General features: G+C 44.2%; 2 protein-coding genes and 1 pseudogene across 3 annotated transcripts in view; all 3 read left to right on the top strand.

Annotated features, from left to right (window-relative positions):
- The window catches only part of FBXO30 (F-box protein 30), a 76,128-nt gene extending 73,264 nt beyond the window's left edge, over positions 1-2,864 (top strand). For both annotated transcript variants that reach the window (XM_056567529.1, XM_056567530.1), the window contains exon 3: positions 631-2,864. In XM_056567529.1, coding sequence (XP_056423504.1) covers positions 631-834 — 204 coding nt within the window. In that variant the 3' untranslated portion in view covers positions 835-2,864. The remainder of the gene's footprint in view (positions 1-630) is intronic.
- Positions 2,865-77,270: 74,406 nt separating this feature from the next.
- On the top strand, positions 77,271-187,277 carry MTR (5-methyltetrahydrofolate-homocysteine methyltransferase). The gene is made up of 33 exons (XM_056567527.1): positions 77,271-77,466; positions 83,738-83,940; positions 86,232-86,321; positions 86,718-86,787; positions 90,374-90,466; positions 91,029-91,135; positions 95,125-95,184; positions 102,756-102,850; positions 118,332-118,432; positions 119,815-119,876; positions 120,314-120,381; positions 120,483-120,562; positions 128,130-128,242; positions 128,756-128,896; positions 129,027-129,212; positions 138,623-138,802; positions 139,269-139,385; positions 141,941-142,081; positions 142,421-142,510; positions 147,480-147,632; positions 148,245-148,352; positions 149,035-149,135; positions 149,503-149,570; positions 150,698-150,818; positions 151,043-151,124; positions 157,208-157,306; positions 158,304-158,379; positions 171,148-171,303; positions 173,377-173,573; positions 174,541-174,741; positions 175,004-175,196; positions 180,852-180,964; positions 186,541-187,277. Exons 1-33 carry the CDS (start codon positions 77,433-77,435, stop codon positions 186,628-186,630), a joined length of 3,789 nt encoding a protein of 1,262 aa, XP_056423502.1. The 5' UTR covers positions 77,271-77,432; the 3' UTR covers positions 186,631-187,277.
- LOC130363309 (U2 spliceosomal RNA) lies at positions 176,767-176,939 on the top strand (annotated as a pseudogene).
- Positions 187,278-288,358: the final 101,081 nt, after the last annotated feature.

The raw sequence follows: 288,358 nt of genomic DNA, 5'->3' as shown, positions 1-288,358 counted from the left end.
CCCTTCCATATCATGTGTATTGCCAAAATCAGTGGATTGCAGCTCAAAATCAGCAGAAATGTGTAAACCAAAAGATGCAAAAAAAGGTGCAAATAAACCCTGCTTGTGCCTTTTTTGTGTCTTTTGTAGACACACAAAAAACAGTCTAAAGACCATGATAAATGTCGGCCAAGATGTCTGGAGGCGGAGTACCCCTTTAACTAGCAGATGAACAGTCAGTACTTGAAGTTTGTATGTTGGAAGCAGCAGAAATGGGCCCTTTTCAGTGTCTCTCAGATGACAGGTGTCAGATCTTGTTGGTGTGTTCCCTTTATGAAGTGGTGGAGTGATTCAAGGAAAGACGTCCTGGACTGCTAAAGAGTGCCCATGCTGGCCCATTTATTTATTTCTAATTTTGGTGCATTACAACCAACCTTTTAAGAGTATGTAAAAGTTAATGGAACAATTTTGTATAGGTAGGGCAGACGTGGTGAGGCATGTAAGCTGGGTGCTAGGTGTAGTGGTGCAGCAGCAATACACTCTGCCTGTGTATTCAGATGTATGACATGGTGGTCAGCATACTGAGTCGTTGCCCTATGTCATAGAAACCCTTGCTATGACTTTAATTCTGTTCTGTTTTTTTTATTCCAGGTATGGCGGTTCAGTACTGCATTCTGCACAGTGAAGGAGTGGAAGTTTGCAGATATTGTAAGCATGGCCGACCATTTGAAGAAATGCAGCTTCAACACTGTAGAGAGGAGAGAAGAGGCTGTCCCTCTTCCTTGCATGTGTGTGACCCGGGAACTGACTAAAGATGGACGCTCTCTCCGCTCAGTCTTGAAGCCCGTCCTTTAATAGGAGGGGAATGGGCACTTGGCAAACACCAACACTCAAGCACCAGTTTTATACCCTATACGATATCTTTTGACACTTTGATATTTAACTAAGAAGCCACTCTATCACTGTATATAACTGGTTTTGGAAGTGATGTTTATTTTTTTATATCTATATTAAAGAGGTATAGTTTGGGTGGAAGTGGTAAGAAATGCCTTAAAGTTTGTTGGACTTTGACATTTTCCAGATGTGTAAATGACAAGAACTTTGCATGGATTTCCATCATGGTATCCTGGCTCATGAGCTCCGGTGTCAAGCACTTAACAATACTAACATGTTCCTTCATCCTGACCAAAAACAGAATGTACATGGAATTTCACGTCAGTTTAACATTGGTCAGCCTGCAGTTACAGAACAGACATATAAACCTCTGAGTGTTTTTTCGGCCTGTACGTGGGATCCCTTCCTGGTAGGGTTTTAGACTGATATTATATAGTGCCATTAACTCTATGGTTACCTTCAAATAATCAAGATTATGCACTTGTATCTGGAGCAGACTCTGGGTGAGCACTTTATCTCAAGGTCCTGAAAATCTGAAGACTCTGCTAGGGATCAAGTACAGCCTCTTGTCGTGCAGCGTATAGGAGTAAAGAGGACTTTGATCTGGTCTGTTTCCTCGGGGAATGTTTTTCCGCTTGTTTGGTCTTCTCATTGCACTCACTACCTTATTTATCTAAAGTGGAATCCACTCCAGACTTGGGTTGTACGGCATAGAGCACACACGCACACCTACCATTTTATCATATAGCTTCTTTTACATTTTTAACGTTTCTGTTTTACTGAGTAATATTTGACTCCAGATTTGTGAGATGGACTTTTAGGACTTTTTTTTTTTTTTCCCTTGTTTGGTTTTACTTATCATCTTTGTGAGATGACACAAATCCTTTTTCAATTTTTTTCTAAGCAAGTCTTCCATAGCTGTGCTAAACTACAGTGCCTTTTAGGCAAAAAGTGCTGTTTTTGTTTCATAGTTGGATTTGATATGGGCATAGCGCGTGTAAAGACTCCTATAAATAGACCGCGGACACGGGTGCAGGGATCGGCGATAGAATGTAGATAGTATAGTATGCACTGAAGTTGCCTGTGTGACTTCCTAGTTAGCAGTATTGGCCAAAGGACCAGACGATTGTGTTTCATTTGAAAACAGTGGTTTAAGTAAAATTTTAATATTATTAATCTTTCTTCCAGCTCCTTTACTTTCAGAGGAGCTGCTTCATTGAAGGCTACCATAAGTGTTTAATACAGATGCCTTTATAAGTTAGATTTGTATGGATCAGTAATGTGCATAGTTACCACCCTTTGTGTTTTTGATTTTTCTTTTTGGTTCTCAGTTCAGTTGATTGATTTTCCTATTACTTCTCTGTACACGCTTCAGACAATTAGAATTGCATAATTTTGTCTCTCTGTAGCCACAACTTAAAGGGGTTTACGAACTTAATGGATAAAGTATTTGCATGGAGAATCATCAGGATGTGATATAGGTCTAGGCTCCCCTAGTAGTCAGTTGAAGGGTTTCACTGTGACATGACCGCATTGTATACAATCTTTTATTTGCCTGTCTTGTCAGTGTTTCAGTGATGATTTGTAGCTTAGGCAGTATGATATCAGGTTCCCTTTTAATAGTGTGGATGATCACATTTTTCACATCCTGTTTGTTTCCTTTCATGTACCTTTTAACCATTAATCGATCCGACTGCAAATCTCATGATTGTCCCTTCTTGGGTCTGAGTATGGAAGCCTTGCTAATACCTCGCTGTTAACTGTTTATCATTCATTCACAGTATCCAGATCTGCCGAATAGGTGGCAGTAAATAATTCCTAGACATGCATGGTGCCTAGATGATTACAAATCACATGACGCCTTCCCCCCCCCCCCCTTCTCCTAAGTTACAATTTGATCAGTAAGATTTTATTGTTAATTATTATTGTGTTCGAAATGCTTTATTTTCCGTTATTAAATATTTTGGTGTATAATAAAAGCTAATAAAAACAGTTTCACATTTGTTTGCCCATTTTCCTTGACTTCTTTTTACAATAGATTTAGTGGCCATAGTAATTGATATTTCATAAGAATTGTTATGAATTATGCAGTGGGAATGTCATGTTCTTGAATGTCATGATAATTGGAGAACAACCCCTCAGGTCACGACCCATCAATGCAAGTCTATGGGCGGGGGCGTTCCTGCCCGCATGGATGGTGAGGCAATGAAGTTAGTGTCTCCCGCCTGCCCCATAATTAGTCCCCTGGGTGGGGCGCTATAGTTACCTAGTCCTGCCCCCTCAGTGTGATTGACAGCCCTTGTCACCACTTTACCTCCTAAGCAGACTGAGGAGAGTGATGACATGGGCTGTGGCTGGACTGTCAATGAGCTGAAGAAGACCAGACTAGGTAAGTATAGCTCCCCGCTCATGGCACTGTTTACAGGCCAATGGGGAAGACTTACTAACTTCATATCCTCACCATCCAACGTCTCTCGGGAATGGTGAGGAAGAAGATTTTACCATATATGACGCGTTGCCAGACTTTTGCATACTGCATTTGGCTTCATCCATCTTTACATCAATTCTGACCATTTTCACTGGACCTGCTAAAGACATGCATCCCCATATTGTGCTGCTATCACCACCATGTTTTACTGTGGGAAGGGCATTCCCTGGGTGTTGGGTTACTGCCACAGATGGGGGGGGGGGGGGGTTATTTATTGTCTGTGGTAGATGTGTTTTCTACAGTAAATTTTCTGCTGTGAAAGTGCTGATGTGCGTCAAATTTATGAAATAGCACAGAGCATATGATAAATTTGAGCAATAGACAGCTACGGGAAATTACCTCAGCACAGCCAATTTTACACTGAAAGAAAAAATGGCTGTGTTAAGTGCTGTGTATTGCAGGGACCTGTGGCTAATGCCGAACATCACCGATCGTGGTGATGTCCGGCATATACCCTTTAGATGCCACGATCAAAGTTTATTGTGGCGTCTAAAAGTCCTGAAGTTAACTGCCGGCTAGCTCAGGTATGCTGATCGGGGTCGCCGCGGTGAAATCGCGGTGTCCCTATCAGCTGTGAGGAAAGCCAGAGGTCCCTTACCATGTGTATAAATTAATAATAAATGTGAATTAACCCCTTTGCTAATAAAATATTGAATTCCCCCCCCCCCCTCTTAAATAAAATAAAATCTTTTTTTTATTTTTTACATATATAAAAAAAGCCCTACCTCTAATAATAACAAAAAAAACACCCCTTTTTCCCATTAAAAAAAATCACATGACAGAAAAAAAGTATTGGTAATTGGTATAGTTTTTAACAGCACCACTTTTTTGTATATGTGATTATATTTTGTATAGTTTTTTTTTGCATTTTTTTTTTTACATTTTTCGCCATTCACTGCACAGGACCATTACCATTTTTTTAATAGTTCAGACATTTCTGCAAGCTATACCAAATATGTTTATTTAATTGTAAAATGGGAAAATATGGTAACTTGTTTGTTTAATATATATATATTTTTTTTGGGGGGGGGGTACTTCTTCACATTTATTAAAACTCAAAAGTACTGGGAGTTGTAGTTGGGTACCATATAGAGCAGTGATGGCACACGGCCATAGTTCGCCATCAGCCTATTCGGGACATCCCTGTGTCCTGAAAGATCTTTTCGGGAAACAAGCATGTCCCTGTTACCTTTCAGCAGCCCTGCACTAACTTAAAAAATGCAGGGGCTGTCGGGAGGTAGCAAACGCAGGGATGTCACTGATGTCCTGTGCGTGTGCCCATAGCAACAGCGGAGCAGGCATGGTAAGTTACCTGCACGTCATCTTCAGTGTTCCGACCACCGCTCCTCCGGACCCATAGCAGTAGATAGTGACCTCTAACCGGAGGAGAGGTGGTCGGAGCACTGAAGTGGGGGAGTATACAGGCATGCAGCCTCCAGCCATACACTGTATATGGCTGAAGGCTGTATGTCTGTGGGGGAGCTATACTGCACGCCTAATGTGGGGGGGAACTATAAAAATCTGCTGCGGAAAGCCGAGAAGAGCCTGCCCCCTTTCAAATACGCAGCGGAAAACCTGCAAAAAAATCCACCCGTGTGAACGTACCCTTAGGCTGTATGCCTGGTGGTGTTTACACAACTAATTAAATTTCTGCTGAAGATCAAATACGGTACTTCTGTGAGATAACAGAATTATTAGGACTGATTGTCCTACAAGGTCTCACAATCAATCTGAATGTCAGGCCTATCCCCTTTAAAGGAGTACTCCGCTGCTGAGCGTTTGGAACAAACGCCCTCTCCCATAGACTTGCATTGAGGGGGCGGGGCTATGATGGCACAAGCTCCCAGCATCTGTTCCAGTGTTCGGAACAGTTTGTTCCAAACACTGAGCAGCAAATACCCCTTTAAAGCTGGACTGGTACAACCTTGGTAGTGAAAGAAATACAACCTCATGGTGCTTATGACAGCTAGGGTCACACTTTCTATTTTTGGAGAGTTTAATAAAAGTACAGTTTTTTTAAGCTGATGGCTGCTCTCTGATGTTGAAAACATCAAACTCCTAACACAACTCCTAAATAAGGTTTTATGCCTACAGATAACATTAAAAAAAAAATCAAGAATTCAACCCACAAAATTAGGTTTATTTGTAAAATATACAAACATTCAGCGGTTTGTGTAAAACTAAAAATAAATGATATGTAGTATAGTATAGTGTGGAAGTGGCACTCCAATATAGAAAATAAACGTGATCTATTCACTCATCTGTGTATAGCGACGTTTCGGCTTATCAATAAAGCCTTTCTCAAGGCTCTATTGATAAGCCGAAACGTCGCTGTATGCAGATGAGTGAATAAATCACGTTTATTTTCTATATTGGAGTGCCACTTCCACCTTATTTTTTGGATATTACATTGGGAGTTGGTCTGCTCCTGAAGCTGAGCACCCAAACGGATCTGGAATCCTGCTACACGGTGCTTCTCCACCTTCTTCTTTATACATACACACACACACACATATATATATATATATATAAATATATAATACACACACCACACCACAAGATGTATACTGGCACCGCTGCACTTAGAGATCCAGTTTCCTAATTGCAGTAAGGATCCACATACACGAGGGTTCAGTATTGCTCACGGTAATAGTGCAGTGTAATTGCTTCAATCAATAGAAGAAAGAAAGACTGAGCACCTTGGTATGTGCTCCGTCTTTCTTCTATTGATTGAAGCTATGTATATAGTTTAAAGGGGTACTCTGGTGGAAACCTTTTTTTTTTTTTTTTTCCCTCATATCAACAGGTGCCAGAAAGTTAAACAGATATGTAAATTACTTCTATTTAAAAAAATCTTAATCCTTCTAGTACTTATCAACTGCTTTATACTACAGAGGAAGTTGAGTTGTTCTTTTGAGTCTGACCACAGTGCTCTCTGCTGACACCTCTGTCTGTGTAGGAACTGTCAAGAGCAGGAGAGGTTTGCTATGGGGATTTGCTCCTAATCTTCACAGTTCCTGACACAGATAGGTGTCAGCAGAGAGCACTGTGGTCAGACAGAAAAGAACAACTTCCTATGTAGTACAGTGAAATCTCCCTTAGCGGACACCTCCAATAGTGGACACTTTTTAGTTCCCATAAGACTTAATGTATTTTCACCCTACAAATAGGGGACATTCCCAATAGTGGATGTGCACACACCCAATAGGGGACAACCAGGCTCATGTGCCGGCTCTATGTTGTACACAGGGCCAACATCAGGGGGGTACAGCCAATACCCCAGTAAGGGATCCAGATTTCCAAGGGGCCCAGCCCCCACTGCAGCAGCCCCAGCACAGAAGCAGAAGACCGCTGTAGAAACGGTGGTCTCATGCTTCTGTACATACGCCGGCCACATCATTCACCCCTCCCCCCTTCTCTGATCCCCCATTCCACTTTATTCCCCCTGTGTCAAATCATCCTGGTCATAAACCCTTAAAGGGGTACTTCACCCCTAGACAACTTATCCCCTATCCAAAGGATCGGGGATAAAATATCTGATTACGGGGGTCCCGCCACTGGGGACCCCCGCAATCTCCCTGCTGCACCCGGCGTTCGTTTAGAGCAATGGGTGCAGCACCGGAGGCTTATGATCTCACGGCCGTGCCCCCTCCCATAGACTTGCATTGAGGGGCATGGCCGTGACGTTACGAGCCTCCTCCCCGCATCGACATTCATCCGGCAGGGTGCTTTAAAAGACCTGCAGCAAATGATGGTGGCAGCAGGCTCTGAGGCTTCCGTTTGTACAGTATGGCACATACTAAACGCTGAAGGACTTCATGCCCAAACCTGTGCTGACCCAAAAGCACTAGAAAAGTTGGCTCCAGTAAAATCAAACCCATAAATAAATCCCAAAGGTTTTGGGGATTCTGTTCTGCAGAGCAGTGAAACAAAACTGGGATTTTTTAGGCAGGTAGATCAACTGTATGTCTGGAGGAGGAAGAATGAAGCATACGCTGTAAATATCACTCTGCCTGCAGTGAATCATGGTGCTAGTTTGTTATGCTGTTGGGGCTGCATTGCTTCTTCGGGCACTGGACATCTACAGTGCGTAGAGGACAAAATAGAATTTTTGAAGTATTAGAAAATCATGGGTGAAAACGCCTTCTGTGAGGAAGTTGAAGCTTAGACCCTCGAACAAGTACCTCAGAGTCCACTAAGGTTTCGTTTAAAGGGGTTCTCCGGTGCTTACACATCTTTTCCCCTATCCAAAGGATAGGGGATAAGATGCCTGATCGCAGGAGTCCCGCCACTGGGGACCCCCGGGATCATGCACGCGGCACCCCATTTGTAATCAGTCCCCGGAGCGTGTTCACTCCGGGCTTGTGATGTCACACCTCCGCCACCGTATGACGTCACACTCCGCCCCTCAATGCAAGCCTACGGGAGGGGGCGTGACAGCTGTCACGCCCCCTCCCGTAGGCTTGCATTGAGGGGCGGAGGCGTGACGTCACACGCCGCCGGCCCGGTGGTCGCCTGTAATCAGACCCGGACCTCTATCACCTATATTTATTATAGATGCTTGATATGCAGAAAAAATTGGAAACACAAAAGGGAAGCGCAACAATGTGCCGTAAAAGTTTTCAGATATAACGAAGACAAAGAGGTGAAAAAAACTTGCTCACCTTCTGGTGTTGTGCAGTGGGCACAACACCATATCGCGCTTGTATCCCGTTGCAAAGGAAATAGTGAAATCAGGGGGTGCAGCTCACACCGTGGCGTCCTGGGATTCCTGGACGTCTGGAGAATGCAAGAGGTGAAGATCCCCGGGGCTCCTGTAGAATAGCTTGGCTGGGATCGTGGCAGTAAGAAGTAGCCGGACACGGTTAAAGATATAATAACCGGATTTTATTTGGATAGATCACAGATAACGCGTTTCGAGGGGTGGGACCCCCTCTTCGTCAGATCAATGATGTGGCAGATGTGGGAGGCCACTAATTTATGCAAAAAAAGCCCGCAAAATTTAACAGCAATTACCGGGTACAGATTAAAATACAAATATGCATCTGTGCAATACAATTTCCACAGTGTTGAAGATTTCTCAAATCCAAAGCAAAACATAAATTTAAATTTAACACATATTACAATTAACATGAATGGTGCTTGTGTGGCAGATCAAATAAGGTATTACTGCTATTAGCCTGGCCTTCCGTTCGGGGAGCTGAGCAAGTAGAAAAATCAAAGCGCCGCTCTCCATGTTGCGGCGTCATCTCAAAGATAGAGGCACAACTGGACCGTGGTCTTCCCCTGTATGGGAGACCCCTCATCCAGGTGCTCGGGAGGAAATGTCCCAAATTACAAAAAAGTTCATAGTAGAAGCGCATATCATGCGCTGGATCGATTTAACAAACGCAGGCATCGGCATTGCAATAGAGCATATTCTCTATGTAGTAGTGTATATTGATGTCATTGATACATACATATATATATATATATATACACATGCGCAGTTGTACACACATCCTCCCATGTATTCTTCTTTGGTTGATTGCTTGGCTGGTGGGGGTCATCTTTATTGGTAAGAGGGCAGGATGGCACATTCAGTGAATGAGCTCTGTAGCCTCATTCAGCCCATGGGGTTGGAGCGATTCTAGTCTGTAAATCCAATACATCTCTTTCTTTCCCAGAGCTTCCAGGCGATTGGTAATGTGCTGGGATGTAGTCAATGGGCAGGATGGATGAAATTCCTGTGGCCCCATTGTGTTTGGTCGTGACGTGTCGTGACAAACCTTGAAGCATAAATCCCTTTTTTATATTGCATCTGTGCTGGTTGAGTCTTTGATGTAATTTCTGAGTGGTTCGACCCACGTACTGTTTCCCACAGCAACAGTTGATAAGGTAGATGACGAACTGGGATTGGCATGTCAGATGGAATGGTAGCTCAAAGATTTCCCCTGTATGATGGCTTCTAAAATTAGTGTTCCGATCTGCTATGATGTTGCAGCAGAGACATCTCTTCTTGCCGCATTTGAACACATCTTTTTTGAGAGTGGTCTCAGTGGTGATGCGTTTAGCTGGCCTCTGTCTTTTCAAACGGCTTGGAGCCAGCATATTCCTGAGGGAAGGAGCTCTTCTAAATGTTAGTAGGGGTTGGGTAGGTAAAATTTCTTTTAGGTAGGGATCATTCTTGAGGAGACTCCAATGTTTTTGTAGGATTTTCCTTATGTTGTAATGGCCCGTGGAGTACGTTGTCACAAAACTGCTGTTCTTTTTACCCCAGTTGTGTGTGTCTTTTGAATTTTTCTTTTTGGTTTGTCTCCTCTTGATCACACGAGGCCTCTTGGACTGAGGGTGATGACCCTGGAGCTATAGTGGCTGATGGCAGCGGTGAGGAGGGTAGACATGATTCCTGGGTGAGTGCAAGCGCTTTTAAAAATGCATTCTCTACCAGAGTTTTAGGGTATCCTTTCACAGAAAATCTGTTCTTCAGAATTTTGGATTGATCAATGTAGGTACTGGTGTTGGTACAATTTTTCCGAACTCGGCGGAATTGGCCATAGGGTATATTCTGTTTCCATTTAGAGTAGTGTCCACTCAAAAAAGGTACATAACTATTCGAGTCGACAGTTTTGAAGAACGTGGAGGTGATGATTTGGCTATTTTCGTGAGCAATTAGTAGATCAAGAAATTCGATTTCTTTATCGGAAATATTTGGTGTTAGGGTAATGCCCCAATCGTTGCTGTTTACTTCATGGATCAGTGTATGGATTTGTTCAGCTGTACCCCTCCAAAGAAAGAACAGGTCGTCTATATAACGTTTATATACGACTGTATGTTCCAAAAAAAGTTTGTTCTTATGGAGGAACTCTTCTTCGAATTGCCCCATGAAGAGGTTAGCATACGAGGGGGCGACTCTGGTCCCCATAGCCGTCCCTCTGGTTTGTTGAAATGTCACCCCGTGATAGGTGAAAAAGTAGTTTTTTAGGATTAGTTCCAGGCATGTAATCAGGAAGTCCGCCTGATTCTCAGGTATTTTTGTGTTGCTTCTTAGGTAGCAAGCTGTGCTCTTTAGTCCCAGATCGTGTCTGATATTTGAATATAGAGCAGACACATCCATGGTTACAAACATCATGTTTTCCTCCCATGCGAGATCTTTTAGTATAGTAATTAGTTGGTCTGAATTTTTGAGGTAGCTCTGCAGATTCTGGACATAAGGTTGGAGTATTAAAAATCCAAATACTGTGATAAGTTGCTTGTGATGCTGTCTATCCCAGAAATAATGGGTCTTCCCGGTGGGTGCTCTTGGTCCTTGTGCACCTTTGGTAGATGGTAGTAAAAGGGCATTTTGGGGTTGGAGATCCATAGAAAGTTTTTTTCCTTTTTGGTGATAACACCCTGCTTTACGCCATCTTCCAATATGGAAGAAACTTTCTGTTTTAGTGCAGGGAGAGGGTTACCATTAATCTGTTCATAGTATAGGGTATCTCCTAAAATCTTCCATGCTTCTTGCTCATATTCCGTGTAGTTCTGTATTACAATTCCCCCGCCTTTATCTGCGGGGCGAATCACGATATCTTGGTTGTCCTTCAAAGATTTTAGGGCGGCTCGCTCACGGTTTGTGAGGTGGCCCTCTTTTGTTGTGATCTTACAGGTGTCAGGAAGACTTTTGAGGTCCTCGGCTACCAAATCATGAAATGTCTTGAGAAGGTGACCTTGGCTTTCCACGGGGTAATATTTCGATTTGGCTTTCACCTCCGGGTGCACTCCGGGTATCACCGTTTCCTCCTGTGGATGGTATTTGGAGCTGACATTCGGCAGGGCAAAGTGACGTTGCAATGTGAGACGTCTTGTGAACCTATGAAGGTCCAAGAATAGGTCAAATTTGTTGGGGTGTGATTTAGGGCAATAGGATAAGCCTTTTTGTAAAAGGGATAGTTCCCCTTGGTTTAATAAATGGTCCGATAGATTAAAATTTTTTATCATAGATTCTTTAGAAGATTTTGATTCCATAGAATTCTTTATTCGTGTTTTCTTTTTGGTGTTTTTCCACTGTGCGTTGCGGGCTCCTCCTCTTCTAGTTTTCTTTTTGTTGGTTTTCGAGGTTGAAAGCAGTCCCTTATTGACCCGGTCCGGTTGGGACCTACCTCTAAAAAAGAGGAACCTGATTGGTTGGCTGGGATCCCATCCGGATGTGCAGCGGTGGCCACTGAAAGAGGGTAAGCATTTATTTGATTGCTTTTTTCAGAGAGATTTATAAGATCGGGTTCAGTTGGTTGTTTTTGGGGAACCGGATTCCTCTCATGATAATCTCCACAGGGTTGGGAGGATAGAGGATTGCTTTTATGAGAGGATTGATGGATCTCAGCTGTGATGGTAAAAGTGTGAAGGGAATCCCTTACTGTCTTTAGGAAAGGGACCAGGGCGTCTTCACCTGCTGTGGAATTATCTACCAGAACTGGTGTAGGTCCTGAAGGTAGGTGGGGAGGACTGGTATCATGAACTGTCAGTATAGAGAGATTCATGGAATTCTCTTTTAGCGGTGACGGAGACAGTTGTAAAATTGGTGTGATCTCCTCAATGTTATATACCATATCTTCTTTCAGTTTATCTTTCAAGCGTCTGATAGAATGCCTGATGTCCTTCATATGTTCCTCGACTTGATTGTGTGAGATCTTCGGAGTTTCCAAATCTTGTGTTCCCTTCTTTGGCTCAGTAGGGAGAACAGTGGTTTTTGGTGGGGTGATAGATGGAGGAGTAATCCTATTGTTGATATGGGTTATGGTGTTCGGCTTATTAGGGATGTTGGTATTGTTCTGGTATCTTCCCCTCTTGCCTATATTTATTATACAAATTTCTCTTATCATTGGCTCACAGTGCTAGAAATCCTCCAAGGGGAAGGGGGCGTGTCCATGAGTCATCTCTTGTCCATGACTCATGGACAAGCTGATTCTGCTGCAGGACTGGTTAGTGTCCCAGTAGGTATGGGGACCCCTAGTAGTGGGATTTTCAGGGGCTGTTTTCTTAACGTTTTAAACAACAATAATAGAAAAGGTCTTTAACTTTTATCAGTAACAACTTATAAGAACTTTTTGGATCTGACAGTGCCCATTGTATTTCATTTTTCTATCTTTATTATAAAATCTGAATCATGCAGTTTTTGTTCTGGCCACTAAGTCTAATAAAACACTGGCACTGTGTTTTGTAAAGATCACTTTTAAGCAATCTCCTCCTTATTATCACAGTAAGACTAGACTGTCACTGCAATTTTTGGGCCAAAGTCAGAAGTGGATTCAACAGGAAGGAGAAGTATAAGTCCTTTCTGTATACTTCCCATTCCTTTTGAATACACTTCTGGCTTTGCCTCAAAAACTGCAGTGCCAGTTTTTCAAAAAATAAATGCTAGAAAAAAAACTTGTGTAGAAACCTAGCCATAGGATTACATTAAAAGCTGACACCAGTATAAAGATGAGATGGGCTCAGGTCCATCACAATGACCTCTGCATCGTTTAAAGAGCAAGAGCAAGATGGTTGTTCCTATAATAATGTACCAAAATAAAATTTGCTATCAGAAAATAGAAAAAAAATAGGAAAAGAATGTGTTTGTGTTTCTGTATCTATCTCTAATCGGTAAGAAACATTGAGATGGTACATTCCCTTCAAGGCATTATACTATGTCAGAGAACCATTGGAGCTGTCAATGAATGGCAAAGGGTAGGGTTTGCAGCTGAGATGCTAGAACAGTAATATGGTTCAAGAATTCCAAGAAGATACTTTGCAATTTAGGATTTTTTAAAGGAAGCATTTTCATGCTGTCTTAACCATGAGTTATCAGGGTGGACACATACAGCTTCACCCTGTCCCACCAGTGTTATTTAAAGGGGTACTCCACTGCTCTGCATTTGGAACAAACTGTTCTGAACGCTGGAGCGGGAGCTCGTGACGTCATTGCCCAGCCCCCTCAATGCAAGTCTATGGGAGGGGGCGTGACGGCTGTCACGCCCCCTCCCATAGACTTGCATTGAGGGGGTGGGGCGTGACATCATGAGGGGGCAGGACTATGACGTCACGAGCTGCCGGCTCCAGCGTTCGAAACAGTTTGTTCCAAACGCTGAGCAGTGGAGTACTCCTTTATGAGATCTCTCCCAGTTTGTTTATAGGCTGGCAGGGCGGGCAGATGTAATAAGATACCACGTTGGTGACTCGTGGTTTAGGCAGCATGAAAGTGATGACAGGTTCACTTTAAGAACTAGACTATAGTCCTTGCATATTACAAATGCATTTTCCAAAAAACCTAAGGTTTTATAATGTGATAAGATTGAGCTGGTTTCCACTTTTGGTGCCTCTTCTCATCTCGACAAAGTATCTCCTCTTAAGTAGCGTTTCTGCCTTTTCAGTAAACAACCTTTCAGTACAGCAGATGCCCCGTCCCCTGTCTCCGCAGAGCAGAGATCTAATTTGTCTGCAATTTCCTAATTTGCCTGGAGAAGTCTTTTGGACTTATTACATTTGTAAAGGTCATGACATTCCATGAATTGTGTTACAGATAATGCAGTGTGACTTTTCTCTATCTCAGCAGCATAATAATGTGTATTATTTGTCTGTTAGGCCCCTTTCACAATATAAAGTTGCTCCGTTAATAGGCCCGTTATAAACTTCCGTTAGAAAAGCCTTAAAAACGGATGTTAAACGGCCGTTACAAAATCCCATTTAAATCTATGGGATTTTTTGATTACCCGTTATGACCAGTCCTGAATAATGAATATTTGTGATGGGAAAAAAACGGCACATGCACTCATTTTTCTTCCGTCACAAGAAACGGATAAATTAACGGCCATTATTTTTAACCTTAATGTTTGCACCTGGTTTATAATATCCATTATTACTTCTGAGCATGCTCAGAAGAGGTGACATCAGCAGACTCCTGCAGTGTTGAGGGACTACTACTACTCCCATCATGGAACAGACTTGTTTCCATGATGGGAGTAGTAATTTCCCAGCTGCGGGAGTCTGCCGGTAGCTGGGGAGGCTACATTAGTGTTTGTACCACTACCCCCATCATGGAACAGACTCTGTTCCATGATGGAGGTTGTAGTACAGGGGCTGAGGGTTTGATCGCACTGGGTCTCACTTCTGAGACCCGATCCGATCCAAATGGAGCGATGTATTTTTACTTTCATTTCTAAATTCCCCGCCAGGAGCCCTGAATGTCCGATACTGAGGAGCCATTCAGGGCTCCCGGCGTGGTTTTCAAATAGAAGCGGTGGGGAAAGATATATAGAATCGCTGTGGCCGGGGGGGTGTTATATGTCTGGCCCCCGCAGCTCTTCTATATATCTTGCCCCCTGCTGCACTATATAAGTTTCGCCCCCCCGCATCTCATTTATATAGGTATTGTATATGTATATATATTTTCCCCCTGCAGTGCTATCATAAACCGACCGGCACAATGCGCTGCTGAAAGAATACTTGTCTTTCTTAGCGCTGCAGTGGCATATGTACATAGAAGTACTGTGGGGGCCAGATAACACTATATGTCTGGCCCCCACAGCGCTTCTATAATCATATGCCTCCGCATCGCTATGAATAAAAAGTATTCTAACAGCAGCGCATCTGGCCAGCCCGATGCGCTACTGAAAGCATACTTGTCATTCATAGTGCTGCAAAGGCATATGATTATAGAAGCGCTGTGGGGGCCAGACATATGGATATATGTCTGACCCCCGCAGCGCATCTATATACTGCTGTGACAGTGTGACGAGAAGATGCCTGGGCATCAGGCAGGGGGGGAATCATACATATACACATGGGGGCAATAAAATCAATATACTTAAGGGGACGCACTGAAGTTTAAAAACCCTGTCGGGAGCCCTGAATGGCTCCTCAGTACCGGCCATTCAGGGCTCCCGGCGGGAAATTTAAAAATGAAAGTAAAATACATCCATCGCAGTGGAGCGCAGCATGCAGCCCGCTCCTATGCTTAATAACTTCTAATCGCATCGGGGCTCAGAAGTGAGACCCAGTGCGATCATTCCCTCAGAGTCTGTTCCATGATAGGGGTAGTAGTACAAACACTAATGTAGCCTCCCCAGCCATCGGCAGACTCCCACAGCCGGGGAACTACTAATCCCATCAGGGATACAAGTCTGTTCCATGATGGGAGTAGTAGTAATCCCGGCTGTGGGAGTCTGTAGGCAGAGGTGTTAAAATGGGCGTACATGACAGATGTTATAACGGGTCTTAATCGATGAATATGCCCGTAATTTCGACAGACATTATTCAGCTGTTATACATCCGTTTTACACAGAAAATGGATGTTTAATAACGGATGAATACTCATAGTGTGAAAGTAGCCTAACTGATTAGGGATAGGAAAATGAAGTGAATGAACCTGCAGGTCATAAGGTCAATAGTGTACTGAAGTGCACCTACCCCTTCATCAGCCTTAACATTAAAGGCAAAGTTACAGCAATGTCACCTGCACTTACCTGCTGGTACAGGCTAATAGTGCAGGGCAAACTGATTATAATGGACTTTACCTCTTTTCCTACCTGTCACCAAATAAAACATTTACTATAGTATTCCTTGTGTAATTAGCAAACACTTTCCCATTAACTTGCTTTTAAAATTATCAACATAAATATGTTTAAAATGTAATATAAAAAAATGGCCACTAGGTGGCTCTGTTCTGTTCTGTTCCCTGCCGCAATCAATACAGTGGCAGGAGTCCAAACTCAGGAAGTGCTTCTCTGCCCTGAGCTTGATTGACAGCTGCACAGAAAGTGAAAGCTCCACAGATTCTCACAGAAAGCTGCACAGATTGAAACCTGCAGGAGAGCCTCACTGATAGCAACACAGACTAAAACATCTAAAGAGCCTGAGGTCTTCCATTCATCACAGCACTGCAACCATGTGTGGGCGGAAGTGGTCCCCCAGCAGGCTTCAGTGATGTCAAGCCTGCTGGGAAACGCTCACATTGCTGGGAAATTGCACTATGTGAGCAAGAAGAAAGGTAAGATACACAGCTTTTTAAAGCTCTGACATTTTTTTAAGGGCTGGAGGGGGTGTTAGGAGTAGATAGGGAACATAGCCTGAGTTAGTTTAGAACAGTTTATTTACTGACAGGTATATTTGTAACTCTGCCATGAAGCTCGTACCCACTACTGTGCTGCGATCCCATGCATGCGCATTCAGAACTCCATCATTGCCCATGCCTTGGATCTCAGCATGTAGCAGCTACACACTTCAGGGCAGAGTTATGAATATTTAGTAAAGTGGTTCAGAGATCTGCCAGAAGGGCGTACCAGTATACCAAGTTCCTGGGAACCCCCCGAGTGCACCTGGACAACACCCCCTTAATAAATAAATATAACTGCCCTGAAACACAACTACGTACTGAGATCCCAGGCATGCACATTTAGATCTCCACAGGACCGGCCTGGAGCATCACTGCCCAGGAGTGGTATGTCGGTGAGCAGTAGCTACGCGCTTCAGGGGAAAGTTATGAATATTTATTAAGGTGGTGTTGTCCAAAGACCAGCCAGCAGGGCATACCATTCCTATACCATACCAAGCGAATGCCCAAGTACACCAAATTATTTTCATACTAGGATTTTTGGGCATATTTAGGGAAAGGGCACCATGTAGATAAAAAGGTGTGGACCTTTGTAATCCGCATCACCTGCACTATTAGCCTGTACCAGAAGGATTGCCCAGCATCTAGAAATACAGGACTATTAATACAATATAGCAATCTCCGGATTATTAAATGCCAGACAATTCAATGGTACATTTGTAAAAATCATATTATTGAACTGCATGCAGTAGTGTATCCAATGTTATTGTTATTTTATACTGTTACATATTCTGTTAATCCTCCCACAAGGGCCCTGTGAGAGGGCAGCAATTGATATCCATAGTTCATATTTTATGCAATTATTTCAATAAACTATTCTATATGTGATTGAAGCGCGGTTCTATCCATTATTTGTCATGTATCAGTACTAACTGAGCTGTCGTAGAGGTTTGGGTGATTGGTTCATTTTTTCTATAGTAGTATTAGAACACCTAGGCTATAGGTCAGGGGTCTCAAACTGGCGGCCCTCCAGATGTTGCAAAACTTCAACTCCCAGCATGCCTGGACATGCCCAGACAGCCATTTGCTGCAGGTAATGGCTTTCAGGAATGCTGGAAGTTGAAGTTTTGCAACCTCTCATCTCTGACCACTCTTAAAGGAAAACTGTTACCAGTTTACCCACACTAAACCCAATACACCGGGTTATAGTGCGGGTGAACAGGAGACCGGTGCAGGGTTTCTGACCTACCGCCACCGCCGAGAGCTGCAGCTTCCGTACAGTACAAGTTGCGGACGCTACCATATGAAGGTGGGGAAGTGCTGGTCTCCGCTGGGGATGAAATGTGTACCGTAGTTTATTATGGCAGAGTGAAGGTCGGGAAGTGCTGGTCTCCGCTGGGGATGAAATGTGTACCGTAGTTTATTATGGCAGAGTGGTGGGGGGCACTGTAGGAGTGTGGAGGACGACAGAGGATGGGGGGCTGTAGCAGTGTGGCAGATGGGGGGGGGGGGGGTGCGGCATCCTCCATACTGCTACAGCCCCCCATCCTCTACACTGCTACAGCCCCCCATCCTCCACACTGCTACAGCCCCCCATCCTCCACACTGCTACAGCCCCCCATCCTCCACACTTCTACAGCCCCCCATACTCCACAATGCTACAGCCCCCCATCCTCTACACTGCTACAGCCCCCCATCCTCCACACTGCTACAGCCCCCCATCCTCCACACTGCTACAGCCCCCCATCCTCCACACTGCTATAGCCCCCCATACTCCACACTTCTACAGCCCCCCATCCTCCACACTGCTACAGCCCCCCATACTCCACACTGCTACAGCCCCCAATCCTCCACACTGCTACAGCCCCCCCATACTCCACACTGCTACAGCCCCCCATACTCCACACTGCTACAGCCCCCAATCCTCCACACTGCTACAGCCCCCCCAGCCCCCCCATCCTCCACACTTCTACAGCCCCCCCATCCTCCACACTTCTACAGCCCCCCCATCCTCCACACTTCTACAGCCCCCCATACTCCACACTGCTACAGCCCCCCATACTCCACACTTCTACAGCCCCCCATCCTCCACACTTCTACAGCCCACCATCCTCCACACTGCTACAGCCCCCCATACTCCACACTTCTACAGTCCCCCATCCTCCACACTGCTACAGCCTCCCATACTCCACACTGCTACAGCCCCCCCATCCTCCACACTTCTACAGCCCCCCCATCCTCCACACTTCTACAGCCCCCCCATCCTCCACACTTCTACAGCCCCCCATACTCCACACTGCTACAGCCCCCCATACTCCACACTTCTACAGCCCCCCATCCTCCACACTTCTACAGCCCCCCATCCTCCACACTGCTACAGCCCCCCATACTCCACACTTCTACAGTCCCCCATTCTCCACACTGCTACAGCCTCCCATACTCCACGCTGCTACAGCCCCCAATCCTCCACACTGCTACAGCCCCCCATCCTCCACACTGCTACAGCCCCCCATACTCCACACTGCTACAGCCCCCAATCCTCCACACTGCTACAGCCTCCCATGTTGTTCAAGGTACATACCGTAAATAAATAAGCCCTATCCTGAAAATAAGCCTTAGTGTGTTTTTTGTGACTAAAATTAATATAAGTCCCGGTCTTATTTTCGGAGAAACACGGTATATAAGTCTAGCGCCCGATCCCTCTGAAGTCCGGCTTCTTCCAGCACTGAATTTTGCGCTGGAGGCGGACCCGCTGGCTAGATTTGCATATTCATCGGTGCTGGTCTTGTGAGCGCTTGTGCCTACTGAGTGCTCATGTGACCAGCTGCATCTTGTAGATATCAGTGTACTTACTGCTGTATGTCCTCACTACTGCAGTGTAATTTCCCTCCTTCCTCCCATGAGCATCTCAACAGCAGTTAGTGTAACCCTGAATTACTATTTCTGTCATTTCTGCTGACATAGCACCTTGCAAGCCCAATGCAACCCCTTCTCCCCTCAACATGTCATCCATAGTACTGTACTGTGTAAGTCATCCCCCAGCAAAGTACCAGCCTGTTCTGTTCACACTACGGAGTTTGAATGGAATCTCCGCTCACAGAATTCCGTGAGCAGAGATTCCATTCTGACGGCCGCTGCCGAAATACTTCGGCGGTAGGACCGCGCGGCACTACACTGCCACCATTGGCGGCTATGCAGTGCTCGCAGACTTCCGTGCAAAGAATGAACATGTTATTTGCACGGAACAATTTCAGCGGCAGAATTGTCCGCCACTGAAATTGATCAGTGTGAACGGGTTTCGCCAAAACCCATTTACACTGATGTTTATATTCACAGCGCGTTATTCCAATTGCGGAATTACACTCACGGAATTCCATGGGAATTACGTAGTGTGAACACACCCTTAAGTGCACTCTTACCAGCACTATGTCATAGGATACCAGTTAGGAATGAATGATGTATGTTGACAGGACTGGCAACTAACGAAGGAAGTTTCTGTGTGTGTACTTTTGGCAGACAGCTCTGGTCCTACCCCCTGAAATGGAGAGAATTAGCTGTGCAACATGGAGAGGGCTCAATCACCTCAGCAAGAGCACTAAATTTACCTTGTTGCCGCTCTGAAGGGTTAATCTAACAAAAGAAAGTTTTTAAAAATCTTTGAAACTGACAGGTAAACTTTAAATACAAAAAAAGTCAATGTATTTTAATCTGCAGTTTTTCTGTGGATCTGCAGCATATCTGCAGCAAAATCTGCATCACCTGTGGAATTATTGTACATTTTATCTTCTCCAATGCAGTCAATGGGGAATTACCCACAGTAAATCTGCAGTGGATCAAACACACCAATCGACACGCTAAGTATTTGAAGTGTGCACTGCAGGTGCATTTCCACACAGGTTTTGGGTGGATTATATTTTTCAGCAGCATATGACTGGGATTTATGAAATGTCATCCACTTTGCTGCTACTGTATGTGGACACTCCTACACCAAATTTTCTGTGTGGAAAGTCTACAGCAAATCTGTCAAATGTGGCTGCACTTTCAGGGTTAAAGGAGTACTCCACTCCCCCAGCGTTCGGAACATTTTGTTCCAAACGCTTGGTGTGGGGGGGTCGTAATGTCATGGCCACGCCTCTTGTGATATCATGTCACGCCCCCTCCCATAGACTTGCATTGAGAGGGTGTGGCGTGACCTCATGAGGGGCAAGGCTGTGATGTCACGATCCCCGCAGCCCCCACCCAGTGTTTGGAATAGAATGTTCTGAACGCTGGGGCAGCGGAGTTCCCCTTTAATGTCATTTAGCAGAATCAATTGCCTATACATTAAAGGAGATTAAAGACAAACTGAAATAAAAAGCAAGTGTTCCAGTCTTTCGTTGTGCTTTTCTTGAGATGTAGAGAGCCTCACTCTAAGGTGCTGCAGTGTTTTAGAGAAATCAGAGCAGGATTTTGGGAGAAGTGTCCACTCAGGATCCTTACTCACTGCCGCTTGCCTACAGACTTCCAACAGTGCAGCACAGATCAAAAACGTATCAGTGTTTCTAATGCACATAATGAGGGGCCCAAAGGAAAGAGGAGAAAGGGGTCTGGAGAATTTAAGGGTCTGGTGAAGACAGGGGAGGGGGTTGTGAGGCGCCAGAAGCAGGATGGGATAGAGCGATCTGGGGAGGAAACATAGGGGTTTGGGAGGGAATATAGGGGTCCGGGGAGAGGACATAGGGGTCTGAGTGGACAGAGGGGTCTGGAGGAGGACAGAGGGGTCTGGAGGAAGATAGGACAGATGGATCTGGGAAGGGAACATAGTGGAGGGGACAGTGGAGGGTGGAGGGGACAGAGGTGTCTGGGGGAGGATCTAGGCGCCTAGGTGGGACAGAGGCGCCTTGAGCAGGAGGGTACAGAGGGTCTGGAGGAGGAGGGGAGAGTGATGTCTAGAGGAGAACTTGAAGGGGTACTCTGGTGAAATGTTTTATTTTTTTTAAACAACTGGTGCCAGCTCTCTGCTGACACCTCTGTCTGCCTCAGGAATTGTCAAGAGCAGGATAGGTTTGCTATGGGGATTTGCTTCTGCTTTTGGCAGTTCCTGAGACAGACAGAGGTGTCAGCAGAGAGCACTGTGGTCAGACAGAAGAGAAATTTAAAAAAGAAAAGAACTTCCTCTGTAGTTTACAGCAGCTGATAAATACCGGAAGGATTAAGATTTTTAAATAGAAGTAATTTACAAAGCTGTTTAACGTTCTGGCACCAGTTGATTTAAAAAAAAAAAAAAAATTTCACCGGAGTACCCCTTTAATGATCTTGAGGAGAAGGTGACAGAGGGATCTGAAGGTAGACTTAGTGGTCTGGGTGGGCACAGGAGTCTCTAGGGAGGCAGGGCTATGAAGGAGGACTTCGTAGTCTCAGGGAGACAGAGGGGTCTGGAAGAAGGACTGTACAGGGGTGGGATTCAGTTAAACTGAGAAGAATTTGTGGGCAGTATTATTTTCAGGAGCACAGTATCTGGCAGGGTTATAGTGATCATTGTCTTCATACAGAGAATGTTGATTACGGAAGGAACCAATGATGTCTGAGGGTTAAAACCTGCAGAGGAAGATGTAGCTGAAAGAAGTCCTGGCATCTGGACGGCTCATTTTCTGACTGTCCCATCAGTTGTAGTCACTTGTCAGTTCTGCAGTGATAATGGGTGAAACTGTACCCCAATCTGTGACTCTCCAGCTGTTACAAAACTACAAAAGAAAGTGAAAAAACTGTGTAAACGAGTTAAAAAAACATACAAGGAAAAACGGAATGCAAAACCCAGTATAAAACATCATATAAATATTAAATCCACTTTATCATTTAAGCCAGCTGAACCCTAAGCACGCATGCGCAGGATCCACCTCGCCTCCTTCTGCAGCAACACTTTACTTCTATCTCCCCCAGCAACGGCATGAACTCTCTCAATTCCAAAAAACTTCAAAACAGAGGTATCACCCTTATGTTCTTCATTGACTTGGGGAGCCTTTTGATGTTTTCACTGATCGTACGTTCTCGTGGAAACGAGTGTGCATGGGGCGTATAGTGCTCCCTTTGTAGAAGCAGCCACGTGCACACTTGATTACGTACACCACGTTATCGGTCCGACAGGTAATAAGATCTTTCACTACCACCTCAGATCCACCTAGCAGAAAGTTTTTTCCTTTTTTCAAACAAGGACACCATTTACAGCTTCCACAACAGTGGTTTCCCGTAGGTGCCACACCATTAAGCCAATCTGAACTCTTATTCTTTTCTGACTATTTGTGAGAAAATTGCCTATATTCTTCACTTTCCTAAAGGCTATCACGGGTCTATTTTGAGTCCCACTAGTTAATAATGGGCCTTTTTGAAGGAGTGACCAATTCTCATTAATGGCTTTTTCGATTGTATTGGAGAGGGGACTAAAATCAAACAAAAAGGAAAATCCGTCAGAGGTGGATTCTTCTCTCTGGGACTCGGGCTCTTTTTTCTGGTAAAAATCATTATGTTTACTTTTTTTTATTTTTTTTTATTAATTCTTGGTGTATTATTGGAGGCATATGCCCACTGACGTCACTGCCAGGTATTTCACACCGGCATTGACGGCAGTGGGGGAGTGGTCTGAAGAAGTGCGCCTAGTGCACGAAATAGCTATCACGCTCACGGCATCACTCTTCCCCCATGCCGGTGTCACAAATAAAGCATACCGTTTCTTTATCCTATGGTGAGTGCCATCATTATTCTCTACATGTATGTTTTAATAATGCTGTTTGCAGTCAGTCTTGTAAGCCAAGTCAGGGCTGGTGTATATTTGCTCCTAATTTAGAGCAGTTGCAATCTAAAGCAAGTCTCAAAACAGCATCTGAGACATACTGTGAGACAAATGTACACCACAAAACCAGGGTAAAACAAGTTATAAATCCCCCACCCCCACCCCCAACGTGCTGTGCAGGGAAGGAGCAACATTTGGCTTTTGGAGAGAGAATTTGTCTGGAATAGTTTTTGAGGGCCATATCAAACTTACAAAGCACCCATGGTTCCAGAACAGTTAAAAACGCTCACAAGTGACCCCACTTTGGACCCCATTTAGTTTTTTTTGCCCCATCTATGTCAGAACCGCTGCAACGATCAGCCACCCCTGTGCAAATCACCAATTTAGGCCTCAAATGTACATGGGGCGCTCTTACTCCTGAGCCGGTACTCGGGAGAAATTGTGTTACAAATTTTGGGGGTCTTTTTCTCCTTTTATCTCTTGTCAAAAGAGTATGAGGCAACACCAACATGTTATCGTAAAAAAAAAATTATTTTGTTTTTACATTAACATGTAGTTGTAGCCCCCAACTTTTCCGTTTCATAAGGGGTAAAAGGAGAAAAAGACCCCCAAAATTTGTAATACAATTTCTCCCGAGTACGGAAATACCCCATATGTGGCACGAAACTGTGGTCTTTGAATACAACACGGCTCCAGAGTGAGAGAGTGCCATGTGCATTTGAGGCCTAAGTGTGGCAGTGTTTTCTAACCATGGGTGCCTCCAGCTGTTGCAAAACTGCCTGGACAGTCAATGCTGGGAGTTGTTGTTGTTGTTTTGCATCAGCTGGAGGCTCTGTTTAGGAAACACTGCTGTACGAGCAGTTTTTAATTTTTATCTGGGAGGTGGGGAAGGGGGCGTGTAACAGTGTAAAGGTGTGTGTATATGTAGTGTTTTACTCTTTATTTTGTGTAGGTGTAATGTAGTGTAGTGTAGTGTAGGTGTTTTTTTTTACAGTACGTTCATACGGTCGGGTTTACAATTGTGGTATGGCGACGGGGTGTGAAGTTCAGGGCAGATGTTATTAACCCCTTGTGTTCGTGACGCCAGGCCGTGGTTTAGCCTTAACCATCCGAAGGTATACCAGAAGGAGTCCTGGGTTAGGCACGGGGGGCAATGAAGACACCGACACCAAGTTACGGACAATGGTAGCTTTATTGAGTGTAGACAGTTGTTACAGTTTATGCAGTACAGCCAGGGCCCAAGGAGGTGACACAGAGACCTCACAGTTTTGCTGGGACTTGTAGTAGACAGGAGAATTTAGTGCAGGCCACGCTGAGTAGACAGCAGACTTGACTTGACTGACAGGAAAGTGACTTCAGCTTACTTGCACATGACTTGAGGCTGCAGGACTCGACTTGAGGCTGCAGGACTTCACTTGTGGCTACAGAACTCGACTTGAGGCTGCAGGACTTCACTTGTGGCTACAGAACTTGACTTGAGGCCTCCACTGCTCTGGACACACACTATAGACACGACTGACCTCAGCAAAGACTTGGAGCAAAAGAGAGAGCAGAGCTCAAAGAAAAAGAGGCTAGCTCCACCCAGGACTTATATAGGGGAGACTAGCACGGAGCCCATTGGTCACCTTGGGGATCAGGTGGTCAGTAGTACCTCCTGGGTAACAATCACATGGTACATTTATTAAAGTTACAATTAGGGATGCACTGATATACCGGCGGCCGATACATATCGGCAGAAAATAGCTGTTTCGGGGAAATGCCGAAACAACTAAAAATGTGCCGATAATGACCCACCTCCCCTGCCCGCCCACAGCACAAGTTGCAAACACTGCCAGTGGCAGAGGCACTTGTGGGGGGTGCAGGGGGGGCCGGCCGCAACATCTGGGGGGGGGGGGGGGGGGGGGGTCGCGCTCTCCGGGATAGGAATACTTCTTTTTATGTGCCCGGGCCGGCTCCCGTGTGTGGCTGCAGGCGGGGGCCGGCCAGAGCATATAAAAACCAATACTGTATACTAAAAACCAGGGGGCCTCCAGCTGTTGTGAAACTACAACTCCCTGCATGCCCGGACCGGCAAAGTCTGTCCGGACATGCTAGGAGTTGTAGTTTCACAACAGCTGGAGGCCCCCTGGTTTTTAGTATACAGTATTAGTTTTTATATGCTCTGGCCGGCCCCCGCCTGCAGCCACACACGGGAGCCGGCCCGGGCACATAAAAAGAAGTATTCCTAATCCTATCCCGGACATCCCTGTGTCCCGAAAAATCTTTTCGGGACATAAGGATGTCCACTCACCATTCCCCGGCGTCCTCTCGCGATCCTCCTTCGGTCCTTCGCTTCTCCGCCTCTATGGTCGTACGCACGGGACGTCCCGTGCGTACAACCATAGAGACGCAGGAGGACCGCAGGATAGTCGCAGGAGAACGCACACCGGCCGGGGCCTGGTAAGTGACCGCGTCATCTTCTTCAGTGTTCCGGTCACCGCTCCTCCGGTCCCGGCACCTACTGCTATGGTCCATAGGCCATAGCAGTAGATGTGACCCCCGCCGGAGGAGCGGTGACCGGAACACTGTGGGGGCAGCAGTACAGACATACAGTCTCCAGCCATACACTGTATATGGCTGGAAGCTGTATGTCTGTGGGGTGGGGGGAAGCTGCCTACTATTGTGGGGGAACTGCCTAATATTGTTGGGGGGCAGCTGCCTACAAATGGGGGGGGGCTGCCTAATATTGTTGGGGGGGAGCTGCCTAATATTGTGGGGGGGAGCTGCCTACAAATGGGGGGAGCTGCCTAATATTGTGGGGGGAAGCTGCCTAATATTGTGGGGGGGGAGCTGCCTAATATTGTTGGGGGGAGCTGTCTACAAATGGGGGGGAGCTGCCTAATATTGTGGGGGGAGCTGCCTAATATTGTGGGGGGGGGGAGCTGCCTACAAATGGGGGGGAGCAGCCTAATATTGTGGGGGTAGCTGCCTAATATTGTTGGGGGGGAGCTGCCTAATATTGTGGGGGGGGGGGGGATCTGCCTACAAATGTGGGGGAGCTGCCTAATATTGTGGGGGGGGAGCTGCCTAATATTGTTGGGGGAGCTGCCTAATATTGTTGGGGGAGCTGCCTAATATTGTTGGGGGGAGCTGCCTAATATTGTTGGGGGGAGCTGCCTAATATTGTGGGGGGGGAGCTGCCTACAAATGTGGGGGAGCTGCCTAATATTGTGGGGGGAGCTGCCTAATATTGTGGGGGAGCTGCCTAATATTGTGGGGGGGGGGAGCTGCCTAATATTGTGGGGGGGAGCTGCCTAATATTGTGGGGGGGAGCTGCCTAATATTGTGGGGGGAGCTGCCTAATATTGTGGGGGGGAGCTGCCTAATATTGTTGGGGGGAGCTGCCTAATATTGTGGGGGGGGGGGAGCTGCCTACAAATGTGGGGGAGCTGCCTAATATTGTGGGGGGAGCTGCCTAATATTGTGGGGGGGAGCTGCCTAATATTGTTGGGGGAGCAGCCTAATATTGTTGGGGGAGCTGCCTAATATTGTTGGGGGAGCTGCCTAATATTGTTGGGGGGAGCTGCCTAATATTGTGGGGGGGGGGGGAGCTGCCTACAAATGTGGGAGAGCTGCCTAATATTGTGGGGGGAGCTGCCTAATATTGTGGGGGGGGGGAGCTGCCTAATATTGTGGGGGGGAGCTGCCTAATATTGTGGGGGGAGCTGCCTAATATTGTTGGGGGGAGCTGCCTAATATTATGGGGGGGGGAGCTGCCTAATATTGTGGGGGGGGGGAGCTGCCTAATATTGTGGGGGGAGCTGCCTAATATTGTGGGGGGGGGGGGAGCTGCCTAATATTGTTGGGGGGAGCTGCCTAATATTGTTGGGGGGAGCTGCCTAATATTGTTGGAGGGAGCTGCCTAATATTGTTGGGGGGAGCTGCCTAATATTGTTGGGGGGAGCTGCCTAATATTGTTGGGGGGAGCTGCCTAATATTGTTGGGGGGAGCTGCCTAATATTTTTTGGGGAGCTGCCTACTATTGTGGGGGAACTGCTGACCTAATGTGGGGGGGAGCTGCCTAATATTGTTGGGGGGAGCTGCCTAATATTGTGGGGGAAATGCTGACCTATTGTGGGGGAGCTGCCTACTATTGTGGGGGAGCTGCCTACTATTGTGGGGGAGCTGCCCATTAATGTGGGGGAGCTGCCTATTAATGTGGGGGAACTCCCGACCTAATGTGGGGGAGCTGGCAATCTAATGTGGGGGAATCTAATGAGCGGAGCGCTGCATTTTACCAGAAGACAGGGAGAAGTCATTTTCGGTTTCGGTATCGGTTTCGGACGGACATTTTTTTTTATTTCGGTTTCGTTTCGGTTCTGAAATTTCCATTTCGGTGCACCTCTAGTTACAATACACAATATATTACATAACATAACGTTTCAGCTCATAATCACATTGGGCCCGACGTAGATGGGTTGGTACCTTTTTCGCCAGCAAGTAGTCCAACAGGTCCCCCATGACTCGACTTTCGTCTTGAAGAGTCTTCCACGTGTATAGGTCTTCTTGAACCTATTCAGACCTGGGTTCACCGTTCTGTGAGAGCGGTCACAATATTTTGATTCATGAACCGTTGATAAAATGGGGTCATCTCCATGTCTTCCCACATGTCTTCGACAGGGGCTCTCCGCCGGGGGGTCATCCGAGACAGTACATCGGCATTGACATTCGACTTGCCGCTTCTGTACTTGATGGTGAAACTATAATTGGCTAATATTGAAGCCCAATGTTGTTTGATGGCACCCAACTTGGCGGTGTTCAGGTGGGCCAACGGGTTATTATCTGTGCAGACAATAAATGGCGTGGCAGACAAGTAGTCTTTGGACTTTTCAGTCACGGCTCATATCAAAGCGAGAAGTTCTAATTTGAATGAGCTGTAGTTTGTATTGTTCTTCTTGGCTCCTCGCAGGTTACGACTAGAGTAGGCAACTACCCGCTCCTGTCCTTTCTGGACTTGGGACAGGATGGCTACCAAACCTTCGAAACTGGCATCGGTATATAGCCAGAATGGCTGACTGTAGTCTGGATACGCCAGGATGGGTGGTTCTGTCAGCAAACGTTTAAGAGCTTGGAACGTTGTCTCTTGCTCTTCGGCCCATTCGACAGGTAGTCTTCCATTGTAGTTCTCCTTTGCCGTACCCCATAAGAGAGCTTTGAGTGGTTCTGCAATCTGGGTGAAGTGGGGAATGAAGCGGCGGTAGTAGTTGGCAAATCCCAAGAATCTCCTGCCATCTTTCACCGTGCGCAGAGTAGGCCAGTTCTAGACAACTTCCACCTTTTCAGGATTGGGTTGGACTCCCTCGGTGCTGACAACATGACCCAGGTAGTGTACCTAAGGTTTAAGCAAGTGACACTTTGACGGCTTGATCTTCAGCCCATGCTTGATCAGGACTTCGAAAACGTCCTACCTGCTCCTGGTAGGACTTGGAATACACAATGACAACGTCCAGATACAATAGGACACTTCATTCAGATGGCCAAGGCACCTTTCCATCAAACGCTGGAATGTAGCTGACCTCAGCAAAGACTTAGAACAAAAGAGAAAGCTGACAGGGCAGGTCTGAGTCGATTCCGAGTCATCTGGGTCACGTGTGACCCAATGAACCGGATAAGGATAATGATCGTTGGTGTAATATACACCACTAATCATCATCCGTACTGTACTGGGAGGTGGCAGTGTTGCCACCAACCCCCCCCCCCCCCCCCCAGTACAGCTGTGATTGGGCGGCCGTAGTGACCGCACCAATCATGGCAGTATGGGGAGGGGGGAGGTGGGTGCAGGAGCATGTTGCTCTGTTCTGCCCACCACACATCTGTGAGCTGGTGAGCAGGACGGAGCCCAATGCTGCCATCTCCCCCTCAGAAGAAAAAAAGGGCTTTTCAGTACTATTTCAGTGCCATCTGGCACTTCTAGCAGTTAGGGACAGCTTTAGGTTAGGCAGGGAAAGAATTTAGGTGGTAAAAAAGAAAAATTTTCAGCGTACCATCTGTAGGTGTCCGCAGCACCTTTAGCTGTGTGACCCCGGCCCAAAAGGGTCGCTGCGGTCTGCCCCCAGCACTTTTTTTGGGTGCAGACCTTTTTTTTTTTTTTTTTTTTTTTGCTAAACGTGTGGCCGGGCCCTCTTGGCTATAAAGTCCGCCACCGTTAGCTAAAGCCCACCTTTTTTCGGGGATTAAAGCGTCTTTTTTATTTTTTTGCACCTATAGGTGGTCCGTGCCACCAGTAGCAGGCCTATGCTGTGTGGACGGACCGTACCTGTGTGTGCGGCCTGCCCCACCGCTGACAGTGATTTATCACTGATCAGCGTTTTTTTTTGGGTTCAGGTGGGTGCTTTTTTTCGGGTTTTAATCGTTTTTTTATTTTATTTTTCATTTTTTTTTTGTGTGGGGGTCTGTGTACATGCCACCAGCCACTGTTCTGGGCTGAGTGGCCAGACCCCCCACTGACTTCTGTGTCCCCTGCTGCCATCAAGCGCTAATCAGTGTGCCACAGGTTAGGTAAACACTTTTTTTTTTGGCGCAGGTTTTTTTGCGCTAGAAGTCTTTTTTTTTTTAGTTTATTTTTCTTTTTTTTTGCTTAGTTTTATTTTATATTTTTATATTTTTGTTCTTAGGGCGGGTTAGTTAGTAGTTTAGGGCAGGTTAGGGTAGGAAGTCCTTATGCTGTCCACAATTCATGGGAACGGCAGCACCCCTGTCCCTGTGCGAGGTACCGTGTGACCGGTCCTCAAGCCCGATTGTATTCTGGACTGAAATCGGTATATGGGGGGAGTTGATCTCTCTGATCAAGTCTAGTGTTCGAATTCGAATATTATTCGCGAATATCGCATATTCGCGAATTCGCGAATTTTGCGAATATAGCGCTATATATTCGTAATTACGAATATTCGTCGTTTTTTTTTTTTTTTTTTTTTTTTTTTTCCACAGTACACATCACAGTGATCACCCCTCTCTGCTTCCAGCTTGTGTGGTGTAAAGAAGGCTGTAATACAATTGTGTGAGACTGGCGTGCAAAAATTCGCATATGCGAAAAATTGCAAATGCGAATTTACGCATATGCGAATTTACGCATATGCTAATTTTGTATATGCTAATATTCACATGTGAATTTTCGCATACGCGAAATTTCGCGTATGCGAAAATAAAACGAGAATATAACGAATATGCGAATATTCGCGAATATATGATGAATATTCGTCCATATATTCGCGAATATTCGCGAATTCGAATATGGCCTATGCCGCTCAACACTAATCAAGTCCTCAAGCCATATGATGCCATGCAGAAAACACGGACATGGTACAAAAAAGTTACGGTCTACATGGTACAGGTTGCCATGTATAACTCTTTTGTACTGTCCCAGTATGCTGGCAACACAGGGACATTCCTGGAGTTCCAAGAGGAAGTTCTAAAGGCCCTAATCTTTGGTGACCACCAAAGAGCGGGTCAGAGCACCTCTGGAACTGTGGGCCCCCGGATCATCCCCGGCCAACACTTTCCAGGTGAGGTCCCCCACACTGGAAAGAAGGGACAATCTCAGAAAAAATGCAGAGTGTGTCGCAAGAGTGGGATTCGTCAGGACACCACCACTCAATGCGACACTTGCCATGATCATCCGGGCCTCTGCTTTAAAAACTGCTTTAGGGAGTATCACACTTCCATGGAGTACTACATTTTTGATCCTTTTCCCTAATGTTAATTCCCCAGAATTATACTCCAATGTACTAGTCCAGAGTACATTGTCTTCCAAATTTGAAAACCAACCCCCCCCCCCAATAACTCTGATAATATATTTTTTTTCCCCAAAAAAATGGGTCATGGGACACAGAGTCAATAGCATTGGGGGTTTGCAGTTGCCTCACATGCGCAGCGCTCTCTCCCCACCTGAGCGGGGTGCGCATTTGAGGTAACAGGTTAGGGACGACCACACACATCACATTCCCAGAATGATGATTCAGAGCATAGGGTTTGGGGCAGGCATCATTTTTACTTTCAGCTATACTCTGGGTCATCATTCTGGGAATTGGCATATCAGTATGAAAATTGCAATTTTCATACCCCCCCCCCAGTAGACTTCATCCATTCCTGGAAAATAAATGAAGGGAACACCCGTCTGTTCCAAATCTCCACTTCACCCTATACACCTTCCCTAGGGGGTGTACTGTTTGTAATAATCTCACATGTGGGTGTTCCTTTCTTGTATTTTCCTCTGAATGTATGTAACTGTTAGGTCCGTAACAAACATCGGCCTCAAATGCGAAGAGTTCTCGCTCATGAGCTCTGTCGTATTTCCAGGCGACAATTCGGAGTAACATGTTAGTTGTTCCCAGAAAGATGAAGCAGAGCATAGGTTGAAAATTGCAATTTTCAAAGGCTACCCTTCATCCATTCCTGGAAAATTAATTTAGGAAACATCTGTGCGTTCAAAATGTCCTCTTTACCCCTAAAAAATGCCACGATTCCTCAGGGTGGGTACTTTCTGCAATGGTTTCACAAGTTGGTGTTTCATTTTTGTATTTTCCTCTGAATGTATGTAACCGTCAGCTACTGATCTGCCATGGGCCTCAAAGGCAAACAAACCTCTATGACTTCTGAGCCTTGTTGTGCGCCCGCCCAACACGTTACCCCATTTTTTTTCTTACTACTTGTGAAACCAAAAAATTCTGGTTAATACCATCAATTTTGTATTAAAAATAAAATGTTTCACTTTTACGGCCCATTGTTCAAAAAACCTGTGAGGTGTAAGTACTCACTATAACCCTTGTTACGTTCCTGGAGGGGTCTAGTTTCCAAAATGGTGTCACATGTGGAGGGATTGTGCTGTTCTGACACCATGGGAGGTTTGTAAATGCACATGGCCCCCGACTTCAATTTCAGCTAAATTCTCTCACCAAAAGTCCATTGGTGCTCCTTCAGTTCTGAGACCTGTAGTGCGCCAGCAGAGCACTTAACATCCACATATGGGGCATTTTCTTCATCGGGAGAAATTGGGCTTTACATTTTGGTGTCTATTTTCTCCTATTACACCATATGAAAGTGAAAAATTTGGAGTAACACCATCATTTTAGTGCTAAAAATCTAATTTTCGTTCTTCACGTCCAACTTCAACGCAAAGTCGTCAAACACCTGTGAGATCTTAAGGCTCACTATTACATTCCTTGAGGGGTGTAGTTTTCAAAATAGTGGTGTTTTTTTTGTTGCTGTTCTGGCACCCTGGGGACTTTCTAAATGCAACATGCACCCTCAAAAACCATTTCAGCTAAATTCTCTTTCAAAAACACACATTTTGTTCCTTCTCTTCTAAGCATTGTAGTGCGCCAGCAGAGCACTTAACCTCCACATATGGGGCGTTTTCCTAATCAGGAGAAATTGGGCTTCAAATTTTGAGGTCCATTTTCTCCTATTACCCCTTGTGAAAATTAAAAATTTGGGGTAACACCATCATTTTAGTGTTTAAAATAAAATTTTCCATTTTCCCTTCCAACTTCAACGCAAAGTCGCCAAACACCTGTGAGGTGTTAAGGCTCACTATACCCCTTGTTATGTTCATTGAGGGGTGTAGTTTCCAAAATAGTGGGGGTTATTTTGCTGTTCTGGCACCATTGGGGCTTCCTAAATGCAACATGGCCCCCAAAAACCATGACAGCAAAATTTGTTTTAAAAAATCCCACAGTTGCTCTTTCCCTCTTGAGCCATGTTGTGAGCCCACAGAGCACTTTATGTCAACATAGAAGGTATTTCCAAACTCAAGAGAAATTGGGCTACAAATTTTGGGAGGCTTTTTTCTTTTTATACCACTTTAAAAATTGAAAAAAATGGGGCTACAAGAACATGCTAGTGTAAAAAATGCAGATTTAGATTTTTCTCCTCCACTTTGCTGCTATTCTTGTGAAACACTTAAAGGGTTAACAAACTTTTTGAATGTCATTTTGAATACATTGAGGGGTGTAGCTTATATAATGGGGTAATTTATGGGGTATTTCTCACAGAAAGGCCCCTCAAATCCACTTCAAACTTAAAGGGGTACTCCGGTGGAAAACTTTTTTTTTTTAATCAACTGGTGCCAGAAAGTTAAACAGATTTGTAAATTACTTCTATTAAAAAAATCTTAATCCTTCCAGTACTTATTAGTGGCTGTATACTACAGAGGAAATCCTTTTCTTTTAAGATTTCTTTTCTGTCATGACCACAGTGCTCTCTGCTGTCCATGTCAGGAACTGTCCAAAGCAAGAGAAAATCCCCATAGCAAATATATGCTGCTCTGGACAGTTCCTAAAATGGACAGATATGTCAGCAGAGAGCTCTGTGGTCATGACAGAAAAGAAATCCCAAAGGAAAAGCATGTTCTCTGTAGTATATAGATGCCAATAAGTACTTGAATGATTAAGAATTTTTAATAGAAGTAATATACAAATCTGTTTAACTTTCTGGCACCAGTTGGTTTAAAAAAAAAAAAAGTTTTCCACCAGAGTACCCCTTTAACTGGTCCCCGAAGAATTCAGATTTTGAAATTTTTGTGAAAATTTTGAAAATTGCTGCTATACTTTGAAGCCCTCTGATGTCTTCAAAAAGTAAAAACATGTCAACTTTCTGATGCCAACATAAAGTAGACATATTGTATATGTGAATCAATATATAATTTATTTGGAATATACATTTTCCTTACAAGCAGAGAGCTTCAAAGTTAGAAAAATGCTAAATTTTCTAAATTTTCATGAAGTCTTGGGATTTTTCGCCAAGAAAGTATGCAAGTAATGACAACAATTTACCACTATGTTAAAGCAAAATATGTCACGAAAATATCGGAATCAGATTAAAAGGTAAAAGCATCCCAGAGTTATTAATGCATAAAGTGACAGTGGTCAGAATTGCAAAAAAGGGCTGAGCCCTTAAGGGGTTAATGTTGTCATTAATCTTTAATTAAAATAGACATTTGTGGGTGAATTTATACCTAAGAAAGTGTTTGAACTGTGGGAACTAGGTCAAGTGGATTCCATATATGGGCAACTAGGTCAATGGGAACAAGAAGGAGGATTGTGTACAGTGTAAACAACCCTGATATTCGCTTTGGGCAGGTCGCTGGTGTGTCGGGAGCAGCTGGCCATCAGTTCCGTCGAGGACGGTGAAGAATGCAGCAGTACAGATGTGTGAGGTGGATATCCCGACAGGGGTTTCCTTTCCTTCCAGTGAAGATCTGACTGCGGCAATGTAGCACTACACCTGCTACGCGTTTCGGTGGGGCTCCCTCCTTCCTCAGGTCCAGGTTACAGTGTGTAGGTAAAGCATCATATATATATATATATACATACATGAATACATTATACATTTGAATTTTGGTGGGACTGGAGGCCATTGGAGGCTGAGTGTGACGTCAGTCTCCAGGGTCTATGGTACAGGTCCTATTGGTGTATAGAAGTGTATAGGCTGGATATATAACATTGTGATTATTTTGCTCACTAAACCAATAGGCCCATTGTGCTCTATGGAGATCTTGCAGCAAGCAGGGCAGAAAGCTAAACAGGTCCTGTTGGTAGCGGTTCGAGTCCCGGACTGAGATTTAATGTTGTGGTTAATCTTTCATTAAAATAGACATATGTGAATCAATTGATACTTAAGAAAGTGTTTGGACCGTGGGAACTAGGTCAAGTGGATTCCATATATGGGCAACTAGGTCAATGGGAACAGGAAGGATTGTATGCAATGTAAATAAACAGTTTATGTAGTATGAATGAAAAACTTGTGTGTTATGAATGGAGGGGTTGTAAATTACACAGTTCGCCAGTAGGTGGCAGCAATACATTACACATTAGTAGGAGATGGTATCATGCATAGAAATTAGTCAGACACCCAGTTTTTTTCAATACCTAGGTGTTTGTGTGGATAATGGTGTTATCATAACTATAATAATAATAATAAACAAAAAGTGTCATCAGATAATAGAAATAGTGTTAAAATAATAACAGCACGGGATGTTATCAGATGAATATATTATATCGTAGCTTGCACGTGGTAGTTTAATAGGATAGATAAGTTAATAAAAAATGTATTGGAGGAATTCTCTGTGTAATTTTTGTGTTTAGGATAGTTGGGGGTGATGGGACCATTAAATGGGGAGGGGGGTGGGGGACAGAGGTGTGATGACAGGGGGGGGGGGGCTGAGAGGAGGATTCATCCAATTAGCTCTGTGGCTTCGTTAAGCCCCTGCAGTTGTAGTGTTTCGAGGCGAAAGATCCAAAACATTTCCCTTTTGGTGAGGGTTTCGAATCTGTTGGGGATGTGATTGGGGACATGATCAATAGGGCAGATCGTAAAAGGGTCTTCATCATCCAGGTGCTGTTCGGTACAATGTCTTGAGATACTGTGAAGTAAAAATGTCTTTTTAATGTTGTTCCTAGGTTTATTGAGACGGCAGTGCAGTTCCTGTGTCGTCCTCCCCACATATTGCTTTGTGCATTTGCAGGTGATCAGACATATGATGAAGTTGGATTTGCACTTGAAGAAGCTTTTGATTGGGGATTCCTCGCCGTTGGTGGTGTTTTTAAAGGTTTTTTGATTGTGTGCTATGTTCTTACAGCATAGACATGTTGTGCTCCCGCATTTATATGTTCCTTTTATGGGTAGGGCACTGGTATTGTTCTTGGGTTTGTTCTGTTGCTTCAGTTTACATCCAATCATTCCAGCGAGAAAATAGAATTCCTTGACCTCGAGATCAGCAATGAAAGTGGAGAAATTATCACAGCAACCCATTTCAAGAATGTAGATTCAAATAGCTACTTGGACACTAAAAAAAGTCAGTACAAGTGAATTCCCAAAAACTGTACCAGGAATAAAACTTTTGAACAACAAGCCAAAACCCTACAGAAGCAAAAGGATACCCTGAACCCCTCTTAAAAGAGGCCTACAAAAAACCAAGATTTTCACTCAAGACGACTGCCTCAAACCAAAAGAACCCCATACCGTGCCCACCGATGCAACAGAAAACATCCATTTGAACTTCATCCCCACATACAACTGTGCACACAAAGCCATTCGCACAGCACTCAGTAAACATTGGCACGTACCTCAAACTGACCCAGACCCTGAAACCCATTCTTCCAGACAAACCCAACATAACCTCAAGGGACAGGGACATAATACTCCCCCTTTATAAATCATTGGTACGGCCTTACCTGGAATATGCTGTTCAGTTTTGGGCACCAGTCCATAAAAGGGACACTGCGGAGTTGGAAAGGGTGCAGAGACGCGCGACTAAACTAATATGGGGAATGGAACATCTTAGCTATGAGGAGCGATTAAAGGAGTTACAATTGTTTAGTCTTGAGAAGAGACGTTTAAGGGGGGATATGATAAATGTATATAAGTATATTAATGGCCCATACAAAAAATATGGAGAAAAACTGTTCCAGGTTAAACCCCCCCAAAGGACGAGGGGGCACTCCCTCCGTCTGGAGAAGAAAAAGTTTAGTCTCAAGGGGCGACACGCCTTCTTTACCATGAGAACTGTGAACTTATGGAACAGTCTACCTCAGGAACTGGTCACAGCAGGAACAATTAACACCTTTAAAACAGGATTAGATACATTCCTGGAACAAAATAAGATTAATGCTTATGAAGAAATATAAAATCTCATCCCTTCCCCAATATCGCGCCACACCCCTACCCCTTAATTCCCTGGTTGAACTTGATGGACATATGTCTTTTTTCGACCGTACTAACTATGTAACTATGTATGTAACCTACAGAAGAGCACCAACCCTACGAAACATGTTGGCCCCAAGTAAACTGAAGCAACAGAACAAACCCAAGAACAATACCAGTACTCTACCCATAAAAGGAACATATAAATGCGGGAGCACAAAATGTCTATGCTGTAAGAATATAAACCTTTAAAGAGACCACCAACGGCAAAGAATTCCCAATCAAAAGCTTCTTCAACTGCAAATCCAGCTTCATCATATATCTGATCACCTGCAAATGCAAGAAGCAATATGTGGGGAGGACGACACAGGAACTGCACTGCCGTCTCAATAAACATAGGAACAACATTAAAAAGACATTTTACTTCACAGTATCTCAAGACATTGTACCGAACAGCACCTGGATGATGAAGACCCCTTTACGATCTGCCCTATTGATCATGTCCCCAATCACATCCCCAACAGATTTGAAACCCTCACCAAAAGGGAAATGTTTTGGATCTTTTGCCTCGACACACTACAACTGCAGGGGCTTAATGAAGCCACAGAGCTAATTGGATGACCCCTCCTCTCAGGCCCCCCCCCCCCCCTGTCATCACACCTCTGTCCCCCACCCCCTCCCCATTCGATGGTCCCATCACCCCCAACTACCTAAACACAAAAATTACATGGAGAATTTCTCCAATAATAATTTTTTTTTTTTTTTACTTATCTATCCTATTAAACTACCACGTGCAAGCTACGATATAATATATTCATCTGATAACATCCCATGCTGTTATTATTTTAACACAATTTTTATTATCTGATGACACTTTTTGTTTATTATTATTATTATAGTTCTGATAACACAATTATCCACACAAACACCTAGGTATTGAAAAAAACTGTGTGTCTGACTAATTTCTATGCATGATACCATCTCCTACTAATGTGTAATGTATTGCTGCCACCTACTGGTGAACTGTGTAATTTACAACCCCTCCATTCATAACACACAAGCTTTTCATTCATACTACATAAACTGTTTATTTACATTGCATACAATCCTTCCTGTTCCCATGTTGACCTAGTTGCCCATATATGGAATCCACTTGACCTAGTTCCCACGGTTCAAACACTTTCTTAAAGGGTACCGCTCATCATAAAAACTTTTGATATATTATAGATTAATGTATGCAGAATAACTTTACAATTGCATGTTATTAAAAAATATGCTTCTTTCTATTTAATTTTCCACTTTGAAGAAATGACCACTAGGGGTCTCACTACCAGTCCTGACAGCAAGCATTTCAGACTCATGCTGGAGTCCTAAACACTACGAGCTGCCAGTCTGCTTTGTTCACAAAGGAGAACACTCAGAGCTGCCAGCTTGCTTTGTTCACAGTCTGTTTGGCTGTGAACAAAGCAGGCTGGCAGCTCTGAGTGTTTAGGACTCCAGCATGAGTCAGAAATGCTTGCTGACAGGACTGATCGGGAAAAATACAATAGAAAGAAGCATATTTTTCATTAACATGCTATTGGAAAGTTATTTAACATTCATTAATCTAAAATATATCAAAAGTTTATTTGATGAGAGGTACCCTTTAAGTATCAATTGATTCACATATGTCTATTTTAATGAAAGATTAACCACAACATTAAATCTCAGTCCGGGACTCGAACCGCTACCAACAGGACCTTGCTGTTTAGCTTTCTGCCCTGCTTGCTGCAAGATCTCCATAGAGCACAATGGGCCTATTGGTCTAGTGGGCAAAAAATCACAATGTTATAGATCCAGCCTATACACTTCTATACACCAACAGGACCTGTACCATAGACCCTGGAGACTGACGTCACACTCAGCCTCCAATGGCCTCCAGTCCCGCCAAAATTCAAATGTATAATGTATTCATGTATGTATATATATATATATATATATATATATATATGATGCTTTACCTACACACTGTAACCTGGACCTGAGGAAGGAGGGAGCCCCACCGAAACGCGTAGCAGGTGTAGTGCTACATTGCCACAGTTGGATCTTCACTAGAAGGAAAGGAAACCCCTGCCGGGATATCCACTTCCCACATCTGTACTGCTGCATTCTTCACCGTTCTCGACGGGACCGATGGCCAGCTGCTCCCGACACACCAGCAACCAGCGACCTGCCCAAAGCGATTATCAGGGTTGTGTCTGTAATATAGCGCAACCTGTAAAGGTGAGCAGGTCCTTTACCTTTCTGTTTAACTCTCCGCTAATATTGCGGATAACCGACACTATATAGCGCCATCTTTATCTTTTTTTCTCCTATATCTCCTAATGTAGCAACAAAAGGCACTTTTTATATCAAAAAGTGTGCATTCAACTGTTACATAACTACAACTCTCAGCATGCATGGACAGCCGAAGGGCATGCTGGGAGTTGTAGTTATGCAACAGCTGTAGGCACACGACTATAACTCCCAGCATGCTCTTTGGCTGTCGGAGCATGCTAACAGTTGTAGTTATGCAATAACTAGCGGGAAAAAGTGCCACTAGCTGTTGCATAACTATAACTCCCAGCATGCACAGACAGCCAAAGGACATGCTGGAAGTTGTACAACTACAACTCCCAGCATGCCGTTTGACTGTGTATGCTGGGAGTTGTACTTATGCAACAGTAGGAGGCACACAGACCTCTCCTCCTGCTGCTGCCACCAGGTCCAGATCCCGCTGCCACCGATCCTGGTCAGATGCCGCCATCCTGGTTCTGTCCTCGCTGCCGCTGCACACTGACATGCACACGCTCTTGCCCTTCGGTCCCGGCCAACCAATCACAGCAATCATGAGGTTGTACCAGTGCCACCTCACTCCTGCTGGTCAAGGGTGATTGGTGCTGTCTCGGACAGAACGAGTCCTCCTTATTTTCCGAGCCACCGGGTCCCCAGAGACTGATTTGCCGGAAAAGCCAGGATTCGCCGGTCAGAAAAGCTGTGATTCATCTGGAGATGTGGTAATCTTGGAACCCCACGCTGTAATGTTCAATGTTGTGCGCTAAGTTAGTCATTACAGTGCCGTACATTTACAAGGGGTTAAAAGTAGCAGTGGCTGTTGGGAGCAGATGTGCTGCGCACTCGTCCGTTATTGACCATGATGTGTTCCTGCCTCGGCTGCTGTACTCCGTGGAGGAGAATCCTATCAGGAATGTAACTCACTGCCATCTGCCTGCAGATTTCTGAATCCGTGCCCACAGTGCAGTATGGATCTAAAATGTACCAATGTTCCTAAAGCACACAATGATGAGTCCATAGGCATAGAAGGAGAAAGGGGTCTGGAGGATTTAAAGGGGTACTCCGCCCCTGGCATCTTATCCCCTATCCAAAGGATAGGGGATAAGATGTTAGATCGCCGAGGTCCCGCTGCTGGGGACCCTGGGGATCGCCGCTGCGGCACCCCGCCATCATTACTGCACAGAGCAAGTTCGCTCTGTGCGTAATGACGGGCGATACAGGGGCCGGAGCAGCGTGATGTCATGGCTCCGCCCCTCATGACATCACGGCCCGTCCCCTTAATGCAAGAGGGATCTGGGGAGAGAACATAGAGGTCGAGGGAGGAGACTGAGGGATCTAGGGAAGAAACATAGAGCTCTGGGAAGGAGACATAAGAATCTGGGTGGACATAGGGGTCTGGGGTGGGCAGAGGGGTCTGAAGGGAGTCAAAGGCAACTGCAGAAGGACAGAGGAGTCTGGGGGGAAGATAGAACAGTCTGGAGGATTTAGGGGTCTGGGGGAATAGAGGAGTCGGAAGGAGGATGGATCTGGGGAGGGAACATATGAGTCTTGTAAAGGGACAGAGTGATCTGGGAAAGGAACATAGGGGTCTGGGGAGGGGACATAGGCTTCTGGGTGGACAGAGAGGTCTTGGTTGTGTGGTGCCATGGGGGTGTTAGTAGAAAAACCTTGATCACTTTGTGATGCCAGGGCACCGTTATCCTATACACCATCCGAGATGGAGACAGCTTCTCCTGGGCCAGACACGGGAAGTAAATGAACACACCAACATCCGTTTACGGGTAACTGTCTTTACTGAGCTGGGTGCAGATGGTATTACAGCTGGATTTTGGGTGAGAGAGTGCAGCGTAACCGCTTGGGAGCCCTGTTGCCTTTCTGGGACTTTTGCTTTCACCAAACAAATTAATACTGACTTGTAAGATGGGTAGATGAATCCTGGTAGGTAGGGTTCTGTCAAGGTAGTGAAGCCTTCTCCGCCGGGGCATGAACTTACTTGCGAGTAATCCTTCCCTCAGAGCACACAGTTCAACACACCTGAACCAGACTGTGGCTCAGCAGTAACTAATCTAGAACTCTCTCTGGGTAACTCCTCCCCTTCACTACTCTATATAGGGGTAACTTTTGGGGTTCCCATTGGCAGGCAGGGTCATATGGGGTTCACTGCTCACTCTTAAGGGTACAGTAACACAGAATAACATATATACATATAACAATAATATAATTAATTCAGAAAAATATATTATTTTGCAATAGAATGTAAACCCAATCAATAAAGCAACAAGTCTCTGGTGGGCCCAACACCTTATGCTACCAAGCTGCCCGAAACAAACCCACAGGGCAGCCATTGGTGCTGGGACACCACAGTTGGGCAAATGGGTTGAAGAGGACAAAAAGATCTGGGGGCAGAGGAGTCTGGAGGAAGAGCAGACAGAGGGTTCTTGAGGAGTACATAGGTGTTTGGGAGAGAACTTTTAGCCTCAATACTAAGCACTATGGGGGAAATTTTTCAAAACCTGTGCAGAGGTAAAGATGATCAGATCGCTTCTTTAATTTTTAAAAATGAAACAAATCTGATTGGTTGCTAGGGGCAACTGGTTAACTTCCCCTCTGTACAGGTTCTGATAAATCTCCCTCCCTGAGATATTCTTAATAAAAAACGGACCCAGAGTGTTCTGGACCTCAGACTGGGTGAAAGATTCACCTTCCAACAAGACATTAACCCTAAGCACACAGCCAAGACACCACAGGAGGGACAACACTGTAAATGTGTGAGCCCTGACTTGGACCCAATCAAACATCTCTGGAAAGACCTGAAAATGGCCCCATGGCAGATAATTCCTAAATCCAGGTGTATAAACCTTGTGGCATTATCCCCAAGAAGACTGGAAGCTGTAATAGCTGCCAAAGGAGCTTTAACAAAGTACTGAGTAAAGGGTCTGAATACTTATGTCAGTGCAAGATTAAATTTTTTCTTTTCATCAAATTAGCAAAGATTTCTATGATTTTGTTTTCACTTTACTGTAATGGGGTATTGAGGGCAGTATGACGAGGGGAAACGTCATTTTTATTGTTTGTGGTCTGATGAATAGTTTATTTTCTTTTCTATCCAGCAAAATAAATGGTATACCAATACCGGCCTACCCCGTGCCTAAAATACACTCACTAAGTTACTATGGATATATCCAGAAACTGCTCCCAGAGCATTTTCCAACCTTGTTATTTTACATTTTTTGTGGAAGAAAGTTAAGACAAAAAGCTATGTTTTGTCTTTGTTTGACACAAAAATCACAAAATACTCAACAGAAGTAACAATATTAACCCCTTAAGGACAATGGACGTACTCCTACGCCCCCGTTTCCGAGTCCTTAAGGACCGAGGACGTAGGAGTACGTCCTGTCCATTCCCGGCCCCCCGCCGCTAGCCGGAGGGGAGCCGGTGCCCGATGCCTGCTGAAATCGTTCAGCAGGCATTGCGGCATATCGCCCAGGGGGGTCATTATGCCCCCCCATGTCGGCGATGGCCGCAGATCGCTGGACAATTCAGTCCAGCGATCTGCGGCGATTCCGGGTCAATCGGGTCTCCAGTGACCCGGTTACCCGGAATTACTGGCTGATCGGGGCCGTCTCTGACAGCCATAGCCAGCAGGGGTGAGGTGGCACTGGTGCCACCTCACGATCACCCTGATTCGTCGGCCGGTTTCCCGGCCGACCAATCAGGGCGCCTGCTGCGGGTGTCACTCCCGCAACCCGCTCCGCCCCTCTTCCGGAGGACGTGAGCTGGTGCGGGACGTGCACCCCGGGTGCTGAGGACCCCGATCACCAGCGTTAATGTTGGGATCGGGGCCCCAGGAGCGGCGGCGTGGAGCAGCAGCAGGAGGTGAGTGACAGCCTCCTGCTGTTGCTTAGCAACAGCTCCCAGCATGCAAAAAGGGCATGCTGGGAGCTGTAGTTATGCAACAGGAGGAGGCAGACCACCACAACTCCCAGCATTCCCTTATGGGCATGCTGGGACTTATGGTTTTGGAACAGCTGGAGGCACATTTTTTCTATGGAAAAGTGTACCTTCAGCTGTTGTATAACTACAACTCCCAGCTTGCACAATCAGCTAAAGTGCATGCTGGGAGTTGTAGTGGGGCATCTGGTGGTTGCATAACTCCCAGCAGGCCCGTTGGCTGTCGGTGACTGCTGAGAGTTGTAGTTTTGCAACAGCTGAAGCACACTGAGTTAAGTAGCAAACCAGTGTGTCTACAGCTGTTGCATAACTACAATCCCCAGCATCCCCAGCCAAAGTAGTATTCCTCCAGCTGTTGCATAACTACAAGACCCAGCATACCCTTCCGCTGACTGTACATGCTGGGGGTTGTAGCTTTTGCAACAGCTGAAGGCACACTGGTTGCAAAACACTGAGTTTGTTACCAAACTCGGTGTTTCACAACCAGTGTGCCTCCAGCTGCATTGATAGACCGTACATGCTGGGAGTTGTAGTTTTGCAACAGCTGGATGTTTCTCTCCCCCCCCCCAATGTGAACATACAGGGTACACTCACATGGGCGGAGGATTACAGTAAGTATCCGGATGCAAGTTTGAGCTGCGGCAAATTTTCTGCCGCAGCTCAAACTGCCAGCGAGAAACTCCCCGCCCGTGCGACTGTACCCTAAAAACACTACACTACACTAACACAAAATAAAATAAAAAGTAAAAAACACTACATATACACATACCCCTACACAGCCCCCCTCCCCAATAAAAATGAAAAACGTCTGGTACGCCACTGTTTCCAAAACGGAGCCTCCAGCTGTTGCAAAACAACTACTCCCAGTATTGCCAGATAGCCGTAGACTGTCTAGGCATGCTGGGAGTTTTACAACAGCTGGAGGCACCCTGTTTGGGAATCACTGGCGTAGAATACCCCTATGTCCACCACTATGCAAGTCCCTAATTTAGGCCTCAAATGCGCATGGCGCTCTCACTTTGGAGCCCTGTCGTATTTCAAGGCAACAGTTTAGGGTCACATATGGGGTATCGCCGTACTCGGGAGAAATGGTGTTACAAATTTTGGGGGGTATTTTCTGCTATTACCCTTTTTAAAAATGGAACATTTTTGGGAAACCAAGCATTTTAGGTAAAAAAAAATTTTTAATTTTTTTTTACATATGCAAAAGTCGTGAATCACCTGTGGGGTATTAAGGTTCACATTACCCCTTGTTACGTTCCCCGAGGGGTCTAGTTTCCAAAATGTTATGCCATGAGGGTTTTTTTTTTGCTGTCCTGGCACCATAGGGGCTTCCTAAAGGTGACATGCCCCCCAAAAACCATTTGTCGCTCCTTCCCTGCTGAGCCCTCTACTGCACCCGCTGAACACTTTACATAGACATATGAGGTATGTCCTTACTCGAGAGAAATTGGGTTTCAAATACAAGTAAACATTTTCTCCTTTTTACCCCTTGCAAAAATTGGGTCTACAAGAACATGCGAGTGTAAAAAATGAAGATTGTGAATTTTCTTCTTCACTTTGCTGCTATTCCTGTGAAACACCTAAAGGGTTAAAACGCTGACTGAATGTCATTTTGAATACTTTGGGGGGTGCAGTTTTTATAATGGGGTCATTTATGGGGTATTTCTAATATGAAGACCCTTCAAATCCACTTCAAACCTGAACTCGTCCATGAAAAATAGCGAGTTTGAAAATTTTGAGAAAAATTTCAAAATTGCTGCTGAACTTTGAAGCCCTCTGGTGTCTTCCAAAAGTAAAAACCCAAAAATTTGTATTTTGAATATCCATTTTCCTTACAAGCAGAGAGCTTCAAAGTTAGAAAAATGCTAACTTTTCATTTTTTTCATCAAATTTGAGGATTTTTCACCAAGAAAGGATGCAAGTTACCATAAAATTTTACTACTAAGTTAAAGTAGAATATGTCACGAAAAAACAATCTTGGAATCAGAATGATAACTAAAAGCATTCCAGAGTTATTAATGTTTAAAGTGACAGTGGTCAGAATTGCAAAAAACGCTCTGGTCCTTAAGGTGTAAAATGGCCTGGTCCTTAATGGGTTAAACACTAGGACATATACACCATCTGCTGGTTATACCAGATATTGCAAATTATTTTGCACTACACCTAGAGGTGTAGCTTGTAGCTTCTGGGACCAAATGCAATGGGGCAGATGTGCTTTGGGGCCCCCTTAGGCAACAGGGCGCCGGTGCGACTGCTACCTCTGCTACCTTTATAGCTACACCCCTGACTACACCGTTTGATGGATGGGGCCCATTCTGAACTTTGCCTGTGGAATCCTATGACTTTTGTGTCTACCCCTGACTCTTCCAATTGTTCAATTCACATTATTGAGCTGAATCTTAACCCCTTAAGGACCCAGCCATTTTACACCTTAGGACCCGGCCATTTTTTGAACATCTGACCACTGTCACTTTAAACATTAATAACTCTGGAATGATTTTAGTTATCATTCTGATTCCGATATTGTTTTTTCGTGACATATTCTACTTTAACATAGTGGTAAAATTTTGTGGTAACTTGCATCCTTTATTGGTGAAAAATCCCAAAATTTGATGAAAAATTTGAAAATTTAGCATTTTTCTAACTTTGAAGCTCTCTGCTTGTAAGGAAAATGGATATTCCAAATATTTTTTTATTTTATTCACATATACAATATGTCTACTTTATGTTTGAATCATAAAATTGACGTGTTTTTACTTTTGGGAGACACCAGAGGGCTTCAAAGTTCAGCAGCAATTTTCCAATTTTTCACAACATTTTCAAACTCACTATTTTTCAGGGACCAGTTCAGGTTTGAAGTTGATTTGAAGGGTCTTCATATTAGAAATAACCCAAAAAAGAGCCCATTATAAAAACTGCACCCCCCAAAGTATTCAAAATGACATTCAGTCAGCATTTTAACCCTTTAGGTGTTTCACAGGAATAGCAGCAAAGTGAAGGAGAAAATTCACAATCTTAATTTTTTACACTCGCATTTTCTTGTAGACCCAATTTTTTAATTTTTACAAGGGGTAAAAGGAGAACATTTTTACTTGTATTTGTAGCCCAATTTCTCTCGAGTAAGCACATACGTCATATGTCTATGTAAAGTGTTCGGCGGGCGCAGTAGAGAGCTCAGAAGCGAAGGAGCGACAAGGGGATTTTGGAGAGTACGTTTTTCAGAAATGGTTTTTGGGGGGCATGTTGCATTTAGGAAGCCCCTATGGTGCCAGAACAGCAAAAAAAAAAAAAAAAAACACATGCCATACCATTTTGGAAACTAGACCCCTTGAGGAACGTAACAAGGAATAAAGTGAGCCTTAATACCCCACAGGTGTTTCACGGCTTTTGCATATGTAAAAAAAAAAAATAATTTTTTCACTAAAATGTGTGTTTCCCCCCCAAATTTCACATTTATGCAAGGGTAAATAGCAGATAATACCCCCCAAATTTGTAACCCCATCTCTTCTGAGTATGGAGGTACCCCATAAGTTGGCCTGAAGTGCACTACGGGCGAACTACAATGATCAGAAGAGAAGGAGTCATATTTGGCTTTTTGAGAGCAAATTTTGCTCGGGGGCATGTCGCATTTAGGAAGCCCCTATGGTGCCAGGACAGCAAAATAACCTCCACATGGCATACCATTTTGGAAACTAGACCCCTTGAGGAACTTAACAAGGGGTACAGTGAGCATTTACCCCCACTGGTGTCTGTCAGATCTTTGGAACAGTGGGCTGTACAACATTTTTAATTTGCACAGCCCACTGTTCCAAAGATCCGTCAGACACCAGTGGGGTGTTAATTCTCATTGCACCCCTCATTACATTTCGTGAGGGGTGTAGTTTCCAAAATGGGGTCACATGTGTTTTTTTTTTTTGCGTTTGTCAAAACCGCTGTAACAATCAGCCACCCCTGTGCAAATCACCTCAAATGTACATGGTGCACTCTCCCTTCTGGGCCTTCTTGTGCGCCCCCAGAGCACTTTGCGCCCACATATGGGGTATCTCTGTAGTCGGGAGAAATTGCGTTACAAATTTTGGGGGGCTTTTTTCCCCTTTTACCTCTTGTCAAAATGAAAAGTATAGGGCAACACCAGCATGTTAGTGTAAAAAAATTTTTTTTTTACACTAACATGCTGGTGTAGACCCCAACTTCCCCTTTTCATAAGGGGTGAAAGGAGAAAAAGCCCCCCAAAATTTGTTAGGCAATTTCTCCCGAGTACAGCGATACCCCATATGTGGCCCTAAACTGTTGCCTTGAAATACGACAGGGCTCCAAAGTGAGAGTGCCATGTGCATTTGAGGCCTGAATTAGGGATTTGCATAGGGGTGGACATACGGGTATTCTACGCCAGAGATTCCCAAACAGGGTGCCTCAAGCTGTTGCAAAACTCCCAGCATGCTTGGACAGTCAACGGCTGTCCGGGACTACTGGGAGTTGTTGTTTTGCAACAGCTGGAGGCTCCATTTTGGAAACAGTGGCGTACCAGACGTTTTTCATTTTTATTGGGGAGGGGGGCTGTGTAGGGGTATGTGTATATGTAGTGTTTTTTACTTATTTTATTTTGTGTTAGTGTAGTGTAGTGTTTTTAGGGTACAGTCACACGGGCGGGGGATTACAGCAAGTTTCCCGCTGCGAGTTTGAGCTGCCGCACCAAATTTGCTGCATCGCAAACTTGCAGCCTGATACTCACTGTAAGCCCCCTGCCCATGTGAACATTCACAGGGGGGGAACCTCCAGCTGTTGCAAAACTACAACTCCCAGCATGCACGGTCTATCAGTGCATGCTGGTAGTTATAGTTTTGCAACAGCTGGAGGCACACGGGTTGGGAAACACTGAGTTAGGAAACAGACAATGTTTCCCAACCAGTGTGCCTCCAGTTGTTGCAAAACCACAACTCCCAGCATGCCCAGGCAGCCGAAGAGCATATTGGGAGTAGTGGTTACGCAACAGCTGGAGGAGAACAGTTTGGGGACCACTGTGTAGTGGTGTCCAAGCTGTAGCCCTCCAGATGTTGCAAAACTACAACTCCCAGTATGCCAAAACTGTCCAGGCATGCTGGGAGTTGTAGTTCTGCAACATCTGAAGGGCCAGATGTTACAGAACTACAACTCCCAGCATGCCTGGACAGTAAGGGCATGCTGAGGATGTGTAGTTTTGCAACATCTGGAAGGGCACAGTGGTCTCCAAACTGTGGACCTCCAGATGTTGCAAAACTGCAACTCCCAGCATGCCCAGACGCCAAGGGCTGTCTGGGCATGCTGGGAGTTGTAGTATACAGGGTCCCATTACAGCAATGCATGTCGCTTTACAGCGACGTGCATTGCTGTAAAGGGCCCGACCGCGGTTGAAGAGGAACTCACCTGTCGCCGCCGTCTTCATCGCCGGGATCCGGGTCTTCAGGGACGAGGTAAGTACCGGGGCCGGTCCCCAGCACTCCCCCGTCCCCCGCTGCGTCCTCCGGTCTACCCCCCCCCCCTGCGATTGGTCGGTTAACTAACCAACGGATCGCAGGGGATGGGAGGAGGTGGCAGGCTTGCCACCTCGCTCCTATACTTTAGCATGGTCCTGGCTGTCTGTGACAGCTGGGATCATGCAAAATTACTGGGCGGTCGAGTCCCAGAGACCCGATCAGCCCGGTATCGCCGCAGATCGCAGGGGCGATTTCCCTAGCGATTTGCGGCGATCACCGACATGGGGGGCCTACATGGCCCCCCTCGGCGTTTGTCCTGGATACCTGCTGAAGCATTTCAGTAGGCATCCGCTTCCGATCTCTGCCCGGGGCGCGGCAGAGACCGGAGAAACACCAGGACGTACTAGTACATCCTGGGTCCTTAAAGCCCAGGGTGCCAGGACGTTCTAGTACGTTCTGGGTCCTTAAGGGGTTAATTTAAAGACAATTTATTAAGCTTAATTTGGTCTTGTAGGAAGAGAGCATTTACTATTTCCATTTTCTACAAGACATTTTTTTCAGGGATCTATCCTAAAATAATGTGTACTTGTACAACACAACTGGTTGGTATTTGTAGTGTGTCCAGACACTCCCGTCTACCTGGCCGCGTTCTCTGCTCCACCTCCCCACTGTCTGCTCTAGACTTCCTCCTCTAGCCTTTCTCCTGCTGCTTTCCCTGTGGCTGCAGTTCCTGGTCTGAACTCTAGAGGCTGCCTGCACGCACTGTTTGCAATTTATAGGACCAGTGCATGCATTATCCACCTATTCCTTCTTGGCATTACCTATTTAAGCCTGTCCAGCCAAGTCACCAGTGCCTGAGCAATATTGTGGTTTTGCCATAGCGAAGGTGTCTGTTTCTTATCTGCCATCCTGTCTCTAACTTTTTCCTGTTTCCCTCACATTGCCTCTGCCTGACCCTTGTGTACCTCGCTGTTTCTGCTGTGCATAACCTGGACTGTCACCACTGAACCTGTGCCTGGATCCAGTCAGTGATCAATCCCGCTGCTAAAAGAACATCTTCAGCTCTATTACATCTTCACCTTTAGGCTGCTTAAATGGGCACTGTCATCAAAATTATTTTTAGCATGTGATATAGCAGGTAAAATAAATAAGATTTGCAATTTACTCCCTGTAAAAAAAAAACATCTTTTTATGTCACCTTCATGGCCTTATAAATCTGACCACTAGGGGTCTCCCTTCTGGTCCAGACAACATTCCATCTGCTCAAAAGCACAGATTTTGGTCTCCTGCTGGACTGGCAGAAGACCAAACGCAGGAAGTGCAGTCTGGCCATAGGCAGTGAATAGCTCTCTCTATTTCATACACAGGTAGAGCAAGTGCTATTCACTACCTATGGCCAGACAGCACTTCCTGAGTTTGGTTTCTAGCCAGTCAAGCAGAAGACCAATGTCTGTGCTTCTGAGCAGACTGAATGTTGTCTGGACCAGCAGGGAGACCCCTAGTGGGCAGATTTATAAGGCCATGAAAGTGACATAAAAAGGTATTTTTTACACAGGGCGCAAATTACAAATCTTATTTATTTTACCTGCTGTAATTTACACATCTTTGAGCTGCTTTCTGCTACTGACTGTTTAACCCACAATGGACTGTATTGTGTATCCTGCTATTACCACCAGGCTGATGACCTATTGCATCAGCTTTACCTCTGCCTGTATCTTTGTTGCCTGGCATCAGGGCTATCTGGCCTAGCAGACCAGTCATTACATATAACAGGACCATTCCTGGGGCAGTGACCTTATATCTTTTTGCAGCAGAAATCCTTCTTTCACATCCTAGAGAGGGGGGGACCTAGAGGATATGTAGACCAGTAAGGTAACTGTCACGATGCCGGCTGGCAGGAGGTGGATCCTCTGTGCCAGAGAGGGATTGGCGTGGACCGTGCTAGTGGACCGGTTCTAAGTCACTACTGGTGTTCACCAGAGCCCGCCGCAAAGCGGGATGGTCTTGCTGCGGCGGTAGTGACCAGGTCGTATCCACTAGCAACGGCTCAACCTCTCTGACTGCTGAAGATAGGCGCGGTACAAGGGAGTAGACAGAAGCAAGGTCGGACGTAGCAGAAGGTCGGGGCAGGCAGCAAGAATCGTAGTCAATAAGGCAATAGCAGGAGGTCAAGTACACAGTATGGACAAACACAGTAACGCTTTCACTAGGCTCTAAGGCAACAAGATCCGGCAGGGGAGTGCAGGGGCAGTGATCAGATATAGTCTGGGAGCAGGTGGGAGCCAATTAAGCTAATTGGGCCAGGCACCAATCATTGGTGCACTGGCCCTTTAAGTCTCAGGGAGCTGGCGCGCGCGCGCGCCCTAGAGAGCGGAGCCGCGCGCGCCAGCACAGCAGGGGACCGGGACGGGTAAGTGACCTGGGATGCGATTCGCGAGCGGGCGCGTCCCGCTGTGCGAATCGCATCCCCGACGGCCATGACAGTGCAGCGCTCCCGGTCAGCGGGACCGACCGGGACGCTGCGGAGAGAGAGACGCCGTAAGCGCTCCGGGGAGGAGCGGGGACCCGGAGCGCTAGGCGTAACAGTACCCCCCCCCCCCCTTAGGTCTCCCCTTCTCTTTGTCCGGTAACTGCCTCCCCTGGGATGAGGACACCGGGAAAGAATGGAGGGTTTCCTCAACGGCAGGCAGTACAGCAGGAGTAGGAATGGGGAGGGAGGGCAGAGGGCGAGGCCTGGCATGGGGCAGTGTGACACCAGGACGGGGGCCATGAGGAGGCACCGAGGCTTGCCTGACTGGACTGGGAGGGGGGGAGAGGCACTTCTTATGGCAGGCAGAGTCCGTAAAGACCTTAGGGAGACCGGTTACAGGAGGAACCACAGGGGCACGGCAGGGAGTACTGGGAACCGGTTTAAGGCAGTCCATGAAACAAGAGGTACCCCAGCTCTTGATCTCCCCTGTGGACCAATCCAGGGTTGGGGAATGGTGTTGAAGCCAGGGTAGTCCAAGGAGAATTTCGGAAGTGCAATTGGAGAGGACCAAAAACTCAATTTTTTCGTGATGAGGTCCGATGCACATTAGGAGGGGCTCCGTGCGGTAACGCACGGTGCAATCCAACCTGACTCCGTTGACCGCGGAAATGTAGAGTGGCTTGACGAGACGGGTCACCGGGATGCAGAATTTATTCACCAAGGAATCCAGAATAAAATTCCCAGAGGCACCGGAGTCCAAGCAGGCCACGGCTGAGAGGGAGGAGTTGGCTGAAGGAGAAATCCGTACGGGCACCGTGAGACGTGGAGAAGCCGACTTAGCATCAAGAGACGCCACACCCACGAGAGCTGGGTGCGAGCGTGCGTTTCCCAGACGTGGAGGACGGATAGGGCAATCCACCAAGAAATGTTCGGTACTGGCACAGTACAGACAAAGATTCTCTTCCCTACGGCGATTCCTCTCTTCCTGGGTCAGGCGAGACCGATCCACTTGCATGGCCTCCTCGGCGGGAGGCCTAGGCGTAGATTGCAATGGAGACTGTGGGAGAGGTGTCCAGAGATCTAAGTCTTTTTCCTGGCGGAGCTCTTGATGTCTCTCAGAAAAACGCATGTCAATGCGAGTGGCTAGATGAATGAGTTCATGCAGGTTAGCAGGAGTTTCTCGTGCGGCCAGAACATCTTTAATGTTGCTGGATAGGCCTTTTTTAAAGGTCGCGCAGAGGGCCTCATTATTCCAGGATAGTTCAGAAGCAAGAGTACGGAATTGTATGGCGTACTCGCCAACGGAAGAATTACCCTGGACCAGGTTCAGCAGGGCAGTCTCAGCAGAAGAGGCTCGGGCAGGTTCCTCAAAGACACTTCGAATTTCCGAGAAGGAGGAGTGTACAGAGGCAGTGACGGGGTCATTGCGGTCCCAGAGCGGTGTGGCCCAAGACAGCGCTTTCCCAGACAGAAGGCTGACTACGAAAGCCACCTTAGACCTTTCAGTAGGAAACTGGTCCGACATCATCTCCAAGTGCAGGGAACATTGTGAAAGAAAGCCACGGCAAAACTTAGAGTCCCCATCAAATTTGTCCGGCAGGGACAAGCGGAGGCTAAGAGTGGCCACTCGCTGCGGAAGAGGTGCAGGAGCTGGCGGAGGAGATGGTTGTTGCTGCTGTAGCTGAGACTGAAATTGCTGTAGCTGTGACTGAAGCTGCTGTAGCTGCGACTGGAGTTGCTGTGTCATGGTGGTCAAGTACGACAGCTGGTGATCTTGTTGGGCGATCTGTCGGGCTTGCTGGGCGACCAGTGTAGTGAGGTCGGCGACAACTGGCAGAGGAACTTCAGCGGGATCCATGGCCGGATCTACTGTCACGATGCCGGCTGGCAGGAGGTGGATCCTCTGTGCCAGAGAGGGATTGGCGTGGACCGTGCTAGTGGACCGGTTCTAAGTCACTATTGGTGTTCACCAGAGCCCGCCGCAAAGCGGGATGGTCTTGCTGCGGCGGTAGTGACCAGGTCGTATCCACTAGCAACGGCTCAACCTCTCTGACTGCTGAAGATAGGCGCGGTACAAGGGAGTAGACAGAAGCAAGGTCGGACGTAGCAGAAGGTCGGGGCAGGCAGCAAGAATCGTAGTCAATAAGGCAATAGCAGGAGGTCAAGTACACAGTATGGACAAACACAGTAACGCTTTCACTAGGCTCTAAGGCAACAAGATCCGGCAGGGGAGTGCAGGGGCAGTGATCAGATATAGTCTGGGAGCAGGTGGGAGCCAATTAAGCTAATTGGGCCAGGCACCAATCATTGGTCCACTGGCCCTTTAAGTCTCAGGGAGCTGGCGCGCGCGCGCCCTAGAGAGCGGAGCCGCGCGCGCCAGCACATGACAGCAGGGGACCGGGACGGGTAAGTGACCTGGGATGCGATTCGCGAGCGGGCGCGTCCCGCTGTGCGAATCGCATCCCCGACGGCCATGACAGTGCAGCGCTCCCGGTCAGCGGGACCGACCGGGACGCTGCGGAGAGAGAGACGCCGTAAGCGCTCCGGGGAGGAGCGGGGACCCGGAGCGCTAGGCGTAACAGTAACACAGTAGATCCACATCCATTGGGGCATTAAAGGAAAACTTTCAACCTCTTCACCCACATTAATCCCACATACACTGGGTAATAGTGTGGGTGAACAGGAGCCCAACGAGGGGTCACTTACTTAAATACGTCCAGTAGGTCCTTAGATATGTCCCCCAGAAGATCCTCGGCTAAATTCAGTGAAATGCGCACAGGGGGCGGGGCTCCATCTGCTTAATTTACATATTCATTTTCTGTGACTCCACATCCTAGGAGTCACAGACAATAAATGTGTAAATTGAGCCAGTGAAGCTCCGCCCCCTGTACGCAATTCACTGCATTTATCAGAGGATCTTCTCAGAACCTAATTGACATATTTAAGTAAGTGACCCCTCGTTGGACTCCTGTTCACCCATTGTAAGGAGCCGAAGGGTTAACTCGCACTGAGAGCTTTTGTTTGGTCTTGTTGCTTTGGTTATGCCTGTTTACTGAGACTGGTCAGCTGACCTTGATTGAACATCTGGTCTGGACCTATTTAGGCTGGCAGTCTACTCCCTGTCTTTGCTTGCTAAAGAGTTCTGTTTATTTCCTAGCTAGCTTTATACTGTATCTGTGATATCTGGCATTTTGACCCTTTGGTTCTGCTCTCTGACTCTTCTCTCTCTCTCTGATATTAGTGATTTTGTACTCTGACAACTCCTGGCTGTCGACACGGATAGTGGGCTTTTGTAACGCTGAGCACTCCGTCCTCTGCTCCTGGATCGGAGCGCTCACTGCGTTTGTCCCCGCGGAGTTCCCCAGTCAGACTCTCTGACCGGGGATACTCCGCTTCTGTCACCGGCAGGGACGAGGTCCGCACTGCGGGCTGACCCCCTCGCGCGGCCCATCCTTACTTACCAGCACCCGCTCCGGCTCTCTTCTCGGCTCCTATGTCATGTGGTTCCCAGCGCGCGCTTCCCTGCACTATAGGGCACGCGCGTGCCGGCTGTGTAAAATTTAAAGGGCCAGTGCACCATTGATTGGTGCCTGGCCCAATCCAATGTCCTCTGCTCCTATAAATGTAACCTGCCCCCTCCTGCCCTTGCCGGATCTTTGTGTTGCCTTAGTGCCCAAGGGAAAGTGTTTATTGTGTATTCCTTGCCTGTTGCTGAACCCGTTGCTAACGACTACCGCCTCCGAACCTGTGCTGCCTGCCCTGACCTTTTGCAACGTCTGACTACGCCTCTGCCTGTCCCTTCTGTGCTTCGCCTGTCTCAGCAGTCAGTGAGCTTAAGCCGCTACCGGAGGACACAACCTGGTAGTTACTGCCGCAGCAAGACCATCCCGCTTTGCGGCGGGCTCTGGTGAATAACAGTAACTACTTAGAACAGATCCTCCGGTACGGTCCACGCCAATCCCTCACTGACACAGAGGATCCACTACCAGTACCGCTTCCTGCTACTAGTCCGGATCCTTACAGCTTTGACTTATTGTGTGAGTGTGTTAGTGTTGCTTTGTTAGTCTGTCTGTTTCCTACAGTTCTTTGACCTGAGTCTGTATTATTGTATTTTATTATTTTGACAAATTACGTCCCTCACTTGTCTAGGAAGGAACTGTCTTCATGGTTACGGACCTGTTGCCTAGGCCAGATATGTAAGTAGGCAGAAACAGGAGAGTGGGCGAGAATAGTGTGCACTCCTTCCCTGCCCATTTGTGACATCCACACTATTACCTAGTGTATTGGGTTAAATGTGGGTGAATAGGTGTAACACTGCTGGATGTGGATCCACTGACCTGTGTGGCTGATGACTTGGACCATATCGGGGAGTGGAGTCTAAGGTGTTGCTGGTCTTCACCAGAGCCCGCCGCAAGGAAGGATGGGCTTGCTGCGGCAGGCGACACCCAGGTAGCTACCTCCTATATGACTTGACCACACAGGTAGCTGGGCGAGGCGAAGTACAGTAGGATGAGGCAGAGACGAAGTTGGACTTAGCAGAAGGTCAAGCCAGGCGGCAAAGGTAAGTAGTCAATAATGTAGTGGAAGGGTCAGAACAGGGGCTAGGCAAACAGACAAGGGTACACTTAATCTCAGGCAAATAGCACTGAAGATCTGCCAGGGAAGAGTGGGAAGTGCAGGGACTTATAGAGTAGTGTCAGGTGTTGCACATAATTATGGGCGTACTTGCCCTTTAAATTTCAGCGCTCCGGCGCACACGTGCCCTATGAGACGGGGACACGCACGCCAGAGTTGAGAGGCAGAGGAAGAGGCAGCAGAGGACCGAGGTAAGTGACTGGCTGGGATTCGCATGCGGGCGGGTCCCGCGATGCGAATCCCAGCCCTGCCAGCAGCAGGGGAGAGCGGGGCAATGTGCTCACGGCCAGCGCAAAGTGTAACAGTACCCCCCCCCCCTTTGGTCTCCCCCTCCTTTTGCGGTTCCGAAATTTCCTGAGAAGGTCACAGTCCAGGATATTTTCTTCTGGCTCCCAAGATCTCTCCTCCGGACCGAATCCTTCCCAATCCACAAGAAAAAAGCATTTTCCTCTGCAAATTGGAGTCCAAAATCTGTTTAACAACATAAACATCAAAGGTACTAGAGATGGGAGTAGGTGAGATGTCTTTTTTTAGATAAGCAATTGTGGATGACAGGTTTCAAGAGGGAGACATGGAAGGAATGTGGGATCCGGAGAGAGGACAGCAGATGGAGAGAGAAGCCCGCAGGATTTAAACGTTTCTTGATTTTATAGGGACCAAGATAGCAGTTTATAACTGGGTACTTTGAGGTGGATATATTTGGCTGACATCCAGACTTTGTCACCAGGAGAGAACTTGGGAGGAGAACGTATTTTCTTGTCCGCTTGAGATTTCATACGAAATGTAGCATGCAAAAGAGAGGAACGTGTCTTCTGCCAGATGGTGGAAAAGTTCTGCATTTCATCATCAACCTCAGGAATTCCGAAAGAAGAGGATAAGGGATGAGGAGGACGAAGATGAAGTCTATAAACTATGAAGAAAGGCGAAGTTCAAGTGGATTCAGAATCCTTATCACTGTATGAGAATTCTGCCCAAGGAAGTAAATCGGCCCAGTCGTCTTGACGAGCAGAAATGAAATGCCAAAGATTGTCCCATTAGACCTGATTCACCCTCTCAACCTGTCCATTGGATTGAAGGTGGTAGGCTGAAAAAAAATCCAGCTTGAGTTGGAGAAGTTAGCAGAGGGCCCACTAGAATTTAGAGACGAACTGGACTCCACGATCGGATACAATATGCGAAGGCAAACCATGTAAATGGAAAATGTGGCAAAGGAACAGTTTAGCAAGCTGCGGTGCAGATGGGAGTCCAGGCAGCAGCACAAAATGAGCCATTTTAGAAAATTGGTCCACTATCACCCAGACGACAGTATTGCCTCCGGAAGACAGAAGGTCAGTAATGAAGTCCATAGCAATATCAGTCCAGGGGAGCTCTGGAACAGGCAAAGGCTGTAGAAGACCTGCAGGTTTAGAACTAGGGGTCTTATCCCTGACACAGACCAAACAGGAACGGACAAAGTCAACGACATCCTGTTTTAAACTAGGCCACCAATATTGTCTGGAGAGGAGCTGTAGGGACTTACGAGTTCCAGAATGACCAGCCAGAAGAGAAGAATGGCCCCATTTCAAGACTCTGAGTCTTAAATGGGGAGAAACGTAAGTCTCTCCTGGAGGATGGTGCTGAAGATTTGCTGAGATGAGATGCTCAGGAGGAATGATATGCTGAGGAGGAGATTCTCAGTCATGCACATCAGAAGACCTGGAAAGAGTGTCAGCTCATAAATTCTCTGCAGGACAGAAGTGGATGTAGAAGTCAAATCTGGAGAAGAACAGAGACCATCGGGCCTGCCGTGGGTTGAGCCAATGGGCTGTCTGAAGATGGAGCAAGTTCTTGTGGTCAGAATATATAGTAATAGGATGTACAGAACCCTCCAAGAGATGACGCCATTCTTCCAAGGCCAGCTTTATAGCCTAGAGTTCACGGTCTCCTATAGTATAGTTTTTCTCCGTGGGAGAGAAGGTTTTAGAGAAAAAAAACACAGGTTACAATTCTTCCTTTAGAGGATTTTTGTGTTAGGACAGCACCTGCTCCAACTGAAGAAGCATCCACCTCCAAAAGAAAAGGCTTGCTAGAGTCGGGTCTAGACAGGATCGGAGCCAAAGTGAAGGTGGACTTTAACTGTTTAAAACCATCTTCAGTCTTTGGAGTCCAAACGTTGGGATTAGAAGTCTTCTTGGTGAGAAAGACAATGGGAGCCACCAAGGTGGAGTAATGAGGAATAAATTGCCGTTAGTAAATGGCAAAACCAAGAAAACCTCCAAAAGAAAAGGCTTGCTAGAGTCGGGTCTAGACAGGATCGGAGCCAAAGTGAAGGTGGACTTTAACTGTTTAAAACCATCTTCAGTCTTTGGAGTCCAAACTTTGGGATTAGAAGTCTTCTTGGTGAAAAAGACAATGGGAGCCACCAAGGTGGAGTAATGAGGAATAAATTGCCGTTAGTAAATGGCAAAACCAAGAAAAGGCTCAGAGATATTGAAATCCTATCGCCCGACGCCCAGGACATGTAGTTCCGGGCGCCGGGCAGGTGAATGTTTCATAGATTTGGCCCTGTATCGGGCAAGTAGCCCATTTTTTTATTTTTTTATGCGGTGTGAGGTGCAGGAGCGGATACAGACTTGCTTGGGACCCTAGTCTGCACCTCACACCGGCGCTCAGGGTGTATGGAGCGGGCTCCTGACTCAAGCCCGCTCCATTTTTGGTGGCCCCTGGCTGTTTTAAGTAGCTGGGGGCCGCTGTTAATAGCCCGGCATGCGGCGATCGCCGTGGCCGGCTATTAACCCTTTAGATCACCGCTGCGTGATCACGGAGTGGGGGCATCCCCTGTGGAGGTAGCCGGAGGGCTTACCACTGCATTCATGGCTGCCCCCATAGATCTGCATTTGATTGAGCCTGCCTTGAGCAGGCTCAACCAAATGAACACAGATCAATGGAGTTCAATAGAACTGCATTGATCTGTATGAGGAATCTAAATGATTCCTAAAAAAAATAAGTATTTAAAAAAAAAAAGTTTAATAAAAGTTTTAAAATACCCATTAACCCCTTCCATATATTAAAAGTTCATATAACCCCCCCTTTTTCATATAAAAATATGTAAATAATTTAAAAATAAACATATTTGGTATTGGCGCGTGCGTAATTGACCGAAGTATTAAAAAAACTAACATTTTATACCCCGTAGGGTAAATGGCGTTAACATAAAAAAAAAAAAACATATCACAGAATTGCGTTTTTTTTATGTTTATAACATTATATCACAGAAAAAATGAAGCAATGAAGTAAAAAAGTGTTCAAAAATGCTGAACAATATCAAAATGGCACCGATACAAATAGCATATTACGGCCCAAAAAACTAGTCATCATTCAGCCCAGTATACAGAAAAATTTTCATATTATAGGGGTCAGGGATTTTTTTTATTTATTTAAATGAAAATTAAAAAAATATTAAAACATGACGGAAACTAAACAAATTTGGTATTGGTGTAATCAGGCTGACCTAAAGTATCAAAATAATGTGTAAGTTGACCACAGGGTGAATGGCAACAAAAAAAAAGAAAACCCCCAAATTAGCAGGACAAGTGGATTTTCTTGAGGGACAAGTAGATTGTGTTCCGCTTTAGTCCCTTGGACAAGTAGTTTTATTTAAATTTTCCACAACCCTGGCGCTGAATAGTTTTTAAGCCGGTAGGTCGGGGCCAGTCCAGTACAGCATTCAACTTGTTAAAGGGGTTGTGCGTGTTACGCCGAGCGCTCCGGGTCCCCGCTCCTCCCCGGAGCGCTCACAACATCCTCGCAATCGCAGCGCCCCGGTCAGACCTGCTGACCGGGTGCGCTGCGATACCTCTCCCAGCCGGGATGCGATTCGCGATGCGGGTGGCGCCCGCTCGCGATGCGCACCCCGGCTCCCGTACCTGACTCGCTCTCCCTTGGTCCTGTCCCGGCGCGCGCGGCCCCGCTCCTTAGGGCGCGCGCTCCGGGTCTCTACGATTTAAAGGGCCACTGCGCCGCTGATTGGCGCAGTTGGCTTAATTAGTTCATTCACCTGTGCACTTCCCTATTTAACCTCACTTCCCCTTCCCTTCCTTGCCGGATCTTGTTGCCATCGTGCCAGTGAAAGCGTTTCCCAGTGTGTTCCTAGCCTGTGTTCCAGACCTCCTGCCGTTGCCCCTGACTACGATCCTTGCTGCCTGCCCCGACCTTCTGCTACGTCCGACCTTGCTCTTGTCTACTCCCTTGTACCGCGCCTATCTTCAGCAGTCAGAGAGGTTGAGCCGTTGCTAGTGGATACGACCTGGTTACTACCGCCGCAGCAAGACCATCCCGCTTTGCGGCGGGCTCTGGTGAACACCAGTAGTAACTTAGAACCGGTCCACTAGCACGGTCCACGCCAATCCCTCTCTGGCTCAGAGGATCCACCTCCTGCCAGCCGGCATCGTGACAGTAGATCCGACCATGGATCCCGCTGAAGTTCCTCTGCCAGTTGTCGCCGACCTCACCACGGTGGTCGCCCAGCAGTCACAACAGATAGCGCAACAAGGCCATCAGCTGTCTCAACTGACCGTGATGCTACAGCAGCTACTACCACAGCTTCAGCAATCATCTCCTCCGCCAGCTCCTGCACCTCCTCCGCAGCGAGTGGCCGCTTCCAGCCTACGACTATCCTTGCCGGATAAATTTGATGGGGACTCTAAGTTTTGCCGTGGCTTTCTTTCACAATGTTCCCTGCACTTGGAGATGATGTCGGACCAGTTTCCTACTGAAAGGTCTAAGGTGGCTTTCGTAGTCAGCCTTCTGTCTGGAAAAGCTCTGTCATGGGCCACACCGCTCTGGGACCGCAATGACCCCGTCACTGCCTCTGTACACTCCTTCTTCTCGGAAATTCGAAGTGTCTTTGAGGAACCTGCCCGAGCCTCTTCTGCTGAGACTGCCCTGCTGAACCTGGTCCAGGGTAATTCTTCCGTTGGCGAGTACGCCATACAATTCCGTACTCTTGCTTCCGAATTATCCTGGAATAATGAGGCCCTCTGCGCGACCTTTAAAAAAGGCCTATCCAGCAACATTAAAGATGTTCTGGCCGCACGAGAAATTCCTGCTAACCTGCATGAACTCATTCATCTAGCCACTCGCATTGACATGCGTTTTTCCGAAAGGCGTCAGGAGCTCCGCCAGGATATGGACTTTGTTCGCACGAGGCGTTTTTTCTCCCCGGCTCCTCTCTCCTCTGGTCCTCTGCAATCCGTTCCTGTGCCTCCCGCCGTGGAGGCTATGCAAGTTGACCGGTCTCGCTTGACACCACAAGAGAGGACACGACGCCGCATGGAGAATCTTTGCCTGTACTGTGCCGGTACCGAACACTTCCTGAAGGATTGTCCTATCCGTCCTCCCCGCCTGGAAAGACGTACGCTGACTCCGCACGAAGGTGAGACAGTTCTTGATGTCAACTCTGCTTCTCCACGCCTTACTGTGCCTGTGCGGATATCTGCCTCTACCTTCTCCTTCTCCACTAAGGCCTTCTTGGATTCCGGATCTGCAGGAAACTTTATTTTGGCCTCTCTCATCAACAGGTTCAACATCCCAGTGACCAGTCTCGCCAGACCCCTCTACATCAATTGCGTTAACAATGAAAGATTGGACTGTGCCGTGCGTTACCGCACGGAACCCCTCCTAATGTGCATCGGACCTCATCACGAAAAAATTGAGTTTTTGGTCCTCTCCAATTGCACTTCCGAAATTCTCCTTGGACTACCATGGCTTCAACGCCATTCCCCAACCCTTGATTGGTCCACAGGAGAGATCAAGAGCTGGGGTACCTCTTGTTTCAAAGACTGCCTTAAATCGGTTCCCAGTACTCCCTGCCGTGACCCTGTGGTTCCCCCTGTAACCGGTCTCCCTAAGGCCTATATGGACTATGCTGACGTATTTTGCAAAAAACAAGCTGAGACTTTACCTCCTCACAGGCCTTATGACTGTCCTATTGACCTCCTCCCAGGCACTACTCCACCCCGGGGCAGAATTTATCCTCTGTCCGCCCCAGAGACTCTTGCTATGTCTGAATACATCCAGGAAAATTTAAAAAAGGGGTTTATCCGCAAATCCTCCTCTCCTGCCGGAGCTGGATTTTTCTTTGTGTCCAAGAAAGATGGCTCCCTACGTCCTTGCATTGACTACCGCGGACTTAATAAAATCACGGTAAAGAACCGCTACCCCCTACCTCTTATCTCTGAACTCTTTGATCGCCTCCAAGGTGCCCACATCTTTACCAAACTGGACTTAAGAGGTGCTTATAATCTCATCCGCATCAGGGAGGGGGACGAATGGAAAACTGCATTTAACACTAGAGATGGACACTTTGAGTATCTGGTCATGCCCTTTGGCCTGTGCAACGCCCCTGCCGTCTTCCAAGACTTTGTTAATGAAATTTTTCGCGATCTCTTATATTCCTGTGTTGTTGTGTATCTGGACGATATTCTGATTTTTTCTGCCAACTTAGAAGAACACCGCCAGCATGTCCGCATGGTTCTTCAGAGACTTCGAGACAATCAACTTTATGCCAAAATGGAGAAATGTCTGTTTGAACGTCAATCTCTTCCTTTCCTAGGATACTTGGTCTCTGGCCAGGGACTACAAATGGACCCAGATAAACTCTCTGCCGTCTTAGATTGGCCACGCCCCTCCGGACTCCGTGCTATCCAACGTTTTTTGGGGTTAGCCAATTATTACAGACAATTCATTCCACATTTTTCCACTATTGTGGCTCCTATCGTGGCTTTAACCAAGAAGAATGCCAATCCTAAGTCCTGGTCTCCCCAAGCGGAAGACGCATTTAAACGGCTCAAGTCTGCCTTTTCTTCTGCTCCCGTGCTCTCCAGACCTGACCCATCTAAACCCTTCCTATTGGAGGTTGATGCCTCCTCAGTGGGAGCTGGAGCGGTCCTTCTACAAAAAAATTCTTCCGGGCATGCTGTTACTTGTGGTTTTTTTTCTAGGACCTTCTCTCCGGCGGAGAGGAACTACTCCATCGGGGATCGAGAACTACTGGCCATTAAATTGGCACTTGAGGAATGGAGGCATCTGCTGGAGGGATCAAAATTTCCAGTTATCATTTTCACCGATCACAAGAATCTCTCCTATCTCCAGTCTGCCCAACGGCTGAATCCTCGCCAGGCCAGGTGGTCGTTGTTCTTTGCCCGTTTTAACTTTGAAATTCATTTTCGCCCTGCCGACAAGAACATTAGGGCCGATGCTCTCTCTCGTTCCTCGGATGCCTCGGAAGTAGAGGTCTCTCCGCAACACATCATTCCTCCTGACTGTCTGATCTCCTCTTCTCCAGCCTCCATCAGGCAAACTCCTCCAGGGAAGACCTTCGTTTCTCCACGCCAGCGTCTCGGGATTCTCAAATGGGGTCACTCCTCCCACCTCGCAGGCCATGCGGGCATCAAAAAGTCCTTGCAACTCATCTCTCGTTTCTATTGGTGGCCGACTCTGGAAACAGATGTTGTTGATTTTGTGCGGGCCTGTACTGTCTGTGCCCGGGATAAGACTCCTCGCCAGAAGCCTGCTGGTCTCCTTCACCCTCTGCCTGTCCCCGAACAGCCTTGGTCTCTGATTGGTATGGACTTTATTACAGACCTACCCCCATCCCGTGGCAACACTGTTGTTTGGGTGGTCGTTGATCGATTTTCCAAGATGGCACATTTTATTCCTCTTCCTGGTCTTCCTTCAGCGCCTCAGTTGGCAAAACAATTTTTTGTACACATTTTTCGTCTTCACGGTTTGCCCACGCAGATTGTCTCGGATAGAGGTGTCCAATTCGTGTCAAAATTCTGGAGGGCTCTCTGTAAACATCTCAAGATTAAATTAAACTTCTCTTCTGCTTATCATCCTCAATCCAATGGGCAAGTAGAAAGAATTAACCAGGTCCTGGGTGACTATTTACGGCATTTTGTTTCCTCCCGCCAGGATGACTGGGCAGATCTTCTACCTTGGGCCGAATTCTCGTACAACTTTAGAGTCTCTGAATCTTCTGCTAAATCCCCATTTTTCGTGGTGTACGGCCGTCACCCTCTTCCCCCCCTCCCTATTCCCTTGTCCTCTGGTTTGCCCGCTGTAGATGAAGTGACTCGTGATCTTTCCACCATATGGAAAGAGACCCAAAATTCTCTTTTACAGGCTTCATCTCGCATGAAAAAGTTTGCCGATGAGAAAAGAAGAGCTCCCCCCATCTTTGCTCCCGGAGACAAGGTATGGCTCTCCGCTAAATATGTCCGCTTTCGTGTCCCCAGTTACAAACTGGGACCACGCTATCTTGGTCCTTTCAAAGTCTTGTGCCAGATTAATCCTGTCTCTTACAAACTCCTTCTTCCTCCTTCTCTTCGTATTCCCAATGCCTTCCATGTCTCTCTCCTTAAACCACTCATCATCAACCGTTTCTCTCCCAAACTTGTTTCTCCCACTCCTGTTTCCGGTTCCTCTGACATCTTCTCCGTAAAGGAGATACTGGCCTCCAAGACGGTCAGAGGGAAAAAAAATTTTTTGGGTAGATTGGGAGGGCTGTGGTCCTCAAGAGAGATCCTGGGAACCTGAGGACAACATCCTAGACAAAAGTCTGGTCCTCAGGTTCTCAGGCTCCAAGAGGAGGGGGAGACCCAAGGGGGGGGGGTACTGTTACGCCGAGCGCTCCGGGTCCCCGCTCCTCCCCGGAGCGCTCGCAACATCCTCGCAATCGCAGCGCCCCGGTCAGACCTGCTGACCGGGTGCGCTGCGATACCTCTCCCAGCCGGGATGCGATTCGCGATGCGGGTGGCGCCCGCTCGCGATGCGCACCCCGGCTCCCGTACCTGACTCGCTCTCCCTCGGTCCTGTCCCGGCGCGCGCGGCCCCGCTCCTTAGGGCGCGCGCGCGCCGGGTCTCTACGATTTAAAGGGCCACTGCGCCGCTGATTGGCGCAGTTGGCTTAATTAGTTCATTCACCTGTGCACTTCCCTATTTAACCTCACTTCCCCTTCCCTTCCTTGCCGGATCTTGTTGCCATCGTGCCAGTGAAAGCGTTTCCCAGTGTGTTCCTAGCCTGTGTTCCAGACCTCCTGCCGTTGCCCCTGACTACGATCCTTGCTGCCTGCCCCGACCTTCTGCTACGTCCGACCTTGCTCTTGTCTACTCCCTTGTACCGCGCCTATCTTCAGCAGTCAGAGAGGTTGAGCCGTTGCTAGTGGATACGACCTGGTTACTACCGCCGCAGCAAGACCATCCCGCTTTGCGGCGGGCTCTGGTGAACACCAATAGTAACTTAGAACCGGTCCACTAGCACGGTCCACGCCAATCCCTCTCTGGCTCAGAGGATCCACCTCCTGCCAGCCGGCATCGTGACAGTGCGCTGCCCTGCAGTTCGGAGCTCCGCTCACAGCGTCCGGAAGTTCATTACTCCGAACGCTGTGTGCGGGCTTCTGTGTTCGCAGCCGCCGGGCGTGACGTCACGCCCGGCCCCTTCGTGATGTCTCGCCCGCCCCCTCGTGACGTCACGCCCGCCCCCTCTACCAAAGTCTATGGGAAGGGGGTGTGGCAGCGGTCTCGCCCCCTTCCCATAGACTTTCGTTTTTGGGTGGGCGGGCGAGACATCACGACGGGGTCGGGCGTGACGTCGCGCCCGGTGGCTGCGAACACGGAAGCCCGCACACAGCCTTCGGAGTAATGAACTTCCGGACGCTGTGAGCGGAGCTCTGAACTGCAGGGCAGCGCACAACCCCTTAAAGATCCATCTGTAGACCTTGACTAGTAACGATGTAACCCAGAAAAGGAAGACTGTTTTTTTCAAAAACACACTTCTCTAGTTTAGCGTAAAGTCTGTTGTCTCGGAGACGTTTTAAGACCTGGCGGATGTGGGAACGATGAGTCTGAAGATAGGGCGAGAAGATAATAATATCGTCCAAATTGACTACGACACAGGTGTATAAGAGATCACGAAACATATCATTAACCATCTCCTGGAAGACTGCTGGAGCATTACAGAGTCCGAACGGCATCACAAGATACTCAAAATGTCCATCCCGAGTATTAACCCCTTGGGGACGGAGCCCATTATAACCCTAAGGACGGGAGCATTTTTTGCAAATCTGACCACTGTCACTTTAAGCATTAATAACTCCGGGATGCTTTTACTTATAAATTTGATTCCGAGATTGTTTTTTCGTGACATATTCTACTTTATGGTAGTGGTAAATTTTTGTCGATACTTGCATAATTTCTTGGTGAAAAATTCCAAAATTTTATGAAAAATTTGAAAATTTTGCATTTTTCTAACTTTGATGCTCTCTGCTTGTAAGGAAAATAGACATTCCAAATAAATTATATATTGATTCACAAATACAATGAGGGACATTTATCAATCTTTGCTTATGTATTCTTTTTTTTAGTAATTTTTTCCTTACTTTTTTTTTGCTTATGTGTGACTTATTTATCAACTGGTTTCAGCCTGTTGATAATTTTCTTTCACGTAAGCAATTTTTCCTTTTTTACTTTGGTAGTAGCTTTTTTTGCTCCAGGTTTGAGCTGGAGTAAATTTAGTCAATTTTTAACGCTGTTGCGACTTTTTTTTGCGCAGTTGCGACTGTCGCAGTTAATAAATACCTGACTACCCGTAGTCCATTTTAAAATTATTACTACATAGTAAATTTTAGGAAAACTTGCTTTTCTCGCTTTCCAGTCAAAATGTCGCACGAAAAATCGTGTAGTAGCAGTTGCGACAATTTTGCGACAATTATAGTAAAGAAAACCTGACTAAACCCGTTGATAAATGTCCATAAGAATGTCTACTTTATATGTGCATCATAAAGTTGAGATGTTTTTACTTTTGGAAGACATTAGAGGGCTTCAAAGTTCAGCAGCAATTTTCCAATTTTTCACAAAATTTTCTAAATCAAAATTTTTCAGGGACCAGTTCAGGTTTGAAGTGGATTTGAAGGGCTTTCTTATTAGAAATACCCCACAAATGACCCAATTATAAAAATTGCACCCCTCAAAGTATACAAAATGACATTCAGTAAGTTTGTTAACCCTTTAGGTGTTTCACAGGAATAGCAGCAAAGTGAAGGAGAAAATTCAAAATCTTCATTTTTTACACTCGCATGTTCTTGTAGACCCAGTTTTTGAATTTTTACTAGTGGTAATAGCAGAAAAAGCCTCCAAAAACTTGTAACCTAATTTCTCTCGAGTAAGGAAATACCGCATATGTGTATGTGAAGTGTTCGGCGGGTGCAGTAGAGGGCTCAGAAGGGAAGGAGCAACAATGGGATTTTGGAGAGTGAATTTTGCTGAAATGGTTTTTGGAAGGCATGTCACATTTAGGAAGCCCCTATGGTGCCAGAACAGCAGAAAACCCAACATGGCATACCATTTTGGAAACTACACCCCTCAAGGCACGTAACAAGGGGTCCAGTGAGCCTTAACACCACGCAGGTGTATGACGACTTTTCGTTAAAATCGGATGTGTAAATAAAAAAAAAATTTTTTCACTAAAGTGCAGTTTCTTCCCCAAATGTACAATTTTTACAAAGGGTTATGGGAGAGAATGCCCCCCAAAATTTGTAACCCCCTTCTCTTCTGAGTATGGAAATACCCCATGTTAGGACGTAAAATGCTCTGCGGGCAAAATACAATGCTCAGAAGAGGAGGAGCGCCATTGCGCTTTTGGAAAGAGAATTTGTTTGGAATGGTAGTCAGGGGCCAAGTGCGTTTACAAAGCCCCCTGTGGTGCCAGAATAGTGGACCCCCCCACATGTGACCCCATTTTGGAAACTATACCCCTCACAGAATTTAATAAGGGGTGCAGTGAGTATTTACACCCCACTGGCGTTTAACAGATCTTTGGAACAGTGGACTGTGCAAATGAAAAATAAAATTTTTCATTTTCACGGACCACGGTTCCAAAAATCTGTCAGACACATGTGGGGCGTAAATGCTCACTGTACCTCTTATTACATTACACGAGGGGTGTAGTTTCCAAAATGGGGTCACATGTGGGGGGGGGGTCCATTGTTCTGGCACTATGGAGGCTTTGTAAACTCATGTGGCCTTCAATTCCGGACACATACTCAGAGGAAATGGGGTTACAAATTTTGGGGGGCTTTTTTCCTAATTTCCCTTGTGAAAATGAAAAATTTAGGGTAACACCAGCATTTTAGTGAAAACATTTTTTTTTTCATTTTCCCATCCAACTTTAATGAAAATTCGTCAAACACCTGTGGGGTGTAAATGCTCACTATACCCCTTGTTACGTTCCGTGGGGGGTGTAGTTTCCAAAATGGGGTAACATGTGGGTATTTTTTTTTTTCCGTTTATGTCAGAACCACTGTAAAATCAGCCACCCCTGTGCAAATCACAAATTTAGGCCTCAAATATACATGGTGCGCTCTCACTCCTGAGCCTTGTTGTGTGCCCGCAGAGCATTTTACGCCCACATATGGGGTAATTCCGTACTCAGGAGAAATTGCGTTACTTATTTTGGGGGCTTTTTTTCCTTTTATTGTTTGTGAAAATAAAAAGTATGGGGCAACACCAGCATGTTAGTGTAAACATTTTTTTTTTTTTTTTACACTAACAGGCTGGTGTAACCCCAAACTTTTCCTTTTCATAAGGGGTAAACGGAGAAAAAGCCCTAAACTGGCCCTAAACTGTTTCCTTGAATACGACAGGGCTCTGAAGTGAGAGAGTGCCATGCGCATTTGAGGACTAAATTAGGAATTGCATAGGGATGGACATAGGGGTATTCTACGCCAGTGATTCCCAAACAGGGTGCCTCCAGCTGTTGCTTAACTCCTAGAATGCCTGGACAGTCAGTGGCTGTCCAGAAATGCTGGGAATTGTTGTTTTGCAACAGCTGGAGGCTCCGTTTTGGAAACCCTGCCGTACAATACGTTTTTCATTTTTATTGGGGGGGGGGACAGTGTAAGGGGGTGCATGTGTAGTGTTTTACGCTTTATTATGTGGTAGTGTAGTGCATGCTGGGAGTTGTACTTTTGCAACAGCTGGATGCACACTGGTTGGAAAACCTTCAGTTAGGTTCTGTTACCTAACAGTATTTTCCAACCAGTGTGCCTCCAGCTGTTGCAAAACTACAACTCCCAGCATGTACTGACATACCGTGCAAGCTGGGAGTTGTATTTTTGCAACAGCTGGAGGCACACTGGTTGGAGAACCTTTAGTTAGGTTCTGTTACCTAACAGTATTTTCCAACCAGTGTGCCTCCAGCTGTTGTAAAACTACAACTCCCAGCATGTACTGACATACCGTGCAAGCTGGGAGTTGTATTTTTGCAACAGCTGGAGGCACACTGGTTGGAAAACCTTTAGTTAGGTTCTGTTACCTAACAGTATTTTCCAACCAGTGTGCCTCCAGCTGTTGCAAAACTACAACTCCCAGCATGTACTAATCGCCGAAGGGCATGCTGGGAGATGTAGTTATGCAACAGCTGGAGGTTACGCAACTACAACTCCCAGCATGCCGAGACAGCTGTTTGCTGTTTCAGCATGCTGGGATTTGCAGTTTTGCAACATCTGGAGGGCTACAGTGATTTCCAAACTGTGACCCTTCAGATTTTGCAAAACTACAAATCCCAGCATGTCCAGACAGCAAAGAGCTGTTTGAGCATGCTAGGAGTTGTAGTTTTGCAAGATCTGGAGGGATACAGTTTAGAGACCACTATATAGTGGTCTCAAACTGCAGCCTTCCAGCTGTTGCAAAACTACATTTTCCAGCATGCCCAAACAGCAAACAGCTGTTTGGGCATGCAGGGAGTTGTAGTTTTGCAACATCTGGAGGGCTACAGTCTCAGACTGCAGCCCTCCAGATGTTGCTAGGCAACTTACCGGCTTCCGTAGGATCCAGGGAGCCGTCCTCTTCTGCCGCCCGCGCCGATCTCCGTCGCCGCCCGCCGATCACCGTCGCCCGCAGCCTCTGGAGGGTAAGTGGACCTTCGGCGTTCGGTCCCCGTCGTTTTCCCCGTCCTGCCCCGCCTATTGTGGGTGAGCAGGATGGGGGAAAACGAAAGTAAACCCCTCCGCCCCTGATCTGCTATTGGTGGTCGCGTCTAGACCACCAATAGCAGAGATAGGAGGGGTGGCACCTCTGCCACCTCACTCCTATCGCTGTAGGGAGGATCGTAGTTGTCTTAGACAACCGCGATCCCCCTTCTATTCCGGGTCACCATAGACCCGTAATCGGCGCAAATCGCAAGTGTGAATTCACTTGCGATTTGCGCCGATCTCCGACATGGGGGGGGGGGGGGGGTCTAATGACCCCCCCTGGGCATTTGCACGGGGTGCCTGCTGATAGATATCAGCAGTCACCCCGGCCCGGTCCACGCCCGGCGGGGACCGAAATTCCCACGGGCGTATGGATACGCCCTTCGTCCCCAACAGGTTAAAGGGGTACTCCGATGAAAACCTTTTTTCTTTTAAATCAACTGGTGGCAGAAAGTTAAACATATTTGTAAATTACTTCTATTAAAAAATCTTAATCCTTCCAGTACTTATTAGCTGCTGAATGCTACAGAGGAAATTCCTTTCTTTTTCAAACACTGATGACATCACGAACACAGTGCTCTCTACTGACATCTCTGTCCATTTTAGCAACCATGCATAGCAGATGCATAGCAGATGTATGCTAAGGGCAGCATGGTGGCTCAGTGGTTAGCACTGCTGCCTTGCAGTGCTGGGGACTTGGGTTCAAATCCTACTAAGGACAACAATAAATAAAGCGTTATTATTATTATAATAACGTCAGCAGAGAGAACTGTGGTCGTGATGTCATCAGAGAGCATTCCAAAAAGAAAAGAATTTCCTCTGTAGTATTCAGCAGCTAATAAGTACAGGAAGGATTGAGATTTTTTTAATAGAAGTAATTTACAAATATGTTTAACTTTCTGCCACCAGTTGATTTAAAAGAAAAAAGGTTTTCACCGGAGTACCTTTTAAATGCAGTCTTCCATTCGTCACCATCACATTCAAATTACAGATTAGACATTCTTATAATATGTCAACAAAAGTTAGATTTTATTTCCATCATTTACACTTTCAAAATAACAAAAAACAAAAAAATGGCGTCTGCAAAAGTTTGGGTACCCTGCAGAGTTAATATCTTGTACTGCCCCCTTTGGCAAGTATCACAGCTTGTAAACACTTTTTGTAGCCAGCCAAGAGTCTTTCAATTCTTGTTTGAGGTATCTTTGCCCATTCTTCCTTACAAAAGTCTTCCAGTTCTTTGAGATTTCTGGGCTGTCTTTCACACACTGCTCTTTTAAGGTCTATCCATAGATTTTCAATTATGTTGAGGTCAGGAGATTGTGAAGGCCATGGCAATACCTTCAGTTTACGTCTCTTGATGTAATCCCCCGTGGATTTCGAGGTGTGTTTAGGATCATTATCCATTTATAGAAGCCATCCTCTGTTTAACTTCAGCTTTTTCACAGATGGCATCAAGTTAGCATCCAAAATTTGCTGAATCAATTTTTCCTTCTACTCGTGAGATATTCCCTGTGCCACTGGCTGCAATACAACCCCAAAAGCATTTGCAAAGTTCAAACGCTGATTTTTGTGGTGAAGACGTAGAAGAGGTTTTCTTCCGATGACTATTCCATGAAGACCATATTTGTACAACTATCTCTTTATAGTGGAATAGTGTACCCCAACTCCAGTGTCTGCCAGATCTTTCTGGAGGGATTGTGCAGTCAAACGTGAGTTTTGAATTGTTTGTCTCACAATCCTGCGAGCTGTTCTGTCTGATATTTTTCTTGGTCTTCCAGATCTTGCTTTAACTTCCACTGTTCCTGATGAATGCCATTTCTTAATTACATTCCGAACAGAGGATATTGACATCTGAAAAAGTTTTACTATCTTCTTATAGCCTTCTCCAGCTTTGTGAGCGTCAACTATTTTCAGTTTCAGATTTCTAGACAACTGCTTAGAAGAACCCATGGTGCTGATTGTTGGGGCAAGGTCAGATGAGTCTGGGCATTTAAAACTTTTGAGATTGACATCACCTGGTCTTTCCAGATGATGATTGAGAACAATCCATGACACTTGCAGGTCTCAGCTTTGCAAAGGGGGCAGTGCATGCTATAAATTCTGCAGGGTGCCCAAACTTTAGCAGGACGCCATTTTTTTTTGTTTTCTGTTATTTTGAAAGTGTAAATGATGGAAATAAAATCTAACTTTTGTTGACATATTATAAGAATGTCTAATCTGTAATTTGATGCCTTTTTGGAGATTTTTCCATCTTTCCTTGGCTTCTTTATGCACATTAATACTAATTTTTACCTGGGGTGCCCAAATTTTTGATCCCCACTGTATAGCTCATCTCTGACTGTGCCATCTTATAGTGAGCGGTGAAAGGCAGGTACAAAATAGCAACTGATCCATTTATAAGCCACACACTATACCTTTTTTTGCCCCCTGCTTGGGTGAGGCTGAGGCCTCTTAGATTTATTAAAGAAATAGCACAGCAGCACAGAGTATTTCTGGAGGGAACTGTAGTGAGGCAGACTGTCTGCTTCACTACAGTTCCTGCCAGAAATACTCTGTACTGCTGGGAAGCCTACTCTATCTTCTACCTGCCTTTCACTGCCCCATACATGATGGTACAGTCAGAAATATAAGTTATATTTCACATATAACTTATAAGTCAGACTGTGCCATCGTGTAGGGAGTGGTGAGAGGTAGGTAGAAGATACATACAACTATACAATTCATAAGCCACCCACCTGGCCAGGCTACCCTGTTTTGGGTCCATGCAGCTGTCGACTGAGAAGGCCGGCAGAGAGATCAGGGCACTTCTTCTGGAGGGCTCTGCACACTGAGGACAAGCAGGTCCCTGTACACAGAGGACAAGCAGGGCTCTGTACACCGAGGACAAGCAGGGCTCTGTACACCGAGGACAAGCAGGGCTCTGTACACCGAGGACAAGCAGGGCTCTGTACACCGAGGACAAGCAGGGCTCTGTACACCGAGGACAAGCAGGGCTCTGTACACCGAGGACAAGCAGGGCTCTGTACACCGAGGACAAGCAGGGCTCTGTACACCGAGGACAAGCAGGGCTCTGTACACCGAGGACAAGCAGGGCTCTGTACACCGAGGACAAGCAGGGCTCTGTACACCGAGGACAAGCAGGGCTCTGTACACCGAGGACAAGCAGGGCTCTGTACACTGAGGACAAACAAGGCTCCGTACACTGAGGACAGGCAGGGCGTGCACAACGGCCCCCGACGGCGGCGGCAGCAGGGAACCCCGGCTCTGCCACACTTAGACGTGCGGTTCACGTCACCGTGGGGCGTGACTTAAGTGCCTCTCCCAGGCAGCCGCTGCTACAGTGGCTATCTAGGAGCAGAATGTCATAAATAGCTCTGGGCCTGGCGGCCGCGGCGGGCCCGGCTATTCAAAAAAAAAATATATATATATGTATGTATCTAGCAACAGGAGAATACAGCAGCACACTGCTAGCACAAAGATATAGATGAAACATAAGTATATAGATAAAACATGAGTATATAGATAAAACTTGAAAAGCTATACAGCTGTAATGCAATAAATGAAGATATGAAACTATGAAAATATGAGGTACTTAGCTTGCAAATTTGGCGCCAAATAGCGTGGACCGTCCCACCACGGTAAGGTGACCTCATTCTGGGACGGACCTTACACTATGAATATGCCTCTGTGTTAACAGTACAACAGGCATTGCAAGGTCTGAAACATCCACGGTACCTTATATACACCTAATGGAGGTGGGTGGGGTGCAGGAGCCAACATGGAGGTAGCCACTCCCCCGTATGTGTAATACAACCATATATGTATCTATATTTTTTTTAAGATTTCACATGACAGTTGGCAGGCAGCGGGCCCTTTTCCCGACCGGGCCTTCGGACAACGTCCGAATGGACCGGCCGGTCAGTCCGCCCCTGGCCTTATTCTATTTTTTATGGAATTTGACAAAGTCAGTAAGTCGTGTTTACCCAGAGGCGTAACTTGTAGCTCTTGGGCCCCGATGCAAAATCTGCAACAGGGCCCCATATGCCAATTACAATACTGGTCTCTTATGGGGCAGATGTGCTTTGGGGTCCCCTTAGGCACCAGGGCCCTAGGGTTGCCACCCTGCCGGTATTTTACCGGCACAGCCGGTATTTTCATCTACATTCCGGGCTGTGCCGGTAAATTTGGATGAAAAATACCGGCCATGCAATGGCCGGTATTTTTTAATCACTGACAGGGGCGGACGGAGCAGCATCCCCAGAAGACAACTTCTTTCATGACCGGCCGGACAATGCCCAGGTCTGACACCTGCAGCCTGTGACAGGGAGAGCTCCGTGCGATGACAGGAAGAGACTGTACACCTCCTGTCTCCTCTCTCCCCCTCCCCCTCCTTCTCTCTGCCCCGTGCAGTCTTACAACCCTCCATAGGCAGAGCAGGGAGGGGAGAGGAGGAGAGGCCATGTATCCTGTCTCCCTCTGCTGCGCAGGGCGGGTGAGTGTCTGTGTTTACATGTGTCTGTGCATGTGTCTCTGTGTGTCTGTATAGGTGTCTGTGTATATATGTGTCTGTGTATATGTGTGTCTGTGTATATATATGTGTGTGTGTGTGTGGGGGGGGGGGGGGGGGGGTAAACTGCCTAATCTGGAGTACAACTATGCTCCTAATCTGGGGGACAACTATGCTGCCTGATCTGGGGTACAACTATGCTCCTAATCTGGGGGACAACTATGCTCCTAATCTGGGGGACAACTATGCTGCCTAATCTGGGGGACAACTATGCTGCCTAATCTGGGGGACAACTATGCTGCCTAATCTGGGGGACAACTATGCTGCCTAATCTGGGGGACAACTATGCTCCTAATCTGGGGGACAACTATGCTCCTAATCTGGGGGACAACTATGCTGCCTAATCTGGGGAACAACTATGCTGCCTAATCTGGGGGACAACTATGCTGCCTAATCTGGGGGACAACTATGCTGCCTAATCTGGGGGACAACTATGCTCCTAATCTGGGGGACAACTATGCTCCTAATCTGGGGGACAACTATGCTGCCTAATCTGGGGTACAACTATGCTCCTAATCTGGGGGACAACTATGCTCCTAATCTGGGGGACAACTATGCTGCCTAATCTGGGGGACAACTATGCTGCCTAATCTGGGGGACAACTATGCTCCTAATCTGGGGGACAACTATGCTGCCTAATCTGGGGGACAACTATGCTCCTAATCTGGGGGACAACTATGCTGCCTAATCTGGGGGACAAATATGCTCCTAATCTGGGGGACAACTATGCTGCCTAATCTGGGGGACAACTATGCTGCCTAATCTGGGGGACAACTATGCTCCTAATCTGGGGGACAACTATGCTGCCTGATCTGGGGGACAACTATGCTGCCTGATCTGGGGGACAACTATGCTGCCTGATCTGGGGGACAACTATGCTGCCTAATCTGGGGGACATCTGTGCTCCTAATCTGGGGGACAACTATGCTGCCTAATCTGGGGGACAACTATGCTGCCTGATCTGGGGGACAACTATGCTCCTAATCTGGGGGACAACTATGCTGCCTAATCTGGGGGACAACTATGCTCCTAATCTGGGGGACAACTATGCTGCCTAATCTGGGGGACAAATATGCTCCTAATCTGGGGGACAACTATGCTGCCTAATCTGGGGGACAACTATGCTGCCTAATCTGGGGGACAACTATGCTCCTAATCTGGGGGACAACTATGCTGCCTGATCTGGGGGACAACTATGCTGCCTGATCTGGGGGACAACTATGCTGCCTGATCTGGGGGACAACTATGCTGCCTAATCTGGGGGACATCTGTGCTCCTAATCTGGGGGACAACTATGCTGCCTAATCTGGGGGACAACTATGCTGCCTGATCTGGGGGACAACTATGCTGCCTAATCTGGGGAAAAACTACCCGGCCCTCCACAATATTTTTAGTTTCTCATGTGGCCCCATGGGATAAATAATTGCCCACCTCATTCCTCCTCAACCCCTGGACATTCCTTAACCTGGAGCCGCCCGGGGAAAGGAGAAAGTGAAGACAAGAGACTGGTGAGACCTCTCTGCAAAATTGTGTATTTAATGCAGTGTTTCCCAACCAGGGTGCCTCCAGCTGTTGCAAAACTATTACTCCCAGCATGCCCTGACAGCCTTTGGCTGTCCGGGCATGCTGGAAGTTGTAGTTTTGCAATAGCTGGAGGCACCCTGGTTGGGAAACACTGATTTAATGTTTTAATGTGTGAAACTATCTGCTCCGCTCTGTATCTAATCCTGTCATGTGTGATACTGTCTGCTGAGCCTGTATATCCAAATCTGTCATGTGGGATATGAGCCTGTGTATCTAATCCTGTCATGTGCGATACTGCCTGATGAGCCTGTGTATCTAATCCTGTCATGTGTGATACTGTGAGCTGAGCCTGTGTATCTAATCCTGTCATGTGGGATACTGTCTGCTGAGCCTGTGTATCTAATCCTGTCATGTGTGATACTGTGAGCTGAGCCTGTGTAGCTAATCCTGTCATGTGGGATACTGTCTGCTGAGCCTGTGTATCTAATCCTGCCATGTGTGATACTGTCTGCTGAGCCTGTATATCCAAATCTGTCATGTGTGATACTGTGAGCTGAGCCTGTGTATCTAATCCTGTCATGTGGGATACTGTCTACTGAGCCTGTGTATCTAATCCTGTCATGTGTGATACTGTGAGCTGAGCCTGTGTATGTAATCCTGTCATGTGTGATACTGTGAGCTGAGCCTGTGTATCTAATCCTGTCATGTGTGATACTGTCTGCTGAGCCTGTGTATCTAATCCTGTTATGTGTGATACTGTCTGCTGAGCCTGTGCATCTAAATCTGTCATGTGTGATACTGTCCGATTAGCCTGTTTATCTGACGTTGCGCAGGGGGACGTCACTCGTCATCAGAGAGAGCCAGCGTTGCCGCTGTACACCACCACTACCGCCGCCGCTGGCATAAATAGGGTTTTGGTAGGTATTCTCTAAATGTCAATTTTTTGTGCGCTATAGGAAAATTCCCCCCGCATATATATTGTATTCCTCCAATCCCCCGTGCCATTTCTTAAACCCCCCTCCCATTTCTTAAACCCCTGATCCCTCAGCCCCTGTGCAATCTGGCCCCTCCCCTTTTGTAGCTCCACCTCCACATAGCCACACCCATGACCGGTATTTTTCTGAGGGAAAGGTGGCAACCCTACAGGGCCCCGATGCTACTGCTACCTCTATAGTTACGCCCAAGTTCACCATAATGTTATATTTTAACACTTAGGACAAGTCTATACACGGTGATACCAAATATATAAATCTTTTTAGATTTTCCATTTTTTTTATGTAAAACAATAGGAAAAGGGGGCGATTTTAGTTTTTTATTATGGTGGGATTTTTAAACTTTTTTTTTTTTTTTTTTGCTTCTTTTTACGCTCCCCCGACACCAGACGGACCCCATTTCATTGGACCCGTTCAGCCCCGTTTTGTGGCCCCGGACATAGACATAGAGGTCCTTCCCTGCGCTCCCCCGGAGTCACCGTACACTAGCTGGGGCGGCCGGGCAGCTGCCACCACTGAGCATGCGCACTAAGCTCGGGCAGCACAGGAAGCTGTAATACAACCTATCCCGTTGCTGCCGTAACACTCTATTAGGACACGCTGCTCCGGTGTCTCCTGTCCGTGCTGAGACAAGCGCCGCCGTTCCTGCCTGCAAGAGCCATGCCTCCCACCATACAGCACTCCGGTACCGCAGGTAATAGCCGCAGTGTGAGGACGGGGTCCTGTCAGCCCGGCGCACGTGTTTACAGTGTTATGCTTATGTAATGTGGGGGGTGGACGCTCTGGCCAATTCACAGGTTGTTATAAAGTGATGGGGGCAGCATTACCTCTGTACCATAGAGTATACTGTTACACAACTACAACTCCCAGCATGCCCCAATCATTGACAGGCTGGAGATGATTGCAGTACTATAAAACCTACAGTTAGTTTAGGGTATAACATTTCTACTACTGGAGATCTTCCTGTGTATACGACACGTTAGCCCTCATTTACTAAGAATGGAGTGTTTATCTTCTATCAAAAATATTAGGTTACAATAAATATAATCCTGATTGTGATTTATTATGTACAGATTTTAATTATAAACTAAAAGGTTAATAAGTAAAAAAAAAAGGGAATTAACAGATATAATTAAATAAATTTCCCAAAAATGGTGTAGGGTTTTGGTTTCAACAAACTCACGGTTTTGTGTGTATTTTCTCACACACTCGGAGGGATTTTTTTTAGTTTTGTCGGGAACACGCAATTTTGTATTCTCCACCCACCTGTTTAGCTGCACGACGCGGTGCCAGCTCACAAACAGCCGGGTGGCGACCACGGAACCGGAGTATTGTGACATCACGACTCCGCCCCCATGTGATGTCACTCTCCGCCCCCGCTATGCAAGTCTATGGGAGGGGGCGCGACGGCCGTCGCGCCCCCTCCCATAGACTTGCATAGCGGGGGCGGAGTCGTGATGTCACGATACTCCGGCCCTGTGATCGCCACCCGGCTGTTTGTCAGCTGGCACTTGCATAACGGGGGTGGGGGGGTGACGACACATGGGGGCGGAGTCGTGACGTCACGATACTCCGGCCCCTACCCGGCTGTTTGTGAGCTGGCACCGTGGCGTGCAGCTCAAACAGGTGGGTGGCGAACACAATATTGCGGGGGTCCCCAGTGGCGGGACCCCCATGGTGAGACATCTTATCCCCTATCCTTTGGATAGGGGATAAGATGTCTCAGGGCCGGAGTACCCCTTTAAAACCACTCGGAGAGATGCTGGTTCATTTCGGTAAAATATGTCCCATGTAGTGTAGCACGAGCTGTGTGACACAATTTTAGTCGCACAAACCTGACAAGTGACGGGATTAGCTTAGTAAATGAGGGCTATTGCCTTCTGTTATCAGCTGGTACCTGCAGGTCTTGTGGCCAAAACCACCTTATTCATATGGCAAAATCTGGCCTCTAAATCCGCACCTATTCTGCATCCAAACCTGAGTCTCTTCTGCCTGCAGATCGCCTTTGGTGGTGATATTGGGAAATAGATTGATATTGCACAGTGCAGAATTTTCCGGTCTTGAACACTTTTGGACGTATCTATCAATGACAGCTTTAGGGTCTATTGACACGTACAGTATTCTGCGCAGATTTGATGCGCAGGATTTGAAGCTGTGTTCAGTCATTGAGTTTACATTGAAATCTGCAGCAGAAAATCCTGCTCATCAAATCTGCGCAGAATACTGTACGTGTCAATAGACCCTAAAGGGGTACTCCGATGCCTTTGTGCCGAACACTTGAGCAGGCAGTGGGGGTTGTGACGTCATGACCATGCCCCTTATGACGTCACGCCACGCCCTCTCAATGCAAGTCTATAGGAGGGGGCGTGGTGGCTGCCATGCCTCCTCCTATAGACTTGCATTGAGGGGGCATGGTGAGAAATGACCAGGGGCTTGGCTGTGACATCACGACCCCCGCCGCCTGCACCCGGCGCTTGTTTACAGAGATCGCGGGCGTCTGGACTGCAGGACCCCCACGGTCATATATCTTATCCTCTATTCGTTGGATAGGGGATAAGATGTCTAGGGTCAGAGTACCCCTTTAGGGGCTCGTTCACACTACAGAAATGCCGCTTGCAGCGGCCTCTCATTGATTTTAATGGGATTCCACATCACAGTTTACACTGTGGCAAATTACACAATCCAGAAGAATGAACATTGTCTGCTGGCAATAATCAGCGCCGTAATCCCTTTTGTTCAATGGTGCTTTGTTTTTTCCGACACTTATTTCCGTGGTTAATTTCCACGTGAAATAAGCGCCAATTCCGGGCACTTCTGCATGTGTGCAATGAAAATTCCACTTGGAATAACGGAGAGCAGAAATTTCCTAGTGTACACAGGCCTTAAGAATCTGCACCAAAATCCACATCTGATTTTTGAAATACTTGTCAAAAACGGTCACAGATTTCAGATGTGTCTAAGGGTGTGTTCCCACCTGGCGTATACGCAGTGTATTTCACGCTGCGCAAAATTTACGGCAGCAGCATGAAATACGTTGCGGATTCCTCGCTCGCTATACGCACAGGGCTTTCCGATGGCAGCCCTATGTGTGCAGTGATCACCCGAAGTGATCAGTGCTGTGCAATAGCTTAGCAATGATCATTATAAGCAATACAGACATTGCTTAGAAAAGTCCCCTCGAGCAGTGTTTTTCAAGCGTGGTCCTTAAAGGGGTACTCCGCCCCTAGACATCTTATCCCCTATCCAAAGGATAGGGGATAAGATGTCTGATCGCAGGGGTCCCGCCGCTAGGAACCCCCACGATCTCTCCTGCAGCACCCTGTGTCGTCTGCTGCAAGGAGTGAACTTCGCTCTGTGCCTGATGACGGGTGATGCAGGGGCTGGAGTATTGACGTCACAGCCATGCCCCCTTGTGATGTCACGCCGCGCCCCCTCAAAGAAAGTCAATGGGAGGGGGGGGGGGTGGCGGCCATCATGCCCCATCCCATAGACTTGCATTGAGGGGGTGGGGCGTGACATCACAAGGGGTGGGGGCGTGACGTCACGATACTCCGGCCCCTGCATTGCCTGGCATCAGGCATGGAGACAAGTTTGCTTCGTGCAGCAGATGTTACTGGGTGCTGCAGGAGGGATCCCTTTGGATAGGGAATCGGATGTCTAGGGGCGGAGTACCCCTTTAATGTTTTCTGGATCTCCATGGTCTTTCACAGGTGATATAACTGTGGTGATACCTGATTCACTGACCATAATTATCACTTGTGGAAGACTAAGGTAATCTGGAAAACGTGACCTGTTCGGGGGTCTTGTGGACCGCGCTTGAGAAACACTGATCTAAAGGGACTTAAAAAAAAAAAAGTGTATTGTGGAATTGTCTTGCCTATGAAAATACAGCATTATTAAAATTAATCGTAATAAATAAATAAAAAAAAATACAGAATTGCTGATTTTTGGTCATATCCTACATCAAAAAAAATAATAAAAAGATCAAATGGAATTTTGCCAGGTTTCTTGTGCTTCTTTGTTATGTGGACCAGGCAATGAGAGCTACAGGGTTTGTATAGCAGATCTCTCCCTGAACAGTGAGCATTTTCCTTAGAGTAGGTGTAGGCGCTTGTACTGGGGCCAGATGGAGGGTGTAAAGCTGTCCCTAGGTGAACTTTCTGGGACTAAACACTTTTACTGTTTTGGTCTTGTGATCCCATTTAACCCCATGTTTTTGTTTTACCAGAGGGAACATACTTCTGTAATACGCTATGCAAATGATTACTAATCTATAGATATAAAACTCAATGGGGGAGATTTATCAAAACCAGTGTAGAGGAAGAGGGGTGCAGTTGCCCATAGCAACCAATCAGACTTCTTCTTTGATATTCAAAGGGGCCTGTAAACAATGAAAGAAGCTATCTGATTGGTTGCTATGGGCAACTGCACCACTCTTCCTCTACACTGGTTTTGATAAATCTCCCCCTATGTGTGTATAAACGGCTAAAGATATTAACATGAAACTTGGCACACATGTCAACAACAAACGTAGGCTAGGTGATTTAACCCTTACTCACCCCCATTTGCCAGGGTCAGGTTTATGTTTAACCCCTTAAGGACTCAGCCCATTTTGGCCTTAAGGACTCAGACAATTAAATTTTTACGTTTTCATTTTTTCCTCCTCGCCTTCTAAAAATCATAACTCTTTTATATTTTCATCCACAGACTAGTATGAGGGCTTGTTTTTTGCACGACCAGTTGTCCTTTGTAATGACATAACTCATTATATCATAAAATGTATGGCGCAACCAAAAAACACTATTTTTGTGGGGAAATTAAAAAGAAAAACGCAATTTTGCTAATTTTGGAAGGTTTCGTTTTCACGCCGTACAATTTACGGTAAAAATGATGTGTGTTATTTATTCTGAGGGTCAATACGATTAAAATGATACCCAATATTACATACTTTTATATTATTGTTGTGCTTAAAAAAAATCACAAACTTTTTAACCAAATTAGTATGTTTATAATCCCTTTATTTTGATGGCCTCTAACTTTTTTATTTTTCTGTATAAGCGGCGGTATGAGGACTCATTTTTTGCGCCATGATCTGTACTTTTTTTGATACCACATTTGCATATAAAAAACTTTTAATAAATTATTAATTTTTTTAAAATAAAATGTATAAAAAAAGTAGCAATTTTGGATTTTTTTTTTTTTTTTTTACGTTCACGCCGTACGGGATCATTAACATTTTATTTTAATGGTTCGGACATTTACGCACGCGGCGATACCAAATATGTCTATTAAATTTACTTTTTTACGCTTTTTGGGGGTAAAATAGGAAAAAACTGAGGTTTTACTTTTTTATTGGGGAGGGGATTTTTCCCTTTTTTTTTTTACTTTTACTTTTACATTTTTTTTTACATTTTTTTTTACACTTGAATAGTCCCCATAGGGGACTATTGATAGCAATACCATGATTGCTAATACTGATATGTTCTATGTATAGGACATAGAACATATCAGTGTTCTTGGTCATCTTCTGCTCTGGTCTGGTCTGCTCGATCTCAGACCAGAGCAGGAGACGCCGGAAGGAGGAAGGTGAGGGGACCTCCGTGAGGCGTTCTGAATGATCGGATCCCCGCAGCAGCGCTGCAGGCGATCCGATCATTCATTGAAACCGCGTACTGCCGCAGATGCCGGGATCTGTATTGATCCCGGCACCTGAGGGGTTAATGGCGGATGCCTGCGAGATCGCGGGCGTCGGCCATTGCCGGCGGGTCCCTGGCTGCGATCAGCAGCCGGGATCAGCCGCGCATGACACGGGCATCGCTCCGAAGCCCGCGGTTATGCACAGGACGTAAATGTACGTCCTGGTGCGTTAAGTACCACCGCACCAGGACGTACATTTACGTCCTGTGTCCTTAAGGGGTTAAGTTCCCATACAAGTCTATGGGAAATATGTTACTGCATAACTTCCAAACGGCTGGAGATATTTAGATAATACTTGGTCACATGTTACTTATATGTCCACTAAAAATAGAGGAAACGTAAATTAACTCTTAACTACCCCCATTTTTGAGGGTCGGGGTTTATGCAAATCTACGGGAAATGTATGTTCCGGCATAACTTCTGTACAGCTGGAGATATTTCGATAATACCTGGTCACATGTTACTTATATGTCAAATAAAAATATATGATAGTTAAATTAACCCTTACCTACACCCTTATATAAAAGATGGGTTTTTGTTTCAAGTCCCATGCAAGTATATGAGACTTCCAGTACCTTACTCCACAAGCTCCGTATCTCCTGGTGAATGTGCCAGTCCGGCTTAAAAGCCACACCCCATCTCACAAAAACACGCCCACTGTTTAAGCCCCACCCCTTTTATTTTCTGCCCTTTTTGTGCAACGGTCTGGCTTGCAAATCATTTCCTTTTCCACAAAGCCCCCTTCTATTTTTGGCTTACAATATCTTCATCACAACTCAGTCCCACCTGAGGACGGGACATGAAGTCAAAAGCTTCCTCCTTTGTTGATTTTCCTCCCCAACAAGGATTAGGAAGGAAAAACCGGGCAGCGCTGGGTACTCAACTAGTCTGTAATACCGGTGTGTGTGTGTAGGTGATCTTGAGTCCTCGGATAGTAAAAAGGAACACAGGATTTTTTGTATTTTTAAGATTTACCACAACTGATGCAAAAATGCTTTTTTACATTTCCTATTTGGCATCCCCACTGACATGCTGGATGTCTTGAACAATGGGAAAGGTTCTAGCAATTGTTTCCCTCCAACGTTTTACTACCAAGCCTTAGTCCTCAGTATATGTGCATGAATCTCCAAGCTTTCTTGAATCATGTTGTGTGTATCTATTCTTTTCAGAAATGCTTCTTTTGTTGCAATATATGAAAAAAAAATTTAATAAATAAAACACATTATTGTTTACTGTTAACATCTGTTTTTTTTAAAATTATTTTTAAGTCAACACACATGAAGAACTGGAATCAATCCTCCGGGAGCGGATAATGGTCTTGGATGGTGGGATGGGCACCATGATCCAACAGCATAATCTTTCAGAAGAATCCTTCAGGGGACAGGAGTTTGTAGACCACGGCAAGTCTTTAAGAGGCAACAATGATCTTTTAAGTATCACCCAGCCGGACATAATCTACAAAATTCACAAGGTATTTTTGACTTAAAAAAAAAAAAAAATAATATTTATTTTCTCATGGCAAAAATTTCAGAGAAACCAACTGTTAGTCTGCACTAGTGAGCCGCCCATTTTATGCCTTCTACGGGTACTGAGGAAATTCAGCGAGAATTCCTCGCTAAATTTCCTCTTTAGATCTCCTATCTATCTGCACGGAGCAGAAATGGTCCAGATTCGGTTCCTATGTGCCATTGACAGGTGGAGCTTCTCTGGCGGATTCTGCCGTAAGATTGAACATGTTCACTCTTTCGCTAAAATCCAATTCCTTATTGCCAGTTATATATAGAATTTTTATTTATTTATTTATTTATTTATTGATTGAACAACACTTTAACCCCTTAAGGACTCAGGGTTTTTCCGTTTTTGCACTTTCGTTTTTTCCTCCTTACCTTTTAAAAATCATAACCCTTTCAATTTTCCACCTAAAAATCCATATTATGGCTTATTTTTTGCTTCGCCAATTCTACTTTGCAGTGACATTAGTCATTTTACCCAAAAATGCACGGCGAAACGAAAAAAAAAATCATTGTGCGACAAAATCGAAGAAAAAACGCCATTTTGTAACTTTTGGGGGCTTCCGTTTCTACGCAGTGCATATTTCGGTAAAAATTACACCTTATCATTATTCTGTAGGTCCATACGGCAAAAATGATACCCTACTTATATAGGTTTGATTTTGTTGCACTTCTGGAAAAAATCCTAACTACATGCAGGAAAATTTATACGTTTAAAAATGTCATCTTCTGACCCCTATAACTTTTTTATTTTTCCACGTACAGGGCGGTATGAGGACTCATTTTTGCGCCGTGATCTGAAGTTTTTATCGGTATTATTTTTGATCAGACTTTTTGATCACTTTTTATTCATTTTTGAATGGTATAAAAAGTGACCAAAAATGCGCTTTTTTTGACTTTGGAATTTTTTTGCGCATACGCCATTGACTGTGCGGTTTAATTAATTATATATTTTTATAGTTCGGACATTTACGCACGCGGCGATACCACATATGTTTATTTTTATTTTTTTTTACACTGTTTTATTTTTTTTTATGGGAAAAGGGGGGTGATTCAAACTTTTATTAGGGAAGGGGTTAAATGACCTTTATTAACACTTTTTTTTTACATTTTTTTTGCAGTGTTATAGGTCCCATAGGGACCTATAACACTGCACACACTGATCTTTTACACAGATCACAGGCGTGTATTAACACACCTGTGATCAGTGTTATCGGCGCTTGACTGCTCCTGCCTGGATCTCAGGCACGGAGCAGTCATTCGCCGATCGGACACCGAGGAGGCAGGTAAGGGCCCTCCCGGTGTCCTGTCAGCTGTTCGGGACGCCGCGATTTTGCCGGGTCACTTTCACTTTTGAAGCGGCGGTCAGCTTTGACCGCCGCTTCTAAAGGGTTAATACCGCACATCGCCGCGATCGGCGATGTGTGGTATTAGCCGCGGGTCCCGGCCGTTGATGAGCGCCGGGACCGACGCGATATGATGCGGGATCGCGGCGCGAGAGCCGACGCAGGACGTAAATATACGTCCTGCGTCGTTAAGGGGTTAAAAAAAACAATGGCTGGCATGTGTCATTATAGGTGTAAGGGAAGCATTTTTCTACACCTTTTTTGTGTGCTGATAATGTGTAAGAGCACCAAATGTATTAAATGGTTACAGACCATTTGATACATTCTGTGCAGGTCACATTTTCTGAAATTTCTCTCTTCACACACACCAAAAAGCTAAGTCTGAGCTGGTGTCCTTTTAGAGACTTTTCAGTGGCTTTGCGCCTTTTCACAAAAAGGCGCAGTTCATAAAACCCTTCCACATCATGTGTATTGCCAAAATCGGAGGATTGCAACTCAAAATCAGTAGATATGTGTAAACCAAAAGGTGCAAAAAAGCCGCAAATAAACCCTGCTTTCGCCTTTTTTGCACCTTTTCTAGACACAAAAAACATTCTAAAGACAATGATAAATGTCAATATCTACAAAAGCCTTATTTCTTTTTTCACTGCTATTGCATTCAGGATTCTTTTGTTTTTGGACACCCGTAAATCTTCTGGAGTGTGTGCTGATCCTACCATAGTCAGGCAGATGTAGCAAGTGTGGTTCTCTACGATTCAAATAACAAGTCTTGCAACAACCAGTCTCATTGGAAGTGGGGCTGAGCTGCTTTGTATAAAAGAATGCAGCCATTTTTTTAATCTAATCCTGGACAATCCCTTAAAAATAGTCAAGTAAAAGTTATTCTCTGCTGTATCTTTCTGTAGGAGTATTTGCTTTGTGGAGCCGATATCGTGGAAACAAACACGTTCAGCAGTACGAGTATTGCCCAGGCAGACTACGGCCTTGAACACTTGGTAAGATCCTTGTTATCTCTTGGGTTATGTGCTAACTCTGCAGCTCACATCACCTCTATGTTCCTGATCTCAATGTACATTGTTACAGGAGAACAAGTAGGTTATCTCCTTCGAAAGACCTTTTCACCAATATCACAAAAGCATTTGGCTTGTTAAGCTGGGTCCTCATGTTGCAGTGGAATTGCCTCTTCTCTTTGCGTAAAAAATGTAAACAGGCTGCAACATTGGATAATTTGTTAGAATAGTCTGTTTTTTCTGAAGCTATTGCCTGCCTATCTAGTTTAGAGCACAACTAACATTATCTAGGCTGTGCTGATAGCATCAATAAATCATAACATTGTCCTTTGACTGCAAAATCCAATAATCTCAGCACCAAATGTTTTCATTTTGTTGCAGGCCTACCGATTGAACAAAGTCTCTGCAGAAGTAGCAAGAAGAGCAGCAGACGATGTGGCGCGTGAGACAGGTGGGGATTTCACTCGTTATTTAGGTTAGGTTGCTTTCACACACGTGTGTTTTGCATCAGTATTCTATATATCCTTTTTTGTGAACCACAATGTAGATCTAATGTTAACGTTTGAGGCTGTTCGCATGGGCGTATAAAATATACATATACACTGCTTGAGAAAGTCCAGGTAGAGCTGGTTGAAACGTTGCTTTTGTACAACACTTTTTAATGGAATAAATTCACCTTCTTTTTATATTGGAGTGCTGTGGAGAGCTTTCTACACATCAGGAGCCCCTAACCAAGGCTTGAGATTCTGCGTGCACCAGGTTGCATCTACTTACTGAGCTGGTTGTGCTGCTCTTCTTCTGTTTTGTGTGTATGTGTGTATTACTATATATATATATATATATATATATATATATATATATATATATATATATATATATATATATATATATATATATATATTAGGGATGTAAGAAAAAATCGATTCTCGCGATAATCGCGATTTTTCATTTGCCGATACAGAATCGATTCAAAATATTTTTGAATCGATTCTTTTAGGGATGTGGAATTTTTAATAAAACGCACTTTATCTTACCTGCCAACGAGCCCGCGGAGCTCCGGTACAGGTGTTCGGTCCCCGGGCTGTATTCTTCTTACTTCCTGTTAGTCCGGCACGTCACATGGAGCTTCAGCCTATCACCAGCGGAGGCGGGACATCGCTGCGGCTGGTGATAGGCTGAAGCTCCATGTGACGTGCCGGACTAACAGGAAGTAAGAAGAATACAGCCCGGGGACCGAACACCTGTACCGGACTGTACCGGAGCTCCGCGGGCTCGTTGGCAGGTAAGATAAAGTGCGTTTTATTTTATTTTGCAGCCCGGACGGGATAACATGAGAAAAGTGAGCACCGGAGTACTAGATCGCCGCTGTCAAAGCTGACAGCGGCGTCTATTGGGATCTATGAATGCTCCCAGGTGGGCGATATATCGCGATGTATCGTCACCTAGACGGTATCGCGATATATCGCGATATATCGAATCGCCACACTGGTATCGCGATTCGAATCGAATCGCCAAATTCTTGGCGATTCACACCCCTAATATATATCATAGAAAGCAAAGGAGAGCAGCACTTCCCAGGATAAGGTTCACGGGTGCCGTCAACATAGAACCCAGAGCTCACATTTGCTGCTATATATATATATATCTGTATGGTGTGCTAGTTTTATCCTTGGAGGATAAAAAACTCCTATTGAAATCTATGGAGAGAGATGTACCTGTATATGATCAATATTGTATACACAATTCAATAGCCTATTCAACTATATTCCTTAAATTTTTCAGGTAATTTTTTGCCTGCAAGAAGGCCAATCAGTATTTACTGTAAAGAAGTACAGAGACAATACAGATGAAATACTGTACAAATGATCTTTTATCCATCATATGTTTGTGTTTCAGATCAACAATACAAACATATATACCCATTTGCTCATGTGAAACAGGCAATGAATAGCAACTCTGCCTATTAAGAACATTGTCAATGGGAGAGAGCTCACTCTGTCTGCCCATCGGCATCCTGAAGTGCAGCCAAAAGTATTAAAAAAAGGCTCTAGGTATGCCAAAGGCATTAGCCTCATTGCCTAATAAACTGCCAGTCAGTATAACAGGCAAAAAGTGTGGAATGCTAAGTATTCCAATCTTTAGACTAGAGATTAAAAAAGAGCCATCGTGCACAAAAAAAAATGTAAAATAGAATTGGGCAATGCAAACCTGTCACCAGCAGGGGGGGGGGGGGGGGGGGGGTTTGTAACCTGTATTTCAGCCATGTTTGTCCTATAAATTGGGCAATGTGTTGTCAGACAAAAAGAGTTTTGATTGTCTATCAGACAAGAGTGGGGGTGTTTAGACCTGGAATGGGCACCATTACAGTGGTGGCTTAGTGACTCCTGAGCTCTGCATTTCTTCCCTAAGACTCAAGGTGGGTAATCTCTATGAGGTACTTACCACTTAAGATACAAACAATAATAAAAGACAAGTTGCACAGACGGCACTATCTCTCTAATGGGCTTCACACCTAGGACAAACAAATGGTGCACTCACAGTCCAAATGAGCCTTCAGTGCTGCTCTATCATGCATAAGGATCACATCCAATACTTGCAATGTAGAATAAAGTTGATGGCACTCTTCCATAAGGCTTGACTTACTTTATTTTAAAATCAGTCCGGTTAGGGATGCACAATGGCCAAATGGCCATTGTGCATCCCTAACATGACTGATTTTAAAATAAAGTAAGTCAAGCCTTATAGAAAAGTGCCATCAACTTTATTCTATCTCACCACTTAAGATGTATAGCTGGATTATACGACGGACATGGTTGAAATACTAGGGGAAATTTACTTACTGTCCTTTTGTATTAAGAGTCCTATGGCACTGAAATGCACTTTAGATGATAGTTATGTGCGACAAATTTTTTAAGTAGTCGTATGTGGGTTCATAAAAGTTGCATATGCATAAATGTGTGCTTTGTGTTATAAGCTTGTTATTAGCACTTAGGGGAAGATTTATCAAAACCTTTCCAGAGGAAAAGTTGCCCATAGCAACACCCCTGAGGAAGTTGCCTTGGGAGCGACGGAACACATGGGGTTTCCTATGGCCCCGTCCTCTTGCTAAAACTCCAACACACAGTCTTTTCCTCCATCTTGGGATACTTGCAGGGAATATGTCTTTGCTTATATTATTGCCATTTTTGCTGCTATTTTGATATATTTTTCCTGCAATACTTGTTCTTTATACTATCTGCGATGTTGATATTCTTATGGAGTGATATCACATTATCATAGAAGGGCGGGTGTCTTTATCTAGGTGAGGGGGTTCATGGGCCCCTGCCTAGGGTTGAGTTTGGGCTTACATCTCCTAGCCCATATTTTTAATTGTTTAATGTTTTTTCACCATATTGCACAGTTGTTTACATAGGTGTGTAATTAATAAAGTATTGTTATATTGGCATGCTGATACATTTTTTCAGTGTTCCGCTTTTTCTTTTTTGTTGCCCGTAGCAACCAATCACATTGCTTCTTTCATTTTTCAGAGGCCTTGATAAAATGAAAGAAGCAATCTGATTGGTTGCTATGGGCAACTAGACACCTTTTTCCTCTGGACAGGTTTTGATCAATCTCCCCCTTAGTCTTTTTCAGAGTAGAAGATAACCATGGCAGACAGGCACGAGGAGTCTATAATAAGACCCATCTCCAGAACAAGGCCTCAGCGCTCAGAGAAGAGCATGAGCTGTAGACTGCTTGCGCTCCATTCACTTCTATAGGAGTGCTAAAGATATCCAAGTACAGCACTTGGACATCTCTGGTGCTCCCGTAGAATTAAATGGAACATGGGAGGCTAACTTAAGCTCTTCTCTGAGAGCCGTGTCCCCGGTCTGGAGATGGGGAGGTCTCAGCTTTCTGCCCTTTCCTCATGATCAGATACTTATCCCCTGTCCTATCGATAATAGATGATAATTTTCTCTCTACAATAATTTTGTAGACTGTATGGCTGATCATAAAAATAAGTGTGTTTTGTTTATACTGAATGTTATTTATTATAGGAAAAAAGCGGTTTGTGGCGGGAGCTATGGGGCCAACAAATAAGACATTATCTGTCTCCCCTTCTGTTGAGAGGCCAGACTACAGAAATATCAGTAAGTTTTTGTATTTAAGTTGTTTGCTTTGATTTTGATAATGTTTCCTTTTAAGCCTATGGCTTTACTGAAGATGGGTCCAACATTTTTACTCCATTTAGATCAGAGCTGTGATCTCCAGCTTAGCCGCAATGTATACATGGAGTATGTGGTAGGCTTTGATGTGCCTCCTCTCTTATCAATGTGCCAGGCGGCTGCTTTCTCTCTCCTTGAATTATCTTTATTTTTTAGAGTTTTTTTCAAAAATTAAAGGGGGGGGGGGGGTTATCTGGTTGCTATGGGCAACTGCATCACTTTTCCTTTGCAAAGTTTTTAAAAACTGTCCCCAAATAATTATAAAGTACAGAATACTAAACCACCAGAGAAAAAAACAATGGCTACTACACATTTACTGTGGTGAATGGAGCTTAGTAAAGGGACCTGAAGGGTCACACAGTTTATTGATGTATACGTTGACCTTCCCATAGCAAGTCCCTGTCATAGACTGTCAAATGTAGGTTATAATTGCATTTTATTATTATTATTATTATTATTATTATTATTAATAATTTTTTTTCTTTAGCATTTGATGAGCTTGTGGATGCTTATGCGGAACAGGCAAGGGGTCTTCTGGATGGTGGTGCTGACATTCTACTGGTGGAAACTATTTTTGATACAGCTAATGCCAAAGTAAGTGTCAAACTACGATATATATTAACAAAGAAATATGTGTAAAATTCTTGTCCTTTTATTAGGAGGTGTCCAAGAGTACAAAAACGTGGCAGCTTCTTTCCAAAAACAGTACCACGTCTGTCCAAAAATTGTTTGTTATTGCAGCTCAGTTTAATTGAAGTGAAGGGGCAGATCTTAAATATCAGACACAACCTTTGGAGAGGCGTCTTGCTGTTTTAGAAACAGCCATATTCTTTATAAGGAGTAGGAGCCGATTGAGTGGTTGCTGCTGATGACTTTTCTATGATCTGCTGATATTAACACTTAAATGAGGCATAGTCTCCCTAGATTCATGGTTTTGGAATAATAGGAGGTCTCCACTGAATAGGAGCAGCTTTTTCACCTTTGTTTGGTACCAATATTACCATGTCCTTTCTTCTTGTTTAATATGGTCCTTTACTACATCCACTTCTAACCTTATGGCCTAATACCTCTCTTTCACTATGCTTAATTTTTTTTTTCTTCTTACATAGGAGATAAGCCTTGTGGATGTTTGAACTGTGTAATCTTTAACTGAGTACAACATGATGCAATGTGCTGACTTATGTGATACGTTGTACGTGTTCTGATTACATATCTGCTGGTGGTGTGTAGGTACAACAAGATCAGTAGGTGAAACAGTCATATGGACAAAATTGGTCTTGTAGCTTAGGCTGCATTCACATCTCGTTTTTGCAATACGGTTCCCGTATCCGGTTTCAGTGACAAAACCGTATGGAGCCCTATTGCAAACCATATGTATAGACATGTCACTGAAAACCATATGCCAAATGTAGCATCCGGTTGTGTATGTTTTGCATAATTTACGGTTTTATCAGTTTTTTTTTTCCCGTACACAAAACAGTAGTCTACTACGGTTTTATGTCCGGGGGAAAAACCGGATACAACTCGTATAGGTTTTTTATTTTATTTTATTTTTTTAAATGGTGGTCTATGGGCATCGTACAGAACCGTATGTGCGTATGGTTTCATCCGGTTTGCACATGCGCAGTGCATGCCGAAAGTTCTTCCCACAAATAGAACAAGAAGAACTTTATTTAATTATGGACAAACATAAAACCGTATCCGTTTTTTTTCTTTCAAAAAACGTATTAAACCGTATGCAACTGGACATCCGCTTTCAAACCGTATACAGTTTAAAACTGTACAGAGGTATATACGGTTGTATACGGTTCGGTCCGGTTTTGAGACATACGTTTTTTTTTTTACAAAATACCTGATACGGGAACCATATTGCAAAAACAAGATGTGAATGCAGCCTTACTTTTCTTAACCCCTTCCCGCTATAGGACTTATGCATACGTTCCAGCACCCGACACATATTCACGCGCTTGGACGTATGCATACGTCCTAGCGATCTCCTGCGCTGCCGCGGGCAGCGCAGGAGATCGGCAATGGGACCCAGCTGTCAAACATCCGGAGTCCCGGCAGCATTAACCCCGTAGATGTTGTGATGAATCCCGATCATGGCATCTATGGTGTTGACAGGGGGAGCGCGCTCCACCTGATCACCAACGACGGCGCCGTGATAAGATTGCGGGTCGCCGTTGGTTGCTATGGCAACAGGAGGTCGGATCATGACCTGTCTGCCTGCTACGGAAGCCTGTGAGATCCAGCCACTGGCTGGATCACACAGGCTGTACTGTGTGCAGCTGATCGGGTCATACTGTGCTGCAGTACAAATGTATCGCAGCATAGTATAACCTGTAAAAATAAAAAATATAAAAAGTTGTTCAATAAAAGTATGAAGTGAAAAAAAAATCATATCGTATAGTGTATTATCAACAAAAAAAAATTAAAAAAAAAATCATATACATAATCCGTAATGACGTGTACTATAAAACTATCACGTGAATTATCTCACACGGTGAATGCCGTAAAAATAAACCAACGAAAAAGATCAAAAGGTAGCACATATCACAAAATGATACCAATAAAAAATACAGCTCATCCTGCAAAAAATAAGCCCTCATTCATGGTGTTGGACGAAAAATAAAAAAGTTACGGCTGTTGGAAAATGAATGGCAGAAAAAGAATTTTGCTCAGCAAAGGAAAAAGAACATAGAAAGCTATATAAAATGGGTATCACCATAATCGTACTGACCCACAGAATAAATATAATATCACTTTACCGCACAGTGTACACCATAAAAAAATAAAAATAAAAACACCAGAAATTTTCCAGTTTTTCACAAAAAATGCTGCGTGTGTCAACAAAAATGCACCACTTATATAACGTACAATTGCCCATATTTATCAAAGAATGTCTATGGTAGAGCTATTTTCACACGTTTATTTTGGTGTTGGGTTTGACTTGTGTGCATCTTATTTATCAAGAAGGTGCAGCAGGATGATGAATTTTGCGCAGCTCTGCTGTGGTGGGAAAAGCTCTACCATATACACTTTTTCTAGACACTTGTGAGGGAGGGAAGTAGACACTTTCCCTGGTCCGGAATTTGGCAGGTTAGGTGTTTTTACTTAATTTCACAGAGCTGCCGGGACATTTTTACTTGCATTTTAGACGCTACAATCAAATTTGATTGCGGTGTCTAAGGGGTTAAAGCCGGGCATCACCATGATTGGTGATGTCTGGCAATAGAGATGGGTCCTGGTGGCAGCTAGCCACCAGGACTACCCAGCTATGACCGACACTCAGCTCCTGAGCACGTGCCATAGAAGGGTAGTGGGACGCTGTCGCCCACAAGAGGTTAAAGGTTGAATTGCGGAAGGTAGAAGTGATTCTCAAGCCAACTGGTAGGTGGTGTAGCTTTGCGCCTAAAAAAAAAGTACCTTTGCGCACAAAATAGTGACTTTTGACAAAAGTCGCAAATGTTAAATACGTGACCACTGCATGGTCACAAAGAAAAAGTTCTACGTGTAGGCAAAAAGAGTGAAACTGTATCAAAAGACGCATAAAAGTTGCTAAATATGTTGCTGGTGCCTGAACTGCGCCAAAACATAGACAAAAAAATGCTCTAAAAGCAATGATATATCTCCCCCAAGATGTCACGAAAAAACTCTCTCTCTGCTCAGAAAAAGCATTCTAAAGTAATTACCATTTGAAGAGACCCAGTCAAAAACTTGGTAATTTGGTAATAAAAAAAAGAGCCTGGTCATTAAAGGGGTTGTCCAGACAAAAATTTTTTTTTTTATATATATCAACTGGCTCCGGAAAGTTAAACAGATTTTTAAATTACTTCTATTAAAAAATCTTAATCCTGTGGCGGGGTGATGACACCGGGCACCCATGCCAATCAGCCGTTTGCCATAATATACAGATAAGAGTCAGGCAGCTCTGTATATTGTGTTGAGGCTGTGCTGGGTTACTGCAGCTCAGCTCTCATTTTATTTAAAGGAAACCTGTTTTTATGTCCACACCATACTTGTCATACATGTATGGCGTTCAGCACCAAAGGGTTAAAAGTTGTTTCATCAAAACCACCCCTTCTAAGAATGAAGCTGTATCAGCTAATTGCTGCTTGTTTTCTCCTTTTTCTATCCCCTGGTGATCAGCCATTATCGCTAGAATTAGCTGCTGCGTTTGGTCCAAATCAATGGATCTGGCTCGGCAATGGTCTCCAACCTGCGGACCTCCAGATGTTGCAAAACTACAACTCCCAGCATGCCCGGACAGCCGTTGGCTGTCCGGGCATGCTGGGAGTTGTAGTTTTGCAACATCTGGAGGTCCGCAGGTTGAAGACCACTGTGCTACGGTATTTGTCGGCATACCAGTCTACCGGTTTGCAGATGTATACTGCAAATATAGGCTGTTTTCAGATGCCAACATAGTCTAAATGTTATTCATAGTGGCAGATTATCTGGAAATACTAGTTTTATAGTATCAGATGTATTATCCAGTAAGATTCATCTAATTTGGAATGGCAATAAAAGCTGCAGGGTTACCAGAAATACGTTCATGAAAAAGTTTACACTTGTTATTTCTACAGGCGGCTCTGTTTGCTGTCCAGACATTGTTTGAAGAGGACTACAAGCCTAGACCTATATTTGTGAGTATTCACCAGAGTTCAACTCTATAGCCTCCTTTAGGCATGTTTATTCAGTATATAAACTCTGTGTATATACTTAACCCCTTAACGACGCAGGACGTATATTTACGTCCTGCGCCGGCTCCCGCGATATGAAGCGGGATCGCGCCGCGATCCCGCATCATATCGCGTTGGTCCTGGCGCTCATCAACGGCCGGGACCTGCGGCTAATACCACACATTGCCGATCGCGGCGATGTGCGGTATTAACCCTTTAGAAGCGGTGGTCAAAGCTGACCGCCGCTTCTAAAGTGAAAGTGACCCGGCTGCTCAGTCGGGCTGTTCGGGACCGCCGCATAAAAAAAATAAAACCGTGTAAAAAAAATAAATAAATAAACATATGTGGTATCACCACGTGCGTAAATGTCCGAACTATAAAAATATATCATTAATTAAACCGCACGGTCAATGGCGTACACGCAAAAAAAATTCCAAAGTCCAAAAAAGCGTATTTTGGTCACTTTTTATACCATTAAAAAATGAATAAAAAGTGATCAAAAAGTCCGATCAAAACAAAAATCATACCGATAAAAACTTCAGATCACGGCGCAAAAAATGAGTCCTCATACCGCCCTGTACGTGGAAAAATAAAAGTTATAGGGGTCAGAAGATGACATTTTTAAACGTATTAATTTTCCTGCATGTAGTTATGATTTTTTCCAGAAGTGGGACAAAATCAAACCTATATAAATAGGGTATCATTTTAACCGTATGGACCTACAGAATAATGATAAGGTGTAATTTTTACCGAAATATGCACTGCGTAGAAACGGAAGCCCCCAAAAGTTACAAAATGGCGTTTTTTCTTCGATTTTGTCGCACAATGATTTTTTTTTCCGTTTCGCTGTGCATTTTTGGGTAAAATGACCAATTTCACAGCCAAGTAGAATTGGTGACGCAAAAAATAAGTCATAATATGGATTTTTAGGTGGAAAATTGAAAGGGTTATGATTTTTAAAAGGTAAGGAGGAAAAAACGAAAGTGCAAAAACAGAAAAACCCCGAGTCCTTAAGGGGTTAAAGGGGTATTCCAGGAAAAACACTTTTTTTTAATATATGAACTGGCTCCAGAAAGTTAAAGATTTGTAAATTACTTCTATTAAAAAAGTTTTAATCCTTTCAATAATTATCAGCTGCTGAAGTTGAGTTGTTGTTTTCTGTCTGGCAACAGTGCTCTCTGCTGACATCTCTGCTTGTCTCGGGAACTGCACAGAGTAGAAGTGGTTTGCTATGGGGATTTGCTTCTAAACTAGGCGGTTCTCGAGACACGTGTCATCAGAGAGCACTTAGACAGAAAAAACAACTCAACTTCAGCAGCTCATAAGTACTGAAAGGATGAATATTTTTTTTTTTTTATAGAAGTCATTTACAAATCAGTTTAACTTTCTGGATCCAGTTGATATATAAAAAAAAAAAGTTTTTTTTTTTCCTGGATAACCCCATTTAAGTACACATCTTGGCTGTGCCTATATATGTCTATATATAATGTTTAACTATCTTTAGTATTGAATTTGAATTGTTACCTTTCTACCTAATGAGAAATTTGTAGAACAGGTGAAATTGGTATTTCTCGGTTGGAAACCATTGGGGGACACAGACTGTGCGTCTATGCTCTTGCCGCTAGGAGGCGCTGACACTAGGCAAACAAAAAAAAAAGAGTCTGCTCCTCCCAGCAGGCTGTACCCCGCCTACTGGCCCTGAGCTCATCAGTTTAAGCTTAGTGTCCTAGGAGGCAAGACACAGGTCTGTGTGCCGAGGCTCCGCCCACCGCTTGCTTCTCCAATGGGGGTTAGCGCGCGCATCTAAGGGTCACTGATTAGCCTATCAGCTGGTGCGCGCGCTCAGGGGTCACTTTCAGCCAATAGGCGGCTTCTGGGAGGCGGCCTGCCTTGCTAGTGGTTGGTCTCTCTGTCTCTCTCTCTCTCTCGGTCTCTCTGTCTCTCTCTCTCTCATCACAGCGTGCTCCCAAGGCGTTTAGCTCTCATGGAGAGTTTGACGCCGTGCTGGATGCTGATTGGAAACACCATGTGAGGCGTTTTCAGGGAATCAAGAAGGTACAAACACGTTTTCCCTTCCCTCAGGACCTAGTCACAAAATGGACGGTTCCGCCTAAGGTTGACCCACCGGTCTCCCGCCTGTCCAAGTCCACTACGCAGCCCCTTGCGGATGCAGCGTCTCTTAAGCATCCGGCGGACAAGAAAATGGAAAATCTAGCGAAGTCCGCATTCGAAGCCAATGGGTCCTCATTACTCCCCACTTTTGCCTCCACTTGGTTGGCCAAGGCGGTGTCAGTTTGGGCTTCCCAGCTCCGCCAGGGGGCCCTTGCTGGAATTTCCAGGGAAGAACTGGCAGAAGCGGCTCTCCAGCTTTCTCAAGCGGGCGATTTCCTTTGTTCAGCCACTTTGGAATCCGCTCGCTGCTCGGCATTTTCCTCGGCTAACTCGGTTGCGATTCGTCGCGCCATGTGGTTGAAAGCGTGGGACGCCGACGCTGCGCCGAAGAGGTCTCTGGCGGAACTACCCTTCTCGGGTTCCCACCTCTTCAGAAAACGTTTGGATGAAATTATTTCTGAAGCTAAGGGAGGTAAGAGTTCTCTGCTTCTACAGAACAGGTCTTGGGGCTCGGAGCCCCGCCGGAAGTCGACTTCTTTTCGGTCAACGGCTCCGGGTTGTCCCTCCAAGCAGGCGCAGACTCCTCCTCGTAGAGCACCCTCTTTCAGGGCACGTCCATCATGGAAGTCGGGCAACCGATCTGGAGGTTTCGCTGCCAAATCGGGTACCCGTAAGCCTGCTTCTTCCTGAAGGGGCGCCCCCACCCGCGTCGTGTGCTCGGGTGGGAGGGTGGCTGTCTCTCTTCCAGGACATATGGCTGTCTCAGGTCCAGGATGCCTGGGTGCGAGATGTTATTTCAAGAGGCTATCACATAGAATTCTCTTCTCTCCCAAGACACCGTTTCTTTCAATCCCGCCCTCCTGAGTCCCCTTCCTTGACGGCGGCTTTTCAGACTGTTCTGCGTTTTCTCCTCTTCCAGGGAGTGATAGTGCCGGTTCCGCCAGGGGAACGCGGATCAGGGTTCTATTCAAACCTCTTTGTCGTTCCCAAAAAAGAGGGCTCGGTCCATCCCATTCTGGACCTCAAGTTGCTCAATCGCCATCTGCGCCTCCGTCATTTTCGGATAGAGTCCCTCCGGTCTGTGGTGGTCTCCATGGACCAGGGCGAGTTTCTTTCTTCAGTGGATATCCGAGACTCCTATCTCCACATTCCGATCTTCCCAGCGCATCAGCGTTTCCTTCGTTTCGCAGTGCCGGAGGGTCATTTTCAGTTTGTGGCGCTCCCGTTTGGTCTAGCCACAGCTCCCAAGGTCTTTACCAAGGTCATGGCGGCGGTCATTGCCATCCTTCGCAGCCAGGGGATCTCCATCCTCCCCTACCTGGACGACCTCTTAATCAAGGCTCCCTCTCGGTCCAAGAATTTAGAGAGTCTTCAGATCGCACTTCACACCCTGTCCTCTTTCGGCTGGGTCATTAATTGGGAGAAGTCACATCTGCTCCCCTCCCAGCCCCTAATTTTTCTGGGGCTCCTTTTCAACACCGCAGTAGCCCGGGTCCGTCTTCCCTTGGACAAAAGGCGTTCTCTGCAGGTGGGGGTCCGTTGCCTGCAACGCCACGTCCTGGTCCCGATTCGCTTCTGCATGGAAGTCCTGGGCTGTATGGTGGCTGCCATGGAAGCAGTCCCCTTTGCCCAATTTCATTATCGTTCCCTCCAACTGGCCATTCTGGGCAGGTGGGACAAGTCCCCTTTGTCCCTGGACCGCAGCATTCTCCTGCCCCTGGCAGTACGTCAGTCCCTTCTTTGGTGGCTCCACTCTCCCCTTCTTCTTCTGGGGAAGTCTTTTTTCTTCCCCTTCAGTGGCAGATCGTCACCACCGACGCGAGCCTCATGGGTTGGGGAGGGGTTTTTCGGGACATGACGGTCCAGGGTCACTGGTCCCCCGGGGAAGCCCGTCTCCCCATCAATATCCTGGAGCTTCGGGCGATCTTCCTTTGCCTCTTCCATTGGGAACATCTCCTTCAGGGTCGACAGGTCCGGGTTCAGTCGGACAATGAGACTGCTGTTGCATATATCAATCGCCAAGCGGCACCTGGAGTCGCTCGGCGATTGAGGAGGTCTCCAAGATTCTCCTCTGGGCCGAGGCTCGGGTCCCTGCTCTGTCGGCGATCCACATCCCGGGCATGGACAATTGGGAAGCAGACTTTCTCAGGCACTCCTCGGCAGATCCAGGGGAGTGGTCTCTCCACCCGGAGGTGTTTTCACACATTTGCGATAGTTGGGGGACCCCGGATGTGGATCTCTTCACATCTCGCCTCAACAGGAAGGTTCCCCTCTTTGTAGCAAAATCGAGGGATCCCCTGGCCCTGGCGACAGATGCTCTGGTCATCCCGTGGGCGTCCTTCCGACTCCCTTATCTGTTTCCGCCTCTTCCCCTCCTGCCCAGGTATCAAGATCACACCCTATCGGTCCAGCCAAGACATTAGAGAGAGTGTGATGGTGCAAGGGTTAAAGCCGCCAGACCTCTGGGTATCCACTACAAGTCCCAGCAAGTAACCAAATTAACCCTTAGATAAACGTGTTTTACCAGAGATGCCTTCAGAAAGATGAGCTCATATGTTTAGAGATCATAGACCAGAGCTGATTAATTAAACATTTAATCTGATAAAAGGTATCACAATGCTGACTATATAAAAATACAGAAACAAATGACATACAGTTACAAAAATTATATAAGAGTTTTGCAAGTTCAGAAAGCAAAAATGAAGCTCTTACAGCATGATGATATTAGCAGTCCATGAGAGAGTTCCAGCGGTTCTTAGGATGGTCTTGTCAGCTTGTTTCACAGCATTGAACACACTGACTCTAGCATTGTTAAATATTATATATCTCCTTTTTGGAGGGACTCCATTCCCCCCTGCCCTCTGATCCCACCGGGGGGGCATCTCTCTTCCTGGCCCTCTTATCTGGTTGATTATATGATGGGACCAGAGTGCAGGACTTCAAAGATGATGTAAACACACAGCCAGACCCCCGCAATAAACTGCAATACACAAAAGACACAGCATACACAATCTGAATGACCCTTCACCCCCCAGGTCTTAGTTTATACACAGATGCAATTATAAAGCGCATGTATGTTTCCATAATCAGGCCTTGGCCTGACACCAGGGTTCTGAGGAAACTCAAGGCGGAGGGAGTCTCTGCCATTCTGGTGGCCCCAGACTGGCCCAGATGCGCGTGGTACGCAGACGTGGTCCGACTGGCCGACAACGTACCGCTGCGCCTACCACTTCGTCCCGATCTTCACTTTCAAGGTCCCCTTTGCCACCCCAATTTACTGTCTCTGCATTTGACGGCGAGGCAGTTGAAACCGCAGTATTGAAGGCCTGCAGGTTTTCTGAGGGGGTTATTCGTACTATGCTTCGGGCGCGCAAACCTTCCTCGGCCAGAATCTACCACCGCACTTGGAAAGCTTATTTTTGGTAGGGAGGGGGAGCAAGACTTTTCTCCGGTCATTTTTTCCCTTCCACGTCTTATTGCCTTTCTTCAGGCGGGGCTGGATCAACGTTTGACCCGAAGTTCTCTTAAGGGTCAGGTGTCTGCTTTTGCTGTCCTTTTCCAATGGCAGTTGGCCTCTAATTCCCATGTCCGCACCTTTTTGCAGGGTGTGGCCTGCATGGCTCATCCTTTTCGTTCTCCCACACCTCAGTGGGATCTCAATCTGGTGCTTGGAGCCTTGAGGGAGTCTCCTTTCGAGACCCTTAGGGATGCCTCCCTTCGTATTCTCTTGTGGAAGTTCGCTTTTCTCATTGCCATCACTTCTATCCGAAGGGTCTCGGGAACTGGAGTTACTTTCCTGCCGTCCCCCCCCCCTTTTGGTGCTTCATCAGGATAAGGTGGTTTTCCGCCCACCTCCCTCCTTCCTGCCCAAGGTGGTTTCCTCTTTTCATGTAAACGAGGAGCTCGTTCTTCCTTCCTTTTGCCCTTCTCCTTCCAATGCCAAGGAGTGTTCTCTTCACACCCTTGATGTGATCCGGGCAGTCCGGATTTATCTGTCGGTCACCTCCTCTTTTCGCCAGGGGGACTCCTTCTTCGTGATTCCTTAGGGTAGTCGTAAGGGTCTTCCGGCCTCCAAGGCGACCAGTGCTCGGTGGATTCGCTCGGCCATTTCGGAATCGTACCGCCGCAAGTCCAAGGTGGCACCTTTTTGGGTGACGGCGCATTCCACGCGCTCTGTTGGGGCTTCTTGGGCTCTCCGTAATAGGGCTTCGGCCCTGCAAGTCTGTAAGGCGGCCACCTGGTCGTCCTTGCATACATTTGCAAAATTTTATCAAGTGCATACTTTTGCGTCGGCTGATGTTAGTTTGGGCCGCAAGGTGTTCGGCAGTAGCATTCTCCTCTACTTGATTTGGGTTGAGTATTTTTCTCCCCACCCCGGGGACTGCTTTGGTAAGTCCCGCGGTCTGTGTCCCCCAATGGTTTCCGACTGAGAAAAGTAGATTTTTTATGCTAACCGTAAAATCTCTTTCTCGGAGGATCCATTGGGGGACACAGCACCCACCCACAGTTTGGGTAGAGTTTTTCGTTTGTTCTGTCCGAGAGGTGGTTCGGGGTTTTTCTTTTGTCTGTTTCTCTCCGACTTTTGCTGGTTTTTCTCATTTTTATTTTTTTGTCGGTTGCCTCCTATTGCTTCGAGACTAAACTGATGAGCTCAGGGCCAGTAGGCGGGGTATAGCCTGCCGGGAGGAGCCGACTCTCTTTTTGTTTGCCTAGTGTCAGCGCCTCCTAGCGGCAAGAGCACATACCCATGGTCTGTGTCCCCCAATGGATCCTCAGAGAAAGAGATTTTACGGTAAGCATTAAAAAATCTACTTTTATGCCAAAATTGGTGTACGGCGCCGTATGTATGTGCTACATGCATAATGGGAAGTGTATTTAAAGGGGTACTCCGCCCCTAGACTTCTTATCCCCTATTAAAAGGATAGAGGATAAGATGTCTGATACCGGGGGTCCTGCCACTGGGGACCCCCGTGACCTCGGCTGCGGCACCCCAGTCATATGTTGCACGGAGCGAATTTTGCTCCGTGCCGAATGACTGGCGATGCGGGGCCAGAGGCTCATGACGTCACGGCCACCTCCCTCAATGCAAGCCCATGGGAGGGGGAGTGATGGCAGTCACGCCCCCTCCCATAGACTTGCATTGAGAGGGGGTGGCCATGACATCATGTGGGGCGTGGCCATGACGTCCGGCGCTGCACCCAACACTCTAAACTAATGCAGGGTGCAGTAGGAATCTGAACATCACCTTTGGATAGGGTATAAGATGTCTAGGGGTGCAGTACACCTTTAAAACCTTTTTTCAGATATGTAAAAAAATACCCCCCCCTCCCCCCCCTTAAGTTCAGTAATATGTTCATGCTAGTTAAATTTTTTATTTATCTGTTTTTATCTTTTTTTTTTTCCCCCTCAACTTAACTATATAGATTTCTGGAACCATTGTTGACAAAAGTGGACGAACACTTTCTGGTCAAACAGGGGAAGCATTTGTAATAAGTGTGTCACATGTGGAGCCGATGTGGTAAGGCTTTGTTTCCCAACCTTTTTTTTCTGCTCTTGACACCCCTCGGGGAAAACATTTTTTAGAGGCCATCCCGACCAAATAGATTTCGGCAAAAGAAAATAAATTGCTGAAAATAAGCAATGGACCTATACATCTGTTGGCTATGTAGATTACAGCGCTGCTATATGCGGTGACTCACAGATGACGTCTTCTCTGATTGGATTCATTCCCTTTCCCTGTTCTTCTCCATCTGGCCTCAACTCACTGCAGAACCTGCAACAAAAACATATTTGGCTCCGCACTTTTCCATCATGATCCTTCCCTTTTCCCCACAAAGTTCATTGCTCCAAGATCATGATCTAAAGTTCAACTTTAGCTAACTGGTCGCACATGCTCAGTTGCAGCACTAGAAGTTACAGGAAGGTGAACGATTTGTCTATAAAACACCAGTTGATGGGAATTGGGGATGACTGTGTGAGTTTTAGCAGTGAGGGAGCATAATATGAACTGTGCAAAAGGATGGAGACTGTCTCTTCAGCAGCTTAGGGAATATAGGTGGATTAGATGTCAGCAATATGATGCTACTGAAGCCATGCCTATTCTTGCTGCTCTGAGAAGGAGCACATAGGGGGTAACAGTGTGCAATGTGTGTAGTGTCCCTGCAGCCACCTTTTCAGTTTCTCTTTTAACCCCTTAAGGACACATGACGTACCGGTACTTCATGTGTCCGCTCCCGATCTATAACGCGGGGCCAAGGCGTGGCCCCGCGTCATAGCGGGTCGGCCGGGACCCGTGGCTAATAGCGCGCGACATTGATCGCGGTGCCGCGCGCTATTAACCCTTTAGACGCGGCGTTCAAAGTTGAACGCCGCGTCTAAAGTGAAAGCATGCCGGTTAGCTCAGGGAGCTGTTCGGGATAGCCGCGGCGAAATCGCGGCATCCCGAATAGCTTACAGGACAGCTGGAGGATCCCTACCTGCCTCCTCGCTGTCCGATCGCTGAATGACTGCTCAGTGCCTGAGATCCAGGCATGAGCAGTCAAGCGGCAGAATCATCATCTCATAGGAAACCAGTGATCAATGTAAAAGATCAGTGTGTGCAGTGTTATAGGTCCCTATGGGAAAAAAAAATGAATAAAGATCATTTAACCCCTTCCCTATTAAAAGTTTGAATTTTTATAATTCGGACATTTCTGCAAGTGGCCATACCATATATGTTTATTTTTATTTACACTGTGTTTTTTTTTTTTTATGGTAAAAGGGGGGTGCCCTTTTACCATAAAAAAAAAAAAACACAGTGTAAATAAAAATAAACATATATGGTATGGCCACTTGCAGAAATGTCCGAATTATAAAAATATATTGTAAATTAAACCGCATGGTCAATGGCGTACCCGCAAAAAAATTCCAAAGTCCAAAATAGTGCATTTTTGGCCACTTTTTATATCAATAAGTCCTATCAATGCAAAAATGGTACTTCAGATCACAGCGCAAAAAATGAGCCCTCATACCGCCCCATACGCGGAAAAAGAAAAAAGTTATAGGGGTCAGAAGATGACAATTTTAAACGTATACTTTTTCCTGCATGTAGTTATGATCTTTTCAAGAAGTACGACAAAATCAAACCTATATAATTAGGGTATCATTTTAATCGGACCTACAGAATAAACATAAGGTGTCATTTTTACTGAAAAATGCACTACGTAGAAACGGAAGCCCCCAAAATTTACAAAAGGCGTATTTTTTTCAATTTTTGTCTCACACTGATTTATTTTTTCCGTTTCGCCGTAGATTTTTGGGCAAAATGACTGATGTCATTACAAAGTTGAATTGGTGGCGCAAAAAATAAGCCATCATATGGATTTTTAGGTGTAAAATTGAAAGAGTTTAGATTTTTTAAAGGCAAGGAGCAAAAAACGAAAATGCAAAAACGGAAAAACCCTCGGTCCTTAAATGGGCACTGTCACCAACTTTATTTTTTTATATGTTGTAGTACTTATGTACTACAACATATCTCTAATATACTTTTATTATTATTATTTTTTTTATTAAAATAGTTACATTTACATTTGAAAACCGGCCACTAGGGGTCTCCCTCCTAGTGGCCGGCTGCAGCCTGGCGTGACGTCACGCCTGAAAAAGGACCGATGTGGCCGGGCATCGGTCCTTTTTCATTCAGCCTGCGCTCGCTCCCTGCCTGTCAATCAGACAGGCAGGGAGCGAGCGCATTGGCTCCCCGGCCACTGGCTGGGAGGCCACTCCTCCCGCTCATCGCCGCCGCTGTGAGGTGGTTTTTTGCTCCCCCGTAGATCCATGCGTCCGCTCCTCCCCCAGCTCTCTGAAGATTTCCGAAGCTAGAGCTGGGGGATGGCAGAGCAAGGGGAGGGAGGAGGTTTACGCCCCCTCCCTCATCTCCCCTCCCTGAGCTCGGCTGGACGCAGATCTCTACGGCACGCCCCCTCCCTCATCTCCCCGAGCTGAGGACGTAAATCTCCACGGCAGGTCCCCTCCCTCACCGCCTCGCCGCCGCCGCCACTGTCCCTTCAGGCCCGCTGCCGGACTCTGCAGTAAGTGTAATTTTGGGGGGGGGGGGGGTGTTGTGATGGAGGGAACTGGGCATGGCGGGGGAGACGCAGGGGACGGGCTAGCGCCGCATGTAACCAATAGTTTATCTACACAGGATGCCTCCAGCTGTTTCAATACTACAACTCCCAGCATGCCCTGACAGCCAATAGATGTCAGGGTAAGCTGGGAGTTGTAGTGATGAAACAGCTGGAGGCACCATGTGTAGATAAACTAAGGGCCGAAGTGTTGTCCCCAGCAGGCATCAGTGATGTGCCTGCTGGGGAAGTCTGCCTGGTAGTGAGCACACTGCCAGGCAGACAAAAAGCTTTTTTAATATAGTAAAAATAAAAATTTAAAGCACGGAGGGGGTTAGGGATAGATGTGCAATAGGCAGGGACAGAAAAAAAAAATAGGATGGTGGGAGCTACCCTTTAAGGGGTTAAGAGATGGGAAATAAGGGACCATGTTACAATACCATAGTGCTTCTTGATTTGAGTGTCGTGTTAAAGGGGTAAAAAGGAAACATAAAAAAGCCTCTACTCAGCTGCCTATGATTTCCTGCTGGTGCTGTGGTGTGATACTGGCACTGTGGTGAATGGCGGGACCACTGTTGTTGCGGTGCGAGTGGTGGGATCTGATGTTATTAATCCTGGGTGGTCGGATGGGATTAACCCCCTATGTGTTTGTGACGCCAGTGTGGTTTTTGGGTTCCGGAACACCACGTGCCTGGATTCTCCACTATCCCACGGGCTAGTAGTGAATAAAGAGTCCACAACCAGTTACGGGTAAACGGAGGCTTTACTGAATAGAAGACAGGTGTAATTATCTACACAGCTATGGCCAGAATTCCCAGAGAGGTGGCCAGTACCCAGAGGACCTCGCAGCTTGCTGGACCAATACATGTAATAAACTTTACTCTGACTTGTAATTAGACTTGACGTGACTATGTGCAGGACTTGACTAGATGTAGTGAGAGCAGACATAGACTTGCAGACTTACTGGAGAGTTGTAGCTTTGGGGCCTCCAGATGCTGAACACTTGTCCTGAGATCTCTGGTAGCTGCTTTAGCAAAGACTTAGATGTTACAGCTATGAGCACTTAACTCAAAGAGAGTGATGGTACAAGATAGTGAATTGTAATGGCCACCCCTTTATATGGTGGTGGTGGTGGTGGGGGGGCGGGGGTTGCGCTGGACTAAAGCCCATTGGTCATGCTGTGGGTCATAGGTTAAAGCTGGTGCTCTCTGGGAGTACATGTTACAACAAATCATTTAACTGCATAACATAACATGTGACAGGCTTACTCACAGGTCCTTGAGACCTCCACAGGGCCTGTATACTATCTAGACTTAAGGATCCTCTCTGTACTTCTAAAGGAACATACACACGTTTATTAAACCAACAGGAGAACAAGGGGAGCCCCCAGGTCGCTGAGGGACTCAACCTAACAGGGCCTACAGGTAGTACAGGAACGTGTACCTGTACTGGGACATCACAGTGCCATTCTCTGCTGTCAGTTCTTCCTGTTCTCTGTCTTGACACATAGGGAGCGCCATCTTTGGTCACTGCTTTCATTTCTCCTATTCTGTTAACTAAAAGCTGAGCTCTGATTTGTTGCTATGGGTAGACAGTACTGAAACTATCTATCCTCTCTAAGATGCCTCAGTGATGTTCTAATTTTTTCATTTCTGACCCCTCATCTCAGAACATATTTATTTCTCGTTTTGGCTCCATTGGGGAACACAGAGATCGTGGGTATATGCTGCTGCCACTAGGAGACTAACACTAGGCAACAAAAGAAAGTTGTCCCCTCCCAGCAGGATATACCCCACCTACAGACTCTGAGCTATCAGTTTTAGCTTAGTGTCCATAGAAGGCAGACACAGGTCTGGCGTTCTCCAGACCTGGTCGTTTATTTTCTTATTTTTTTTAGTTTAGGGACATGTATTTTGATTTTCTCTTTCTTTTACTTCTCTCTTTTTAGGTGGGGTCTCAGGAGCATAGTGCTCACTGTTTTCCCATTTCTAAAGAAGGGGCACAGGCATCGAGTTATGCACTGTCAAGCCCTTCTCACCACCGGTCAGCACCTGGGGTTGTACCTTTGGGTCCGGGTCCCCCTACCTTCCCTGCTTGTCTTGCTGTGTCAGCCCGTCATGTAAGCTGGCTGAAGACTTCAATAGGTAAGTTTTCCCAGGACAAGGTGAGTATACCTTTTATAGTTCGGAACACGGGGTTTCATGATGGCCGTGACCATGGTCTATTCGTGGCGCTCAGCTCCGCCCACTTCTCACTGGCCAGCATTTCGGCAGGGATTCCGGCCTTATAGTATTTCAGCACGCGCACTGGGGGATTATTACCTTTCTATCGGCTGTGGGGGTCCAGGCTGGTGCTGGCCCTGCCCCCCCCTTCTTATTAGGTTATCTCTCTCTTTCCAGGTCTGCGTACCAGGTCAGTTTTGCCTCCATCTAATGCTGCCTCCACCCGCTCCCATTCTCCTGGGTAACTGGAAGATGAGGCGTCAGGTTCTGCCTCTCGTCCATAGGACCGAGCCAGCATGTCCGACATGGACCCAGCTCCAGAAGTTTCCTTCCTCGCCTAAAATATTCAGCTCTCATACTGAATTTGACATCTTACTGGAAACTGCATGGAAGTATCCAGACAAACGCTTTCAGGGGACTGAGAAAGTTTGGGCACAGTTTCCCTTTGCCCAGGACCTCCTTGCAAAATGGACTTCGCCGCCGGCTGTGGATCCTCCAGTTTTCTGCCTGTTGAATTCGACTACTCTACCTTTGGTGGATGCTGCGTCCTTTAACCCCTTCCCACTATAGGACGTATGCATCCGTTCAAGCATCCGACATGTTCGCGCAATTGGACGTATGCATACATCTTAGCGATCTCCGACACTGCCGCAGGCAGCGCAGGAGATCGGCGACGGGACCCAGCTGTTAATCACAGCTGGAGTCCCGCCGCAGCTGCCGGAGCCGCGACCGCGCCGGTCCCGGCAGCATTAACCCCCTAGATGCCGTGATCAATCCTGATCATGGCATCTATGGTGTTGACAGGGGGAGCGCTCTCCCCCAATTCACCAATGGCGGCGCCAAGATACGATCGCGGGTTGCCGTTGGTTGCTATGGCAGCAGGAGGTCGGATCATGACCTCCTGTATACCTGCTACGGAAGCCTGTGAGATCCAGTGGATCGCACAGGCTGTACAGTGTGCAGCTCATCAGGTCATACTGTGCTGTGGTACAAATGTATTGCAGCATAGTATAACCTGTAAAAAGTGTAAAAAAATTAAATAAAAAGTTCTTCAATAAAAGTATGAAGTGTAAAAAAAATTAAATAATCAAAAACACAAATCATATACACAATAGGTATTGCCACGTCTGTAATGACGTGTACTATAAAACTATAATGTAAATTATCCCTCACGGTGAACGCCTTAAAAAAAAAAACATAACAAAAAAGCGCACAATTTGTCAATTTTGGTACAAATAGCAGAATAAAAAAAAGATCAAAATGTAGCACATAGCACAAAAAATGATACCACTAAAAAGTACAGCTTGTTCCGTAAAAAATAAGCCCTTACTCAATGGCGTCGGACGAAAAATTAAAAAAAAGTTACGGCTGTTGGAAAATGAATGGCAGAAAAAGAATTTCTCTATCGGCTCCATTGGGGGACACAGACTCTGGGTATATGCTGCTGTCTCTAGGAGGTTGACACTATGGTAACCAAAAAGTCTGCTCCTCCCAGCAGGATATACCCGCCTCCAGGCCACTGAGCAATTCAGTTTTTGCTTAGTGTCTTAAGGAGGTGGACATGGTCTGGTTTTCTCCAGACCAAGTCTCATATTTTTTTATTTTATTAGGTTTAGGGAATGTGTTAGTTCTTTATTCCTTTTTATTTCTGTTTTCAGGTGGGGACTCAGGAACGCAATGTTTCCCAATTGCGAGAGGTGACGGGCATCTTGGATGTACTGTTAACCCCCTCTCGCCAACGGTCAGCGCTTGGGGTTGTACCTCATGGGTCCGGGTCCCTCTACCTCCCTGTTCACCTCGCTATGAGCTTGGCTTGCCGCAGGTAAAAAGGCTGACTGAAGACTACAGTCTGAAGACTTTTATGTAAGTTCTTCAGCATGAGGTGAGTATCTTTTTTCCCTAGGTCTTGTAACAGCTGGAGACCCTCTGTTTGTGTCCCTATCCTGCAGAAGCTGGGGCTGGCCTGAGTTTTCTTATTTCCCTGCAGGGGGTTTATTTTTTATTATTGGGGGAGCAGTGGCTACAGTAGAGGCACAGCAAGGGGGCACTTTATTAAGTGTGTGTGTAGTAAGGGGGCACTTTATTAAGTGTGTGTGCTTTATAGCACACGCGCAGCAGGCTTCTCCATGCACTTCGCCCGCTCCGTCCCCGGGCGCACAGAACTCACTGCAGGGGGCGTGTGCGCTCGGGGTTCGGAGCGGGCGCCATTACAGCATGAGTCCAGTGGTATCCTTCGGCGGCATGGCGGACGTTTGCTCCGCCCACCTTGCCGCATAAACGCCTCGGTAGGCCACCAATCAGCTCGGTGCGTGCGCTGGGGCCGTGCAGGGGCCAATCACAGAGCTCCTTGCCCTGACCCAGCCTCTTCCTTCTACTGGCCGGCGTCTCTTCTCTCTACCCTCAGCACGGTGCAGAGTTCGCCTCACAGCAGCTGCCTTGGGACACAGACTTGGGTGAGACAGTTTTTTGTCATGTCCGTGCCCAGAACTGTTCCTCCCTCTAAGCAGATTCCTGGAATATTAGTTACCCATTACGCTTGTAAAAACTGTTCTGCAAAAATGCCAGGTTCTGCTGAACCCACTTGTTCTGCCTGCTCCCCCAGACCCCCCTGCTATTTCTAACCCAGGTGCCCCCTCAGACCTGGTGGGTTAGGCTGCCCCTCCAGCCTGGGTTTCCTCCCTCTCCCAGTCTATATCTGACTTGGCACAGGTCTCCTGTTCTGTGGTGACTGCCTTGGAGAGGTCTACCCTTCACCGGCCCTCTAGAAGGTCCCGTTCCCCTTCTCCCTACGCTTCGCATAAGCGTAATAGGCGTGTCTCCTCTGACTCGTCCCCCGAGTCTTCTGGTAGACACGGGCGTTCCTCTCGCAGGTCTCGCCCGACCACTTCTTCAGGCCACACACGTCTCTCTTCCAGAGGACGTTCCCGTGGTCGCCACTCTGGCTCTCCTGGGCCACGTACCAGGTCGAAGTCTCCCTCTTCCAGGGCCGCCTCCACTCGTTCGCACTCTCCTGGAGAGCTAGCGGCCGAGGGTTCTGATTCGGCATCCGATTCGGAGGACCGTTTGGATTCAGTCGACACGGTGAACTCATTGGTTATGGCCATTAGAGACACCTTTAACCTAGAGGACCCAGGAACTTCGGACGCAGCTCCAGAAGTATCCTTTCATCGTGCCCGACCGGCACCCAAGGTGTTCAGCTCTCACGCTGAATTTGAGGCCATTCTAGAATCCGCCTGGAAGCACCCTGAGAAGAAGTTTCAGGGACTGAAGAAAGTCCAAGTGCGATATCCTTTCGCCAAGGACCTTGTCTCCAAAGTGACTTCCTCACTCTAAAGCTACTACTTTGCCGCTGGCGGATGCAGCTGCCTTCAAGGATCCTGCAGACAAAAAGGTTGAGTCGTTAGCGAAGTATGCCTTTGAAGCAGCGGGTTCTTCCCTGCTTCCTGCCTTCACCTCCACCTGGGTGTCTAAGGCCCTCTCGGTTTGGCATTCCCAACTCCGTCAGGGCATTCTTTTAGGTTCTCCCCCGGAAGAACTGTCTGCTCTGGCCCTCCAATGTTCTAAATCTGGAGATTTCCTGTGTTCCGCTCGCTGCACTGCCTTTTACACTGGTAATCTGGTGGCCCTCCGTCGTTCCATTTGGCTTAAAACTTGGAACGCGGACGCTGCATCTAAGAAATCTCTCACCAAGATTCCTTTTACTTGCTCCCGACTTTTTGGCAAGCGCCTGGATGAGATTATCTCTGAGGCGACAGGGGGCAAGAGCTCTTTATTACCTCAAAACAAGTCTAGCACTTCCTTCCGCAGGAAGTCTTCTTTTTGGTCCTTTCAGTCATCTGGCCCTTCTAAAGGGTCCAGCCAAGCGCCTCCACGGGACAAGAAGGTCCCCTTTTTCAAGGCGCGTCCCTCTTGGAAGTCGGACACCAACCGTCCCGACCATTTTGCGGCCAAATGGGGCAACTGCAAACCCACTTCTGCATGAAGGGACGCCCCACCCTCAGCTTTTTCTCGGGTGGGAGGTCGCCTCTTGCTTTTTCGAGACGTTTGGACCACGCACATTCAGGACTCCTGGGTCAGGGATGTGGTATCCAATGGATACCGGATAGAATTTACCTCCCTTCCGAGGGATCGTTTTTTTTCCAGTCCCGTGCTTCCTGGTCTCCTTCGCTTGCGAGGGAATTTCGGGAGGCTCTTCAGTCCCTTATCATCCAGGGTATTATTGTCCCAGTTCCTTCAAGGGAACGCTTTCGGGTTTTTTATTCCAAACTTTTCGTGGTCCCCAAGAAAACGGTTCTGTGTGGCCAATCTTGGATCTCAAACGTCTCAACCAACATCTTCTGATCTGCCATTTCCAAATGGAATCTCTCCGTTCTGTGGTGGCATCTATGGATCAAGGGGAGTTTCTTTCCTCGGTGGACATCAAGGATGCCTACCTTCATGTTCCAATTTTTCCCGGACACCAGCGGTACCTCCGCTTTGCGGTTCCGGAAGGTCATTATCAATTTGTGGCTCTCCCCTTCGGTCTGGCCACAGCGCCACGAGTCTTTACCAAGATTCTGGCGCCTGTGGTAGCTCTGTTACGGTCAAGAGGGGTCTCAGTGATACCCTACTTGGACGACCTTCTCATCAAAGCCCCCACCAGGCCCTGGAGAATGTGAGCCTCACTCTTCAGACCTTATGTCGCTTCGGGTGGTTGGTCAACAGAGACAAGTCGGTTCTCTCCCCCCACCCAGTCTCTGGTATTCTTAGGAATTCAGTTCGACTTGGACTCGGCTCGGATTCGCCTTCCACCGGACAAATGTCTGGCCCTCTTGTCGGGAGTCCGCTCCCTCCGGACACCATCCCCGGTCTCCATCCGTACTTGCATGGAAGTCCTAGGTCGGATGGTGGCAGCCATGCAGGCCGTGCCCTTTGCCCAGTTTAATTACCGTCCTCTTCAGCTGGCGATTCTTTCACGATGGGACAGGTCCCCTCTCTTTCGATCACAGGATTCTTCTTCCGCTTCGGACTCTGCGGTCTCTGCGCTGGTGGCTCCGCTCCCCTCTTCTTCATAGGGGCGTTCGTACCTCCCCCTCCACTGGCAGGTGGTCATGACGGACACCAGCCTGTCGGGCTGGGGGGGGGGGGGTGTTTTCAGGAATCAGACGGTTCAGGGTCTCTGGCCTCCTCAAGTAGCCCTTCTTTCCATAAACGTTCTGGAACTGAGGGCGATTTTATCTGTGTCTGAAGCATTGGGAGTCCCTGCTTCTGGGTCACCCTGTCCGTGTCCAGTAGGACAATGCCACGGCCGTGGCATACATCAATCGGCAGGGTGGCACTCGCAGCTCAGCGGCCATGTCCGAGGTGTCAAAGATCCTCCTCTGGGCGGAACGAGTGGTTCCAGCCATTTTGGCGATTCACATTCCGGGAGTTGTCAATTGGGAAGCGGACTTCCTCAGTCGGTCCTCAGCCGACCCCGGAGAGTGGTCTCTTCTTCCGGAGGTGTTCGCGCAGGTCTGCGACCTCTGGGGGACCCCGGACGTGGATCTCTTTGCGTCTCGACACAACCGGAAAGTTCTGAAGTTTGTGTCAAGACAAGGGATCCCCTGGCTCTAGCCGCGGATGCCTTAGTAATTCCGTGGTCTGGCTTTGTCCTGCCCTTCCTGTTCCCTTCTCTCCCTCTCCTTCCCAGGGTTCTGAGGAAGCTCAAGGCGGAAGGAGTCCCTGCCATTCTGGTGGCTCCAGACTGGCCTCGAAGGGCATGGTACGCCGACGTGGTCTGGCTTCTGGACGACATTCCGTTCCGCCTTCCTCTTCGTCCAGACCTACTGTCACAGGGTCCCCTTTGCCACCCCAATTTACAGTCGCTGCATTTGATGGCGTGGCGGTTGAGACCACGGTTCTAAGGGCCCGCGGCTTCTTTTCCCAGGTAATTCGCACCATGCTTAGGGCTCGCAAGCCCTCCTCTGCGAAAATTTACCACCGTACCTGGCGGTCTTACTTTTGTTGGTGCGAAGCTCAATCTTTTTCTCCAGTTACGTTTTCCGTGCCCCGTCTCCTTTCCTTTTTACAGTCAGGGTTGGAATTAGGGCTTGCTCTCAGTTCCCTTAAGGGTCAGGTTTCGGCCCTTTCTATTCTTTTTCAGCGTCCTCTGGCTTCCAATTCTCATGTCTGGACCTTCCTCCAAGGTGTGGCACATGCGGCCCCTCCTTACCGGTCCCCTTCTCCCCTTTGGGACTTGAACTGAGTTCTAGGCGCTCTCCAGGGCGCACCTTTTGAACCCCTTAGGGAGGTTCCCCTTCGCCTCCTTTCCTGGAAAGTGGCTTTTCTTATAGCTATTATAGCTATTACCTCTGATCTGGCAGCTCTCTCCTGCCATTCCCCTTTCCTGATAATTCATCAGGACAAGGTTGTTTTCCGACCAGATCCGTCCTTCTTGCCTAAAGTCTTTTCGGCCTTTCATCTCAACGAGGACATCGTCCTTCCGTCCTTTTGTCCCGCTCCTTCTCATCCCAGGGAGTGCCTGCTTCACAAATTGGATGTGGTTCGAGCGGTTCAGACTTATCTTTCCGTCACATCTTCCTTTCATCAGTGCGATTCTTTTTTCATTCTTACGGAAGGCCGTCGGAAGGGACAGCCTGCTTCTAAGGCCACCATTTCTCGGTGGATGCGATGTGCTATTTCGGAAGCTTACCGCTGCAAGGGGAGGACCCCACCTTTCAGGGTTCTGGCTCATTCCACCCGCTCTGTGGGAGCATCCTGGGCTCTCCAAAACAAGGCCTCGGCGTTGCAGATCTGTAAAGCGGCCACTTGGTCGTCTTTACACACTTTTTCAAAATTCTATCAGGTTCATACCTTCGCATCGGCTGATGCCACTCTAGGCCGTAAGGTGTTGCAGGCGGCGGTGGTACAGCTGACTGCCTGATCTTTCTTCTTCTCTGCCCACCCAAGGGACGGCTTTGGTACGTCCCAGAGTCTGTGTCCCCCAATGGAGCCGATAGAGAGAAGGAGATTTTTTTTAGACTTACTGTAAAATCTCTTTCTCGAAGGATCCATTGGGGGACACAGCTTCCGCCCCTTTTTTCTGGTGTTCCTTTTCGTTATCTGTCCGAGGGAGTGTTCATTTATTGTTTCTTTGGGTTCTCGGACAGTTCATGTTTTTTTTCCTTTGACCTGTCGGTCTCCTCCTATTGCTCTGAGACGAAACTGAATTGCTCAGTGGCCTGGAGGCGGGTATATCCTGCGGGGAGGAGCCGACTTTTTGGTTACCATAGTGTCAACCTCCTAGAGACAGCAGCATATACCCAGAATCTGTGTCCCCCAATGGATCCTTCGAGAGAGATTTTTTACAGGAAGTCTAAAAAATCTCCTTTTTGCTCAGAAAAGGAAAAAGAACATAGAAAGCTATATAAAATGGGTATCGCCATAATCGTACTGACCCACAGAATAAATATAACGTCACTTTTACAGCACAGTGTACACCATAAAAAAATTAATAAACACCAGAAATTTTCCAGTTTTTCACAATATTTTGAAGTTTTTCACAAAAAATGCTGCATGTGTCAACAAAAATGCACCTCTTAAATAAAGTACAATATGTCACGAAGAAACAATCTCAGAATCGCTCTGTTCAGAAAATGCATTCTAAAGTGTTTACCATTTAAAGAGATACATGTAAATTTTAAAAAGAGCTACTAAAGGTAAGAGCTCCCTATTACCGCTGAACAATTCTCGCCGTACCGATTCCCCCAGGGAAATCGACCTCCTTTCGGTCCTTTGGCTCAGGTCGGGCAGCCAGACAGGTGCCCTCACAGGATAAGAAGACCCCTTCCTTCAAGTCTCGTCCCCCCCCTGGAAGTCGGATAACCGTTCCAGCCATTTTACAGCCAAGTTGGGCACCTGTAAGCCTCCCTCCGCCTGAAGGGACACCCCGACCCAAACACTCTTTTCGGGTGGGAGGTAGTCTATTCCTGTTCCGGGACGTTTGGTCTGCCCACGTGCAGGACTCTTGGGTCCGAGATGTTGTTTCTGACAGCTATCGGATCAAGTTTGCTTCCTTCCCAAGGGATCGCTTTTTTGGATCCAGCCCTCATCGCTCTCCTTCTTTAGCGGTGGCCTTTGGGGTCACACTTTGGACCCTTTTTGCTCAGGGAGTGATCGCCCCAGTTCCTTCCAAGGAGCGTTTTTGGGGTTCTATTCCAACCTGTTCGTCGTCTCCAAGAAAGGGGCATCCATGGATCAGTGGGAGTTTCTTTCCTCGGTGGATATCCGAGACACTTACCTTCACATCCCCATTTTTCCGGCACATCAGTGCTATCTCTGCTTCGCCGTTCCGGTGGGCCATTTACAGTTTGGGGCCCTTCCTTTTGGCCTAGCCATGGCCCCAAGGTCCTGGTGACAGTGATAGCTATCCTGCGAGCCCGGGGTTGTCCTTGATCCCCCTACCTTGTCTTCAGGGACCGGACAGTCCAGGGCCTTTGGTTCTCCCAGGAAGCTCTCCTCCCCATCAACATTATGGAACTTCGGGCAATTTATCTTAGCTTACTTCAATGGGAGCACCTTTTTCAGGACCGTCCAGTTCGTGTCCAGTCGGACAACTCCACGGCTGTGGCATGTGTCAATCGCCAGGGCAGCACCCGCAGTCCTGCAGCGATGGCCGAGGGAATCCAGGATCCTTCTTTGGGCGGGACTCAGTTCCCTCCATCTCGGCGATTCACATTCCAGGAGTGGAAAATTGGGAGGCGGACTTCCTCAGTCGCTCCTCGGCCGACCCCCACAATTGTTCTCTTCATCCAGAAGCGTTGGCGGAGATCTGCAACCTCTGGGGCACTCCGGATGTGGACCTCTTTGCGTCCCGCCACAACTAGAAAGTTCCTTGCTTTGTCGCGAAGTCCCAATATCCTCTGTCCTTAGCCGTAGACGCCCTAGTGATTCCCTGGTCACACTTCGTCCTTCCCAGGGTCCTGAGGAAGCTCAAAGCAGAGGGCGTTCCGGCCATTCTCGTTGCTCCGGACTGGCCCAGGCGAGCCTGGTACGCCGATGTGGTTCGACCAGTGGCACTCGTTTACAAAATTTTACCAGGTGCATACCTTGGCATCCACTGATGCTGGTATGGGTGACAAGGTGTTGCAGGTGGCTGTGGCCTAGCCTTCCACCTGAGCTACTTGAGTTTCTTCCCACCCCGGGGACGGCTTTTGGTACGTCCCACGGTCTGTGTCCCCCAGTGGAGCTGAACGAGAAAAGTAGATTGTAAAATCTTTCTTTGAGGATCCATGGGGGGGGGGGGGTTCGGGGGGTGTGCTTGGTTCGGTTAACTGTCCGAGGGTTGGTTTGGTAAATTTTTGTCTGTGGTTTTCTCGGACAATTATCTTTACCTGTCTGCCCTCTCCTACTGCTTTGGGACTAAACTGATAGCTCAGAGTCTGTAGGCAGGGTATATCCTGCTGGGAGGGGCTGACTTTCTTTTGTTGCCTAGTGGCAGCCTCCTAGTGGCAGCATATACTTCTGATCCTCCGAAAAAGAGATTTACAGTAAGCATAAAAATGTACTTTTTTTTTTTTCTATAAATGCTCCTGTGTCTCCAGTAGGATCTTTTATTTTTGGCGCTTGGTATGTTAACTGATAAAGTGGCATTTAGGGAGTTTGCACAGCTAAGTATTTTATGGATGTGAACCTGATCTGCTGTGTCAACGTTTAGTCCAGCTGCTCTACCATCACTTTTTATCATAAATTACAGTAGATAGATATAGGCGGTATAGTGATAGTGTTGATTAGACATAATAGTAAGTAAATGCTTTTGTCAAAAGAACTGCCTCATTGTGTGAAATGAGGGGGTCAATGAGTCCATGAGGATGGACATGACAAGACCTTCTGGGGAGATAACAGAAACTCAGGACATCTCAGGCTTGTCCATCTCATGATGGTGATCTAGATTCTGAGGAAATGAAACCGTAATGTTGCTCTATCCCTAATATGCCCCTGCTCTTTTCCTTATCACTTAGTAAGGTAATATTTAATACATATGGTCATACTCTATATGTATTTCATCCAGCAGTAGTGCTGTAATCATCAGTGCAGAAAAATTAAGATAATGGGAAATGGAGAAGGGCTCCAAACACTTTATATAGAATCCATCTCCTGCAGTGTGTAGACAAGTACTGAGCTGAGTGCTTCTCTCCACTTATTCTAGTGATCAGTCTCAGCATTCAGACTTCGACCTATCAAAACTTTTCACTTGTCAAAAATGTTTTTTAATGACAGTTTAACACTTGAAATAACTTTTTTGGGTATTCCACTTTAAGAAAATGTTATTCTTTGTATAATGTAAAGTTACCCAATATATCTCTGTTTAAAAATGACATTGGGACTCTGACTGGAAAATTTTTGCCATGTCTCTTGTCAAACGTATGTTAATGTCACAGTCACGCTGCTGAATTGTATATTGGAGATATTCTCATTATACAAAGAAAAACATTTCATACTCTGAAAACCTGAGTAAGACTTGTCTGGGAGTTATTTTAGGGAGATATGTGTAGCCTTCAATAGGTCCCCTTTCTAATTTCAGTTTGAAAATACATTTATGAAATTATAATTTCTCTTATACCAGTACGAAATCTTGTTTTCAGCATATTTATGGGTTTATATGTTAATACATTCTTTACTCCAGAGAATGAATTTTTGGTTTTCTTATATTTCTTAGCATTGGATTAAACTGTGCTCTGGGAGCTGTTGATATGAGGCCATTTATTGAAGCCATTGGGAAATGTACAACCTCCTATGTTATCTGTTATCCAAATGCAGGTAAATATTTATTTGTTGTATACTGATAATCTGTTTATTTTTGGCTGTAGTGAATATTGGTATAATAGTTGAATTTTTAGCAGGGGCCGCAGCACTTACCGTATTTATCGGGGTATACCACGCACCGGCCTATAACAGGCACCCTCATTTTACCAAGGATATTTGGGTAAAAAAAGTTTTTTACCCACATATCCATGGTAAAATGAGGGTGTGTGTGTGCGCGTGTATACACCGATACACCCCCAGGAAAGGCAGGGGGAGAGAGGCCGTCGCTGCCGGCTTCTCTCCCCCTGCCTTTCCTGGGGTCTAGAGCCCTGCTGCCGGCCCTTCTCTCCCCCTGGCTATCGGTGCCGCTGCCCGTTCTGTCCCCCTGACTATCGGTGCCGGCGCCCCATTGCCGGCGCCGATAGACTGACGTCATGCGCCGCGCCGTTCAGCGCATAGCAACGACGTAGGGGACCCGGCAACAGGTAATTATGCCACCGAGGATGGGGGGAGGCAACGGGGCAGTGGCGCCGGCAATGGGTGCTGCTGCCCCTTCTATCCCCCTGGCTGTCGGCGCCGCTTCTCTCCCCCTGGCTATCGGCGCCGGCAATGGGGCGCCGGCACCGATAGTCAGGGGGACAGAACGGGCAGCGGCGCCGATAGCCAGGGGAGAGAAGGGCCGGCAGCAGGGCTCTAGACCCCAGGAAAGGCAGGGGGAGAGAAGCGGACAGCGACGGCCTCTCTCCCCCTGCCTTTCCTGGGGGTGTATCGGCGTATAACAGGCACATATACTTTAGGCTAAACATTTTAGCCTAAAAAGTGCGTGTTATACGCCGATAAATATGGTATATGATTGAAACAGCCATTTCATGCTTTCAGTGCTAGAAATCATTGAAGGGGCTGTGGAGGTGGTACAAGTTCTACTGCTCCTTTAAACAGAGCCCACTGATGTTGATGGCCATTTCTGAGGATAGCCTTTTAAATCTGGTTTTTGGTAAATTTAAAGCATTACTGTTGATTGGAAAAACTTTTAACATGTTTCCAGACATGTCAAAAGTTTAGACCCCCTCCAATCACCATGTAAAGTTAGAGCCAGGTGAAGTGTGTGGAAGCGCGCGCCTCCCTCCACTCTGTCACCCAAACCTAACTCATTCACATGCAGTGAATGAGTCGGGTAGTGAAGAGCGAGTTGTTACTCGAAATCACTGCGGGTCTCATGATTGAGTGCGATTTAAACTTTTGACATGTCCAGACAATATCTCAAAGTTTTTCCAGATTGCTGTCACTCTTTAGGTACTGGCGTCTTTTTGGTACCCCAGCACACCTACATTGTCAACCCACGAAATACAATTTAAATATAAAACAAATACAATGAAACTTCTTTTTTATACATTTAGGTCTCCCAAACACCTTTGGTGGTTATGATGAGACGCCAGAAGTGACAGCTAAGCACATTAAGGTAAACTGCTTTGCTGTTCGTAGTGCTTGAATGATGTGCTATATGTGACTTTTTGTTGTCGGAAGTAACAGTTTGGAAGTTGAGGGCACGGTCACACATGCTGTATTTTACTGCATATTTGCTGTGTATTTTCCTACCCATTAAGGCAAATGGGTAGCAAAATTAGCTGTGTATTTTGCTACCCTTTGACCTCAATGGGTAGGAAAATACACAGCTGCAGTTGCGCAGCAAAATATGGTACATGTCTTTAAGTTGTGTTAAGTAATTCTGCCATAGATTGGTCACTTTAGTTATTTTGTATTATACTCCTTTGTTGCTGGGGAAATAAAATAGATGAGCCTTCCCTTTTAAGTGTGTTTTTTAATGTGTTTTATTGTTATTATTATTATATTTTTTTTCTTTCTGACAGTACAAAATAATGTTCATTTCATTTTTAGGATTTTGCTATGGATGGTATGGTGAATATTGTTGGTGGCTGCTGTGGAACTACCCCAGCACATATCAGGTAAAACGATAGAAAATCTAGCTTTTCTTTTTAACGTTTCTTTTTAGTATGTTAGTAGTGAGAATTCTTCCTATTTATTATTTATATTTCTGCTTTATTAGAGAAATTGCAGAAGCAGTGAAGCATTGCAAGCCAAGGGTTCCTCCCTCTACTGTATTTGATGGCTACATGGTGCTTGCTGGTATGTACAGAATTATTCACTATTCTCAAAAACCTTGTGGACTGTGATGAAATGTTGTGTAGGTTCTGAATACTGAGCATAAATACTGCTATGTGTTCTACATTATTGTCAGAGGATATTGTTTTGACAGGGTGTACAATGGTATGTACAGTACACTTCTTTCATTGCAGTAAAAGATCACACACACAGTGCCCCTAGTCACCGGTGTTCAGTATATATACTGCATACACTGGATATTTAGCACAGTTGATGGTACTTCTGAACATTGCCAAGTGCTGAACTTTGCAATGTTTGGAAAATCCATAGCTAGTGAATGGTGGTCGGTGGTCAAACGTGTGCTCCAAAACTCAAGTTTACCTCAGTTTTTGTCATCGTGGTAGTCACAGTGGTCAGACCCTCACCAATCCATTGTCGCCTTCTCTGTGTATAGGGGATAACTTTTTAATCTTGGAATAGAGTTTAGTCTTCCCTCTTGTTTACATTTTGAAGAGATGCCTGTGTCAAAAGTGAAACTCTTTTGGAGGAACTTTGGGAAGTTGCGTACATAGCTATTACTTAGCGGTTTTCTTATTAAAGGGAACAGCAGCCTATTTTCAGTTGTTGTCACTTATTGCTGATATATGCTGTATAGTAAGTTAGGAGAGCTTTCCTTTTAAAGCACGCATTACAGGCCAGCATTGCCAGACAGAAGGGGAGCAGATTCTCTTCATGCCGCTTCCCCTGCCCACCTGTTAGACTGTAAAGCTTGTAGTGTCATTCAAAGTCCCCATAACTTACTATTCATATCAACGAAAGTGACAGACTGCTGAGAACAGCAGCATATCTAACCTGACAGGTTACCTTTATATTGGTAACATTAGTCAGGCGCTTAATTTTATGTAACGCTATGTATGGAGAAGCAGGGGATTTGGGATATGGAAAACTAGTAATTGATTCTACGTTTCAAAAGTTTTTATTGAAGTTTGTACATATCAATAAGGAGCATTGTATTACATAATGCAACACATAAAATACAAAATACAAGGCTTAATACAGATTAAAGAAAAGCCAGAGACCATAAAGCCAAGAAGGCTGCACTCCGCCACTACCTCCCGCTTCGATGTCAGCATACACTCGGTTTGACACATCTGCCCAACCACGGAGGGAGTGGCTGCCCCTCGAAACACATGGTCAAGTAAGCCAGTAAAAAGAAACATAACAGAACTAAAAACATCAAAGGTGGTGTTCAAATATATCAGACAAGTAAATGAAAAGCATGTCCATAAACTTGTTACACTATAGGTGTGACTTTCTTCTGGATCCTAAGGCTACAGATTAATACCCTTCTAGCATTTCCAAACTCTAAACACTGTATAGCGATGTAGTATTGAGTGCTACCAATTAACCCCCTACTCCCTCTTTTTAAATCCCCTGGGAAGTCCGCATCCCCTATCTGCCAATTAGTGTCTCCCCACATCTCCCCACACCCCGGTAAGGGGAGGGGGAAGCAGAGATGAAGAGACCAACAATCCCTCTTGTAGAGCCGTGTTGGTTTATGCTGGCCCACCCCTAGATGTAAAGACAATCCACGCTTCCCATGTCACCCTATGGGCAGGAAAATTACCCTGACCTGTCGCCCAGACCTCCTCCAAGGTGCAGACATGTGTAATCATAGTCACAAGATCCTACAACCGGGGGGGTTGTGTTTCTCCAGTTACGAGTAATTAAGATCTTTGGCAAAACCAGAATTTTACAGAAAAGGACTCTTACAAAGGGAGGGAAATCTTGCATGTCAATTAGTAATAAAGCTGTCTGAGGGGTAAGTTGGACAGGTTCCCCTATTATGTCACTCAACAAACTCCCTACCTCTTTCCAGTATTGTGCAAGTTTCGGGCACGCCCATAACACATGCAATAGAGTACCTCTCTGAGAACAATCCGTCCAACACCTATCCGAGCTTAAGGGGTACATAACATGGAGTCGAGCTGGAGTGTAGTACCACCGAAGATGTGTTTTGACTACTGCTTCTACATGGGAGACAGCTTTTAAGGACTTTGAGACCAGTTTAAATGCCCCATTCCACTTCTCAACAGGCAGCTCCAGGTTCAACTCCAAATCCCACGCCCTCATATACGGTGTCTTCCCCAGTGGACCACTAGAGGACAAGTCCTCGTATAAGGGTTTGAGCCCTTTAAGCTGTTTAGAGAAATATTCCACCAAACTAAGGCTCATCGGCGGAACAATTCGGCATGCTTCAACTAAAAAACTTTTAATACGTAGATATGGGAATATTAGTTGAGTAGGAAGGCCAAATTTAGCTTTTAGATCTGAATATTGCCACAACTGGTCATTCTCATATAGATCTGACACTCGAAGAATACCCCTGTCTACCCACTTCTTCACATCAAGATCTTCCACCACCAAGGAAAGTATGGAAAATGGGGCCATTTTATTCCCAGTAAATGAAGTGTCAGTCCTAATCTGTTGTGCATAGGCGTAACATTGTTGAGCTGCAGTCGTAAACAAAGATTTCCTAGGTGAGGTGGGAACTCGCCAGGCGTGTAAGAATATTATACTTCGGGGGTCATGTATAGACGCCAAGAAGCACTCAATTTGTACCCAGTGAACATCAGTTCTCCTTTCCCAACATGGTCTCAATAGGGAAATAATCGTATCTGTGTGGTATCTGCGTAGGTCAGGAATCCCCAAACCTCCCATCTTCCTATGTTTAGTAGCCACGCAATACGGAGTTCCTGGCTTCTTATTGGCCCATATGAAGGACGATACTGGAGTACGCACCGTGGTGAAAAAGGATAGAGGAGGCTTAATGGGTAGAGTGCGGAATAGATATAGCAACTTAGGGAGAACTGACATTTTAAATGCAGCTATTCTGCCTAGCCATGAGATTTCTACTTTGCCAATGGATTGTAAGTCACTCTCCAGGACTTTGAAATACGGGACATCGTTAGTTAAGTGTAGGGATCGTGCATGGGAGGTTAGGGAGATGCCTAAATATTTGATATGATGTTGTTGCCAGTCTAGAGGATAACGGAGCTTTAAATCATTTAACAACTGAGGGGGTAAATTTAGGGGTAGGACCTGGGATTTTAGTTCATTCAGCTTATAATAAGATGTAAGACCAAATTTATGTAATAATGACAGTGCAGCCGGAAGGGACACCGCAGGGTTAGACAGGGACAAGATGATATCATCCGCATATAAGGAGACTACATGGTCTACATGTCCAACCTTGATGCCAGTTATGGTATCTGCCTCCCTCATCGCCTGTGCCAATGGTTCTAAAGAGATTATAAAGAGTAAGGGGGACAAAGGGCACCCCTGTCGGGTCCCATTGGACAGGCCAAAAGGGTCAGATAGGGTCCCATTAGTGAAGACTTGGGCAGAAGGGTGCGAATATAGTGCTCTAATGGCCTTAACTATGTCGCCCTGAAACCCTAGTTTACCCAGGACTGCGAACGCATAGTCCCAGTGAAGGCGATCAAACACCTTTTCGGCGTCTAACGCTACCATGACAGCCGGCAAGGTATAGTGATTAGCATATTGTATTAGATTAAGTACTCTCCGAGAGTTATCAGACGACTGGCGTCCTACAACAAACCCTGTTTGGTCTTGGTTGATTAGACTAGGCAATATATTAGCTAAACGTTTTGCAATTAATTTGGCATACATCTTTGCATCACAGTTTAGCAAAGATATGGGCCTAAAGTTTTGGGGGACGTCCGGCTCCTTCTCAGCTTTAGGAAGAGTTACAATAAGAGCCCTCTGGTTTTCTTCTGGAAAGGACCCAGACATTATCGCTAACGTAAAAAACGATAACATGGGGGCACGCAGAATAGGGGCAAATTTCTTAAAGTATTCGTTGGTGAGCCCATCTTGTCCTGGTGATTTACCAGATGGGAGGGAACGTATCCCATTATCAAGTTCCATCAACATGATGGGCTCATTTAGTCTGTTAAGTTGGGTGGATGTGAGCTTTGGCAAGTTGACAGATGTTAAAAACGCATTAATGGTATCCTCAGAAGGCTGAGGCGTGGATCCATCAGAAGCCAAGTTGTATAAAGACACACAGAATTTTTGAAACCTATTCGCCATTGCTTTAGGGTCTACCAGTTTCCCTTTTTTATCACTATCCCATAGGAATGGAATAGTGGATTTAAGCTGTTTAGCCTTAATGCGTGACGCTAAGAGTTTCCCAGCCCTGTCAGAACAAGCATAAAAGGTCGCTTTCATTTTCCTGGCTTTTCGTTCATAGTCTACAAATAATCGCTCTCTAAGAGTGCGCCTCAGATCCTTAAGGTTACTTGCCAGCAATTCAGACGGGGAAGTTTTATTAAGGCCCTCACATCTATACATGTCATCTAACAAATTAGTAATCTCTACCCTCTGAGTCTTCTTAAGTTGGGCACCTAGCTTGATGAAAGTCCCTCGTATAAATGCCTTGTGGGCATTCCACACAGAGAACATGTTAGTCTTCGAGTTGTCATGAACCCGGAAATACTCCTCCAGGTCCCTGTTAACTACTTTAGAGAAATCCGGATGGTTTATTATATATTGATTAGCCCTCCACAAATATGTGAGCGGGAGCCTGTCACTCTCTTTTAGGGTCAGAGCAATAGCGGCATGGTCAGACCACTTAATTAAGTCTATGGACGATGACATAGCATCAAGCAACACACTCCTGTCCACCAGAAACATGTCGAGTCTAGCATAGCTATTGTGGGCCGCTGAGTGAAAAGTAAAATCTTTTTCAGAGGGATGGTGCGCCCTCCACACATCATGCAGGTCTGAGGACAATAATACGTCTTTTATATTTGAGGGCCTAAGATGCGACCCCCTGTGCAGTCCCATTCCCTGTCCACCACTGCATTAATGTCTCCGCAGAGAATAACTCTTCCTTGGCGAAGTCTGTCAATTCTAGATAGTACTTTGCGTAGAAACCTCTCCTGACCCCTGTTAGGGGCATACACAGAGGCCAATGTGTAGAAAACATTATTTAAAAAACCCACCACTATAACATATCTACCTTGTGAATCTGTTACTACCTCTTTAAGCTGAAATGCAATAGTATGCTTAATGGCAATCATCACCCCTCTAGTTTTACTGTTCGCATGTGCCTGAAATATGTGAGGGTAAAACCTGTTACACAGTCTGTGTGAATCTTTCTTAATTAAATGCGTCTCCTGCGCACACAATACATCACTCCTTAACTGCTTTGCTTCATTCCACAAATAATTCCTCTTTTGTGGGCTATTAAGCCCATTAACATTAATGGATGAAAAACAGATTACCATAGTAAATCCCCAGTATTGCTATATACGAAGAGTATAATGAATACCATACAGAAAGACACATCTCAGGATCCATGCTGGAGTAAGGCAGTCCACCTAAAACAGAACAAAAAAAAACAGAAAACAACAACAGGTATGTGCCAACAAAAAAGAGAAAAACCAGGTAAACCTGTTGAGAAAAACAGATAAGCCCATCTTGGAGAGGGAGCATAGTTCACTTGAGCCAGAACAGCCGTACGACCAAAGGCCAGCACTGCAACTAAAAAAGGCCCTCAAGTTGCAGCCCCAACTCTTTTCCATTCCTCAGCGATTCTTGAAGGAGGTTTCTTGGTGGTGAGTGGATCTCTCGGCTGCGGTAAGTTCCACTGCTGGAGAAGGTTGGCACCCTCCTCCACGTTGCGCACCACGTGCATGCTGTTATCTCTCTGTATCAGGAGGCGAACCGGGAACCCCCAGCGATACAAAATGTAATGGTCCCGAAGCACTGCAATAATGGGCGCTAAGGTGCGCCGTTGCTGAAGGGTTGCTGCAGACAAATCAGTAAACAATAAAATCTTGCTAAAGTCCCCAGGTAACTCCAAAGGCTTCCTTGCAGCCGCCATAAGCTCTTCCTTAATATGGAAATAGTGGATCCGAGCCAATACGTCTCTTGGTACATCATCCGCAAGGTGTTTGGGTCTCGGGAACCTATGAGCTCTGTCAATCACCATATCAATCTCAGTGCTGTGTGGAAGGACCATTTTAATAAAGTCCTGCAAGAACTTCTTCAATGCTGATGGTGGTATACTTTCATGCACACCACGGAATTTAATATTATTCCGGCGGGACCTGTCTTCCAGGTCCGCCATCTTTGCTCTCATTAGCTGTATCTAGTCTTCCACCTCATAGTGTGCATCCAGCAGCTCATTATGCGAGGACACCAACTCTCCCATCTTGTTCTCAATATGATTAACCCTGGATTGTACTTCCACTATATCCCTTTTTACTGGAGACAGCATGGTTGCTACGTCCACATGTATAGACTGGCGGAGAGCCATAAGCATGTTCTTTAAAGTCACTTCAGTAACTGGGGCATTAGAGGAGGGATGACTCGCCAGACAGTCAGCAATGAAAGTATCAGAGCCACTCGCCTCCTCCCCTTGCTGTTCGTCCTCTGAATGTAGTCGCTGTCTCTGCTTAGCAGGGCTGCCCGAGAGTGGTGAAGCAGGCGCAGAGGCCGGCAGCCCCGTACCGTTCAGTCCACGGCCGCGTCTTCCGGAGCTGAGAAGTGAGCTCCCACCTTCCCGAACATCAGGTAATGGGCTCGGGGGTGCAGACGTGCTCCTCCGGTTGTCATCTCGGAGGAGGGTAGCGCCTCTTTATGTCTCCGGGAGCCCGCTGACTCCACACTAGCAGGAGAGCGCGGGCCCGCGCCATCTTGGAAATCACCCGGGTCAGCCGCGAGGTAGAAATCTGTAAGTTTGCGGAGTCTGGGGTTTGCTTTTCCTCTCCTTCTAGTTCTAGATGCCATCATGCAATGGAATAGGTGGGTTTGGCGCAAATATCCTTCTTAAAACGGGCAGTAAGTCGCTGTAGTTGCTTGCAGTGCACGGAGCTCTCTGATCAAGCAGCCATCTCCGGCAAGCGCCAAGCCACGCCCCTAGTAATTGATTCTAAAGCTCCCCAAATGTTAACCCAAAATAAAATCAAAATAAACAAAAATAAAAAGAAATGTAATACAGCTAGAGCGAGTCCTTATATGTAAAAGTGGGAAAGAGCTGTTAGGAGGTACAAATCACTTTCATAAGGTCCTGTACCAGAGTGTACCAGAAAAACAAAATGAAGCTGGCCTTACCTGGTTTTCAAGGGGTCACCTCATTGTGCAACAGGTAAAGGGCAGCATAGGGCATGTAGTACTGCGCTTCAGGGTGAAAAAATGCACTACTTGGCCAATCAGTACATGCACTTCAGTAGTATGGGTGCTCTACAAGTAAAATACCTGTTCTGATTGATCAGATCTTCCAGCCATTCATACATGCCATGGATCCGGACGGTCTATGGCATTGTAAGTTGAGTATGGTTTTAAGTTACAGTGGTCCAGGGAAGACCATGGCATGTTGACAGTATTGTAACCTGAGGCCATTGTAACTTAAGGAACCTCTGTATCATGAAATTATTCAGCAACTGAAAAACATGATTTTTTAAGTTGGTGTAAAACATTGTGTGCCATTGTATTTTGTCCCATCGATACCTTTTATAAATCTAATCCTTAACATCTAATGTTTTTTTTACTTTCACAGGATTGGAACCATTTAGAATGGGGCCTTATACTAATTTTGTTAACATTGGGGAGCGATGTAATGTGGCAGGGTCAAGACGATTTGCCAAACTGATTATGGCTGGAAATTATGAGGTAAGACACCATCTAAGGTGTACAACATCTAAGGCTAGAGTTACATATATCCTGCATCTGGCTCTGGCGAAACTGGGTGAAAATTGCTGCAACTGATGCCATAACTGATGCCAGAATTGCATCAGTTGTGCATCACCAGGTGTCCATTGTTTGTGATTGCCGGACAGGGGAATGCAGTCCAATCATTGGGCGTCTAAACTGAGGCACCGGATGATTGTGAACATTTAAATGAATGGGATCAGTTCTGGCTTCATTTTCCTTCTGGAGGAAAAAAAAACAAAAACTGAAGACAGACATATGTAATGGAGGCCTTATATGTTTCATGTTGATATAATATGGCACACCTATACATATTAGAAAATGAAGAGTTAGTAAAGTTAGTAATATTTCCTTTGCAATCTTCTTATCATCATAGGGCCTTTCAAATAAAGTAGGAAACTGACAATTGATGGGCTAAATACAAGCCACATGACTTGTGTAGTCTTAAATGTTAGCATTATGTCTTCTTAACAGGAAGCATTGACAGTTGCAAAAGCGCAAGTAGAAATGGGTGCGCAAATCCTTGACCTTAATATGGATGACGGAATGCTGGACGGCCCCAGAGCCATGGCGCGATTTTGTAATTACATTGCATCGGAACCTGATATTGCTAAGGTAAACTTATTTTGCTGTATTTTCTATACTGGGATGTAGAGAGAGAGAGAGAGAGTAATGAGATATGTAGCCTTGCCACATTAAGAAGATGTTGTATAAAATATTTTAATCTTGTTTACTTACCCCACAGGTACCACTGTGTATCGACTCTTCCAACTTCAGTGTGATTGAGGCTGGACTAAAATGTTGCCAAGGAAAATGTATAGTGAACAGCATCAGTCTGAAGGAGGGAGAAGAAGACTTTCTTGCAAAAGCTAAAAAGATAAAACAGTTTGGAGCAGCGGTAGTAGTCATGGCTTTTGATGAAGTTGGGCAGGTAAGACTTCTGTCTGTATTAGTGATATCTTATAGTTAAAGGAAAACTGTCACCCTGATCACCCACACTAAACCCATTACACTGGGGTATAGTATGGGTGACCAGGAATCCAAAGAGGGGTCACTTAGTATAATCGGTGCTGTGGTTCCTGAAATTTTGTCTGGCGAATTTCCCCTTCTGAATTCAGGGAGGTGCGTTCAGAGGCGGGGCCCCGCTGGCTGGCCGCTCCTGCTTCTTTCAGTCTTTCATATTCATATTCTGCGACGCGACGTCCTAGAGACGTGAGTCGCATGTCACGTGAGCATTGCGCTCTTTCGGTAAAGTGCAGACAGACTCTCTCCCGACAGAGCGTAGAGCTCACGTGACATGTGACTCACGTCACTAGGACATGGAGTCACAGAATATGCTAACTAAAGGGATGGCTGATTGAGAAGACTGAAAGAAGCAGGGGCGACCAGCTGACGGGACCCTGCCTCCTGCGCGTGTCTCCATGAATTCAGAAGGGGAAATTCGCCAGCCAATATTTCGGGTACCACAGCACTGATTATAGTAAGTGGCCCCTCTTTGGATTCCTGGTCACCCACACTATAAGCCAGTGTATTTGGGTTTAGTGTGGGTGATCAGGGTTTTCCTTTAATTTCTGAATGTGGTCATACACTGGCCCAGATTTACTAAAACTTTCTAATTCTTAGATGCCCCTTTTATGGCAGGCCAAGCCCCTATTTGCTAGGTCACGCCCCCTTGTCAGACAGGGTGCAAAGCATTGAAAAAATTGACAGAAACATAGTAAATGTGGTGCAATCCACAAACTCTAGTTTCATTTGGTTTAACCTGCACCAGTAATAGTAAATCTGCAATAGAAAATCTGCTTGCACTCTGTGGCTGTGTAGCTATACACATATATTTATAGATAAAGCAAATCCTACATAAAGCAGAACTGTCATTCGAAAAAAAAAGTTTGACATTTTTAAGTTTAGATTACAACGGGTCTCATTGTTGAGACCCGCTGCAATTGCAAGTTGTTAGATGTCTTGCACCACTATTAAAAAAATGTATTTAACCAATCATTGGTAACAGGAGTCGTCCCAGATGATTTGAAATCAGCAAATGTTGTGCCCATTCACAAGAAAGGTAGTAGGGAGGAATCGGGCAACTGTAGGCCAGTGAGTCTGACATTAATAATGGGGAAATTCCAAGATAAAAAACAACATTCATGTCAAACTAATCTTATACATTTTTTAATTGGGTGACTACAATAATAGATGGCGGAGGGGCAGTAAACATCACTTATCTAGATTTTAGTAAGGCTTTTGACACTGTCCCATATAGAAGACTTATCAATAAACTGCAGTCTTTGAGCTTGGACTCCAATATTGATGAGTGGATTAGGCAGTGGCTGTGTGACAGACAACAAAGGGTTGTAGTCAATGGAGAATATTCAGAGCAAGGTCTTGTTACCAGTGGGGACCTCTTGGATCTGTACTGGGACCAATTTTTTAAATATGTATATCAGTGATATTGCAGAAGGTCTTAATGGTAAGGTATTGGTCTTTTTGCTGATGACACACAGATTTGTAACAAGGTTGATGTTCCTGGAGGGATCTGCCAAATGGAAAAGGATTTGGGGAAACTAGAGGAATGGTCAGAACTCTGGACAATGACATTTAATGTGGATAAGTGCAAGATAATGCACCACGTAAAAAAACCAAAGGACAGATTATAGAATATGTGATACAGTTTTGACCTCAGTATCTGAGGAAAGGGATTTGGGGGTCATGATTTCAGAAGACTTGAAGGTGGGTAGACAGTCAGTCATAGAGCAGCATGAAATAGGTGTATAGGGAGAGGTATAAGCAGTAGAAAGATAAAAGTGCTCATGCCGCTGTACAGAACCCTACTGGAAACTGTATCTTCAAAAGGATATAGATATTTAGGAGAGAGTTCAGAGAAAAGCTACTAAACTAGTACATGGATTACAGGATAAAACTTACATTGTACAAATTATTTCTTTACTGAGAGAGTAGTGGATGCATGGAATAGCCTTCCTGCAGAAGTGGTCGCTGCAAATACAGTGAAGGAGTTTAAGCATGCATGGGATAAGCATAAGGCTATTCTTCATATAAGATAGGGCCAGGGACTATTGATAGGATTCAGATTATTGGGCAGACTAGATGGACCAAATGGTTCTTATCTGCCAACACATTCTATGTTTCTATGTAAAACAGTACCACAGCGGGGTAATACGACACATAACTTGGCATGGGTTTTGGATGAAAGCAGCAATATTTTTTACTAATTCTAGATAACCCCTTTAAATACATACTCCCAGCTATAGGCTTTGTTCACACACAGGTTCTTGGCCCTTCTCATCAGCCATAAAACAGTTATTTGTCACTCAATTGGAAAACAACTGTCTGTTCTACAACCTACCGTATATACTCGAGTATAAGCCAACCCGAATATAAGCCGAGGCCCCTAATTTCACCCCAAAATCCCAGGAAAAGTTATTGACTCGACTATAAGCCTAGTGTGGGAAATACATCATCCCCCCTGTCATCATCTAGACCCCCGTCATTAACACCCCCATCATCATCACCCCTTCATCATCATTACCCTGTCATCATCCCCCCTTTATCATCACTGCCTGTCATCATCCCCCCTTCATCATCACTGCCTGTCATCATCCCCCCTTCATCATCACCGCCTGTCATCATCCCCTTGTCATCATCCCACACCCCCGCTTCATCATCCCCTTGTCATCATCCCACACCCCCCCATCATCATCCCCTTGTCATCATCCCACACCCCCTTGTCATCATCCCCTTGTCGTCATCCCACCCATCCCTTCATCATCCCCTTGCCGTCATCCCACCCATCCCTTCATCATCCCCTTGTCATCATCCCACCCATCCCTTCATCATCCCCTTGTCATCATCCCACCCATCCCTTCATCATCCCCTTGTCATCATCCCACCCATCCCGTCATCATCCCCTTGTCATCATCCCCTTGTCATCATCCCCTTGTCATCATCCCCTTGTCATCATCCCCTTGTCATCATCCCCTTGTCATCATCCCCTTGTCATCATCCCCTTGTCATCATCCCCTTGTCATCATCCCCTTGTCATCATCCCCTTGTCATCCCACACCCCCCCTTCATCATCCCCTTGTCATCCCACACCCCCCCTTCATCATCCCCTTGTCATCATCACCACATCTCATCAGTCCCCCCCCCCCCCACCTTCATCATCACCGCTTGTCAATGTTTGATACAGTGGTCTGCAACCTGCGGACCTCCAGATGTTTCAAAACTACAACTCCCAGCAAGCCCGGGCAGCCATCGGCTGTCCGGGCTTGCTGGGAGTTGTAGTTTTGAAACCTCTGGAGGTCCGCAGGTTGAAGACCACTGCGGCTTTCGACATCATCCAGCCCCCCCTCACCCCCTTTAGTTTTGTACTCTCCTCCGCTCGGCGGGACGTTAGGGTGCGCTGGTCCGGTGCTGCAGGACAGTCCTGTGGGGAGGTCGTCCGGTGGGATAGTGGTTCCAGGCGGCCATCTTCACCGGGAGGCCTCTTCTCCGCGCTTCGGGCCCGGAATAGAGGCGTTGTCTTGACGACAACGCAGAGGTACGTTGGTAATGAACGTCCCTCTGCGTCGTCGTCAAGGCAAGCGCGGAGAAGAGGCCTCCCGGTGAAGATGGCAGCCCGGAACCACTATCCCACCAGACGACCTCCCCACCGGACAGTCCTGCAGCACCGGACCAGCGCACCCTAACGTCCCGCCGAGCGGAGGTGAGTACAGAACTAAAGGGTGTGAGAGGGGGGGGGGCTGGATGATGTCGAAGGCCGCAGTGGTCTTCAACCTGCGGACCTCCAGAGGTTTCAAAACTACAACTCCCAGTAAGCCCAGACAGCCGATGGCTGCCCGGGCTTGCTGGGAGTTGTAGTTTTGAAACATCTGGAGGTCCGCAGGTTGAAGACCACTGAGGGCGGAGAGTTCACTCGAGTATAAGCCGAGGGGGGTGTTTTCAGCACGAAAAATCGTGCTGAAAAACTCTGCTTATACTCGAGTATATACGGTACTAACTTTAATTGACAGATCTTTTTTTTTTTCTTTTTTCTCAATTTACTGGCAAACATATGGCAGACTTTTGGAAAGTATACTGCCAAAAATATGTCCCAGACACTAATGACCGTTTTTAGAGCCACAGAGTTACCCTGAGTGAAAATACACCCTTTATCTTGTTTTCTTTTTGGGTTATTTTTTGTACTTCAGACTAGGGCTGGGTGATATGACCAAATATGTGTATCACGATATTTTTGTAACTTTTGGCGGTTCCACGGTATATAACGGTATTTCCTCCTCCCCCTCCCCAAATTATCAGCCCAGCACTGCGCTGTCCCCATCGGGGTACTACTCACGTCACCCGCAATCGCTGCCCTCCTCGTCCTGTTTGTTGCGGGCCGCCGGCGCTGGCACTCTACTGTGCGGTATCCCTATGACTGGGCTGCAAAAGGTAAACAAAATAAACTTTAACGCATGTTCCTACGTCAGCCTTACGCTGGGGACGGGAACGTTTGACAGCAGTCAGCCTATCACCGGCCGCAGTGATGTTCCGCCTTGGCTGGTGATGGGCTGAACCCACTCATGTAAGAAGCCGGCTTCTTACATGACAGTGGGATCAGCCTATCACTGGCCGAGGCAGAACATCGCTGCGGCCGGTGATAGGCTGACTGCTGTCCGACGTTCCCGTCCCCAGGAAGCAGTTGAGGCCGGTACCGTACCAACGGGAGGCGAGTTGAAGTTTATTTCTCTATCGGCTCCATTGGGGGACACAGACCGTGGGGTGTATGCTGCTGTCTCTAGGAGGTGTGACACTATGGTAATAAAAAATGTCGGCTCCTCCCAGCAGGATATATCCGCCCTCAGGCCCTGAGCTAATCAGTTTAAGCTTAGTGTCAGAAAGAGGTGGACATGGTCTGGAATTCTCCAGACCAGGTCTTCTGTTTTTTTGTTTTCCTAATATAGGGACGTGCATAGGGGGCACAGACATTGCGTATATGCGCTGTTCACCCCCCCTGGTCAATGGTCAGCGCCTGGGTTGGTACCTCATGGGTCCGGGTCCCCCTATTTTCCCTGCTCGCCTCGCTCGCGCATAGCATCCAGGCGTGATGCAGGTGACAAAAGCTGACTGAAGACTTCACTGAAGACTCCATTAGGTAAGTTCTTCTGACTGAGGTAAGTACTTTCCCCTTTTCTCCAAGGCCCTGTCGGAGTGGTGCCAAAAGCTCCATCAGGGTATCTTAGCGGGATCCCCCCCCAGAGGATCTGTCTGCTCTGGCTCTCCAATGCTCTAAAGCTGGGGACTTCCTGTGCGCGGCTTCCATGCAGTCAGCCCGTTGTTCTGCCTTTGCTGTGGGTCACCTAGCGGCTCTCCGCCGCTCTATGTGGCTTAAAGCTTGGAATGCGGATGCCGCTTTCAAAAGGTCTTTCACTGAGCTTCCTTTTACGGGTGGCCGTCTTTTTGGCAAGCGCCTTGATGAGATATCTCTGAGGCGACGGGATGTAAGAGTTCCTTGTTGCCTCAAAATAAGGCTTTCCCTACTTCCCAAAGGAAGTCCTCTTCCTTTCGGTCCTTCGGACCTTTGTCTCCAGCAAAGGGTCCAGGCAGGCGCCTTCGTGGGACAAGAAGGCTCCCTCGTTCCGGGCGGGCCCGTCTTGGAAGTCGGACACCAAGCGGTCCGGCCGGTTTGCGCCCAAAGCAGGCAACCGCAAACCCACTTCTGCATGAAGTGAAGCCCCCACTAGTGTTTTTTTTCTTGGGTGGGAGGTCATCTCTTACTTTTTCGAGACATCTGGACCTCACACATTCAGGACTCTTAGGTCAGGGATATGGTGTCCCAACGGTTACCGAATCGAATTCGCCTCCCTCTCGAGGGATCGCTTTTTTCGATCCCGGGCCCCTCGGTCTCCTTCTCTGGCGAAGCAGTTTCGAGAGGCTCTCCAGTCTCTGCTTTTCCAGGGGAATGGTTTCTGGGTTTCTATTCCAATCTTTTTGTGGTTTCCAAGAAGGACGGTTCTGTGCGACCAATCCTAGACCTCAAGCGTCTCAACCGTCATCTTCTTATCCGCCACTTCCGAATGGAATCTCTCAGTTCGGTGGTGGCGTCCCTGGAACAAGGGGAGTTTCTTTCCTCCTTAGGCATCAAGGATGCCAACCTCCATGTGCCAATATTTCCAGGCCATCATCTGTACCTCCGCTTTGTGGTTCTGGAGGGGCATTTTCAATTCGTAGCCCTCCCCTTTGGCCTGGCCATGGCTCCTCGGGTCTTTACCAAGATCCTTGCGCCAGTGATGGGCATGTTACGGTCAAGGGGGGTCTCGGTAATACCCTACCTGGATGACCTTCTCATCAAGGCTCCAACCAGAGCCCAGACTCTGGAGAATGAGGACGTCACTCTCCACACTCTGGATCGCTTTGGGTGGATGGTCAACCGGGACAAGTCAGTCCCCTCTCCAACCCAGTCTCTAACCTTTTTGGGACTTTGCTTCGACACGGCCTCTGCCCGAATTTGCCTCCTGCCGGACAAACGTCTGGCGCTTCTGTCGGGGGTCCGCTCCCTTCGAACCCAGGTCTCAGTCTCCATCCGCACTTGTATGGAAGTCCTGGGTCGGATGGTGGCAACTATGGAGGCCGTACCCTTTGCCTAGTTTCGTTACCACCCTCTTCAACTGGCGATTCTCTCTCGGTGGGACAGGTCTCCTCTTTCCCTCGAACGTCAGATTGTTCTCCCTCGCAGGGTCCGTCAGTCTCTGCTCTGGTGGCTCCGCTCCCCCCTTCTTCTCCAAGGGCGGTCATTTCTTCCTCTTCACTGGCAGGTAGTTACAACGGATGCCAGCCTGTCGGGCTGGGGCGGCGTGTTCAGGGATTGGACGGTTCAGGGACTCTGCTCTCCCCCGAGAGGCCCTTCTTCCGATAAACATATTGGAATTACGGGCGGTTCTTTTTTGTCTTCTTCATCGGGAGTCCCGGCTTCAGTTCCGTCCTGTCTGCGTCCAGACGGACAACGCCACGGCCGTGGCGTACATAAATCGTCAAGGTGGCACTCACAGCTCGGCAGCCATGGCCGAGGTGACCAAGATTCTCATCTGGGCGGAAAGCAAGGTTCCGGCCATTTCGGCGATTCAAATTCAGGGGGTCCTCAACTGGGAAGCGGACTTCCTCAGTCGGTCCTCACCCGACCCCGGCGAGTGGTCTCTACAGCCAGAGGTCTTCGTGCAACTCTGCGACCTCTGGGGCATTCCGGACGTGGACCTCTTTGCGTCCCGGCACAATCGTGAGATCCTTCCTTTTGTGTCCAAGTCCCGGGACCCTCAGGCTCTGGCCATGGATGCCCTAGTAATTCCTTGGGAGGGGTTTGCCCTACCCTATCTGTTCCCTCAACTTCCGCTCCTTCCCAGGGTTCTGAGGAAGCTCAAAACAGAGGCCGTCCCCGCCATTCTGGTAGCTCCAGATTGTCCCCTAAGGTCGTGGTATGCCGACGTAGTCAGGCTCCTGGATGACGCTCCACTGCGCCTTCCATTCCTTCTGGACGTGCTCTCTCAGGGTCCTCTTTGCCACCCCCAATTTACAGTCGCTGCACTTGACGGCGTGGTGGTTGAGACCGCGGTTTTGAGGGCCCACGGGTTCTCTTCCCAAATCATTCACACCATGCTCAGGGCTCGTAAGCCCTCCTCCGCAAGAATTTACCACCGTACTTGGCGGTCTTTTCGTTGGTGTGAAGCTCAGGACTTATCCCCTGTAACCTTCTCGGTTCCCCGTCTTCTCTCCTTTTTGCAGTTGGGTTTGGAACTGGGGTTGTCTCCCAGTTCCCTTAAAGGTCAGGTTTCGGCCCTTGCTATTCTTTTCCAGCGGCCTCTGGCTTCTAATTCTCATGTCTCTACCTTCCTTCAAGGAGTGGCGCATGCTGTTCCTCCTTATCGGTCACCCTCTCCTTCTTGGGATTTGAATCTGGTTCTGAGTGCCCTCCAGGGTGAACCCTTTGAGCCCCTTAGAGAGGTCTCTCCGCCTCCTTTCTTGGAAAGTGGCGTTTCTTGTTGCGATCACCTCCATCCGGAGGGTGTCTGAATTGGCAGCTCTCTCCTGCCATTCTCCGTTTCTGTTGATCCACCAGGACAAGGTTGTTTTCTGGCCAGATCCTTCCTTTTTGCCTAAGGTGGTTTCGGCCTTTCATCTCAATGAGGACATTGTTCTTCCGTCCTTTTGTCCCGCTCCTTCTCATCCTAAGGAGCATTTACTCCACGAACTGAATGTGGTTTGGGCTGTTAGGTATTACCTCTCTCTTTCCTCTTCGTTTCGTCAGTGCGATTCCTTTTTCATCCTTACGGAAGGGCGTCGTAAGGGACAGCATGCTTCCAAGGCCACCACTTCTCGGTGGATCCGGTCTGCTATTTTGGAAGCCTATCACTGTAGGAGGAAGATTCCTTCCTTCAGGGTTGTGGCTCATTCTACCCGCTTCTGTTGGGGCATCCTGGGCTCTCCAGAACAAAGCCTCGGCCTCGCAGATTGCAAGGCGGCTACTTGGTCGTCTTTGCACACTTTCTCTTGGTTCTACCGGGTTCATACCTTCGCATTGGCTGATGCTAGTCTGGGCCGTTAACTGCTGCAGGCGGCAGTGGAACAGCCGTCTGCCTGACTGATTATCTGCCCACCCAAGGGACGGCTTTGGTACGTCCCACGGTCTGTGTCCCCCAATGGAGCCGATAGAGAAAAGGAGATTTATTTAACACTTACCGTAAAATCTCTTTCTCGAAGGATCCATTGGGGGACACAGCTCCCGCCCCTTTTGGGTTTCTCTTTGGTTCTCTGTCCGAAGATGTGTTCAGTTATATATTTTCTTCTGTTCTCGGACAGTTCGTGTTTTTTCCTTGACCTGTCGGTCCTCTCCTATTGCTCTAGTACTTAAACTGATTCCCTCAGGGCCTGGAGGCGGTTATATCCTGCTGGGAAGAGCCGACTTTCTTGTTGCCATAGTGTCACCTCCTAGATACAGCAGCATACACCCACGGTCTGTGTCCCCCAATGGATCCTTCGAGAAAGAGAGTTTATGGTAAGTGTTAAAAAATCTCCTTATCGTGCAGCACAAAAATTTCGGTATTCGGTATGAACCGGTATACTGCCCAGACCTACTTCAGACATGGATAAAATAAGACCTGAGGACCCATTCTGCACGTGTTTATGCTATATGGATTAGCAGTATATGTATGCATTATGGAAATGCACCACTTTTTGTGGCCCTTTTTGGAATATAATAATGTGTAGAATAATGGGTTTACTCCAGATGCCAGAACATCCTTTAAGATGTGCTGCCCCTGTAAATGTGTAAAATAATATTTATTTCAATTCACACAGGCCACAGATGCAGAAAATAAAGTCAGAATTTGCACCAGAGCATACAACCTCCTGGTTAATAAATTGAAATTTAACCCCAATGATATAATTTTTGATCCAAATATCTTAACGATTGGTACCGGCATGGAGGAGCATGACAAGTATGCCATATACTTCATTGAAGCTATCAAAACAATAAAAGTAAGTAGCAAAAGATCTTACCCTTAAGAGCATTCAAATGAATGAAACAAGCTGACACATTTATTGCCGCTTGTTAAAAATGGTAAACGGGGGGGGGGGGGGTTGGGATTATTCAAACTTTTATTTGGAAAAGCACTACTCACATTTATTTTACATTTTATTCACTATTTTTTAGTCCCCATACACTGAACAATGCTGTTTTATCTACATTCCCTTAGTGTAGGCTACTGGAGGGACCCTCCGCCTGTCCTCTGAGTTAATCCGGACACCGTGATTTTGCCACAATTTTTTTTTATTTATTTTTTTATTCTAAATTTCATTGTTTGGAAGTATGCTGGTTATGAAAGAACTGCAACAAGGACATTTTGTATGAACAGCACCACTGATACATGTCTTAGAATGAAAGTACACTAGATCCATTTTCCTATCTATCATTGCTGATTATTAAAAATGATTTCTCTATTAGGAAACTCTGAAAGGAGCTAAGGTCAGCGGCGGACTTTCAAACCTTTCCTTCTCATTTCGAGGTATGGATGCTATCAGAGAAGCAATGCATTCAGTATTTCTATACCATGCTATTAAGGTAAGTATTAGAAATCTTCAACCCCATAGATAAGTAGGTTTAGTTTTTTTTTTTTTTTTTTTATATCAACTGGCACCAGAAAGTTAAACAGATTTGTAAATTACTTCTATTAAAAAATCTTAATCCTTCCAGTAGTTATCAGCTGCTGAAGTTAAGTTGTTCGTTTTTTTTTTTCCTGACAACAGTGCTCTCTGCTGACACCTCTGCTTGTCTCAGGAACTGTTTGAAGCATTAGATATTTGCTATGGGGATTTGCTCTTAATCTGCACAGTTCCTGAGACAAGCAGAGGTGTCAGCATAGAGCACTGTTGTCAGACAGAAAAGAACAACTCAACTTCAGCAGCTAATAACTACTGGAAGGATTAAGATTTTTTACTAGAAGTAATTTACAAATCAAAAAAAATAGAGGAATGGAATGTGCAGCTCACAAAGAAATTAGTCGAGGCTATATGGAATGTACTTACTCCAAAAAAAAAGTACAAATAATAAATAGATATTTGGAGAAAAAATTTAGATGCCAAAAATGGTACATGATGATTATAGCATAATGTAAAATGAAATGGAACTGTGCTTCACTTTAATGATGAAAAAATAGATTTATTATAAAATTAGTGTACAAGATGAATAGCATTAATAAAAAAAACTCCTTCCACAGGGCCCTTGTGGGGAGGTAATATAAAATAATATAATACAAAATGATCTCAAACAATATGGAACAAAATAATCTCAAACAGCCGCTATAAAGTTTGATCATCCGCTAATCAGATCTTTGGTAAACCGGCATAGTCCAATTTTTAACTCCGTAAATGTATAGTTCAAAATATGATCAAGGACACCTCATATATTTTACAGCTCCTGCAGATGGAAACAGTTCATGGTATATAGCCGTATGGCTGGACGTCCGAGAGACAGATGGTATCTGCTGTAGAGGCTGTATACAGCGCTGGCATGCGCTGCAGCGACGGGCCCGGTTGCCACAAGCCTAGGAGAAGTCGCTGGTCACGGAGATAGATGGACTGCTCCAGAGATGAAAAGACAGCTTTGGAGGTAGATGGATCTGCTCCAGAAGTAAAAGCAGCCTCGTGGAAGGCCTCTCTGCATCTGACGTCAGCCAGGTGAGTAGGATGCGGCAAGGTGGAATACTGGATTTACAGAGTGAATTTGTAGAGTTCACAGAGCTTAAAAGGAATGGTGTCCAGGATATGAGGATGTGCTTAATGGATAGCGGTAGTCGTGCGGCAATTTTCCCACTCCTCTAGATAGAGGAGAGGGAAAATTGCCGCACGACTACCTCTATCCATTAACCACATCCTCATATCCTGGACACCATTCCTTTTAAGCTCTGTGAACTCTACAAATCCATTCTGTAAATCCACTCTGCAAATCCAGTATTCCACCTTGCCGCATCCTACTCACCTGGCTGACGTCACAGACGCCGAGAGGCTGCTTTTACTTCTGGAGCAGATCCATCTACCGCCAAGGCTGTCTTTTCATCTCCGGAGCAGTCCATCTATCTCCGTGACCAGCGACTTCTCCTAGGCTTGTGGCAACCGGGCCCATCGCTGCAGGGCATGCCAGCGCTGTATACAGCCTCTACAGCAGATACCATCTGTCTCTCGGACGTCCAGCCATACGGCTATATACCATGAACTGTTTCCATCTGCTGGAGCTGGAAAATATATGAGGTGTCCTTGATCATATTTTGAACTATACATTTACGGAGTGAAAAATTGAACTATGCCGGTTTACCAAATATCGGATTAGCGGATGATCCAACTTTATAGCGGCTGTTTGAGATTATTTTGTTCCATATTGTTTGAGATCATTTTGTATTCTATTATTTTATATTACCTCCCCACAAGGGCCCTGTGGAAGGAGTTTTTTTTTTTATTAATGCTATTCATCTTGCACACTAATTTTATAATAAATCTCTTTTTTTCATCATTAAAGTGAAGCACAGTTCCATTTCATTTTACATAATGTTATAATTATCATGTACCATTTTTGGTATTCGTCTAGAGGCTTCTGGTATCTACTTTTTATATCTAATTTACAAATCTGTTTAACTTTCTGGAGCCAGTTGATAGAAAAAATACGTCTTTGCCTGGATAACCCCTTTAATGAGATGGGAAACTCATTTAAGGCAGAGTTCACACTGATCTCACCAGAGGTCCACAGCAAAATACTTGTGTAACCTACAGATTTCACCCTTTCTACCTTGAAGGCTTAAAAATCTAAGACGAATCTACAATCCAATTGTCATGCTGTAAACACTTTTGTATGTTGCCAAGGATTAGGCAAAAGCTTTTACGTGGCCTCCAGCATATCTCTTAAAGGTTATCCTACTCCATAAGCCATCTTCATAATAGGGGCAACAAATGCGTAAATTTGTAAAATGCGTAAATTCAGCAAAGTTGTGCCTTCTAATGGACTGTCATTACACAAGCTCTTATTCACATTGATGCAACCTAAAAATCTGTTTAGTCATGTGATGAAATCTTTGTGTTATGGTGAAGGAGTTTTCAGGTATGTCATATAGACTTTTTCATCTTTAGATTGGCATGGACATGGGGATAGTAAATGCAGGAAACCTCCCCGTCTATGATGACATTGATAAAGAGTTACTGCATTTATGTGAAGATCTCATTTGGAATAAGGATCCTGAATCAACAGAGAAGCTTTTAAAATACGCACAGGTAAAAATTTTCAGTGTTCAGATCATATACATTAAAGGGTACTCCGCTGCTCAGTGTTTGGAACAAACTGTTCCGAATGCTGGAGCCGGTGCCGGGAGCATTGTGATGTTGTAGCACTGCCCCTCGTGACATCACACCCGCCCCCTCAATGCAAGTCTATGGGAGGGGGCGTGACAGATGTCACGCCCCCTCCCATAGACTTGCATTGAGGGGGTGGGGGTGTGACGTCACAAGCTCCAGGGTTCGGAACAGTTTGTTTCAAATGCTGAGCAGCGGAGTACCCTTTTAATATTGCACAATTAATTCTACTTTGCTTTATGTAAATTTTTCCCTGTTTAGACCACAGCTAAAGGTGGTAAAAAGGTGATTCAGACTGATGAGTGGAGGAGCGGGTCTGTGGAGGAGAGACTAGAGTATGCACTTGTCAAGGTAAATAAATGGAAAGTAGGGGGAATACAATGTGTTAGTCCTTAGCACAGCCTGCTGTCTGGTTCTGCAAGGGCTGTGTGATTCTTTGCTTTTGGATGCTCCTCGGATACTTTATTTCTATAGCTATCCTCCATAGTCTGATGTTAGTGGATATTGTTTTGATCTTTTTGACCCAAGTAAAGAGAACATGCCAGTTTTACCATAAAGTGCGCTTTGCAAGAACAAACCCCCCCCCCCTTCAAAAAAAGTAGCAAACTTCCTTTTTTTTTTTTCGATAATACCTACCCCCTCACAATTTTTTTTTTAACATTCTATGGTTAACCCCTTAAGGACCAAGCCCACTTTCACCTTAAAGGAGAACTCCAGAATATAAAAATTGTCCCCATACTGCCGGCAGTAAAAAAATAATGTACATACCTTCCTCCGCTCCCCCGGGGCCTCTGGTAACCGGCTCCGCTCTCCGTCGCTATCCTCTTCCTGGTTGTTGGTGGTCGGCAAGTCATACTGCCAATCACCGGCCTTAGTGAAGTCCCGACTCGGCCGGCGATAGGCTGGGCGGCAGTGTGACATTTTCGGCCTCGTCAGCAGGTGCCAGTGTAGTGAAGGATTTTGTGTCCTGAAGCGTTCTCACACTCCCGCTCAGCCTATCGCCGGCCGAGTTGGGACTTCACTGCGCCCGGTGATTGGTTGAAAGCAGTATGACTCGCCGACCACCGGCAACCAGGAAGTGGATCGCGGCGGAGACGGTTACCAGAGGCTCCAGGGGAGCGGAGGAAGGTATGTACATCTTTATTTTTTTACTGACGGCAGTATGGGGGACAATTTTTATATTCCGGAGTTCTCCTTTAACCCCTTAAGGACGCAGCCCTTTTTTCACCTTAAGGACTGAGCCCTTTTTCGCAATTCTGACCACCGTCGCTTTACAAATTAATAACTCAAACGCTTTTACCGAATATTCTGATTCTGAGATTGTTTTTTCGTGACATATTCTACTTTATTTTGGTGGTAAATTTTCGGCGTTACTTGCATCCTTTTTTGGTGAAAAATCCCCAAATTTCATGAAAATTTGGAAAATTTTACATTTTTCTAACTTTGAAGCTCTCTGCTTGCAAGGAAAATGGATATTCCAAATACATTTTATTTTTATTCACAAATACAATATGTCCACTTTATGTTGGCATCATAAAATGGACATATTTTTGCTTTTTGAAAAAAGCAGAGGGCTTCAAAGTAGAGCAGCAATTTTAAAAAATGTCATGAAAATTGCAAAATCTGAAGGGACAGATGTTACAGAACTATAACTTCCAGCATGCCTGGGCAGTCTAGGCATGCTGAGAGTTGTAGTTTGGCAACATCTGGAGGGCTACCGTTTGAGCACCACTGTAATAGTGGTCTCCAAACTGTGACCCTCCAGATGTTGCAAAACTACAACTCCCAGCATGCTCAGACAGCCTTTAGCTGTCTGGGCATGCTGGAAGTTGCAGTTTGGCAACCCACTGTCCTGCCCTGCCATTGGTCAGAATCAGTTCTGACCAATGGCAGGGGATATGAGGAGATCGCAGCACTGCGACCTCGCTCCTATCCCTCAGGATGATCAGGGCTGTCCCTGACAGCTCTGATCATCCCTATTTTCTGGGTGATCGGGACCAGAGACCCTATCAGCCCGGAATAGCAGAAAATCGCATGTCTGAATTGACATGCGATTTTCTACGATCGCCGACATGGGGGGGTCTCAGGACCCCCCTCAGCGATGTGCCGGGATGCCTGCTGAATGATTTCAGCAGGCATTCTGGTCCGGTCCCCAACCGGCTAGCGGCGGGGACCGGACTTCCCACGGGCGTATGCATACGCCCGGCGTCCTTTAAAAGGTTAAGGTCCAGGCCAATTTTTGTTTTTGCACTTTAGTTTTTGTCCTCCTCTCCTTCTAAAAATCATACCGCTTTCAATTTTGCACCTACAGACCCATATAAGGGCTTGTTTTTTGCGCCACCTATTGTACTTTGTAATGACCTCAATCATTTAATAACAATATCTACTGCAAAACCAAAAAATATATATTTGTGGGATGAAATTGAAAACAAAAAAAAACATTTTGTAACTTTTGGGGGCTTCCGTTTCTACACAGTGCAATTTTCGGTAAAAATGGAACCTTATCTTTATTCTGTAGGTCCATATGGTTACAAGGATACCCAATTTATGTAGGTTTTATTTTATTTAACTACTTGAAAAAAATCCATACTACATGCACCAAAATTTGTAGGTTTAAAATTGGGATCTTCTGACCCCTATAACTTTTTTAGTTTTCCGAATATGGGGCTATATGATGGTCTGTAGTTTTTATTGGTACCGTTTTTGTTTTGATGGGACTTTTTGATCGCATTTTATTAATATTTTTATGGTATATAAAGTGACCAAAAATGCACAGTTTTGGACTTTGGTATATTTTTACGTGTACACCATCGACTGTGTGGTTTAGCTAACCTTATATTTTAATAGTTCGGACATTTACTCTTGCGGCGGTACCACATATGATTATTTTTTATTACATTATTTTATTTTAAAAAATTGTAAAAGGTGGATGATTTTAACTTTGAATAGGAAAGGTGTTAATTCACTTTTATTAACTTTTTTAATTTTTTTACTTTTAGCCCCACAAGGAGCTAAAACATGCAATCTTCTGATAGCATATACTGTTCAATGCTATGCCATAGCATATCATTGATAGTGTAACCTGCGCTCTGCTGCTCTAGCCTGCTGCACAGACATCGCCGATCGGACAACGGAGAGGCAGATGAGGACCCTCTCGTCCTCCGTTAAGCTGATCGGGATATCGCAATTATGTTGCGATAGCACCGATCAGCCGTGGTCCTGGCTGTCCGTAGCAACCGGGACCCACAGGGTTTAACCCATTTCCCCGCTGGTGAGAATGGTTTAAACCCATTTAACGGGACCAGGGCGTACAGGTACACCCTTGGTCCTTAAGTACCAGGGTCCGAGGGTGTAGCTGTGCGCCCTTGGTCCTGGACGGGTTAAAAGAGTAGTATCGGTGCCCGGGCTGCAAAAGAAACAAACAAAACAAACATTTACTCTCCTTCCTCCATTCCCCCATTGCGCCGCTATAGCTCTTATGTCCTCGGGTTTGGTCTTCTGCCTTCTTCCGTGTGCACAGATTGTCACACTGCAGTCAGCGTATCGCCGGCTGCAGCGATGTGGCTGTGCAATGGGGGAACGGAGGAAGGTGAGTTAGTTTGTTTTGTTTTCTGCAGCCCAGACACAATAGGGTAAAGAAAAATGTCACTATACTACTCCTTTAAATGAAAGGTGTCATTACAAAGTGCATTTGATTACGCAGAAAACAAGCCCTCATGGGTCTATGGATGGAAAAATAAAAGGAGGGAATACGCAAATCCAAAAATTTAACGGCTGTGTCCCCACATATCATACCAACCTCCTGTGATCAAAATCTTATAACCTATCCTGTGGATGTAGGAATATGATTCTTTGAAGCTGGATGACCCATTTAACCCCTTAAGGACCAAGCCCATTTTGACCTTAGGGACCAGGCCAATTTTATTTTAGCATTTTTTGTTTTTTCCTCCTTGCATTCTAAAAATCCTAACTTTTATATTTTCATCTGAAAGTATGAGGCCTTGTTTTTTGTGTGACCAGTTGTCCTTTGTATTGACATCACTCATTTTACCATAAAATGTATGGCGCAACCAGAAAAATACTATTTGTGTAGGGAAATAAAAAAGAAAACCAGAATTTAGCAAATTTTGGAAGGTTTTGTTTTCACGTCGTACAATTTACGGTAAAAATTACATGTTTTCTTTATCCTGTGGGTCAATATGATTAAAATGACACCCATGATTACATACTTTTTCTATTGTTGTTGCGCTTAAAATAAAATCGCAAACTTTTTAACCAAATAAGTACGTTTAAAATCCCTCTATTATGACGACCTATAACTTTTTTCAATTTTCCGTATAAGCGGCGGTATGAGGGCTAATTTTTTGCGCCATGTTCTGCACTTTTTTTTGATAAATTTTCTTATCTTTTTTAATAAAATGTGACAAAAAAGCAGCAATTTTGGCCTTTTTTCTTTTTTAACATTCACGCCGTTCACCTTACGGGATCATTAACATTACATTTTTATAGTTGTTTATATGTTTATTTATTTATTTATTTATTTATTTTACACTTTTTGGGGGGTATAAAGTGGGAAAAGGGACATTTTACATTTTTAGTGGGGGAGGGGATGTTGTTTTACACTTTAATAGTCCCCATAGGGGACTATATATAGCAATCATTTGATTGCTAATACTGTTCAGTGCTATGTATAGGGCATAGCACTGATCAGTGTTATCGGCTATCGTGTGGTCTGCTCGATCTGAGATAAGAGCAGAAGAAGCTGGGAAGGCGATGGCGGCAGGTGAGGGGACCTCTGTCCGCCATGTTAGCTGATCTGATCCCCGCAGCCATGCCACAGGCGATCAGCATTAAATGTAGCCCCACTGCCGCATATGGCGTGATCTGTATTGATTACAGCATCTGAGGGGTTAATGGCAGACATCCGTGTGATCGCGTATGTCGACCATTACCGGCGGGTCCCCGGCTGCTGTCAGCAGCCGGGACCTGCCGCACATGACCCGATCATCGCTCCGGTTCTCGCGATCATGTACAGGACATAAATGTACATCCTGGTGTGCGAAGTACCTCCACACCAGGACGTACATTTATGTCCGTGGTCGTTAAGGGGTTAATAAGCTCTGGTTAAATTGGTTGCTATGGACAAAACCAGACATTGTTTGTTTTAGGCAGATTGGCAAAGACTGCTCTTATCAGCTCCTGTGGATCAATAAATTTGGGCCAAAAAAATCAACCCTTTAAATTCTTATTCAATCATAATAAAATTCTGTTATACCTGCTGTCAAGTAATACTTGTGCGTTCATTCGGATTTTTGTTCAGGGCATTGAAAAATATGTCATTGAAGATACCGAAGAGGCGAGAGCAAATAAAGAAAAATATCGGAGACCTCTCCATATTATTGAAGGGCCTCTCATGAATGGCATGAAAGTTGTTGGAGAACTGTTTGGTGCTGGAAAGATGTTCTTACCACAGGTATCGGAGAAAAATGAAAAATAAACTATTGTACCGAATGTGACTGTCTGAGCTGCCTTTACACTTAAGGCTATGTTCACACAGAGGATTTCTCTCCGTATTTCTAACCAAAATCAGGTGTGGAAGGTAACACAGTGAAAGAACTATAGTGGAAATACCTGCACCGTTTCCACTCCTGTATTGTCAAAAATACTGACAAAATACTGTGTGGGACCATAGCCTTAGATAGAAACTGACTGAGATGAATTCGAAACTGGGTTTTTGCTTTGTTGGATATTTCTAAATTTACATTTTGATTGGCTCATTTTCTAAGAGGTATTCAGAGCATTACATTGGTCCCCTAACATTAGGAATTTTTATGAGGTTTGAGGGTGTCTGACAGCAGAAAGAAGACTCCTGTAGTAATATATGTTCATGCGGGCGTGTCTGGCACGCCATCTCGGCCTCGCTCTTGTATATGTGGCTGTACTTGCAGTATCAGAAAGAGCCACGCGGACTTAAATGATGCTGTATTACTACTCCAGCAACCAATAGACAGCTCTTTCTGCTCCTTTTGACATTCTGGCTTAGTTACGAGTGTTACCTGTTTTATTTAAATGATTTCTCTTTAAGGTGATAAAGTCCGCTCGAGTTATGAAGAAGTCTGTAGGACATCTAATTCCTTTCATGGAGAAAGAGAGAGAGGAAATGAAAGCTATAGATGGAAATACAGATGACGACGTAAGGTTTTATTTATTATTATTATTATTATTTTTTAACACAACCAGTAGGCAAGAACAAGTAGCAGAATTTTTGTCTGTTGTCAGATTGCATTACGCTTCTTTGTCTTGGTTTTATATGTATCCATTCCTTTTAAAGAATATCTGTCAGCTGTGTTTGCTGCTCAGAGCTGCACACACTGTTGTCTAGCTGTTATGGTATAAAAGCAAATTTTGGCTTTCCATGAGCTGATGGTGGCAGCAAAACCTGTTAAAGGGGTATTCCGGCTTTATACATCTTATCCCCTATCCAAAGGATAGGGGATAAGATGTATGATTGCAGGGGTCATGCCACTGGGGACCACTGTGATCTCTGTGCAGCCCCCGGCATTCTTGACGACACGGCCACGCCCCCTAGTGACGTTGCGCCACGCCCCTCCATTCATGTCTATGTCATACGTTTTATCCCCTATCCTTTTGATAGGGAATAAGATGTATAAAGCCGGAATACCCCTTTAAATCAGCCAAATGTCAAGCTTAGCATGTCTGCTTTCTCACCCCCACCTTCTAGTTTCTATTTGATTGTTGTATAGGGCCCTTTACGTCAATGAATAGTAGCTGGGAAGTAAGGGTGAGTGATGTAAAAATATGTATATATTCATATACTGTGTTGGCATGTGATTGATTTATTTTAATATTTTTAGGATCCATACCAAGGAACCATTGTAATAGCTACAGTTAAAGGAGATGTACATGACATTGGCAAGAATATCGTTGGTGTGGTGCTTGGCTGCAATAATTTCAGGTATGTGATCATAGGAAAGTTCAAGATCAATACAGTGTGTGTGAAATTATACGTATTTCTTCTAAGAGATTTATTAATGGACACTTTAGCCACTAGAAATGATGTTGTTTCCTCTGATGCAAAAATTAGAAATACTATCCTACAGTAGTTGCACATGAGGTCAGTGAAGTTGGTAGCAGGGACAAGGCTATGACATGTTCTCATTCATTTTAGTAGTGCAGCCAGCAATCCATAGCTGGTGCTGTTGTATGTTATCAAATTCAAATATGACAGAATAAAAGTAAAATCACAATGTTAATGGAAAGTTTAGCTTTTAGAATTGCGCACGTATTGTGAATGTGACGTTATTTTTGCACATGGGTTTCAGGGTTATCGACCTTGGTGTCATGACTCCATGTGATAAAATTCTGCGTGCAGCCATTGAAAACAAAGCAGGTAAGTAAACATTTTCATAAATTATCATTATTATTTTTTTTTTCACTCCCTTAGTTTACCTGACTTATTATTCCCTTCTGGACATCTGATTTACATATATATGTCATAATGTTTGTTAGAGAGTATGCAGCAGGTTCAAAGGCTAAGCTTGCTCTATAGAGGGTTAGTGCTTCCATCATCCGTCCCCCCTCCTATGATGGCAAGGAAGTACTCGGAGAGATGTCAAAGTGCAGTACAAAAGAATTGCATTGCATTTTAAAAGTGTTCACTTGTTCCTATGGGGCTAACATTATACGTAAAAAACTTATAGGGGTACTCCGTTGCAAAACATTTTATTCCCTATCCACAGGATAGGGGTTAAGTGTCAGATTGTGGAGGGTCCGACTGCTGGGAACCCCCCCCCCCCCGTGATCTCCTGCCCGGCGCTCTGGCTCCTTCCATGTTTGGAACGATTTAATACATTTGCCGCACGTACACATTGCCACCACACAAAAATAAAAGACAGAAAAAGAGTTCATCCACACCAACATAGATTAATTCTCTTAATTGACCGTTGGACCAAAAAATTGGATTAAGTTAGAGATTTACTTAAAAGGGGTACTCCGCTGCTCAGCGTTTGGAACAAACTGTTCCGAAAGCTGGAGCCGGCGCCGGGAGCTCGTGACGTCATAGCCCCACCCCCTCATGACATCTCACCCCGCCCCCTCAATGCAAGTCTATGGGAGGGGGCGTGACGGATGTCACACCCCCTCCCATAGACTTGCATTGAGGGGTCAGGGCTATGACGTCACGAGCTCCCGGCTCCACCGTTCGAAACAGTTTGTTCCAAATGCTGAGCAGCAGAGTACCCCTTTAAGCCATCGATGTATACCAGATTTTTTTAAACTTTTAATGTACTACATACTGGGACATACTATTGTATCTTCTGTCTCTAAGAAAATTAGGTTTTCAGAACTGACATGTTTCCTTCCCCTTATGTTAGCAGCGACCAGTCAGGTTATCTCCACCATAACACAACAGGAATTAGTATGAATTTTTAGCAGGTGTAGAGATGACTGATGACTTGTGTGACCGGCTTTACCTTTAAGTCACTAGTGGGGCCCTGACTCGTGCTTTGTCTGCTGTAGATATCATAGGTCTGTCTGGCCTTATCACCCCTTCTCTGGATGAAATGATCTTTGTTGCTAAAGAAATGGAGCGTCTCTCGATAAAGCTTCCATTACTGATTGGGGGAGCCACTACTTCTCGGTATGTATGTAGATGTATTTGACTTCTAGCGGGTGATATAACACCTTCTTGGGTCTAGAATGCGACGGACGTGTAGAAACTGTGCATCTGTATCGGTCTGTGCTGTGTAATGAGCGATCTCTCTATGTATCTAGTCTGTTTGAACTATAAGCTTTTATTTCTATATACATTCCAGTTACTGATGGAAAGAACTGTGCTTCATGTGTATTTCTTTCCTTTTGCAGGACACACACTGCTGTGAAAATAGCCCCTCGTTACAGTGCCCCAGTAATCCATTGTTTGGATGCTTCCCAAAGTGTTGTGGTTGTAAGTTCCTTATTTTACGTATAGTGAGATTACCTATATATAGACATAGAAGCATTGCCTCTGTTTTCTTTTTACTTTTAGTTCTCTTTTGTTTTTGGCCCTAATATATGCCATTGTTACTTCTTTCAGTTTAAAAGTGTTAAAGGGTAGCTCCCACCATCCTATTTTTTTTTTGCTAGCCCGTTCCCCCCCCGCTATGGCACTAGCCCGTTTATAGTAGTTGGAGCTTTGCTCTTCAAATACAAAACTCAAAATAACTTGCAAAGACATAAAGATAATATTTTTACCCATAGTTACTACTGGGGAACATACAACATACTGTTTATACATTAAACATAATGTGGTTTTCCTGTCTTTACATTTATTGCATTTCTATAGAATATTCTGTAAAGGTCTGACAGATATAGGTCCCAGCACAGGGAACTACACCTCTAGGTAGAACTGATCCTCTCAGATACTGCCTGGCCTGAATGCTGTGGGTGGAGGTGGTTTGGATTATGAAAACTGCTGAACAGACTATTCTATGGTATTTCTGTAACTTCCATAAAAGTAAATGGAAAATGTCTAGTTCATGGCGCTACAGTGTGTACAGTGAGTAACAGAAACAGCTCAAACGTCTTTAGACATCAGGAAAGTGTGCCTATACGGTAGTTGTTTAATCCCACAAGAAACCTCACTTATGGAAAAAGAACATACCAAAATCAATTAAAAAGTTAATCTTTATTGACAGCCAATTTAAATCAAAATCAGTGACCCCACAAAAAGCCCATAAAAAACATACATCACAAGACATTTAAAATACATAGGAGGGGAAACGGGAGTGACCAGCCAATTCATGGTTCAGGACCTCAATTCGAGATATCTATGATATCTCTTCACTAATGAAGATAATTAAGTATGAAGATATAGTGATATTACACAATTTTACAGCATTCAAGTGTGGGGATATGAAAATATTGCACAATAATTCATTGAATCTAAACAGTATACAAGTATCAGAATATGGCAGTATTGCACACCGTTACACCTTTAGGATGTGCATATGGCAATATAGCACACTATTGCATTGATCAAAAATTAGTCTATAATGTAGGTCAGTATGTAGGCTCGAAGTGGGGGAGCTGCAATGTCATATTTTCAAGGTAGTGAATCTATCTTGACATGTCCCCCAATCCAGAGCCACCATATAAAACAAAATATGAAACGCATATCCCCATAGTAAACATGTACTTACAAGTGCTAGATAGCTGGACGGTCACTTGTCGCTAACCTGCTTTATCCAGGAGCGGAAGGGGTGCGAAAATGACTATTTATAGCCCCCTAAAGATGATTACTTACTGGCACATGTGGCGCGAACTATCAGGTGCTCCGTGCACATCCACCGAAAGCGACCACCGGCGGAGGTGTGCAAATGCGGCATCTCTCAACTGATCAGAACAGCCCCCCCCCCCCCCCCTGGAGTGCACCTCACCGTGGCAGACATCTTATCTGTCGGCAATTCTGCTGGCAAAGGCATGGGATAGTGAGATGATAATGCATATGCAATTTCACGTTCCAAGTTATTGTGGAATTAGTGTCTGCAATTCTCTATCTTGAGTAAGCATTGGCCAAAAATTTCTCAACCACATTTCTCATATCTTGCCATCTTGTGTGAAAGTTTGTTATCAATCATATCTGCCCATCGTCATTCATTAGGGGAGATTTATCAAAGGATTTAGACTGGTTTTTCTCGTCTACACTTGTCGCACAAAGTCGCAGTCTAAATATGTGCGACTATTCTGCGACTTTTGCTTTAGAGGATTTTTAGAACATGATGCATTCTAGTCTATTTTAGACGAAAAAATGCATTGGTGCTGAATGTATCAAAAGCGACTTTTCGGCGACAAGTCACATCGGCTGAATGTACGCCAAAATGTCAGACCATGCTGGAGCAGGTTTAAATACTGTCTAAAGCATAGATCTCAAAGTCTGTGCACAGAATTAATCAAGAGCCGTGTGACTTTTGATAAATTAGGCGCACAATAGACCAGCTGTAACCCTCTGTAGTTTGGTCTATATTGATGCAGGAAATAGACAGCTTTGATAAATCTCCCCCATTGTCTTTCTTGAATCAAATAATCTGTCTATTCAATGCCTTTGCCTTGGTATATCCCGTTGAGATATCTCTTGGTCGGTACCCCCTCTGTAAAAAACGCTGTTCCTACTGAAATGATTGTTGATCATACTCACTCTCTTGATCACAATTTCTTCTTGTCCTGACAAATTGGCCATATGGTATTGCCCGAATTGTGTGGGATGGATGGGATGGTTTCGCATGGAGTAAAGCATTAACACAAAAATCCTGATTCATCCGTGAATATCCTGATATCCAGGAAGTCAGCTGAGTCCCTTTTGATGTTTAAGTTTAGATCCAAAATAAAAGTTTCAAGAGTATTATGTGAGCCTTGCCAAATAAACAAGATGTCATCGATAAATCTCATCCATGAAATGATCTGGACATCTTCCATACATTCATAAGTTAAAACAATTCTTTGTTCCCAATATCAAAGAAATAGATTTGCATATGACGGGGCGCATGTCGCCCTCCATGGCCACTCCCCTTGTCTGAAGAAAATAACTGTCTTTGAACAAAAATAAATTATGGTGAAGAACAAACTTCAGTAAGTGTAACAATAGATTGGGGAGGCTGGGATCCAAGCCTCTCATTTGTAAGAAGTTTCGGCTGACATTCAGGCCCTGATTGGGATCAATGCACGTATAAAGCGACTCAACGTCACATGATATTAAGTACATGTCTTTCTCCAGCATAACTCCATCTAATCTTTGAAGAACATCCCCGTAATCTTTAATGTATGATGGCAGGTCACTAACACATGGCCGCAGGTAAAAGTTGAGGAATTTGTACACCAGTTCACACAACCCACCCCTTCCTGACACAATCGGGCGTCCAGGCGGGTCTACCAAGTTTTTATGTATCTTTGGGGGTAGATACAATGTTGGTATCACCGGTTACTCCACCATAAGTCCTTCCAAGATCTTTTTTGGGATTATTCCCTGCTGAAATGCCTGCTGTAGAATCCCAAATAATGAATCTTGAAATTTGGTCAGGGGGTTGGAGGACAACGGTTTATAGCAATTCGAATCATTCAGTTGGCTGAAAGACTCCCCTTCATACTTCTCTACTGGCCAAATAACAACATTACCGCCTTTGTCGGCAGGTTTGTGTACCACATCCTTCATTTTCTTTAGTTCCCATAGTGCTCTCCTCTGTTCTTTGGTTAAGTTGTCAAATTTCCTATCCAAGGGAATTTTTTCAAATTCCTCCATAACTAGTCTCACAAACATATCAACGGATATGTGTGCATATGGTTATGTAGAAACAGTTCTAAAAGTCTTTGAATATGTATTTGCATGGAAATCATTCAGATAGTAGAGCGGAAAGCTGGTTGTGAACTGTATTTACATAGAAAAGGTTTATTACTCTCTGCTTGACTGCTGAATACATTGGCCCTTGATTCTTCACTGAACCAGGATGACTGGGTAAAATGCAGAAGCTGGGTGTTGGCATCATATCAGCACTGTAAGGGTATATTCACACTACCGAATCTCTAGCCGAAGATTCGGGGTTGGAGATTCCATCTGTGTCCACCTAGGAAATCCAATACTAGGACCGTCTGGACCTGTGCTGTCGCTATTGACAGAATATTAATTTCTTTCCGCAGGCCTATTTCCATTAATGAAATTTAAGTTAAAATGCCCACCGCCCCCCCAATGAATTTATAGGGACAAAGTTGAACAGCCGGTTCACCCGCACTGAACCCAACACCCAGAGTTATGGTGTTGGTTAAATAGTGCAAAATTAAAAGGAGGCATAACCTACCTGGACCTGCAGTCCGGTTCCGGAGATAAACCCTGTTATTAGCCGGCATTGCTAATATGTCAATTGCCAGTTTTACACAATGAAGGCGGCACCAGGCAGGGATTCTAGGTATGCCAAGTCCTGCTTCCGTTGTGATAAAAACTGGTCTGCTGAACCAGTCCACTGATTCGGGTGAGTTATAACTCTTTTTAATCTGGTTTACTCACACTATAACCCTGTATATTGGGTTAAGTATGGTTGAACTGGCTGTCAGATTCGCTTTAAGGACATTAGGAACGATCTGAGGATCTGGTCTGGCCTAAAAGTTTTCTGGCAGTTTTTTGCAGTGCCTTTTGTATTGCCTTTCAAAATTAAGTGTCAGATTTGACTTAGCTAGCGTAGATCCATAACTCCCCAGAGGGTCTATATTGAAGCTGACTCCCTCCCCTCCTACCCTATTAATTTGGCCACATGGGTTCTCTCAAAATGAATACCAACTGTTCTCTCCCTGTCTTTTGTACTCGCTGCAATAATGGGATAGTCTCAGAGCCTACATTCCTTCCTGGTTTGACATTTTCTGCACTTGTCTGGTAATAATGGTTTCTTGTGAATTGTTGATTGTATGGACAGACAGGGGACTCAGTCCCTTTCTCATTTTAGGACTTTTATAGCCCTCAAGATTCAAAACATATTTGATACCAACAAATAGCTCTTTTAATAATAGCCTCAAGCAGAACAGCAATGACATTACATGTAAATTGCGCTTTGAATGGTAGAGGCTTCATCTTAGCAATTTATGGGGAACTCATGGTTTTCCCTGAGAGGCTTATGTATATGATTAACCAGGATCTAGGGAAAACCTTTGAGCTGTCCGAATAAGCTATGATGACGCTTATGATAGTAAAGCTTTCTATTAAGGTTTCCTTATTGGAAAGGTGCTTCTCAGATGGCGTCTGGTTCCTGACAGACTGGTGAGGATCTTTTCTTCTTTTTTTGCCGATTTTCTTCAGAAAATGTCATCTTAGAGGCACAATGTCCCATGTCGGGTGGAAATGTCCACGTGTTCACAGATTCTATTGGAGTTGGTTAAATGGGCACTGCCACTTTATTGTAACATATTGTAGAAACATGTCAAAAGTTTTGGTCAGTCCGGGTGTTAAGTTCCAAACCATTCTCTATAATGAAAGTGTGTCATTGAGGCAAACTTACAATGTAAGTCTATAGGATTGTCTCGGTCAGCGAAAGCTATTCTCCCTACCAATTCTAGTGACCAGTAGGGGTCTAAACACTTAGACCCTGACTGATTAAAACTTATGTCTTGTCTCTAGGACATCTAAAAAGCTTTTAAGCGCGACAGATACATTTAAAGAATAATCTTAAAGGGGTACTCTGACGGAAAACATCTTATACCCTATCCAAAAGTATAGGGGATAAGATGTCTAATTCTGATGCGAATCCCACTGCTGTACCCCAGTCATCCAGTGCACAGAGCAAACTCTGCTCTGTGCCGGATGACTGTCGACACCAGCCGCCACGACCCTTCTCCATTCATGTCTTTGTGAGGGAGCGTGGCTTGACATCGTGGAAACAGAAGCTCCAAGCTTCCGTGTTCCAAACGCCACTGCGGGGGACCCCTGTGATCAAACATCTTAACCCCTGTCCTTTGGGTAGGGGATAAGATGTTTTCCGGCAGAGTACCCCTGTAATTAGATTTGGGCCTATGGTTGACCAGTGGTCTTTGGATGATCGGACACTTATCTTCCTGCCCTGGAGTATTGTTTCCCTTTTTAACCACATTAGGTGGGTCTGATCTGTCCTTCGTCCCTTAATTATCAGCCCACACATTTAACAACATTGTGCTGTTTATTGCTGGCATTGTATGACTTTTATTTGGCAACATGACATGCTTTGCTTACTCTGACATAACTATACATATAGTCAAAATAGGGATTCAAAATGATATTGTCATGGTACCGTATGTAACTGAGCCTACTATAACGTGTGTGTAAACATACATCAGTGTTCCCCTGCTGTATTCATTCCTAGTAATTTAGTAATAGTTAATTAATTTGTCCCTATAACCCATCTACTATTGGCAAATCTCTATTAGTAAGACGTGTAGCACAGTGTCAAGCACTTGGCTAGCTTCAGTGCAGAAATCTTTACCTGATCTTTGTGCCAGAAAATTCAAGAGAATTGTTAATGTGTCAACATATTTTATTAGTGTTCCCAGCTGCTGGATGAGAATTCCAAGAATGACTTAATAGAAGAAATAGCAGAAGAGTATGAAGACCTTCGCCAAGATCACTATGACTCTTTGAAGGTAAGCCTGCTAGACATAGGCACTGTGATATGTACAATAGTGAGCATTGCTGTTATCTGTGCTTTTTCTGCAGCATCTACAGTGACCCCCCAACCTACGACGGCCCCGACATACGATAATTTCAACATGCGATGGCCTCTCAGAGGACATTGCATGTTGAAGGCAGCATCAACATACGATGCTTTTGTATGTCGGGCCATCGCATAAACTGCAATCCGGCAGCGCAGACTGCTTCAGCTGCCACTGGATAGCTGTTTACGGTGCCCTGTGTGGTCCGCTGATGATCACTTACCTGTCCTCGGGGCTCTGGCGCGTCCTCTTCAGGATCCCCTGCATCGTCGGCGCTCTCCATCATCGTCATCACGTCGCTGCGCACGCTGTCCCGTCATCCAAAAGGAGCGGCGTGCGTAACGACGTGATGGTGGCGACGGAGAGCGAGGATGCCGGGGAAGCAGAGGCCTTGCCGGAGCATCGGGGCACCCCGGGGACGCGGCGACAGTGATGGAAGGAGACATCCAGGGCAGCGGTGACGGTCCGTAGCGGCGGGGACACGTGAGTATAACCTCCAATACCAGTGGTCTTCAACCTGCAGACCTCCAGATGTTGCAAAACTACAACTCCCAGCATGCCCGGACAGCCGTTGGCTGTCCGGGCATGCTGGGTGTTGTAGTTTTGCAAGATCTAGAGGTCCGCAGGTTGTAGACCACTGTCCTATACTTTACATTGCACGGATCCCTCAACATACGATGGTTTCAACAAACGATGGTCCATTTGGAACGGAATACCGTCGTATGTTGAGAGACCACTGTATTTTAGATTATCGCACCCATAGAGCTGTGACTAGGACAATATAGAAGCACAATATGCCATAAATGTTCTGTTGTAAATAGATAATTTAGTCTCTGATACCAGATATAAAAATATAGTTGCCAAGTCTGCCAATTCGTAGATAATAGAATCAACTATATTCTGTAAATTAATATTTACCATGTTTTAGGAAAGAAGATATCTGTCTCTACAGCAAGCAAGAGATAAAGGCTTCCATATTGACTGGCTTCCTCATCTAATTCCAGGTGAGATTGCTAAATTGAATACTTCTAATAATATTTGTTAATTTTGTTTTTTATCTCAGGTGTCCCGATATGTCCTTTTTTTTTTTTACAGTTCTGGAAATATGTAACAGCTCCCATACATACTAAATGTGTCTCAGGATGGGCTGATAATCTAATGTATTTAGGAAACTCCTGATCCGTCCCCACATATGAAGATGCAGGAGAGATGGATCATGCATGTTTGTTTGTTTTTGTTTTTTTTATAAATATTTTTTCAAGTTTCAACATTTACATAACAAGACAAACAAGCACAAAAGCCATACAAAACCCTCCTCCCCCTAGCCTGGCACAACGCTACCTTTCTTATTCATATTGCTCCACTCTTCCATAATTCCCATAGTTTACAAATATTACTCCTCAAATCTTTTCACTTTTCCCACAAGTGTAATCCATTCTCTTCTTCCTGGTGCTACAGGTGTAATCCAATTTCTCAAAATATTGATTTTCGCCAAACATAATAACTTCAGGATTAATTCTTTATATACCCCATTTCCTATATTTAGACCCATTATCGCTGTCTTAATTTCATACGGAATCCTAACCTTATAATCCAAATCTATTTTCTTATAAACCTCTCACCCAAATTCTTGGATTTTTTTTTATTTTTTGGCAGTTCCAAAGCATATGTTTCACTCCTGCATCTTCATTACATTTAGGGCAACTTGAGTTTGTCCTAACCCCCATCCTTTTTAACCTAACTGGCGTGTAGTACAAAAGATGAAGGATTTTAAATTGGGGAATTAATTTTGATAGACCATATTCCATTCCTCCTCTTCCAACTCACCGATGTCCCTATTCCAGCCTTTCTTACTTTTAAAGACTTGAATCGCCTGTCTCTTTACCACTTAATTTATATATTTTACCCAAACTCTTTTTCCCTCCTTGCTGACCTAGCAAAAATTCTATAACCTTGTGATTTTCTATTTTCAGTCTCTTTCTCATTACCTTTCTCCTTCCTAAGTGCATTCCATGCATGCTAATATTTAAATGCCCAATCATTTTATTCCTCAGAGAGAGAGAGAGACACCAGAGGAGTCTGACAGAGGCCAACCCAATCTCCATTTAGAATGCCTGAACAATTGGCCTATTACACAGCCCGACACTCTGTAAACAAGGGCAATTCTTGTAGACTGGTGCTTGTTTACTGAATCTATTACAAGGTTCAACCATAATGCTGGGAGGGTCGCACCAATGATTGCTGGATCGTTTGTGCGGCCATTTATTTCTATAAATAATCGTTCACACACATACATACACACACACACACACACACACACACACTATATAAATATATATATATATATATATATATATATATATATATATATAGTGCACCTAAATTTCTGTATTGTATTATTCTAATTGTTACACATCCACACCGTCTATCTGGTGTATGATTCTATTGTGGCACTTGTAGTCCGCTGCAGGCATCCTCCATTGTATGCATTTTTATGCTGGGGATCGCCCCTAGCAACGGACTACAAGGGCAGGATCTGCTCCCCCAGTATAAATGCACAACCGCTTTTGGGGTTGAGCACCTCCAGCCATTTGAGACCACGTTTTTTTTTATATATATATATATATATATATATATATATATATATATATATATAAAAACGTGGTCTCAAATGGCTGGAGGTGCTCAACCCCAAAAGCGGTTGTGCATTTATACTGGGGGAGCAGATCCTGCCCTTGTAGTCCGTTGCTAGGGGCGATCCCCAGCATAAAAATGCATACAATGGAGGATGCCTGCAGCGGACTACAAGTGCCACAATAGAATCATACACCAGATAGACGGTGTGGATGTGTAACAATTAGAATAATACAATACAGAAATTTAGGTGCACTACTGTGGTAGATGTAAACAATGACATTGGCTATCCCTCAACACTGATGTTAAAATTGAGACATTCGCCAGTGTATCCTTATATTAAGGACACACCAGAGCCCGCACACCAATGCCAAGGTTTCTCAAAATGGCGCGGGACCTACGCTAATCCTACCTGTGCGTGATAAGCAAAACAGGGGCCAGTGGGCAATTACAGCAGCATTCGGTCGACTCCCAACTTCCTCCCAGATACCCTCCAGCGTGACTGAGCACACATACAATGGGAGGAGGGAGGCAAGCTGTAAGCCCCACCTGAGTTGGCTAATATGGGTGCCTGGCCTCACAGGTGCTACCTTAATGCTGCCTTGAAGAGGGATAGCCAATGTCATTGTATACATCTACCACAGTAGTGCACCCACATTCCTGTATTATATATATACAGTGGTCCCTCAAGTTACAATATTAATTGGTTCCAGGACAACCATTGTATGTTGAAACTATTGTATGTTGAGACCAGAACTCTATGGAAACCTGGTAATTGGTTCGGAAGCCACCAAAATGTCATCCAAAAATAGGAAAAAGTGAGGATTAAAGACAAAATAAGTAGAGAACTAATATAGATAAAGCAAATCCTTACATATAAAAGTAAGAAGGAGCTGCTGGGAGCTGTAATTACTGTCTATGTCAGTGTTTCCCAACCAGGGTGCCCCCAGCTGTTGCAAAACTACAGCTCCCAGCATGCCCGGACAGCCAACGGCTGTCCGGGCATGCTGGGAGTTGTAGTTTTGCAACAGCTGGAGGCACCCTGGTTGGGAAACAATGGTTTCTGTAGAGGACAGGAGCTTCTTCAGGGTCCTATAAAGTACACACAATGTCCCAAATGGAGCCGCCCTTACTTGGTGTTCAAAAGGAGCAGCTAACCTTAGCACAGGTAAGGAGTAGTACAGAACATGTAGTTCCTCCCTGTATTGTAGGGGGCGCTACCAGACAGCCAGTCAGTGCATGCACTTCAGTAATACAGGTGATTTACCAGTGAATGCCCATTCTGATTGGTCAGTTCCTGCAGTTGTGGCAGGTATCACAGATCTGGACTGTCTGTAGTATTGTATGTCGAGTCTGGTTTCAAGTTACAATGGTCCAGAAAAGACCATTGTATGTTGAAACTATTGTATGTTGAGGCCATTGTAAGTTGAGGGATCGCTGTGTGTATATATATATATATATATATGTGTATGGATGTACGCATGTGTACTTATAGCCCTATGTGTGTCCACGAATCCCTGTTTGTTAACCACCTTGTTTGTTTTATAGGAGAAAAAGAAGGGTATTACCGTTCTCCAACTAAATCCTGTAAATGTGTGCATATGTGTTAGTGAGAATGCAATGAGTGCTAAATAAATGAGTTTAAAATTATTTATATTTATTATTTCATAAGAAATGCACATATATCAGTGCTTTATGTGTGGTGTCTACAGGGCCCATGCAGATCACCCACAAAGCACTGTACAATAACTGTTTTTAAATAAAATCTAAAAAGATATAGTGCAAAATATGTACACTGCTGGCTATGAGCCTGTATACTGTGGAGCTGCACATGTTTGCCGCAATGAGTATATATTGTGGAGTTGTGGAGTATATTTATATACAGGTAAAATATGTAAAAATATGTAGTATATAAACCTCTTTTGTTGTGCCAACATTCAGGAGGACAATTATAACTTATAACATTTAACATTAATTATAACATATAGCTCCTTCTGGGTAAACAATTTGCTGACACGATATAAGTCCTGGTGTCTGCAAAAATGGAAGATGGCTTTGAGGTTGCTTAATAACGTGTGCACAATAAGGTACACTAAGCCTGTAAATAAGGAAAGTCTTATGGCACTGTATGGCACTGTGATGGGTGTGCGCTGCTCACCCGATGCGCTAGTCCTTATGCATACGGAAGAAAAGTTATGCTGTACATACAGTTATAAGGTGTGCGCTGATGCGCTGATCTTTACATGTGTGGAATAAAAGTTATGCTATGCATACAGTTAGTGTAATAGGTGTGCGGTGCTCCCACATAGCTCTCACACTTACCCATTGTAAGCTCAAGCCGGTCTCCTCCTTGCCGTCCGGCCGGCGGGGGAAAGATCTCGGCGGGCCTAGGGAGTGAGAGGTCAGGTGGTGGAGGTCTGTCGCTGGAAGTAGATGATGACGTTTACAGATGATGATCGCTCTCCTACTGATATGGAAATTTAATTGTGCTTATTGATAGATATAAGCGGCTATGATCTCCTGACATGGTGGTGTACTGAGCAACCTGGCTAGATGCATTTTGAGACTTCCTTAGTCTCTTTTTCAATAGCTGTTGATGTACAGGGTGGGCCCTTTATATGGATACACCTTAATAAAATGGGAATGGTAGGTGATATTAACTTTCTGTTTGTGGCACATTAGTATATGTGAGGGGGGAAACTTTTCAAGATGGGTGGTGACCATGGCGGCCATTTTGAAGTCGGCCATTTTGAATCCAACTTTAGTTTTTTCAATAGGAAGAGGGTCATGTGACACATCAGTCTTATTAGGAATTTCACAAGAAAAACAATGGTGTGCTTGGTTTTAATGTAACTTTATTCTTTCATGAGTTATTTACAAGTTTCTGACCACTTATAAAATGTGTTCAATGTGCTGCCCATTGTGTTGGATTGTCAATGCAACCCTCTTCTCCCACTCTTCACACACTGATAGCAACACCACAGGAGAAATGCTAGCACAGGCTTCCAGTATCCGTAGTTTCAGGTGCTGCAGAATGGGCAAAACAGAAATTGGAACAGGACCCTCAGTTTACACAGAAGATTTTGTTCAGTGATGAGGCAAACTTTTATGTGAATGGTGAAGTTAACAAACAAAACCACCGCTATTGGTCTGACACTAACCCACATTGGATAGATCCCTCCAAGACTGTTGGAACACAAACATTGATGGTATGGTCTTGATGGGGTACAAAGATAGTGGGGCCATTCTTCATCAATGGAAACCTCAAGGCCACTGGATATGCGAAATTGCTACATGATGATGTGTTTCCCTCTTTATGCACTGAAGCTGGCACGTTCCCTGAGTTTTTCCAGCAAGATGGTGCACCACCACATTATGGGTGTCAGGTCCGAGCATTCCTAGATGAACAGTTTCCTGGAAAGTGGATTGGTCGTCGTGGGCCAGTTAAATGGCCCCCAAGGTCTCCCGATCTGACCCCCTTAGACTTTTATCTTTGGGGTCATCTGAAGGCAATTGTCTATGCTGTGAAGATACGAGATGTGCAGCACCTGAAACTCCGGAGACTGGAAGCCTGTGCTATCATTTCTCCTGCGGTGTTGCTATCAGTGTGTGAAGAGTGGGAGAAGAGGGTTGCATTGACAATCCAACACAATGGGCAGCACATTGAACACATTTTATAAGTGGTCAGAAACTTGTAAATAACTCATGAAAGAATAAAGTTATGTTAAAACCAAGCACATCATTGTTTTTCTTGTGAAATTCCCATTAAGTTTGATGTCACATGACCCTCTTCCTATTGAAAAAACAAAAGTTGGATTCAAAATGGCCGCCATGGTCACCACCCATCTTGAAAAGTTTCCGCCCTCACATATACTAATATACCACAAACAGGAAGTTAATATCACCAACCATTCCCATTTTATTAAGGTGTATCCATATAAATGGCCCACCCTGTAGTTTGAAAACCCATAATCAGTCTTCTTATATGGTCTGCAGGTGTGTGATTGAATGTTAATCAAGCTCTGCAAAAATTCCGAACTGGACCAGAAAACCAGTAATGGCCCAGGGGGCTTGAACTTTGTATCTACACATGATAGTATGCGATGCAGTATAAATAAATATAATAGAATAGAATGGATTAAATACAATAAGTAGAAATTTAAGGTAGATAGTCTGAGGTCTTATAATGATCATTATATTAAAATCAAATATAACAACTAAAAATGAAATAGGTAAAATGGGACAAAATATAATTGGCATGAAGAAAAACTACTATGTGGTTTGTGATACAGATTATAATGTGTGTTCAAATTATTGGTGTACGGTCTAATATATTAAAGATGTATACAGTAGATCTGATAAAGAAATGAGTAGTATAATACGTATTTATGAGGAGTGTGATGGATATAAGGTTGTACAGTATGGAGTATATTGGAAATAAAAATGAAAAAAAAATAATAATAATAATAATATATATGAATTCGGGTAGAAAAACAGACATGGTGCACATCTACAATCTTGTATAATGATCTGACTGCTTCTCAGCATAATATAAAAAACTAACAGGTTGTTAGTATACATTTTTGATCAAAAAGTACAAGCCCACTCGCCACGTCAAGGCCACCTATTTAGAGTGGGTCCCTAACGTCCCTAGCATAAAATGGCGCAGCACCGGGCGGCGACCACCACCGCCGCGACACCAATGCCCACAGGGGGGAACGACCCACCGGCAGAGCAGCCCCAATGCCACTCAAACCAGTCAGGTGGCCTTGACGTGACGAGTGGGCTTGTAATTTTTGATCAAAAATGTATACTAACAACCTGTTAGTTTTTGATATTATGCTGAGAAGCAATCAGATCATTATACAAGATTGTAGATGTGCACCATGTCTGTTTTTCTACCCGAATTCACACTGTGATTTCTATCCCCTCCTTTTTTTTGTTTGAACATGTGCTGCACTCTTCCTCAGTCCAACCCTTTATAAGTAGTAGTTAGCTACACATGGGTCATTTCTTTCCTAGCAGCCTCCCAGTCTGACTGGGAGAGCATGGTAAGTGAGCTATTGGACCTTGTTCACACTGGTGTGGTGCTGTGCGGTGTCCGTTGCTGCTGTGTCTGCGGGGGGGTGCGGCCTATTGACTGGTTTGAGTGGCATTGGGGCTGCTCTGCCGGTGGGTTGTTCCCCCCTGTGGGCATTGGTGTCGCGGCGGTGGTGGTCGCCACCCGGTGCTGCGCCATTTTATGCTAGGGACGTTAGGGACCCACTCTAAATAGGTGGCCTTGACGTGGCGAGTGGGCTTGTACTTTTTGATCAAAAATGTATACTAACAACCTGTTAGTTTTTGATATTATGCTGAGAAGCAATCAGATCATTATACAAGATTGTAGATGTGCACCATGTCTGTTTTTCTACCCGAATTCATATATATATATATATGTATGTATATATATATATATATATATATATATATAAAATAGACTATAGTGTTGGAATGATGTCTGCACTAGATATATGCCAGAGATACAAGAAAGTGTTGTGTGAATTGTTTTTGGGGGTCCTTATAGGAACTTTTAAAGAACGGGAATAAATAGGGGAGGGTAGACCTGCGTGCGGGACGGGTTCTGGCACTGATTACAGTCTGGCTCTGATTCTTTGTGCTTGGGGGGAGGTCTGTCTCCTGCTATAAACACAAAAATTTCAAGTTCTGCATTGAGACCTTTCGGAGCCAACGTTTCCATTTGATATATAGTTTTTGACTCTGCTCTAAACATTTTGGCGATGAAATTGCCACCCCTCCAGTCTGGATTTACTCTTTGGAGAGCTGCAAAGGTGGACAGTTGTGGTACTGTTTATAATGTGATGAAAGGGTGTGTTTTTCGTATCCATGTTTTACGTTATAGAAATACTCTGCTATTCTTTTCTTTAGGGTTCTGGATGTGCGGCCTATGTACTGTTTGGAACATGGGCATTGTATTATGTATGTGATATTTTTACTGTTGCAGGTGAGGAATTCTTTTATTGTATGTTGGGTATGATTGGTAGATGATGTTATCACTTCTGTCTTTTTGGAAAAAGAAGTGGCCTTGTAGTTATTGCATTGGGTGCATCTGTGGAAACCTTTTGAACCGGATATCGTAGTCTGATGTTTTTCATGTTGTGTGATAATGGTGGAAGCTATTTTGAGGTCCAAATTGGGGGCTTCAGTGAATACAATTGGTGGTTGTGAGGGTAAAGATGATCCTATTGTTTTGTCTGTTTGTAGCAAATGCCAGTGTTTATTCATGATTTTTTTTATTTAGCGATGTGCTGTGTTTAAGGGGAGTATGAGTTTGGCTGTTTGTTGCGTTATGTTGTCTGCAGGTGATGGTTGTTTGTTTTCAAAAAAAGATTCACGGTGTTGTATTTTTGCTTTCATAAGTGAATCATGTATTCATTTTTCTGGATGTTTTTGTTGGAATTGTGTCTTTAGTTCATTGGCTTCTATTTCAAACTGTTGGATGTGTGTGCAATTGCGCCTAATACGTCTGAACTGTCCGCATGGTATGTTTGTAAGCCATTGAGGTACTGGGAGGGGATTCATATCACATCCCCATCCCCCCACCCACCCACCTAGGCGAACCTGGTCCTCTGGAAGCGGTACATAGAAAATATTATCATAATTTGGAATAATACTTCACAATCACTACAAACATTAATAGATCAATTGAATCAAAACACCTTCAACCTTCAGTTCACACACCCATATCAGTACTGAAAAAATAAAATTTTTAGACATCACCATCAAAGCACACAACAAAAGTCTTATCTGTAGCACCTATCACAAACCCACATCCAAAAATAGTTACATCAGATTCGACAGTTGCCATTTACCTCAATGGCTTACAAACATACCATACGGACAGTTCAGACGTATTAGGCGCAATTGCACACACATCCAACAGTTTAAAATAGAAGCCAATAAACTAAAGGCACAATTCCAACAAAAACATCCAGAAAAATGAATACATGATTCACTTATGAAAGCAAAAAATACAAAACCGAGAATCTTTTTTTGAAAATAAACAACCATCACCTGCAGAAAACATAACACAACAAACAGCAAAACTCCTACTCCCCTCTAACACAGCACATGGCTAAATAAAAAAAATCATTAATAAACACTGGCATTTGCTACAAACAGACAAAACAATAGGATCATCTTTACCCTCACAACCACCAATTGTATTCACCAAAGCCCCCAATTTGGGCCTCAAAATAGCCTCCACCATTATCACACAACATGAAAAACATCAGACTACGATATCCGGTTCAAAAGGTTTCCACAGATGCACCCAATGCAATAACTGCAAGGCCACTTCTTTTTACAAAAAGACAGAAGTAATAACATCTTCTACCAATCACACCCAACATACAATAAAAGAATCCAGAAATCAAAGCAAAACACCTGGCACTGCGTCAGGGTAAGGAGCACAGCTTGATACTGCTGTCAGAGGGCTAATCGCTAGTAATCAACAGCTATGTGTCGGTGGTGCTCACGCTGATGCAGATAATGTAAAAACCAAAGTACAAAAGAGATGAAAGATGAAACGGATCACTCACCGATCTGAATGCTATGAACTTTATTGAAGACTTGATACAGCGGCTACATAAGGGTCGATGTCAATGGCAGGGCAGGAGGTGTTACAGAGCCGCGTCCAAAGCGACGGCGCAGTTTCACGCCCACAGGGCGTTTCTTCAGGCCCGGAATTGACCAATTCAGATCGGTGAGTGATCCGTTCTTCTTTCATCCCTTTTGGACTTTGGTTTATACAATAAAAGAATTCCTCACCTGCAATAGTAAAAATATCATATGCAATGCCCATGTTCCAAACAGTACGTAGGCCGCACATCCAGAACCCTAAAGAAAATAGCAGAGTATTTCTATAACGTAAAACGCAGATACGAAAAACACACCCTTTCATCACATTATAAACAGTACCACAACTGTCACCTAAGAGGGTACCACCTTTGCAGCTCTCCAAACAGTAATTCCAGACTGGAGGGGTGGCAATTTCATCGCCATATTGTCTAGAGCAGAGTCCAAAATAATATATGAAATGGAAACGATGGCTCCGAAAGGTCTCAACGCAGAACTTTAAATTTTTGGGTTTATATATAGCAGGAGACAGACCTCCCCCAGCACAAAGAGTCAGAGCCAGACTGTAATTAGTGCCTGAACCCCTCCCACACACAAGTCTACCCTCACCTATTTATTCCCGTTCTTTAAGAGTTCTTCAAATGTTCCTATAGGGACCCCAAAAAAATAATTCACACAACACTTTCTTATATCTCTGGCATATATCTAGTGCAGACCTCATTCCAACACTATAGTCTATTTACTATTTTTATTTATTTACATTTTTAGAATCTTTTTTATTTCCCAATATACTCTATACTCTACAACCTTATATCCATATATATCCATCGCACTCCTCAAAAATTCATATTATGCTACTCCTTTCTTTATCGTATCTACCGTATATGACTTTAATATATTAGACCGTACACCAATAATTTGAACACACATTATAATCTATCACAAACCACATTAGTTGTTTTTCTTCATGCCAATTATATTTTGTCCCATTTTACCTATTTAATTTTTATTATATTTCAATATAATTCATATATATTTTAATATAATGATCGTTATAAGGCTCAGAGTATCCACCTTAAATTTCTACTTATTATATTTAATCAATTCTATTATACTATATTTATTTATGAATTCAGGTAGAAGAAACAGACATGGTCGCACATCTACAATCTTGTATAATGATCTAATTGCTTCTCAGCATAATTTCAAAAATTTACAAAGCCCACTCGCCACGTCAAGGCCACCTATATAGAGTGGGTCCCTAACGTCCCTAGCATAAAATGGTGTAGCACTGGGCAGCGACCACTACTGCCGCGACACCAGTGCCCACAGGGGGAACGACCCACTGGCAGAGCGGCCCCAATGCCACTCAAACCAGTCTATGGGTCGCACCTCCCCACAGACACGGTGCCACAGCAGCAACGGACGCCGCACAGCACCACACCAGGGTGAACAGGGTGCAATAGCTCACTTACCATGCTCTCCCAGTCAGACTGGGAGGCTGCTAGGAAAGAAATGGCCCTTGTGTAGCTAACTACTGCTTATAAAGGGTTGGGCTGAGGGGGTGGGGAAGAGTGCAGACACATGGTAAAAAATAGAGGGGATAGAAAACACTGTGAATTCAGGTAGAAGAAACAGACATGGTGCACATCTACAATCTTGTATAATGATCTGATTGCTTCTCAGCATCATTTCAAAAACTAACAGGTTGTTAGTATACGTTTTGATCAAAAATATGTAGATGTGCGACCATGTCTGTTTCTTCTACCCGAATCTATATTTATTTATACTGCATCGCATACTATCATGTGTATATACAAAGTTCAATCCCCCTGGCCATTTCTGGTTTCCTGGTCCAGTTTGGATTTTTTGCAGAGCTTGATTAAAGGGGTATTCTGGGCAAAAACATTTTATTCCCTATCCAAAGGATAGGGGATAAGATGTCTGATCACAGAAAGCCCGCTGCTGGGACCCCCCGCGATCTCCCTGCAGCACCCGCATTCTATGCGGTAGCTGCCTCTCCAGTTTCGGAAACCTCCGGAAATGGGGACGTGACGTGATGTGACACCACGCCCCCTCCATTCAGGTCTATGGGAGGGGGTGTGATGGGACCCCCCGCAATCAGACATCTTATCCCCTATCCTTTTGGATAGAGGATAAAATGTTTTTGCCCGGAATACCCCTTTAACAATCAATCACACACTTGCAGACCATATAAGAAGACTGAGAATGGGCTTTCAAACTACATCAGCAGCTATTGAAAAAGAGACTAATGAAGTCTCGAAACACATCTAGCCAGGTTACTCAGTACACCACCATGCCAGGAGATCATAGCCGCTTATGTCTATCAAGAAGCACAATTACATTTCCATATAAGTAGGAGAGCGATCATCATCTGTAAACGTCATCATCTACCTTCCAGCGACCCTCCACTTGACCTCTCTCTCCCTAGGCCCGCCATGATCCCCGCCAGCCGGATAGCGAGGAGGAGACCGGCTTGAGCTGAGCAACGTGAGCACTGCACACCTATTACACTAACTGTATGCATAGCATAACTTTTATTCCACACATGTAAAAATCAGCACATCAGCGCACACCTTATAACTGTATGTACAGCATAACTTTTCTTCCGTATACATAAGGACTAGCGCATCGGGTGAGCAGCGCACACCCATCACACTAAATATATGCATAAACTTTCTCTCCATACTCATAAGGAACGGCGCATAGCGCAAATGTAATAACCTCAGCAGAAGACAGGAATTTACTGTCCTTTTACTACACAGCATTTCTGGATTTGCCATACAATGCCATAAGACTTTCCTTATTTACAGGCTTAGTGTACCTTATTGTGCACACACGTTATTAAGCAACCTCAAAGCCATCTTCCATTTTTGCAGACACCAGGACTTATATCGTGTCAGCAAATTGTCTACTCAGAAGGAGTTATAATTGTCATCCTGAATGTTGGCACAACAAAAGAGGTTTATATACTACATATTTTTACATATTTTACCTGTATATAAATATGCTAACCACCAGTAGCCACACAGAACGGCAAAACAAACGCCGTACACATGGTATACCAACCAACTCCAATATATACTCATTGCGGCAAACACGTACAGCTCCACAGTATACAGGCTCATAGCCAGCGGTGTACATATTTTGCACTAAATCTTTTTAGATTTTATTTAAAACAGTTATTGTACAGTGCTTTGTGGGTGATCTGCATGGGCCCTGCAGACATCACACATAAAGCACTGATATATGTGCCTTTTTATGAAATAATAAATATAAATAATTTTAAACTCCTTTCTTTAGCACTCATTACCCTAAGCATTCTCACTAACACATATGCACACATTTACAGGATTTAGCTTCAGAACGGTAATACAATTCTCCTACAATTCATGAGGTTGTATTAGGTACTCAACCTTATACCTGTACTCACTAAAAACCTGCTTTCAACATCTCCTTTTATATTTTTTTTGTTTTAGTGAAACCAAAGTTTTTAGGAACACAGGTCTTCAGAAACTATGACTTGGAGAAACTTACTCAGTATATTGACTGGAAGCCTTTTTTCGATGTGTGGCAACTCCGAGGAAAATACCCTAACAGAGGATTTCCAAAAATCTTTAATGATAAAACAGTCGGTAAGAAAATAAGTTAATATAAATATTCTGTGTAGCTGCACGTGACTATATACTCAAGCAATGTTCATAGCCTCACTTAGGCGGCATTCACACCTCGTTTTCACTCTACAGGTGCCGGTGCATTGCCGTGGAATGAGATTTGCCATAGAATGAGTTGGTCCGCCTCCATCACATCCTATTGGCTCTCTCATGTCACGTGACATATTTAAACGTCACGCATCGATGCGCACAGCAGTGTCAGTTTGGCTATCGCAGGGAGAGGATCTCCTCTCCCTGTGATAGCTGAAGCTGCACGGAGCTCTCATGGCCTCTGTGGCCCGACAGAAGTTCACACATGTACGCAGCTCATACGGCTGCCTCATATACACTTACTGTTGATCCACAGCGCTATCGGGATCCCGATGCCGCTGTCATCAGTGTGCGTCCCCGCGAGCGCCCCATGCCCGCAGCTGTACTCCCCGTCCCGTTAACGCTCAGGGAGCGGGGAACAGAAAGTAGAGCATCGGGCGCAGGTTAAGTTATTCGCGTAGTGCTGGCATGCGCAGTACTACTTTACCTGCGCCCGATGCTCTATTTTCTGTTCCCCGCTCCCTGAGCGTTAACGGGACGGGGAGTACAGCTGCGGGCATGGGGCGCTCGCGGGGACGCACACTGATGACAGCGGCATCGGGCATAGGAATCCCCATAGCGCTGTTGATCGCTCCCTGAGCGTTAACAGGGGACTGGGAATAGACCTACGGGGGACGGGGAGTAGAGCTGCGGGGGACGGGGAGTAGAGCTGCGGGGGACGGGGAGTAGAGCTGCGGGGGACGGGGAGTAGAGCTGCGGGGGACGGGGAGTAGAGCTGCGGGGGACGGGGAGTAGAGCTGCGGGGGACGGGGAGTAGAGCTGCGGGGGACGGGGAGTAGAGCTGCGGGGGACGGGGAGTAGAGCTGCGGGGGACGGGGAGTAGAGCTGCGGGGGACGGGGAGTAGAGCTGCGGGGGACGGGGAGTAGAGCTGCGGGGGACGGGGAGTAGAGCTGCGGGGGACGGGGAGTAGAGCTGCGGGGGACGGGGAGTAGAGCTGCGGGGGACGGGGAGTAGAGCTGCGGGGGACGGGGAGTAGAGCTGCGGGGGACGGGGAGTAGAGCTGCGGGGGACGGGGAGTAGAGCTGCGGGGGACGGGGAGTAGAGCTGCGGGGGACGGGGAGTAGAGCTGCGGGGGACGGGGAGTAGAGCTGCGGGGGACGGGGAGTAGAGCTGCGGGGGACGGGGAGTAGAGCTGCGGGGGACGGGGAGTAGAGCTGCGGGGGACGGGGAGTAGAGCTGCGGGGGACGGGGAGTAGAGCTGCGGGCGTTGGGCGCTCGCGGGGACGCACACTGATGACAGCGCCATCGGGCATAGGGATCCCGATAACGCTGTGGATGTAATAATAGAGTAAATGTATATGAGGCAGCCGTATGAGCTGCGTACATGTGTGAACTTCTGTCAGGCCACAGAGGCCATGAGAGCTCCGTACAGCTTCAGCTATCACAGGGTGAGGAGATCCTCTCCCTGTGATAGCCAAACTGACACTACTGTGCGCATCGATGCGTGACGTTTAAATATGTCACGTGACAAGAGAGAGCCAATAGGATGTGATTGAGGCGGACCATCTCATTCTATGGCAAATCTCATTCCACGGCAATGCACCGGATCCAGCTAGGGGAGGGGAAAACCAGGCACTCCTGTACCCCATCCAGACCAGCGCTGAAATCCATTTACTTTATTGAGCCGACCAAAGTCAAACGGTGGCTCCGGTTGGCTCATTTTTGACCCGTATCCGGTTTTTTGACAAGACCTAAAATCGTAGTATACTACACTTTTAGGTCCGGTCACAAAACCGGATACGGGTCAGAAATGAGCAGACCGAAGTCACCATTTGACTCCGGTTGGCTCATTAAAGTAAATGGATTTCAGCGCTGGTATGGAAGCTTCCTGTTTTCCCCTCCCCCAGCCCCAGTTCCGGCACCCGTAGAGTGAAAACAAGGTGTGAATGCAGCCTTAAAGGGGTTATTTTCATTAAGTTAATTTTATTCAATTTTATTTTCAGGGGAAGAAGCAAAAAAGGTGTATGATGATGCACAAAAATTACTACAAGTCTTAATACGGCAAAGAAAATTTGAGGCCCGAGGCATTGTTGGCATCTGGCCAGCTCAGAGTGTTCAGGATGACATTAAATTATATTCAGAGGAGCATGACCCGTGTTCTTCAGAGCCCATTGCTACTTTCTATGGCCTGAGGCAACAGGTAATTGATAATTTGCGCAATGTATCTGGAGGAAGTAACTGGAAATGACTCATCTGTCAATAAAAAAGAAGTGTTTGCCATGTGTGGCACAGGTCACCGGGATCATTTATTTTTCTTGCACAATGCATATGGTCATTGTCACATAGTTGCCAAGTAGTGGAAAGGCTTATGATAAGGTTTTAACTGGGATTTTCTGTTGACACGTGTCACTAATCTGAGTACTTTTTATGGTACTGACAAAAAACAAAACACAGTGATATTATACAAACAATGAAATATTATACCAAGTGATCTTATTTAGTCTGTGCTAACCAGATACACAACTTTATTTCTATTATAACTGTAAGTATATAACAGGTATTAAGGGATTTCTCCTAGAGAAAGTTTAATTATTCCATATGAATGCTCCGTATAATTGATCCTTAAAGGGGTTATCCAGGAAAAACTTTTTTATATATATCAACTGGCTCCAGAAAGTTAAACAGATTTGTAAATTACTTCTATTAAAAAATCTTAATCCTTTCAGTACTTATGAGCTTCTGAAGTTTAGGTTGTTCTTTTCTGTCTAAGTGCTCTCTGATGACACGTGTCTCGGGAACCGCCCAGTTTAGAAGCAAATCTCCATAGCAAACCTCTTCTAAACTGGGCGGTTCCCGAGACACGTGTCATTAGAGATTACTTAGACAGAAAAGAACAACCTAAACTTCAGAAGCTCATAAATACTGAAAGGATTAAGATTTTTTAATAGAAGTAATTTACAAATCTGTTTAACTTTCTGTAACCAGTTGATATATAAAAAAAAATTTTTCCCTGGAATACCCCTTTAAAATCCAAATAAACACCAACCTTCGGCCTTCGCTAAATATATTACCTTGAAATGTCTTTACTCTTTTTTTAGGTATGCACCTTCTTGTTTGACTTTCACAAATATTGATCACATTCCATCTTACGGATTTCTGTATTCCAGGCTGAGAAAGACTCTGCATCTACAGATCCCTATTACTGTCTATCTGACTTTGTAGCCCCACTGGAATCTGGAGTGCGTGACTACCTGGGTATTTTTGCAGTTGCCATCTTTGGCGTAGAGGATCTTAGCAAAGCTTATGAGAATAAAGGAGATGATTACAACAGTATCATGGTGAAAGCTCTTGGAGATAGACTAGCTGAGGTAAATCTAACCTGTTGAATGGCTTGGTGGCTCTTGGGTCACGTGTGTTAGGTCACGTGTTTTGCAACTCAAAATGAGCCTATGCAGGATGGTATTGTATCACTTAAGATGGCATGAAACATATGGCTGAAGCTGCTGGCTGTCTAGCCAGTGTACATTCTAAATGTATGAATCTGAGGTACTTGGTTCATTTCTCCATACACACAGAAAAATGTAATTTTTTTGTTGTCTTATTAACGTTCTCTCCTTTTAATTGAACAAGGCATTTGCTGAGGAACTCCATGAAAGAGTAAGAAAGGACCTGTGGGGTTATTGCAGTGATGAAGCCCTGGATGTTGCTGATCTGCGCAGGATTCGCTATGAAGGAATTCGCCCAGCTCCAGGCTATCCCAGTCAGCCGGATCACACAGAGAAGATCACCATGTGGGAGCTGGCAAACATAGAGGAAGCAACAGGTATAGGGAGTTGTTCACACTAAAACTGTAAGACTTAGGTTCACATGTAGCAACAGTGGTAACTGCACTTTCTCTGTCGCCTCATTGGGGGACACAGAGACCATGGTATATGCTGCTGTCCACTAGGAGGCAGACACTAGGCAAAAAAGAAGTCTGCTCCTCCCAGCAGGATATACCTGCCCACAGGCACTGAGCTAATCAGTTTTAGTTTAGTGTCAGTAGGAGGCTGACGCTTGGTCTGGAGCTCTCTCCAGACCTGGTGTTTTCGATTTTATTTTCTAGCTAGGGATGTCTAGTTCGAGTTTTTTTGCCTTTGTTATTTTTCTAGGTTGGACAACAGGAGCATGGCGCTACCTGATCGCCCACATGTGACAAAGGGGCACGGTGCATAAAAGTATGGGCCGTCAACACCTTCTCGCCAACAGTCAGAACCTGGCGGCAGTACCCTGGGTCCGGGTCCCCCACTTGCTCCTGCCCGCCTCGCTATGGCAGCTTGGCGTCATGCAGCGTGGCCTTTAGCTGACTGAAGACTTCTGGGTGAGTATAGGAAGATGGAGTCTGTGGGTGAGTATGGACTTCATCCTCAAACCCCACCCCCCCTCCCTCCCATCTCTCCCTTGTACTCATCTCAGGGGTCCCCTTCTCCATAGTGCAGACGCCATTGCACGTAGCTGTGCTGGCTGGTCCCCTCATGGCCTCCGGCGCCACATGGAGGGCACAGTCTTGTGGACTGTACATCATTCCCCCCACCCTGGCCAATGTCCCCTTGCCACACTTGTTTTGCGGCCAGGCACGATGGCCTGGCTACGTTTTTCTTAACTGCTGACCGGAAACTCTCTGCTTGCTGCCCTGATATCTGGGGCATTGGGTCTCTGCTCCCCATGTGGCTTCCGCGATCCTGGTCAGCTTGTTGGAGGTGTCTTTATCCCCTCCGGCAATTCCTCCCTCCCCCGCTCTTGCTGCATCTGTCAAATTGCAGCCAGGCTCAGTAAGCTGTCCACATGCTGTTACCTTGCAGGCTGCACCCTCTTTAGTGAGCAGGTCTTCGTGGCTGGACAGTGTAGCAGTGGAGTCGGGACCGGCCATGGCATGAGTCCATGCCACGGCCTTGTCTCTGCAGCAGCTGCCGGGGAGGTTTTCAGCGCGCCTTCTTTTTTACAGGCGGCCGGCGCTCTAATCATGTAGCAGTCGATCCATCCATGCGGCCCGTAGGCGCTCTGTAAATTTAGCAACCGGCTTCATCTTTTACTGTAGGCGCCTGCAGGCGGCACCTGGGGGCTTGTTCTTTATAGTGTGTCCGTTTTTTCCGGGGGCTGTGCAATCTGAAAAAAAAAACAGCCTCTCACAGGTGCTCAGCGCCCTCCAGTGGCTGAATGGCTGCATTGCTTCAGCACTGTTCTCTCTCACTCTCTCTCTCTCGGAGAGTATTAGGCTCCCCTCTAGTGGTCAAAAGTAGTTATTACAACTACATATTTTTTTCTATGGCCCTTCCTCTTACTCTGTTAATCAGTTTGTAGTTTTTTTTTCCCTCAGATCCCCTGCCTTCCTAATATGCCTTTAGGGCATTCTTATAGATTTCCGGCTTGTTGGCTAAGATCAAGTGTAGTATCTGTTCTTATCAGTTTTATATCTGATATGTCCCCATTCCGGGAACCATATATTGAATGGATTTTTTGCTTCCGTCTCCCTTGGCGGGTGACTGATAGGCCTATTTCTGCAGGTTCAGTTTGGCCTTTGCTCCTTGTATTGCGGCACTAGCCCTTGTGCGTTGTACCATCAGGCTCATATAAGCTGTGGATCTAGAGTCCGCACTAGGTGCTTCTAGCCCCTGTTCCAGAGTGCAGAGATGTGGAATTCCTATCGGCCGATGCCTGGGACATGTATTTCCGGGCGCCGAGCAGGTGAATTTTTCATAGATCTAGCCCTGTATCGGGCAAGCAGGGCCTGACCGACTCGGGCCCCCCCTCCCCCCCCCTTTTTTTTTTTTTTTTTTTTTAAATGTATTTATTTTTTAATATAATGCCGGCGCTCAGGTTGTATGGATTAGGCTCCTAACTCGAGCCCGCCCCATACTCGCCAGCCCCCGGCTGAATTCAGTAGTTGGGGCCGCCACTAATAGCTCGGTCGGCTATTAGCCCTTTAGATCACTGCTGTCAATGTTGACAGTGGTGTCTAAAGGGATCTTTTAACCATCCCTGGTGATCTAGTGGGGTGGATCACAGGGGGAGTTGATCTCCTGCGGAGGTAGCTGGAGGGCTTACCTCTGCATTCATGGCTGCCCCCCATAGATCTGCTTTTCATTGAGCCTGAAATATGTAAACATGATAAAAATAAACATATTTGGTATTGGCGCGTGCGTAATTGTCCGAACTATTAAAAAATAACATTTTATATCCTCTACGGTAAATGGTGTTAACGTAAAAAAATAAATAAATAGAAAAATCACAAAATTGCGTGCGTTTTATGTTTATAACATCATATCCCAGAAAAATGAAGTAAAAAAGTGTTCAAAAAGTCTGATCAGTACCAAATTGGTACCGATACAAACAGGATTTTACTGCCCAAAAAATGAGCCTTCATACAGCCAAGTATACGGAAAAATAAAAATGTGTTAGGGGTCAGGATTTTTTTTTTTTATTGGTGTAATCAGGCTGACCTAAAGTATCAAAAGAATATGTAAGTTTGACCATAAGGTGAATGACGAAAAAAAAAAAACAACAAATTATCATTTTTTTCAATTTCACCTCAAATTTTTTTGAAAGGTGTCATTGCAAAGTATACTTGGCCCCACAAAAAAACAAGCCTCAAATGGGTCTGTAGATGGAAAAATAAGAGTTATGGCTATTATAGGACGAGGAGCAAAAAACTAGTGTAGAAAGTGTAAAAACTAATAAAGACCTTTATTACATACTATTTTGGTTGAAATTATTTTATCTACCAGGACAAGTGGATTTTCATGAGGGACAAGTTGATTGTGTTCTGCTTTATTCCCCTGGACAAGTAGTTTTTTTTCATTTATTTCCACACCCCTGAGCGTGCCCTTTTTTTTTTCGGGTTTACCCCGCACCCGATTGGTCACTTTTGCTGAGGTATGCAGCTTTGCCGAAGGTTCAGACTTTGGAACAGTAACCTGCGTTGCTCACCAGGGGCTGCACAGTGACTCATTGGTTAACGCTGTTGCCTTGCAATGCTGGGGTCTAGGGTTTAGATCCCACCAAGGACAACATCTGCATGGATTTCCCGGCACCGGGCAGGTGAATTTTTCATTGTAGGTGGTCGTGGTCCTCTCCAATGTTCATGGAGGACGTGCTGTCTGCTACAGCTGCTATTCCGGTACTCCCGCTGTGAGTGCGAGTTGACCGATGTTCCATGGACCCTCTACACCATCCATAGTGGTTGGTTCTTCTGCCGCAGCTACTGTACTGGTACTCTCACTGTGAGTGAAAGTTGACCGCTGTACAAATGACCCTCTCCACCATCCATAGAGGTTGGTTCGTCTGCTGCAGCTGCTATTCCGGTACTCCACTGTGATTGAGAGTTGACCATTGTACCATGGATCCTCTACACCATCCTTTAGAGGTTGCGACATCTGCCGCATCCACGGTTGCAGTTCCGGTACCCTGCTATATATCAGAGTTGACTGTTGTCCTTAAACCTTCTGCAATGCCCATGGAGGATGTGAATCTGCCACATCCATGGCTGCAGTCCTGGTGCACCACGGCATGTGGGTGTTGTCAGGAGGGTGTCCCTCCATGTACCCAGGTTTCCCCAGCGTCCATAGGAGCATGCTTTCCACCACATCTGTGGCTGAATTCCGGACCCTGCTTCTGGTTGGAGAAAACCAAACTTTGTGTCCTTGCAGGTTCAATAAACCTATGGCAGCAGCATCCGCTTACATGGGTGATATCCCATGGCTTTGCGCTAGGAACGGCTTCTAGTACGAAGGATCCAGTGGGTGGCCTTTCGTATTAATAGGGCGCTCTCTGAAATGGGGGGGTGGGGCGGGACAGGACGGGAGTATCATTGGCCTTCCGGTGCCACTGGTTCACGTGTTACCTGCTGTAGTTTACACAGCACAGGCTCTGTGACGGGGACCCTGCTCTGGCCAGTACAGCCATTTCTTTTCCCCCCATTTGGGTGGAGTTGTTTGCAGTGTCCTTGCCATTGCTGAGGTACATTCATGTCAAGGTTTAGTTGTTCCAACTCTTGCCCATCCAGTGGGCTAGCCTACTTTATCCGGCTACTTTATCCGTCTCATTTTTCCTTCTATGGACAGGTGATTATTGGCCTTGCTATGTAGTACTATTGCCTCATATGGGATACTTCTCGTTGCTCATACCGTCTTGGCATGGTCCACCTTGTCGCATGTTATTTCCCGCTCTCTTGGCTATGCGGCATACTCTTGGTTATCTTCCACCCAGTTTTTCGCATGGTGGCCCTAGGATTGAGGATTTGAGTCTGGACCTTTCGGTGTGGGTGGTCGGCGGGTGCAGCTTGGTTGGTTGCCGGGTTCCGGTTTCCTCTGGGCCTCGTCCACTTTCTTGGGCAACTGGTTATGGCTCAGTCTCTAGCTTGACCTTCCCATCTCTGGAGGTTGTTTTTCCCACCCCAGGGACTGCTTTGGGATGTCCCATGGTCTCTGTGTCCCCCAATGAGGCCACCAAGAGATTTTTTTGTACTCACCATTGAATCTCTTTCTCGTAGCCTTCATTGGGGGACACAGCACTGTCCCATTTACGGTTACCTGGTTAGGTTGTTTTTTGCCTGTTACTCACTTTTGATGTCCTTCGGACATTTTCTCCTTTTGTGCTTTGGCTTCTCCTACTGCTTTGTGACACAACTGATTAGCTCAGTGCCTGTAGGCGGGTATATCCTGCTGGGAGGAGCCGACTTCTTTTTTTGCCTAGTGTCAGCCTCCTAGTGGACAGCAGCATAATAACCATGGTCTCTGTGTTCCCCAATGAAGGCTACGAGAGAGAGATTTTATGGTGAGTACAAAAAAAACACCTTTTTTATGCTGTGATTTGCTACACGTTAAAACATGTGTTTACATTTAATGGGGTTATCCCATGAAATGGGAAAAAGATAAAGCTCTGGAGTAATATATAGAGCTATTCTAATACTATTCATGCTAAAACAGCCTTTCTTCAGTGTCCTGTTTCCCTCTTTTTTAGCTTACAGTATTTCCTCATGTGCCTTCAGCTCTGGGTTTCCTCACTCTCTTGTGACTTTCCCTAGTTACCAGAGCTCAGTTTTCCTGTGTCCCTCCACTCACCTGCATGGAAAGTAGTCCCTCTCACACAGCTCAAGCGATCGAACTATTACATAATATGTTGCCTGCACTTTTTTTTTTTTTTTCCACGAGACTAAGGGATCTTCGACGGACTCCATTCATGTGAAAAACTGACATTCAACATCTAGGGTGTATATCAAATTAACCAGTGAATACAGTTATTTGAATTCTACAATTAGATTTTTCATTGCTGAGACAAACTAAGGTGTACATTTTGCTTACGTAGTTTGGTAAATTTGTTTTTTGCACAGCTTCAGTGTTAGAAAATCTGTTACAAAACTGTAAATGGTTCATATATATTTGCATTTTAGTGGTTTAATGTGTGTTCTTCTATTAATTAAATCTCTTGTATCTTACTATAGGAATAAAGTTGACGGAATCACTTGCTATGTCCCCAGCCGCTGCAGTGTCTGGGTTGATGTTTTCTAGTCCAATGTCCAAATATTTTGCTGTTGGAAAAATTTCTAAAGATCAGGTACAGTTTGATGAAGATGCCTATAAAGTGATCCCCCCGACATACGATGGCCCCGACATACGATCATTTCAACATACGTTTGTTGAAGGCGGCATCAACATAGGATGGTTCTATGTGTTGGGGCCATCGCAAAAACAGCTATCCAGCAGCACTGACTGCTTCAGCTGCCACTGGATAGCCGTTAAATGTGCGTCGCTGAATGATAATTGTCCCCGCCACACTGGCCCATCATTTTGCCGCTCCTCTGCTGCTGCTGCCCAGCGCCGTCGCTCTCTGAGCGACGGTGCAAGGAAGCGGCAGCAGAGGAGCGGCAAAATGACTGTCCGGAACGAAGGGAACATGCAAGTATGATCCATGGTACGAATCCCTCAACATACAATGGTTTCAACAACTGATGGTCCACCTGGAACCAATTACCATCGTATGTTGAGGGACCACTGTACAATGGTGTTTTTAATGATCCAGTCCTAAACTGTATCGCTATTTATAGCCAAGGTACCGCAGAGGACAAACTTCAGCATGTATTATTGTAAACACATAGGGGGACATGTATCAATGATTTTACCCCTGTTTTGTGTTTTTATTTTTCCGCAAAAGCCGTTTTTGTTTTTTTTTTGCATCTTTTTTTTTGCGCACATTCTGGTGGAGCATTTCCTCCAGACGTGTAGGTTTCGGTGTACCTTGGAGTGACATATTTAGTACGTACAAATTTATTAACTGCATACATTTTATTTATCCGCAAAAATCTTGCTCAATAACCATATTTTTAACACAAAGATAAGCCATCTTGGACTGCATGTAGCAAGATGCTCTAAATCATAGAGTTCATTTTTCAAAGAGCGGATTGAGGAGATTACTATATTTGTCCGCAATTTATGAAGCTCATTGCGCTTGATTGATAAAATTAGCGCTTCTGCGCATAATTTAGAATTCAGCAAAAGGGGTAAACTGCTTCTACCATAGACAAATAATGATACATGTCCCCCATAGAGCATGGCAGAGGTGTTGGGGGGTGCAGCACTGTAGAGAGGTTTTTGGATAAGAGTATGGGCAAACAAAGAAGTGACAGGTTGGAGGCATCGGAGTAGCAGTTAGATAGAAAAGTATCACCAAAAAAAAAAGAATACCTTGCTCAAAACATCAAGTCTACACAGAGGTCTATGAATGTACTCGCGACAATAAGCACAATCTGCAAACTGCCAAAATGATATGTATGCAATTTTAATCTGATACACTGCATACAAATATATGATGCTAATAATCTCAAACCATGGTATAAACACTGATTAGGATTGTGTGCAATATTGGGCTTGGTGTTTTGTTTACTATTAATCCTCACTGAGCACACTGCACGTCGTATACATATACCTTACGTCCATTTCATAGAATTGAATGCAATTATATTGTGCCACATGGGGCTATGTGCAATCTATACCACAGTGCGTGTACTATTAGCATTTATACCATAGTTTGTGATTATTAGCATCATATATTTGTGTACATAGATGCATTGAATCAGATTATAATGTATATATTTCATTTGGGCAGTGCTGATTGTCAGCGAGTACACTCATAGACTTCCATTGTCCCTCACCGACTTTATCTAGATCTTATATGTTTGATTTTTATTGGATTATTGAGGGGTCATTCTGATCTTTGTGATGCATTATGCATTGATGTCTACTTTGTGGTTTATTCATGTATAGATTAGTTCCTGCCATAGTAGTTTTTGTTAAACAATTCACCTCTACTAATTGTTTATAGAAAGGTATATCTGGCTGCTACATTCAGTATACAGTCATGGCCGTAAGTTGGCCGTATGTTGGCACCCCTGAAAAAAAGAAAAGGATTGCAGTAACACATGTTTTTCTATATACATGTTTATTCCTTTTGTGTGTATTGGAACTAAACCAAAAAAGGAGGAAAAAAAGCAAATTGGACATAATGTCACACCAAAAAAATGGGCTGGACAAAATTATTGGCACCCTTTCAAAATTGTGGAAAAAGATTGTTCCAAGCATGTGATGCACCTTTAAACTCACCTGGGGCAAGTAACAGGTGTGGGCAATATAAAAATCACACCTGAAAGCAGATAAAAAAGGAGAGAAGTTCCCTTGCATTGTGTGTCTGTGTGTGCCATACTAAGCATGAACAACAGAAAGAGGAGAAGAGAAATGTCTGAGGACTTGAGAGCCAAAATTGTGGAAAAATATCAAAAATTTCAAGGTTACAAGTACATCTCCAGATATCTAGATTTGTCCACATTATCAAGAAGTTTGCAACCCATGGCACTGTAGCTAATCTCCCTGGGCATGGATGGAAGAGAAAAATTTATGAAAAGTGTCAACGCAGGATAGTCCAGATGGTGGATAAGCAGCCCCAAACAAGTTCCAAAGATATTCAAGCTGTCCTGCAGGCTCAGGGAGCATCAGTGTCAGGCAAACTATCCATCAACTTTTAAATTAAATTAAACGCTATGGCAGGAGACGCCCCACTATTGATACAGACTACATTTTGCCAAAATTAACTTGAGTAAGCTAAAATCCATCTGGGGAAACGTCTTGTGGACAGATGAGACCAAGATAGAGTTTTTGGTAAAGTACATCATTCTACTGTTTACCGAAAACGGAATGAGGCCTACAAAGAAAAGAACACAGTACCTACAGTGAAATATGGTGGATAGAGATGAGCGAAGTTACAGTGATTCGATTCGTCATGAACTTCTTGGCTCAGCAGTTGCTGACTTTAGCCTGCATAAATGAGTTCAGCTTTCAGTTGCTCCGGTGGGCTGGAAAAGGTGGATACAGTCCTAGGAGACTCTCTCCTAGGACTGTATCCACCTTTGCCAGCCCCCCGGAGCACCTGCAAGCTGAACTAATTTATGCAGGCTAAAGTCAGCAACTGCTGAGCCAAGAAGTTCATGACGAATCGAATCACTGTAACTTCGCTCATCTCTAATGGTGGAGGTTCAATGATGTTTTGGGGTTGTTTTGCTGCCTCTGGCACTGGGTGCCTTGAATGTGTGCAAGGCATCATAAAATCTGAGGATTACCAACGGATTATGGGTCGCACTGTACAGCCCAGTGTCAGAAAGCTGGGTTTGCGTCCGAGATCTTGGGTCTTCCATCAGGACAGTGACCACAAACATCGCGCAACAAAGTGCCAGCCATAAGTCCAGATCTAAATCCCATTGAACACCTGTGGAGAGATCCTTAAATTACTGTTGGGAAAAGGCGCCTTCCAATAAGAGACCTGGAGGAGTTTGCAAAGGAAGAGTTGTCCAACATTCCGGCTGAGAGGTGTAAGAAGCTTATTGATGGTTATAGGAAGTGACTGATTTCAGTTATTTTTTTCCAAAGGGTGTGCAACCAAATATTAAGTTAAGGGTGGCAATAATTTTGTCCAGCTCATTTTTGGAGTTTGGTGTGACATTATGTCCAATTACCTTTTATCCCTCCCTTTTTTGGTTTAATTCCAATACACACAAAGGGAATAAATATGGGTATAGTAAAACCTGTGTTACTGCAATCCTTTTCTGTGAGAAATACTTCATTTCCTAGAACAATTTCAGGGGTGCCAACATTTACGACCATGACTGTGTATGGGATAGGGGGGCTAGAATAGAAGACCAGTTAGTAAAGAGTTACAGTAAGCAAGACAATGAATCAGAGCAATGATATGTACTGTGACTTTCTACAAGAAGAAAAGGGTAGATTCTGGGGATGATGTTGAGGTGCAGGTGACATAAGCATATAGGTCAGTGTTTCCCAACCAGGGTGCCTCCAGCTGTTGCAAAATTACAACTCCCAGCATACCCGGACAGCCGTTGGCTGTCCGGGCATGCTGGGAGTTGTAGTTTTGCAACAGCTGGAGGCACCCTGGTTGGGAAACACTGATATAGGTGATTGAATGTAGGGTGGGAAGGAGAGATCTGAGTGTAACATAATCCCAAGACAGCTGCCAAGGAGTTATGGTACAAGCACACACTGAAATGGAAACACCAGATCTAGGTAGTCTAGTAGATGGTACAAACTCAGAATATCAGTTTTTGAAACACTCGTTTCCAGGTAAAGAGAGGACATGAGGATAGAGATGGCAGACATGTGATCACTGGTGTTCTGTAGATGTGCCAGGGTGATTTCCCAGGAAGAGGTACATAACTGGTTGTCATGTCACCAGTGTGCAAATAGTTCTGAAAGCCAAATCTACTAATAGTTTGTTCAATAGAGGCTGTGGGTTTAGGAATAAACTCAGAACAGCAAGGGAAGAAAAGCTCTATAATATTGTACTGTACAGAAGCATGATAGGCAGCACAGAGTGCAGACGGTGTCATGGATGCAGTGGACTCATAAGCTGTATACATATGTCTGCTCGGGACTTGACCCACAAGTGCAGCAGACTTAAAGGGGTATTCTAGGAAAAAACTTTATATATATATATATATATATATATATATATATATAATCAACTGGCTCCAGAAAGTTAAACAGATTTGTAAATTACTTCTATTAAAAAAATCTTAATCCTTCCAGTAGTTATCAGCTCCTGAAGTTGAGTTGTTCTTTTCTGTCTGACAACAGTGCTCTTTGCTGACACCTCTGCTTGTCTGTGGAACTGTTCCAAGCATTAGAGCTATGGGGATTTGCTCCTACTCTGGACATTACCTGAGACAAACAGAGGTGTCAGCAGAGAGCACTGTTGTCAGACAGAAAAGAACAACTCAACTTCAGCAGCGGAGAACTACTGGAAGGATTTAAGATTTTTTTTAATTGAAGTGATTTACAAATCTGTTTAACTTTCTGGAGCCAGTTGATTCAAAAAATGTTTTCCAGTGGAGTACCCCTTTTAAAAGGTCATTTTAAACATCTCTCCATTTGGTAGCTTATGTGATTTTCAACCCTTGTGTAAATCGCTTCATTTGCCAAAAAGGATTCCCGGAATACCCCTTTAAAGAAAAGAATAGTGAAAATCTTGCTGTTTGATGGCACCTTACACAGTGAGATTCTTGTTAGATAACAAGTAGAAATACACTTTCTTGGTAATTAGATCTGATCAGTCTATTAGATCGAAAACATTTTAGGCTCGGTTCAGACTACGGAATTTCCGCCTGCAATTTCGCTTTAAAATTGCAGGCGGAAATTCCGCTTACTAAAATGCATAGTATAGTGAATGGGTTTCCGTTCACAAATTCACACTTCGGAATTTGTGAACGGAAAATCCGCTTGGAAATTTCCGCCGGAAGAAAGGCGTTGCTCTTTCTTCAGGCGGAAATCCGCGCGGAACACATTGCAATCTATTGGAGACTGCAGTGTCCGCGCGGTCCTAGCGCCAACTGATTCACTCAGCGCTGGCCGCACTCGGAATCTCCGGGCGGAAATTTTCTGCCCGAAGATTCCGTAGTCTAGCCTTATTGCTAGGTGTCTGTTTTGCCTTTTAACGCCAATAAAATGCCTATAGATAAGTTTAATAGGGGTAAGTAAGCCAATATATGATAGTTCCTAGGACATGGTCCTTTCAGATTACCATTCCTAGAACATGGTTGTTCACATTTCTTATCTATACTTTATTCGTTTCAGGTTGAAGATTATTCACACAGAAAACACTTGGCAGTGAAAGAGGTTGAAAAGTGGCTTGGTCCCATTCTCAGCTATGACCCTGAAGAGTAACAAGACTTTTTCCTTTACCTGGACTTTACCTAATGCTGCTAGTCAAACCAGTTTCTGAGTTGTACCAGAAACCTACAGATGGTTATTTTCTATTCAAACGTATTTTTCAGATCTTTGACACTTTTTTAAAAGCCACTTAATGGTTAACCCCAATATTGTGACACTAACCTGAGTACATCCTGGTACTACTGTATCTTAGTGTTGGTGCCTAAAATAGATAAAATCTATAGTTTGCTCAATTCAGCTCAGCCGAGATAGCAAAACTGTTAACTTCAGATTTAGAAGACAAAATGTAATGAATAGGGCGTCTGTGTGTGATTACAGTGAGGCAATAGCACCGGCCCCGGTGATTCTCATAGTGGATCAAATTGCTTAAAAGAATAGGGGGCAGTCATGGACATCCTGTGGATGACCATAAACAGACCATACATAAGATGCTGGACAAGTATCTGTGTTTTTTTTTTTTTTTTTTCCAGGAGAATTTTTTAAGCCAAAATAGGTGGATTCTGACAGCTTTTACCTGATATACCATATTTTTCGCCATATAGGACGCTCCGACATGAAAGACGCACCCAATTTTAAAGGAGGAAAATCTAGAATACAATGTAAAGTATAGGACAGTGATCTTCAACCAGAAGACCTCCAGATGTTGCAAAACTACAACTCCCAGCATGCCCGGACAGCCAACGGCTGTCCGGGCATGCTGGGAGTTGTAGTTTTGCAACATCTGGAGGTCCTCAGGTTGAAGACCACTGGTATAGGAGGTAATACTCACGTGTCCCCGCCGCTCCGGACCCATCACTGCTCATCACCACTGCCCTGGATGTCGCCCTCCATCGCTGTCGCCGCTTCCCCGTGGTGTCCCGTCGCTCCGGACCGTCTCTGCTGCCCGGTATCCTCGCTCTCTGTCGCCGCCATCATGTCGCTACGCACACCGCTCTTATTGGATGACGGGACGGCGTGTGCGTCAACGTGATGACGACAAAGGAGAGCACCGGCCATGCAGGGGATCCCGGCATGGAGCAGACACCGAGGAGGCAGGTAAGGTCCCTCCTGGTGCAGCTGGGTTAGTGTCACTTTCGTTTCAGACGCGGCGGTCAGCTTTCATTGCCGCATCTGAAGGGTTAATACAGGGCATCACCGCGATCGGTGACTTCCCGTATTAGCTGCGGGTCCCGGCCCTTGATGGCCGCAGGGACCGCCTCTATAGGACAGGGTTTTAATGTGTATTTGCCGTATAAGACGCACAGTTTTGGGGAAGAAAAGGGTGCATCTTATATGGCGAAAAATACGGTAAGCACTGTGGGGGAAGATGTTTATTAAAGCTGGCCATACACATAAAAGAGATTTTGGAAATTCTGCTTGTGCAATATTGAGTGTATGTGACGTCTCCTCTTCTTTTGATCTTCTGTCCAGCGGTGGATTCTTAAAGAAGGGTGCAAAGGAGGCACTTGGATTTTTATTTCTGCAAGAATCCCCAAGTGAATTGAAAAGTGAGAACAGATTGTGCGTGGACTAGGCCTGATACTGTTCATGCCCTTTACCTTCTTTTTAACGTATACTTTAAACATTACTTAACCATGTTTTTATGGTTTTGTAATGTATTGAATTATAGCTGCAATTATAGAATATTTCAGACAATATCTGATTTTTCTCCTCAGTAATGTTTTTTAATAAAAAGAAAAAATACCCAACCCAAAACAGTATTAAAGAAGCATTCCAGTATTTTTTGGGGGGCTTTTATATAGTGCAGGATAAGCTATTAGAGACTAATGTAGAGGTTCTTGTGTATGCCTTGTGCTTACCTGTTTTAGCTGATGTGGCAGACATGAGTTTTTAGCCACACTGACTCCAATTTAATCACTGAAATAGTGTTTGACTGCTTCCTACATTTCTCATGAATCCTCTGGCTTTGCAGAGAGAGGGGTGGAGTCTCTTTATTGTAACCAGTCGTCCTATTAGGCTGGGTCCACACTACGTTTTGTCCCATACGGGAGCGCATACGGCAGGAGGGAGCTAAAACCTCGCGCTCCCGTATGTGACCGTATGCGCTCCCGTATGCCATTCACTTCAATGAGCCGACCGGAGTGAAACGTTCGGTCCGGTCGGCTCATTTTTGCGCCGTATGCGCTTTTACAACCGGACCTAAAACCGTGGTTGTCCACAGTTTTAGGTCCGGTTGTAAAAGCGCATAAGGCGCAAAAATGAGCCGACCGGACCGGACGTTTCACTCCGGTCGGCTCATTGAAGTGAATGGCATACGGGAGCGCATACGGTCACATACGGGAGCGCGAGGTTTTAGCTCCCTCCTGCCGTATGCGCTCCCGTATGGGACAAAACGTAGTGTGGACCCAGCCTTACTTGGCTAGACTCCAGCAGCCTAAACTGCTGATATACCTATGTGGGTTGGTGTCAGTTCACGTTATGTGCAGTTTTGATGCATTTTATTTTTCAAATTGCGTTTTCAGAGAAATATTGCCATGAGAGAAAAGTGATTTGACCTGTATTCACAATTGAGTTGTTTTATGAATATTTGAACTCTTTAGACTATGTTCACAAGTTGCGTTTCTGTTGCGTTTTTGGGCATGTCTTTGTTGTGGTTTTCAGACTTGTGGTATGTCTTAAAATAACACTGTTTTCCTGCAAGTTCTGCAAAAGTACAGCAAAAACGCAGCCTCAGGGGAGGTATATATAAACTATATATCCTGATCCCATAGAGATAGCAGTAGTAGTATGTGGAAGGAGCTATGTGGGCAGGGGTCTGTCAGCTGCCAGAAGAGATCTGATGTCATCCTGTAGAGCTGACCCAAGACAGACCACTTTAAAAACTGATTTTCTGTTAGTTTGGCTGGTGATCACATGACCCAATTACATTATTAAAACACATGGATGCACCAGTGCTGGAATGAAACAGTTGGCTCAGTTGTAATAGTGGTGGTGAGTGTGCACGATATGGGCGAAAAAAACAAAAACCTAGAGTGCTTCTTTAATGTGGGAATTCAAATAAATTGTCAGATAAGGCAAATAGTTTAATGAACCTCAAATTTGGAAAATAGACACGATTTTGTGACTCTATTAAAAGTCACATTCATGCAACGACTTCGTGGAGTGGAGGGGGATTCAGCGGCGCTGACCAGGACAATCACATCAGGTAAGGTAGGAGAGATTTTTTGGATACAATGCAACGCGTTTCACCGCGCTTGTGCGGTTTCATCAGGCATAGCAAGACAGGCTGGGGAGGAGCATTATATACAGGGTAGAATTAACCCTTTCACAGGTTACTAGTATATTAAAACAAATTAACACTTTTTCTTAGAGCTGCTGATTCGGATAAACCGACGCTATCACTGGCAATGACTACTATAGGTAAGTACCAGAGACAAACAAATAAAAATATAAGTATAAACATACGAAATGATCTAAAACATAGGTTTTTTTTCTACAATCATGTGAAAAGACAAATTGGTTTCAACGGCAATGAACAAATGCATGTGTGCATATGCATCAAAGTAGATATGTGGGTGCACGGTGCATTTCCGCATGTGCAAGCAGCGATCAAACATAAAAAATAATTTCCTACTTCATAGTGTCTCGAGACACTTTTAAAGTGTTCATAAAAATGAGATTGATTCCCTTTTGTTTCATTATTCTTGAAAAAAAATCCCAGAAGATCATCCAAATCTATTCCAATGATTATTCAATCTGGAATCGTTTTGGATCCACAAACTCGCCACATTGTTCCCTCAGGGACTCAAGGAGGCGATTTAGAATGCACGCTAGGTGGCCCTTCAGTTTTACGGATTGTTCTTAGTTCCGTGATACACATGGGTTGTATAATTTTATTTATGCATATTTTATTGCATTGTGTATTATGTTTATTTTTCTCTGATGTATATATTTTTAAGATAAATGCATGTGGCTATATGCATCCCTTTTAGTGTGAGGACTTTTTCCTTTTATATAAAAAATTGTTTCTCTATATATACTTTGATGCATATACACACATCCATTTGTTCATTGCAGTTGAAATCGATACATCTTGTAGAATTTTTTTTTTGTTTTAGATACTTTCGTATGTATATACTTATATTTATTTGTTTGTCTCTGGTACTTACCTAGTAGTCTTTGCTAGTAATAGCATCGGTTTATCCGAATCAGCAGCTCTAAGAAAGAGTTAATTTGTTTTAATATACTAGTAACCTGTGAAAGGGTTAATTCTACCCTGTATATAATGCTCCTCCCCTGTCTTGCTATGCCTGATGAAACCGTGCAAGCGCAATGAAACGCATTGCATTTTATCCAATAAATCTTTCCTACCTTACCTGATGTGCTTGTCCTGGTCAGCGCCGCAGAATCCCCCTCCACCCCACAAAGTTGTTGCATGAATCTGATCATTTGGTCGGGGAAGGCTGCAGACCAGACCTACACCCTCACTCAAGTTGACCATTGTTGTGTGTGAGTCCACACAACCACCTTTGGTAAGAGTTCCTCACCTATCGTGCGAATTACCTGCCGGTGGTTTTACACTATGGAACGCTCTTCTGCTTTGTTTTAGTTCTATTAAGAGTGACATTAATTTACTGTATGGGAAAACTGTTGTTCACCTGGAAATTCTGTATGTGGAAAGGTGTTTACCAGAAGAAAAATTGGGATAATTATATATCAATTGTTTGTATAATGTAAGGGACCTGACAATAAAGAGTTAATTCCTATGAGATTGTAGTTTTGACTGGTTTTAGTGGCAAGATGTAATGGCAGGTCCTTCTCCTCAGTACACATGGAGTAATTGTTATTTCTGTATTTGGCGTAAATGTCATTTCTATTTTGTTTGGAAAATTAAATATTAGTGAGATGTGGCCACGTATAACTATTAAAGGGGTACTCCAGTGCTCCAGCGTGCTGAATTTTTGTTCAGAACGCTCAGAGCTGGAGGTCATGATTGTGACGTCACGGCTACGCCCTCCTGTCACGTCAAGCCACACCACCTCCATTCACACCACACACCCTTCATTCATGTCTATGGGAGGGGGCGTGTCGGCCGACATGAATAGAGGGGGCATGGCGTGGCCATGACCACTGTTGCTGGAACCCAGCGTTAGTATAGAATGCCGGGTGCTGCAGGAGATCTCGGGGTAGCCCCAGCGGCGGGACCCCTGTGATCAGACATCTTATCCCCTATCCATAAGATGGCTAGCAGCGAAGTATCCCTTTAAATATCACATATAAAGCACACAGTACGTCCTGTGAGGACCAATATTAGAGGGGTTATCAAGAATTTAAGTACTGATGACCTATCTTCAAGGTAGGCCATCAATCTTTGAAAAGGCTGGAGCCCTCACTCGAGTGCCATGGCCTTTTCAAATTTCAGATTGGTGGGGTTCTGGAAATTTGACCCCCATCAATCTAATATGGGTGGATAGCCACTTTTATGATTGTCATTTAAGATAACTTTCTCTGTCTCTGTGCATTCATATACTTATATTGGATTCTATGTGCATGCACCTTAATTTGAAGAGAGCTCAGGAGCTGCTTTCTTCATAGACAGTGCTTATGTGCCTGCAGGCTCTCATGTCACTAGGATATGAGAGTGAAGAATTTAGATTATTCATCAGATGGGCGGGCATTGCATGGTGTATAGAGGAGACAGGGGAGCTCGGCAAGCCGGCTTCCTGCCTCCATTGCGCACAGCAGTGCTGTAGCAATGCAAATATCAGGAGGCAGAACTTTTATTCCAATCTACCAATTTATGTAAGTGAACCCTTATTTTAATGCTGTTCACCTGTACTATAGTATATTGGGTTTAGTGCCGGTGAACAGGCTGTCCATTTCCCTTCAAGGGTATGGCTTTAATAAGAAACTTTAACTTATAGCATTGTGCCTCCAGCTGTTGGAAAACTATGACACCCAGCATGCATTGTAGTATGTGACTCCTTTAAACAGTCTTGCCAGCAAGCAAACAGACCCAAACAGGCAGGTTCACAGATCAATAGTTCTGAATTTATTGTAATAATTTACATACAAGAAGTTCCCCTTGCATCATGCGGTATAACAGAGACTTAATCGTCCTTCACCTCAGGTTATTTACATAACATAAACTTCTGTGCATCTAACCCAAAACTTGGCATCATCAGCCCCAAAGTCAGTTTTCTTTGGTGCAGTGTAGGGATGTCCCGATACTGGTATCGGTAACGGGACCGATACTGGACATTTGCACGAGTACTTATACTCATGCAAATGTCCGCCATACCTAATCTGATAAACACCGACGGGACCCCCGCATGAGGGTATCACAGAGGTGCCGAACTATGCAGCGTGCCCAGCAGCTGAGCGTGCATCATAGCCGGGACCGATCGCGGTGATGTCCTGCATTAACCCTTTAGACGCCGCGATCAAAGTTGATTGCGGTGACTAAAAATCCTGAAGTTAACTGCCGGTTAGCTCTGGCATGCTGATCCCGAGCATGCCAGAGCTAACCGGCAGATAACTTCAGGATTTTTAGTCACCGCAATCAACTTTGAGCTGTGAGGACAGCCGGAGGTCCCTTACCCTGCTCTGTGTCGTCCAATCATCGCTCCTTTACTGCAGCCATCCATGGCAGGCAGTAGCAAAGGAGCGCAGATAACACTGATCAATGCTATGCTTTGGTATATCATTGATCAGTGTATGCAATCTACACGTTGCATGTAATAGTGCCCTATGGGAACTAAAAAAGGGGGGGAAAAATAATAATAAATGTGAATTAACCTCTTCCCTAATAAAAGTTTGAATCCCCTCCCCCCTTTTTTTAAATAGTCAAATCTTTTATATATATATATATATATATATATATATATATATATACCAAAAACAGGCGCAGCACTCCAAAAAACAGTGTGATTTAATATCTCATGTCAGCATTACAATGTTTCAACTCCTCCTGGAGCCATTTTCAAGCATGTATGCATGTATATATATATATATATATATATATATATATATATATATATATATATATATATATATATATATATATATATATATATATATATATATATAAATGCCCTTCCTCTAATAAAAACTAAAAAAAAAAAAAACTTTTTCCAATTAGAAAAAAAAACCCTGTCACTACATAGAAAAAAATTTGGTGATTGGTATTGGCGAGTGCTAAAAGTCTACCCTTCAGATATAACAAAAAAACATTTTTTTTTAAATATAAATAGTACCTAATCCTGACCATGTACATCTAGTTTTTATGTGTCTAGCACCTTTATTTATTTTTTTATTACACTTTTTATTTAGCTCACTAGTCTGAACTCCTCTTAAAGGGAGGGGGTGTGGCCTCACTGTGCAGGTCCCCGCCCCCTCCCTCAGTATTCTGTCTGCTCACATCTCCTCCAGCATTAGCAAAACTACAACTCCCAGCTTGTCCTCACTGACAGTAGCGGGACACAAGCTGACAGTGGGAGGATTTTTCCGCCAGCTGTGAGCCCTGCACTCACAGCTGTCAATCAAGGAAGTGTGTCCATGACATATGTGATGACGCATGGACACAACGGGACTAGTATGTGTCCAAGCAGGCAGGGGGCAGTTGTTTGACTGGCTTTTTCATTATGAAATACTGAAAAATGTCAGAATTTTTGGTTATACATGCTTTACAACATATCAAAAGTTTTTTGTATCTGACAGTGCCCATTTAAGAAGAAAAGTATCGGACATCCCCAGAGCAATGTATCAGTATCCAACATATCACAGACAAACTGATCTGCTTCAGAGCAACGATCTCTTCTAGTTCTCAAACTTTGGGGACATCATGTTCAGGACTGCAACACACACCAGAACTGGAGTATGGGACGGACTTTATTTTCAGAACCTTCAGTCACTCCCAAAACCTGGACCCAAACTCCAGTCTTATGTATCACTGAAGCGTCTTGCCTCCCACTCACCATTTTACCAGCTGCTTGCTTACAGCCAGCACAGCCTTTGGCTGTCTGTGCATGCTTACGGTTGTAGATTTGCAACAGCTGGAGGCTCACTGGTTGGGCACCACTGTTTAATATTAATACATAGAACAATAGTTTATATGACTCTAGTTTCACGTTACTTACCAGTCAATATGATGGTTGAATCATACGTCTAAAGAAACAGCACACACATTTCAATATCCTAAAATCACATTTTGCACACTACATGCTAGGTCAGTGATGGCGAATCTATGGCACGCGGCCCATCAGCCCATTTGGGACATCCCTGTGTCCCGAAAGATCTTTTCGGGATACATGGATGCCCCGGTTACCTTTCTGCGGCCCTGCATTGACTTTAAAAATTCAGGGTTGCCTGGAGGTAGCGCACACAGGGACGTCCATAGCAACAGCAGAGCCGAGCGGAGCAGCGAGGTGGTGCGCGTGCATGGTAAGTTACCTGTATGTATGTCATTTTCAGTGCTCTGTCCACCGCTCCTCCGGTCCCGGGATCTACTGCTATGGCCTGAAGGCCATAGCAGTAGATTGTGACCCCTGACCGGAGGAGCGGTGGACAGAGCACTGAAGTGGGGCAGTACACAGACATACAGCCTCCAGCCATACACTGTATATACCTGAAGGCTGCACCTAATGTGAGGGAACTGTACTGCACCTAATGTGAGGGAACTGTACTGCACCTAATGTAGGGGAACTATACTGCACCTAATGTGGGGGGAACTAGGCTGCCAACCTAATGTGGGGGGGAACTAGGCTGCCAACCTAATGTGGGGGGAACTATACTGCCAACCTAATGTGGAGGGAACTATACTGCCAACCAAATGTGGGGGAACTATACTGCCAACCTAATGTGGGGGAACAATACTGCCAACCTAATGTGGGGTGAACTAGACTGCCAACCTAATGTGGGGTGAACTAGGCTGCCAACCTAACGTGGGGTGAACTAGGCTGCCAACCTAACGTGGGGGGAACTAGGCTGCCAACCTAACGTGGGGGGAACTAGGCTGCTAACCTAACGTCGGGGGAACTAGGCTGCCAACCTAACGTGGGGGGAACTAGGCTGCCAACCTAACGTGGGGGGAACTAGGCTGCCAACCTAATGTGGGGGGAACTAGGCTGCCAACCTAACGTGGGGGAACTAGGCTGCCAACCTAATGTGGGGGGGAACTAGGCTGCCAACCTAACGTGGGGGGGAACTAGGCTGCCAACCTAATGTGGGGGAACTATACTGCACCTAATGTTGGGGGAACTACAACCTAATGTGGGGGACTTATACTGCCAGCCTAATGTGGGGGGAACTGTGCTGCCAATCTACTGTGGGGGGACTTATACTGCTAGCCTAATGTGGGGGAGCTGTGCTGCCAATCTAATGTGGGGGAACTACAACCTAATGTGGGGGAACTATAAACTATCAATAAAAAAATAAAAAACAAGTTTGGATCATTGAACTCTGTTGTTGTGTTCTTCTTTTAAAACAAAAGATATTAATTAGTTATGATAACTGTATGAGTTGTTTTTTCTAATCTTAAACCTCAGTATTCTGATTTAATTGCTGTGCTGGCACTTTGAGGGGAAAAAAGTTGGCGTGCATCACGGTTTGGGCACTCAGGCTCAAAAAGGTTCGCCATCACTGTGCTAGGTATATTGTGCAGCCATCAGGTCTTCTGTGACCTCCTGACATTGTGGTGCAAAAAGATTCCATTACTTTCCCCTAGATGTCAGCATTGCTCACTTAATCTTAGTTTATTAAGAACGTATTCCAGCGCTAGCAGGAGTAGTGGTATAAAATCAGCAAAATGGCAAATACAGGTACCAAGTGGAGGAATAGAGCTTGAAACGTTATCAGAAGCATACTGCACAAGTGTTTATTGCTCCTAAGATAGTGCTGACACACCTGCAGGAGAGACACTAACTAAAACCAATACCACAAGTGCACCAAACCTGATGAACACACATAAAGGATTTAACCCCTTCCAGATCACATTTTACATGAGAAATACAAAGAAAATTTTTTTTTGACAGTAAGCACATAAATAAATACAGAGAAAAAAAAAAATATATATATATATACAAATAGGAATGAATTAAATATATACAAGAAATGCATTTATTTAAAAAAATTGTAAAAATATAACCCATGCACTGAACTCATATACCTAAATGCACCACATATATATAATTTTAAATGAACACTATACCAAGCTCTAAGCCAGTGTTTCCCAACCAGGGTGCCTCCAGCTGTTGCAAAACTACAAATCCCAGCATGCCCGGACAGGCTGTCCGGGCAAGCTGGGAGTTGTAGTTTTGCAACAGCTGGAGGCACCCTGGTTGGGAAACAATGCTCTAAGGACTGATCTTGTATATGGAAGAGGACCACAATGTGCACTAGTCCTAAGTATCGCTATGTGTAAATGTGCCTTAACAAAAAATCTAATGTGAACAGGACTCAATCCAAGGATAACATCTTACATATGTTTTTTTTTTTTTTCTCTCTATGTGCACTTTGTGCTAGGTTAGATTTCTTGTATATATTGAATTCATTTATATATATATATATATATATATATGTAACATTTATTTTAATTTTTTCCCTGTATTTATTTATGTGCTTACTGTCAGATAGTTCTTTGTATTTCTTATGTAAAATGTGATCTGGAAGGTGTTATATCCTTTATCTGTGTTCATGAGATTTGGTGCAATTGTGGTATTGGTTTTAATTAGTGTCTCCGTCTGCAAATTTAGCAGTTGTGTCAGCACTATTAGGAGCAATACACACTTGTGCGGTATGCTTTTCATAAAGTGGTCTACCATGAGGCTTGTCAAGCTCTATTCCTGCACTTGGTACCTGTATTTGCCATTTTGCTGACTTTATCGCATTTGGAATAAAGATGAAGCTTTTATACCACTACTCCTGCTAGCGCTGGACCACTTTATTAATTTGGATTGACCACCTGCACAGTGGTGTTCCATGCGCTGGGATTTCTTCTGTAACCTTTGGAGAGCTGATTTCCTATATATTCGTTAAAGGGGTACTCCGCTGCTCAGCGTTTGGAACGTCATAGCCACCCTCCCCTGATAGCCACACACCCTCAATGCAAGTCTATGGGAGGGGGCGTAACAGCTGTCACGCCCCCTCCTATAGACTTGCATTGAGGGGGCGGAGTGTGACGTCATGAGGGGATTGGGCTATGGCGTTGCGAGCTCCCGGCTCCAGCGATTGGAACAGTTTGTTCCAAACGCTGAGCAGCGGAGTACCCCTTTAAACCTGGTTTATGATATATTCCACCTACCGTTGGCTGCAGTAAAGCTGCATTGTAGGATATAAGTTTGGATGGTTCCAGTATATACTTCATACTTTGCTTGTCACAGACTGTGGTGACATTTGAACAGTGAAACCTCCATGACCAACCTACTATTGCTTTGGATTGCCCTTGTTCTGTTGTCTCCCATCACATAGCTTATTTTTTATTTACTTTTTCCTTATAAAATCTTGCTGCCAACATCCAATAAAAGGATCCGTTGTTTTTTCACCAAAACAATGAGACACAATGGGAGGAGTTTATTATTCTCTGTGCCTGGCTCAGATCAGCGAACAGTTGCTAAATTTTGCCACTTTTGAGGGATCGGTGTCTCGCTTGCCAGGTGGGCAGGGCTTCGCACCCATGCACTGAAGTCACCATAATTTATGCCCGCTACATGCAAACTTGAGTTCCATAAGATAGCTGAATGGATGCCATCTCGACTCATTGGGGCACATAATTGAAACTCTTCACGTCAAAAATGTAATATTTTCGTTGTGTTATTATTTATTTCAGTGTTATATATTAGTTATTTATTTCATGGTTACTGCACTCTCATTTAAAGGAAAACTGCCAGTTTGCTCCCCCCCACACTAACCAGCGGTACTGGCTGGTAGTGCGGGGCATGCTGATCAGTTTGGTGCCTTCCGTGCACGGATCCATTCGTCCGAAATCTTTGATTTTTTGAATATGCTAATTAGGTGCTAACTGGCACAGGCGGGGTTACTGGTACTCTGACGTCAGCACCGCTAGTCCGCAGCGCCACCCAGCTCATCAATAGTTCTGCCTCTGCCTCTCCCTCCTCTCCCCACTCTGTAATGAAGAGGGAGGGGAGAAATTTCGATGAGCTGGGCGGTGCTGACATCAGAGTGCCAGTTACCCCGGCCTGTGTCAGTTAGCACCTAATTAGCATATACAGAAAAGTCAAAGATTTTGCGGGGGGATCCGGGCACAGTAAGCATCAAACTGATCAGCGTCCCCCACACTACCAGCCAGTGCCACCGGTTAGTGCAGGGGGAGCAAGCTGACCGTTTTCCTTTAACCCCTGGCCATGTTTTATCCATACAGTTATTGCTTGTCTGGGCTCTAGTTATCATGAAATATAATGTGAGATGCTTCTGACAGAATTTTCCAGGATTTACAATTTGCCAAAATCTGCAAATTTGGTGCCGGGGGGGAAAAAAAAGTGGCACAAAAATAAACCAGTACAAGAGAGGTATTAAAATGGTGGCAGGAAAAACTTATATAGCTGTAAAAGAAATTACAGTAGTTTTTATTTATGTCCCCAGTGTCTTATTGAGCTGTAAACACACAGGTTCACCTAAAACGTCAGTCTCCAACAATGAACCCATATGATTAGAATTAATGCTCTGCCCAAACAGATTATATTTTGGACTTCCCTTTTCATAATACAGAACAAAAGAAGCTATTCATTAGTAAAAGTAGTTACCAGCCACCTTACTCCCATCAATATTATTTTCCCTGTTACAAATACTTATAATCCAGCTCTTCTTTCTGTCATTAATAAACCCAAAGGTGGTTTTATCCCCCTGAGAAGATTTTGCCATTTTTTTCCTCCATTTACACTTTAGCATTAATAATAGGTTTATTCATTTGTCAATCTAAATAAGGCTACCTGTACACCACGTTTTCCCTACGTTTTGAACCGTATACGGCTGGGGAGAGGGGGCAGGGCAACCGCATGCTGCCGTATGCGGTCCCCTATCTAATGTATTTCAATGAGCGACCGGAGTGAAACGCTGCCTCCGGTCGGCTCCGTTTTGCCCCGTATACGGTTTCCCGACCGGACCTACAAACGCTGTCGACAGCGTTTCTAGGTCCGGTCAGGAAATCGTATACGGGGCAAAACGGAGCCAACCGGAGGCAGCGTTTCACTCCGGTCGCTCATTGAAATACATTAGATAGGGGACCGCATACGGCAGCATGCGGTTGCCCCGCCCCCGACTCTCCGCCCCCTCTCCCCAGCCGTATACGGTTCAAAATGTAGGGAAAACGTGGTGTGCATGTAGCCTTAGTTTGTCTTATGCATCATTTGAAAGTCTCCGTGCTCACCTTGGTGGGGCCTGCCTCCTGATCATTTGTTTGTACAGTATGATATACAAAGAATCCAAGGCTCTGGCCCAATGTTCACAAGACAACATTTCTCTTTATTATGAGTCCATTAAAAACTGCCAAAATACAACAATGATGTTGTGGCCAATAGAGACTGTGTCAAGCAAAAAAGAACATTAATTTAATTCTCTTTTGGCTTCACAAAGGCCATATTGGCCGGAACATCACTGTTGTATTTTGCCAATTTTAGTGGATTCTTCATATGTTATTCAACTGTCATTAACAGTTTCTTTATAGCAGTATTTTACAAACAGTGGGTCTCCAGCTGTTGCAAAACTGCAACTCCCAGCATGGCTGTCCAGGCATGCTGGAAGTTGTAGTTTTGCAACAGTTGGAGACACCATGTTTGGAAATACACTGCTCTATAGTTATGGTAAGTGGGAAGATCATCATTCTCCACAGGGATGCAGAGAATTGTAGTTTCATGAATAGCAAGCGCAGCTGTGCTCCAAAGGGTGGCAGGAACTTATGTTTAGGTGGGAGAAAAGTGACCTCACACTTACAAACAAGGGATCCTGGGACTTGTAGTTGGATGGAGGGAACTCCAACAGGAAATAGCCATTTCACAAAAACGAAGCAGCAGCCTTATGGTGGACTCACAACACAACCATTTAGCCCCAAGACAAGTGCGGATCCTGGCAAGTAAGTACTACTGTCACCTTATGGTGGATAACCCCTTTTAGAGATCCTAGACAGCACCAGAGACCAGCCACTGTGTGTAGACTTTAATATAGAAAAGTGCAAAATCACAGCACACAATGAAGCTTCGGATAATGTAGAAGCTGTTTTCATTTAACCCCCTTCAGTATGCAACGTTTCGGCAGCAATAGCTGCCGAAACGCTGCATACTGAAGGGGATTAAACAAAAACAGCTTATACACGGTCCGAAGCCTCTTTGTGCGCTGTGACCTTGAACACTTGTACATAAAATAACATGAATATATTGTTGTTTTACAATAGGAATAATTTTTTTTTTTATATGTCCTTACAATGGATAAGTTAATCCTTCATAAACGGTGACGGTAGAAACATTTGCACTTCGTTTACTTATTTTATTTTTTGTACTAAAAACCACAAAGTGACCTAAAACGAATATTGTTTGCCCCATAGAACATGCAATGCATGCCAGAAGCCAAGCAGTTTCTTATTTAATAGACAGGTCTGGATACCGTCCATCTTAAATTTATTTGAGGTAAATCTTCTTATTAAATTGCACTCAAACTTGTAAACTGAAGCCAAGATTGTTTCCTTGATAAACATCTTAAGGTAGCGTGATTGCGTGAGAAGGACAAACTACCAAAGCTTGCCAGTAAATCTGATTGCCATCATCCTACACTAACACGCACTATGTAAGCTCACTGGGTTGGGAAGGGGTTAAGCATGCCAGAAACCTTATGGGAAAAATAAATTTGTATAACGAGCTATTAAAATAAAAGCAATAAGATTTATTCTGCCTGATAAAATATTACCTTGTACAAACCTTACTGTGTACAGAGAAACTTGCCAAGACAAACAGGCAGATTACATATATGGTATACGGTATATTGTATTAGCTTTTTATGTTTTTAGTGATCTATAGCTACTGTGTTATTACTTTTTGGAAGTAATCTACAAAGAGTATTTATAATGAAGTAGAAACATAAGATTTTATGTGAACTATGTCCTTTGTAAATGTATAAAGTAATATTATATAATGTTAAATCATTATATAGAACTTTTGACCCAAATTTTGTAAGCAATTGGCCTATAGCGTAAAACTTGTATTTATTTATTTGTTTTTTTTCTTGTTAGTGTTTTAATTTCCATGTCAATGTCTATATGTGTCAGTTAATGTTTAAAAGTTTACCTGTCATTAACAAAAACTTTTTTTTATATAATGTAGATAATATCGTTATATGTAGATTTGAAATATACATTGATTAAAAAATGTGTATATTTTTGGATGAAAAAATGCTGTTCCTGCAGCTATTGCCTGTGTGTCTCTGTAAAGAGACCAAATACCGGAAGTGAGGGCAGGACAAGTAGGGATCTGTGCAGGCTCCTGGCTTGTCAATCATTCTGATGTGTGAGTCAGGAGCATGTCATAGAGCCTCACTGCACAGAGCCCTGCTTGCCCTCGGTGTACAGAGCCCAGCTTGCCCTCGGTGTACAGGGCCCCGCTTGTCCTTGGTGGACAGGGCCCCGCTTGTCCTCGGTGGACAGGGCCCCGCTTGTCCTCGGTGGACAGGGCCCCGCTTGTCCCCGGTGGACAGGGCCCCGCTGGTCCCCGGTGGACAGGGCCCCGGTGGACAGGGCCCCGCTGGTCCCCGGTGGACAGGGCCCCGCCGGTCCCCGGTGCACAGGGCCCCGCCGGTCCCCGGTGCACAGGGCCCCGCCGGTCCCCGGTGCACAGGGCCTTGCTTGTCCACCCACACTTCCTGTATTTAGTCTCCTCACAAAGACACACCGGCACAAGCTGCAGGTAGAAAAAAAAACACACACTTATTAACCAACATATATTTTCTACATTATATAAAAAAGTTTTTTTCTAATGACAGGTTCATTTTAATAATTAAACTGAATGATCACAAAATTAGCAACAACTGTTGCCTGACCATGGTAGTAAGAGTGTACCAAGACTGGATAAATCATGGACAGACATCGGACAGAACTACACAGCAGGCTTGTGCTTGATCCATGAGGTGAGCATCGGGTGGCATGTTTGGCTTGTCAGCAACTGTTTTCCACAGTGGACAAACTGGCCCAGTAGGCTAAGGAAACAAATTGTCACAATAACCATGTAGCATACCATACATGTACTGGAGTTCAGTAGCTGAAGACCAACAAAGGTGCTCCTGACAATCCTGATCATCGCAATCAATGCCAAGCATGGTTCAAGGATATGATGTCAATAGAACATGGAAACATGGCTGAAGGGAATCTGGAATGAGAAGTCCTGTTATCTGCTGAACTATACAGATGGCTGTGTCTGCTGAAAAGAGCATAAAGCTGTATCTCGAGGGTGCACCACTGGGGTTCCACAACCTAGTGGTGGCAGTGTCATAGTCTGGAAAGCATTTTTCCGGTATTCTCTAGGACTGTTGGTCCTCATCCCACAATCCTTAAATGGATAATGCTATAGGTATAGCTGACCATCTGCACATATCTTGTTGAAGGTCCCCAACTACAGTGCCATCCTTCAACAGGACAAGGAGTCATCAGGCTCAGACCACCAGAGAGTGGCTAAAGGTACATGTTAAAGCCATACTCACATTGAGAAAGAGGTTGCTACCTCGAACCGCGTCTGTGTTAATTGTCTAATAATGACTCTTTTACCAACATCTGTTTGGAACAACATTACTGATGTGGATCGCGCCAGATACTCAGTAATTTTTATACTCCAACTTCCATTACTATCTTATATAAAGGGTAGCCTTATTTCTATCCCATGCATGCTTAAACTTTTTCACTGTACTGGAAGGTTATGAGGATTTGTTCCTGTTCTGGATAGTTCTTGAAACGGACAGAAGTGGCAGCAGAGAGCACTGTGGTCAGACTGGAAAGACCTTCTCAACTTCCTCTGGAACATACAGCAGCTGATAAGTACTGGAAGGATTAAGATAGTTAAATAGAAGTAATTTACAAATCTGTATAACTTTCTGACATTAGTTGATTTGAAAATATATTTTTCCCTTTGTTGTTCCCCTTTAAACTATTGGCGACTGTTGGCTGTAAAATACAGCCAACACCTGCCGTATATAGAGCAGGCTTACATCCTGAGCAAGTTCTATACTCATATTTGAAGCAAGCTCTATCATCTTGCTAGGATTACTCCAAGAGCTCACTACGAGGTGAAAAAAGTAGTAAAAGGTAACAGAAAAAGACCTACAGAAGGCTAAAAAAAAACTGTGAAAACCTGTGTCCATGTGTCCACTAATAGAAAAGCAACAAATGAGTGGTGTTCATAAAAGACACCATTAGAGTCTGTTCACACTACGGAATTCCCACAGAATTCTGCGCCGTGAACTTTAACATTAGTGTGAATGGGTCTTCCGCGAGACCCGTTCACACTGAGCAATTTCAGTGGTGGACATTTCCGCCGCTGAAATTGTTCCGCTGAAAGAAAGGACATGTTCGTCCTTTTGAGCGGAATTACGCAAGCACTGCATAGCCATCAATGGTGACGGCACAGTGACGCGCAGTCCTAAAGCTGCCAGGCTGAATCTCGACTTGCTGAATTCTGCGAGCGGAGGTTCAGCGAGATATCCACAGTGTGAATGCACCCTTAAAGGGGTACTCAGCCCCTAGACATCTTATCCCCTATCCAAAGGATAGGGGATAAGATTTCAGATCACAGGGGTCCCGCCTCTTGGGACCCCCGGGATCTCGGCTGCAGCACCCACCAGTTGCGGCTTCCGGAAATGCTGGAGGCTTCGGCTCCCGACCACGGTGACGTGAGATCGTGACGTCACGCCTCCACCCCCGTGTGACATCATGCCCCGCCCCTCAATGCAAGTCTATGGGAGGGGGCGTGACAGCTGTCACGCCTCCTCCCATAGACTTGCATTGAGGGGGCGGGGCGTGACGTCACTATCTCCCATCACCGTGGTCGTGAGGCATTAGGATGAGAGCGTCCAGCGCTACCGGAAGCCGCAACAGGTGAGTGCTGCAGCCGAGATCCCGGGGGTCCCCAGCTGCGGGACCCCCGCGATCTGACATCTTATCCCCTATCCTTTCGATGGGGGATAAGATGTCTAGGGGCAGAGTACCCCTTTAATGAATCTGCTGCTATCCAAAAAGCATTATGGTTGGTCTACAAGCTTGTCAGAGACCACTTGCATGTACCACAATGTATCTAGGAAAGTGTTCCATAGACAGATGAGAAAAAGTTGGAACAAATGCAGAATACTTTGTGTAAAAGGTTAAAAAAAAACGATATCTCAACGAAAAAACCTAATTGTAACAGTGCATGGACGACATCCCAGACACATTGAAATGAAACAAGTGATCTGATTGGTTGCTATGCGCAGCAGGTTTTGATAAATCTCCCCCATAGTGTGTGTTTTCTTTTCAATACTGTCTTAAATCACTATTAAAAGACTGAATTCTATTGTTTGTGTTGTGTGTTTAGTTATCAATGTAGACTGGTGTAACTACATCTATTTTACTATAGTATGAGTAGGACCTATATTACATTACAATGAGAAATGAGAGTGACATACTGCATACTTGGCACTGGAGAACATTCCACCGAGTTAGCGGCCAGAGGAGATTCCATTGTTGTTCCACACTATGTTGTAATGTACAGCAGACAATAGAGATTGATCAGGTCACTTTGTACTGTTCTCTGTCTACTAAATATAAGATTCTAATCTTTTCCTTTGTCTTTTATTAATGGAACGTTCAGTCCCGTTCATCTGATTTGTTCGGGGGCTTTTGCTTATTGTCATAGCTGGGAAATTGTACTCCTGACACTTCAGATTTTTTTGTATTTGAGAACATTTTGGGAGACATCTAATCCCTAGAAGTGAATCACTTCGACTTTTGTACTCTCTGTTGAGAACTGGTAATCCGTTCAGTTTGCCTAATAAGTACAACTCATTTGGAAATCAAACAAAGGCAAAATAGCGAACATTGCTGTGTCGCACTTTAGAGAACCGCTCATGTTAGTTTTGGTTAAGTATATTATATTAATTCAGTATATCATAACAGAAAATGAAGCTCATATTTACACCAATGTGTCTCAACAGATATAGTTTAAAAAAAAAAAAAACGACCTGGTATTGTTAGACTAACCCTTAGTGTGGTAACAAGGTGTTTTTAGTGCTCTCATCCGTAAGAACCCCATTCATGGTGCACATATATTTCCCCTTATCTCCATTTCAGGGGACGGGACTAGAGCTGGATTATTTTCCAGCAGTATTCACACCTGGTCTTGCTTTCCCTTAATTGTCTGGCCAATTGCAGGAAAGCGCTTACATCTCTCTGCTATGTCATGACATGGTGCTGGTGAATGTGCACTGGTCTGAACAGGCTGGAAGTGTACTTTAGGAAAGTTTACACGACAGCACAATAGATGGGATGTGGGGAGGCTGTTATTGATGTACTTGGTTTCCAAAAATGAGATGAAAGCCTTGGTTTACCTTTCATTCACAGCATGGATCCTCCGGAGAAGGCAGACAGGCTCACATATTTCAGGTACCCAGTGTGACTTTCTTGCTCTGTCCTGCTCAGAGCACTAGCTCTTATTTCCTGTGTCCAATCTTGGTGTGTCTGTTATTAGGGACCCTAACAGGCAGTGGACTGCAGATTGCAGGAAAGTGAGACATCTAGTGGTCAAGTCATTAGGGCTGTTTTCCTGAGTTATTTACACATGGGCTGAAAATCACATAAGCTATCAAATGGAGGGAAGATGTTTAAAATTACCTTTTAAAGACCACATAACCTTTCTGGGCAGTTTGATTGGAGTTATGTTACTCTCTACCTGCTTTCTCTTTTCCTGATCAGTAAGATGCGGTGATGCATTCTGATTACTATAAGTTTGTTTTGTTTAATTTGTTTAATAAGTTTGGTTATAGAAACAAACAGGTCTGCATGGAAACTGTGGACATAAAATTTTAGGATTTTTAAAGGATTTCAATTTATAGAGAATGCTTCTTACACTTATAAACTAAGCAATGTATTTAAAGTAGCCATACAAATAAAATAATTGTCAGGTGCCAGCAATATTTAAGCATCTATTGGTGTTAAGGTGTTAACATGGGATCCGACCATTATCCTACATTTTTTGTAAAGGAAGGCAAAACCCTCCATGAGATAGAAAATTATTATCCTCATCTTAGGGGAAGAAATTCCTTCCCAAGTCAGCCAATCAGAATCACCAACCAGATCCACAATCTAAAGAAGCACTCTTTTTTTTATTTATTTTTTCATATAATGCTAATTCACACCATTATTCCTGAATTGTCATCTACTTCATCCGAGTTCAGTTGCATCTATACATTTTGTTGCTGCAGCTGGGTCATGTGAACTCCAGTCTGTCAACCAGTATGTTATGTACTTAATGTGTAGATAGAAAACCATTCACTTCTTGTGAGCTACAGTATTGCACCATCACCTATTACATCCCTCCCAACAACTCTCAGACCATTTTCCCTCCCCATCCAGCTCCGCCCTCTTTTAAGTTCTTTATGTACCCCACATATAGACTGCAGCTGAAGAGATCCTGTCTGCCTTATTTATAAAGACCAGAAGTGCAGTTATGTTATGTAAGCCCATTCAATCGTCAGCTGCAGAGTTAGTCACCTCCCCTGACTCTCACTTTCTGTCTTTATCTGATGTGTGCAGATTATATAGTGTATCCTATGTAAAGTAGCAAGACAATGATCTCCTGCTTTTAATAGCTTGCAGGGAAAAAATTGCACAGGCTGAATCTGTATCACATAGGATACTATATACCGTAAACTACACTAACTTTACAGCCCCTGTAGCACAGTCAAAGAAAAAATTGGAAATATAGACAACATTAGGAGACCCCTGTCAGAGGGGAAATAGGAATCACAATGGCAGACAACTCATGAATGCCACTAAAATAGGCATATGCAGGGCATACAATACTACTATTACAATACTATTTCTAAGTACTGTAGTAAACCTACTTAATTCATTACTTTGGTTGCCAACATATACTACAACAGAAAACACAATAGGTTAGGTCCTTGCCCTAAGATTAAGCTTAATTCCTTAAACTGTGTTTGACAACCTGCCACCTACCTTTAATTTTGTCATCTGTGCCAACGGGCACCATGAAGGCCTCCCCTGCCCCCACTAGTATTCTATCAACCTGTTTCACAATATATTGAACTTGGGGATGTGTTATGTACATTATACTGTGGACAAAGTGAATAAAGCGGTTTACAGATGTGAATGCACCTATGTTCTAATTCTCATCCTAGCTAGTTACAGCTGCATGTACTTTATGTATGGGGTTCGATTGTTATCGTTGTGGTCGAGGTAACATGTGCTGACTGATATATTCATTTCTTCGACAGGTGTGCAGGACTAAAGCAGAAATCTGTCCTTCACTCATTCAGTAAATTTATTTTAAATGTTCTATCTACTGAATCTGGGTGAAACTTGTCATTGTTTGTATCCTTTAATCCGGAAAATGATAATTTACCTTATTTGAACTTAGATTAATACACTGCTCATAAAAATAAAGGGAACACTAAGATAACACATCCTAGATCTGAATGAATTAACTAATCGTATGAAATACTCTCGTCTTTACAGAGTTGAATGTGCTGACAACAAAATCACACAAAGTATCAATGGAAATAAAATTTATCAACCCATGGAGGTCTGGATATGGAGTCACACTCAAAATCAAAGTGGAAAACCACACTACAGGCTGATCCAACTTTATGTAATGTCCTGAAAACAAGTCAAAATGAGGCTCAGTAGTGTGTGTGTGTGGCCTCCACGTGCCCGTATGACCTCCCTACAACGCCTGGGCATGCTCCTGATGAGGCGGTGCAACATGGCGTTGGTGGATGGAGCGAGACATGATGTCCCAGATGTGCTCAATCGGATTCAGGTCTGGGGAAAGGGCGGGCCAGTCCATAGCATCAATGCCTTCCTCTTGCAGGAACTGCTGACACACTCCAGCCACATGAGGTCTAGCATTGTCTTGCATTAGGAGGAACCCAGGGCCAACCGCACCAGCATATGGTCTCACAAGGGATCTGAGGATCTCATCTCGGTACCTAATGGCAGTCAGGCTACCTCTGGCAAGCACATAGAGGGCTGTGCGGCCCCCCAAAGAAATGCCACCCCACACCATTACTGGCCCACTGCCAAACCGGTCATGCTGGAGGATGTTGCCAATCTTGGTGTTCTCTGGTCCTGCACGGTGCTGGGCTGTAAGCACAATCCCCACCTGTGGACCTCGGGCCCTCATACCACCCTCATGGAGTCTGTTTCTGACAGTGTGAGTGGACATATGCACATTTGTGGCCTGCTGGAGGTCATTTTGCAGGGCTCTGGAAGTGCTCCTCCTTGCACAAAGGGGGAGGTAGTAGTCCTGATGCTGGGTTGTTGCCCTCCTACAGCCTCCTCCACGTCTCCTGATGTACTGGCCTGTCTCCTGTTAGCGCCTCCATGCTCTGGACACTACGCTGACAGACACAGCAAACCTTCTTGCCACAGCTCGCATTGATGTGCCATCCTGGATGAGCTGCACTACCTGAGCCACTTGTGTGGGTTGTAAACTCCGTCTCATGCTACCACTAGAGTGAAAGCATCGCAAGCATTCAAAAGTGACCAAAACTTCAGCCAGGAAGCATTGGACCTGAGAAGTGGTCTGCGGTCACTACCTGCAGATCCACTCCTTTATTGGGGGTGTCATTTGAAATTGATTGTCAATCAGTGTTGCTTCCTGAGTGGACAGTGTGATTTCACAGAAGTGTCATTGACTTGGAGTTACATTGTGTTGTTTAAGTGTTCCCTTTATTTTTTTAGAGCAGTGTATTAGAATTCCGATATCTCCAGTAGTTTATTAGAGGTCATCTGGAAGTAATGAAGATTAAGCTCTTTAAGCAGTGGCTTAGTCTTGTGCATTCACAATATTCAATTGGCATTGCTTTGCTTTTCCAGCTCACGCTTTTAATGCCAAATAAAAATGATATATGTGTGTGCCATGTCCATGTTTTATTTCCTTTTTGTAATGTTTTTCATATTTTAATGCAAAACCACCTAGCTTTAGAGAGAAACCTTGGTCATCAAAGTTTTTTTTTTTTTCTTGTCAGCCACTGGGGACTGTCTACCATAGGGATAAAATTATTAACCTCTTTGCTAAGGCTCCTTTCACACTGCCGTTATGACGAGGCAGTGTGATACCCGTCAGGGGAGCCGGGGGGAATAGCGGGAGAGAAAATACTGCTTGCGTCGTCTTTTACTCCCATTATTCCCGTCAAAAAACTGTGGCACCCGACGGCCCCCATAATAGTAAATGGTAGCTGTTGGGACCCGTTGTTGCCTGTTGTGCCCCGTTACGAGAACGGGGCTGTTAGACACACACACACAAAAAAAGACCTAAACGGCCGTTCTTGCCGGGGCGCAACAGCAGTGTGAAAGGGGCCTTATGCTGTGCCTGGGATTTGCACGACCCCGCGAGGTTAGTGGGTTGACACCCACCCTTGAGCTTCTATTGGGATTTAACCTATAGTGATTATTTTTTTTAACTTTTCGTCTAACTTGAAACATGAAGATGAATACCAATGGCCAGTGTTTTTTTTTCTTACTATTCATTCATTCATTCTGTATTGAATCTGATTTTCAATATAAAAATGCTGAAATATCAGCCAACAAGAAATGAACATGAAATCAACACCTTATGGCTAGGTTTCCACTGCAAAATGCCATATCCAGTTGCCATTTTTTTTTTTATCCTTTTGGCATTTTTCAAGTATTTTTTCAAGTGGTTTTTCAAAAATGACCTTGTTGAGACTTTGGTGTTTTTCTTAGGAAAATCTTGGCATTTTCCTCCCATAGAAGTCTATGGGAGTGAAAAAATGCCAAGAAAAACACCATGTGGGTTTTAACTTTGGCGTTTTTTATTCATTTTTGGAGATACCTATTTTAATAAAATTTCATAAGGCACCATTAAAAAAAAATATAATAAAAAAGATACAGTAGTGATGGAAAAAATTGTATTGAACGAAATGTATCTCTTTTATAACAACATTTTTATTATTTTTTAAACAGGGATCAATTTATGTGGGGCGGGCAGGGAATTAAAAATGTAGCCGACAGTAATAGAAATTTAGAAAGGGGCCATTTAAATGTAAAAATAATATATTTGATATAATTAATTTTGTTTAAACTTTTTATTAATAATGTATTTTAACCCCTTAAGGACTCAGCCCATTTGGGCCTTAAAGGAGTAGTCCAGTGGTGATTCAGTGGTGAGCAATTTATCCCCTATCCTAAGGATAGGGGATAAGTTGCAGATCACGGGGGGTCCGACCGCTGGGGCCCCCTGCGATCTCCTGTACGGAGCCCCGACAGCCCGCGGGAAGGGGGCGTGTCGACCTCCGCACGAGGCGGCGGCCGACACGCCCCCTCAATACAACTCTATGGCAGAGCCGAAGCGCTGCCTTCGGCAATCTCCGGCTCTGCCATAGAGATGTATTGAGGGGGCGTGTCGGCCGCCGCCTCGTGCGGGGGTCGACACTCGCTATCTCGGCGGAGAGCCGGGGCCCCGTACAGAGAGATCGCAGGGGGCCCCAGCGGTCGGACCCCCCGCGATCTCAAACTTATCCCCTATCCTTAGGATAGGGGATAAGTTTTTCACCACTGGACTACCCCTTTAAGGACTTTTATTTTTACATTTTTATTTTTTCCTCCTCGCCTTCCTTCAAAAAATCATAACTCTTTTATATTTTCATCCACAGACTAGTATGAGGGCTTGTTTTTTGCGCGACCAGTTGTCCGTTGTAATGCCATCACTCAATTTACCATAAAATGTATGGCGCAACCAAAAAAATACTATTTGTGTGAGGAAATTAAAAAGAAAATCGCAAATTTTGGAAGGTTTCGTTTTCACGCTGTACAATTTACGGTAAAAATGACATGTACTTTATTCTTTGGGTCAATACCATTAAAATGATACCCATGATTATACACTTTTCTATTACTGTTGCGCTTTAAAAAAAATCACAAACTGTTTAACCAAATTAGTACGTATAAAATCTCCCTATTTTGAAGACCTATAACATTTTCATTTTTCTGTATAAGCAGCGGTATGAGGGCTCATTTTTTGCGCTGTGATCTGTACTTTTTATTGATGCCATATTTGCTTATATTAAATTTTTTATACTTTTTTTTATAAATTTTTTAAAATGTAATAAAAAGCAGCTATTGTGGATTTTTTTTTACGTTCATGCCGTTCACCGTACGGTATCATTAACATTTTATTTTAATAGTTGGGATATTTACGCACGTGGTGATACCAAATTTTTTACACTTTTTGGGGGGGAAATAGGGAAAAAGGGCCAATTTACGTTTTTATTGGGGGGGAGGGGATTTTTCAATTTTTTTTAACTTTTACTTTTATTTTTACACTTTAATAGTCCCCATAGGGGACTATTTATAGCAATCATTCGATTGCTAATCCTGTTCAGTACTATGCATAGGACATAGCACTGATCAGTATTATCGGTCATCTTCTTTTCTGGTCTGCTCGATCGCAGACCAGAGCAGAAGACCCTTGGAAGGCAGCGGAGGCAGGTGAGGGGACCTGTGGCTGCCATTCTGGATGATCAGATCACCGCGGCAGTGCTGCGGGCAAACGATCATCCATTCAAAGTACCGTGATGCTGGAGATGCCATGATCTGTATTGATCACGGCATCTGAGGGGTTAATGGCGGACATCCGCGCTATCGCGGATGTCCGCCATTACGGGAGGGTCCCTGGCTGCTATCAGCAACCGGGATTTGCCGCGCATGACGTAAGCATCGCTCCGATGTTCACGGTTATGCATAGGACGTAAATGTACGTCATGGTGCGTCAAGCACCAGATCACCAGGACGTACATTTATGCATCGTTAAGGGGTTAATAATGTGTTGAATAAAATGTGTTTTTAACTTTTTTCACTTTTTTTTCTATATTTTTTACATTTTTTAGATAGTACTACTACTCACAGCATGCAACACACTGTTCCGTGATGGGAGTAGAAGTACATCATGTACTAATTGACAGATCGTCCCGGTTGTCATGCACCCTCCCATAGACTTACTAGAGGGGACATGGCCATGATGTCATGAGTGGGGCGTGACATGACGTCATGAGCCTCCGCCCCACATTGCCAGTCATATGGCATGGAGCAAAGTTTGCGCCGTGCACCGGATGTCTGGGGTGCCGCAGTCGAGATTAAGATTTTATCCTGGGACCTAACAGCAGTGTGGGTATTCTTGGATGTGCCCCCAAGACCCTAAGTGACCCACAACCAAACCAGTCCTGCTGGATGATCCTTGAGGTAGCATTCAGTGGTAGTGGGGTGTGATGAGGGCAGATGTTGTTACCCTAGGGGCAGATGGCATTAACCCCTTGTATTCGTGATGCCAGGGCGTGGTTTAGCCTAAAACCACCCGAAGGTATACCGCTGGATCCTGGGGTAGGCACGGGGGCAATAAAGACTCCAACACCAAGTTACAGACAACAGTAGCTTTACTGAGGGTAGACAGTTGTTACAGTCTAAACAGTTCAGCCTGGGCCCAAGGAGTTGACCAGTGACACAGATACCTTGAGGGCTTGCTGGGACTTGTAGTAGGACTGGACAATTAAATGCAGACCACGCTGACTTGACAGATGACAGGGACTGACTTGACTTTGAGGCCTCCAACACTCTGGACGCATATGGGTGTCCCGGTACCGCATCCTATATGGTACCTATATGTCTGTGGGTCCCCATAGCCAGAGTCCCTAGGACGTAGGGGTCCACGTTATATAGTCTGCCCTTGTCACCTCTATTCCATATAGTAAATCAGTAGTTTACTCAAGGTTTATGTAAATATAGTGACATACATGTAAATAAATGGTTAATTACCTGCGCGTAGCGTGCCAGGATCTGCGGGTCACATGACTAAGTGAATTCTATGGTATTTCTGCTTTGGGACCTTTGGAGGTCCTTATGACGTATGCAATCCCATCATACCGTGTAACAGTGAATGAGAGGTATTCGGACCAATCAAATTCACCCCGCCCCCTGCCCATATAAGGGAGCGGCGGCCATGTTTTCTCTCTCTTGTTCCTGGGCTGGCAAACGAGAAGGATCTGCGCAGCTATTATCGCAGTGAGATAGGCCTGAGCCTTGCGGCAACGGCTGACTCTATTCAGAATCGTGAGTGTATCAATCCCAAGCACTCTGCAATATCACCGGACCTTATCTATCCCCTAAATCCGGACGGATCTGCAATAATTATCCTAAATTCAGAGACTTGTAATAATACTCAAGGTCCGCAACAACTGTCAGTCACTGAGCAATATAGAGACTGTTTATATAAGACTGTCACTGTGCCTTGAATTTACCGCAAACAGTTAAGTAAAGTTATTCAAGTTCAAGTTCAACTTGCTTGTGGACCTTCAGTCATTTCATGTACCTATCGTTACTGGGAAGGGCGGCGATAGGCCGGAGAATTACCTCAGCATACTAGCCCTCAGCCTGGCGTCACGAACTATTGGGTTAATATTAACCCTTCATATACCGAAACAACATCCCCACTATGTATGACTAAGGCTGCTGAGTGCGGCTGAAACGCGTCACCTTGTCATCACTCACTGTTACTGCTGAATAAAAACCGCATTGCTTGATATCCTGCGCTGGACAATCCCATTTCTTTTTCAACATCCCCACTACTATACACCCCCCCAAGGCGTACCACACATACACTAGGCACGACTGCACTGGACCTCAGCAGGAAGCAAGAGCTCTAAGCTCCAAGAGAGAGAAGTCTCCACCCAGGGCTTATATGGGGAGACTAGCAGGGAGCCTATAGGTCCCTCTTGGGATCACCTGGTCACTGATACCTCCTGGGTAACAATCACATGACATAACTCTTAAGGATAAAACACATTTTATAATACAATACACTGCAGAACATATGTACAGGGGGGAAACAGGTGCAAGGGGCCCTGGGGACACTGAAGGAGGCTGCCTGACAGGACAGCAAGGGTACAGGGCAACATCTGCCATACTGAGCCACCACAATTACATTTGTGGTGACCCCCGGTATATAGCAGGACCACGGGGTGTAGCGGTGTAGGTAGTGGTGCCAGATGGTATTGACCCCTTGGGCAAGATGTTGTTAACCCCTAGTGTTTGTGATGCCAGGATGTGGTTGTATGGTGTAGGGCACCACCGACAACCAACCCAGAAATGGCATATATTTAATGAGAGTCCAAAGCAGGTTTTGATGCAACTGGAACTTTACTGAAGAAGACAGTATAACGTTTCTTACAGATAGCCAACTTCCACAGAGGTGACCGGGACACAGGGAACCTCTCAGGCTTGCTTGGACTTGTAGTGGTAATAATGATGATGCAGGCCACTGTGCTACTGTTATGACTTTGGTAGGGACAGTAGAGACTTAACTTGTAGATATAAATGAGACTTACAGATTGGATGTGGCTGCAGACTGTACTGGACTGAACTTGTACAGGACTGGTGCTTGCTTGACTCAGTAAAAAGAGCAGGAACCAAGAGACCAAGTGTGGAGACTACAGCCCTTTATATATCATTACATACAACGTCCAATTCCAGGCTGATATGAAAACTGATAAACTGGTGATAAGAGTCTCTGTATATAATGTCCATACATGCTCTTTAAATCTGATGAACATATTAACTCTATGTCTTTAGATAAGGATTCATTATCTTATGAATATACCTATGACTATAGTGACATGGCTTATACTTATGATTTTTTTTTTCGTAGGTATGACTATGAACTACACAACTAGTGACTATGCATATAACAGACAAAGTTGACTATACATTTCTGACTGACTAGGACACTTTATGACACTGACATTCTATTATGAGTATGACATCACACTTTATGAACACTGCAACATTTGATTGGTACAATGATATATCTGACTATGACTGACATTTGACTGACTATTAGACTATTAGACGTGGTATGCATGGTGACAGCAAGGCTTATACATACAGTTTGACATTATACCACTGTTTATTTTTGCTGTTAGACACTGGTTGCGGATTGGGTTGCCAGAGGCTTTCTGCCCAATGCCTTGGCTACTAGGGTCTATCGGCATTACACACTTACCCCTAGAACACTTTACTCATTATGTTACCTTACTTTTGTACGTGCATTTGGTTAGCTACAGGAATACCTTCTGGCCAGTAAAGTACCCTGGGCACGCAAAGACAAGAAGAAATGACATTTTAGTGACCAACAGTGGTGTGGACTGATTTAAGAATGCTACAGTCCCTAACGTATATTTGATTGAAGTTTGTGGCTAATGTACATGACTTTTGTGATTTAGACTTATGTGTACTGAACTTATGTGTGTACACTATTTAGGTCAGTCTAGATATCTGGCTGGCAGTTGTGCTTGTGTTGACCTTTGGGACCGACGCAATACCACCTCTTGGGACTTGGGAATATTCTCTGCTTCGGGAGTTCTTGGTGCTTCTGGAGTAGCAGGATACTCTTGCAGACAGAACTCTGGAACTGAAATAGGTCCAGGACTAGCTGGATCCACATGGTTTAAAAGTGATACTGAGGGACTGGAATGCCGCGTACAAGGTGAAGAAACTAGAGATGGTTGCATCAACCCTTGGGACGGCATAGCACAGAAGAATGCAGGCTGATGAGGGGAGAACATAGGGACATCCATGGACGAGTGGATCCCCTCTCCAGGTACATACTCCCTCAAGGGTCTAGCAGCTGTTGGAAGAGGTGCAGGAGGTTCAGGTAGATCTTCTCTAAGGCACTACTTTATGCGATTTCGATGTACCACCTGTGGCTCATAACCAGTCTTCTGATTCTCATAGACATCGGAGTCTAGATAAGGCACTGTGGTGATAGTGTAGGGCTCTGTTTCCCAAATGGAGTCCAACTTATGCGTCCTTGGGAACTTCCACAGCCAAACTTTGTCTCCCAATTGTAGAGGCTTGGCAGAGGCATGACTGTTATAATCTCTTTGCTGTCTTTCTTGAGCCTCGCCCATTCTTCTACCAACAATCTCCTTTGCCTCTTAGACTCTTCTCTGATGGTCTGAGACCCAGTCTTGCAAAGCCTGTGGAGAGTTGTTAAAAGGAATGTGTCACCAAATTTTGTAATTTTTTTTTTAGAGGTTTAATACATTTTTCACATTTTTAAAATATTTTAAAAAATTTTTATTTGTCACAAAATATGAAAAATTAAAAAATAACTTGTCATATTTCCCACTCTTGACCAGCAGAGGGAGCTAACATGAGGAATCGGATGAATAGAAAAGAATTGCTGTAAAATGTGGCCTTGCTTTCCTGCAAGTCCCTCTTGTGTCTGTATGCAAATAGAGCGGGGGATGGGAATCTGTAGTCCACTAGCCAGAGCCATTTTGTCAGTGATTAATAAATGCAGACTACCAAAAGTCTCTCACACACTCCCCCATAGTGCATACACAATGCCACCATATTCATATAGTGCATACACAATACCGCCATATAGTGCATACACAATGCACCATATCCATATAGTGCATACACAATGCACCATATCCATATAGTGCATACACAATGCCGCCATATAGTGCATACACAATGCCGCCATATAGTGCATACACAATACCGCCATATAATGCATACACAATGCCACCATATCCATATAGTGCATACACAATGCCACCATATCCATATAGTGCATACACAATGCCACCATATAGTGCATACACAATGCCGCCATATAGTGCATACACAATGCCGCCATATAGTGCATACACAATACCGCCATATAATGCATACACAATGCCACCATATCCATATAGTGCATACACAATGCCACCATATCCATATAGTGCATACACAATACCGCCATATAGTGCAGACACAATGCCACCATATCCATATAGTGCATACAAACAATGCCACCATATCCATACTGTTATGGCACACTGTTATGGGGGATCTGTAGGTGACACTGTTATGGGGGATTTTTTGGTGACACATTGTTATGGGGGGATCTGTACATGATGGAGTTATGGGGGATTTTTTGGTGACACACTGTTATGGGGGGGGGATCTGTAGGTGACACTGTTATGGGGGATCTGTAGATGGCACAGTGTTATGGGGGATCTGTAGATGACAGTGTTATGGAGGATCTGTAGATGACACACTGCCCGCTCCTGCGCTCCTCACTGCCTGCTCCTCCCTGCATGCTCCTCACTGCCTGCTCCTCCCTGCCTGCTCCTCCCTGCCTGCTCCTCACTGCCCACTCCTTCACTCCTCACTGCCTGCTCCTAGGCTCCTCGCTGCCTGCTCCTCGGCTCCTCACTGCCTGCTCCTCGGCTCCTCACTGCCTGCTCCTCCGCTCCTCACTGCCTGCTCCTCCGCTCCTCACTGCCTGCTCCTCCATTCCTCACTGCCCACTCCTCCACTGCTCCCTGCCCGCTCCTCACTGCCTGCTCCTCCCTGCTCGCTCCTCCACTCCTCACTGCCTGCTGCTCCCTGCCCGCTCCTCACTGCCTGCTCCTCCCTGCCCGCTCCTGCGCTCCTCACTGCCCGCTCCTCCACTGTTCGCTCCGGGTCTGATTACGCTCGACCGCAGAACTGGCGGCGTGTGACGTCACACCCCGCCCCCGTGTGATGTCACGCTCCGCCCCTCAATGCAAGCCTACGGGAGGGGGCGTGATAGGTATCACGCCCCCTCCCTTAGGCTTGCATTGAGGGGCGGAGCGTGATGTCACACGGGGGCGGAGGCGTGACGTCACACGCCGCCAGCCCTGCGGTCGAGCGTAATCAGACCTGGAGCGAACACGCTTCGGGGACTGATTACAAACGGGGTGCCGCGTGCATGATCCCGGGGGTGCCCAGCTGCAGGACTCCCGCGATCAGACATCTTATCCCCTATCCTTTGGATAGGGGAAAAGATGTGTAAGCACCGGAGTACCCCTTTAAAGGGCGCTTGCAGTACAAGTGCCTGATCTTTCGGCAGTTGCCCATGTCGACCCATCATCAGGAAGAACGGGGTGTATCCAGTGGAGCAATGAATGGTATTGTTATAGATCTCCAACAATTCTGGCAACAGCCGGGGCCACTCTTCATGCTTGGACACAGATGCTGCTCGCAGCATGTGAATGAAGACTTGATTGAAGCACTCACATAATCCATTCCCCTGGGGGTGGTAAGATGTAGTCCGGAGTTTCTTGCAGTCGTGGAACCAACACAATTCTTGGAACAGTTGGGTCTCAAAGGCTGTTCCCCGGTCTGTGAGGACCAACTCCGGACATCCCAGGGTCTGCACCCAGTTAGAGCAGAACATCTGGACAGCTGTTTTGGCCGTGAGGTCTTTGACAGGCACAACTACTACCCACTTGGAGTAATGATCCACCATGGTGAGAACGTGAGTGTACCCAGAACGGGTAGGAGACAACTTGACATGGTCTAACGCCACCAGCTGATTAGGCCTTTCACTTTGGATGGGATAGAGGGGTGCTCTTGCCTAGGTTCTTGGTGACATTGCAGACGACACACTCGCTGCACCACTTCTCCACATCACTCAGCATCCCAATCCAATAAATCCTTTGTCTGACAGTGGACTCGGTCTTGTGGACTCCAAAGTATCCTCGCTGATTATGATAGGCGTTGAGGACCATCGCAGCGTCTCATCGGGGAACCAGAATTTGATGAATTCGCTCACCAGAGACCGGATCCAAAGAATTCCTGTACAACAGTCCCTTTTACACAAACAGTCATTTCCTCTGTTGCCACAGACTTTTCAACTCGTTGTTACCCTGGGCCCGGCAAAACAGGTTGGCACCTTTTTCATTAACAGGTAGTCCAACAGATCCCCCATGACTCTACTTTCATCTTGCAAAGTCTTCCACATGAGGAGGTCTTCCTGAATCCTTTCTGACCTTGGTTCACCGCCATCTCGTGTAGTCATGACACTCTGACTCACGAACCTCTGGTAAAATGGAGGCATCTCCACGTCTTCCCACTCGTCTCCGACAAGCGGTTCTTCGCCGGGGGTCATCCGAGACAGTACATCTGCATTTACGATGGACTTGCCACTTCGATACTTGATGCTGAAGTTGTAGTTGGCCAATCTTGAGGCCCAACACTGTTCAATGGCCCCCAATTTAGCAGTATTCAGATGGGCCAAAGGATTGTTGTCTGTGTAGACGGTGAAAGGCGTGGCGGACAGATAGTCCTTACATTTTTCGGTCAGGGCCCAAACCAAGGCGAGGAGCTCCAACTTGAAGGAACTGTAGTTTGAGTCGTTCTTCTCCGCTCCTCGCAGATCTCGGCTGGCATAAGCTATCAACCGCTCTTTGCCCTCTGGGACTTGGGACAGGACAGCGCCCAGACCCTCAAAACTGGCATCAGTATATAGCCAGAAGGGTGGACTATAATCCGGATACGCCAGGATAGGTGGTTCAGTCAACAAATGTTTAAGAGCTCAGAACGCTGTCTCTTGCTCTTCGGCCCACTTGACAGGTAGTCTTCCATTATAGTTTTCCTTCGCAGTACCCCTGAGGAGAGCTGTAAGAGGTCCAGCAATCTGAGCGAAGTGGAGGATGAAGCGGCGGTAGTAGCTGGCAAATCCCAGGAAGCTCCTGATGTCCTTCACTGTACACGGGGTAGGCCAGTTTTTGACAACCTACTCTACTTTTCCCGGATCAGGTTGGACTCCCTCCGAGCTGACGACATGACCTAGGTAATGTACCTGAGGTTTCAACAGATGACATTTAGAGGGTTTAATTTTCAGCCCATGACAGGAAGTTGAGATGTACCAGGCATCGCTCCATCAAACGTTGGAAAGTAGCAGGGTCGTTGCATAGCCCAAAGGGCATACTTTTGAATTCAAACAACCCCATCGGAGTCACGAAAACATTCTTCTCTAAGTCCTCTTCAGCCATGGGCACCTGCCAGTATCCGCTTGTTAAATCTAATGTGGAGAAGTATGCAGCTGATCCTAAAGCAGTTAAGGACACTTCAATCCGGGGTAGAGGATAGGCATCTTTATGTGTGACATTATTCAATTTCCGATAGTCCATGCAGAAGCGGATAGTCCCATCCTTCTTTTTGACGAGTACCAGAGGAGCTGCCCAGGGACTCTGACTCTCTTGGATGACGTCAGCGTCCTTCATTTAAGCCAACATCTTCTTAACCGTCTGGTACATTCCCGGTGCTACAGGGCAGGGTCTCTCCTTGATGGGCGGACTGTCACCTGTCAAGATCTGGTGTTGTATCATGGTAGTCTGGCCGAAGTCGGTGGGGTGCTTGCTGAAAGCTTCATGGTACTGCTTGGCTACTTTAATGACTCCACTGACCTGTTCTTCTGGGGTGTTTTCGTCCCCCACTTGGAGGTTGGTCCACCAAGGTTCAGGACGACTTGTTCCAGGCGCTGGGGCCACCTGAGCTGTTCGCAGCCAGGCCACCTGTGTCCTAGTGAGGATGTCTTTCGACCCGATGAGATACAACTGAGCAACTGGAGTATATTTCGGCAGAATGGTGGCAGTGTCAGACAGGTTAACTAGATGGACTGGGACTCTCCCACCGGAGACAGTGACTAGACTTCTTGCTGCCCAGACTAAAGGGTAATCTTCCAGCTGCATCGGCTCCAGCAATGCTTGGTAATCATGGTTCCTAATTCCAGGTCTGGCATGGCACCAGATGATGGTCTCCGTATGATGCTGCAAGACTACTGAGCGAATGTCCTGGATTCGTACTCGGCAAACTTCTCCTTGACGATTGATAAACTTCCCTCTGCTCCGCTTGAGGCATCTACAAGTGGTGCTGCGCAGCCCACCAGCCTGAAGGTGATATGTAGGGGAGAGAGGCATGCAAGAAACCTACTACTTCAGCAAAACTGTGTCTCATAATGTTCATCCCCAATATAAACTCTGCCACCCCCTTATCGAATACATTGGTTACAATCACTCCTTGTCCTCTGAGTATATGCTTTCCCACTTGAATGGTTGACTCCCAGTATCCATGTTTGGGTACTGATTTCCCATTCCCCGCTACTACCTTTTAAAATCAACATCGTCAGGTTCACATAACAAGTCAGCACTCCGATATTTATAAAAGATATCCTTGGGTATGGTGGACACCTGAGATCCCGTCTCGATTAAGGCCTCCAACTGTACGCCTTCTACAACAACTTTTACATAGGGGCATGGGGCGACGTAAAGGGGAGAGTCCTGACTTGGAACATGCTGAATCTGGACCTGGTCACGACTCTCCTGAGGGCCGGTCATCGACCTCAGGGGATTCCCGTTTAAATCCCAACATTGGGTTCTCCAATGTCCAGTCTTATTACAATGATTACAGAAGGGCCTCTGAGTCCCTGGAGGTCTGTTAGAGGGAAAACTATGGGAATCAGCAGGACGGGGAGCAGGGAAAGGTTTTCCAGGCAGAGGTGATTCACAGCTGGATGGATTGGTCTGGCTGGCAAGCTCTTTTACGGCCTTGGTCAGCTGATCAATGTCCTGCCTAACACTTTGAATTTCTGAGGCCGCAGGGATTGATGGGGCAAGTGGTACTGGCACAGGAGCAGGTGGTGACAGTGGCACTGACCTAGCAGACACCCCTAGTGTCTCTGAGGGAGAGGTGCTAACTTCTTCGGCCTCATCCCCTGACTCAATAACTTGGATGGCCAGTCTCTTAAAAGTGGGGAATGACAAACTAGGGTTCTTTACTGCTAACATTCTAAGTTGGGCTTTGTCCAATTTGTTGTGAGCCCCATCAATGAATCTGTCCATCAATACCTTATTGCCCTGCTCGGGAGTTATACCATCTAGTCTTTGGACGGTCTCTAGGGCATTTTGTAAGGCTACAGCATAAGCTCGAAGGGTCTCACCTTGCTTCTGTCGTCTCTCATACAGGCGGAGGCATACCTCTGATGGGAGAATGAGATTCAAACAATTGTTACAGCCCCTCAAAGATCTGCTCTTCCGTTGCCTTCTTGGAGGCGGGCCAGGTGCGGACTTCCTCAAGTGCTGGTCCTTGTAGCTGTCCAGTGAGCAACTGCCCCTGTTGATGTGCTGCAGCAGCTTGGGTAACCTTTGGCTGGGGTCCCCTGAGGTATGCTGCTTACTTGTATCCCCTGCTGACTTTCGCAGAGTCTGCGCAGTGGTGGACTGATATGATGATGTGGGCGCAGCTGTCAGAGCCTTTAAGATGGCTGCACCCGGGGAACTTCCAGCTGGGTCCAGTTGAGAAATACTTCCCCACTGCAACACAGGATAGACTTTTCGTTCCTCCCTTACTTTTCTTCAGCACCCCGGCAAGGCACAATTTCACAGACAATGTCCCGTACACTTTTGGGCGCAATCTCTGTCACAGCTGGCGAAAAATTCGGACAATTCTTTGAGTACATTCCTGAGGACTAGTGGCTTTGTGGCAATGGCACACACCCATATCCTGTTAATGGGTGGCCTGTGGCGAATCCAGGGGGGGGGGGGGGGGGAAATGGGGCAATTGCCCCCCCGAGATTGCTGCCCCTCCCGATACTATAGTATTGATGAGCGTGAGCTGTCAGCCCCGGCTCCACTGTCCCCTCACCTGCAGCATTTGCAGCGTGTGAACCGCGGGGACACCATCCTCTGCAGGCTGCCTGTCAGTACTGAGGATGCTTCGGTCTCAGCATCATTCAGTCTGCAGGCATTACACTGTGCAGGGGCTGGGAAGAGAAATAAGATCCTCCCCCTCTCACTCCTCTGTATTTCCTGCAGGCCGGGCTGAGTTTCCTGCACCTCCACCACAGTAATTTTTGCAAAGCCCAGACCACAGCTAGACATTCCTTCTCTATGACCGCATAGGCCACTCCCAAATGTCCTGCTAGGGGGGTCTCATGGGCCAACCTCAGCAGCTCTTTCCTGTACTGCCTAGGAACCACTAACTGCCTTTCTGTCTCCTGGGCCCCTAGCATGCCTTTGGAAAGGGACTCCCAGTACATGATATCATTTTCCCAATATACCCGATGCCCCTCTGTGTCACCATCTGTATGTTCAGCACGTTGTCTCAGCCCTTCAAGGGAAGGGTCACTGCGCAGAGCTTCCCGGAAATGCTCATTTCCCTCCCCCCATCTCGTGGTATCAGGGAGCACATTTCCCCCAGGTGAACTAGCATCTCCACCTTCCTCTGCTGGGGCTTGCAAGTCACACAGCTTGCCCCTTGCATCACCATCCTCCCTTCCTTTTAAAGCTGCAGCCCTGGCATGCTGCTGACGTGTTACCACTGCCATCATTGGTATGCCTCCCTGGGGTTTACCTTCCTCCTCCTCAGTTCCAGACATAACAATACAGGCATCATACACAGGGCTATCACTCCTTCCCTCCTCCTCCTTATGCTCACAGGATTGGGACACATCACTCACTGCTGGTCCCTCATCCTTACATGTCACCAAGGGCACACCAACCCCTCCCCCTAGCCCATCTCCACTAGGTTTTGGCATTGGCAATGCATTGTCACAACATTTTACAATACACCCCATTGCACTTTTGGAAAACATTACTGGTTCAGTAACAGGTAAACAATTATCAATCCCCTGCACTCCCTCCCAGTTACCACAGTTCACAGTGTCTCCCAAAGTCTCGCACAGTACCTCAGAATGAACAGGGCTCTCTCCTAGCCCATCCGGTATGCAGGTAGTGTCCTCTGGAGCATAATGAAAGAGCATCCGACCCAAATCATTCCCCAGCAGAACATTAACAGGGATGTCCTCAGAGACCCCCACCTCCCGCAAACCTTTGCCTGTACCCCAATCCAGGTACACACGGGCCATGGGCACAGCAGGCCGCACACCTCCAATTCCTTTTAAAGCCATGGTTCTTCCAGGGATGATGTCCTCTGTAACCACCACTTCAGGCCGCACCAAGGTAAAGGAGGCTCCAGAATCTCGCAAACCCACTGTCACCCGGTCACCCACAGTTACACTCTGCAGGTTATCCGCTCTTTTCTTCACCGCTCCGGACACCAGAAGAACCACTGTGTGTCCTCCAGCTACTGGTGGAGAATTCTTTTTGTTGGGGCAAGTGGCACTCAGGTGCCCAATATTGTTGCATCTGTAACATCGGCGGGTGTCCCCCTGACCCAATGTGGCTCCTGTTGCTTTTGGTAAGGATGGCAAGAATTTCCTAGCTGGCATGGTGGTGCTTTGTGGTTGTGTGTCTCCCCTCCAGGTACTTGCTCCAGCTTGTGCAGATCCACGCTTTGCTGCTGGCACCCGGTTATTGGCAAAGTCATCTCCTAGTTCTGCTGCTTCCATTGCTGTCTTGGGCTTGCAGTCCAAAATCCACTCTCTGGCTTCAAAGTTCCATGTTTGGAGAAACTGATCCAGGACCATAAAGCCCTCCAGGGCCTCATAGGTAGTGACTTGTAGGCCCCCAGTCCATTGCCTGAATGCAGTCCTTAGCTGACCTGCATGTTCAGTGCAGCTTTCTGTGGCGCTTTGTTGCAAAGTCTTAAATCTTTTCCGATAAGCCTCTGGAGTCAGATTAAAACTTTTTAGCAGGGCAGATTTTATTGCCTCATAGTCCTGGTCACTCTCAGAGGAAAGAGAAGCAAACGCATCCAGAGCTTTCCCTCGCAACCGTGGGGTTAGATATCGTCCCCACTGTTCCTTAGGTAGATGGAACTGCCGGCAAACCTTTTCAAATCCCCTCAGGAACACATCCAGATCACCATCTTTCTCCAACATGGGGAAATGTTCCAAGCGGGGTTTGTGGTCTCCTTGATCCTGCACATCACTGCGTGCGGATGAAGCATCCCCTCTCAGCCTCAGAACCTCCAGTTCATGCCTCCGCTGGGCCTCTCTCTCTGCGGCTTGTGCCTGGGCCTCTCTTTCTGTTGGCTCGTGCCTCCCTCTCTCCAATTTGGTACTGGAGAAGCAGTTGAAGTTTCATATTGGCATCCACATTCCCAAGGTGTTGTAAGGCAGTCCGCAAATAAGAGTCCAAGGCCTCATGTGGAGTACTGTCCTGATGGGGAGTAATGTTGTATTCCCCAGGAGATATCAGTCCTTGGATGGCAGTTCCAGCTGTAGGACTTTGTCTCATGTCACTCAGCTCTTCTGCACGGGCATCGTACTCCACAAGATCAGCAATAAGTTGTTCCTTGTTCTTTCCTGCAGTAGGGATGTCCTTTTCTTGGAACATTATCTCCAGTGCAGGCTTGGACTGCTTGCGATATGCCTCCATATTTCCGAGATGAGACAGAGGAGGTAAAACAGGAGATGGGGAGGACAGAACTGTCTTGCACTCTTTTTGTATGTCTTTTAAACCAGCACTGAGCTCTGTCTTTGGAATTTACACACAAGAAGATGTATGCAATTTCTTTTTTAGTGCTAAGATTTCCTTATAGGTAAAATCCAGCAAGCACTAAAAATCTCTAAATATATCCTGACGCTGCCACCAGTTGTCACGATCACACCCTATCGGTCCAGCTAAGACGGTAGAGAGAGTGTGATGGTGCAAGGGTTAAGGCCACCAGACCTCTGGGTATCCACTACTAGTCCCAGCAAGTCACCAAATTAACCCTTAGATAAACGTGTTTCCACCAGAGCTGCCTTCAGAAAGGTGAGCTCATATATTTAGAGATCAAAGACCAGAGCTGATTAATTAAACATTTAATCTGATAAAAGGTATCACAGTGCTATATATATATATAAAAATACAGGAACAAATGACATACAGGTACAAAAATATATAAAAGAGTTTGGCAAGGCAAGTTCAGAAAACAAAAGATGAAGTTCTTACAGCATGATGGTATCAGTCCATGAGAGAGAGTTCCAGCTGTTTTTAGGATGGTCAGCTTGTTGCACAGCATTGAACACCCTTAGTCTAGCATTGTTAAATATTATATATCTGCCTTTTTGGAGGGAGACTCCATTCCCCCCTCCCCTCTGATCCCACCAGGGGGGCATCTCTGTTGCTTCAAAGGGCCTCTGATTTCAAAGGAGATACAAACAAACAGCCAGGCCCCCAATAAAATGCAATACACAAAAGGACACACCGTCCGAATGACCTCTCACCCATGTCCTGGACAATCCATCACACACAGTCATAACTTATAATACTCATATAGGACTTTAATAATCAGGCCTTGGGCCTGACAACCCTGTTATATGCCCCTTACTTATAATGCACCCTGTTATGTGCCCCTTACTTAAAATGCCCCCTGAGGGAGTAGGACCGGGGCATTATATGTGAGGGGAACATTGCAGGGGCATTATAAGTGAGGGGCACAGCACAAGGGGGAATTATATGGTAGGGGCACAGGACAGAGGGCATTATTATTATGAGGGGGAACAGGACAGGTCATAGTTATATGTGCAGGCACAGGATGGGGCATTATTACTATATATGAGGGGCACGGAGTATAAGGAATTTCCGGGGTAGTACGGTTTTCATAAGCCACAATACATCACGGTATTGTATTCAGAGGGATATTTAGAGCGTACAGAGTGTGGTAGTATTATATTCTGAGGTTATAGTGTGTGGCAGTATTATATTCAGGGGTACAGTGTGTGGCAGTATTATATTCAGAGGTAAAGTGTGTGGTAGTATTATATTCAGGGGTACAATGTGTGGCAGTATTATATTCAGTGGGTACAGTGTGTGGCAGTATTATATTCAGTGGGTACAATGTGGGGCAATATTATATTCAGTGGGTACAGTGTGTGGCAGTATTATATTCAGTGGGTACAATGTGTGGCAGTATTATATTCATTGGGTACAGTGTGTGGGCAGTATTATATTCAGTGGGTACAATGTGTGGTAGTATTATATTCATTGGGTACAGTGTGTGGGCAGTATTATATTCAGTGGGTACAATGTGTGGCAGTATTATATTCATTGGGTACAGTGTGTGGGCAGTATTATATTCAGTGGGTACAGTGTGTGGCAGTATTATATTCATTGGGTACAGTGTGTGGGCAGTATTATATTCAGTGGGTACAATGTGTGGTAGTATTATATTCATTGGGTACAGTGTGTGGGCAGTATTATATTCAGTGGGTACAGTGTGTGGCAGTATTATATTCAGTGGGTACAATGTGTGGAAGTATTCAGTGGGTACAATGTGTGACAGTATTATATTCATAGGGTACAGTGTGTGCCAGTATTATATTCCGAAGGTACAATGTGTGGCAGTATTATATTCAGTGGGCACAATGTGTGTCAGTATTATATTCAGTGGGTACAATGTGTGGCAGTATTATATTCAGTGGGTACAATGTGTGGCAGTATTTTCAGTGGGTACAATGTGTGGCAGTATTATATTCAGTGGGTACAATGTGTGGCAGTATTATTCAGTGGGTACAGTGTGTGGCAGTATTATATTCAGTGGGTACAATGTGTGGCAGTATTATTCAGTGGGTACAATGTGTGGCAGTATTATTCAGTGGGTACAATGTGTGGCAGTATTATATTCATTGGGTACAGTGTGTGGCAGTATTCAAAGGGTAAAGTGAGTTGTAGTATATTCGGAGGGTACAGTGTGTCAGCATTATATTCAAAGGATAGAATGTTTGGCAGTTTTATAATAATACTTGTTTTCATATAGAGGTTCAGAATCCGCCAACATAGTGAGAAGCCGTCTGGGCATCAAGTTCTTCAGCGAGAACATTTAGCTGGACCCGGTGGTATGTACCATCTGAATTAGATAAGGAAAGACTATAGAGAAGTAGTCACCTGTAGTCACTGATATCATTGTGTATTGTCCTGACTGTCCCATCAGAGCTGTAGTCACTTGTAAGTTTTGCAGTAATGATGGGTGAAACAACAACTCCCAGCATCTCCTCACCACTACTTAGGTCATACTGGGAGCTGTAGTTTTAAATTGTAAAAACTTCTTTAGCGCTTTCCCATTCTGTGGCAATTGGTATTTTTGATTATTATACTGGACACATTTAATAATATTGTAAGTTCTTTAAGAAACACCTTATTTTCTGTCCACCAAAACGAAATTCTCTAATAGTGCTCCTCCCGAGACTAGACTCTGGATCCGCCCCTGTCTCGGGCGGCCGCCCCAAAAGTCAGGACTCTGCAGCTAGCCTCTGTCAGTGCGTGCCCTGTGTGCAGCCCCGGCGTCCGGCTCCACACAGCTCCAGTCGGGTGATGTGGTATAGGGGGGGGGGCGTGACTTTCTGTGTAGCGCCGCCGCGGCGAGGCAGGATCCTCTCTCTGTCTGCCGCCCTCAGAAGAAGACTGTGCCTCCCAAATCAGCAGCGTGTCATCCGGTAGGTGTAGCAATGGCCTGACCTGCCTGCCTCTGGGGACTCTGTGACAGAATTTCTGTGACAGAAAAAGGAAGGGTTGGGGGGGGAATGGAGGGGGGAGGGGATGAATATGAATTATGTGCCTCTGGAACTTGGAAATGAGAGATGTGGGCAGGGCCAGGGAGAGACAAATGAAAGGGGTGATTGATGGCCATCATGGAGGGGGGGGGATGGTTATGAATTATGTACTCATATGAGAGATGTGAACTGTGAACAGGGTTAAAAGAAATGGGTGACTGATGGCCATCATGGAGGGAGGGTGGTGATTATGAATTAAGTGTGCCTAACTATGGAAATGAGAGATGTGAACAGGGCAGGGTAAAAAGAAAGGCGTGATGGCCATTTAGGGGGAGGGGGGGAAATGTGACATGAGGGGGTGAAATGTGACACTAGGGGCAGAAATGTGTCAATATATAACAGTACCAGTGAGGACTATTTGAGTGTGTTTTCACGTACTTTTATATGTACTTTTTTAGTTGTATCTTGATTTTTATTTCATTTTATGTTGTCATTTTTTACTTTTATTCAACTTGACTGCAGAGCCAGTGCAATGTGTGCATGCTTGTTTTATTACTTTTACTTCTTGCCTACTGTTTGGGTGTATCCATCAAGGTGGAGAACCCTGCTTAAAATATCCATGATGAGCCCCACTGATTTTATAATATTATTTACACACACGTAAGATGCCATATATGCGTCATCCACAGATAAATACCAGTGCGTCATCCACGGATCCCAATTTTTCAGGATGTAATTTTCTCTACATTGTAAGACAAATTTTACGGAATTTAACGTTATCGATAAATAATATTGTTCTAAAGTTTTTGTTTTATTAGTTGTGTTATTTGTATCCTCCCGGCCTATGTGTATACTTGCATGCAGAATATTCTCTATAAAAACTTATTGAAACTAAAAACAGTGTACCATCCTATGTATTTTCGGTTTAAAAAAATGTGGCTCTCAAAATAAATTTCAATCGTGGTTTTGGCGAGATTTGGCCCAGTTGGCTCACTGGTGTGGGGCACTGCCGACAACCAACCCAGAAACGGCATATATTAAATGAGAGTCCAAAGCAGGTTTTGATGCAACTGGAACTTTACTGAAGAAGACAGTATAACGTTTCTTACAGATTCCACAGAGGTGACCGGGACACAGGGAGCCTCTCAGGCATGCTTGGACTTGTAGTGGTAATAATGATGGAGGCAACTGTGCTACTGTTATGACTTTGGTAGGGACAGTAGAGACTTGACTTGTAGACATAAATGAGACGGATTAGATGTGGCTGCAGACTTGTAGGCTTTGGCCTAGCTGGACTGAACTTGTACAGGACTTGTGCTTTACTGTCCAGGAAGAGAGAAAGAGAAGACCTAGGGGGAGATTTATCAAAACCTGTGCAGAGGAAAAGTTGTCCAGTTGCCCATAGCAACCAATCAGATGGCTTCTTTCATTTTGCAGAGGCCTTGTTAAAAATTAAAGAAGCGATCTGATTGGTTCCTATGGGCAACTGGACAATTTTTCCTCTGGACAGGTTTTGATAAATCTCCCACCTAGTGTGGAGACTACAGCCCTTTATATATCAGGGGGCTGGACTAAAGCCCATTGGTAGCTGGTTGCCTGTGGTTACCTGTGCCTCTGCAACTCTGGGTATCAGGTGACCACATATCACACGGCCATATCACATGACCTTAGGAAGGTCCTATACAGTTTAACCCCTTAAGGACTCAGCGTTTGTCAGTTTTTGCATTTAAATTTTTTCCTCATCACCTTCTAAAAATCATAACGCTTTCAATTTTGCACCTAAAAATCCATATGCTGGCTTATTTTTTGCGGCACCAATTCTACTTTGCAGTGACATTAGTCATTTTACTAAAAAATCCACGGCGAAACGGAAAAAAAAATCATTGTGCGACAAAATAGAAGAAAACATTTCATTTTGTAAAATTGGGGGCTTCGGTTTCTACGCAGTGCATTTTTTGGTAAAAATAACACCTTATCTTTATTCTTTAGGTCCGTACGTTTAAATGATACCCTACTTATATAGGTTGGATATTGTCGTACTTCGGGAAAAATTTATAACTACATTTTTTTCGCCGTGTTCTGAAGTTTTTATCGGTACCATTTTTGTATTGATTGGACTTTTTAATCGCTTTTTATTCATTTTTTCATGATATAAAAAGTGACCAAAAAGACACTATTTTGGATTTTGGAATTTTTTTGTGCGTACACCATTGACCGTGCAATTTAATTAACGATATATTTTTATAGTTCGGACATTTTCACACGCGGCGATACCACATATGTTTATTTTTATTTACATTTTATGGGAAAAGGGGGGTGATTAAAACTTTTAATAGGGGTTAAGTTACCTTTAACTTTTTTTTTCCCTTTTTTTTTTGCAGCGTTATAGCTCCCATAGGGACCTATAGCACTGCACACACTGATCTCCTATGCTGATCCCTGCAAAGCCATAGCTTTGCACGGATCAGTCAGATAGGCGGTCGATTGCTCAAGCCTGTAGCTCAGGCTTGGAGCAATCAATCGACGATCAGAAGCCCGGAGAGAGGTAAGGAGACCTCCACCTGCGTCCCAGCTGATCAGAACATCGCGATTTTATCGCGATGTCCCGATCAGCCCGACTGAGCTGCCGGGAACCGTTTACTTTCATTTTCAGATGCGGCGGTCAACTTTGATCGCCGCGTCTGAAGGGTTAACAGCGCGCGGCACAACGATCGGTGCCACACGCTGTTAGCCCAGGGTCCCGGCTATCGTTAGCGTGACCCCGTTTTTCACACCGGGATCGGGCTTAGGGCGTACAGGTACGCCCAAGTCCTTAAGAGGTTAAACATCCTAATAACCTTTGCAAATAGCTTATATTCACTGTAATAATACCTAAAATAAACATACAGAATTAATGTACAATAGAAATCATAATAATGACCTAGGGGGACCCTGCGGGAGAGCCCTGTGGACTTGAGGGACTCTACCTGAGGGGACTTTATGACTGTATAGGACCATGTTCTGTACCAAGACACGACACATTCACCATACTGGCCTACCAAATCTCATGTTTTAGCCCCCAGCATCAACAGTCTCTTCTTTGTTTTCAACAAAGCCTTCAACAAATTTACATTTTTGAGGACCTTTCCAGGGAAAGAAGTTCCTCAAAAGCTGTTCACCTGCTGACTTCTTATAGGGTGTAAGCTAACGTCCTTAATAGAATGATCAGGGCAGAATAGATCAGGCTGGGTTCACACCACGTTTTCTTAAATACGGCTCCCGTATACGTTTGGGAGGAGGGGGGCGGGGCTTAATCGCGGTGCTCGCACTCAGCCGTATTCGGGAACGGTATTTAATGCAAGTCTATGAGCTGACCGGAGTGAACCGCAGCCTCCGGTCGGCTTCGTTTTCGGCCGTATTCGGTTTCCCGACCGCAGGCAAAAACGTGGTCGACCACGTTTTTGCCTGCGGTCGGGAAACCGCATACGGCCGAAAACGAAGCCGACCGGAGGCTGCGGTTCACTCAGGTCGGCTCATAGACTTGCATTAAATACGGTTCCCGAATATGGCTGAGTGCGGGCGCCGCGATCAAGCCCGGCCCCCCCCTCCTCCCAACCGTATACGGGAGCCGTATTTAAGAAAACGTGGTGTGAACCCAGCCTCACACAGGTTCAACACACACATATGTTAGCATCTTTAACTGCAGTGTATACCATCACGTCATGGTAATAACTATTTTGGCATATATAGAAGTGAGAAAATTATAGATAACATCCTAGGCTGGGTTATCTTATATCCATTTTAACAGCCTATTAAAGAGATCTTCAGGAAATTAGGCACCCGCAGATATTATAGCATTTGGTGAGACATTTAAGACTCGGGTACATCCAATGACATGTACAAACCTTAATCCTACTGTTAGAAAACCTCTGATTGTCATCCAAGACTGAGTTCCCAGGATATGTACAGGATGTTTTCCTGGCAGCCTCATTTCCTCAATTTTGTTAGCCTATCTCTACAGACCACACGTAGTTCTATGTGGTGATTAATCCTATGAAAGACGGTCATGAGAAGACATGTTTGTTGGAGCAAAGTAAGCTGAACCTTTAGATGCATTTCATTTTATCTTTTTCATATGCCAGTATAATAATCATAAAGAGTAGATTATGTTACTGTTATGGTAAATGCAGTATATCCTGGGTAAATGTTGAGTTTCAGAGAAAAGTGCTTTGTTATGATATTTTGGGTCTTTAGGAATCCTTATATAATGGAATTCTCCAGCTTTCAAATATTCATTGTGTTTTAAGCTTCATAATTTTTAACATCATTGTTTGCTGTCATTGAAAGAAACGGGATTCTGCTGTGCTGTTCATATAGCAGAATTTCAGTGCCGGAAACATCTGGTGCAGAAATTAAAATTCCGGTGTCCAGAGAAAGAATACACATCTTTTCTTTCTACGACTCCTCCGCTTGGAATGCATTGCCTTCTATGAGACGGTGCAATCCCAAGCGGTCCTTTCGCTCCACATTCATTACGTGCGGACATTTCCACCCGTATGAACATAGCTATAAGAGTATTCTAAGATCTGCTAACCTCTCCTGGGACCATTGCCAGTTGTGTGAGGTAACACATTTGCACTGGGGATCAAAAGTTTGGGAACCCCAGGTAAACAAATTGTATTAATGTGCATAGAGAAGCCAAGGAAAGATGGAAAAATATCCAAAAGGCATCAAATTACAGATTAGACATTCTTATAATATGTCAACAAAGTTACATTTTATTTTCATCATTTACACTTTCAAAATAACAGAAAACAAAAAAATGGTGTCTGCAAAAGTTTGGGAATCCTGCAGAGTTAATATCTTGTACTGCCCCCTTTGGCAAGTATCACAGCTTGTAAACGCTTTTTGTAGCCAGCCAAGAGTCTTTCAATTCTTGTTTGAGGTATCTTTGCCCATTCTTCCTTACAAAAGTCTTCCAGTTCTTTGAGATTTCTGGGCTGTCTGTCACGCACTGCTCTTTTAAGGTCTATCCACAGATTTTCAATTATGTTGTGGTCAGAAGATTGTGAAGGCCATGGCGAAACCTTCAGTTTACGCCTCTTGATGCAATCCCCGTGGATTTTGAGGTGTATTTAGGATCATTATCCATTTGTAGAAGCCATCCTCTCTTTAACTTCAGCTTTTTCACAGATGGCATCAAGTTAGCATCCAAAATTTGCTGAAATTTTATTGAATCCATTTTTCCTTCTACTCGTGAGATGTTCCCTGTGCCACTGGCTGCAATACAACCCCAAAGCATGATTGATCCACCCCCATGCTTAACAGTTGGACAGAGGTTATTTTCATTAAATTCTGTTCCCCTTCTTCTCGAAACGTACCTGCTCATTCCGGTCAAAAAGTTCAATTTTAACCTCATCGGTCCACAGAACTTGTTGCCAAAATGCATCTGCCTATGACAGACAGCTGAGGAAGGCTCCCACACGTCCTTGTACTACACTATGGCATAATAAATCTTCACTGTGCATTACTGGTGAGTGCTGGGTATCATCTTTCTTCTACCTGTGGCTTTACCCTACCTAGTGCCCCACCGCAGATTCCACAGAAGTGCCGACATATCCCTATATTATGTACTTAAACACAAATATCTTGTGGACACAATAAAAAAGGTTTGAAAAGTTACATGGTACAGGATGTGTTTGTCTCCATCAATATACCAACAAAAAGTAATGCTGTTTTATACCTTGGTGGGCCTACTGACTTTAATCGACCAGACAGTCTACTAGTGAATACATTCAGTCTGTTTCCTGAATTTATTCCTTTTTTTTTTAGATTCCTGCATGACAATCCTGCAAAAAAAAAAAAAAAAGTTTTTGCAAACTCTTTGCTTGAATGTTACAAAAAAAAAAAAAAGCCAAACTTAGTGATAAGTAGGCTGTTTGGTCTAATTAAAGCAATGGGCCATCAAGGTAACTGACAGCATTACTTTTAGGTGGTATCTTCATGTATCCCACAATACTGACACTGTTTTACCAAAACCCCTAGACATATCAGCAACCGCCCATATGATTATGCTGTACATTGCTCAGTATTCAATTAATGTTTTTGCAAATAAAGTTTAAATAGTTTTTCAAAAGCTGAATAGTTTTACAAATGCCCCAGGTACTGCAAAAATAAAAAAAATAAAGCATATTCACCTACCCCAATCCCCCCACTGCTGCCAATCAGATGGCTACGGATCTGCAGTGCTTTCGGCTTCTTCCTACTTTCCATAATGTTTTGACCCTGCAGGAACTGTATGGCTGCAGCAGTGACCCACCTTTGCCAGTGACTTGCCCTCCCCAGTTATTGGCGTTTAGACATTGTGTATTAAAGAGGTTACCCAGGGAAAAACTCTTTTCTTTCTTTTTTTTTTTTTTATATCAACTGACTCCAGAGAGTTAAACAGATTTGTAAATTACTACTATTTAAAAATCTTAATCCTTTCAGTGCTTATGAGCTGCTAAAGTTGAGTTGTTCTTTTCTGTCTAAGTGCTCTCTGATGACACCTGTCTCTGGAACTGTCCAGAGTAGAAGCAAATCCCTATAGCAAACCTCTTCTACCTTGTGTAGTTCCTGAGACAAGCAGAGATGTCAGCAGTTGATATATAAAACCTTCTGCAGCCAGTTCATACAGTCATGGCCTTAAATGTTGGCACGCCTGAAATTTTTCTAGAAAATGAAGTATTTCTCACAGAAAAGGATTGCAGTAACACATGTTAACTATACACATGTTTATTCCCTTTGTGTTTATTGGAACTAAACCAAAAAAGGGAGGGAAAGAAGTAAATTGGACACAATGTCACACCAAACTCCAAAAATGGGCTGGACAAAATTATTGGCACCCTTACCTTAATATTTGGTTGCACAGCCTTTGGAAAAAATAACTAAAATCAGTTGCTTTCTATAACCATCAATAAGCTTCTTACACCTCTCAGACGGAATGTTAGACAACTCTTCCTTTGCAAACTGCTCCAGGTCTCTCTTATTGGAAGGCGCCTTTTCCCAACAGCAATTTTAAGATCTCTCCACAGGTGTTCAATGGGATTTAGATCTGGACTCATTGCTGCAACTTCAAAACTCTCCAGCGCTTTGTTGCCATCCATTTCTGGTGCTTTTTGACACATGTTCTGGGTCATTGTCCTGCTGGAAGACCCAAGATCTCGTATGCAAATCCAGCTTTCTGACACTGAGCTGTACAGTGTGATCCAAAATCCGTTGGTAATCCTCAGATTTCATGATTCCTTGTACACATTCAAGACACCCAGTGCCAGAGGCAGCAAAACAACCCCAAAACATAATTGAACCTCCACCAGATTTCACTGTAGGTACTATGTTCTTTTCTTTGTTGGCCTCATTCCGTTTCCGGTAAACAGTAGAATGATGTACTTTACCAAAAAGCTCTATCTTTATTTTACCTGTCCACAAGACATTTTCCCAGAAGGATTTTGGCTTACTCAAGTTCATTTTGGCAAAATGTAGTCTTGCTTTTTTATGTCTCTGTGTCAGCAGTGAGGTCCTCCAGGGTCTCCTGCCATAGCGTTTCATTTCATTTAAATGTTGACGGATAGTTTGCGCTGACACTGATGCTCCCTGAGCCTGCAGGACATCTTGAACATCTTTGGAACTTGTTTGGGGCTGCTTATGAACCATCTGGACTATCCTACATTGACACCTTTCATCAATTTTTCTTTTCCGTCCATGCCCAAGGAAATTAGCTACAGTGCCATGGATTGTAAACTTCTTGATAATGTGGTGTACTGTGGACAAATGCAACTCTAGATCTCTGGAGATGGACTTGTAACCTTGAGATTGTTGATATTTTTCCACAATTTTGGTTCTCAAGTCTCCAGACAGTTCTCTTCTTCTTTTTCTGTTGTCCATGCTTAGTGTGGCACACACAGACACCCAATGCAAAGACTAAGTGAACTTCTCTCCTTTTTATCTGCTTTCATGTGTGATTTTTATATTGCCCACACCTGTTACTTGCCCTAAGTGACTTTAAAGGAGCATCACATGCTTGAAACAATCTTATTTTTCCACAATTTTGAAAGGGTGCCAATAATTTTGTCCAGACCATTTTTGGAGTTTGGTGTGACATTGTGCCCAATTTGCATTTTTTCCTCCCATTTTTGTTTAGTTTCAATACACACAAAGGGAATAAACATGTGTATAGCAAAACATGTGTTACTGCAATGCTTTTCTGTGAGAAATACTTCATTTTCTAGAAAAATTTCAGGAGGACCAACATTTACGGCCATGACTGTATATAAAAAAAAGTTTTTTCCTTGAATACCCCTTTAACTTGGCACACAGGGCCGGTTCTGCCTATAGGCAAAATAGGCAGCTGCCTAGAGTGCCCTCTTGATGGGGGTGCCACTCTGCCTGCTGCAAGAAAGTTAGTAACCAGCCAGCATCTGAAGCCACTCAACCAAAGCACCCGCCCATCCCAAACCACCATCGCGTGAGGAGGGGGTTCGTTACAGTGTGTCACCCTAGTTGTAAGGAGATTACATGAGGAGTGGGTTTGTTACAGATGTCCCCCCAGTAGTAAGGTGGGGCGTGTCAAAGGACAGAGCCAATGGGTGGGGTCAAGGAGCAGCAAAATTAGCTTTTGCCTAGGGTGGAAAAAATCCTTGCACCAGCCCTGTTGGCACATCATCGAAAGCCGGAAGAGGGCAGGAGCTTTTAGAACAGTAGCACAGGAGCCCATTGTAAAAAGTATTTAATCCACGGACAACTGTTGTTGATGTTCAGAAAACTATACAGCAACACTACACCCCCCCCCCTTCAGTGCTGACAATAACTGCTCCATTGTGGGACAGTTGGGTCAACCTATCACAGGAGATCAGTGCAGGATCCTGGTTGGCTCTGATGAGGGAGGCTGGGACATGCCTTGTATAACATGATGTGAGGTGGAGAGCCTCTAAGGTAGCGAGGCATTGGCTGAATTACATACCATGCGGCCCCTCCTGCAGTGCTTTACCCTGCCCTGAGCCTGGTTGTCTGAAAACCACACCTCATTCAGAAAGGCAAGCCCCTATCATTATTGGCCTATGTTTTCCTTATATCGCAATGCCGATAACCCCATTTTCTTTCAGAAACAGCACCACTGTTATCCTCAGTTTGTGTGTGGTATTGCAGCTCAGCTACTTTCATTTCAATAAACCTGAGCTACAATACTACACACAAACTGAGGAAAACCGAAAGCAGTCATGTTTTTCTCTAATCCTGGATAACCCCTTTGAGGCCCAAAATGGGTCAGAGCCTAAGGGGATAAGTTTTCATACTGACATTAAGTTCTACATTGTGTATTCGGTAGTTCTACATTGTGTATTCGGTAGTTCTACATTGTGTATTTGATAGTTCTACATTGTGTATTCGATAGTTCTACATTGTGTATTTGATAGTTCTACATTGTATATTCGGTAGTTCTACATTGTGTATTCGGTAGTTCTACATTGTGTATTCAATAGTTTTACATTGAGTATTTGATAGTTCTACATTGTGTATTCGATAGTTCTACATTGTGTATTCGGTAGTTCTACATTTTGTATTCGGTAGTTCTACATTGTGTATTCGGTAGTTCTACATTGTGTATTCGTAGTTCTACATTGTGTATTTGGTAGTTCTACATTGTGTATTCGGTAGTTCTACATTTTGTATTCGGTAGTTCTACATTGTGTATTCGGTAGTTCTACATTGTGTATTCGTAGTTCTACATTGTGTATTTGGTAGTTCTACATTGTGTATTCGGTAGTTTTACATTGAGTATTTGGTAGTTCTACATTGTGTATTTGGTAGTTCTACATTGTGTATTCGGTAGTTCTACATTGTGTATTTGATAGTTCTACATTGTGTATTCGGTAGTTCTACATTGTGTATTCGGTAGTTCTACATTGTGTATTCGGTAGTTCTACATTGTGTATTCGGTAGTTCTACATTGTGTATTTGATAGTTCTACATTGTGTATTTGATAGTTCTACATTGTGTATTCGGTAGTTTTACATTGAGTATTTGGTAGTTCTACATTGTGTATTTGATAGTTCTACATTGTGTATTTGATAGTTCTACATTGTGTATTTGATAGTTCTACATTGTGTATTCGGTAGTTATATATTGTGTATTCAGTAGTTCTACATTGTGTATTCGATAGTTCTACATTGTGTATTCGATAGTTCTACATTGTGTATTCGGTAGTTCTACATTGTGTATTCGGTAGTTCTACATTGTGTATTCGGTAGTTCTACATTGTGTATTCGGTAGTTTTACATTGAGTATTTGGTAGTTCTACATTGTGTATTTGATAGTTCTACATTGTGTATTTGATAGTTCTACATTGTGTATTTGATAGTTCTACATTGTGTATTCGGTAGTTATATATTGTGTATTCAGTAGTTCTACATTGTGTATTTGATAGTTCTACATTGTGTATTCGATAGTTCTACATTGTGTATTCGGTAGTTCTACATTGTGTATTCGGTAGTTCTACATTGTGTATTCGGTAGTTCTACATTGTGTATTCGGTAGTTCTACATTGTGTATTCGGTAGTTCTACATTGTGTATTCGGTAGTTCTACATTGTGTATTCGGTAGTTCTACATTGTGTATTCGATAGTTCTGCATTGTGCATTCGGTAGTTCTACATTGTGTATTCGGTAGTTCTACATTGTGTATTTGGTAGTTCTACATTGTGTATTCGGTAGTTCTACATTGTGTATTCGGTAGTTCTACATTGTGTATTCGGTAGTTCTACATTGTGTATTCGGTAGTTCTACATTGTGTATTCGGTAGTTCTACATTGTGTATTCGGTAGTTTTACATTGAGTATTCGGTAATTTTACATTGAGTATTTGGTAGTTCTACATTGTGTATTTGATAGTTCTACATTGTATATTTGATAGTTCTACATTGTGTATTCGGTAGTTACATATTGTGTATTCAGTAGTTCTACATTGTGTATTTGATAGTTCTACATTGTGTATTTGATAGTTCTACATTGTGTATTCGGTAGTTCTACATTGTGTATTTGATAGTTCTACATTGTGTATTCGGTACTTTTACATTGAGTATTTGGTAGTTCTACATTGTGTATTTGATAGTTCTACATTGTGTATTCGGTAGTTCTACATTGTGTATTTGATAGTTCTACATTGTGTATTTGATAGTTCTACATTGTGTATTCGGTAGTTCTACATTGTGTATTCGGTAGTTCTACATTGTGTATTTGATAGTTCTACATTGTGTATTTGATAGTTCTACATTGTGTATTCGGTAGTTCTACATTGTGTATTCGGTAGTTCTACATTGTGTATTTGATAGTTCTACATTGTGTATTCGGTAGTTTTACATTGAGTATTTGGTAGTTCTACATTGTGTATTTGATAGTTCTACATTGTGTATTCGGTAGTTCTACATTGTATATTTGATAGTTCTACATTGTGTATTTGATAGTTTTACATTGAGTATTTGGTAGTTCTACATTGTGTATTCGGTAGTTCTACATTGTGTATTCGGTAGTTCTACATTGTGTATTCGGTAGTTCTACATTGTGTATTCGGTAGTTCTACATTGTGTATTCGGTAGTTCTACATTGTGTATTCAGTAGTTCTACATTGTGTATTTGATAGTTCTACATTGTGTATTCGATAGTTCTACATTGTGTATTTGATAGTTCTACATTGTGTATTTGATAGTTCTACATTGTGTATTTGATAGTTCTACATTGTGTATTCGGTAGTTCTACATTGTGTATTCGGTAGTTCTACATTGTGTATTTGATAGTTCTACATTGTGTATTCGGTAGTTCTACATTGTGTATTCGGTAGTTCTACATTGTGTATTTGATAGTTCTACATTGTGTATTCGGTAGTTTTACATTGAGTATTTGGTAGTTCTACATTGTGTATTTGATAGTTCTACATTGTGTATTCGGTAGTTCTACATTGTATATTTGATAGTTCTACATTGTGTATTTGATAGTTTTACATTGAGTATTTGGTAGTTCTACATTGTGTATTCGGTAGTTCTACATTGTGTATTCGGTAGTTCTACATTGTGTATTCGGTAGTTCTACATTGTGTATTCGATAGTTCTACATTGTGTATTCGGTAGTTCTACATTGTGTATTCGATAGTTCTACATTGTGTATTCGGTAGTTCTACATTGTGTATTCGGTAGTTCTACATTGTGTATTCGGTAGTTCTACATTGTGTATTCAGTAGTTCTACATTGTGTATTTGATAGTTCTACATTGTGTATTCGGTAGTTCTACATTGTATATTTGATAGTTCTACATTGTGTATTTGATAGTTTTACATTGAGTATTTGGTAGTTCTACATTGTGTATTCGGTAGTTCTACATTGTGTATTCGGTAGTTCTACATTGTGTATTCGGTAGTTCTACATTGTGTATTCGGTAGTTCTACATTGTGTATTCGGTAGTTCTACATTGTGTATTCAGTAGTTCTACATTGTGTATTCGGTAGTTCTACATTGTGTATTTGATAGTTCTACATTGTGTATTCGTAGTTCTACATTGTGTATTCGATAGTTCTACATTGTGTATTTGATAGTTCTACATTGTGTATTTGATAGTTCTACATTGTGTATTCGGTAGTTCTACATTGTGTATTCGGTAGTTCTACATTGTGTATTTGATAGTTCTACATTGTGTATTTGATAGTTCTACATTGTGTATTCGGTAGTTCTACATTGTGTATTCGGTAGTTCTACATTGTGTATTTGATAGTTCTACATTGTGTATTCGGTAGTTTTACATTGAGTATTTGGTAGTTCTACATTGTGTATTTGATAGTTCTACATTGTGTATTCGGTAGTTCTACATTGTATATTTGATAGTTCTACATTGTGTATTTGATAGTTTTACATTGAGTATTTGGTAGTTCTACATTGTGTATTCGGTAGTTCTACATTGTGTATTCGGTAGTTCTACATTGTGTATTCGGTAGTTCTACATTGTGTATTTGATAGTTCTACATTGTGTATTCGATAGTTCTAAATTGTGTATTCGGTAGTTCTACATTGTGTATTCGGTAGTTCTACATTGTGTATTCGGTAAGGTATAGTACATAAACTAGGAGCATCTGATCTGAATGAACTTGCCCCAGGATAAATAATAGATTGCAGATAAGTGTCTATCATCTCCTCCCAATATTTCTCTCATTTGATCTTTGAATATCCTTGAGCAAGTAATATACACATTGAATATTCATTGGCTTATTTATATATTTACACAAAAAATGTAAAGTGTAACCTTTTCAACAGACGACTGCTTTGAGAAGTCTACCCCTTATCCAGACCAGATTTCCGGTTACAGATTTTAGTTCCTATTGATAGGCCACCAATATGAGATTTCTGTGGGTCTTACGCCCTACGTCCTCACCGATGAGCAGATGCAGGACTCTCTCTTTTTTATTTCTACACATTACTACATATTTTGGTATTGGCTGTAACTGCTATTGCACTAAATGCAGCTCAGCTCCATTCGAATGAATGGAATTCAGCTGCCATAAGTCCCTGGTTCCCTAAGTCAGGTGATTAAAGGGGTACTCCACTGGAAAACATTTTTTGTAAATCAACTGGTACCAGAAAGTTAAACAGATTTGTAAATTACTTCTATTTAAAAATCTTAATCCTTCCAGTACTTATCAACTGCTGTATGCTCCACAGGATTTCTTTTTTTTTTTTTATTTCCTTTCTGTCTGACCACAGTGCTCTCTGCTGACACCTCTGTCCATTTTAGGAACTGTCCAGAGTAGGAGCAAATCCCCTTAACAAACCTATCCTGCGTCGGACAGTCCCTGTGGTCAGACAGAAAGGAAATTCAAAAAGAAAAGAACTTCCTGAGGAGCATAAAGCAGTTGATAAGTACTGGAAGGATTAATAATTTTAAATAGAAGTAATTTACAAATCTGTTTAACTTTCTGGCACCAGTTGATTTTAAAAAACTGTTTTCCAGGGGAATACCCCTTTAATGCTGGAAGTCAAACCACGGGCAGCATGAAACAGGTACAGGCAGCAGGATGCTGAGACACCCTTGGGCTTTTCAGAGAAATCATAGCTTAAAACCGACAGGGCCAGGTAAGTAGTCATAGTTTTCACTGCTGTTACCTGCTCTGCCAGCCTGGAATGATGTCTCTCTTGATACACTCCTAGGGAGAGACAAGCCACTCAAGGCTGGAGGGGCAGGGAGCAGCCACAGGAAACCACCCCAATGACTACCTACTCGGGTCCCGGTGGCTTTTTCTAACTATGATTTCTCTGAAACACTCAAACATTTCAGAGTACCGTATATAAACGAGTATAAGCCGTCCCGAATATAAGCCGAGGCCTAATTTCACCCCAAAAACCCAGGAAAAGCTATTAACTCGACTATAATGAATACAGGTTCTAGCATAAAACGTACGTGATCACCCCTTGCCTCTATGGCATACAATCGGGGGCACACTAATTCCTGCATAGACACAGGAGAACTCATAATACCATGTACACAGAGAGAAAATCGAGTTCAAATAACTCCTTAATTAAAATCATGATTTTATTAGTACAATTTAAAAAACAATGTAAACAGACGCCAATAATTGAAAATGGGATTAAGGTTAGATTCCAGTACAAAAAAATAGGGCTACTGCCAGCTGCAATGGGCTAACATATAATATGGTGTAACAAGTAATTAATATAATATCTCAGTCTCTAAGAGAACTGCACTGCATATCAATTATTACTACTAAAGTGCTCTATATACGGTATTTATAATATACACTGACCACAATTGTGGGTATAATGGAATATAAATTAGTGCAAACAAGTGCTAAAATAGATTGCAACTCACATGTGCATATACATACAAAGATATAATATTGCGCAATAATAGTGTGATAATATAATAATAGCACAAGCACTTATCTATGGATCCATGCAGACTGCAGAGAGACACAGAGACTGGTAAAGTAAAGTGCATATAGTAAGCTTACCCATGTTAAGCTGCAGAGCCCAGACCCCTACGATCGTTTCGGTTTCCCTTTATCAAGAGGTACTCAAACAGGTACCTCTTGATAAAGGGAAACCGAAACGATCGTAGGGGTCTGGGCTCTGCAGCTTAACATGGGTAAGCTTACTATATGCACTTTACTTTACCAGTCTCTGTGTCTCTCTGCAGTCTGCATGGATCCATAGATAAGTGCTTGTGCTATTATTATATTATCACACTATTATTGCGCAATATTATATCTTTGTATGTATATGCACATGTGAGTTGCAATCTATTTTAGCACTTGTTTGCACTAATTTATATTCCATTATACCCACAATTGTGGTCAGTGTATATTATAAATACCGTATATAGAGCACTTTAGTAGTAATAATTGATATGCAGTGCAGTTCTCTTAGAGACTGAGATATTATATTAATTACTTGTTACATCATATTATATGTTAGCCCATTGCAGCTGGCAGTAGCCCTATTTTTTTGTACTGGAATCTAACCTTAATCCCATTTTCAATTATTGGCGTCTGTTTACATTGTTTTTTAAATTGTACTAATAAAATCATGATTTTAATTAAGGAGTTGTTTGAACTCGATTTTCTCTCTGTGTACATAACTCGACTATAAGCCTAGAGTGGGAAATACATCATTCCCCCCTGTCATCATCCAGACCCCCGTCATCATCACCCAGTCATCATCACCACCTGTCATCATCCCCCTCGTCATCATCCCCCCTCCTCGTCATCATCCCCCCTCCTCATCATCATCCACCCCCCCCCCCCCCTTTATCATCACCGCCTGTCAATCCCTTCTCAGTGGTCTTCAACCTGCGGACTTCCAGATGTTGCAAAACTACAACTCCCAGCATCGGCTGTCCGGGCATGCTGGGAGTTGTAGTTTACAAACATCTGGAGGTCCGCAGGTTGAAGACCACTGCGGCCTTCGTCATCATTCAGACCCCCCTTTTCTTTTCTACTCACCTCCCCTCGGTGGGAAGGAAGGGTGAGCTGGTCCGGGCCGTCCATCTTTGGCCATCTATGCTGCAGGGACCGTCCGGTGGGGAGGGTTAGTCGTTCCGGGGCTGTCCATCTTCCCCGGGAAGCCCTCTTCTCTGCTCCGGGCCGGCACCGGACTAGTGACGCTGCCTTGACGCCACCGCCACGGACATCCCTGCGCGTCATCGTCAAGGCAATGTCACTAGTCCGGGACGACTAACTCTCCCCACCAGACGCTCCCTGCAGCATAGGAGGTTGAATATGGACGGCCCGGACCAGCTCACCCTTCCTTCCCACCAAGGGGAGGTGAGTAGAAAACAAAAGGGGGGTCTGGATGATGACGAAGGCCGCAGTGGTCTTCAACCTGCAGACCTCCAGATGTTTTGAAACTGCAACTCCCAGCATGCCCGGACAGCCGATGGCTGTCCGGGCATGCTGGGAGTTGTAGTTTTGCAACATCTGGAGGTCCGCAGGTTGAAGACCACTGAGAAGGGATTGACAGGTGGAGATGGACGGCTGGGACCATCCCCTCACAGCTAAAGCCAGAAAAGTTTTTTTTGTTCACTCGAGTATAAGCCGAGGGGGGAGTTTTCAGCACGAATCGAGTATATACGGTAAATCATAGGGTCTCAGCATCATGCAGCCTGTATTTGTTTCATGCTGCCTGTGGATTGGACACCCTAAAACAGATGACAGATTCCCAGAAAATATTTAAAAAGCCAGTCACCAATCCCCTGCAGGCTCCTAGTCACTCTGGCTCACCATTGATTTCCAGTTCCCCGCAGGAGCTGCCCACTCTACCCAGCCAGGTTGCTGCCGTGACCAATGAGAATGGTCAGTTCCTGTGAGGACAACGCATCACAGGAACCAATGAGCAGCAGTAAGTGGGCAGTAACACAAGTAATACAAGGTAAAGATTAAAGGGGTACTCCACTGCTCCATGTGGAACAAACTGTTCCGAACGTTGGAGCCGGCACCGGGAGCTCATGACGGCATAGCCCCACCCCTCATGACATCACGCCCCACCCCCTCAATGCAAGTCTATGGGAGGGGGCATGGCAGCCACCATGCTCCCTCCCATAGACTTGCATTGAGAGGGCGTGGCCATGACGTCACAACCCCAGCAGCCCGCACCAAGCGTTCTAAACTAAATTTTCTAAAAAAAAAAAACACTGCGGAGAAAGAGAATATTTGAGTATATTAAAAGATAATGTTGCATGGATTATCCTTACTTTTCAGATGACTGTATATATCCACTATTCTATGTATAGTAATTCCACCCACATTACAAAAAAAGTAGTGACTGTTACTATATATATAAATACCAAAAGTACTTTCAAGAGAAATATGCAAACAATCCGTGTAAGAAAAATGATTGTGTGTATAGAAATTCTGCACTCGTTGATCTTTATCACATATTGTTTTGGGTGATATAATACTGTAAAGGTGATGAAGTAGACTATAGAAATAGTAATACAAAGTCAACAAAAGGTCTCATTAAGTACAATACATTTGGAAAGTCTCCAGACCCATTACATTTTTTCCCCTCATTTTGTTATGTTGTGGTCTTGTGCTAAAATAAAATAATTAAAGTTTTCCCCCATTAATCTTCTCTCAAGAAACCATAATGAGAAGGTGAAATCAGTATGTTAGAAACCTTTGGTAATTTATGGTGACATAAGTATTCAGACCCTTTACTCAGGACTTAGTTGAAACCTCTGCAGTGACTACCGCCTCCAGGATGATGCACAAAACTTTTCACACCTAGATTTGGGGATTTCCTGCCATTCTTCTCTGCAGATCATATGTCAGGTTGGATGAGGACCATCAGAGGACATCTTCATGGGTGATGAATTGGTTCTCAGGGCTCTGGCTTGGGGGGCAGCCAACGGAGCTACTCTGTTTATGTAACTCAAGCCCTTTAATCTATACATATAAAACTCAATGGGGGAGATTTATTAAAGGTTTTAGACTGGTTTTTCCTATCTAAATTTGTCGCCCAGAAAGTTGCAGTCTAAATATGTGCGACTTTTTTGCGACTTTTCCTCTAGAGGATTTTTAGAACATGATGCATTCTAGTCTATTTTAGATGGGAAAATGCATTGGTGCTGAATTTATCAAAAGCGACTTTTCGGCGACAAGTCGCATCGGCTGAAAGTACGCCGAAATGTCAGACCATGCAGGAGCAGGTTTAAATACAGTCTAAAGCAGTGATCCCCAAACTGTGGCCCTCCAGATGTTGCAAAACTACAATTCCCAGCATGCCTGGACAGCCGTTGGCTGTCCAGGCATGCTGGGAGTTGTAGTTTTGCAACATCTGGAGGGCAACAGTTTGAGGACCACTGGTCTAAAGCATAGATCCCAAAGTCTGTGCACAGAATTTATCAAGAGCCGTGGAACCTTTGGTAAATTAGGCGCACAATAGACCGGCCAAACCCTCTGTAGTTTGGTCTATATTGATGCGGGACATAGACAGCATTGATAAATCTCCCCCAGTGAGTGAATGTGTGTGTGTGTGTGTATGTATGTGTGTATATGTGTGTATATATGTGTGTGTGTGTGTGTGTGTGTGTGTGTATGTATGTGTGTATATGTGTGTGTGTGTGTGTGTGTGTATGTATGTTTGTATATGTGTGTGTGTGTATGTATGTTCCAGCATCACATCCAAACGGCTGAAGATATTAACATGAAACTTGGCACACATGTTACTTATGTCACCAACAAACATAGGATAGGTGATTTAACCCTTACTCGCCCCCATTTGCCAGGGGCGGGGTTTTTGTTTAAAGTCCCATACAAGTCAATGGGAAATATATGTTACTGCATAACTTCCAAACGGCTGGAGATATTTCGATAATACTTGGTCACATGTTACCTATATGTCCACTTAAAATACAGGATAGTTAATTTAACCCTTAACTAGCCCCATTTGTGAGTGTCTGGGTTTTTGTTTAAAGTCCCATGCAAATCAATGGGAAATGTATGTTCCCACATAACTTCCGTACGGCTGGAGATATTTCAATAATACCTGGTACACATATTACTTATATGTCAAATAAAAAGATATGATAGTTAAATGAAATATGAGGACGGGATATGAGGACGGGATATGACAACAATATACTGGGATGGGATATGCAGTCAAAAGTTTCCTCCTTTATTGATTTTCCTCCCCAACAAGGATGAGGAAGGAAAAACCGGACAATGCCGGGTACTCAGCTAGTATGAAATAATAGCATCTACGGGAGCTTTATGGCCCATCCTGTGGATAGGCTATCAATGTCCCAGATGAAAACACTCCTTTGATGTTATGTAACCACATACAACTATATTACCAGAGACCACATATGAAGTCTGCATATTTACTTGCACTTGGTAGTTTAGTAATGTTAACAGAACCTTAAAGGGGTACTCCGGTGGTCAACGTGTTTTTCCATTTGTGACTTACCCTATTTGTTTTGTTTCATTTCTATTCTTGTTGTTTAGGTGACTCTATTTCCGTTCTTTGTTGTCTTTTTATCCCCCACTTTGTTTTCCTATCTTTGCTTCTATTTCCTATTTCTTGCTGTGCTGAAAACTACAAATCCCAGCATGCCACATGCCTTGCTGGTTTGGGGCGGCTCTTTTTTTTGTTTGTTTGTTCCGCCCTATACCCATCCTTCTATTTTCCCGGGTCAGCCCCCTTATACACAGCACACTAATATAATCAGCCTTGGTTGGGATACACTGTCATACACACACAAAAGGGACTACAACTCCCAGCATGTGCCATTCAGGAGTCTTCAGTCTGTGGTATAACACCAGCATGCTGCCTCTGTAGTCTCCTGGGGGTTGTAGTTCACCACACCTCTGTAGGGCATACACCAGTGTTTCCCAACCATGGTGCCTCCAGGTGTTGGAAAACTACAACTTCCAGCATGCCCTGACAGCCTTTGGGCATGCTAGGAGTTGTAGTTTTGCAACAGCTGGAGGCCCACTGGTTGGGAAACACTGGTGTAACATGATGTGTATGCTGAATAGGCTAGAACAGTGTTTCCCAACCAGTGTTCGTCCAGCTGTTGCAAATCTACAACTCCCAGCATGCCCAAAGTCTGTCAGGGCATGCTGGGAGTTGTAGTTTTGCAACAGCTGGAAGTACACTGGTTTGTAAACACTAGCACACACACGAAAACAGGGACTACAACTCCCAGCATGTGTCATTCAGGAATCCCCCCTCCCCCCATAGAGATCATTCTCAGTATGAGATTTATTCCCCTGCAGTCCATACATCCCCAGCCTGTGCACCTTCTCCTCCTCCCCTTCAGATAACACTTATCTTCTCTGTGAGGTCCTTCTCTTGTGCAGACCTGCGTCCTTAGAATACAGAGCAGGGGGGAGGGGAGGTGAGGAGCTGTGTACTCAGCTGGATGAGATGAGGGGCGTGGCTTATTCCTCTCATGCAGACAGAGAGAAAATAAAAAGCTGTGACATCTTGTCCACCACAGACTCAGAACTGTGGACAACGGTAAAAGAAAACATTCGGAACTACAGAACTTCTTGCCCAACATACAGGTAAGAAAAACACATACATGCTGCCAAAACATATAACACATGTTATATGAAATAAGTGGGGTCCTAGAGGTGGGACCTGCATGTAGAGGACATTTATTCTGTGGATATGTCATAAATGTCCCAGATGAAAACACCCCATTAACTCCTTAAGGACAATGGACATATATTTTTGTCCATGGCTGGCTCCCGTTATATGAAGCACGCTCAGGAGCTGAGTGGGCTTCATACCCAGTGGGTCCCGGTTGCTATCAATAACAGGGACCCACGGCTAATTTTGTACATAGTTGAATGGGTTGATGTCTGGCATTAACCCTTTAGACATAGCAATCAAAGTTGACCAGTGAGATCACAGTGTCCCGAAAAGTGCAATGTGTAGAATCAGAAGCCCCCAAAAGTTTTTCTCAATTTTGCCCAACAATTTTTTGTGGTAAAATGATTAATGTCATTACAAACTAAAATTGTAATATTGCTCCTTAACCCCTTAAAGGGGTATTCCAGGCAAAAACTTTTTTTTTATATATCAACTGGCTCCGGAAAGTTAAACAGATTTGTAAATTACTTCTATGAAAAAATCTTAATCCTTCCAATAGTTATTAGCTTCTGAAGTTTTGTGTCTAACTGCTCAATGATGATGTCACGTCCCGGGAGCTGTGCATGATGGGAGAATATCCCAATAGGAACTGCACAGCTCACGGGACGTGAGTAATCAGAAAGCAGTTAGACAGAAAACAGCAACTCAACTTCAGAAGCTAATAACTATTGGAAGTATTAAGATTTTTTAATAGAAGTAATTTACAAATCTGTATAACTTTCCGGAGCCAGTTGATATATAAAAAAAAGTTTTGGCCTGGAATACCCCTTTAACCCCTTCATGACCCAGACCATTTTCACCTTCAGGACCTGGGCATTTTTTGAAAATCTGACCACTGTCACTTTAAACATTAATAACTCTGGAATGCTTTTAGTTATCATTCTGATTCCGAGATTGTTTTTTGGTGACATATTCTACTTTATGTTATTGGTAAAATTTCACTGATATTTGCATCCTTTCTTGGTAAAAAATCTAAAAATGTCATGAAAATTTTGAAAATTTAGCATTTTTCTAACTTTGAAAGTCTCTGCTTGAAAGGAAAATGGATATTCCAAATAAATTACATATTGATTCACATATACAATATGTCTACTTTGTGTTTGCATCAAAAAATTGACAAGTTTTTACTTTTGGAAGACACCAGAGGGCTTCAAAATTCAGCAGCAATTTTCCAATTTTTCTCAAGATTTTCAAAATCGTACTTTTTCAGGGCCCAGTTCAGGTTGGAAGTGGATTTTAAGGGTCTTCATATTAGAAATACCCCATAAATTACCCCATTATAAAAACTGCACCCCCCAAAGTATTCAAAATGACATTCAGTAAGTGTTTTAACCCTTTAGGTGTTTCACAGGAATAGCAGCAAAGTGAAGGAGAAAATTCTAAATCTTCATTTTTTACACTCGCATGTTCTTATAGACCCAATTTTTGAATTTTTACAAGGGGTAAAAGGAGAGAAATCACCCTAAAATTTGTAACCCAATTTCTCTCGAGTAAGGAAATACCTCATATGTGTATGTAAAGTTTACGGCGGGCGCAGTAGAGGGCTCAGAAGGGAAGGAGCGACAAGGGGATTTTGGAGAGTGAGTTTTTCTGAAAGGGTTTTTGGGGGGGCATGTCCCATTTAGGAAGCCCCTATGGTGCCAGAACAGTGGACCACCCACATGTGACCCCATTTTGGAAACTACACCCCTCATGGAATTTAGTAAGGGGTGCAGTGAGCATTTACGCCCCACTGGCGTTTGACAGATATTTGAAACAGTGGACTGTGCAAATGAAAAATTTTATTTTTCGTTTTCACAGACCACTGTTCCAAAAATCTGTCATACACCAGTGGGGTGTAAATTCTCACTGCACCCCTTATTACATTCCGTGAGGGGTGTAGTTTCCAAAATGGGGTCACATGTGGATATTTATTGTTTTGCGTTTGTCAGAACTGCTGTAACAATCAGCCACCCCTGTGCAAATCGCCTCAAATGTACATGGTGCACTCTCCCTTCTGGGCTTTGTTGTGCGCCCCCAGAGCACTTTGTGCCCACATATGGGGTATCTCCGTACTCGGGAGAAATTGCAATTTTGAGGGTCTTTTTTCCCTTTTACCTCTTGTGAAAATGAAAAGTATAGGGCAACACCAGCATGTCAGTGTAAAAAAATTATTTTTTTACACTAACATGCTGGTGTAGACCCCAACTTCACCTTTTCATAAGGGGTTAAAGAAGAAAAAGCCCCCCAAAATTTGTAAGGCAATTTCTCCCGAGTACGACGATACCCAATATGTGTCCCAAAACTGTTGCCCTGAAATACGACAGGGCTCCAAAGTATGAGAGCGCCGTGCGCATTTGAGGCCTGAATTAGGGATTTGCATAGGGGTATTCTATGCCAATGATTCCCAAACAGGGTGCCTCCAGCTGTTGCAAAACTCCCAGCATGCCTGGACAGTCAATGGCTGTCTGGCAATACTGGGAGTTGTTATTTTGCACCAGCTGGAGGCTCCGTTTTGGAAACAGTAGCGTACCAGACGTTTTTCATTTTTTTGGGGGGAGGGGGGCTGTGTAGGGGTATGTGTATATGTAGTGTTTTTTATTTTAGGTTAGTGTTAGTGTAGTGTAGTGTTTTTAGGGTACAGTCACATGGGCAGAGGTTCACAGCAAGTTTGCCGCTGGAAGTTTGAGCTGCAACGCAAAATTTGCGCCATCTCAAACTTGCAGCACTCACTGTAAACCTCCGCCCATGTGAGTGTACCCTGTACATACACATTGGGGGGAGGGGGCAAACATCCAGCTGTTGCAAACTCCGAGCATGCCCTTTGGCTGTCCGTGCATGCTGGGAGTTGTAGTTTTGCAACAGCTGGAGGCACACTGGTTTGGAAACACTAAGTTAAGTAATAAACTTTCAAGTGTTTTGCAACCAAACTTATTGTTTCCAAACCAGTGTGCCTCCAGCTGTTGCAAAACTACAACTCCCAGCATGCATGGTCTGTCAGTGCATGCTGGGAGTTATAGTTTTGCAACAATTGCAACAGCTAGAGGCACTGAGGTAGGAAACGGACAATGTTTCCCAACTAGTGTGCCTCCAGTTGTTGCAAAACTACAACTCCCAGCATGCCCAGACTGCCCAGGCATGCTGGAAGTTGTAGTTCGGCAATATCTGAAGGATCAGATGTTGCCGAACTACAACTTCCAGCATGCTTGGGCAGTCTGGGCATGCTGGGAGTTGTAGTTTTGCAACATCTGGATGTCCACAGTTTGGAGACCACTGTATAATGGTCTCCAATCTGTGCTCTTCCAGATGTTAGAGAACTACAACTCCCAGCATGCCTGGACAGACTGAGCATGCTGAGATTTGTAGTTTTTCAACATCTGGAAGAGCACAGATTGGAGACCATTATACAGTGGTCTCCAAACTGTGGACCTCCAGATGTTGCAAAACTGCAACTCCCAGCATGCCCAGAAAGCCAAAGGCTGTCTGGGCATGCTGGGAGTTGCAGTTTTGAAACTCCCAGAGGCAGCAGTGAGATCGCTTTACGGCGATCTCACTGCTGCCAATGAAGATGCCGCACTGCTGCCGGAAACTCACCGCCGGGACGCAGCGCCGCCGGGTCCGCCTGGAGGAAGCCGCTCACGCCGGGACCGCTCGGGACACCGCATGGCCGGGTAAGTGACGCCGGGGGACGGGTAAGGGACACTTAGCAGAGCGGTGTGTGTCCCGATCCCCGTGATCGGGACTCACACACCGCACTGCTAAGTATTCTGATAGCGAAACGCTGCTATCAGCTAGTCAGATTTGACTAGCTGATAGCAGCGATCGCTGTGGGGGGGTGGGGGATGAAACCCCCCGAGGACTCATTTTTTGCGCCGTGATCTGAAGTTTTTATTGGTACCATTTTTGTTTTGATCAGACTTTTTGATCACTTTTTATTAATTTTTTTATGGTATACAAAGTGACCAAAAAATACGCTTTTTTGGACTTTGGATTTTTTTTTACGTCTACGCCATTGACCGTGCAGTTTAATTAACTGTATATTTTTATAGTTCGGACATTTACGCATGCGGCGATACCACATATGTTTATTTTTATTTACACTGTTTTATTTTTTTTTTATGGGAAAAGGAGGGTGATTCAAACTTTTATTAGGGAAGGGGTTAAATGACCTTTATTAACACTTTTTTTTTGCAGTGTTATAGGTCCCATAGGGACCTATAACACTGCACACACTGATCTTTTACACAGATCACTGGCATGTATTCACACGCCTGTGATCAGTGTTATTGGCGCTTGACTGCTCCTGCCTGGATCTCAAGCACGGAGCAGTCATTCGTCGATCGGACACCGAGGAGGCAGGTAAGGGCCCTCCCGTTGTCCTGCCAGCTGTTTGGGACGCCGCGATTTCACCGCGGCAGTCCCGAACAGCCTGACTGAGCAGCCGGGTTACTTTTACTTTCACTTCAGACGCGGTGGTCAGCTTTGATCGCTGTGTCTGAAGGGTTAATACAGGGCATCACTGCGATCGGTGATGTCCTGTATTAGCCGCGGGTCCCGGCCGTTGATAGCCGCCGGGACCGACCCGATATGCCGGGGACACCGCGTTAGCCGGCGGAGAACGTAAATATACGTCCTTCGTCGTTAAGGAGTTAATAGTGCTGTAATATTGATCCGGTGGAAAACTTTTTTTTTTTTAAATGACCTGGTGCCAGAAAGTTAAAGGGGTACTCCGGTGGAAAACTTTTTTTTTTTTTTTAAATCAACTGGCTCCAGAAAGTTAAACAGATTTGTAAATTAGGTAAAGAAAAAATACGTTTGTGAGATGTACTCTATCTGTTTGTGGTGACCGAGAACTTCAGTCAAGGTATAATCTCCTATATACCCAAATGGCAATTAGTACGAGAAAGGAAAAAAGGTGACTGGTTCTCTAGGTCTATGGGGATTACTATAGTGATGTTCTGGTGAGATTGGGTGGTGGAGTGGTAGGGTGTTGTCAGTGTGTCTGTATATATGGGATGATGGTTATGGTAGAGTGTTATATATTGTGAATGTGATATGTATGGTAATGAATGTACTAGAGTGTATGGTGGTGTATGAGATGCGTTGAAAATGTATGACAGTGTGTGTATGATGTGTGTATGATGTGTGTATGATGTGTGTATGATGTGTGTATGGCTGAGGCGTGTGTGTTAGTGTAGCTGTGATAGAGGTTAGGTGTGATGGGTGAATGTGAAGAGGACAAAGAGAAAAAAGGAGAGAGAAAGAAGGAAAAGTGGAATGGTTTGTACTTGGATGCTTAAACTATTTATTTGTTATAAAATGACATACAATATATGGAAAAAAGTGCTGGGCCAAAGCACTTATGTTTTCCAATACACAATAAAAAATAATAATAATGCTTTTCGGCAAAGGGGACAAGATGACTGCATCATATTGAGGGGAGGATGGATGGGACCATGTATCGCGAGATCTTTGCCAACAACCTCCTTTCTTCAGTAAGACCATTGGAAATGGGTCATGGCTGGGTATTCAAGCATGACAATGACCCGAAACACACAGCCAAGTCAACTAAACAGTGGCTCTGTAAAAAGCATCTCAAGGTCCTGGAGTGGCCTAGCCAGTCTCCAGACCTGAACCCAATAGAAAATTCTTGGAGGGAGCTGAAAGTCCGTATTGCCCAGTGACAGCCCCAAAACCTGAAGGATCTGGAGAAGGTCTGTATGGAGGAATGGGCCAAAATCCCTGCTGCAGTGTGTGCAAACCTATGTGATTTTCTGGACTTTTGTTTTAGTTTCCGTCTCTCACAATTGAAGAGTACCTATGATCAAAATTATAGACCTCTACATGCTTTATAAGTAGGAAAACCTGCAAAATCGACACTGTGTATCAAATACTTGTTCTTCCCACTGTACATTCATAGAACAACTCACACCAAACAGTGAAAAATCAGCAAAATGAAGGGATATGCAAAAATATACAAAACTTTATTGAGAATACATATAAGACATTATAAAACAATATGAAAGCACTATGCACAGGACTAAAAAAAATGTGGGAGGTACAGACTAACACATTGGAATTTGTACAAAAAGAATAGCAATGTATACATACAAAGTGTGAAATACACGAGACAAAGGGAAAAGCAAAATAAACCAATGAAGAGCCATCTGCCACCCACACTTACCCCAACGTACGTTTGGCGCTACTGCGCTTCATCAGGGGGCCCCTGGCGATTTTATCAGTAAACCATACTGTCATTGTTTTGTTTTGTGACATTCATAGAACAACATAATATGAATGCTTATGCAGAAATATAGAATCACATTTCCGTCCCTTCATTCACATGAACCCCTTTACCTTTACCTCCTTGGTTGAATTTGATGTGTTTTTTTTTTTTTTTTTTACAATCTATAAAACCGCTGATGTTACTTTACCTACAGACATTTCCTTTTGCACCATCCTTTTTCAATTACCCAGTACTATCAGGCTGTAAAAGTGGTAGTATGGATGAACGATAGAATGCTCAAAACTCATATCCAAGATCATGGAAAAGCAAGTATGAGGCCTCAAACACACTCCTGAAACTGTGATAGCCTGCTATGGGCCCACTCTGTACCTCTGTGTCCCTCCAATTTTATGATCTTTTTCAGGAGTACTGTTTCTAGTGGAGAATACATAATCTCATTAAAGCTCCATAGGGTGGACCCATATGGACTCTGCATCACACTGGGTCTTTGTATATGACCATGTCAAATAATGTACATGGACCATGAACCGCTGATGTTTTTAGACAGTGGTAGAAATCTGAGCACCTAGAGGAAACCTATACAGATAAAGGCAAAATAACCAAACTCCATGTAGATGTGCTATTTTTGGCTTTGATTTCTTGGCCCCAGAGCAAGCCAAAATGCCACTATGCCACCCCCTACTGCACATCATGTCTATTTGTATGACAGTATAGTATCCATTTTAGATACTAACATTGCTTACGGGGCATTTGTAAATGTATTCAAGGTTGTAAATACAATGGGTAAACAAGAAATACAAAGAGTAATACCAGGAAAATGATGTTTTGTTTGCTCATGAGAATGTCATGCTTCAGATACTGTCTTAGAAAGAGGAAGTTCTTCCTTGGACCATACAAAGACTCCTCTGTTTTTGTCTGCCTGGCACTGCTGTCGTGAAGGTGTTTAGGAATTCTTTTTAACTGGCTTTCATCTTGGTTTTGTCTTTGACAAGTGACTTTACGTGACAACTGGACACAATATACATAATAGTTTCAGCTGAAATATTTTCTGAAGTTTCTTGTTGTGCATTTGTGAACTTTGTTTTGATGGGCATTGAAAGAAGTGTTTATTTTATCCTTCTAGAATTTCCAGAAAGATTATGTAAGTAGAGTAACGCTGGGTTACTACAGTAAACTAAAGATGATTTACAGGTTTCGATAGAACTATATGTAGGTTTATTATTGTGGTAAGCTGTAGGGGTGTAGGTTGAACAGGGGTGTTGCCGAATAGTGATGCAGGGTGTAGCATTAACCTTTGATTGTCGTGACGCGAGGGTGCGGGCTTCCTCTATGTAAATGTCCTACTGCCACCCGTCCCAGGAACGATAGGGAGGAATAAAGGATTGTACACAGCAGAGGTTGAAGTAAACCAAGAATGGACTTTACTGCAGATTTTATGCAGATACAGATAACAAACAGTCTTTTACAGGAGGACGGGGATACAGGCTCCTCACAGGTTGGCTGGGACTTTGTATTGAAATAAGCTTTGATTTTGCTGTACGCTGTTCCACTGAATTTAGGGGTAGGTTTAGGTTCAGTAGTCAGGTAGAATTGGTATGATTGGAGTTGGATTAACTCACGATTTTGATGGCTGCTGAAATAGAGGCTTCAGGCCTAGTTGGTCTTGTAGCTGTAATAACAGATCTGCTTTCTCTGAGATACCAATGGAAAAAGAGAGATTATTGGATACAGCGCCCTTATATACTGAAGGGGCAGGATCAAAGCTTATTGGCTCCCAGACCTGTCGGTCCTGACCCAAAGCATTATGATCACATCACATGACCCAAAGGTCCTTGAACCTTGCATAATACAATTCACTAGTAATCACATGACCTAAGGTACATTTATTACACTATGACAAAATATATTAAATATACACATTTTTGAATAGCACTATGAGGCGACTAGGGGTTAACCCACCAGGAGAACCCCGAAAGCATGGAGGAACTCTGACTGTGGGGACTTACGACAAAGGTACGGGACCAGGTCTAGTACCGGGACACCACATTATAATGTGTTGGGAAATGCTAAAGCACTATCTTTTAGATAGTTTTGCTAATGTATACTAGTAAAAGTAATTTCCTTATTTGGGGACCCAATAACATAGTTCTCATTCAGGACTAGATTTATCATTAGGGACAGTGTCTACAATTTGAAGAGGCAGGGCCCTAGGTGCAGGTGATAGAGAGGTATCAGTCAAATCTAAGTCTTAGTGTCTGAAAAGATTCAAAGGACCTTTTCAGTATAAGAAGCCACTGTATTATCAATATAATATTTTTATTTTTTTTATAAATGTTGAATTGGGACCCAATAGCTTTATATGATCACTGTCAGAATCAAAAACTTTTTATTTGTTGTTCATCTTGCCAAAATATTAAGTTGTATAAAAAAAATGCTCACTAGGGGTCCCCATACCATCCAAAACATAATCCTGTCGAGCTGCAGCATTATATTTGTCCAAGCTGAAACACAGGCTGGCATGAAGTCCAGTCTGTGCTCACTCCTGTCCTGTCTACCACACTCATGTCTGAGAACTGAGAGGAGGGGGTTATAGAGCAGCCTGCAGTGATTGGATGAAGAGACTCAGCACAGCAGACTCAGAGAGGAAGTGAATGCATGGTGAGTGAGGGCGGGATCAGTGCTGGTCTTGGACATGTCCCTTCCTGAGCAGTGGATGTCAGAATGAGTGAGCAGCAGAACAGAGGGGTTTTTGAGTCAAATACAGAAGTTAGACACATAATAAAACGTAACACATCTGCACGACCTAGTGAGTAACATATATATGCCTTATTTTTTTCACTTCTAATTTACTAATCTGGTTATATAATATTCTTTGGACAAATTCAAAACATTTTTACTCTTTTGAGGTAAGGTAGAGAGTTGTGAAGTTAAAGCTTAGTTCAGTGGCAAAAACTTCAGAAATTTCTGCGCAAAATTCATTTTTGTCGCCTTTGTCAAACAGATAAACCTGGAAATTACAGTGGTCCCTCAACATACAATGGTAATCCGTTCCAAATGGACCATCGTTTGTTGAAACCATCGTATGTTGAGGGATCCGTGCAATGTAAAGTATAGGACAGTGGTCTACAACCTGCGGACCTCCAGAAGTTGCAAAACTACAACACCCAGCATGCCCGGACAGCCGTTGGCTGTCCGGGCATGCTGGGAGTTGTAGTTTTGCAACATCTGGAGGCCTGCAGGTTGAAGACCACTAGTATTGGAGGTTATACTCACCTGTCCCCACCGCTCCGGACCGTCACCGCTGCCTTGGACGTCGCTTTCCATCACTGTCGCTGCGTCCCCGGGGTGTCCCCGGCGCTCCGGCAAGGCCTCTGCTTCCCCGGCATCCTCGCTCTCCGTCGCCGCCATCACATCGTTACTCACGCCGCTCCTATTGGACGATGGGACAGCGACGTGATGACGACGATGAAGAGCGCCGACAATGCAGGGGATCCCGTAGAGGACGCATTGGAGCCCCAAGGACAGGTAAGTGATCGTCAGCGGACCACACGGGACACCGTAAACGGCTATCCGGTGGCAGCTGAAGCAGTCTGCGCTGCCGGATAGCCGTTTATGCGATGGCCCCGACATACAAAAGCATCGTATGTTTAAATGATCGTATGTTGGGGCCATCGTAGGTCGGGGGGTCACTGTACTATCGGGGCTACTTTCAACCCAGATGGGATCTAGAAGGATGCCACTCTTCTTCACCCTTTGACTGCCCTGTATCTTATACAATCAACTTGAAAGTGTCTACCCACGAAACAAAGGCCCCCTGACTAATTGTTCTCTTGTATTGTTACATACATCACTCTTGCTTTCTCAGAAAAATCTCTTAAGGCTTTCGTGACAGGAAGCAGGTGTGGCAGCACCATAAGAACACTTTATTGCATGCTACGGCTTCTTGTAACACATTTTCTAACCTTCCCTTGGCCTTTTTCCTTCAAGTAGCATGACATAAAATAACATACCAGAGGTTGGATAACAGGCTGATTCTCGACAGATTGCTGCAGGTACAGGATGGTAAGATTATGGCCTGCTGAGCGTGTGAAGTTTTTAGGGCTGTGAAATTAGTCTTAAGCGCTACCTGTTATAACATGGAAGTCTCATTTGAATCAAGGAACTAGTGATGTCATGCAATAAATTTAAAGTACTAAAACATCAAGTCACCTCTGAAGGGTTTGTTTCTTTTCTGATGTCTATAATGTTTATGTGACTGCAGGGGGTACTTGTACTGTTATGGGAAAGAAATGTTCCACACATTGTACACTATTTCCTTGCTCCAAGGTACATAATTCTTTCTATTCGAATGCTCCAAGAAGAGTAATCACAGTGTGGAATACATGTTTGCTTTCCAGGAAGTTAAGTTCTATAATGACAAGGTGTTATTGCTAGAACGTCTATTTTTGGAGCAATTATTATCCTTATAATACCACAAAAAGGCAATGCTGACATCTTTGTTTTACGTGTTTTATTGCTGGTTTCTTAAAGTTATTTTCACTTCTGTCACCAGTAAAAAATGTTAATTCGATAAAGCATATGCTGGTACTTCCAGTTGTATAGTACTGCTGTTTAGTTAGTAAAGTTATAAAGGTCATGTATTCAAGTGCTTTTGCCCATTTTGAAAAATGATGCTTGGTATAACAAATAGAAAAAATGTATGCAGCTAAGATTTTTCACTTACAGGTGGTGTATGGCTTTAGAGGGAATACATTGTCAACTTTTTATGTAAAAGGGGTACTCCGGTTCTAAGACATCTTATCCCCTATCCAGAGGATAGGGGATAAGATGCCTGATCGTGGGGGTTCTGCCACTGGGGACCCCCGTGATCTTTTACGCAGCACTCCGTTAGATTCAGCCCCCGGAGCACTTTCGCTCCGGGTCTGATTACTGGCGATCACGGGGGCCGGAGCATTGTGACTTCACGCTCTGCCCCCTGAATGCAATATAGGCTTGTATTGAGGGGGTGGAGCGTGTCGTCACACGGGGGCGGGGCCGTGACATCACAATGCTCCAGCCCCCTGTGATCACCAGTAACCAGACCCGGAGCAAACGTGCTCCGGGGACTGATTCTAACGGGGTGCTGCATGCAAGATCACAGGGGTCGCCAGCGGCGGCCCCCCAGCGATCAGGCATCTTATCCCCTATCCTTTGGATAGGGGATAAGATGTCTTAGCGCCGGAGTACCCCTTTAAACCTATTTAAAAAATGTTAGCATTTTTAAAAAACTTTTCACTTTTAACTCCTAGAGGACACATGACATATATGTACATCATGGTGCCCTGGTACTTTGCGCACTATGATGTACATTTACGTCATGTAGATTAAGCAAGCGCAGGAACTGTGCTCCCTTCATACACGGCTGCTATCGGCAGTTGAGACCTCACCACTAATGGCGGACATTAACAATCATGCTGATGATCACCATTAACCCTTTAGATGTCATGATCAATGCTAATCATGGCAGTTGCGGGCCTTTGGGGACACTCATCGGACCACCTGCATTGCGATCGAAGGGTTCCCATGAGTGAAGATGGCAGCCAGAGGTCTTTTACCCTCCACTGTGCCGCTCTCTGGGGATCGTCTTGTATAGTCACTGATTGTACTTAATAGTCCCCTGTGGGAAAATGTAAAACAAATAATAAATAAAAATTTGAAAAAAATATAATAAAATAAATAAAAATATTTAGTACTGCCATGTGCGTAAATGTCCGAACTATAAAAATATAATGTTAATGATCCTGTAAGGTGAATGTGGAGTTTTAATGCTAGTTATAAGTCAGGGAAGTTTGCAGCAGTGAGTGCTTTTCTATGTGTGTCAATCAAATCTCACCTTTTCGCTATATGAGTCTATCTAGCGGAATGGTCAGATCTGGCCGCTGTGGGTCTCAGGAGTGAGACCTGGTGTGATCAAAACTTTTGACATGTCTGGGCAAATTAGTTTTTTTAAATGACAGTAACTCATTAACCTGTTAAGGATGCAGGGCATACCTGTACGCCCTGCGCCTGCTCCCCTGCTATGAAGCAGGGCTCACAAGCTGACCCCGTGTCATAGCGGGGTGGTCCCGGTGGCTATGAATGGCCGGGACCGTGTCTAATGCTGGACATCACCGATCGCAATGATGCCTGGCATTAACCCATTAGACGCCATGATCAAAGTTGATCACGTTGTCTAAAATAAAATTTAAAAAACGGTGGCCCGATCAGCTGAGAGGATGGTGGGAGGGCCCTTACCTGCCTCCTTGCCATCCAATCTGTCCCTCGATGCTCCAGGCAGCCTCAGCAGCCTGGAGCAATTGAGCACAGATAACACTGATCAATGCTATGCTATGGAAAAGCATTGAACAGTGTATGCAATCAAAGGATTGCATGTTATAGTCCTCTATGGGGACTAAAAAAAAGGTGTACAAATAAAAGTTAATAAACGTGAATTAACCCCTTCTATACTAAAAGTTAGAATTACCCCCCTTTTCCCATTTAAAAAAAAAATGTAAACAAAAATAAACATATTTGGTATCACCCCGTTTGTAAATGTCCGAACTATAAAAATATAATGTTAATTAAACTGTATGTTCAATGGCGTATATGTGAAAAAATACCAAAGTCTAAAATCGCATATTTTTGGTCATTTTGTATACCCTAAAAAAATTATAAAAAGAGATCAAAAGGTCCCATCAAAACAAAAATGCTACCGATAAAAACTGCAGACCACAACGCAATAAATGAGCCCTTATATAGCCCCGTATGCAGAAAAACAAAAAAGTTATAGATTTCAGAAGATGACAACTTTAAACATACTAATTTTGATACATGTAGTTATAATTTTATTTAAGTAGTAAAACAAAATAAAACCTATGTAAATTGGGTATCCATGTGACCATATGGACATATAAAATAAATATAAGGTGTAACTTTTACTAAAAAGTACACTGCATAGAAATGGAAGCCGCTAATATAGTACAAAATTACATTGTGGTGAAAATGACTGATGTCATCACAAAGTAAAATTGGTAGCACATAAAACAAGCCCTCATATAGGGCCTGTAGGTGGCAAACTGAAAGTGTTATGATTTTGAGGTGAGGAGGAAAAAAAACTAAAGTGCGAAAAGGAAAAAACCTTGAGTCCTTAAAAACTTAAAGAAAATCTGTTGCAGCATGTCAGGGAAGATTTTCACTCCAAAGTTATAAAAAAAAAAAAATATATATATATATATATATATATAATTATATACCGTATTTATCGGCGTTTAACACACATTTTTTAGGCTAAAAGTTTAAGCCTAAAGTCTACCTGCGTGTTATACGCCGATAAGTCGCTGCAGTTCAATGATTTAAAGCGGGCGCTTTAAATGAATGAAGTGCAGCGGCTTTTTCAGGTGCAGAGACCACCACCGCTGCCTGTCCTGGGGTTCCTGCTGCCGCCGCTTCTCTCCCCCTGCAATCGGCGCCGCTGCCCCTTCTCTCACCCTGTCTATCGGTGCCGCTGCCCCTTCTCTCACCCTGTCTATCGGTGCCGCTGCCCCTTCTCTCCCCCTGGCTATCAGTGTCGCTGTCCCATTGCCAGCGCCAATAGCCAGGGGGAGAGAAGCGGCGCTGGCAATGGGGGCAGCGGCGCCGACAGACAGGGGGAGAGAAGGGGCAGAGGCACCTATTGCCGGCGCCGCTGCTCCGTTGCCTACCCCATCCCCGGTTGTATAATTACCTGTTGCTGGGGTCGGGTCCGCACTGCTTCAGGCCTCCGGCGTGCGTCCCCTGCGTCGTTGCTATGCACTGCACGGCGCAGCGCATAGCAATGACGCAGGGGACGCCACATCGGAGGCCTGAAGCAGCGCGGACCCGACCCTGGCAACAGGTAATTATACAACCGGGGATGGTGGAGGCAACGGGGCAGCGTAGCCGGCAATGGGTGCCGCTGCCCCTTCTCTCCCCCTGTCTGTCGGCGCCGGCAATGGGGCAGCGACACCGATAGACAGGGAGAGAAGGGGCAGTGGCGCCGATAGCCAGGGGGAGAGAAGCGGCGGCAGCAGGGCTCTAGACCCCCAGGAAAGGCAGGGGGAGAGAAGCGAGCAGCAACGGCCTCTCTCCTGGGGGCTTCTGCGGGGTAAGAAACAGTGTATCGGGGTATACACACACACACACGTACCCTCATTTTACCAAGGATATTTGGGTAAAAAACTTTTTTTTACCCAAATATCCATGTGACCATTACTGAAATGTTCATATCCAGAAAATAATCTTACTATAGGAGGGAATAAAAGCTCCTTTATTATTCTTAAACAGTTCTGGATTAATAACTCTTTAAATTCTTCTGAGCTCCTGGTGTCAATTCTGCCTTTTTCTTATAGTTCAGGAAGAGATAGGAAAAAAATTGAGAAAGGTGCCAGAGTCCTCTAGACATCATACTAGTATGAGAATAGCATAGGAAAAGAGAATTATTTCCGAAAGGTTCTTGCCACTTATGAAGTTCCTGTCATTATAATGTAATCAGGCAGAAAATAGACCATTAAAGCAACGGTGGATAGTCTATAATTCACTAGTTAGTTAAAAAAGTTATATATATATATATATATATATATATATATATATATATATATATGCAAATCATAAAATGTTGCAGTATCTTGCAATACCTTTTTTATTGGACTAACAGCATTTTGTAGAGACAAGCTTTCGGGATTCCTCCCTTTATCAACTCCAAAGCAAATCTAGGCTCACAAGGAGAAGACACTGGTCACAAGTATGCAGGGGTTAAGACAAGGATCATCCTTACAGATACTGGAAGCCTGTGCTAGCATTTCTCCTGCGGTGTTGCTATCAGGGTGTGAAGAGTGGGAGAAGAGGGTTGCATTGTCAATCCAACACAATGGGCAGCACATTGAACACATTTTATAAGTGGTCAGAAACTTGTAAATAACTCATGAAAGAATAAAGTTACGTTAAAACCAAGCACTTCATTGTTTTTCTTGTGAAATTCCCAATGAGTTTGATTTGTCACATGACCCTCTTCCTATTGAAAAAACAAAAGTTGGATTCAAAATGGCCGACTTCAAAATGGCCGCCATAGTCACCACCCATCTTGAAAAGTTTTCCCCCTCGCATGTACTAATGAGCCACAAACAGGAAGTTAATATCACCAACCATTCCCATTTTATTAAGGTGTATCCATATAAATGGCCCACCCTGTATACATATATGTATATATATTGCTGTAATTCCGGTTATTAGGGATAAACATTCATATTAGGGTTCAGATTTATTGAGCCGTTGTTTCTTTAAGTTGTGTTATTTACGCCTGCCACTGGGCAGAAATTTGGCACGTGGTAGGCCATGGCCCCTTCACTTCACATGCAAGACACAGAATGGAAAAGTTTGCTGAATTTTTTTTAAGCTCTGTGCCAGACATTTAGTAGTTTGCCCCTACTGAATTTACCGTATTTATTAGTGTATAACACGCACTTTTTAGGCTAAAATTTTTAGCCTAAAGTCTATGTGCATGTTATACGCCGATACACTCCCAGGAAAGGCAGGGGGAGAGAGGCCGTCACTGCCCGCTTCTCTCCCCCTGCCTTTCCTGGGGTCTAGAGCCCTGCTGCCGGCCCTTCTCTCCCCCTGGCTATCGGCACCGCTGCCCGTTCTGTCCCCCTGACTATCGGTACCGGCGCCCCATTGCTGGCACCGATAGCCAGGGGGAGAGAAGCGGCGCCGACAGCCAGGGGGAGAGAAGGGGCAGCGGCACCCATTGCCAGCACCGCTGCCTCGTTGCCTCCCCCCATCCCCGGTGGCATAATTACCTGGGTCGGATCCGCGCTGCTGCAGGCCTCCGGCGTGCGTCCCCTGCGTCGTTGCTATGCACGGCGCGGCGCACTGACGTCATGCGCCGCGCCGTGCAGCGCATAGCAATGACGCCGGGGACGCACGCCGGAGGCCTGCAGCAGTGCGGACCCGAACCAGGTAATTATGCCACCGGGGATGGGGGGAGGCAACGGGGCAGCGGCGCCGGCAATCGGTGCCGCTGCCCCTTCTCTTCCCCTGGCTATCGGCGCCGATAGCCAGGGGGAGAGAAGGGCCGGCAGCAGGGCTCTAGACCCCAGGAAAGGCAGGGGTAGAGAAGCGGGCAGCGACGGCCTCTCTCCCCCTGCCTTTCCTGGGGGTATATCGGGGTATACACGCGCACACACGCACCCTCATTTTACCATGGATATTTGGGTAAAAAACTTTTTTTACCCAAATATTCTTGGTAAAATGAGGGTGCGTGTTATAGGCCGGTGCGTGGTATACCCCGATAAATACGGTAGTTATAAGAAATGAGACATCTGTTAACCAATAGATGTTTTTAGGGGCCTTGAAAATGTTGGCTTTGCTATTAAATGGGAAGTCAAATCAGAACTCAGCAATTTGTTTTATTTTAGTTTTTGCTGACATGACAAAATGTGTAATCAGAGATGTTTTTACATAACCAAAAAGAACTCTCCTACCACTTTTCGTGAATAATAAATTAATGGTTTCAAGGAACAGCACTATGTAGAGAAAACTGGGTGCTCACCCATGACTCCAAACTACAGCATAGAAGAAGCAATATAGGGCATTCCTAAAAATATCCAATAAAAACTAAAGGTGAACTTATTGACCCATATGTTAAGGCAATGTTTCAACTTCCCATTGGAGTCTCTTTCTTATAGTTACTTTATGCAAGATTGCAGTACAAATAGGTTCCTGGGTAAACTCTTGGAGGTTACACTGTATACCCTGTCTATCTCCCATTACCAGATAAATAGTGCCTAATAGTTCCCAGAGAGCACCATAGAATGGTCAGATTTATCTCTTTCAGGAAAACACACTCAATCTACATAATGCCATATACTACCAGATGAAAAGCAGCATACATCACCCAAATAAAATGTTCATACCATGGCCAGATAAATGATGTAAAGATTCTAACAAATAATGTTGGAGTCCATCTAAGGCTAGGTTCACATTTGTGTCCGATCTCCGTTCCGGCCTCCATTGCAGACACTATTTGGGGCCAAGAAACATGGCCAAATAGTCTGTTGCACAACAGACACTGACAGATCCTGAGAGATCCCATTGACTTTGATAGGGTTCATCAGATATCCATCTGGTTTCTTGTTAATAAACAGAATTTGACCTGTTTGCAGTAAATTTTTGTCTTGTGAGATCCTGCTAAATACACAAAATTGTGTCAGAGCTTTTTTCTGTAGGAAGAAAAATGCTCCAAGCAGTATGTTTCTGTTTGGCCAAATCCTGGTATTTAAATGGACACCAGACAGAAATCCAATGGATCCCATTAAAGTCAACGGGATCCAGCGGCCTTGATTAGAATATGCAACGAAAGTCCCAAATTGATTCTCTAATGCAGACGTGAACAGGGCCTTTCAGATAAATAATGCTTACAGAAATGTTTTTTCTTAGAAGACCAGCTTAAGTTTGGTATGCTTATCACCCCACTACCTCCTTTCCAGACAAGAAAAGTCATCCCTATCTAGGAAAAGGACCAGTCTTACACTTGACTTATATAATAAATTAGAATGTTGTTTACTAATTTTATTACTTTAATCCTTTATTAACTGACTTACTGAATATTATTAGCGTTGAATGCGAATATTCGAAATGCGAATTTTTACTGCGAATATCGGCACTTCATGATTTTGCAAATATTTACAATATAGTGATATATATTCGTAATGATGAATATTCATTTTTTTATGCTAATTTATCCAAATATTTATGCGAATATCAACACCTCCAGACTGGACACTGATCCCTCCCTTCTTTCAGGTGAAACATATAATTGTGCATGCGCACTATGCGAATTTCATTACGAATTTTTGCATGAAAAAAAAAGAGAATGAACATAGCGAATATGCTAATTTCACGAACGTAGGACGAATATTCCTCCATATATTCGCAAAATATCACGAATTTGAATATGGCCTCTGTCACTTACTCATCACTATATATTATGTGATTTACCACCGTCTTATACGGCGAATACACACCTATCGGGTCAGTCCCTGCGGCCATCAACGGCCGGGACCCGCGGCTAATACAGGACATCACCGATCGCGGTGATGCCCTGTATTAACCCTTCAGACACGGCGATCAAAGCTGACTGCCACGTCTGAAGTGAAAGTGACAGTAACCTGGCTGCTCAGTCGGGCTGTTCGGGACCGCCGCGGTGAAATCGCGGCATCCCGAACAGCTTACAGGACACCGGGCAGGACCTTACCTGCCTCCTCGGTGTCTGCTCCATGCCGGGTTTCCCTGCATGGCGACGCTCTCCTTCGACATCATCACGTCGTGGCGCACGCCGTCCCGTCATCCAATAGAAGCGGCATGCATAGCAACGTGATGACGGCGACGGAGAGCGTGGATCCTGGGGAAGAAGACGTCCGGAGCGTTGGGGACAGCACGGGGACGCGGCGACAACGATGGAGCGACATCCAGGGCAGCGGTGATGAGCGGTGACAGGTCCGGAGCGGCGGGGACACGTGAGTATTACCTCCTATCCAGTGGTCTTCAACCTGCGGACCTCCAGATGTTGCAAAACTACAACTCCCAGCATGCCCGGACAGCCGTTTTCTAGGAGTTGTAGTTTTGCAACATCTGGTGGTCCGAAGGTTGAAGATCACTGTTGGGTGCAGAATCTTTTTTTTCTAGATTTTGCACTTTTAAAATTGGGTGCGTCTTACTGGGTGCGTCCTATAGGGCGAAAAATACGGTACATCATCAAAAATAAAAATTGCAATCTATTTAATTTTTTAGACTGCTAAAAAAAAACATCTTTTATTTTCTCCATCCATGCCCCAGTAATATTTTATTTTCACTCTTAGTAGTAAAGAAACCAACATACAAGAATGTGTGTGCATGTTGAAGTGAGGACTGCTATTTTTATATTCAGTTCCTAGCAGCCCGCTCATAAATCTGGCTTCCTTTCTCCTGTTTTCATGTATTGAGTCTTGTGTTTCTTGGATGGAGAGGAAACTGTAATTGAAGTTGCATGCAAAGAAGCTGGCAATACAGATACATGAATGCAGTTTGTCAAGCTCTTGCACGCTACACTCACTTAAAATAACACAGATAAAGAAAGATCTTTCCTGTTAATGATTTAAATGGCAAATAATTCGACCTCAACATTTTATAAACGGATTTCTCATATAAATTACGTCTGTGCGTTCGTTAGAATTACATTTCAAAACTTTTAATGGATACATTTTATTGGATACATTTTAGAATTCCAAAAAATATTAAGTTATTCTTGTATTCTAGTAAAAACACACTGATATGGGTGCCCTCTCATTGATACTGGAGCCCTTAAACTTGGATTCAACTCTGCAGTAATTTGAGGTTTGTGTTTTTTGGCTACAATTTGACAAAGTGTCCCTATGTCAAGGTCTGACTTTAAATCACAGCTACTTCTGTCTACAGATGTTTTGCTGATCTTTACATACTGAGGTGGGATGAAGACAAGAGTAGACCCCCACACACCCATCAACTTAGGTCACATACACCCACATACAGTCTTTTTTTTTTTTTTTGTTAATGGCAGGAAGTATAAGACATTAATACTTCTACTACGTCCCTCTAATTATAAATCTATTTTTATTGTTTAAAAACTCTATAAAGTAAAAAGACAACAAAAGTTTTATTATGGATTAAAAAAACAAACAAATATTTTATCTGTTAGAAATTTTCATTTGCATTTGGTAAAATGTTTTACATTTTTTAAATCGTAACATTTTATATTCATTTAATATTGTCCTCTGTAAAGTCTAATAAGCAATTTACTTCATGAAATAGTTTTATGTAATATTATGTCATTTTTTGTCATGTCACTAGATTAGTAAAACATTGCATACATTTGTAGAATAATTAAAATACATTATGCAGTATAACATTATAGCAATAAAATGTGATTACAATTTACATAAAGCTCTTGTTATGTGTTTGTTAGAAGACCTGCCATAGCTTATCAGATCTAAGAGGGGATATTGAATCTAGAACGTAAACGTAGAAACGTAATTTATATCTATATTTTCTAGTATTTTATCCATAATGCTTTACACTGTTAACATGTTTTATATATTAATGTTTTAATAAGATTTGTTTCATTGCACATATATTTCTAAAGTTCATTTTCAAAAAATATTGGCAATAAATGGTGCAACAAATGTATATAGTTGCATATTAAGGGCTGTATTTTACTTCCCATTATACATACTAATTGATGACATATTATTTAGACTTTTCCATTGTTTTCCATTTATGTGTTCACACATTCAGGTATTTAATGGCAATTATTGAATACAATATTGGGACAGGTCATAATGGAAGACACTTATGAAGGAAAGACTAGAGCTTCTCTTCTTTTCAAATCCATTCCTGACTTTTTATTCAATAATTGAAATTGAAAACTAAACGTGTGAAAACAGCCTTAGCCAGCTATAATTTCTTTAATATGTTTTACAGTTTACAGTATCTTTTGACTGCATATAGTGTTATTCTCATTGATTGTATATACTACCATTAGTATTACTCAGTACCAATGTTTACATGTGCAGTTACTGTTACACATATATTTAATATGCTATTAACAAAATAAATAATAATAATAATAAAAAAAATAATAAAAAAAAAAAAATATATATATATATATATATATATATATATATATATATATATGTCTTTGCATTTAGCTACATAGTTAGTAAGGTTGAAAGAAGACATGTCCATCAAGTTCAACATAATGTTAATGTAAGAATAATTTAGCTTTATACAGCAAAAATCTACAGTACCAATATCTTATTTTATAGAACTGGTGACTATGAATAGAAAGTTTATTATCCTGTAATTTTTCATCTACTGCCCACTTATTACCCTTTTTCTTAATGTATGCATATGTATACAAATTTATTTTTCTGTTTATTATTTTGTCAATTTAAATTTTAAAGTGTGCTGTCATTTTTATCATAGGCACATCTGATACTGCAGAAATGAATGTTTTATTTTGTGAAAGGTCACTAAAAAGAGTTAAAATAAAAATCTTAAAATATAAATAAAAAAATTAATAAAAATTGCACTTCCAACCCAAACAACTATTAATGCCATACATCTACCAAGGTTCTTCACCATCACCCATTGGATAGAACCTTCTTATTAATACATTGTTATAAATATTTGCATTCATTTACATTAAGGATCACATTTTAAATAAAGTTGAAGAAAGCCATTGATTTTGGGTTGTTTTGGTCAGTAAAAGAGGTTAATGTTAGTTTGGTGCCTGCAGTCTGCTGTGGTAATTGCCATAGCTCAAAAAGCCCAGTGTTTTCTGTCGGGCAGCCAGCCTTCTGATGAACTAGTACAACAGACCTCTCATCATTATCCCCTTGAATGCAACAAAAGAGAAATAAGCAGCGGGACAGCCACTCATCTGCATCCAAAGAAAATTTGACCCAAAGCACTGGCCAAGGGTTACAGCCAATGAAAGGAAAAAGTCAAGCTCCAGTAACTTTTAATGACAGATCTTGTTAGGGTTAAGAAAACAGCTTTGTTCTCCTGCTGGGATTAGATTTGAATGGGAAACCATCATCCTTACTGTTTGTGGCTGCTTCTCTGTACAAATGGTTTTTAATCATTCTGATCCCCAGCTTGCAATACTGAAATTTGAAGCCTGATAAGAGCGTTCATTCAACTGGACTATTATGCATTACTCAGAGAAAGAGGATTTTAACAAAAAAAATTGTTCTGTTATGCTATTTTCTTAACTGATGTGTAAATAAATTAGTTCAGGGCTTGTTAGATGGGTTCACCTAGTTGACTTTATTAATTACATTAAATGTTAAAATATAATATAATAAAAATATTTACCAAATTTTAATTGAAAAACAAATTTTAACAAATTTTAATTTGAACATTTGCTTTTCATAAACCACAATCGGTTACAATTTTGAATGATATCTAATGCAAGCCAACAAAGTCAATAACTATAATGTATAAGAAAAATGAAACAGATCTCTCCATCTACATATACTTTATATTAAATTAGAAACAGACTCATATATATGGTGAAGTTTTTTTTAGACTACCAACTAAAATTAAATGGTCTTCTTGCAAAGAGGTTAGCCTCTTTACACATGATGGAATTCAAAGTAAAAGAAAAGCCTGTCCAGAAGTGATCTCTCTCTCTCTCTCTCTCTCTCTCTCTCTCTCTCTCTCTCTCTCTCTCTCTCTCTCTCTCTCTCTCTCTCTCTCCAAACATACATTTTTTATATTTAAAAATGTATTATTTCACATATATATATATATATATATATATATATATATACTATAAGAAAGTATATATATATATATATATATATATAAATATATATATTAATATATATATATTTATATATATATATATATACTTTCTTATAGTACAACTATGCATATATATTGGTATGATACTATGATTAAGAGGCCAAGTTGAGGCTAGAATCAAACAGTTGCAGTATATGACCCAGTTGTAGTGGGGGGTTTTATCAAAATAATTATTTTATGAGGCCTTTTTAAAAATGAAAGAAATGATTGGTTGATTGGTTACTATGGGCAACTGGGACAATTTTCCTCTTCACAGGTTTTGATAATCCCCACCCCCAGTAGGTCCATTATATGTTTCCTTCCTCTTGCATCACCTCTAGCTGTAGTTTAAAACCTTATATCAAATACTGTAACATAGTATGAAGAGAATTTATTTGACTTTGTCATATAAGGCTTCTTTCACTCTATGGGAGAGATTTATCAAAACCTGTCCAGAGAAAAAGGCCTCTGAAAAATGAAAGAAGCGATCTGATTGGGTGCTATGGGCAATTCAGCAACTTTTCCTCTGGACATGTTTTGATAAATCTCCCTCTATATGTTGCTCCATTTTAAAGACCCTTTATAATATCCTGTTAAGAAAAGCCTTAAAAACGTCCGTTAAACGGCCATTGCAAAATCCTATTCAAGTCTATAGGATTTTTGGATTATCCATTATCACCCGTTATAGCCCGTTATGAATAACGGATGTTATTTGTGACGGGAGACAAATGAGTGCATGTAACGTTTTTTCTCCCATCACAAATAACGTCCATTATTCATAACGGCTATAACCGATGATAACGAATAATCTAAAAATCCCATAGACTTGAATGGGATTTTGTAACGGCCATTTAACGGCCGTTTTTAAGGGTTTTCATAACAGGACATTATAACAGGAGCAACATATAGCTTGAAAGCAGCCTAAAGGGGTACTCATTTTTTTATCAACTGGTGCCAGAAAGTTAAACAAATTTGTAAATTACTTCTATTAAAAAATCTTTACCTTTCCAGTACTTTTTAGCAGCTGTATGCTACAGAGGAAATTCTTTTCTTTTTGAATTTCTTTTTTGTCTTGTCCACAGTGCTCTCTGCTGACACCTGATTCCGTATCAGGAATTGTCCAGAGCAGGAGATAATCCCCATTGCAAACATATGCTGCTCTGGACAGTTCCTGACACAGACAGAGGTGTCAGCAGAGAGCACTGTGGACAAGACAAAAAGGTAAAGATTTTTTAATAGAAGTCATTTACAAATCAAAAAGTCCGATCAATACAAAAATCGCATCAATAAAAACTTCAGAACACGGCGCAAAAAATGAGTTCTCATACCGACCCATACGCGGAAAAATAAAAAAGTTATAGGGGTGGAAGATGAGAATTTTTAACGTATAAATTTTCCTGCATGTAGTTATGATTTTTTTCAGAAGTACGACATAATCAAACCTATATAAATAGGGTATCATTTTAACCATATGGACCTACAGAATAAAGAAAAGGTGTCATTTATACCGGAAAATGCACTGCATAGAAACGGAAGCCCCCAAAATTTACAAAATGAAAAATTTTCTTTAATTTTGTCGCACAATGATTTTTTTTCCGTTTCGCCGTGGATGTTTTGGTAAAATGACTAATGTCACTGCAAAGTAGAATTGGTGGTGCAAAAAATAAGCAATCATATGGAATTTTATGTGCAAAATTGAAAGCGTTATGATTTTTAGAAGGTGATGAGGAAAAAATGAAAATGCAAAAACAGAAAAACACAGTCCTTAAGGGGTTGAAGTAAATCATTTGATATTTTATTCTTGGTTCAATCTTTATGTTTGATCTTTTTCTGCATATCTATGACCTGCTAGCTGTCTATATTGTGTCTGCTAACACATTAACATATTCACTTTCAGTAATATTTTTCTTTTTAAGTTTAAAAGTTTGTAGATATTTTATAGTTATGTCTACTCAATGTTAATGGCAGCATTAATTGTTTTTTTTAAATAAGATGTCTTAATTCAGTATAGTTCTCGCCAATGTTGATTTGAGTCATATTATATTTCACCAAAGGTGAATATCATGCAAACTAAAAAGGCAAATGAAAGATAAACCAAAATACTTTACTGTTATTTTGTAAAACCTAGCCATTAAAAGCACTCAATTATTCATCAAATTACATAATAGTTTTCATGCTTAGAACACTCTACTGGATGACTTAAATTCATTAATGCTATGTATTGATATAAAAGCAATGGTCTCATCTATCTGTTATTTTTTTTTTTTTTGCTAATAAGGAACTGTTAGCTAAATAATATATGCTCTTTGTATTGGTCAGATTTTAGTTTCTATAAGTTTCTTATTGTGCGCTGTAAAAAGTATAGTAGCAATCTACTTTGCACTTCATTATTCTAATCCAAGTACTACATTTTATTATGTGCAATGAATTATTATTATTAGTGTTATGATTTTGCCATATATATATATTATGCTACATGCTACTATAACAGAACTGTAGTTTTTCACATGATTATATTTATGATATAATATAATTTGTGTTTTTATTTTGTTTTTAATTACACACACATATATATATATATATATATATCTATATATATATATATATATATATAACTCAAATGTAATATTAGTGATACAAAGGAAAATATCCTCAATGTAGATAAGATACTGCATTTGTGGCAATGGGCCACTGAGACGTACATTCAAATGAAGACAATATTTTTTAATACAACTGACAATGATTTGATTTGAAATGTACAAACAGAAGTCTAAAATAGACACAATATTTATTATCCACACGCCAACACCTTTTTATGTTAATTTAAATTAAAATGTTAAAAAGAATTGTTCTTGCAATATACACTATAGTAAACTTTTGTTAGTTGGAAAAAGTCATTCTAAATACAGCATTAATTTAGAGATACTTACCAATGAAGTATGTTGCATTTCTACAACTTCAAAGTCCAGAGGTAAAACTTCTGTCTTTGGTTTTAAAGTTTTAAATGGATGAACGTAACAGCTACTTTACATACTTACTATATTTTATGGACCTCATACTTCTAAGATATATATATATATATATATATATATATATATATATTGGAAATCTAATATAAGATATTTCATATGAAAGAATCACATCACACTAAATAAATTGTAAACCCAAAACAAATGCTAGTCTATGTCTATGCAACTTTCTAAAATAATTCCAACTGCTCCAGTCATAAAAGTAATAATATTGTCTTCACTATGTGTCTCTCGACTTTCCGGTTCCTTGTTGCATTAACAATGCGAGCTGACAATGAAACAATCAACTCTTAGATGGAAATGTGTGAAGTCCTGATAAATTCATTTAAGTTTACATAGAATGTTGCCCACGGCGATGCCTTAGCTTTATAGCACATTCACAATTTCAGAAATAGGCTTTGACTGGCACTTTTAAATAATCCAGTTAACATTCTACACTACGAACTTTCCGAAATGTTCTAGAAGTAAAGTCGCTGCTGGCACACTACCAGTTATTCTCTATGGATTGTCACGTAGGAGGCGGCAATCTCCACCTTGATGAATTAATCAAATTTGACTGCCTCGACTACCATGTTTAGCAAACATGCCCGCAAACAAAAACTGGATATGGTATGTTGGTTTTGATTTTACGAATTCATGTGAAAAATGCCCTGGCGATGTCAAAGAGGATGGAGACACCTTCACGGACTGTTGACTACGCCTCTGAAAACTTTATAACAGTCCGACAGACATGAAGAAAGAGTAGGAACCCAATGCAGATACCTTAATAAGCATCACATCTGCGAGGTCATTGGATATTTCAGACAACTTTCCAACCTCATTAGTTTGGCAGTTTTCACAGGAATGTCCTTATCTTTTGTAACTTTGCACTAAAATACTCCCTGAGAAAATTCCTTCAACCGGTAATAGTCTGTCTCTGCCTTTGGGTCAGTCTAACATAATGAGTCTACAATGTTTGTGTCCTTTGCTCCTCTATCCAGTATACGTTTGTGTTAACCTCCTCATAATGTGAAATTTCTTTTATCCCTTTAATACTGTGCTTTCTACAATGCATATCTCATTATTTCTAATTAGGGTCTCCAAGCTGCTGGTCAATGTTATTCAGGGCTCTGGCATTCCCAAGACAAAGGATCAATGGACCTTGTCTCAGAAATCAAATCTCCAAATATGCAATTTTTTTCCATTTCTTTTTTTCATTATTTTTCTCTCTTACAAAATAAGCTCATTGCTTGCTTTTAGGATAGTAATTTCCTTCAGTCTTGAGGAAAACCTGCCAACTAAACAAGGATGTAGGGTACAATACAGTTTATGACCGTTCACATGATAGATTCAGGGTTATTTATTTTTAGACCAGAAAAGGAGATGTTCAAAAAGTCTTAAATGCATGAAAAGGGAAATATAAATATATAAATAAAGTATTTTGTAAACAATAATGTTTTTAATATTCTTGATTTCAATGAAAGTTAGTTAAAAAAAATGTAATTTGGCATTTCAGAGTTGTGTACAAATATAAATCTGATTTGCCTACTAATTTATAAAATACCTATAAGGCTGGGTTCACATATATCAGTTGTCCGGCATAGTTTCCCTCCGGCATGCACCCAAGGGAAACTGATGCTAAAACTGCTCCCATCCATTTGAATGGGACAGTTCACAATCATCCAGCCTCTCAATTTTGACACCAAATGGTCTGACACGCTGGAGGGAACCTGACAGGGAAATGCAAAAAAAAAAAAAAATCTCTCAAATTACACACACATATATATATATATATATATATATATATATATATTTATTATTTTTTTTTTAGATTTTGTGCTACCAGGCAGTTTATGATTGTGGTGGCTGCCTGTGTACAGTATTGTGAATATTGATCCACTGTCTGTGTAATACAATGAAATATTGGACTTCTGTACGTGGATTGATTTTAATATCTACAACTAACACATTGTTTTGGGGTGTATTTTAATAAAACCCAGACTTAGCCCTTTTTCACCTTAAGGACTCGGCCATTTTTTGCAATTCTGACCACTGTCACTTTAAACATTAATAACTCTGGAATGCTTTTAGTTATCATTCTGATTCCGAGATTGTTTTTTCTACTTTAACATAGTGGTAACATTTTATGGTAACTTGCATCCTTTCTTGGTGAAAAATCCCAAAATTTTATGAAAAAAATTAAAATTTAGCACTTTTTGAACTTTGAAGCTCTCTGCTTGTAAGGAAAATGGATATTCAAAATAATTTTTTTTTGGTTCACATATACAATATGTCTACTTTATGTTTGCATCATAAAATTTATGAGTTTTTACTTTTGGAAGACACCAGAGGGCTTCAAAGTTCAGCAGAAATTTTCCAATTTTTCACAAAATTTTCAAACTCGATATTTTTCAGGGACCAGTTCAGTTTTGAAGTGGATTTGAAGGATCTTCATATTAGAAATACCCCATAAATGACCCCATTATAAAAACTAAACCCCCCAAAAGTATTCAAAATGACATTCAGTCAGTGTTTTAACCCTTTAGGTGTTTCACAGGAATAGCAGCAAAGTGAAGAAGAAAATTCTAAATCTTCCTTTTTTACACTCGCATGTTCTTGTAGACCCAATTTTTGAATTTTTGCAAGTGGTAAAAGGAGAAAATTTTTACTTGTATTTGAAACCCAATTTCTCTCGAGTAAGTACATACCTCATATGTCTATGTAAATTGTTCAGCGAGCGCAGTGGAGGGCTCAGAAGGGAAGGAGCGACAAATGGTTTTTGGAGGGCATGTCACCTTTAGGAAGCCCCTATGGTGCCAGAACAGCAAAAAAAAACACATGGCATACCATTTTGGAAACTAGACCCCTCGGGGAACATAACAAGGGGTAACGTGAACCTTAATACCCCACAGGTGATTCACGACTTTTGCATATGTAAAAAAAATCTTTTTTTTTCCCCTAAAATGCTTAGTTTCCCAAAAGTTTTAAATTTTTAAAAAGGGTAATAGCAGAAAATACCCCCCAAAATTTGAACCCCCCAAAATTTGAAATGTACAAACAGAAGTCTAAAATAGACACAATATTTATTATCCACACGCCAACACCTTTTTATGTTAATTTAAATTAAAATGTTAAAAATAATTGTTCTTGCAATATACACTATAGTATACTTTTGTTAGTTGGAAAAAGTCATTCTAAATACAGCATTAATTTAGAGATACTTACCAATGAAGTACCGTATATACTCGAGTATAAGCCGACCCGAGTATAAGCCGAGACCCCTAATTTCAACCCAAAATCCCAGGAAAAGTTATTGACTCGAGTATAAGCCTAGGGTGGGAAATACCTCATCCCCCCCTGTCATCATCCAGACCCGTCATTAACATCCTCATCATCCCCTTGTCATCATCCCACACATCCCCCCTTCATCATCCCCTTGTCATCATCCCACACATCCCCTTATCATCCCACACATCCCCCCCTTCATCATCCCCTTGTCATCATCCCACACATCCCCCCTTCATCATCCCCTTGTCATCATCCCACACATCCCCTTATCCCACACATCCCCCCTTCATCATCCCCTTGTCATCATCCCACACATCCCCTTATCCCACACATCCCCCCTTCATCATCCCCTTGTCATCATCCCACACATCCCCCCTTCATCATCCCCTTGTCATCATCCCACACATCCCCTTATCATCCCACACATCCCCCCTTCATCATCCCCTTGTCATCATCCCACACATCCCCTTATCATCCCACACATCCCCCTTCATCATCCCCTTGTAATCATCCCACACCCCCCCCCTTCATCATCCCCACCCCCCTTCATCATCCCCACACCCCCCCCCTTATCATCCTCTTCTCATCATTCGCCCTCAGTGGTCTTCAACCTGCGGACCTCCAGAGGTTTCAAAACTACAACTCCCAGCAAGCCCGGGCAGCCATCGGCTGTCCGGGCTTGCTGGGAGTTGTAGTTTTGAAACCTCCGGAGGTCCGCAGGTTGAAGACCACTGCGGCCTTCAACATGCGGACCTCCAGAGGTTTCAAAACTACAACTCCCAGCAAGCCCGGGCAGCCATCGGCTGTCCGGGCTTGCTGGGAGTTGTAGTTTTGAAACCTCCGGAGGTCCGCAGGTTGAAGACCACTGCGGCCTTCAACATCATCCAGCCCCCTCTCACCCCCTTTAGTTCTGAGTACTCACCTCCGCTCGGCGCTGGTCCGGTCCTGCAGGGCTGTCCGGTAAGGAGGTGGTCCGGTGAGGAGGTGGTCCGGGCTGCTATCTTCACCGGGGGCGCCTCTTCTCCGCGCTTCCGGCCCGGAATAGAGCCGTTGCCTTGACAACGACGCATCTGCGTCGTTGTCAAGGCAACGTGACTATTCTGAGGCCGGGCCCGAAGCGCTTAGAAGAGGCCTCCCCGGTGAAGATAGCAGCCCGGACCACCTCCTCACCGGACCACCTCCTTACCGGACAGCCCTGCAGGACCGGACCAGCGCCGAGCGGAGGTGAGTACTCAGAACTAAAGGGGGTGAGAGGGGGCTGGATGATGTTGAAGGCCGCAGTGGTCTTCAACCTGCGGACCTCCGGAGGTTTCAAAACTACAACTCCCAGCAAGCCCGGACAGCCGATGGCTGCCCTGGCTTGCTGGGAGTTGTAGTTTTGAAACCTCTGGAAGTCCGCAGGTTGAAGACCACTGCGGGTGGGGGAGTTCACTCGAGTATAAGCCGAGGGGGGTGTTTTCAGCACGAAAAATCGTGCTGAAAAACTCGGCTTATACTCGAGTGTATACGGTATGTTGCATTTCTACAACTTCAAAGTCCAGAGGTAAAACTTCTGCCTTTGGTTTTAAAGTTTTAAATGGATGAACGTAACAGCTACTTTACATACTTCCTATATTTTGTGGACCTCATACTTCTAAGATTTTTACATATATATATATATATATATATATATATATATATATATATATATATATAGGAAATCTAATTTAAGATATTTCATATGAAAGAATCACATCACACTAAATAAATTGTAAACCCAAAACAAATGCTAGTCTATGTCTATGCAACTTTCTAAAATAATTCCAACTGCTCCAATCATAAAAGTAATAATATTGTCTTCACTATGTGCCTCTCGACTTTCCGGTTCCTTGTTGCATTAACAATGCGAGCTGACAATGAAACAATCAACTCTTAGATGGAAATGTGTGAAGTCCTGATAAATTCATTTAAGTTTACATAGAATGTTTTAACCCTTTAGGTGTTTCACAGGAATAGCAGCAAAGTGAAGAAGAAAATTCTAAATCTTCCTTTTTTACACTCGCATGTTCTTGTAGACCCAATTTTTGAATTTTTGCAAGTGGTAAAAGGAGAAAATTTTTACTTGTATTTGAAACCCAATTTCTCTCGAGTAAGTACATACCTCATATGTCTATGTAAATTGTTCAGCGAGCGCAGTAGAGGGCTCAGAAGGGAAGGAGCGACAAATGGTTTTTGGAGGGCATGTCACCTTTAGGAAGCCCCTATGGTGCCAGAACAGCAAAAAAAAACACATGGCATACCATTTTGGAAACTAGACCCCTCGGGGAACATAACAAGGGGTAACGTGAACCTTAATACCCCACAGGTGATTCACGACTTTTGCATATGTAAAAAAAATCTTTTTTTTCCCCTAAAATGCTTAGTTTCCCAAAAGTTTTACATTTTTAAAAAGGGTAATAGCAGAAAATACCCCCCAAAATTTGAAGCTCAATTTCCCCCGATTCAGAAAACACCCCATATGGGGGTGAAAAGTGCTATGCTGGCGCACTACAGGTCTCAGAATTTCTCTTGAGTAAGCACATACCTCATATGTCTATGTAAAGTGTTCGGCGGGTACAGTAGAGGGCTCAGAAGGGAAGGAGCGACAAGGGGATTTTGGAGAACATTTTTCTGAAATGGTTTTTGGGGGGCATGTCACCTTTAGGAAGCCCCTAAGGTGTCAAAACAGCAAAAAAAAAAAAAAAAAAAACCATTTTGGAAACTAGATCCCTTCGGGGAATGTAACATGGGATAAAGTGAGCCTTAATACCCCACAGGTGTTTCATGACTTTTGCAAATGTAAAAAAAAAAAAAAAAATAATAATAAAATTTTACCTAAAATGCTTGTTTTCCCAAAAATTTTACATTTTTAAAAAGGGTAATAGCAGAAAATACCCGCTAAAATTTTAAGCCCAATTTCTCCCAATTCAGAAAACACACCATATGGGGGTGAAAAGTGCTATGCTGGCGCACTACAGGTCTCAGAAGAGGAGTAGTCACATTTGGCTTTTTGGAAGCAAATTTTGCTCTTGGGGCATGCCGCATTTAGGAAGCCCCTATGGTGCCAGGACAGCAAAAAAAAAAAAAAAAAAAAAACACATGGCATACCATTTTGGAAACTAGACCCCTCGGGGAACATAACAAGGGGTTAAGTGAATCTTTGTACCCCACAGGTGTTTCACAACTTTTGCATATGTAAAAAAGAATTATTTTTTTTACCTAAATTGCTTGTGTTCCCAAAAATTTAACATTTTTAAAAAGGGTAAAAGCAGAAAATACCCCCCAAAATTTTTAACACAATTTCTCCCGAGTACAGCAATACCCCATATGTGACCCTAAACTGTTGCCTTGAAATATGACAGGGCTCAAAAGTGAGAGCGCCATGCGCATTTGAGACCTAAATTAGGGACTTGCATAGGGGTGGACATAGGGGTATTCTACGCCAGTATTCCCAAACAGGGTGCCTCCAGCTGTTGCAAAACTCCCAGCATGCCTGGACAGTCAGTGGCTGTCTGGTAATACTGGGAGTAGTTGTTTTGCAACAGCTGGAGGCTCCGTTTTGGAAACAGTGGCATACCAGACGTTTTTCATTTTTTTGGGGGAGGGGAGGGGGGCTGTGTAGGAGTATGTGTATATGTAGTGTTTTTTACTTTTTATTTTGTGTTAGTGTAGTGTAGTGTTTTTAGGGTACAGTCACACGGGCGGGGGTTCACAGTAGTTTCTCGCTGGCAGTTTGAGCTGCAGCAGAAAATTTGCCGCAGCTCAAACTTGCAGCCGGATACTTACTGTAAACCTCCGCCCATGTGAGTGTACCCTGTACGTTCACATTGGGGAGGGGGGAACATCCAGCTATTGCAAAACTACAACTCCCAGCATGCGCTGACAGACTGTACATGCTGAGAGCTTTAGTTTTGCAACAGCTGTAGGCACACTGGTTATGTATCACTGAGTTTGTGACCTAACTCAGTGTTTCACAACCAGTGTGCCTCCAGCTGTTGCAAAACTACAACTCCCAGCATGTACGGTGCATGCTGGGAGTTGTAGTTTGCAACAGCTGAAGGCACACCGGTCATGAAACACTGAGTTAGGTAAAAAAAAACTCTTGAGTTTCACAACCAGTGTGCCTTCAGCTATTGCAAAACTACAACTCTCAGCAGTCACCGACAGCCAACGGGCATGCTGGGAGTTGTAGTTATGCAACCAGCAGATGCACCACTACAACTCCCAGCATGCACTTTAGCTGTTTGTGCAAGCTGGAAGTTGTAGTTATACAACAGCTGAAGGTACACTTTTCCATAGAAAAAATGTGCCTCCAGCTGTTGCAAAACTATAAGTCCCAGCATGCCCATAAGGGAATGCTGGGAGTTGTGGTGGTCTGCCTCCTGCTGTTGCATAACTACAGCTCCCAGCATGCCCTTTTGCATGCTGGGAGGTGTTGCTAAGAAACAGCAGGAGGCTCTCACTCACCTCCTACTGCTGCAAACCGCCGAGGCAGGTCAGTCCCTCGCCGCCGCTCCTGGGGCCCCGATCCCAACAGGGACGCCGGGGATCGGGGTCCCCAACTTCCGGCGTCCACGTCCCGCACCCAATCACGTTCTCCGGAAGGGGCGGAGCGGGTTGCGGGAGTGACACCCGCAGCAGGTGCCCTGATTGGTCGGCCGGTAAACCGGCCGAGGAATCAGGGCGATCGTGAAGTGGCACCAGTGCCACCTCACCCCTGCTGGCTATGGCTGTTCGGGGCCGTCTCTTATGGCCCCGAACAGCCAGTAAATCCGGGTCACTGGAGACCCGATTGACCCGGAATCCACCGCAGATCGCTGGGCTGAATTGTCCAGTGATCTGCGGCCATTGCCGACATGGGGGACATAATGACCCCCCTGGGCGATATGCCGCGATGCCTGCTGAACGATTTCAGCAGGCATCCGGCTCCGTTCCCTAACCGGCTAGCGGTGGGGACCGGAATTCCCACGGGCGTATGGATACGCCCTGCGCCCTTAAGGACTCTGAATGCAGGGCGTATCCATACGCCCTGCGTCCTGAAGAGGTTTAGTCTGTTTTATTGACTCTTCCAAATAGGGAGGAAAAAAAGTAAATTGGACATAATGTCACACCAAACTCCAAAAATGAACTGGACCAAATTATTGGCACCCTTAACTTAATATTTGGTTGCACACCCTTTTAAAAACAAATTTAAATCAGTGGCTTCCTATAACCATCAATAAGCTTCTTCCACTTCTCAGCCGGAATGTTGGACCACTCTTCCTTTGCAAACTGCTCCAGGTCTCTCTTATTGGAAGAGCACTATTTTCCCAACAGCAATTTTAAGATCTCTCCACAGGTGTTCAATGGGATTCAGATCTGGACTCATTGCTGGCCACTTCAGAACTCTCCAGCTCTTTGTTGCCATCCATTTTTGGGTGCTTTTTGACGTATGTTTGGGGTCATTGTCCTGCTGGAAGACCCAAGATCTCGGATACAAAAACAACTTTCTGACACTTGGCTGTACAGTGCAACCCAAAATCCATTGGTAATCCTCAGATTTCATGATACCTTGCACACATTCAAGGCACCCAGTGCCAGAGGCAGCAAAACATCCCCAAAACATCATTGAACCTCCACCATATTTCACTGTAGGTACTGTGTTCTTTTCTTTGTAGGCCTAATTCCATTTTTGGTAAACAGTAGAATGATGTGTTTTACCAAAAAGCTCTATCTTGGTCTCATCTGTCCTCAAGACATTTTCCCAGAAGGATTTTGGTTTACTCAAGTTAATTTTATGAAATTGTAGTCTTGCTATTTTATGTCTCTGTGTCAGCAGTGGGGTCCTCCTGGGTGTCCTGTCATAGATTTTTCATTCATTTAAATGTTGAGGGATAGTTTTTGCTGACAATGATGCACACTGGGCCTGCAGGACAGCTTGAATATCTTTGTAACTTGTTTGGGGCTGCTTATGAACCATCCGGACTATCCTGTGTTTACACCTTTCATTAATTATTCTCTTCCGTCCACGCCCAGGGAGATTAGCTACAGTGCCATGGGTTGCAAACTTCTTGATAATGTTGTGTACTGTGGACAAAGGCAAATCAAGATCTCTGTTGATGGACTTGTAACCTTGAGATTGTTGATATTTTTCCACAATTTTGGTTGTCAAGTCCTCAGACAGTTCTCTTCTCCTCTTTCTGTATTCCATGCTTTGTGTGGCACACACAGACACACCATGCAAACACTAAGTGAACTTCTCTCATTTTTATCTGCTTTCAGGTGTGATTTTTTTTATTGCCCACACCTGTTACTTGCCCCAGGTGAGTTTACAGAAGCATCACATGCTTGAAAGAATCTTATTTGTCCACAATTTTGAAAAGGTGCCAATAATTTTGCCCAGACCATTTTTAGTTTGTTATGACATTATGTCCTCCTTTTTTTTGGTTTAGTTCCAATACACACAAAGGGAATAAACATGTGTATAGCAAAACATGTGTTACTGCACTCCTGTGAGAAATACTTAATTTTCTTGAAAAATTTCAGGCGTGCCAACATTTACGGCCATGACTGTAGCCTCATCTAATTCTGCCATGTCCTGCATCTCTTTCTTTAAATCACATATACCACCCCACAAACACCCTCTGCTTTGCCACTGACCAACGTATGTACTCACTTCCACATATTCTCATATGAAAGGTTTTTCTTCCCTCTCTTTTGAACCATCTTCCATTATTTTATCTAACACTCTCCAGTTGGTGCCTTCTATGCACTGGAAATACTTATACATTTATTACCACAGTATTGCCTATAGCCCCATGACACCAGGAGAATCAGAACATGTCCAGTTAGGGCATCTGGACATTGTAGAGTCCAGCTGATAAAAGTATGAGAAGCTGTCCAAACCTGTACTTCACCAATAGAACAAAAATATGTGTATAACACAGTCTGAGTGCCCTTAAAGCCCCATATAACACTGTTAGGTCACCTAGGGGTGTATCTGTGTACTTTTGAGCTGTTTTAAGCCAAAGTTAATGGCAAAATTACTGCAACATTTTTTGTGCTTTTCAAAATTAATGTCCAAAAATTATTGCTTTTTGGAGGCAGATGCCTGCAGATGTCCAGCATTAACTCTTTAGACACGGCGATCAAAGTTGATCGCCGTGTATAAAGTGAAAGTGAAAGCTTCCCGGCAGCTCAGTCCGGCTGATCGGGACCACCTCCTCCGCATCTGATATTACCTGCCCCCTCAGCATCCAATCGCCGAATGACTGCTCCGTCCCTGAGATCCAGGCAGGAGCAGTCAAGCGGCAATAACACTGATCAATGCTATGCTATGGAAATGCATTGATCAGTGCCTGCAATCTATAACAGGCTATAGCATTGCAAAAAAAAGTGAAAAAAAAAGTTAATAAAGATGACTTAACCCCTCCCCAATAAAAGTTTGAATCCCTCCCCTTCCCCATTTAAAAAAAACAACTGTGTAAATAAAAATAAACAAATGTGGTATCGCCATGTGCAATAATGTCCAGAATATTAAAATATACTGTTAATTAAACTGCACAGTCAATGGCATCCACGCAAAAATATTCCTGAGTCCAAAATAGTGTATTTTTGGTCACTTTTTATACCATAAATAAATGAATAAAAAGCGATTAAAAAGTCTGATCAAAACAAAAATGGTACTGATAAAAACTTCAGAACACGACGCAAAAAAATTAGCCCTCATACCCCCATATGTGGAAAAATAAAAAAGTTATAGGGGACAGAAGATGACAATTTTAAACATTCATTTTCATGCATGTAGTTATGATTTTTTTTTACTGAAGTAATACAAAATCAAACCTATATAAGTAGGGTATCATTTTAATCGTGGACTTACAGAAGAAAGGTAAGATGTCATTTTTACTGAAAAATGTACTGCCTAGAAACGGAAGCCCCCAAATTTACAAAATTGTGTTTTTTCTTAAATTTCGTCGCACTATGATTTTTTTTTGGGTTTCGCTGTAGGTTTTTGGGTAAATGACAGATGTCATTATAAAGTAGAATTGTTGGCGCAAAAAATAAGCCATCATATGGATTTTTAGGTGAAAATTGAAAGGGTTATGATTTTTAAATGTAAGGAGGAAAAAACGAAAGTGCAAGAAAGGAAAAACGCTATGAGGGAGATTTATCAAAACTTGTGTGGAGGAAAAGTTGACCAGTTGCCCATAGCAACCAATCAGATTGCTTCTTTCATTTTGCAGAGGCCTTTTTTTTTTTAATTAAAGAAGATATCTGATTGGCTGCTATGGACAACTGGTCAACTTTTCCTCTGCACATGTTTTGATAAATCTCCCCCCATGTCCTTAAGGACAGTAATGCTTTAATATGCACACAGAGGTATCAAAAGATGCAATGACTTTTTCCAAGTGGTCCAAAAATTCTCCCCTTTTGGGAGTAGAAATAGGTTTTGTGCCTGGAAATGGAAGAAGCCATGGCTTTTACAAGGTGTGAAAAATATTCCCATCTTGGGCTGTAGATACAGGATTGGGATCCTAGAAAGTGCGCAAAAATTATATAAAACCCTCTATGCTGCTTTTTCACAATAAGTGTAAAAGAAAACTGTCAAACTAAACTTCCAATTAAAAAGTATTTTGCACTGACAGAACAGATGCAGAATGCTCTCTGCTGCTTTAATACAATTATTATACATGTGTGGTCCTACTCCTATCTGTGTGGTTCACTGCTTTGTGTCCCCTCACAGAGATCTTCACCTAATCCTTAAAGTAGTTATCCACTATTAGGTGATTTTAGCACTTACCTGTCAGACAGTAATGGACATGCCTAGGAAGGGTTTGTGCTTGTCTTGGGGCTAAATGGCTATGTTGTTAGATTACCATAACACTGTGGCTATCTTTATGTGAGCTTTCTATTTCCTGTTGGAGTTTCCATCTTCACCTACAAGTCCCATAGTCCCTTGTTTGTAAGTGTGAGGTCACTTTCCTCCCTCCAACACATCAGCCACCCAAGCCATTGAAACACAAATGAGCATTAGATTCAAAAGACCAGTGTTTTCTAACCAGGGTGCCGCTAGCTGTTGCAAAAATGCAATTAGTTGCAGATGATTTTTCTTCCACCCAGCGGTCACTCCACCCATTAAATCAATGACAAAGTTTCTGTCATTACCTGACTAGTAGTATGTAATAACTCAGGCCGCACTGCAACCTGGAAAACCTGAGTCAATACTCATTTAGGATGCTGTTAAAAATAAATCTGGGGCAAAAATCACAGAAGAATTGTGAGACCACCATCACACACAGGTACAGACAAAATATTATGAACTACACTAACTTTAACCCCTGTAGCATAGTCAAATAAAGAAATCTGGGAATACCCCTTTAAAATGGCTGCTGAAGCTATGTTCATAGACTTTTATGGTGGCTTTGACATCACTCCTATACTGCCTCCATATTGGCTGGGTAAGCTGTTTCCTGGGGTCATGTGATCCTTCCTAATATGACTAATGTTATTTTAGCAGGTTCTGCCGAATCCAACCACCAGAGGTTCGAGTTTTAGGTAACTGAACTTTTAGAAAAATTCTGACAAGTTTGGATTGCCCATCTCTAATTTTTATTATAAGATGTATAAAGATCATATGTTACACAATTACCCATTGTGGAGTCAGGGTGCAATGCAGGGTAGATGCAGGGCAGATATTATGGCCCAAGGGGCAGATGATATTAACCCCTTCTTGTCGTGACGCCAGGGCTTGG

Source organism: Hyla sarda, chromosome 3 (assembly GCF_029499605.1).
Source record: "Hyla sarda isolate aHylSar1 chromosome 3, aHylSar1.hap1, whole genome shotgun sequence".
NCBI lineage: Eukaryota > Metazoa > Chordata > Amphibia > Anura > Hylidae > Hyla > Hyla sarda.
Note: the sequence above shows the minus strand (reverse complement) of the source record. Positions and strands in the feature narration are given on the sequence as shown.

Coding starts and splice junctions, on each gene's coding strand:
- MTR (XM_056567527.1), top strand. CDS start 77,433: ATGCCTCCCACCATACAGCACTCCGGTACCGCAG. Junction 86,788..90,373: donor CGATGTGGCGCGTGAGACAG/GTGGGGATTTCA, acceptor TATTTATTATAG/GAAAAAAGCGGTTTGTGGCG. Junction 129,213..138,622: donor CTTTTGATGAAGTTGGGCAG/GTAAGACTTCTG, acceptor CAATTCACACAG/GCCACAGATGCAGAAAATAA.